This window comes from Eublepharis macularius, chromosome 8 (genome assembly GCF_028583425.1).
Source record: "Eublepharis macularius isolate TG4126 chromosome 8, MPM_Emac_v1.0, whole genome shotgun sequence".
Classification (NCBI taxonomy): Eukaryota; Metazoa; Chordata; class Lepidosauria; order Squamata; family Eublepharidae; genus Eublepharis; species Eublepharis macularius.
The window spans coordinates 37498355-37786712 of NC_072797.1; positions in this window are offsets into that span (position 1 = coordinate 37498355).

Consider the following 288358-nt stretch of genomic DNA (forward strand, 5'->3'; position numbering starts at 1 on the left):
GCCCCCAGGGGACCTAGCATACACTATTTTGCACCAAGTATATAACAAACCACACCAAAGCAATCAGCTAGTGAAACAAGCTTGAAAAGTACTTTATAGGCTCCCCTCCAGAACTCCACTGCCAATGGCTTCTCCAGAATTTTTTTTAAAAAATGGTAGTCATAGGACTGCCCAATCAGCAAAGACAGAGGCAGGGAGAAGGAGGGGTATGGTGAACATGCTGGGTTCCATCATTGCAACATAACAAAACACACATAGAATTTTTTTTTAAAGTGACGTTAGCTCCAGCCCCAACAAAAGGCAACTTAAAACAAATATATCTCAACTCACTTGGAATAAAAAAGTAGACTCTAAATCGCCTCGAGGTCATGCAGTGCAGATTTCCAGGACCCCAAGCTGATTCAGCAAATATCGGAATGAATACTCAGAAGCTCCGGCTTAAAGTGTGCCATGCAGAATGGGCCAACATGTGAACATATTGCATCCAGATGGCAATTGCATATGGACTTATTTTTAGATATTTGGAAGCCTTTTATAGAAGCCTATGTATAGATTTGCTATTAATGTTTTTGTGACGAGCATTAAAATGAGAGCCAGCATGGTGTAGTGGTTAGAGGGTTGGACTAGGATCTGAAAGGCACAGGTTTGAATCCCCACTCTGCCATGGAAGCTTGCTGGGTGACCTTGAGTCAATCGCACACCCTCAACCTAACCTACCTCACAGGGGTCGAATCCACATTACTCATTCTAAGTCGCATGTTCCCCACATTCCCCACGCAATCCCGAGTGCCGGTCACATTACCTCATTAAACAGACGCATTTCATTCGCATTTCTCCCGAATATGTGGTCACAGGTTTTCAACGGGAGTTTCACGGTGGCCGTGAACGGGCCAATGCGCAATTTATGCGTTTTTTTTAAAAACCACCCCCCTTCCTGTCTCTCTGGCCGTTCCGAGAGTTCCTATTGGCTGATTCAACTTGCAAGTGCTCCGTAGTCTGCAAAAGACTGTTTTTGACTTCATAGCATTGGATTTATTGATTATGCTGTTTCTGAATCAAATCTGGTAGTTTGAAAAATCATTTTGGGGTGAATCCATCCTCAGAACGGACTCGCGAAACTTCCTTTTTAACTGTTTTTTATTTTTTTTATTTTATATTACTGTAATATCAAAATTATGAAATATTGAAATAATGACACTCCAAGGAAGTGAAACTTCAGTAAAATTCAGGTACTGAACTGTCCTGCATAGGAAATGCCCACGAAAGCTTCCCACATGCTTCCAAATTTCCAAAAACCCCCCCCCAAAAACGGGAGAGAACCATCAGTGCTGTCCGTGGGGGAAAGAGAGGCATCATTATCTTCAATGATGTTTCTTTATAAGGCAAGATCGAAATAACGGAAAAGTGCGCTCAAAATTTTTTTAAAAATGGGCGGGAAAAAAAGGAGGGCCCTGGCGGAGATCACCAGGGTGATTATGCCGGTCGCCTTCGGGGCCAGGGAGGATTTTTTTCCCACAAGGGGCCAGATTGGCTGAGGCTACTTGGGGTTTTTCGCCTCCCTCTGGTCATCGAAGTCGGGGCCTCCCAGGGGTAAGGGGTGGCTCCACCTTTGTGGTTACAGCAGCTGGAGCATTGGCGGGGAGGTGGGCCCCTGGCCTGCCTCCGGTGGCAGTTTTTAAGGCATTGGGCTGGATCCCAACAGGGTGAGCGGGCCTGCGAGCTGCTCACCCCGATGGATCTGGAGGCAAGGGTCGCCAGGCAGAACCGGCGACGGAACAGCAGGTGCCGAGGTGCCAGCAGGAGGCTGGCGGGTGATGCATCGGTTCGGCAATGAGGCCTACGATGCCAACAGGGATTCAGCCCAGATGCCAGGCCAATGCTCCATATAGCTGTAATCAATAAAGTTGTGGCCATTTTCTAACCCACGCAAGTGTCTGGTGTGCTTATTGAGCAGTAACGTAGTCTGACATAGCCCCTAGGTGACAAGGGGAAGCCCATTTTAAATGGATGGGACTGCCAGTCCCCTGCATGAAACAGGGGATCCCCCACTCCCAGCTGCTGCCAGCTGCCACCCTCCTCCACTGCTCACCTGGCCGCATGTACTCTGCCAGGGAAGCCCATTGCTGAAAGGGCCACATGAGCTCCCCTATCATGGGAAAATGACATCATTTCTGGTCTGATGCAGAAGCGCTGGGACACACCAGGGGAAATTCTCTAAAAATCTGCCCCAAACACTAAGTTCAGTGGCAATGTTTAGAAAACCGGCCCCCAGCACCACCAGTCACTTCTGCATCAAGCTGGAAATGTCATTTTACAGCAATGTGGGAGTACATCTGTGACTCAGAAGCATGTGCAAGTTAAGTAGGAGCTGCTCCTCATGTTGCCACGGCCCCTTCTTTGGCCCCCAGGGAACCTAGCATACACTATGTACTATGAATGATTGACACTGTACACAAAATGTTGCTAGAAGCACACTAAAAACAGGGTAGGTCTTTAAAGTTACCCAAGAAAACTCCATATAGTTGCCAAATAAAGAATGGAAACCAAAGAAAATGGCTATTCCCGTAATAAGTCAGCAAAAGAAGGTGAGTAACCTCACGGGAACATACAAATAATGAAAACCACGTTCACAATCTATTACAAAGTGTATTTAAAGTGCTAGTGCTCAATATATTCCATACCATTCAATATTTCATAAATAGATAAATATGCGGAACAAGGAAATCAAAACTGGTTGAACTCGGCAACCAACCGGGTGCAATTAAAGTCCTCTGTTGTTGTCAAAGTTAAGTCTCTCTTAAGTCTCTCTTTTTCTTTGTGTTCCTCCATCCTCCTCCACAAGGAGGTTGTGAAGCTGATGCCAAATAGTTGCCAAATAAGGAATGGAGGCAGAATCTGCACCCTCCCAACTATTCTACCCAGTACAACTAAATAGGATTGCAGACTGCCTAAGGTGGCACTGAAATCTCCTGGAAATCTCTTTGTTATAAGAACTCAAAATGTTTTATAACTACTAGTTAATGAAGCCTCTGAACACTCTTATTTCAAGCTCTAGGCAATCACTATAAAATACTAAGTCTGTATCTGATTGCTGCCAGTTGGCCAAGGTCCATGAAAAAGTATAGATGTGAATCTGGAAAATTGGGCAAAGAATTTGTAGCGGCTTCCAACAAGAAAAAAAGAGGAGTGGTGTTGTATATAAAAGAGGAGCTGCAGCCAAAATTTGTTATGAGAGATGTGGAAGCTAGATTTGTAGCAGTGGAATGTAATTGGAACTTAAAGAGAGTGTTGGTAGTCGGACTTTATGCACCTAACGGTGCAAAGGAAAGCTTCTTTGAGGACTTAAGGAAGCACCTAGACGATCTTGTATATGACCAGATAATTCTTGCTGGAGATTTCAACGGAGTGACAGATTTGGAATTAGACAAAAAGACTATAAAAGCACAAAAGAAAAGAGGACTATTGCCAAAACTTTTTTTTGAGTTGATTCAACAAGAGACTCTCGAAGACGTATGGAGGAGAGAATATCCTAAAACCAAACAGTTTACTTTTTATTCTGCAAGGCATTTTACATTATCAAGAATTGATATGATCTGGGCCTCAAAGGACTTAGCGCTATGGACTAAGGAGGTAGAAATAATGCCGATGGTAGGCTCAGATCACAACCCAATTATGTGGAAATTTGGAAAAAGGAGAAAAAGGAAAGCCTGGAGAATAAATGAGGACCTGTTACAGGAAAGTGAGAATATGGAAACATTGAGAAGAGAGACTAAGTTTTTTATACAATACAACGTGAATAAAGAAGTACCAACCAGTAAAGTTTGGGACGCGTACAAGGCGGTTGTAAGGGGCATACTAATGGACTTAAATGGTAGAGCAAGGAAAAAGAAAGAGGAGAAAAGACAAGAGATTGAGGAGAAAATAAAGGCCAAAGAAGTACAGTTAAAAAAGAGACCAGGGAAAAAGAAAATACATCAGGAAATCAAAATTCTTCAAGAACAGTTAACGGCAATGAGTAACAAAGAATTGGAGTGGAACCTTAAAAGACTGAATCAAAAAGCTTTTGAGGGTGCTAATAAACCTGGGAAATATTTGGCATGGCAATTAAAGAAGAAAAGGGAAAAGAAAATAATAAATAAAATTTGTGAAGAAAACAAAACGTATTTGGAGCAGACTACCATTAGTAGAGCCTTTTATAAATTTTACGCTAAGCTGTATAATAAAAAAGAAGTAAACAAAGAATCAATAGCATCATATTTGGAGAAAACCAAACTTCCAGAGATCTCGGAAGCTTGGAGAAATAAGCTGAACAGTGAAGTAACTAATGAGGAAATAAATATGGCAATACAATCCGCAAATCTAGGAAAGGCGCCAGGGCCAGATGGACTTACGGCTAAATTTTATAAGACAATGGCCAATGAACTGGCACCATTCCTAAAAGAGGTGATGAACGGAGTTTTTAGGGATCAAAGAATTCCAGACACTTGGAGCGAAGCGAATATATCATTGATCCCAAAAGAGGGCCAAGATCTGACTAGCGTGAAAAATTATAGGCCTATATCACTACTCAATAATGACTATAAAATTTTTGCGAAGATATTGGCGGAGAGATTGAAGGGGTGGCTCTCGGAAGTCATAGAGGAGGAACAAGCAGGCTTTTTGCCAGACAGACAAATAAGAGACAACTTAAGGACAGTGATCAATGCTATTGAATACTACGACAAGCGTTGTGACAAAGAGGTTGGTTTCTTCTTTGTAGACGCTGAAAAAGCGTTTGACAATTTAAACTGGGACTTTATGTTTGCCACTATGGAAAAGCTACAACTGGGAGAAAGATTTGTCAGAGCAATCAAGGAAATCTATAGAGACCAGACTGCAGCAATTGTAGTGAATGATGAATTGACCAAAAAATTGATGATTAGTAAAGGAACAAGACAAGGTTGCCCGTTATCTCCATTGTTGTTCATTTTAGTATTGGAGATTCTGATGATACAAATTCGACAAGATGAGGAAATACGAGGAATAAAAATAAAGGACTATTCATATAAGGTCAGAGCATTCGCAGACGATATAATGTTAATTGTAGAAGACCCACTGGAGAACATGCCAAAAGTGATAGACAAGATCAAGGAGTTTGGAGATTTGGCAGGTTTCTTCATTAACAAAAAGAAGTCAAAGATATTATGCAAAAACATGACTAAGCAGAAACAACAATTGTTAATGGAAACAACGGATTGTGAAGTAACTAGTAAGGTGAAATACTTGGGAGTTGAGCTGACTGCAAAAAATATAGATTTGTTCAAGAATAATTATGAAAAATTATGGACTCAGATAGAGAGAGACTTGATCAAATGGAATAGATTGAACCTGTCATGGTTGGGCAGGATTGCAGCAGTTAAGATGAATGTGTTACCAAGAGTAATGTTTTTGTTACAGACAATACCAATCATCAGAGACTCTAAACAATTTGAAAAATGGCAGAGGAAAATATCAGATTTTGTTTGGGCAGGCAAGAAGCCTCGAGTGAAAGTAAAAGTTTTACAAGATGCAAAGGAGAGAGGCGGAATGCAACTGCCCAATCTGAGACTTTACCATGATGCAATCTGCCTAGTTTGGCTAAAAGAGTGGATGACATTAAAGAATAAGAAACTATTAGCCCTAGAGGGATATAAAAAAATTTTTGGATGGCACGCATACCTATGGCATGACAAAGTAAAGGTCAACTCGATGTTCCTGCACCATTTTGTAAGGAGAAGTCTATTTACAGTCTGGAAGAAGTATAGAACTTACCTACAAGAAGGAACCCCCTTGTGGGTGGTTCCATATGAGGTGATAGATCCGAGAGCTGTGGATAATGAACAACAATGTTTAACGTACAAAGAAATAACTAAGATTGAAGTATCTAAACTTAGAATAAAGACGCAAGAGGAACTATCACCTAACTATGATTGGTTTCAGTATAGACAGATTAGAGATTTATACAACTCAGACTTTGCAAAAGGGGGCATACGAACAGAGAACTCGGAACTAGAGCAGACCCTTCTTAAAGAAGACAAGAAAAGAATATCCAAGGTATACCAAGTATTGCTGAAATGGTATACTGAGGATGAGATAGTTAAAACACAGATGGTGAAATGGGCTATAAATTTCAATAAAGAAATAACAATGGAGGCATGGGAATACTTGTGGAAAACTACAATGAAGACAACGACATGTATCAATATTAAAGAGAACATTTTCAAAATGATTTATCGTTGGTACATGACACCAAAGAAGATTGCGCTAGGGAATTTGAATACTTCTAATAAATGCTGGAAATGTAAGAAACATGAGGGCTCCCTCTATCATATGTGGTGGTCGTGTGAGGTAGCTAGGCAGTTCTGGGGGGAAATAATAAGAGAAATGAGTGAAATTTTACAGTTTCAAATAAATAAGAACCCAGAACTCCTGCTGCTAAACTTGGGAATGGAGGGAATTCCAGCCCATCATAGGACGTTGATTTTTTATATGACTGCAGCAGCTAGACTTTTGTATGCGCAGAAATGGAAAGTACAAGAAGTACCAACTATTGAAGATTGGATCTACAAATTGCTGTATATGGCTGAAATGGATAAGATGACAAGAAAACTGAGAGATCTGGACTCAGGGCAGTTCAACACAGACTGGGAGAAGCTGAAACAATACCTGGAGAAGAAATGGGAGGTGGGAGGAAAACTGTGGCAGTTTGAGAACTACTGAAATATAATAAAAGTATAAAAGAGAGGGGTGACTTTACCGGGGGAGGAAGAGAAATGTGAATTTATAAGCAGTTAGATTAATTGACTGAGATATATATAGATATGTATAGGTCAACTGATAGAGAATAATTAATGATAAGGTTTAAACATGTGGATTGACTAACTAACAATATTTTCTTTCTTTGACAAGATTTATATGCACCAAACTGAATGTATAGAAGAGTTAAATTGATTGAGTATCTGAGGAGTTATATAGAATTACCATAAAAAGTTGAAATGAGTAATATATAGAGAACAAATCAAATTGTTTGATTTAAATGTGGGAAATTTTTATGGTTTATGATATATAGGTTTATATAGAACTACTCAAAACTGGAAAATGGGATAAATTGTTTGTCTAAAGACGTATAGTTTGGGTGTATAATAAGTAAAGGAGTTAAAGATGTACTGCTTAATATATTGGAGAATGTATATCTGTTTTAGACAGAGGAACTTAATAGAAGTAAGGGAAAAGGGACAGAGGGTGGGAAAGCTGTTGGAAGTCAACAAAAGGGGGGGAAAGGGAGGGGGTTAGAAAAGAAAAATTAGGGGAAAATTGACTGTAATGTAAAAATAAAAATGTTCTAACCCAATAAAAATTTTTCAAAAAAAAAAAAAAAAAAGTATAGATGTGAAAGAATGTGGGATAATTAGTGTTTTTTTTCTGCAAAGTTAGAATGATGCTCAAAAGCATACGGTCCGGTGCTGCTCAGATGAAACAAATAAACTTGATTTACATTCAGTGAGAGTTTAGCATTATCATAGGGGGACAGTTGGCAAGCTGCTGCTTCTAGGGAGTCTGGTTGGTTTCCTCTCATGAACGTATTCTGGAAGAGGTTTGGCTACAAAATCTGTGTTCATTTATCACTTGGAAAGCATGTAGATTTACATTGAAAAACTAGCACATTTTAGAAGTTTGCAACATGTTTCAGTTTCCCTACATAGAGGCAAGGGCTAAGTCCACGCCGGTTTTCTTCTCCAATTCAGGAACACCAATCATGGATCTTTTTTCTTTCTTTGTTTCTGCTTTTGTTTCTCTCTGCTATTTAAAGATTAAAAAAAAAATCTTTCACAGCCTGGTAGTGTTGTGTTAGAAAAATCTTCTTCATGTGACTGCTAAAGAAGGCATGCCTCCCCACCTTTTCTACTCCACTTTCACATTATGTGCCTTGGTGGTCCTTGCTGACACCAACAAAATTAAGATTTTTAAAAAATGGAGGGGAGGGCAATGTCCTAGTGCTGTTATATTTAGGACAATACAAGTGAAAAGTATTTTTTCTCTAGTCTCTAGATCAGCATTTGCAAAGTTCTTGAAGTGCTCTCGTCCCTTCCCCCAGGCATTAGGAAGCCAATTAGTCTTTTCAGACATCCAGTACCTTTCAGCAATTAGCGTTACGAAAGGATTCAAGTCTTGCATTATTCTGACGCAGTGTTCTGCAAACATGCAGGGTTTTTAAAAAGTGTGAATTGGGCAACAATCTCACCAGCAACAGGACCACTGTGGAAAACACCCGTCGTGTGGAGTCCACCCTGGTCAAGAAGAAGTATATTTTCTGGGGTGAGGTTTATGTGAATTTATTGCCACAGAATCAATAAGCAGGCAACATGCAAGCACTGGGTGAGGAAGGAGTTCCGTCTGAAGTTGCATCTCTAAACCACAAAGTGCTTTTCCTATAAAGAAATTTCTACTTTGCTACCTGAAAAGTGTAATGATTACTACCACCCCAAATATATTGAGTGTAATCCCCCCCTCACCTGTAGTATAGTGCACGTTTCTTGATCCAAATGGTCTCAGGCTGTTTCACCATTTAAACTCAAATCTCTTTCCAATCTGAATTTTGCAGTCAAGTTTATTTTCATTTTTATATGCCATCTAGGGTTGCCAGGCCCTCTTGCCCTGGTGGGACAGGGAACCTGGGGCTTACCTTTTTGCTGCTCCCATCATGCTTTTCCATGCCTGTGTCCCCTGCACAGGCATGGGGTGCTTGCATGATTCACAGCAGGCTGATTTGGGCCCAAACGGGCCTGATTTGGCCCATTTGGGGCCCAAATTGGCCCAGTGTGAAGTGCAGGAGTGTTCTTGGGGTATCACAATGATGTCACTCCCAAGAAGTGACATCGTCGCCGCCCTGCCCTGGGAGCATGCTCAGGAGGCCTGTTCTCACACTTTCCCCCTCCACCGGCCAGGTAAATGGCGGTGGGAGTTGGAGGGTGGAAGCAGGGCATCCCACACCCCTGCTGGGAGAGTGGGATCCCTAATGCCACCCCTCCTCAGTATTTGCTTGCTGCTAAAAATAGATGAAGGTTCCAGCAAGCCTTAACTACAGGGAACATATGGGGGCAACATATCCTCAGAAAAATGTCATACCCCCTTCCTGAGTTTCGACTTTTAATGCTTTTTAAGTGTATAAAATTTCTTTGGAGGTATAAGGGAAGCTGCAGGAAGCTTTATCCAGTTTGCCTGGAAAGGAATGTGGAGGGGAAGCCGTAAGTCATCAGCAGTTGAGTCACTTAACCTCTTCCTGACCCAATCTGTTCACATATGTTCCATTTGTCTCCTTGGACTCTTTGTTACGTTCTTATTTTTAATTTCCTCTTTAATGTCTGCAGTAACATGTGAGGACATTGGGTAGAAAACTGAGAGTTATAATCAGTTTGAACTGCCTCCTATGCAACAAAAAATGTGCGTCGGGAATTGTTGGGGATGGGCAGGGCAGGAGCAGAAGAATGAGTACCCAGTATCCCAGTCTCTGTTTTCAGCCATTAATTGCAAGACACCTGTTTGAAAGAAATCTGTGCCTCTGAGCATGCACATAATGCTTTTTACTCACCCTTAAGTAAAACCTGGGGTTAGAGTTTGTAATACGCTTAGGGTTACTAGCTCTGGGTTGGGAAACTCCTGGAGAGTTTGAGGGTAGACCTTGGGGAGGGTGGCGTTTGTGGAGGCAAGGGACTTATATAACGCTGTAGAGTCCACCTTCCACAACAACCACTTTCTCCAGGGGAACTGGTCTTTATGACCCAAAGATCAGTTGTAATTTCAGGAGATCACCAGCTACCACCTGGCAACTCTAATTAGATGCTGTCACTCAGGACTACACTGAGCATCTTCTCAAGTAAACTGAGTATAACTTCATTCAGAATAAACTTTATGAAACCAAGAAAGAAGCACATGACCTCACAGACTCCTTCATCGCATTTTCCCCAGATTCAGCTTATCCAGAGCCATAAATAAAACCCTTCACATTATATCTTGGAAGTACAATACAACATGGAATAGTTTCAGGTGAGTTGCTGTGTTGGTCTGCAATAGAAGAGCAAGATTTGAGTCCAGTAGCGACTTAAAAGACCAAGCTTTTGAGAGTCAAAGCTCCCTTCTTCAGGATAAACTGGAAGTATGTAGGTTTTTTATCCAGCCAGATAAACTGTTTACTGGCCACAGAACATCGCGCTGAGCTCCCGGAATGACAGCGTCTTCCTGGCGCGATTTTGCATGAGAATGGTAGTTCTCGTGCCGTTCCAGAATCTCGGCACGATGTTCCGTGTCTGGTAAGCAGTGTGAAAACGGCCCAGGTGGGAGGGGCATTTAAAGTGTAATCTATAATAATACTGTAATTATCTTGATAGAGCAAGGATGTGAAAAGCAAAAAATCAGGATCTGTAGTTAAGAGAAACATCCAATGTCCTTATTAAGTTCTGAAGAGTTACTTGCAAATAAACTCAAGTTCAGCAACCTTATATTGTAATTTTCTTTTGAAGTTTCTCTGCTTGAGAATGGCTACTTGTAGGTCATCGATGCAGTGGCCTGGCAGATTAAATTGTTCTCCAACAGGTTTTTGAATGTTGTGATTTTTGATATCAGATTTATGTCCATTAATTCTTTTGCGAAGGAACTGACCTATTTGCGCAGTATAGAGAGTGGAAGGGTATAGCTGACGCTTGATGGCATAAGGTTGGAAGATGAACAAGTGAGTGAACCTGAAATGGTACAGCTGGTGTTGCGAGGTACAGTGACTATGCTGTTAGAGTGAATATAGGGCTAGAGCTGGCATCTTGGTTTATTGCAGGCCCTAGTCCCAGAGTTCATGTCCATGTTGGGAAGTAGATTGTTGTGAGCGAGGAGTCATGTATGGTTGGGGAGCTGTCTATGGGCAAGAAAAAGTGTGCTTCCCAATGCCTGTGAGCGAAAAGTATCATTGTCCAGTATAAGTTACAGGTCATTAAGGTTGAGTTGAACTGGCTTGAGCTGGGAACAGTTTTGTGACTACCAGTAGCATTCTATTGTTTTGTTTGGGTTTATCTTGTAGCGGACCATCCTTTGGTATCATTCTGGCTTTGCTGATCTGTTTTCTTACTACATTTGCTGGGTATTGTAATTCCAGAAAGCTCCGTGATAGATTCCACGGGAGAGAATCTCTGTCAGAGGAACTGGAGCACATGAAGCTGTAGCATAGAGTTTGGCTGTGGACAATGGATTGTATGGTCTGTTTGGGATGATGACTAGAAGTGTGTGCATATGTTTGGTGATCAGTGGGCTTTTGGTATGGGAAAGAAGGTGTCATGGTGTAGCCTGATCTCATCTGATCTTGGAAGCTAGGCAGGGTTGGTACTTGGGTGGGGGACCACCAAGGAAGCCTCTGCACAGGAAGGCAATGGCAAACCACCTCTGCTTCTCACTTGCCTTGAAAGCCCCTTGCTGGGGTTGCCATAAGTCACTTGCAACTTGAAGGCACATACATACAAATAGGCTTTTGGTATAAGATGGTTTTTATGTTTCCATCATGTATTTGTACAGTGATGTCTTGAAATATACTTGTTATGTGGATAGATTCATAATTGATGGTGGGGTGGAGGTTGCTGAAAGTCTGGTGAAATTTCTCCAGTTCTTCTTTCCCATGTGTTCAGATGATAAAATATCATCAATGGATCTCAAGTAAAAGATGGTTGTTAATCATTGTGCACTGAAGAAACGCTATTCCAAGTTAGCCATGGCAACACAATATGCCAACATTTTCATGTCTAACTTGGAGTAGCTATTTACAGCATTATTATGTCTTACACCATTAATTTAAATATTCCTCCCACCTTCTGCTGGATAAATACTTTACATAGTTCCACTTCTAAAGGTATCTGAAGAGGGGAACGTTGACTTTTGAAAGTTCATTCCCTGGAAATCAACTTGGTCTTTAAGGTGCTACTGGACTTGAATCTTGCTACAACATGGAATAGACTCCTGCATATTGTCAGAGACATAGCCAGAAATATAGAGGAGCCGTTGCTGGTCTGGCTAAAAGATCATGGAGGATGTTTCTGCAGGTCAGAATCAGGGCTGGCCTGGTTCAGAAGAAGAGAGACTCGAGGGTTGTCGACCTCCAGGTGGACCATGGAGATCTCTTGGAATTACAAACTAGACATCAGTTTCCATGGAGAAAATGTCTGCTTTGGAGAGTGGACTCTACCCTGCTGATATCCCTCCCCTCCCTAAACCCTGCCTTCTCCAGGATCCACCCCAAATCTCCAGGAATTTCTCAACCTACAGTTGTCAACCTTAAGAGACTTGGCCCCAAAGAAGCCTGGAGACTTGGAAATGGGTATGCAACAAAGGAGTAAGAGACTAATATGACCTCTAATAGATTAAAAATAATATAATTAATATCAGTTGGGTCCCAGGTATGAAAAACAGCTGAGAATGGTAAGAATGTCCAAATAATACAGAAGCGAAGATATTGTTCAAGATGGGGGTGTATTGGTTGGGGTCCAACAGATAGTCATATATGTATGAGAAAACTGTAATCCCTATTTTTGATCATTTTTGTTATAATTAAAAGTAGTAAGAATGTGTTTGTATATAATTTTTTTAATTGATACATCAGTATATATATGGTGTTTGAGGTTAATTAACTAGGAATGTGAACTAAATCATGTGGGACAGTTAGCTATTTTTGGAAGATTTTGAAACCTATAAATAAGAGATTACTATATTAAGCCTTTAATTAATTACCATCTCCTTATATTCCAGAAACACTGGCTCTTTTGCTTAGAGATAAGGATCCTAAATTTACTTTAGCAATTGCAAAATATGTCTCAGTCCTTTTAGCCCTTACATCCAAAAATAAGGAATAAGTATTTCCGCTACTCAAGATTTATGAATCAATGAGCTTCTAAGGGAATTAAAGGAAAAGAAAACAAACCCTCTAAATATTCAGGGTTGCCAGGTCCTCCACAATGGCAGAGGATCCTCTGTCCCCAGGTTTTGCCCCCTGGTGACTCATCTGCCAATAGGAGAAATGGAGGGGAAATGCGGGGAGGCAGGCCGGAATGCTCCTTACCTTGTGAAATCTTGTACTTTCGGATGTTAAAATACTTGTGATTAGAGGTGGGCACAAACCGAAATATGAACCAAAATTCAGCACGATCACGAACCGAGAAAACTCATGGTTCGCGAACCGGTGGTTTGTCAGAGCCCATTTCTGATGAACCGCCATGAACTTTAGGCTGATTTGTTTGGTTCGTTTTTCAGTTTTTCACTGCGGACAGCCTGGTGCTGATCAATCAATTTCCTAGGCAATGTGGGGGGATGGGCTTTCTGCAGCCCTGGAAGCGACCTTCTGCTGCTCCAAAAGTGACATTTTCATGAACCAAACGAACCAGTTCATGAACTGGCACAAATTTGTGAAAGTTCGTGGTTTGTGAAACGTAACAAACCACAAACCGCATGGTTCAGTATTTTCCCGGTTCGTGCCCACCTCTACTTGCGATGCATGTAATCACTCTCCTTTAAATATCTATGTACTATCAATGGATAGTATATTATATTCTTTTAAGTCAGTTTAACGTTAAATAAGCAAACAATTAAGTTTGAATAAAAAAAGATAAAATGGAAGCAAAGATTGTCTAGTAAAATTTTTACTTGTATACCTGAAATGAACCAAGGAGTCATTGAAGTGTGCCTCTCTCTAGGAGATTAAAGATCTGATACAGGAAATCTAAATGTCTTGGGCTTAAGTGCACTCTTATATCTGAATCATGCCATATTAGAGTCATCTGGAACAATATTAAATTGCTGAAGAGGAATTAATGCTCAGATAAGTTTAAACCTGAACCTTTCACTATAAAAAAGAGGTACTTCACTGCAGAAGAACAAAAGCTGAGGGGACAGGAAGTCTGAAGTCCCACCAGTTCTCAATGGAGAAAAATAAAGTCTTTGGAATAATCTAAATAAAGGATATTCCCTACTCTGAATGCTGAGACTGTAAATATTCTCTATGTATGCTCAGTAATATTCCTTCACTACTCAGTAATTCCACACATAAACTTACCTGGTAGTAGGGGGTAATTTCTAGGTTGAAAGGAGGATTTTGCAAGCAGGTTTAATTAAGGAATATCTAATTTTAATATTTAAAGCATGGATTAATTATCAACTGTCTTGACTGCTTGGCCAACACAGCTGAATCCTACTCTAGTCTCACTTACAACACCTGTTGAGAAAAGAATAAAGATACACTAACTAAAGCAACAGAGGACACCTAGTATGATCGTAAGAAAATCACTTTTCCCTGGATAGCTGTTGGTATGCCATATTATGGCAATATGGGTTCTTCTAAGATTTCTATGCGTGCATGCTTGCTTGCGGTAACTATTGCCCATGTAAAATGAAGATAAAAGGCAATAATTGGCACAAACAGGTTAACAACATTTTATATTTAGCACAGAGTTCATTTCCATGTTAGTCTGCTAAATAGCCTCTTTCTTCAAAGCTACAGGAGTATGACTACATACAGAAACCACTTGGTACATACTTAATGATGTGTGGAATTACTATTATTAATAATGCTTTGTGATACTATCAGCTACCATCACACCACTGGAACTCCACCCATGACACCAGCAGCTCTACCCAATGAGTATCTGAGATTTGGTTGATGGGAAGCTGACAACCTTATTCTGCCCAGCATATTCATGCCCCCTCACTAAAAATATTCTGGCTATGGACCCAAGATTCAGGATATTTCAATCTATTATATAGCTTTATATAGCTTTAAAATTGTGCCAAAGATTAAAGTCGCCTTTTTCACCGAGAGTCTGGACTTGTTTTTAAAATAATAGTGCTGTAGTTGGCTTCACAGAAGACAGTATTTTAGTCACGCAGTAGTTTAACCTTTCTACCACAAGATTTTTTAAGAACAGGCACACTATTTATAGTGACTTATTACAAGCCCTTATCCTCCAGGCACAATCTAACATGCAATTTTTTTGTACTCTTTGTGGGAATGGAACATCATGATAAAATTCCAGAACATTAGTCCAACTTTTAATCATCCTCTTTATAACATTTATTGGGCATAGACTAGTCTTCAAGTACAGCATTGATTCTGCGTTCCCTCCTCCCCTATATTTCTTAAACAAAGAGAGCTGGGCATGCAAAACAGTATTCTTAAACATTTAAGTACATTAATCTTTTTATTTTCTACTGCCGTTGGTACCTTTTTACTAAATACAAGTTCCTTTTGAAGTTGATCCATGCAGTGTTTAGACTTTGTGGGAACCACGTATTGGATTCTGATGGCAGAATTTGGCCTTGCAATAAAGACTATCTTTTGATCTTTTTGTACCTCTTCTCTCTATGCCCCACCCCCACCCCACATGCCGCATTTGATGTGGTTTATTTTAATGGGTGGGAAAGGATTATTTTCTCTGAGCTGCACTTTCTGGAGCACAGAAGAGCAAGTAAGTAAGAATAACACATTGATGGGGAAGTAAGAATAACACATTGACGGGGAATTATTTATCCTGTTTCATCTATGTAGGGTCTCTTTGATAGCACATAGAGAATTGTGAGAAATGAGAACTTCTGGAAAATGCTTTATGTGTGATAGCAGAGTGCTTATATTTCCAATTAAGCTCTTTCTTAGGGATCTGCATTTACTACAGGATTGCTTTAGGCCCAGAGTAGACATTAGTCCAAATTTACATCTCCTCCCACTATTTATCAGCTAAGATCTTCTCTGAAATCTTTCATAAATTAATCTATTTTTAGTTGTGGGTTTTATCCCTTTATTAGTAGGCTTTAAAGACATAAAAGCAGATGATCACTGCCCTTTTCAGATATGGGTTAGGATAAAAATCTTCTAATAAACATGGCATTTAGGCTCTCTTAGGCAAAATTTACTCTTATCTGGAATGTAGATTGATTTGTTCTAAATTTGCATTGTGAAACAACTAGTGTATTCCATCCCACGGTCTAGGCTATGTAAGACTCTTGAAATGGTCAAATATCAGTTATATTATTTTCAGGTACATTAACTGATCCCCAGATGCAGAAATTATTTTCACAAGTTTTAATGAAAACTTCTCTTCAACAGTCTCAACACTAGAGGTGGGCACAAACCACACACACAAAAAAAGAACCATGAGGTTTGCGGTTCGTGGATTTTCATGAACCAGGAACCACGAACTGACATGGAACTGGGCCCAGTTATGAACCAGTTCGCGGTTCGTAGTGTTTACATGCCCCTTTCTGGCCGCTCAGCAGCTGCAGTGAAAGGGGCATTTGACAGTTTAAAGGGCCCTTTCCTGCCTTGCAAGCGGCAGAGCCCTTTAAACTATCAGCTGGCAGGTGGACATTTGAGGGGTGGCAAGGCCACTTTTGGCCTCTTCCGCCACCCTGCAGGCCCACGCACTGGTGGAAGAGGCCAAACACGGCCTTCCCGCCCCTCGTGGGAGGAGGAGGAGGATGCCGCAGGCCCGCAGGCCAAGGTAAATGTGGGGCTGGGCCTGGGGGCAGGTGGGGGGCTGGGGTTTGTGGGCCATTTAAAGGGCCCTGCCACTTGCAAGTGGCAGGAAAAGTTTAAATGGCCATTTCCTCGGGGAAATGGCCATTTTAATACGACCCAAACGAACCAGTAGACCAGTTCATGGAAGTTTATGGAAACCAGCTTCCATGAACCACTGGTTTGAGGGGTTTTTTGGGTCGTATTCAGGTTCATGCCTATCTTTACTCAACACACATAATTCTGCTCATAATTCTGAAGATGCCAGCCACAGCTGCTGGTGAAATGTCAGGAACTACAATGCCAAGACCACAGCTATACAGCCCGGAAAACCCACAACAACCATTGTTCTCCGGCCGTGAAAGCCTTTGACAATATACCAAATATAGCTCATCACCTAAGCATTGTGGCTTGCTCAGGAGGGTTTGACAACTGCAGGCAGCAAAATCAGGAGGATCTGGAGACTCTCATAACATATATGGCTGAAGGGCTGCATTGTACAGAGCTATGATGCCAGCCTAAATTCAGCCATCTTTGTATGGAACATGCAATTTTTCTGTGTTATTCTCTGTTCCTATAGCCTCTTCTGACCCTCACAGAAAGACTATTCTCAAGGGTTGTAGGGCCCATGCAAAGGAAGAGCTGCCTCAGTCTGGGGACTGAACTGGAATAAAGGAAAAAAGGAATAAAACCACTCAGTTACTCCAGAGTGCTACTGAAGGGAGAGTCAATTTAATTCATTCTCACTCAAGTCCTCTAACCTACATGGCTATTCCACATGGTTCCCATGATCCCAGGAATTATTTTTTCAGGGGCTGGAAACGGCTGCAGGATTAGAGAAAAATGCTGGGAAAATGCATTGTGTGCAAATGGTTGAACACGAGCCATGCTTTTAATGTGAAATCCTGTGAAACACCATAACTTTTTACAGAGATGCTACATGAGTTCATTTTGAATGTGACAAAAGGATATAAAAATATTAAATTCATATATCATTTTCTGCCCATCAGAAAATTCAGATAAAACATTTTTTATGTTTAGAAAGGACGAATTTACTTTTTAATTGCCTCTTGATCTGTTTTTAATTGCTACAAATATCTGCACAACTGGATCACTGAGAAATGATGACAGTCCTTTGTGTGTTTGTGTTATGTACCGTCAAGTCGCTTTTGCTTTCAACTTATGGTGACCCTATGAATGAAAGACCTCCAAAACACCCTACCATTAACAGCCTTGCTCCGAACTTGCAAACTGGAGGCATAGCTTCCTTAATTGAGTCCAGCCATCTCATTTTGGATCTTTGTCATGTCCTACTGCCTTCCACTTTTCCTAGCATTAGTGACTTTTCCAGAGAGCTTTGTCTTCTCAAAAAGTGACCAAAGTATGATAGCCGCAGTTTTGTCATTTTAACTTCTAAAGAGAATTCAGGATCTAGAATCCACTCATTTGTCTTTTTGGCTATCCATGGAATCCATTAAACTCTCCTTCAGCACCACATTTCAAATGAACCAATTTTCTTCCTGTCAGCTTTCTTCAACTTTCACATCCATACGCAGTAATGAGGGATAACATAGTTTGGATTATTTTGATCCTGGTCCTCAGAGAGACATCCTTATTCTTAAGGATCTTTTCTAGTTCCCCCATGGCTGCTCTTCCAAGTCTCAATCTCCTTCTGATTTCCTGGTTGCAGTCTTCCTTTTGGTTGATGATTGAGCCAAGAAATAGAAAAATCTTTTAAGAATTTCAATTTTTTAATTGTCAGTCTTAAAATCATGTAATTCCTTAGAAGTCATTACTTTTGTCATCTTGATATTCAGCCGTAATCCTGCTTTGGTAATTTCTCTTTTAACTTTCATTAGTAGTAATTTCAAATCTTCACTACTTTCTGCCAGTAATGTCATCTGCATATCTCAGACTGTAAATGTTTCTTCCACCAATTTTCACTCCACCTTCTTCTAAATCTAATTCATCTTTCCTTACAGTATGCTCTGTATATAGGTTGAACAGATAGGGAGATAATATACATCTTTGTCTGACACCCTTTAAAAGGCTTGCGGAAAGAATGTAGGGGGAAAAGGGATACAAAAGCCAAGAAGTGGAAGATATGCTTGTGATGTGTCTGCACCGAATATTAATTCATTCATTTGTTCATTCGTTCATTTAAATTATTTATAGTCTGCTTTTCTCACTGAGACTCAAGGTAAGATTGCACAGTGTAATTCAATACAATCAACATCTGTAATTCAATACAATAAAGAATACAATAGGGCATAGATTAGGAGTGTGCATCTAGAAAATTTTTGTTGTGGTATCAGATCCAGGGCTGTTGAGGAAAATGTTTAACATGATTGGGTAGCTTTCCAGTGGGGTATTGCTGGGTCAGGTTAAATATTTGTTAACTTTTTTCTCATTCTCATGATTTTCATGGCCATTCTTTTCAATGGGGAAGGGGAGGACAAATTGGAAGCTCTGGGGCAGCTGTTTTTTCACTTAATGGCACCAAAATCACCAAGAACACAGTCTTCTCCTCAATCTAAAGAATCCCTAAATTTCAAGTAGGTTAAACAAAGGGGATGGGGATTTTACAGAGCCTCCCAAATAGGCCCCTCTCTGCGCAGCCAGATTAAGTTCTCTCAGCTAATTCATAAAAAAGCTGTCAGGCATCAGCCAGCCGAAAACTTTCAGCTAGCAACCAGCATTTTTTTTTAAAAAAAGCTCTGTCTGCATTCATTCATTTCCCTACTCTTACAGTGGCAAACATTTTTTTTTAACCTTTGCACTGAAAACACTGCATTTTCCTTCCTTCTTTGTTGCGGTTTGTTCATTTCCTTTCAGAAAGTGGGGAATGCTTCTTTTGCAGATCCCTCCCAGCCATCACTGCACTTTCATTATTCCCTATGGGGGAATTTGGGGAGGGGTGGAGCCATAGTTTTTCAACCAAATGTTACCAAAATTGCAACAAAGTGCCTCAAGTTTCAAGCAAATTCTCTGGGCCCCTGAGCAAGACACCCCCGCCCCCCACAGCCATCATTGTGCTTTCATTATAGATTGCAGAAATTTGAAAACAAACAGAAATCTCATATGGAGTTGAAATAATGTTGAGCAAAACATAAGCAATTTGACACGACATAATTAGCAACAGTTAACAGACAATGCCCAGTAGTTATATAGTCCCTATCCCCTTATCAAAACATCTCTTTGAACCATCCCAGCACAGCTGTATTACCCATGTAAGAAAGACCTACTGAATAATTCAGTTTGCATGATTTGTGGAAAGCCAGGGGAGTGGGTGCTTTCCTGATCTCTTCAGACAGGCCATTCCATAAGGTTTCTACAGAGAAAGCGAGGGTATGAGCAGCTGTTGATTTTGCCCATTTTTAGGCTGGCACTGCAGAAGGCCCTGTTCAGAAGAACAAAACTGCTGTGGTTAAGGGCTCAGTAGTAGATCATGTTTTGTATGCAGAAGGTCCCAGGTTCAATCCCTGGCAGGTGTTGAGACAAACGTTCTCTACCTGAAACCCTGAATTGCTGCCAGTCAGAGTCAGTGAGTTAGCTGGACCAGTTATAAGGTTTATTTATATAAATCATCATGAGACTCAGTTAATCTATGTGCATTGGGCGGGGGGAGGCTGGATATCTGGAATTATTTATATAAGCACTTTAGATGCTTTGTATAAGTTTTTTTGGAGGGGGGCATTATTCTTAAGAAAGGAAACCACTAAAAAGAAAAAGCATTCTACTTAGGAAAATGAGTCAGATTTCCCCTGATTTACATTCTTAGTTATGTAATGGATTTGTTTGATGGCTTTTACATGTGTGGAGATATTTTAATCCATATTTCTCAAAGCTGATCAATGCTGCTTAGTAATAATAAGGAATAGCAGAAATAAGTTGAAGGACACTTCAGTACAACTCTCTGTGGAAAATTACTATTAGGTCATGGAGCAAAAATTGTCCTCATGCATAGATTGCAGCCCATCTAAATTCATTGTTTTATTAATCATCTCCTCTTTGTTAGAATTCCACAGACTCTCAAACTCAATAAAATTAAATCCCCATAGCAACTACATCATTTGACTACAAGGAAAAACTAATATTTGGTAAGCAACACTGCCAAATTTATGATTTTTCTCAAAGGTTCCATTTCTGGAGCTATGGATATAAAGCGAGAATCTCTGGCATCATTTAAAACACCACCAAGTTTCTAGCTCTCATGATTTTGGAGAAAAGTTGACAGGTTCAGGTAACAATAGCAAATACAACGCACTACTTTTCAATATTTTAAACCATACTGCTCCGCAACAATATTTCAAAGCAAACACTGCTACTCTTGGGATTCATGATTTTCTTGGTGGATGATTGGACTTACAGTCCTGGGAAAGTATGAATTTTTAAACTGTCTTAACGTAAGAAAAACAATAATATTTTATTTGAATGAGCAATAGATGGTTCCCAGACAGAAGTTTTTGGCACCTTATTTTTACAAAATCTCTTGATGGTTTCTCCATAGATAGCTGAACTTCTCTGCCAGTAATTGAAGCATCAGTTGTTCCTTTCAATTCTTCAGTCACCATAGATTATGGAAACAAAGCAGAGACATCACTGGTTAGTCCTGGGAAAGAAGTCTTAAGATTGTTATGCAGCGACAGGCAATGGCAAACCACCTCTGGTCCTCTCTTGCCTTGAAAATCCTATGGGGTTGCAATAAGTCAGTTGTGACTTGATGGCACTCCAAACACACACAACATTATGTACCTGGGCAAAAAACAAGAGAAGAAGTAATGAATCCATAAATTTCTTTGGAGTCCTGCAGTTTCTTGGTGGCAGGACTAAATGGGCATACAACAGACACTTGACCACAGAAATCCTATAAATTGGCTTTAAGGGCAAGCCAGATGAGTTGCTGGAAGATTAGTGATCAGATCGTCCCAATATTTTCACAAAATAAATCGCAGCTGTGGAGTCCTGGTTCAGATTGGGTCCATGGGCACAGAGAGAATTTACCTTTCCTTCCCTGTAGTTTCACTGGTTGAAATTAACTCTCCTGCACAATTGCTAGCACAAAAGATGGTGGTGGTAAAAAAAAAAGTTAAACTTGCTTTTCCCTTACCCCTGATCCAAATCATGTCTCCTCTAAAGATATAATTTATCTTTAAAAATTCTGGGAATATCTGATCACAAATCTCCCAGCATCACATTTTATTTGACCTTGAATCATGGATAGGAATTGGGAATAAGGTATATATATTTATTTAACAAAATTTATATCTGGCCTTTCTGCCTTTGTAAGGGCCATTAAGGCAGCTAACAAATTAAAGCATACATAATAAAACCATATTTCAAGCCATTAAAATAACAGCCGTAGAAACACATCATTAAAATAAAACCCGGGATAAACACATACAAAGTCATAAAAACAACAATTAAAACATTTAAAACAATTAAAATATTGGGCATGTAGGGCAGTTAAAATATTAAGCATATAGTGAGAGTCAGTAGCCTGTTCTGGGAAAGGCGAGGCTTACCTTTTGTTTCTTTAGCTGTACCTCTCTAGTACACTCTGAGATTTCCTCTGAATTCTTCCCATTGTGTCAACATCCTTTTTGGAACTGGGTGCCCCTGACACAGCATAATAGTCTTACCTGCCTTAACTACAATGATTTTTTTCAGCAAAACATGTGTGATCAGCAATACGATCATCAATCAAGTAGGATAATGGCATTTAAACCCTAGTGCTATTTATAATTAAATGGCAAAGGAGCATATTGGGAAAATATATTACTAGGATGTAAAATGCACTGCAATAAAAAAGAAATTAAGAAAATAAAAGAAGATGGAGTTCCCTGCCAAAATTCTCAGGCTAATTAAAAGAAAGTAATAGGTGGCTCTGGACTACAATAGATTTGACATGACATCAAGAGCAGTATTATTTAGGCAGTTGATTTTCTATGCATGCTGATGAAGCTGGTCTAATTTATCAGGTGGCAGCTATTCCCTTTCCTTTTCTTTCTGAATTTGCCAGCTGGAACACAGCAGTTCACTTGTTCAGCAGCTGTAGAGAACAGAAGTTCTCTGAGTACGGTGGGCTGTGGCCATACGGACTGTTTCTTTGGGAATTTAATAACTAACATTTCCGCCTTGCCTTTGAAAACCTGAGTGTCTTCCAGCAATAGTTGCATCTTAAGATCTTTTGTGGCCCTTAAGTATTTTGGATTTATGAATGATTATTATATTTACAATGGATTCAGTCCAATACATAGCTAAGCATACTGAACCATGGTGCCTCTAAACAGATGTTTTCATCCATTTATCTGTTTAACTGTCTGGATAATTTTAAGAATCAGAAGGTATTCTGCCGACCTCTATGATTCCTCTATCAATTATTTGTAATTTATTCTACTTTCATTTCCACTTTGTCCTCTAAAAAGCCCCTTCCTTTTGCTCCCACCTTTCTGATGGCTTAGCAAGGAAATGGACCTTGAATCTTCCTGCTCATTTTCCACAATTCAATCTCTTTCACAAGCATGGTGGTGCTGCTGGGCCTGGACTGAATTAGTTCTCCCACCTGGGCAGGAGGGAGGGGAGCAGGATTGAACTGGAAGGCCAAAATAAGCCTGGAAAGGGCACCTTCCCCCGCCTTTTACTGACAGAAACCAAGGTTTGAAGGCTGACAATATTGTTGTGGCTGCCTAGCAACCCCCCACATGGCCACTCTCAGAGGACATTCATTTCTTAAAGGTACAGGGATTGCTTTTATGTATTTTTTAAAAAGATTTAAGATTTTTCTGCAAACCTGGGGCTTTTCTCAGGTTTGTAGAAAGATCTGTCTTGTCTGTTCATGACTCCAGCCTGTGGATTTAAGTATCTGCAGATGGGGCCATGTTGGGAATTAGATTAACTACCAGTATTTTTTAAAACCCTGTGAAAGCCCTATGATGGCCATAGATGGGGAAAATACAGGGGAAATGGTGGCTGATGGAGGAAATGGCACCCAAAACTCCTGAATGGATGCACTGTTGCCAGTGCAAATGCCTCTGCATTTGTAACAGTGAGGACAGGGCAATGGAGAATAGGGGTATGTACTGGGAAAAATTCCATTTCTGTTTTGGGTTCGGTGGGGTTCTGGAATAATTCCATCCATTACTGCTTGTTCTGGGTGGGCTAGTGCCAGCTCAGAACCTGTTTTTTTTTTATTTCCATGAGTTTTGGCTCATTGCACATGGATTGGCCACACATGCACAAATGTGTGCTGTTCTTTTCAAGGGAGGTGGGGAAACAAGGCTCTGGGGCAGCTTTTCACACTTAACGAAAAAGAGCCTCAACCATTAGTTCTCCTCCTAGTCTAAACCATTGATCCACTGAGTTTTCCCTCAAGCACAATAACACATGCACATAACAACAGACCTGTAGAAGGCTAGTGTCAGCAGGGGTAGTGGGGTGCTCCCAAGTAGGACAGTACTCTAACTAGTGCAGTGCAGAGACATTAAAAACAATCCTGCTTCATGTTCACTTTTTCTATAGTGACAGTAACTTATTACCTTTGCATCCTGTTGTTTACCTGTTGCTGCTATGTTTCCTTGTGCAGTAGTTTTGTGCCCACAATGAGGGGTGAATCAAGATCGTTCCCGTTGATACTCAGTGTTTAGCTGCAACATGGGGCGTTCTCTCTGCCAATCTTCTCCATCACTCAAGTGAAGGCTGAATTCCTCCCGCTCCCCACACCAACAGACCTATGTTCCCCCCATAGATTTTTCTTTTGCTGTGGGGGCAGGCAGGATTGTTTTGGAAAGGGCGGAGTAGATACATGTTTGCCATTTGAGTCAGAAAAAGAGAGAGCCCTGAAATGCTATGGAATCAATCCTAAACAGGTCTACCCAGATGTAAGTCCCATGTTATTCTATAGTGTTTACTCCTAGGAAAATGTCTTCTGAATTTCAGCCTATGATTGAAGATTCCCTTCCAAATGTTTCCAAAGCTGATAGGAGGGAAGGGAAAGGGTGTGTGTGTCTCCTCTTGTAAGGGCATGATTGGCTGGGAGGGAGAGAATGCCATTTCCCAAGTAGTGATGGGGGTGGTGGGGAGGAGTGGTATCACTCATGTACATTGGTCTTATTCCCATGTCCCACCAAAACAATTAACTACATAAAGTTTCTCTCCCTGTGAAATCTGATTGGTGAATGCTGTTCAGGAAAAACAAGATGTTGCCATGTGAGGTGAGCCCAGTGCCTGCTTGCTGCTGAAAGGTATGAAATGAAACACAAACTTTTTGGTGGGAGTCACTCATTACAATTTAGTTTTCCAAATTTGATTTAGCATTCTGGAAAATGCTTTAACAAGCCAAACCAGCAATTTCTGTGTGCATTTTTGGCTTGTTTTTCTGTTCTGCACACCCCTGATGGAGAATCTTCACTGTGGGCATGCAGCCTTTATGATGAGGCTACCTGCCTATTAAGAATGGAAGAAAGGAAGACGGAGCGAGAGAAAAAAAAGGTTTGTGATGTTATGTATAGTACCAGGTGAATATTTAGAGTTTAGTGGTGTTTTGCTATCCTGAAATCTCCTTGTTTATATATATTTTATGTCTTTCTTCCTTCAAAAAGAAAGCAAATCTAATCTCCCTTCTTCCAAAGGTTCAGTCATTGTTCTTATTAAGCAGTGTGTCCTCATTTTATTTTCATCATGTTTCAAAGCCTTGGCAGAGTTAGCAAGATATAAACAGATGAAAATGGGTGGGGAAAGAGACTCAGTGTTGACAGGAGATTATGTTTATTTCAGGTGGGAAAGCCGTTGGGTACTTGAATGATGGTAACAGGAACAGTTTCATTGATTAAGATGATGGCCCTAAAGATCTTGTGTGTGTGTGTGTGTGTGGACTGAGCTGTCAAAGACTACTACAGTCTCCCAGACAAGATTTCTTCTGGACTTTATCACATTAAGAAGAACAATAAATAATAGCATTCTGATTTTGGCTCAGAAGCAAACTGGAATCCATTGCAACTGGCAGTGCAATTCTAAGCAGAGTTGCACATTTTGGAGCTGGTTGCGTGCAATATGTACAAGTCCCTGCCTTTCCAAGACCCTTCTTGTCATTACATGTGGCATTGAGAGAATGGTCTGGATTAGACATGGGCACAAACTGGGAAAATTCCAAACCATGTGGTTCATGGTTTGTCATGTTTCATGAACCATGAAGTTTCGCGAACTCGCCCTGGTTCATGAACCAGTTCATTCGCTTCATGAAAATGTCACTTCTGGGTCAGCAGAAGATCTGCAGAGAGCCCATCCCCCCAGTTGCCTAGGAAACTGATTGATTGGTGCCAGGCTGTCTTCAGTAACAAACTGAAATATGAACCAAACAAACCAGGCTAAAATTCATCACATTTTGTGAGAAATGAGCTCCCACAAACTGCTGGTTTGCAAGCCACGAACCGGCCCAGTTCATGACGAACTTTGGTTCATATTTCAGTTTGTGCCCACCTCTAGTCTGGATATATTGATGATTAGCTTGCTTGGCCCTACCCAGGTCCTATAGGGACTTCCAGCTACTCTGCTTCCAACTACAACTTTCTTGGAGGAAGGATGGATTGGTTTCTAGATGAATGAAATTGTTCATTCTATTGCCCCAAAGGAAGTGCTGCCTGAGTGAAGTCTTTTGGTAACTTAGGCAATAATTTATATAATCCTACCACATTTGTATAATTGCAGCTGCTCATTTGATTCTAAAAGGAAATCAAGAGTAATAGCCCTGTTTATAGCACTGCATTTTCCCCCATGATAAAATCACTTCCCTGGTTAGGAGGACAATTTTGTAGCATCATAGACTAAAAGATTTTGAAAGAAGCCAATGGAAAATAGGTTGGATAGTAACTAAATGTTACTAAAAGGTTTTTTAAGTGATTTCACATAATGAAAATGAATGGCTTTAGTACATTAAAATAAAAATGTCATGAACTTAATTATGTCTCCAAACTACTTAAAAAAAACATTTCACATTTGAAATAGTGAAAAACTTAGACTTTTGGAGGCTTGTTGTTAATTTACATATTCACTGTGGCTTGACTTTTAAGACTTTCCCCTTAATACTAATGATTAATTCTGTGAAATCCAGGCAAGTTAAAAATAAGCCTTAAATGAACAAAATTTTACACTGATGTGTTACTAGCTCATACAATAGACCTTAATGAAGGCAGATACTAAGTGGATTGATTAGCACAAATGGGACCTAAACGTTTTCATCTTTTTTCCCCCAGGCTTTGGGAAGTCGGGGATAGAATAAGAGAGTATAATTATATAATAGGAGAAAATGTCAACAAGGTACATGCATGCAAAGCGCTAAATTTAGATTCAATTGCCCTTTTAAAGAAGAATGTATATGAGAAGGGATTGAGCAAGAAGAGGATCTAGGTAAGCAGAAGTCATAGATGAACAGGCTGCTCCTTTGAAGACAGGCTAATGGCTAGTGCAAAGGTACAAATGATAATAAAAAGATCAGAAAATTAAATGAGTAACTGCACAAATAAGACATCTACATGTTTATTTACTTCATGGGGAAGGAGAGAGGACATGAGCACACTGCCCCCTCCCTTTGTGCAATTACTGAGTTGATTCTAGGGATCCTGTTCCCCTCGTGGGGGCGGAGGATCCCCTGCTTTTACCCTCCACCCCCCACCCACTTATCCGGCTGGCTGGGGAGAAGAGCATGGGAACAAGCCTCCTGGGCGTGCTCCCGGGGGCGGTGTGATGATGTCACTCCTGGGAGTGATGTCATTGTGCTGCCCTGAGAACATGTACATGATTTGCAGCGGACCAATTTGGGCCCCAAACGGGCTAAATTGGGCCTGTTTGAGGCCCAAATTGGCTACTGAGAAGTGTGTGTGTTTATGCACCTGAGCGATGAAGTCACCTGGAAGTGCCATCACCGGACGTGATGTCATTGTGTGGGGGCAGGAGATGCGCCCAGAGTCAAGCATGCTAGGGCGAGAAGAAAGCTAAGCACCAGGTCCCCAGCCTCCCCCTGGGGAAGAGTCTGTGAGCAGAATTATTTGGAAATCAGTGTTGCTGATCAAGGAGAGGGGTTGTTACATGTGTCCACAACATACAGATGACTCAGTGACTGTGCAGAGGTCGGGGCAGCGTGCTTGTTTCTAATCTCCCTCTTTATCTGGGGAGTGAACACATGGACAGGTTGTCTGCACAGGGCTATTGAATCAGATCACTGGTCTGTCTGAGTTGCTGTTGTCTACTCAGACTCATCACCTCCTACCTGATCCTTTGAACTGGGGATGCCAAGGATCGAACCTGGGACATTCTCCTTGCAAAGGAGATGCTCTACCATGGAGTCACAGGCCTGTCCTGAAGCTTTTTGTGTCATTGGACCAGTTCTGAGGAATGGTTTGATTGAGAGGTCTGGAAAGTATCATCAGTATTTTTAGCCACTCTATTTCACAGGGCTTTTATTTAGCTGAGGTGATTTGTTCTGCGAGTTCTGCTTATGTGTGTGATCAAGTCGGAAAAAGTAATTCAAACCATTTTTTAAGACTGTTTTATATTTTGTGATTTTATTGACTTCTTCCAGTTGGCATTTTTTAATTTGCCTTGACACAAATATTTTAATAAATGATAAATTAATACAATTCTATAAAAATATATATTTTACCTCTCTGTGCACTTGAAGTGGCTGACAAACTATCACTTGAAACAAGTCCTAAAGTCACACAAATTAAAAGCACTATTAAATTAAAATTATACAGCCATAGTTTCTTTAGTAGCGTGTGTGAAAAGTGGAGGGGATTTTGCCCAGTTGGGCACCCTGGCTTCTTGGCATCACCTGCAAGATAAAAAAGACAAGCACTTTACTACTTCATAGTATTGTCTACTGTGGATACGTACCTTTTGGCCGGTCTTCTTCCATTGTTCTTCTCGCTGCACGTACAAATAAGAACAAAGAGCACATTGAGTCTCCATGTTAAAACATTAAGTGACTGAACTTTTGGCACTTTGCAGCATTGAGAACCCTGTCTGGAGGCCACATAGGACCTGTTCTTTGGATACTGTATATTATATTTATAGAAATAGTCTGTGTATATATATATATATATATATATATATATATATATATATATATATATATATATAGTAGTACTTTTCACACACGCTACTAAAGAAACTATGGCTGTATAATTTTAATTTAATAGTGCTTTTAATTTGTGTGACTTTAGGATGTGTTTCAAGTGATAGTTTGTCAGCTATTTCAAGCACACAGAGAGGTAAAATGTATATTTTTATAGAATTGTATTAATTTATTATTTATTAAAATATATATAGTACAGTAGTGGATTTAAAGTAGTCTTTAACTACTTTGAATCCAGTTATAATATTTATGGGTATGTAACATTTTTTGGTTTGTGAGGGGGGGAGGGGTTGAGTTGGTTTGGTAGTATAATAGCATAGTACCCGAGCTTCACAAAGGTGTTTGAATAAAGTGAAGCGTGTTGATGCCAAAAACTGATGAAGTGAATTTCTAAATGTAACATTTATTGAAGAGATTTTTAAAAGGAAAAGATTGTAGTGCAATAAATAAAGTGGAAAATACCTACAACCTTTTTTTTTCTACTGAAGGATCTCATTAGTGATTTCCCCCCACTTTGGAGCCCCCCAGAAGCTTCTGGGCTGGGAAGCCAGGAGGGTTGAGCATGTTGAGGAACTCCACAGGGTAGTGTACCACATCATCCATTTGCACCACCGAGTCCACAGATCTGTACTCCATTTCTGCTCCTTTGAGGGAGTTGTGTTTCATTAATGATGGCAGCCTTGTGGTTCTTGGGGGCCAGAATGGCACACTTTCATAGCCAGTCCATGGACTTCTCCATGATAGTGGTGATATCATCACTACTGTGCCTAGGCCTGCAGGGATGGTTACCTTTCCCTTGGACTCAGGACTTGTTGGTACTTGGCCACTGCTGCTCAGTGCACCGCAGGAGTATGATGTGCATATTTCTTGCTGCATCTCTAAGTTGCTTCCTCCTTTTATCATCAGTATATCTTGCACGACGTCTGCCAGAAAGCTTCTTGGCGGCAATAAGAGGTAATGGCTGTGAGAGGTGTAAGGCAGAGTTGAACTGAGGGAGGGGTGGTATGGTGGGCACTTCAGCAGGTTCATGTGAGAGGTTCTCATTGAAATGGCCCCTAGATAGGTCGTGCACCATCTCCCCATGAACATTTAAAAACTCAGCTGCCATACTGACTTTTATCTAAAATCCCTATTCAGGAGTCTTGTTCTGTCTTTCTTCAACTGTCTGTAGTTTCCTTTACCTGATTTTTACCTCAGAATACAGAGTTCCACAGCTGACCCATCAGCCTGCCAGCCACACAGGAAAGCCAGGCCTCACCGGGAGATTGGCAACCCTAGAGGGGCAGGCTGGGAAGTGTATTTTTACCTCAGGACATGTTCAATGACTGGGAATTATTGAATGTGTCCTGAGGTACTGGATGTGTCCTGCATACTGTTTAGAATGTGGGATGATGATCAATCAAGGTCGCATATGGAAATGACCTCAGGGAACAGTGGCAGTGGGCGGGGGTGGGGGTGGAGCACCCTGCCAGCCTCACAGGGAAGCTGCATCCCTATGGGAAAACACATTTTACCACTTTTTACCCCCTTAGGGGGTGAATTTCTTAAAATCCCTTCTTAGTGAGCCCCTACACCACAAAAGGAAAGCCCTCCCCAAATTTCATGCTTCTAGGTCCAGGGGTTTGGGCTGGGAGTTGATGAGTCAGTTGGGACACTTGTCTTTATATATATATATATAACTTCTCTTGGGTTTTTCATCCTTTTCCTCCAATAATTGTGAATTTCCACCCTTCCATTTCGGTTTAATTTGGAGGCGTCTCTAGTTTTAGGTTTAGAGACGTCAGTTCCTAGCATTTTTCACTGCTTCTTCATACTGAGCAGGCATATTCATTGAGCTGTAGTAGGGAGGCCTGCTTTAGTGTCAAGTTGCATATTATTTCACCCTTGAGTTCCTGTGGGTATATGCCTTCAATTTGCTTTTATGTCTTAAATTATATGCCTTAAATTTGCTTTTAATGATTCAGATTTGATATTATATACAGTTGCTGGCTTTTCACTTATGTCTCAGTTTTCTCACTACCATCTTTCCAAAGGAAAATGATTTTTTTTAAAAAAAAATCTTTATTTTTGACCCCATGTTCCAGCCAATCCTGTTTTGGACTAGGTTCTAATGTTCTCCTCTCTGTATAAATCACCTGGCTTTCCTATGAATAATCCCTCTTGTACAGCTTGCTTTTCATTTAGTACCTGGAATCTCTCTAGGCCATGCCCAGCTGGGTTGTCTCAGCTGCACTCCATAAGAAGATTGCCTTTGACTAAGCTGAAGAACAGGCTATGAATGTACCACATACTTGTCTGGATCTTTCTTTCTTTTTAAAAAAGAAGAGGATTAACATGTCTAATTAAGAAACGCTACCTGTTACTTAGGCTTGGCCTGCATTTGTGCAGTAATTCCATCATATGCTTTAAAGCCTCTTTCAATATTTTCATCTAGCCTGCAATTTTTAAATGCTCATTGATGGGACCACTTCCGGCAGGAGTCCATGCACACAATGGATTTCAAGATGATAGCAAAGCAGTTCAGGGTGCTTTTAGTGTTAGAATTGCAAGCTGTGTTCACAAGCAGATTTTGTTTAAGACCCTCCCGGCATTAGATTTTATCCAAAAAGCCTACTGCTCTGCAAGCAATAGACTTATTTATTTGAAATCCCACCGAATTATGTTCTTAACCGGAGACAGCTGGAAACCTGCTGCTTTTGTTCCATTCATTATTTTTGAGATCTGATTTTGTACATCACCATTATTGCTAATGGAACTGCACCCAACGACAGGAGAAGGGAATTTAGCTTTGTTACTTTGCTGTTAAACATGGAGGCAATTAGTGCATTGGAAAAGACAGCCATGTCCTATATTTTACAAGCAATTGCTTGCATTTTGGACAATTTAACAAAAAGCAGGCATATAAGCAAAATTAATATATTTTTCTCTCCCCATATATCCCTAACCACTAGCACAGATTGTGACCTGTGTGTTGTTCCATCTTTATAGATATTCCTCCTGGCATCGACAAAGCCCTATGTTTTTCTTGTGGTTGCTCCCACTTTATGGAATAGGCTCCCTGAGGAGGTGAGGGGGGAAATGTTAGGAGGAACTGTAGGTTGTTTAATCACCAGAGCTTTTAATGGTATGAAGGTTGCAGGCATTTGTTGCATTTTATTTATGTTATTACATTTTATTGGACTGTGGCTGTTTCCACATGCTCTTAAAGGGACAGCCTACTTACTGAATGCTGGTGGCTTTCCGTCCCCCCCCCCCCGCATTTTCTGGGAATGCGGAGAGTGTTCCCAGAAAAACGTGCCAAAAAAAAAATGGAAGCCAAACGGCCCGCAGCCCTTTTGCAAATGAAGCCATCTGGATTCCTGGGGAAAAGCTGTCAGCATTCAGTGAGTGGGCCGTCCCTTTATGAGCGTGTGGAAACGGCCTTTATTAGGTTGAGGGGAATGTGGGGTTAAATTTTTCCTTGATGTTTTAAATCATTTGTTTTAAACTACCTTAAGCCATGAGGAAAAGCAGGGTATAAATGCTTTCATAAATAAATAAATAAGGAGCCCCATGGTGCAGAGTGGTAAGCTGCAGTACTGCAGCCCAAACTCTACTTACGACCTGAGTTCGATCCTGGCGGAAGCTGGGTTCAGATAGCCGGCTCAAGGTTGACTCAGCCTTCCATCCTTCTGAGGTCGGTAAAATGAGTACCCAGTTTCCTGGGGGTAAAGTGTAGATGACTGGGGAAGGCAATGGCAAACCACCCTCTAACAAAAAGTCTACCAAGAAAACGCTGTGATGTGACGTCCTCCCATGGGTCAGTAATGACTCGGTGCTTGCACAGGGGACTACCTTTACCTTTTTACCGTTACTATCCAATGCCATTTAGGGTTACCCAACCTCCAGGTGGGGCATGGAGTTCTCCTGGAAATTACAACCGATCTCTAGACTATACAGACTAGTTCCCCTGGAGTAAATGGCAACTTCTGAGAGTGGACAGTATGGCATCACAACCCCACTAAACCCCTTCCCCAAACTCTGCCCTGCTCAAACACCACTCCAAAATATACATGAATTTCCCAAGTCACAGATGGCAACTGGACATTTGAGATCCATTGATTTTAGCAGGAGATGTCAAAGCACATGCTTAATTCATGTCCTTGGAATTAGAGAGACTTTGCTTTGGCTGGATTCTGCTTATTATTTTCATTTACAATGGCTTGTTGCTTAGGAAATGGATAGGAGATAGAAGGGGGTATATGTGCAAAAATACTTCAGCAGATTTTTAAAAAGGTTAATGGAAATAATGGTACAGTGGTATGCAGCAGCACAGGAAATGCAATGAGTTTGGATAAGTGTCTCTTCACTAAACTGTAATACTTACGTTACATTTTATTCTCAGGTAAAATATATAGATGCATTTATGAAGGGTGGTTTTTTTTCTTTTAAAAAGAATAACATGATGACAGCACCAGGGGCAGGAAAAAGTCTATTTTCCCAAGCAGTCTTTTATTTTGTTTGTTTGTGAAAAGCTGCAAGATGTACCTTCACCATCTAGGTTTCAAGGTTGTTAAAAGGTTTTCTCTCAACTAACAAAAAAAAAGTCTCTCTGACTTGCTGTCTACTGTCCAAATTCTGGATAGCTTTATGATCTGTTGCTCGCCAGGTCTCAGTTGTAACTCTCAACTGCTGTGATAGGGTCTGGAACATGACCTCTTCTTAGCGTATTATTAGAAATAGAGATTTGACTTGGCAGCAATGTTTGCACAGATGTGTTACCTTGGAAAGTGGATTGATTTCTGTATTTGTTCTCAGCAAGATAGCCATTTCAGTATAGTGTGCATTCACCATCAATGTTTCTCTTAATAGAAAAGATATTTTAATATAAATAATTTGTTCCTTCTTGTAAGTGAAGATTTAAAAAATGGTTTGCTACTGCTGTTGTGCAAGCATATTTTTGCTTTTACACACTATGGTTATGATTATATTGGCACGGTGAAGCAACTCTTTGCAGGGGTGCCATTTAGAATGTGGACTACCATCCACCTGGGTTTCAGATCACATGAGATTAGCCCTCAGGAGACGTTGTGGCCAAGTATTCTCTGCTGTGTTAAAACCTATATCTGAGCTGTACCACTTCACATCACCGAATATCTTTCGGGGGCGGGGGGGAATACCTCCACACAGAAAATTAGAAACACATTAAGTTTCTATGTGCACTGACTTTTTGTATTCATTAGATGATGATACATTTCAGGTGTTCTTACTTACTAGGGACAGCCCCTGTTTGTTGGTATCTGTCCTGGTTAAGTCAGTATGCTTGTTTATTTATTTAAAACATTCATATGCCACCTTTCTACTCACAATAGGGTCCTGAAGGCAGCGAACATCAAAACACTAACAAACAATTTAAACAGTTAAAAAAATTAAATTTAAAAATACATTTAAAACAGTATGTAGAGCTTTGAAGATACATGCTTTTGGGTGGAGTAATGAAACTACATGCTTTGCATATTGGGAGGAGTGTGTGTAAGAGTGACTGAGAGAAAAAAAAAGAATTGGAAGTGGGTGGAGCAAGGCGCCTAGTCAGTTTGGTCTCTATGAGGGCTGGGGAACTGGAAGGCCTCAGCAGAAGAAGCTTTTTCTACTGTGGGCTCACCCTTTTTGAACATCAGATCTTCTAGAGGAGGTTGGCCCTCTGAACATCTACCTTTGAACTGGAGTTCATTTCTTCTCACGGATGGTGAGGAGAGAGGCCCTGGGAACATTATTTCCCATTGGAGGCCTGCTTCTGAGGGACTGTGGCTGGACCAGCTAGGCCTTTGGTTCTTGGAGGAGAAAGGAGTTACACTGTGTGCAAAATTGTAATTTTTCTGTTGTAACAAATAGTTGCTTAAGCCAATGTGTGTGAGTAAGGGGAGGGGGGCTTTAAGAAAGCTTTGAACTTGCCCTTATTCCCAATGCCTGGGTCACAAGTATGTAAACAATTCAATAAACAAAAACACACACAACACAAAGTAGAATGCCAAGAGTTATTGGGATATGCCAGATAAAACAAAAACTTAGCCCTTTGGCAGAGGACAGCAATAGAGGAGGACACATGAATATCCCTGGGGAAGGAGTTCCAAAATGTTGGTGCCACGACTAGAGATGGGCACGATCCGAATTACGATAAAAAAAACCCCATGATAATGGCGAGCGCGCGATCGGGACCCAGCAGATCGTGCTTGGGCACGGCCAATGATCCAGTGGTCGGGAGGGGGTCTTGGATCGGGGCTGGATTGGGGCGATCGTGCTCGGATCGGGAAGCCAGACACTCAGGCGCAAGCAATCTATTCCCCTGGCAACGGAGCCAGGGGAATGCCTGAGCTGTGTTTGCCCTCCTTCTGTCACCCTGGAAACCCCAATGGAAGTCCAGCTTGCCTTGATCAGCAGGGCTTCCTTCCAACCACGGAGCAGTAAAGCAGTCACAAGCTGGGAGAAGACACCCAAGGGAGGGAGGGGGAAGGGGGTGTTATGTAGCCATGGGCACTCCAATCTCATCCCTGCAAACCCTGATAGGCAGCTCTGACGGCCAAACATCGACAGCCAAACACAAACACAGATGCCGCCGGCATCAGCCACCGTTCCTGTATCACTGGGAACAGCGGGGCGCCCCTCCGCTTTTGCCTCCACGATGCACGGATCGGAAACGGGAGATGATCGGTGTGGATCGTTAATTCGGGATCGTCGCTGGTGCTGATCCACGATCAGCTTGATCGTTTTTTTTTTTTTTTTGGATCGTGCCCACCTCTAGCCACAACTGAGGAGGCCCTTTCTTGGGTTGTCCCCCTCTAGCCTCATATGGCAGGGGCATCTGAAGCAGGGCCTCCAAAGATGACCCGAGAGAATGGTAGGTTTATATGAGAGAGGGTGGTCCTTTTAAAACAAAATGCTAATGTGAGAGACAAATGCCCACCTCCCATAATGTAGTGGGTGGAGGGCTTTACAAATTTATATATACTCAAACTTGTAGACAATTGTTCTACGTGCAATGCTGCTCTTTGCTTTATGTAGGCTGAGGCTTGGCATTTGTTACAATCTTTTCTTCTTCATTCGAAAGAGTGCACCATTTCCTATCACTTGTTTTGAAGCAAACCACCCCCCCATAAGAAGCTTTTCAAACATCTGTATAGGACATCTTATGAATGTCATCACAAGGTCACTTTCCAGTGTTTTTTTTAAGAGTGCACAGTACAGATTATTGTGAAGATGTGCCAAACAAACATTTTACAAGATATACAGGGGTCATTTCCTAGAAAAAGAACTGCAGGAACTCATTAGCATAACTCATTAGCATAACTCATTAGCATATGCCACACCCCCTGGCATCACCGGAAGTGTGTCAGAAGGCAACATCCACCCCCCCCCAGGCCCCTTTCCGCTCCCCCCCGACAATGAAAGTAAAAGAGCAGAGCGGAATGAATGCAAGCAGCTTGCCTTGCTTTGCAGCCCAGCACCACTTGGCATTTACTAATTTTCTCCCCGCCCCCGCCCCCGTCACAAATGAAAGTAAGGAGCAGAGTAGAATGAATGCAAGCAGCTTGCCTTGCTTTGCAGCCCAGCACCACTTGGCATTTACTAATTTTCTCCCCCCCCCCGCCCCCGTCACAAATGAAAGTAAGGAGCAGAACAGAATGAAAGCAAACAGCTTGCCTTGCTTTGGAGCCCAGCATGGCTCGGCTTGCACTCGGAGGAAAAGGAATCACGTGGGCAGGGCCAAAACCCACGTGACCTCTTTTGAGACCTTCTGGAATGTCGTTCCTGTGCATTCCGGGTCCAAATGAGCCCTGAAGATATATAAAATGTACAGAGTTATAGAGCTCAGAGATGTGGACGTGGTTGAAGCAAGTGGTTATAAAAGCGAAACAGAGAAAAGGCCCTTGCAATAAAACACTACCAGTGATGGGGCTAGGGTTGCCAGCTCTGGGTTGTGAAATTCCAGGAGATTTTGGGGGTGGAGCCTGGGGAAGACCGGGTTTGAGGAGGAGAGGACCCTCAGCAGAGTATAATGCCATAGAGTCCACCCTCCAACTGATTGCTGTTGCCTGGAGATCAATTGTAATTCTGGGAGATCTCTGGCTACCACCTACAGGTTGGCAACCCTTGGTGGGGCCAGGACTCAGAGGCTGAGCATCTGCTGGGCGTGCAAAAGGTCAAGGTACAGTCCTTCATGCTTCCTATTGAAAGAATTAGGTGGTAGGTATTGTGAAAGACCTGTGCCTGATTCTTTCAAAAACTGCTTGGGACAAAGCAGTTCGATTGGGACAAAGACAATGACCTTTTCCAGATTAAATATTTGATGTCAATGAATGCGTAGAGCTGGGGAAGGAAGATCATGTCTGCTGGTCTTTCTGTGACTTCCTTGATTCAGCCCAAATAGGGATGCATAAATATGCCTTTTTCATTTTGTTTTCTTTTCTTTTCACTGGAGGTGTGATTGGTTTGCTACTTTTTACCATCTTCACAGTACTTTTACCGGATTATATATAAGCCTTTTATATTCAATTGCTGTATAAAATAATGTTAAGAATATTGTATGTTTTATGGAAAAGAATAGCAGAAACATACAGAAAATTGTGTGAAAATAGAGCCGGGTTCAATTAATATAAGGGAAAAGTGAAAATGAAACAGGGTTGTTGAAGCAGTAGGGTGCAAATTTGATTTTATTAACTTTATTTATACTTCATATTTTTGCCCAATGGGGGCCCAAGGTGACTCACATAATTCTATTATCTTCTATTTTATCCCCACAATAACCCTTGTTGCGGTTTAGGCTGAGAGTGTGCGACTGGCCCAAGGTTACCAGCAAACATCTATGGAAGAGTGAGGATTTGAATATGGTTCTCCTAGATCCTAGTCTGACAATCCGATCACTGCATCATGTTGACTCTCAGAGCCAAGCTAGAAGTGACGAATTAGACTTCAGTGGCAAGTGAACAGACTCACATGTATTTGTCTGGAGCAACCCCCTTCTGCCCCGGACTTGGAGCCCGCCCCTGGGGGGAGGCCAGCTACCCCGCTGAGAGTCTATTCCCCCCAGCCCTGGGGGAGCCTACAGAACTCACCCTCGGCAGCTGGAAGGCGACGGGAAGCTCGCGGGGAGTCCCCCAAGCAGCTGACTGGTGCAGCGACGCTTGTGGGTTGGCTGGCGGTGGTGGTGAGGGCAGGGGCTGCAAGGAGGCCGTCAGAGGAGATGGCGAAACAGACAGCGCCGAGATGGCCAGCCCTGCCACAGCAAGGCCCCGGTCGGCCGCCCTCGGCTGGCTGAGGAACGGTCCAGGAGCCAGCCCTGCCGGCCCTGCCGGCCCTGCCTGCTGGGCTCGCCAGAGCAAGGTGGCGGGGCGCAGAACCAGAGCAGAGGGCGAGGTCAGAGACAGATGGGTGGCAACGGGGGATTGGGCCACAGAGGGGGAAGGGGTGGGAACTCCCGTGTAGAGACGGGGCACCCACCCTATCCCAGGGGGAAGGGCAGGCAAGCACAGGTGAAAGGGGTGAACGGGAAGACGGGAACAAAGGGCCATTGGTAGCCCGATTGGGGAAGGGACAGAAGGGTGCTATAAAGGAGGAACGCCCCCAGAGGCTGGGGATGAGAGACTGGTGAAAGGAGGCAGACGAGAGAGAGCTCCTCACCAGTGGCCAGGAGGAGGACTAGGGTGAAGGAAAAACCCCTCTCCGGCTGACTCTGAAGCCCTGGAAGTAGACCTGCCAATGCGGATGGTGGGGCCAACCCAGTGGGCGGGGCCACGGCTCACAGTATTCCTCCCTGTTCACTTGCACTCCACTTGCGCTCCATGCAATTGCGTGAGTCTGTTCACTTGCCATTCAAGTGTAATTTGTCACTTGTAGCTTGGCATTCAGTGGCAATTGAGATGCATCCCTAGTCTGACCCACTGTGCAACTGCATGCAAATAGCATCTCTGTAATTGGAGACCCTGTCCTTTGCAGGGTGCGTACTGGCTTGGTTCTAATAGAGCACAACTTTTTTGCCTCACTCTTCCTACTGCAGCCCAGAATGCCACACAAAATGCTGCTCTTGGGGAATCTAAGCCACTAACTTGTGCACATGAAGGTTCCGTTCATATCTTATTTATTTATGAAAATATTTATACCCCGCCTTTGTGGCTCGAGGAGGCTGCAACTGAATATATGGAAGCTAGAAAAGCAGGCTCAGTTCTGATCACAACAGCTCTCTGCATGTCCACCAAATATGAGAAAAGAAATAACATTTCTAATTTTTAAATGAGGTGTTGGAGGAGGGTGATTGGGCAAGCAAAAATTACATGTAATGAAGAATTAGTTGCTGTATGATTGATTATCTTACAGAGCACAGCCAATTCTTTTTTTTTAGAGGCTGCTCATTAGTTGCTAACATTGCCAGATAAATTCACATTGATCTATCTAGTGCAAGTATTGTACATTCTGGTTCTCTTTTTCCAGTGTCTCATGGCCTAGGTAAACATTAACTACAAAGTATATCAAAATCGAGAGAGTTACTTTAAGAGAAAAACTACTTGGGGGAGTGATTTGAGGGAGAAATGGGAAAGAGGATGCGTAACCTTTTCCCTGCCTGTCTCTTTTCTGCTTGAAATTCTCTACCAAGATGCTTGGTAGAGAAATCTCTGCATTGTTTCCAGGTACATATTTGCAAGGGTAAATATTCATTTGGAGTGCTCCTATTGTTTGTCCTCTCCAAATCAACCCCTCTTGAAATGACTAAATACAAAAATGACCATATTGGTTGGTTAGAGGTCTATCCTAGCTGAGAACATATAACTGGAGATACCAGAGAATAAACCAAGGATTCATGCAGGCAAATCATGGGCTTTGCGGGGCCAGCTTGAGGAGTGAGGGCGAGGGTGGGGGTCACAAAGACATAGAGACATGGTTGGAGTTTAAAAAGGCTACAACTTTATTGCTCACAGCTTGCAGGAGCCTTGGCTGCACCAGCCAGCTGATGACCCCCTTCCCCCGTCAGATCCCCAGCTGTGGGTGGTGGTGGTGGTGGTACCATGGGATGACAGTAAGTGGGATTCCACCTGAGCCTCTGTGTGGTTCCCTTGTCACCTGGCAGTCCCCCAGCTGGGTCTGTCCCTGTCCTGCATTGCCCCCAAGATCCCTTAAGGGGATATCTAGCTAGGGTTGCCATATTTCTCCACAAATGGATCAATGCTCAGTTCCAAAACTGCCACAAAACGGCTCCCTTCAAAGCTCCTAAAGCTGCAACCAACTCCACAGATTGTCCTGTAACCAAAATGTCCTGTCCCCAGATAAACAGGTACGCCCCACTGGGATGGTACAAAGCCTACAGCTGAAAGAAAATGTCCCGGCGATAAATAACATGGACCCCTGCTGCTTCCACAAAGCACACAACAGCTTTTGCCACCTGCTTTCTGGCCAAGTCCACTTTCCCAGGTGAAATGGCACCCTGCCATGAACATCTCTCCATTAAGTCCAACCATTGCAACATAACCCCTGGAAAATGCCACCACAACCCCCCTAAGTCCTCCAAAATTGCCTGCAATAATCCAGGCCCAGCTGCAAATCCAAATGGTTCTCTCCCAGCTGGATCACCAAGGTGTCCAGAGGCCCAAAGTCCACATGACAAAACACCATGGGGATGAGGGACCTCCAGTGCATTTCCCTCATGCCGATCCATTTTACAATGATGGTTCGCTGTGTCCACAGATGCATACCGACTTCAGCTGCCTTGTGGGAACTACAAATGAGATGGGTTAAGAGAGAGACCAGGGTGTATATAGGCCTTATATATGCCCGACTTTCTCCTGCCCACTGCCGGAATCCATGAAGGAGGGAGACCCAGGTCTGTAGCCACCATGACTTGTCTAATCCTGGAAGAGTGGGCAAGCCACCAGGGACAACCTGAGTATGCTGATGAACTGAAATTGGGTGATGGGGGAACCATTGGCATGGACAAACAGGGAGCCCTGGCTTCCAATGCATAAACAGACCCCTTTCTATCCTGTTGGGAGGGGAGCGGTCCACCTATCCTTGGCCTCTAGATGTAACAACAAAAACATGTTCTTGTAAAACCCATCATTTTAAAAAATGTTTTATATGGAATGTTTTAAATGTTCTTAATGCTGTTATCTGCCCTGAGCCTGCTTGCGGGGAGGGCGGAATTTAAATACGATTAAAATAAAAAAAATAAAAAAATAAACCAAGGATCTTATTACAGATCTTGCAGGCCAGGTGAACCCCTGGGGGTCCTTGTCATCCCCATACATGGAGGGTGCCAGAGGAGTATGCCCTATGCTCCACTGCTGCCTGTAGGATTGCTCCCTGCTGCTGTCCCTCACTGCTGCAGGGAAGGAGGGAGAGGTGCTCTGTTGCCATCGCATTCCACCGCTCATCACTCTGCTGGTCTATTAAAATTGCTGCTATAGCACTAGCCGTAGAAAACTGCACATGGGGCCCAGGCAGCATGGGCCTTTAAGCCTGCCCAGTGGACCTGGCAGAAGACTGCACTACTCATGTCCATCAGCCAAGTGCATGCCCTGAGCCTGGCCAGCCTGCCTCTGATTGGCTGACTGGGCAATTCAAACCTATTGGCCCCTGCACGGTTATGTGGGGCCCAAGGGAGTCACCCCAGCCTGAACGTTGCAGCAGGAGCCTCCACTGTGCACCCACACCCCATGGCCTGCAAACTGGGCCCCCAATGGTTGAGTGGACACAGCTTACCATTGAGCGATTAACATCCTTGATCACTGATTTTATATGAAAATACCAGTATATTTTTCTAACTAATAAAATTCATCCCTTTTTTATGTCAAAGATATTTTAATGAAAATCAGCGTATGTTCTACTACAAAAATGTCTTTTGAAAACAATATTTTGCATAGATTTATCCTGTATTCCCAAACTGGATTGTTGATTGTTTGCTGTGCAAATAAGGTATCTGTTTCCAATCATCATTATAATTAGAGACGGGCCCGATCTGAATCACAATTTCAAAACCTCCCCGATTTTGGCGTTTTCGCCATCAGGACTCAGCTAATCGGTTCTGTCCATGGCAACTGATCCAGCAGTCAGGAGTTTGCTTGTTCGGGACTTGATCGGATGGGTCAGTTTCTGTTTGGAATTGCAGACACTCTGGCACTAGTCATTTATTCCTGGGGCAACGGAGTCAGGGAAATGAGCTGTGTTTGCCCTCCTTCTGTTGCCCTCGAAACACGAATGGAAGCCCAGCTTTCCTTGATTAGCAGGCTTCCTTCCAAACATGGAGCAGCAACCCAGGGGAGGGAGGGGGAAGGGGGTGGGCACAAAGGAAAGGCAAAAGGCAGTGCGGGAGGCTGGGAGGCCGCCCGCGCTGTTTGCCTTTCCCCAGGACAAGGGGCGTGTGGGCAAGCCAGCCACCCCTTGTCCTGGGGAAAGGCAAAAGGCAGCACGGGAGGCTGGGAGGCCGCCTGCACCGTTCGCCTTTCCCCTGGACAAGGGGCATGTGGGTAAGCCAGCTGCCCCTTGTCCTGGGGAAAGGCAAAAGGCAGTGCGGGAGGCTGGGAGGCCACCTGCGCCGTTCGTCTTTCCCCAGGACAACGGGTGCATGAGCAAGCCAGCCGCCCCTTGTCCTGGGGAAAGGCAAAAGGCAACGCGGGAGGCTGGGAGGCCGCCTGCGCCGTTCGCCTTTTCCCTGGACAAGGGGCATGTGGGTAAGCCAGCTGCCCCTTGTCCTGGGGAAAGGCAAAAGGCAGCGCGGGAGGCTGGGAGGCCACCTGCGCCGTTCGTCTTTCCCCAGGACAATGGGTGCATGAGCAAGCCAGCCGCCCCTTGTCCTGGGGAAAGGCAAAAGGCAGCGCGGGAGGATGGGAGGCCGGGAGGCCAGGAGGCCGCCTGCACCGTTCGCCTTTCCCCAGGACAAGGGGAGCGCGAACAAGCCGGCCGGCCCTTGTCTTGCGGGGCAGGTGAACAGCGCGGGCAGCCTCCGAGCCACTCGCACTGCTGCCAACTCTGCAGCGCACCCGGACAGTCTGCTTGCTGAGTGGGCAGGGGCGACTCAGGAGTGCGTGCACGTGCAACAGCCTGACTACAGTTGCCCTGGGCGCTGGCCTCCCCGATTCCTGATTTCGGACCGGAAACGAGACTTGATCGGTTAGAATCGGGAACCTGCGTTCGGCGGCAGCCCAGATCCACGATCGGCTTAATCGGGATTTATTTTTGGATCGTGCCCATGTCTAATTATAATCTTCCTGTTAAGATTGTGAATGCAACTCTGTTCTCTAAACTTTGCATCTAGCATTTGCCACTGTACAAAATTAAGAAAGAAAGAAAGAAAGAAAGAAAGAAAGAAAGAAAGAAAGAAAGAAAGAAAGAAAGAAAGAAACTAAGTTATACGTGATGTACTTATCCAGGCAGTATGCAGAGAGCATTTTCCCACTGCAGCCTAAAATATTCTAAGCCTCTTGTTCTGTCCCTTGGCAGCTTTTGATAACTGGATCTTTCTGCTTTATCTTCTATCCAGTCTTGACTGTTGCCGACAGCCAATTATTTTGTGGTCTGCTTCATATAAGTTACTGATTTCAACTCTACTGTTTGTGTACATACACAAAGAATACATATATGCATTAAATCTTTTAACCCCCATAGCAGATCGTCCTGCTGTAACCCCAGAAGATTGCAGGGTAAATTCCCTAGAGATTTTTTTTTAATGAGTACTTTGTTTTCAGCAAGAACTTGTGAGCCAAGGCTGGACATGAAAGAGGGTAGATATTCTAGATTTGTTCCTGCTTTTAAGTCTGACACTGATATTAATTGATGAAATGTGTGTGAATGGTCCACATGTTCTCTAACAACTGCATCTTATTATAGAAATATATAATCTTATTATAGATTATTATAGACATAGGGACACTTTTTTAAAAAAAGGATGCCTAGAACTTGTTTTGTCTAGGGAGCCTTATTTGAATTTGTACTTGCTTTTCAGTTTCAAGTATTCTCAATCTTGTCACTTCTTAGGCTGTCTCATATCCTCTGCATCATATTTTGGGATTTGTCATGAAATATCAGAGACAATAGTTTTTAATTTGAAGTGGATAGCCATGTTGTTTCTCAGTAGAAGTACAAGATTTGAATCCAGGAACACCTTAAAAACCAACAAGCTTTCCATGGTATAAGCTTTCAAGAGTCAAAGTTCCCTTTGTTAGATAATAGTTTTTAATGACATCATGAGATGACTGCAGCTGTTTAGATGATCAAGTGATACCTCCATGTGTGCTTGGGTAATTGTTATCTGGAAAACAATCATATGATCCAGTTAGAGTAGGGAAAATGTGCATTATTTTGGAAAAGCGGATATTGACTCCACTGTGAACATCTGTACCCCATCCATTTTTAATATGGTACTTCAAAACTGTGCAATTAAATAGATGCACCAATTTCTTTTTAGCAATGTCAATAAGGCAATATACACATACACGGGTTTTTTTCTGGGAAAAGAGGTGGCGGAACTCTCGAGGAAAATGAGGAAGAAACACACGGGATTCTTTGAAATCATATTATTTTCAAGCACTATTGCTAAGTATTTTCAAGAGGTGCTGGAACTCCGTTCCCCCGCATTCCCCCTGAAAAAAAGCCCTGCACATACATATAAGTGTAGCAATTCCAAGGGGCTAAACAGTCAGAAAGGCCCTGTGTCAAATGTCTCCTTTGCTAGATACCTTTAAGCATAGCAGGTACTCAACTTCTCCTTTCCCCTGTCTGAAATATGGGAATAACATAGATCTTTCCTATAGCACAGTTGAGAAGTTTGGCTGCATGTAAGGGGAGTGGTATTGTGTTTGTTGGCCTCACCTCCAATCTCCACAGGTTCAGTGGAAGGTCTGAATAGAGTTCCATCATGCATGCATGATCAAGGATACTCTTTTTTGCAGTGTTTGCACTCATATGGAAGAACATGCATGTGTAGAATGCACATAGGACTCCATTCGGACTTTCTGCTGAACACATAAAAATTAGTAGTAATACCAGTGTAGGCACAATCCTTCTTTTTGCTATGCACATTTGGCGTAGATGTGATCAAATGTCCAAGCAGACCTTTTATATGAAATGCTATGAACTCTCCAAAGAGCTATGTAAATGCAAAGTAATATTCAACAGACCAGAACCATCTGGTAAAATACATAGACAGAGACAAAAAATCTGGAAAAAAGCATCTTATGTTTTTTCTGGATTGATTTTCAATTAGAAAAAAACATAATTTGTCTAAGGACAAGCCAGTTTGCAAACAGTCCCAGGGGGCAGAGGAATGATGGAAATTTTGGACTTCAAAGAGAGAACTAGTTTTTCCAAGACTAACTCATTGCAGTCCCTTCCAGCTCTTTTTCCTGCCTGTCACTGATTTATAGTTTTTTAGGGCACATCTTCATGAATGGCCAGTATACTTTGCACTCATCAGAGTTCTTTCATAGCACCATATTCATTCTGATTTGCAAGCTACTCAGAGCATCATGCTCTACATCATTTTAGAGTTTGCCACAACTCAACTTGAACAGAAACTAAGTATTGTGATAAACCCTGAAAGTGGACCGGGGTGCTGTCATATATACCTTTCTTCTAGCACTTTGTTATTCCTTTCACCTCTGATTTCCAATGAAGTGGAACCTAGGTACTTGGTACAAGGATATGTTTGTGTTATTCTTCAAAATATGGATGCTTACATGAAGAACTGAACAAGGAATAGTGGAGAGGAATTCAAGGGTTTGGAAGAACACTGGAAAAAGTAACACCTTTAAGTTAAACAACATCCATTTATACTGGACACTCTGGAAACCCTTTTTACTTATACAAACACAGTTGAGCAGCTTTCAGACTGATGTTCTGGAAACTTCTTCCTTTGAGATTTTTATAAACTTTTCTGCCCGCTTCTCCTTTGCAGTCTTGCTCGTGGTTTTCTGTAGTTGCAAAGGTACTACTATGAAAACGACTGAATATTGTGACCTCTAACTAAGGCTCCAGCAATTAATATTACTCTGCTGGGATGGAAGAAGCTCCAGCTTTGGGTCCTTTGGATACTCCTTGGCTGTTTCTGCTCTCTCTCTTTTTGTTCTGGCTGGGTACAGAGTCTGGCCCTTCACTTCTCAGCATGTAATCAAGAGGCAAATGGGGACCATATTCAGGAGGTATCTGTCATGCAGGAAGCCTAAGCACTCCAACATGGCTTCATTGCATCTGTTTATGTTCTGCTTTGTAACCTACCAATGGATCAGAGAGCCCATTTTTCCTTGAATACAAAATAAATATGCCCTCTTTTAATGGGTTCCTCTTTTCCAAGGATCAGATCTTGCATTCTGTAATTTGACAGGAAGCAAGTTTCAATCAAAACAGTGCAGGAATACTTGTAAAGAGACAGTGGAACTTGCAAAAGTACAGCCTGACATTTATTGCTAGATTTAGCTGAGTGTATGCCAAAAATAATACCTCGTGCTCAGATTTTTATCAGTGAGCTGTACTCTGCATTGTCCGTTAAGCAGCTTGCTTTATTCTGTTCTTTTCCAGCAGTTTAGCATTTTTCTGGGTGATTGTTTTAACTGCAGAGTTTACCAGGACGGGCATCCAGATATCATTTCTTTTTGTTGCACGGAAATTGCAATGTCCTAATGCTCAAAGTTGCTGGGAAAGTGTGATTTCTTGATTGATAGCGCACACCTGTAGTGACTGCAGTGTGAAATGTGATTATTATGTCCATCAGCACATAATTACACATTGGGTAGTGAGTGACCATGGTGTCCCTGGTGAGTCAGCTTCCAGCCCACCTCTAGTGATGTTTTGTGAACTCTGAAAGGCTCAGGGCCATCCGTGTCCTGCCTCTGAATGAGAGGTGCCTTTCTCAAAACTCCTGGTCTGTACTGGGCTTACAGTGATCCTCTCTTCAGATCAGAAAGCCCATATATACTCCATCACATACTAGGATCTTGGGGAGTTGGGGTACCTTAGGGCAAAGCCCCAAGTCTGTTAAAAAGTAGACAGCCCCATCCAGGAAACCTAGAGAATCTGGGTTTAGTGTACCCCAACTGGACCTGCCCACTTTGAGACCAATCCTGGAACATCAAGAACAGAAATGAGCACTGGCTTAAGATGAACACTGAACAGAAGAGGCAGAGCTTTCCTGGCAGAATAAAGCAGCCCATCTGAGACCCCTCCTTGGAGTAAAGAAGTTTTGCTTTAAGGGCTGGCAGGATGAGGAGATGGATAGTGCACTAGGAAGAGTGGGGCAACTAGGAAGATGACAAAAACGACGACTGATTGTGAAATCAGGATCCTATTCCAAAATATTTCTAATGAACTGTCTGAGTCTGCATCCAGGCACTTAGAGACAGAAATGTATATCTTTGGGGCTTTGAGAAGCAATGGCCCCCAGACTTAGTTGGGTGGCTTGTTTGTTGCCCACAGGGTGTTGGAGGAGCACGAGACCTTGTGGCCGCCATGTTCAAGCTTCCCAGGAACCCCTGGGCAGTCCTGCAGTCCAATCAATTTTGAAATACCCAGCCAATCAGGGCCGGCTGGGGGCTTGCTTGCAGAGGTGGGGCCTGGCTCCAGACCTGAGGAGCCCAGTCTTCCCTCAGGTTCAGCGGGCTGGGTACTTAAGGGAAGCTGGCCCCTGCCCTTCCTCACTTGTTCCTTGCTGGTGAAATCCCACCCAGCCCTCCCTTGGGTCATGGGTTTTTTTTTCATGATGTTGTGGTGTTACTGTTTCTTGTATGTTCCCATTTTGTCACAGCCTGCGGGTGGTTTTGCATTGGAATCTGATCCCTTTGGGGGGAGACAGGGCCTGTGTGCTCAGTCTCCTCATTAAGGGGATTCCCATAAGAAATCTTGGGAGGGAGTCATGGTGGTGTATGACCAGCTCAGGAGCTGCTGGGATATTCTCACTCCCAGGTGGCAGGGGATTCACACAGGGGTGTATACCCGCATGATACCTTGTTTATTGCCGCTCCATGGTTTCCCCTCCCTTGGCTGGATCCAGGGTGGCTGGAGGTCATCGGCTGGCAGGCGGGTCATCCAATGTTTGGTATCCAACCCCTATGCATCACCATATCAGCTGTGTTTAATAAAGTTGTGGCCTCTTTTACTCCAGTTACTTGTGTTGGGTGTTTTGTCGCTGTGTCCTCTTCCCCTTTGCTGCTACTCAGTGCTGGGCAGCATTTACAGAAACATACCAGAGTGTCAAGACGAGTAGCATTTTCTATTCCCAGCAATCTTTGCAGCCTTCTTGTCCCTAAAAAAAAAAGTTCAATGCTTTCCCATACCGGTTCCTGCTCTCTAGTTTTGCATCACCTGTAAGATACCAGGAGACTCAAACACAGGGAACAGTATCTTACTGTCTATATCACTACAGCCACAAGCTAAACCACCAACATGGAGGAATACACAGTGCCATTCTACAAGTGACTGCTCCAGGAATTGCAGCCTGAGACAACCTGCTGAGGCATGTGATTGGAAAAGCCAATCAGAACAGGACTCAGACTATATAAGCGCTGCTCCTGACATGGATCCTCAGTCTTGTGTAAGAGGTGGTGGTGGTGTCCAGATCTTGGCAGCGATGGTGTCAAGAAGCAGGCAGGCCAGAGCTAGATCCATCCACAAACCCAGCCCTCCTAACTTGCCTGCTTCTTGAACTTCTTGCTGTCACGGACCTGACCCTTCCTATGTCTACAACCACTACCTCTTGCCCTTGGGAATTACTGGCTAATGTGTTGGACGTGACCTGGCTACTACCTCTGGCACTGCTTCCTGCTCAGTGAGTTTGGTTTAGTTGTACCCAGTTCTAGCTGAGCTTGATGTTGCTTACATAGCAGTTCAGCACTCCCCCAGAACCCCTCAGGCAGCTACCCCTTGCCTGGTGTGCTGGCCCTCCTGGACTGTTGCCTTTCTTTTCAATACCTTGACTCTTAAACACCAGTGCTGACTCAGCCTGTACAACCAAGAATTGAACAAAAGCATATGTTTTATTGTTAAAATGTGTAGTGGATGAGTTTTCTCTCATTGTGACGCATAAGTAGTAGTACTCATGAAGCCCTTTATAAGAAAAAGAGTTGAACATCTGTAAGAAAAGCTACCTGCTCCTTCCCTGGCAAATATCCATTATGTCCCATGGCAGTACCCTAACACTTTTTGTACACTACCTACTATTTAAAACCCAGGGTTTTTTCTTATTTTCCTTCTGTGCACATCAGAGAAGACTTAATCAAACAACAAAAATAAAATTCACGAAGCAACAGGAAACTCAATGTGATCTGAGCTTCCTAACAAAAAGTCTTTAAAATATAAAAAAGGAATGCGGTTTTAGATGGAAAATATAGGTATTAAATCTACTTAACTGAGTTTTTTTAAAAAAGGGTTTCTGGTTGTTTCATACATTCAATTTTGCACCTATTACTTGACTTTTTTTCTTTAATACCGCTCAGTCAAAACAGGGAGGGGGGCATTTTGCTTTGTCTAACACAAATTCTTCCTCATGACAATAATACAAAGAGCCAGTTCTTCCATTCCGAATGAGAGCAGAAAACATTGTTCTTCACTCTCCTTTGCCTTCACGGTATTTTCACCTAGCCGGATCTGTTTTGCTATAGCGTGCCATGATGGCATCATATGGACTATATGCCCCCTAATTGGTACCTAGTAAGAGCTACTACTTCTGCTGCTGCTGCTTCTTCCACTAAAGTAGTCCCAAGAGAGGTAGCAAACAGTTGAGAAAAATAAGATTTTGGAGGGCGAATATTATAGGTTCACTGAAATTCTGTTTTTCATTCGGCAAATATTTACCACAGCTCGGCCCAAGTGTTCTTGTAAAGATTAGAAGCTATCCTCTCTCTGCGGTACTCTCTTCAATGACTGGCTGTGCTACAATTCTAAAAGATCCCCTTTTGTCTCAAAACATCTTATTTCCTGAGTATTAACATTTCTTTACTGCCATTCACAAATTGAACACACAAATGTAATCCTATAGTATATATTTTAAAAATCCTTCTGTCCTTCACACTGTACTTTCAAAATGCTTTTGAATTCCACTGTTTATGGAGCTCATAAGACATTTTACGTTTTTTCATTAATCCCATGATAGGATTTCCAGCCATTTCCTTGATCTTGTCTCACACAGCCCGATGTTGACCTCAACATTTATCCTGCACTGTTAACGATAATCAGAGGTGAAGAATTGGCTTTGATTTCTCCTTGCGTCTTCTCAAATTGGTCACAGTGTTCTGTAGAATATGCATATACCATTTTTACCAGCTAACAGCTCACCTTGTCAAGCCATTGATGAAAGCATCACCCATTTAAAGCCTTTACAGAGCTGGCTGTAAAAACTGAGGCAAATGAACTTCAAACATTGCTTGGACAAACTAGAATCCATGGATAGATTTATAGAAGGAAGACAAGACAGGTGGAGATGCATCTCTTCAGCTTTAGTCATCTATGAGAACTTAATTAGCTTCATCTCACATTTTGTATGCCCAAGAGCAAAAGCCTTAAAATTGCTTCTGGAGTGGATGTGTTGCTATGTGAGGACAGTGTGCATGTGTTTGTTTGGGGAGGTGCCCATTTCTGATTCCACTGATCTAAAAACAAAAATGAATACTATGCTTTAAAGATCAATAAATATATATTAGTTGATTCATTTCTTACTTTAATTCAGTACTTACGGGGGCTATTTATTTATTTATTTTCCTCATTTATACCTTTCCTCCCCAACCAATGTGGGGAGGGGGGAGCTTACATTATCCACCTTTCCTCCATTTTATTTCCACAACAACTGCATGAGGTAGGTTATGCTGAGAGTATGTGACTGGCCCAAGGTCACCCAGCAAGATTCTGTGGGGAAAAGGGGAATCAAACCTGGACTGCCCAGATCTTAGTCTAACATTCTAACCACTACAATACAGAAACATCTATTGGTATATGATCCTTGTTTGATAGTGGCCATTTCCAATAGGCTGGGAGGTCTTTCACCACTTTCAAGATTCTACGGGAAAGAAAATGTAATGAATATTATATACTTCCTCTGCTTCAAAGTTTTGTGGTCTATAATAATTATTAGACTTAGTCCTTATCATGAGCCTTACAGTGCCAAGAAAAGAAGATGAATCGAAACATAATATACCTAAAGTGTACAGGTGTATTTTAGGGTCAACTGACCTCTCAGCAAAACAACCCATATTCCTAAAGTTGATCGCATGGAGGCTAGGCCCAGTCTCCAGAGAAGACAGATCGAAACAATAGGAAAGCTTTTGAGGTTTATAGAATGACTTCAGGTAGGTCCAAGGAAACAAAATATACAACTATGGGACTTTTCTTATTGATGCTCAGTGCTAATAAATTGGAGGAAGTCTCTGCACTTAACTGAACCAAATAATGGGATACAACCCATTTTTATGTGTATATTCCTAACCAAGCTAATACATTAGGGATGTATCAGTGCTATTTCTTGTCCTAATTTGCAAGTTCTTGGCTTCTGATTCTGAAGTGCTGATAGGTGGGGTTTTAGTTGTGTTTTTTGAGACTCAGTGGAAATTTTGACATTCTGAGACAACTCCATGAGTGGTTTTGCAAGGGCATGGACCTCCTAGGTAAACAAACAAAAACAAACAAACAACTAGCAACAATGAAGCTTACTTAATCAAATCAACTCTCAATTGGGTTGTCCACAGAAATTCAAAACCCAAACTAACTCCTCCATCCTATTCTTGGAACAAAGGCAAGGCTTGGACCCTCTCTCTGTTCCTCAAATGCATAAGGAAACTGTTTCAATGTGTTCTTTTAAAATATACTTATTCTATATTTGTTATTTATTGTTTCAGGGAGACCTATGGGACCAAGGTAGGTGTAAAGCTATAAATATTTTTTTCCAGAGTTAGTAAAGTATTTTTTCCCTTTTCATTAGTAAAACATATATAGAAGTTTCTTCTCTCCAAAGTAGACAGCAAAGTAGAAATATTAAGTTTGGCAGACCATGAGGGCTTAGAAACATCACAGCTTTACAGCCCTGCCATAGGGGCTATTAATTAAATGCTAAAACAGGCAGCTTCATCCCAAGGAAAGCGTGAAAAACGGCCTTTCTTCCCTTGACCTATATAGATTGCAGGGAAGTTTAAATCACATTTGAAAGCTTTAAAGGGCCCAGATTGCCAGTGTAGCCGTGCAGTCAGCATAAATTTGCTGCAGGAGGGTGAATTCCTGAATATATTTCCTGTAATATTTGATTGAATGTAAACAATGGCACAGAAAGCTCACATCTGTCTGTTGCATGGCCGTTTCTCCTAGTCAAATTCTCTATGTAACCATCTTCAAATTTTCTTCATTCCAGAACTGGCCCTACCATTAGGAGATCCTGGAAAGCTGTCTGGGAGAGCATTTTATAGGAGATAGTGCTGTTGCTGAAGATGCAGATATAAAAATCCTTGGATTTCTGTTGTTTAGAAACAGCAGCAACAGAAAGAGTGAGGGCACTTGAGGACGGTAAACAGTTAAGAGAGGGCTGGGTGGATGAGCAGGCAATGGTCAAAGGGTCCACTTCCAGGTGAGAATACGTTCCAAATAGATTTTGTCTATAGGTGGCATCTAAGAGCAGAACCACAAGTGACAAAAGGCACAGATTGGACACTTGTCACCTTCCCTCAAGTTTTGATGGGAAATGTAGGCATCCTGGTCTCGCAGCTTCGCTCTCCGACTGCTGTCCAATGGACTTTTCAACTGTCACTTGTCCAACATTCCGCCAAGCTGCCTACATTTCCCATCAAAACTTGAGGGAAGCTGACAAGTGTCCAATCTGTGCCTTTTGTCACTTGTGGTTCTGCTCTAAGAAAATAAGTAACAGTGCAATCATAATTCGTAAGCAGAGTTATTCCAGTCCAAACCCATTGATTTCAGTGGGCGCAGACTGAAGTAAGTCTGTTTAGGATTGCACTGTAAAAATATTTTTTAAAGAACAGTCTGAAATACTGATAGGCATTCAAGTTTCTATTTCATTGCAAGCAGATCTGAAATTTTGCTGCTTTTAGTAAAATGAAAATATTATATTTTATATTATATAAATGTTATATTTTCATATAATTATGTATTATGATTTTGCAACATTGCTGGTTGCTGTCAGTTGGGTTTTTGGCCTTATACACCATTGAGGTGCTTTCTCCCTCCACCCAAATTTCTAAGAATTTCCCAACCCAGAGTTGGAAAACTGTGCTTTATTCTTCGGAGGGCACAGGAATTCAGTCTGTTCTGCAGCACTTTCTAATAAGAATGCATCTTCAACAGCCATAGTGGCTACTGGCTCTATGTCAAAAGCTATGCTGTGATAGTTTGGAGGGGGGCACCGTTCACCCAAACTTTCTCAAGTTACAAATTGGTGAATACTCTTCTAGGGGAGTTTAAAAGCTAAAAAAAATACCTGCTAAATTTGAAAAAAAAGTTCTATCTTGTCCTATATTGTTTCTCAGACTGGCGTATGTCTACAGGAAACCCCCAAACAGTGAACAAAAGCAACAACCTGCCCCTGCTTATTCTCAAGCAAGCAGTTTTCCTCTGAACTTGGAGGGTTCATGTCATTTTCATGACTAAGAATCTCACTTTGACACCGTTAGCAACAAATGATGAGTGAGCTCCCAAACTCTGCACATGGCACTTATGCAGATCTTCTAGCCTGGCTAAGCTGAGAGATGGCTGGGCCGAGGTGGGGGGCAGGGGGGAGCAGCTCTTCTACCATCTGTTATTTTCTTTTCCATCTGCAGAGTGCTCTTTTCTTTAAAAAATGTATCTTCTATTCCTTTCATCTCAAGGCAGAATCAAATAGTTGGCTGTTTCAGCACTTGAAAAGACCAGGGTAGTGACAGTGAACAAGATTGCTTGGTGCCACAGCATTGCAGGCATTTTTAAATGGCCCAAACTTACCTCTGAAATGGTGGTGGCTTCCACAAGCCACACTCATGGATACCATAAGGTGTAGTTTGGCCCATATACTTATATCACTAAACACACAGCTGTCCTGAACTGGATAGCCCAGGCTAGCCTGATCTTGTCAAATCTTAGAAGCTTAGTGCGTAATTGGATGGGAGATTTCCAAAGAAGAGTAGAGTTGCTAGGCAGAGGCAGGCAATGGCAAGCCACCTCTGTTAGACTCTTGCCTTGAAAACCCCAGCAGAGATCACCATAAGATGACTATGGCTTGATGGCCCTTTCCATCAACACAAATGCACTGCTAAACTTCAGAAAACCTTGGGACTTTCTCCCCAGGGAGATTTGTCTGTTTCCCTCTATCATTGTCTTCTGCCGATGGGTAAAGTCTTTTTTGTTTTGTTTGGTGTTCCCTTACTAACTCTTTTTAGCACTCCTCCCTGTTTGTGTGCCCATGTGTTTATATGTTTTAGTGTTTGTTTATTGTTTAAAATAATTTGTATATATATTTGCATTTTAAGTGCTGTTAATGTTTGAAATGTTTGCTATCTTGGGTGGAAAGGTGTCATAGAAAGAAAAGGAAGGAAGGAAGGAAAAATTATTTTTCACAGGCTGTATTGCAAATGCAATTGAACAGTGCCATTTGAACTGACAGATTGAAAGGAATGCTAGGGAAGTGTCTATGTATATGTGAAGCTGTGTGTTGTATCCCTTGGCAAGTCATCCCAAAATCTGCACTGTTTTAAGAGTTTGTCAATACAGGCTCCCCATCCTGGCATTCGCTTGGGCGCCCATGCAGCTCCCACACCCTCAAGAGCTGCTTTATTTATTTCAATGGACCAGGCATCTCCATAGATGTGGAGTTATGCTTTCTGTGGAAAACAGAGCTCTGGAACAGGACAGAAGAACATAAGAAGCACCCTGATAGTTCATGTCAGCTTTTAGTCCAGTATCCTGTATCATTGGCTGTCGTCACACGGGCCCTTATTTCGTCAGTTTTGCACTAGAAATCGTTTCTTCTGTTATCGTTATTAGAATGGATTCTCCCATCTTTTGACGACTGCTTGCGCTTCCAGTCACATTAAAAGGGAAAAGCGCAATTCAACGGTCAGTCAAAGTGCCTCCGGAAACGGGGCCCTAAAAATCCCACCCCCTTAAAAAAATTTTTTTTTTGCATATTTGCATTATATCACTCTTCTATTATAATGTTGTGCTGGACCAACCCAAAAGCCAACCGTGATAGGTAGCAGAGGTTTCCCACCCATGGCAGAATAGCGCTACAGCGCTATAAGGCTGACGTTTTTTTAAAAAAAATTACTTTGAGGCTTAATTGCGGGTCGCACTGGGGCTTGTGGGAGTGTAGGGCAGGAGAATCAGTGTTAGGTGAGACAGATGATCAGGGAGAGTGAGCGTTTTGGTGTTGCAAAGCGTTTGTAGTTGCTCCAGGGCATTCACATGGAAGTGGATAAAGACGACATAAAGAGTCACAAAGCGTGAATTGGGAGAATGGCGAAATTGCAAGAGAGCCGGAATAAGGTGAGAATTCAGTGGGAGATGGCGCTAGTTTGCCGCTAAATTTATGGCCGTGTGACGACGGCCATTCACAGAGTGGCTAACCAGGTGCCCTGGAGGGTCAACAAATAGTGACAGATGCCATAGTCTTCTGCTGGCATTGCTTTCTAGGACTGGTACTACCTCTGAATGGGGAGGTTTCCTTTAGTGACCATGGTTAGTAGCCATGATGATGGAACTACCCACAAAAAGGGTGGACCAAAAAATACAACAATTTATATTTTCACTCTCCTCAGGAAACTAAAGGTCAGTTTATACCACTGACAAAATCAAGTGACAAAGCTATACGTGTAATTTTGTATCAGAGTGATATACAATAGGGGTATTACTTGTGAGAATCCTATCTAATAACAACCATTCCCTATATACAAAGAATTAGCCTGTCAGGGAAAATTAGCAGCTCATAGTTCTTTGTGCAGGAAGGTTTAATATGGAGGCAGTATTAATCCCCATAGGATTCAAGCCTAGATTAGACAATTTAAAAATATTTGTTTCTTGCAGGAGTAGTCTACCAGGGAATTCCAATTTAATAATGAGTTGTGTTCAGAGACCTTGCCAAGGTTAAGTTCAATTTTAATGTACAGTAAATGATAGGTTTCTTTCCTGTTTACAAAAAGTCTGTAATGTTTTCAGTAGGTCTATTTCCCAGTCATTACTTATGAATTTAATGGCAGAAGGCAGCACTAGATGAATGGATTTTAAATGAAAAACACACAGCATGATTCATCCCTTCTGTTGCACTCAAGAGGGGATTCCCAGAAGACGCCAGCATGCCCTGTGGGGACAACGCACATAGAATTTGTGAACATTTCTAAAAATGGCTTTTTAAAAGTTTTCTAAACAAAGTTGGAAGAGTTTGGTTTTGTTTGAAGGGTTTAAAATTTTGAAGAGGAGACTGAAATTTTACAAGTAAATTTTTCTTTCGTTCACTTAAGTATAATTTTTTTAAAATAACCAACTAATTTGGGGTATTATGTAAGAAAATGTGTCATGTATGAAGTATTTAGGTGAGCATCAGAATTCGAGCCCTAGGGCTACAAAAACATTGTAAGCTAGTCAAAATATTTACTGTGGTTTACAAGTAGAGATGGGCATGAACAGCAATACGAACACAAAAAAGCCACAAACAGCCCAATCTGCTGTTTGTGAGCAAGCTGTTCGTGAGGCCCCATTACCGGCGAACATGTGTTCATTCCAAACCCTCTTTGTGGCATTTGTCAGCCATTCATAAAGCCAGAGAGTCTGGCTCCTTTCAATCAATTCCTCTGGCAACATAGGCACAGACTGTCTGAACTCCTTTTGGCTTTCCTTCTGTCTTGTAACCCCTCAAAGTAGCTTCCAGCAGACAGTCCAGTTTTTTCCTCTGGGAAAAGAAAGTGACAGGAAAGGGAGGGCAGGGACAGCGCCAGGGTGTCTGGTGCCCATGGGCGCCCCCGGACTGCATGATGATGTCACTGCATGATGATGTCACCACGCAGCAAAGCCGGCCCCATTGGCTGGCGGGTGGCTGGGACAGTGCGCGGAGGCTGCCCACGCTCCGCATGCCAACTTGGATGCCTGCCGTGCCTGGCCTGCCACTGCTATGCCCGGCTAGGGGTGTGTGGTGGCAGCGGTGGCATGGGGCTGGCCGGCTGCAGTGGCTGCGGGCCAGGCACGCCAGCTCTGTGGTGTGCACCTCCACCCCTGGCACCCCCTCCGGTGCCACCTCTGGTGCCTTAGTGCCCGTGGCGCCCACCTCACTGCCTCAATTGTGGCACCAGCCCTGAGGGAGGTACCCATGGATCATGGCTTTTCCAGGGTCCAATCTCTCTGAAACTTGGGAGTTCTTCAGAGGACAGTGAGGACTATTTCCCCTGCAAATTTGGTGGGTATTGGACATTGGGAAGGTCAGTTTGTAACCCCTCAAATTAGCTTCTATCAGACAGTCCAGTTTTTGCCACTGTGAAGGGAACATGACATGAAAGGGGGAGACCCATGGATCATGCCTTTCCCAGGGTGCAATCTCTCTGAAACTTGAGGGGTCTTCAGAAGACAGTGAGGACTATGTCCCCTGCAAATTTGGGGGGTATTGGACATTGAGAAGGTCAGTTTGTAACCCCTCAAATTTGCTTCCAGCAGACTGTCCAGTTTTTGCCACTGTAAACAGAAAATGACATGAAAGGGGGAGACACATGGACTCTCCTTTCCACTGCTCAAGTTCATCGAAGTCCCAAGGGGGCCGTTCTGGCTCTTGCGAACCTCCAACTATGAATATGTTCGTGAACATGTCCTGTCTGTTGATGTTCGTGAATCCCTGTTCGTGGATAGCAACGAACAACAAACATTGTGTTTGGTTTTTTTCCTGTTCGTGCCCGTCTCTATTTACAAGTCGATTAATTTGAGAGGGTCTGTGATTTATAGATAAGTGACTAATGTATTGTATATTTTAGAATTAATTTAGTTTCCATGTGAAGCCGTTTTCATTAACTGGTTTACGATTTTGATCCCCCCCCCTCCATTTGGGTAATGAGGTCATCTTCTATTTCCTACATTAAAAAATGCTCCCATTGTTTATTGCCCCTTTCCATTTCCATTTTCAGACTAATCTTTTCACAACATATTCACATGTCCCAATTACAAAGGAGATATATGCAAGAAAAACCTAGAAATGCCAAGAGGCTATTTACCATATAGGACTAGCTGAGGGTATGTTGCTGTTGTAAGCAAGAGAAATCAGTTCATCTGCCATCTTGTTGTATGCAGTTGGGTAGATGTGTGGAGTTGTGTATACTTTCCCAGGGCTGGAAATGGCTGCAGAACCAGAAGTTTCCATAACAAGCAGCACAACCTGCGGATGGCTCACAGGATCCAGACAAATTGCGCAAGTAACTGTATGCAAAACCAAATTCCTCCAGCCTCCCTGGGCAAGATTTTGGAGAAGCAGAATAGAAATAGTCTAAATAAATAAACTTAATCAAACCAATGGCCCGTTTTGCCTGATTACTGTCCATCCTGAACTGCAATGGGTCTTCAGATGCTTGGTTTTAGTGGTGCCTGGTCTCCTGGATTGTCAGGAGAGCTCCTGCTGGCAGCCTTCTTTCCCTACCATCTCTCAGTGGACCAATGAGGGGGAAATTGGGAGGGGGGTGATTGCAAGCAATGTGATGACATCACTTCTAGTGTGTCCTGGAAGTGACTTCACCATGTAGGGGTGATGCTGTAGCATTTTCCCAAAACTCTGTAGCTAAACTAAGGTAGTTTCAGATGGGTAGCCATATTGGTCTGCAGTAGAGGAGCAAGATTTGAGTCTAGTTGCATCACAGGGCCAAGCTACAAGTGACGAATGACACTTGAATGGAAAGTGGATTGAGTGGAGGGCAAGTCAACAGGGAGAAATACACTTGCCATTCAAGTGTCATTTGTCACTTGTAGCTTCACCCTTAGAGACCAACTAGATTTCTTAGGTATGAGGTTTAAAGAGTCAAAGGTCTCTGATGAAGGGAGTTTTGACTCTCAAAAGCTCATACACTAGAAATCTAGTTGGTCCCTAAGGTGCAATTGGACTTGAATCCTGGAGTTAAACTATATTGGCTTGCAAACTTGAGGTTACTTCTGGGTAACTGGGACCAACCTAGGAAATGATAATATGGAAAGTTTTGGCCTACCTGGTGCTGTATTATCATTAGAGTCCTGGTCAAGGATGTTCAAAATATCATCCTTTTTTGGATAATGTTCTCACAATAGACTTTTTGGTTGAGCTAATTAGAATAACAGAAGAAGAACATTTTCAACAGATGTCTGCCTTCAGTTTTAACTTAATAATGTGCAAGGAAGAAATGTGTAATTGTTTCTATTTTCCCTGTTTAGTCTCACAGAATTAAAAATCTCTATTCTTTCTTCAGGAATAGTGTGTATTAAAATCATAAGGATGTATACCTAAAATGAAAGGTTTGACAGCAGCCGTCTGCTTCAAGATATCTGGGGAAGAGCTATGAGGAGGGTGGTGAAGAAATCCCAGGATGGCTTTTTGCAGAATTTTAAAGGATGTTGTTTGAAAGCAAATTTTGCGTGGAAGGTTCTTTTGTCAACTTTTTCATGCTAAACCAGAATCCATCTCAAACAAATTTCTAACAATATAAAAAGAAGACCATGTAACCTGGCAAGCCCTTAGTCTTTGTGTTAGAATGAGAGGAAATCAGGGTTCAGGAAAGACTGTTATGAAAGGCTTGTTGGGCAGTATAAACAGAAGTCCTAGATGGTGAATTGAATGTGTGGCCTAGGCAGGTGAAATTTCTCCATCAACTTCCAGACAGACTGGTGATTAAAGATGGGCACGAACAGCAATATGAACAAAAAAAAGCCACAAACAGCCCAATCTGCTGTTCACTAACAAGCTGTTTGTGAGGCCCCATTGTAAACAAACAGGTGGTCATTGCAAGCCTCATTCATTGCTGTTCATCAAGGCAGACAGTCCGGCACCTGCAATCAATTCCCTTGGCAACTTAGGCAGGGATTGTCTGAACTCTGTCTGAACTCTTGCTGTTGCCCTGGAAACCCCAATCTAAGCCCAATTTAGCTTGATAGGCAGGTCTTCCTTTCAAGTGTGGAGCTCCAAATTTGTTACAAGGGAGCAAAGAGCAGGGGGGAGGGGGCTCCCAGCTCTGGCTTTGCAGACAGTGGAGAGACAGCTGCTGTTGGCATTTTGATAGAAAGGGTGCATTGGAGCTTGAACTTTCTTTGTGTGTGGTGGGATAGGGATCTCCCCCTTCAAGTTCCAGGGCTGCTGCCAGGCTCTGGGGCCAAGCTATTATTTATTATTGGTACCTTTCCTGGTGCCTGCTCAGGTCAGGTTTCTGGGAGTGGTGCAGTAGGGATCTTGACTTGGATGGTGGCTGGAGGAGAGCCTGCTGGCCCCCACGAACAGCCAACCACGAACATGTTCATGAACAGGGCCATGTTCATGGTTGTTTGTGAGTCCCTGTTCATGGATGGCAACGAACAACAAACATCATGTTCATTGTTTTTTTTCTGTTCGTGCCCATCTCTAATGCAGAGGCAGGCAATGGCAAACCACCTCTGTTAGTCTTTTGCCTTGAAACCCCCAGCAGGAATTGCCATTAGTCAGCTATGACTGGAGGGCACTTTCCACCACCACCACCCTGGAAGGTCTCAGATGGAGTCTTTTATATCACCTAGTACCTGTTTCTTTTTTTAACAGGAGATATCGAGGTACCTTTCCTGGTGCCTGCTCAGGTCAGGTTTCTGGGGGTGGTGCAGTAGGGATCTTGACTTGGATGATGGCTGGAGGAGAGCCTGCTGGTCCTCACGAACAAAAAAGGGGGGGGAGAATTTACTTCCTCAACAACACTGCTTCACAACGAGAAAAAGGAAGTATTCCAATTTGCTTCAATATAACAATATACAAGGGACCTTGTATGGAAGCTGATGTTAGAACTTGAAACTGACTTGTATATGATTACTGACACGAATTCGCCTGACTAATTGATATTGGTGGCCTGACGAAGGACCCACTCTGAAACGAGCGGAAAGGAATAAGACCGGTGTAGCTCGTTGCCACCTTTCCTCTTGCAACCTTGGATGCCACCAACCAGCTAAACCTGGATTTGACTGGCACCGTTTCTTTCTGGCGTCGTGAGCAAAGTCTGGGAGATTTACGTTGGATATCGAATTGGGACTTCTTTCTCTCTCCCTACGTGTATATTGGACTCATTGTACATATACTGAGTAGCTATTAGTGCTGTATAAATAATATATGTTATATTGAAGCAAATTGGCATACTTCCTTTTTCTCGTTGTGAAGCAGGTCCTCACGAACAGCCAACCACGAACATGTTCGTGAACAGGGCCATGTTCGTGGTTGTTCGTGAGTCCCTGTTCGTGGATGGCAACAAACAATGAACATCACGTTCGGGTTTTTTTTTCTGTTCGTGCCCATCTCTACTGATGATTACAATATCTTCTCCGCATTTAATATAGCATTTTGCTATGCTGATATTTTAGACTTGAAGTACAATCTTAAAAAGTATTCATTTGGTATGTCCATGTGTCCAGAGGATATCTAGTGTAAGAGCTGATTGCAAGGAACAGAGTTTCTGAACCTTAATCAGCGCATTAGTGCTGTATTTCTCAGAACAGATCTGATACGGTACATTATTTCACTACTTCTGTTGCTTTAATATGTTCATTCTCTTGTCATGGATCACCTGGGATGAGTTTGCAATTCATTCACATATAGGACTATAATAGCTATTTCCCGTACATATGGAAAATAAATTACAACTTGAAGTTTAGTATCACACTCTGTAACATGACCTGACACAGATGTCCATTGCATAAGTAAGTTAAGACCCGGAGGGATATTTATCTGTTCTGAGCTCTTGGCCATTTGTACACCTTCATTTCCTTGCTATACTTTAGTAATGAAGTTATATTTCAGTCTCTTTCCAAGGTTATCTGCATTAGAGTGTTTTTTTTTTTACTGTAGGCTTCTTTCTGTTCTCTCTATAGAATTGGAGATACTTTAATAAGCTAGATAACTCTGGTGACCAATGTTCAACAGCAAGATAAACATGTGAAAAAAAAGCTGAATGTTTCTCACATCAAGAACTAAAGATATATTTAATTTTAAGTCCTTTTGGTATAAGTGAATCTTACTTCACACATTTGTGTCGACTGGCCTGGCTGTTGGAAAACATAATTGCATGGTTTCAATGTGTTCATATAAAGGGGTTCCCCCCACCTGCCATGGAATTCTGTTGGCCTGTAATTTGGATATTAAAAAATGCAGCAAATTATGCACGGGCCTCTCAGAAGAATTAAGTGCTGCATGCAGCACTCTCCATATGGTGAAGTGGCCACTCCATTGACAATGTTTGTGATGTTGTAGTCCTCAAAAGGAAGGTTTGCTTTTTAATTCCATAGAATATATTCATGAAAAATGTTCTTCTATTTAGCTCAGTCCTAGATCCATCCTTATTCCACTACTGAGGAGAGTTGACCAAGCTTTCCTAGTCATAATGTCTATAGCTGTTTATAGGCAGCATGTTAAAGATCTCTATATCATTTACTTAACTCAATGTCTGCTCAGCATCTCTCAATTTCCTTGGCTATCACATTAGTGCTGCCAGTCTCTTTATATATTGGGGCTCAGCTGCACCTTTGCACTGAACCTCAGACCCTGACTTCTTGCTAAACATTTTTGTATACCCCAGGTTTGGTACTTGGTAAATCACACATGCACTTTCCTGACCTCCCATTTAGCTGTGAAAATTCAAATGCAAAATATCTTATTTCCAAACTGGTGCTGACCTTTAAAATGAAAATGGATTTTTTTTTCTTTTGTGAAAGTCCATTTAGCCAGACCTGTATAATATATAGGCAGAAAAGGTCACAAGGCTCTTCTTTACGTTTCAGACTAGGAAAAAGTCCAGAAGAAAGCTGTTGTGTGGGAATATCTTCCTTTCCCCCATCATTCTATCATTAAAACAAGTCTCCTTGTAAATTAGGGATTGGACATCTGTTTCACTATAAATTAAACTGACCCTTTGCTTAAATCTCAGTACAAAACCAAACCAAGAGACGGTATCTATTCCCATTTCCTATTCTTTTCCACTCGTTGTTTTGTAGGACCATAAAAGGGAGTGCCAGGGATATTTAAAGGAAACCCAGAATCCAATAAGCAGAATGTAGAAAAGTACCCAATTTGTTTTGCTCTGAACTTTCCAGGCTGATGTCTACAGATTTTTTAAAAAGTATCCAGCAGAGAGAATTTACTAAGTGTCCAAACTAAATTTATGTCTGATCTTGATGTCAAGAAACCAAAAGAAAAAGTTGACTTTAGAATTTTATATGTTACTTTGTTCTGAGCAATAAGCTTCATTAGAGGTGGTTCACTATGTGCTTGCAACCCACCATTCTAAGGGCTACCACCATTCCTACGGAAGTCATGTATACCCTTTGGACAGGTGGAGAGGAAATTAGACTCTTCACATTACGATTCAGTCCTGAGGACCTTTTCCTGGGAAGGGACCTTTTGAAAAACAGGAGACTTACTTCTGAGCAGATCTGCTTAGATCTCCCTATGTCTCAAATTACATGCAGCTATACTTCAGAGTTACATATCTCCTGTTATGGAAATGCTCTTAAAATGCACTGGGGCAAATCCAACTTTTCTGCAAACAGATCAAATGCTCTTAAAATGCTCTTAAATGCTCTTAAAATGCACTGGGGCAAATCCAACTTTTCTGCAAACAGATCAAATATTTTCTTCCTAGTGCACCCCCCCCCCCGGCTGCCCCAACCACACTTGGTCAAAGGACGACTAACAACTCTGTGGGTTGTGGCACAGGAAGCTGCAACCAGAAGGTTGGATCAGCAGAAATTCTCATACACACCCATCTGGCATGAATTTTGACTCTGTTTGTGGAGCTTGCTCTGGAGCATGCAAAGGTTTATGGTTACAAATCACCATGCTGCATTTGATATCATTGTGTGTTTGTGGATTTGGATTGGGACTACAGAACTGTGGGTGGGAGTTTTTAACCTCCCCTTGTATGCAACAACTAGGAAGGGGAATTGGTACAAGCCACTCCCAACATGAGCAGAGCCATTTCTAAACTGAGCAAAAACATGACTAAGAGGAGAGAATTTCTGCTGATTTCCTTTTCTGACTATAGCTGCCTGCTCCACATTCCACACAGATCATGAGGGTCTCCTGGGAACTGCCTTTTGAGGGAGTTCAGGGGGCCATACTGGGAAAGATCCCTACCATGACTTCACTCTATTCACACAAGGGTTGGATTCAAACTACCGGGTCTGTGCAATTTAATATTAATACATCCAAGATCCACCTTTGAACTGTGCGATGAATCTTGAAGCTCCCTGAATAGGTTGTTGATGGAAGCGCATTTCTCAGATGGGAATAACTTGACTTTATTATTTCTGCTTGTTACTGTCAAGTACAGAGGCAAGCAGTTGTCAGGCATCAAGGAAAAGTCCACAATCAGGCTAAAGATCTGGTAGCCAAGAGTCAGAGCCCGGCAATAAGTCCACAGGGCGTGGCAGAAATATAGCTGCAGTCAAGTTAGGAATTCACAAGTTATGAAGACAAAACAGGCAGGAGCCAGAAACTGGGATCAGCAGAACTAGAATGATCTTCATTGATTCTGACAGCTGACGCCAGTAGCTCTCACTAGATCATTCTAGGAAAGTAATGTACCTTCTTCTGTGCATCATAAAGGAGGGCACTGTGGTACAGAGCAGTTTGGTCCAGCAGCTCTCTTTGAACTGGCAATTCAAATAGTACGTGTGTGATTGGACTGGACTGGTTCCAGCTATACCTCTCCTCAATGAGAGCTGGCGGAATGCTGGGCAAGTGACGGAGTTCATTGGAAGGAAGTTGGGCAGGGGCAGGGCAGAGCAGAGTCACCTGGGCTCAGGAGCACATGGTCTGCAGCTGCTAGAGGAGGTAAGGGCTTTTTGCCTTTCTTGGCTGTGGTGGGTTAAGCTGAGAAGCTAAGGGTGGTCCTCTCTAGCTTTGGGGCTTTTTGTGTGTAGTTTTGTGTTGATTTGAGTGTAGTTTTGAGGCTGAGTGTGTTTGGGCTTGATTGTGTTTGAGGGTGAGTGTGTTTGTAAGGCTGCTGGGGGTTGCTGGAGTACAAGCCACACCCCCCCTTTGTGCTCACCTCCTGTGCTTAGCAGGAAGTGACCTTTTGCATTGAAAAGGCAACTGCTGGGCAGGGGCAGGGCAGAGCAGAGTCACCTGGGCTCAGGAGCACATGGTCTGCCTCCACCCCCCAAGAGGCTGGTGCACCTCCCCCAAAGAGCTGCTGCTGGGGCGGGTCACACTGAGGGGTGGAGTAGCTCAGTGGCTTGGGAAGTGAAGGGTTGGCCTCACCTCACCTACCCCACACCTGCAGCCTGCCTTCAGGAAGTGTGACAAGAGCTCCAGGGCTGGGCTGGAAGGGTGGCCATGCAGGGATGCAGCACCTTCCCAGGCACGAGGCTTTGGTGTGTGCACCACCGAGGCTCTTCCAAGCACCCTTCTCCCTCTGGGCTTGGGGGAGCAAAGCCTCTGTCCGGCTGCCCTTGAGCTCAAATGCAGCTGGGCAGGGAGGCCGCAGCTCTGTGGTTCTGGAAGGCTCAGGAGGGTAGAGAGCAGCAGTTCAGAGGAAGCCCAAAGTGTGATGGCTCAGCTCAGCAAAGGCAGCCCGGCTGGTCTCTGGCCTGTGAAAGCTGCTCGTGGCTGTCAGTGGGTCAATGTTTGAGGCCATGCATCAAGGATACAAGCTGGCACTTCCCCTTGCTCACCACTGCCAGTGCACTCATTATGCTTCCTGTCAAAACTTGCGGGAAACAGATATGTGTCCTCCATGTGTCAGGTGGGGAGGACACGGCTCTGAGTTCCCTTTCTCCAACAGCCCTGGGCAGTATCTGGGCGAGGGGAAGTGAATATAGGGAACTGGCTACCTGTCTTGTGGAACCTCTGGAAAGAGAAGAAAAGGGGCCCTGTATGGATTTGGGTCAGAGCTCTTTGCCTGATAAATATCTGAAGAAGTGAGGTGTGATTCACAAAAGCTATGACAAATGTGTTAGTCTCATAGGTGCTACTGGAGTCTTGCTCTTTTCTACTGATAAATAGATAAATAGAGGTTAGACAGGTAGCGTGTTGTGAGTGACTGCCCTTAACTGCCTGTGAAGCTCCCAAACTTGAGAAAGGAGATGTATAGTGGGTGGCTGTGTCTGAGAGGGTCACAACATGGAAGGTTCTGAATCTTGTGCCCTTGAATTTGAGACCTTATAGCACCAGCCCATGATTAACAGCGCTGATGCTCTGGCCGTTAATAATGGTGGACCGTTCTCTTCTGAATTTTTCAGTCCTCCTCACAGCAGTTTCTTTTTTAAAAAAACAAAAACAAACAAATTCATTAGGAAAATCAACATGAGAGCTAGTATGGTTTTGTGATTAGAGTGTCAGGTTAGACCTGCAAGACTGGTGCTTGACTCTTAAATGTTTAAATTCTTTAGGTGACTTTAGACTTCTGTCTGTCTCAGCCTAACCACTTTCTAGGGATGTTGTTGGGATAAAATGAAGGGAGGGCAGAACAACATGGCCTTGAGATCTTTAGAAGAAGGGCAAGATAATGCAAAACTATGTATTTCCTACATAGCAGTCTCTGGGAAGGCTGAGGGAATTTTATCAAGAAAATAGTGTGGAGGGGGAGGGTTAAAAATCCTTCTCCAGCTCCTTAGTTTCAACCTAAACTCCTATAATGTTATTAAAGGAAATTTAAAGCAACAGAAGATCCAGTAATAGATCCCCAATTTCTCATTTAATGGAGCCCTTAGAAGCACTTAAATTTCTTTGAATCGAACCCAGTACATTATTCTTCTTTCCTCCTATCTGTTGCTATAGTAGCACAGTGATGTTTCAAAATAGATGAGACTTGGTAAAAATATTCTTGGAGACCACAATCATTCGATGTTGACAGGGCACATTTAAAAATGTTAAATTGGTTTGAAAGTGGATTTACCCAAAAGAAACCAGAGGAATTGCAGGGATTTTTGAAAAAAATTACCAGTTCTACAGTCACATAGAGCATAAAAAGACCCATCGAGCATCTTGTTCACCACAGTTGCCATCCTGCAAAGAAAGACACAGAGGACTCTCTGGTGTTGGCCCCTAGCAACTAGAATGCTATCATACTGAACGTAAGAAGAGCACTGCTGGATCAGACCAGTCCAGCATCTTGTATCACACAGTAGACCACTAGTTGTCCAGGATGTCCACTAAACAGGGCACAAAGGTCAACTCCCCCCCCCCCGGATATTGCCTCTCAGCACTCCCAGTTCACTTCCTCAGGATACGGAGGCTCTAATTATTGGCTATAATTATTGATGACCATCTTCCTTGCATCTGTCTCACCTCTTGCCTATGAATGTGGATTATTAATATATGAAGCTGTCTTATACCAAGTTAGAGCCTTGGTCCATCTCAGCTAGCCCTGTATATTCTGGCCAGCAGCGGTTCTCCAAGGTCTCAGGCCCAGAAAGGACTTTCTTTCCTCCACCTGCTACCTAATTCCTTTCAGTTGTGGATGTCAAGGATAGAACCTGGACTTGAGCACATGCTAAGCTACCACAGATTTGGCCATCGTGGCTAAATCATTTACTTTCCTCCATGCAAGCATCTAATTCTCTTTTGAAGCCTTTGTCCTGTGGCATAGTACCAATGAAACAGCCATGGCAGTTACATCCAGCTTCAAGCCTGTCTGTCTTTCTAACACAATCATAGCCCTGACTGTGCTTGCTGCTGCATCTCTGCCATTTCTTCTCAGTTAATAAGGGCACAACTCCCATTTAGAAGCAGGACTTCTTGGGCCTATTAACACCAGTCCTTTGCCCTCAGTTCAAACCAAAAAGGCCAAGAAAGTGTCTGTCATTCAGTGCAAATGTCTTCACAATCCAGCCAGGCTCCAGAGTGCTCCTACTCCTTCTCTGAACAAGCCCACCCTCCATGACTGTTCTAACAGTGCAAGGCTATGCAGAAGATCTGTGGGCTTACGTAGACTGGAATAATTCTGCATAGGCTGGTAAGGTAAGCCTCCTACTATGAGGTAAAGGGGAGCATAATTGTATCTGGCAGTTAAACAAGCAGAAACATTATTTAAGGTGCTTGAGTGTAAAGAGGACTGATAGGACAAAAATAGTTCAAGGCTTCTTCTTAACCTGGCAGGCACAATTTCTGCAGTAAAAATGTTAAGAGCGTCTTCCTTTATGATTATATGCCTAGCAGATTAAATTGATTTACTGCTGCAGCTGGCTTCTGCCGCTACCAGTCACTGCCTTCCCGGCATCCCTTTACCTAAGTGAACCACGAAGGACACTGTGTCCTATTCCAGCTAATATACTGTTAGAAGCGAAAGGTGAGACTCTGTCTCATATAACACACTGGGCAACTGCTAAGGAAGCAGGAATGTGAGTCCTCTAAGCAGAAACACTTCCTTAATTATTATTGGGGTATTTTTCCTAAAAAAAAATAGGGAGCTTGAGGTTTTGTCTTTCTTTATTATGGTTATTACCTTGTTTACAAGTTATCCGAAGGACAGTTGGGAATAATGTTTATTCAAGTAACGTTTTAATGAGATTTGACACATACCATCTGTGAAGAGGTTGTCGTAGCACATTTCAGATTTATAACAGTGAAAAACAGTATCTAACAGAGCTATAATCCACTTCAGAAGAAAAAGGGTGGGTTTTAGCAATACTAGTTCCACATTTTTAATTTAGAGAAATCACTATAAATGTAGCCACACTTGCTTTTGGCAAAATAGAATTAAGGGGGGCGGGGTTGCTCTAATAATGTGCTAATTGTGCTAAAGGCAGTAAAGAATGCTTGCTGTTTGATAACAGTACATACACTACATTAATTCATACATTATACATCATGAGAGGTAGTAGTTTAAGCAAATGAACCAATTGAACCAAAATGCAGGGATAGGGGTTCTAACAAACAAAGATTTGCTGGCTTGGGAATAAGGATGTATGGTTTGTTCACTACAGTTTGCACTAACTGTGGTTTGTTGTGATGACTGAACCATGTTGTCTTCAGCTGAATCACCCTTTCCAGCCTCTTGACCACACAGTTGGCAGCATAAGGAGGATGTCCTATCTGCAAGGATGGAAAAAAGAAGCAAGAAAGACTATCAGTGCAATTCTATGGAGAGTTACTCCAGTCTAAGGCCATTGACTTCAATGGGCTTAGACTGGTGTAACTCTGCATAGGATTGCACTGTATATTTACCAAAAGGAAGGCAACCCTGAATGTAGATGTCTCCCCTATGAGCCATTTTCAAGCATCCTCAGTTGGTGAAGACTGCCTGGGTCTACTCAGTCAGGGTGCCATCAGGTAGGCTTGTCAGGATTGGGCTGTTTTTGAAATAATAAAATCCAAACCTTAAAATGGGGTCAGTGTCCCTGTGCGAGACATAGGGATACCATGATGTCTGTTTGGGCTCTGAGATTTATTACCTACAGACTAACTTGAGTTTATTGCAGAAGCCCACGGTTTAAGCAAACCATGACGTGTTGCATGCTGACTCTAGTTCTATAGAATAATATGACAGGAAAAAATAGTTTATGTGTTCCTGATGAGTATTTCTAGCAGAACTCTTCTAATTATACAAATACCCCTGGTAATTTGCAGGAATCTGTTTTTTCTTTATTGTTGATTAAATGGCAATACCTTTTTTAGTTGTTCAAAGCATTTCTCAGTACAGCCCTATAAAAGAGGCCAAAATTATAATTATTTGCATGTGGCAATGAGGTTTGAGCCCAGTGGCTTGCCTAAAGGTGCCTACTGATTTCTGAGACTTGGACTGGGAAGTTTCCAGCTCACTTTTCAAGCCACTATGTTGCACCATCTTGTAGAGTATGCTGGAAGAGTGTGCTAGCCTCATTCCTTCAAATGTAGTTTCTAGTACACATGAAAAGCACTAACCTTCGATTTTATAAAAAGAATTAAAACATTTTACAGCTTTTGTTATCATGGCATGGGCAATCCTTGTCTGTTGTCATTTTGGTTTTTCACTGATATGCTCCTCCCCTAAATGTTTCATTTTTGTGTGTCATATGACACTCACTGGCAGTGCATAAGATTTCAGGGCAGGAGTTCCTTCCCATATGTGCAAATTATGTGTTCTATTCAGGTTATAATTGGGGACTTGGCTTCATTTTGGAACACTCTGTGCTCTGCAACTTGTTTTTTAAGGTTCATTTTTTCCATTTTATAGTGATCATAACTTAGTTAGGGCTTTGTTCATAGCCCAAGAAAAACAAGAATTGTATGAAAAACTTCAGGTCTTGATGGCTTAATTATCTAACTGAAATTTCACTACTTTTGTAATGCTTCAAAGTCAAACAAATGATTTGAAATTACTTAAAATTGTTAAGGTGTTGATCCTGAGGGACTGATGACACACCAGAAATATAAAACAAATGGTCTGGAAATGAAATCGGCAAGATTGGAATGCTCGGTTATGCAAAGAATGTTATTCTGTCTGATTTGCTGTAGAGCAAGAAACAAATACATAATGCAAGTTAATTTGGTGTAAATTCAACACATGGTCCATTTTTAATATATGTATTTAAAATGCTTACATTCTGATACTATGCATTACTCTCCGTTATCCCTCATTTGTGTTTTGGTAAGGTTCGTTCTCACTTATCTTTAGCAAGGCTACAGTACATTTGCAGTAAGCAGGTACATGGCACTACTTAGTTCCAATCACTGTAAAATAAATTTTAAAATATAATGAAGCTAAGCACTTGGATTCATTTAGGATCAAACTAGATGTACTACTTATGCATTAACTTTTAGTCTTAGTAGAATTGCACTCAGAATTGTCAATGCAAGTTTACTTTATAATAAAATAATGTGTGCAATGGAGAAAGTTCAAAGTTTATTTACTTTCTTTATATCTCACTTTTCTCCCCTGTGGGGATCCAAGGTAGCTTACAGAATTCTCCTCTCCTTTATTTTATTTCCACAACAACCCTGTGAGGTAGGTTAGACTGAGAGTGTGTGACTGACCCAAGGTTTCCCAACAAGTTTCCACAGCAGAGTGGGGATTTGAACCTGGTTCTCCCAGATCCTACTTCAGTACTCAAACCGCTACACCACACTGGTTCTCAACACTTGACCTTCCTCTTGACTCCCATAATACTAGGGGGCACCCAATTAAGCTGATAGGCCAGTAAACTCTGAACAGGCCTATGGAAGCACTTCTTCATGCATGGCCTAATTAATTTGTGGAACCTATCTTGTGTTTTAGGTTATGTACTGGTTTATGCTGTTTAGATTACCACCATATCCCAGAATGAAAACACAAGATTCTGACCTGTAATAAATTAGGGCTTAATTTAACAGCTGACGTGGACTCCCCCACCCCTTTAGGGTTTGCATGGGTTTGCATTTGGGCAAACCCATTTCCTGCCTCAGACTTCAGCATCATATCTTGTTTTTCTTTGCCTCTGCACATCAAATATGAGAGGACTAGAGCCTCATCAATGGGACCCAATGCCAGTCACCGTTATTATTCAAACCATGCTGCTCAGCACAAATAGAATATTCTCACCAACTGGATGCTGGAAACTTAATCTGATCCATTTTGGGAGGGGGGGGGCTGGATCATGCTCTTATATTCACCACACTGGAGCTGAGTTCACTTCCCTGCCCATCACATCCTGCAGTACCTTCTCAAATAAGTATTAACCGGAGAAGTACATACTGATCTAAGCTGATGTATTTTTTACTTTATTTTGCCTTTTTTCATTTAATTTTTTTAATTCTTATTTTTACCTTTTGTATCCAACAGTTCATGAGCTCCTTGAGGACAGATGTGTTTTTTTAAAAAAATTACTGTAAACCACTCTGAGCCCATAGAGTGGTATCATCAATATATCCAATATACAACATGGTCCCATCTGTGGATGCTTAAACCTGCAGATCAGGGTCATGTACAGACAACAGACATTTTCTTGAAAATTTAGGAGATCCCCCCTCAGTATGCAGAAAAATCAGAAACCTGGGGAGTGGGAAATGGAGGGAGGAGTTTGAAATCACCTAAAATAGAGCAGCATTTTTCTGTACATGAGCATGTAGTACACCTCTGTTGGTGCCACCTCCACTACCTCCTTCCCCCTCCCTTTCTGAAGTGGGGAGCCATTCACCACGAGGTCAAAAGCTAATCATTGGCTGTATGGGGAACAGAAGAGGCAGCATCGCCAATTCTCTCTCCTCCTCCCCAGCGGGTCTGTGTCACGATTGAAATGCCAACAGAGGCAGCAACAAGAGCATCCTCCTTGAGGAGCATGGTAGGTAGAATGGTGAGGGGTGAGCAGGAAGGCAGAGTGCTGAAGAGGGGTAGATGGGAGGACAGAGTGCTGAGGAGTGGGGTGGGCACTGGGTTGGCAGAATAGCAAGAAGAGAGGTGAATGGGCAGAATAACAGAATAGTGAGGAATAAGATAAGAGACAATCAAAGTAGTTGGAGAGGGATGGGTGAGCAGAGATGGGGCAGGAAAGAAGGCAGAGTGGGAGCGCAAAGGGAAGGTGGGGACCAGTGTTGGGGGTAGAGGGGGAGGAGGAATATGGTGTAGACATAAAAAGATAGGAGGAAGACATGACAGTGAAAAGAAAGGGTGGAGAAAGATGGCCAGAGTATGTATGTGTTTCAGAAGCCAGAGGATAAAGCAGGGACCAGTGAGGGAATTTTCCTGTGAGTTTCTCATGGGACCCCACTTGTATAAATCTAGTATATAATAAATGATTCTGTTGCTGTATCACTTACACTATATTAGTAATTTTGTTCATACTAATAAGGATATTTGTACTTTAGTCTCTAGTAGAAACATTATTAAAAAGAAAATTGCAAACTTTATTGTGGTTTAAGGTTTGAAGTCATAAAAAGTTCAGTCACAGAGGGAATGTTAGATGACTAATACTCAACTTTTTCACTTTGAAAGCTCTGTGGAGTTTTATAAGTATTCTTTCCAGAAAGACACAAAAGTCCTCTTTCATCGAGCCTTTGGCTGTTGTTTAGCTTCTGGCTAACCTGTGAAAACTTTAAAAAGAACTCTGTGATCTTTAATACCACTATGAAAATGAAATTAAGCCTTCCTCTTTTAAATCCCGGTGGTTCTTATGCAGAGCTCGGGTGACATTCTGAGGTGGGAGAGCTGCGAATGAAGGACCTCCAGAATGCTGTTGGCATCCCTTTCAGTTTCCCTTCCAGCCAAAAATGCTGAAGAAAGAAACCAGATCAAGGACAATTGACATTCTTTCCTCAAAATCCAAGCATGGCTCAAGAGAGAACTAATCTGCCTTCTATCCTTTTGAAATGTGGCCGTATGAATATTCTCTGTGACTTGACAAGTGATATCCTGTGTCCAAGCCAACACACCCATTAAGCTTCTGTCCATGTAGTAAGGCTTTTTGCCCTCTAGCATGTTCTTCTCTGACCCGATTTAAATGCGACCCTGGCAAATCAAAGAACTTGCCATATGACTTTGCACGGGCTCAGGATCTCATTGCAACTCTGTGGCAGGGAGGGGCTGTGACTCAGTGGTAGAACACTTGCTTTGCATCCAGAAGATCCCAGCATCTCCACTGAAGAGGATCAGGTAGTAAGAGATGTGGAAGACCTCTGCCTGGGAGTCTGGGACTCTGGGGAGCCACCGCCAGTCAAAATAGACAATGCTGACCTTGATAGACAAAGTGTCTGACTCAGTAAGTATGTTAGCTTCATGCGTTCAATAGGTATGTTTGTATGCCAGAATTCTCTAGCAGATATTGTGATGAGGCAGTAAACGGCTTGCAGCACAGTACAGGATGTGACCCAATGCAAAGTCTTGCCAGTATCCTACTCAACTTGGGCCTGAGTTGTGTACAGCACATAAAAAGCTGTGAGTGCCACATAAACATGTAGTAAGGCTGCACCGACTAGCAGTATTAGGAAGCAACTGTCCGATTTTGCTAAACAGGAAAAGAGGCCTGGGTACTTTCTGAAGCGCTCTGTAGAGGAAATGAAATGGGAGGAGCCTTGCAGCCCCCAAAGATGTGTAAATCTTGATGAGGAATGATTTAAGCACCAAAGCAGATGACGCCCCCATCCCCCGCAACCACAAACTGTTTGTACCAACTAAATAGGAGTGAGAACAAGGTGGCTTTAAGAATTAAACTGAAGTGTGGTTTGCAAGTCATAATGTGGGCAGGGGCACCCAAAAAGACAAATGACAAACTATGCATTAGCGTGGGGGGGGGGGGGGAGAGGAATAGGAGTAATTTGATACTTCCCCCTTTACTATATTGAAACTGCACAATGATAGTTTTGTGTTTTAAAGTAAGATGGGGGCCTATTAGCAAATGGGTTCTATGCCTTGCACCTTCCATTACTAGGATCAGACATTGCATGACTCTGTGCCTGGCATCTCAGAGAGATGCTGCCAGTCACAACAGAGAGAACTCATCTACATGGAACACTGGTTAGAGTTGATATAAAGCAACTGCATATGTTCAAGGTAATGTATTCCAACTCATTTCAGACTACCTTCACCAACTGGTTGTGAACAGTCTTTATGGGTAAGTATAGTGTGGCCCTTTCCACGCATCCTTAAAGGGACAGCCCACTCACCAAACACTGGCGGCTTATCTCCGACTCCAGACATCTCCATTTTCAAAATAGTTGCAGGCTATTTGGCTTCTGTTTATTCAGCACCTCTTCTGGGAATGCACTTTTCAGTGGTCCCAAAAAGGCGCCAAAAAAAAGGAAGCCAAACAGCCTGCAACCATTTTGAAAATGGAGACCACTGGCATTAAGGGGCAAAGCAGCCAGCGTTTGGTGAGAGGGCTGTCCCTTTAAGGACATGTGGAAAGGGCCTGTATTATACTAGTCTTAATAACATAGATTTAAAAGTTGACAAGGCCAACTAACAGGGAGTTCTTAAAGACCCCATAGCCGCTGTGGAGGTGGTGGGAAGGCTGTGAGGGGGGAAGGGCTCCCCCATGCTGTGCCTCCCCACTGGTTCCACAGCCCTTCAGAGGTGTGCTGCTGGTGGCCTGGAGGCCTGGCACAGACCTCCTAAAGCCCTACAGTGGCTGTGGGAAGCCCCACCCCCCCAGGGTGCCTTCTCACTGCCTCTGCGATGGAAGTGGAGCCATGCTGCATCTCCCTGCTGGTTCTGCAGCCCCTCATAGGCCTGTTGACGGTAGCATGGTGGCAAAGCCTTGCAGAGGCCATGGGGAGCCCTGTTCCCAGTGCGGCCTCCCTGGTGGCTCTGCGGCCCCTCAGAGGCCTGCCACACTGACAACTCAGCTTTTATTCTGGTGCAGGTGCACCTGCAGGCCCCTCAGTGCACCTGTGCCAATAAAAGGTGAGTTGTTGCCAATATCACCTTTTATGTAGTAAGATATAGTTGTAACTTGTATGCAAATTCAAGATGACCCCATATTTTTCTTGGTGGCACTCCTTTTAGGTAAATAGCGCCTACAGTGTTGGGTAAATAAGGTTCCTGTGTTCTTTCCCTTTTCCATACTACCAGTTCCCTGGAAGCGTTAAAGCAGCAGATGAGTCTCCTGGTCTGAAGCTAGACAAAATTGAATTCCTTTTGGGATGTGACTCTTATGGAATTTAGAGCAAATTTAAAAATATCTTTCTTTTTTAGGAATTTCAGTACAGTTAGCAAAACTTCAGCAAGGTGGTGGAGAAGACTATGAAATGTTTTTAGAAAAAACTACCCAGAGCTGATCTGCAACTATATATGTGAAAACATCAGCAATGTAAATGCAGAACAAAGTCTGAGCAACAGCCGTAGTTGCATTAGCCTTGAATCCATTGTCCTTCCAATGCTGAAGATTCCACCAGGAAGCTGACATCCCGCTTGGCAGGTCCCTCAAGCTTCTTGTTCACTTTTCTACTTACAATTTATTGCATATAAGCTGATTACAAAGTCATTACAGAGGGATAAAATATTCTCCTAGCTTCAATCTGATTTATCAAGATAACCCAATTGTTATTTCATTTGCTACCTTGCAAATGAAATTTCAGCAGCAGCAATTGCGGCTGTTGCCACAGGTGTTTTCTAGGCGTCTCCAGAACATTGTAATTAGAATATTGTCCAGCTTGAGTTCCCAGGAAAAGTGCTTAAGAAGTCAGGGAGCCACAGCCAGTGCAATCCTAAACAAAGTTACGTGCCTTTAAGCCTGTTGAAAACAATGGGCTTAGAAAGGAGTGGCTGTGTTTAGGATTGCGCTGTAAATAATTTGTCAAGTTTATATGGAATAAATCGTAAGTAGAAAAATGGACGAGAAGTTGGAGGGACCTGCCTAGTGGGATGTCAGCTTCCTGGTGGAATCTTAGACTCAAAACAGACATGACGAAATACCTAGGTTCAGCTCGTGTTCTCTTACCTCAAGGTTTGTCGGGAAGTGTAGGCATCCTTGCAGCTTAAAGTTTAGCATTTACAGAGCAGCAGGGAGGGAAGTGCAGGTGTCCTTGCAGCTTAAAGTTTAGCATTTACACTGCAGGCGTCCTTGCAGCTTAAAGTTTAGCATTTACAGAGCAGCAGGGAGGGAAGTGCAGGTGTCCTTGCAGCTTAAAGTTTAGCATTTACACTGCAGGCGTCCTTGCAGCTTAAAGTTTAGCATTTACAGAGCAGCAGGGAGGGAAGTGCAGGCATGGGGCACCTTTCCTCCCGCTCTCAAGGTGCATCGCAGCATTTTCCCTTCCCCTCACCTGGCCTGGCCCTGCAGAGCGACGCCTGGCTGCACCGGGAGACTTTAAGCTGCAAGGACGCCCACACTTCCCTCCCTGCTGCTCTGTAAATGCTAAACTTTAAGCTGCAAGGACACCTGCACTTCCCTCCCTGCTGCTCTGTAAATGCTAAACTTTAAGCTGCAAGGATGCCTACACTTCCTGACAAACCTTGAGGTAAGAGAACACGAGTTGAATCTAGGTATTTCGTCACGTTTGTTTCGGCTCTTAAAGATTGGAAAGCACAAATGGAGCAGTAGCCAGAATGAAACCATTTCATAATATATCACTGATTCACCTGTGAGTTGTTCCAGTGCTCCTCTTACTGATCCAAATTTTCCCATGTGGCTAGCCTTTGGACGTGAGGTGTCTCTCTTCCATGGTCACAGTTTAGACAAAGAATAAAAACCAATGTCCTGCCTCATAAGTGATTGTATAGGGTAAGCAGGGCTCTCTAGGTCAACTGGTTGTCCACTGTGTGAACTGGGATGCTAGACAGGATGGACTACTGGTCTGATTCATCAGGGCTCTTATGTTCTTATGAGTGACTCATGGAATTATTTGCCACAAATAATTCCACATGGAGAAAATGTATAACTTTAAGAATGAATACCCCACTGTGGGGGAGCCTCACCCACACCCCATGCTTAATGGCCCAGCCCTGGAGAATGCAACATCAGGAGAGGCCACGGGAATGGCTCACATCCAGGCTGACTCAGCTGCCACAGCCACGGGAAACTTATCCTCAAGCTGATTCCCTCTGATAGCTGGGGAGGCGAAGGAGCAGCAAGCCAGGACTATACCACTGCTGAAGCCAAAGGAAAGTGGGCAGCAGGCAGTGCCCAGGGAATGTGGTCTCTCTGACATCAGAAGAAATGCACCTAGGGGAGGCAAGGCCACAGGGAGGTGTGCTGGAATAATTACAGTCAGCCCTCAAGGCCTTCCGGGGAAGGGGCCAGTCCCCCAAGGGGCAGGGCTGACTCTCAATTCGTTGCCATGTCAGCTCTGCCTTTCTGGCAGAGTTGGCCACCAAGAGAGGGTAGTGGGAGGGGCCTGGGGAGACCCCACCCCTGGTGGAAACTTTAAAAAGCTAGGCTGAGTGAGACCAGTGAGGAATAGTGTGGTAACTTCCATGTTTCAGGTGAGAAAGCAAGCGCAGAGGGAAACAAAGGTGCCGCAGGAACCCCTCCCCCATTTCTGAGGCCTAATCCTCATCCCAAGGCTGGAGAAGGTGCCCTATGAGGCGGCTATTGCCCCAAACACCAACCTCAATGTGAGCAAGTATACCTTTGTATACTTCAAAACTGATTAAAACATAGGCAAACAGGTGACTTAGTCAGATAAAATAAATATCTTTAAAGAAATACTTGTATGGATGTAAAGAATAATGATCTTCACAGAGGAGGAATACATTAGAAAAAACTTTCCCTTCTCTCCATTAAGGTGGATACATTTTTAGCTATCTAGTGCAATCCTGTAACTTCTAAGCAAAACCCAGTCTAGCAGACTGCAATCTTATGCAGAGATACAAGCTTCTAAGTCCATTGAACTTTGTGGGCTTGAAAAGGTATAACTGCTGAGGATGGCATTGGGGGAGAGAGAGGAGGCAAACCTGTTTCTTTCCCTTTTTGTCTAGTTTGAGGGCTCAGGAAAATACAACATTTATGTGATTTAATACAAGTAAGTGATTGAATGGTCTGAATAGATAAAATACTAGCAGAATGATTTATAATTGTATTTAGCCTAACGGTACTGTATAGGTCAACGTACATGCATGTCCTTGTACAAGAAACCATACTTTCCTTCTCTCTGTACATAACTGAGTTTGTGCTGTTTAAACCATTGACTTGCAATCCACTGATGTCTTCTGGTTGATCTTCTACCAGTACCATGGTGGAACCATTCATATTACCTATGAACGGTAGCTTTTTCATGGTGAGGCATATTTGTAAGACAAAAACTCTCCCAAGGTATGTTGTCATCTGTGCCTGAATGTTACTCCCACACTGTTTTGAGTTGTTAGTTTTGACCAAAGTTTTCAGTTTGAGCTTATCACCAACTCCTCTCCAAGCTGAGCCATCCTGACTCTATCAGTCCCTTCACAGTGACTTGGTTGCCTCCCTGTCACCACCCACCTCATCTGTAATCAAATCTATTTTGTCAGTTGGTTCTGCTTTTAAAATAAATTGCATCACAGGTTCCTGCTTTTGGTATCGGTAGTTCAGGGGCCTGTTCATATGGTTGCCACTCCCTATTATTATTAGGAAAGGGAAGAGTGCTTCTGCTCCTGCTCACATCACACAACACCGTAATAAAGAGATTTATTGCCTCAGTGTCTTGTCTGAGCAAATCAGTCAGAGACTCCATAAGGCTTGTCCTCAGTGTTGCCAGTCTGCTTAACCATTCTGCTTGTGAGCGTTCCAAGAGGTGTTCTCCCCTCCCCCTCTCTGTGGCTTAGCTTGAAAGGGCTTTCTAAAGCTGTCATCATGTTCAAGAGAATGGCTACCAGCACTGTCTGCTGGATATCAGATCTTTCCCGTACCCATCAAGAGCCCAGACCCACAAAGAGCATGTACTGATTGAAGCGAACCACCAATTTCAGAATATTTAACTTTTGCTGGTCCATCACAGCAGCTTGTGTAAAGGGTACAGCATATGGAAGTGATACTGGTTGGGAAGCTGGAGATATTGAAGGACATTGAGCTCCCCACTTTCGATGGCGTTCAGCCAACCCTTATAGAGAGGCTAGGGGTTATACTGGATCCAGTGCTACTGCTAGAAATGCAAGTTAATGCAGCTGCAAAAATGCCTTCAACAAACACAGCCTGAAAGATGGCTCCCTACCTTGACATGGCTGATCTGGCCACCTGGACCCATGGCATGGACTAGACTTGTTGCCAAGTAGGCCCCCTCTCATGCTTTAAGGCCTGCCATGAACTGTGTTAAAGTTTCCTGCGTTGCTGTTTTACTGCTGCACCAAAGACTGCCTTGCACGTGTGTGTCCTGATACACGTGTCAGTTTCCTGCCTGCGTGTCAACTGCCTTACTGCTGCTATGGACTGTGTAGTTTACTGACTCCATGTTTGGTTAACTGCACAAAGGACTCTTTTTCTGGGCAGCCCTGCCCTGACCTGTATCTGGATTTCCCAGTGTGTGTTTGGGCTGTGTTACAAGTGTGCCCCGTGCCTGCATTGCCATCTGCCACGGACTGTGCATGTTCCCTGCTTTGGACTGTGTTTTATGTGCTGTTCCCCCTGCCTCCATGGAAGCCTGCCTCATATGGGCCCACGCCGCTGCTAGCAGCCGGGCGCCTGCCGGGGAAAACTCCAGCGAGCCTGGCTAGGCGCTCCCTGGTCAGTTCCCGCCTGGAGCCTCCCGCGAGCCGGTCGCCGAGCTTGCCCTCGCTACCGGGCAGCCTGCTATCCAGCCCCAGCTATGCCCAGCCGGCATCCATGTTCTTAGGCAGCCAGAAGACCCAGGGAAGAAGCCGGCTTTGAGAAGCCATTTCGGCGAAGCGGGCACACCACGTCCGCAGCGAGAGTACCTCGCCCCGCTCTGCATATCTTAGGAGCCGCCCTGGAGAAGAAACTAAGTGCCGACCATCCCAAGCACTTAGAGAATGCATCTCAAAGAAACCTCCGCATTCCAGAGCTGATGACATCAGGACAAGCCCTGTCCGCTGGAACATCCTTTCAGCCCACTTGGATTTCCCCCTCCCTCTTTCGTCCCCTCTTCCTGAGGTGTCACTTATCACAATCTGATTACCAAAGTGGCCCATCCAAGCCATTCAGTAGCCCATTAGAACCTTTGTTTTAATCTGTGAGAACCACCAAGTACAGCACCAGCCCCAGGGTACATTTTGGGGTATTTAAGCTGGTCTCCCAGACCACTCGGTGCTCAGGCCATCCTATCCAGAACCCCTTGCTGTCCGTCTGTGGTCCCAGTGCTGGCATTGGGCCACCTCGCTGTTGTGTCTCTGCTTCGCTTCAGGATAAGTGAGTATTCCCTCTGCCATCGTTGGGAACCTGCTAATGCGAAAGTCTCTATATTTCCTACTCTGTATTTCCTAGTCCTTGTATGTTTTCTTGTATGTATGTGCAAGCTCAGGCTTACGCCACACTAAATACACGTGTTATTATTGGTAGTCTGCCTCTTTTTCACTAGAGTGTCTGGAATCGGGACCTCCGTAGACATAGGTTAAGATCCGCGCTAATTTTAAGTTACAGACTGCTATAGCTAATTCCCCATTATAATAAAGAGCAGTTCTGGTAACAGACTAGACTACCGCAATGCACTCTACACAGATTTCCCCTTGAAGTCAACTTGGAGGCTCCAGTTGGTGAAGAACGCAACAGCTGGATTATTTGGATCTGGGCAAAGCATGCATATTATTCTCATTCTGCAGTCTTTCCCTTGGCTAGCTTTCAATTACTAGGGACAAGTTAAGGTTTTGGCTACCACACACAAAGACCATCATGGCCTTCATCCCTCATATCTATGGGACAGCCTGTCTCCTATGCTTTGCCATGGCAGTTTCGCTCATCTGAACGGGGCCTTCTGCAGCTTCCACCCTGCAAATGGGCAAAATCAACAGCTACCTGTACACACACGGTCCCTGTAGTGGCCCCCATTTTATGGAATGCCCTGCATGAAGAGGTCAGGAAAGCTTCCGCTCTCCTAGCTTTCCAAAAACTGTGCAAAACTAAATTATCCAGGAGGGCTTTCATACATAGGTAATAGGGATGTGCTGTAAGGAAATGGTTCAGAGACATGCACTGATGCAGCATTTTAATGTCCTATCAATCTGTTTTATGTTGTGTTTCAGCATTTCCCCCCCAGCACTGTATCAGATTTCCGTTTGTTTGGTTTCAGCATTGTTTTTCAGCTCTGTATCTGATTACTTGTTTTTCAAATTTCTGCTATCCTTACCCTTTTCTATTGTTTACTAAATGTTCTAGCCATTGATTGTCTTGTCTATGTAATCTGCCTTGAGTCTTAGTGAGAAGGGTGGACTATAAATGACACAAACAAACCAATAAGAAAGACACGGGCATTTTCAGTATGTTGCCATGGTGAAGGTAGAAAACTGGGCATAGGAATCAGAAATTATAGATGAACTGTAAAGTACGTAGGTACTATGCACTGGCTCCTGACCAGAAAACACAACTATTGCTTTAAGAGTTCCATGGAAATGGTGATATGACTAATTCTTGCCTTACCCTCAAAAACTAAAGGAAGGTGTCTCCAGTACAATTTCTTCCTCAACTAAAACCACATGGGATTTTCCATGGGTTTCTGAAGAGAGAGGGGAATAAATAAGGCTTCCCCCAATCTTCATGTAATAGCATGTTGATGGAACATGGATAACCTTAAATTCAAGTCCACATATTGACTGCACGCTAACGGAAAGAGTCAACATGGACATGGAGTATTTTTGCTTTCCTTGTTCCTCTTCAAGTTGCAACACTATGTTAATCAATCAAGTTGACTAAATTTAAAACTGTAGGTTTTTATTGATGTGTTTCTTTGTATTTATTCAGAATGATGCTGGAAAATCACTTCTTCTATATAACAAGACACATATTGATTCTATTTCATCAAGTATGTACTTGTTTTTTTTAAAAAGCCTTGGCGATGAAAAGCCCTTTTCCCTTTCAGAGAAAACTATGCTCCAGCCTCGGCAACATCGATCTATCTTCACTCTTGCTATGAACAGTTCACAATGCAATTAAGGTAAGTTTTATCAATAAATAAAAGTAGTACAGCAGCTGCAATCCTTCTTCCATTACAATATATAAAGGTATGAATCCCCTCTTTCCAAAGGCTGGTTTTGATAATACTGCTGCCCTATACGTGGTAGACTCCTCACATAGTATAGTATTATGAAGATGGTGGCTTTATTTTATATGAGTGTTAGAAGATGAAACGGCTCTGAAATAGCATGAGGGATCAAAATGCCCACAAAAATGGTCGATTCTACCCAATGCTTTCTTGGTCAGGGCACAAAAGTATTTAAACCTTCCAGCACAATGTTGGTTGCAAGAGACAGGACACAGTACATCAGCATACTATTTTTGCACCAAGCAAAGCACACACTGAAAGTATCGATGAGGAGCCAACATCTATCCATACGAACAAAAGATCACCCAGAGATCACGTGCAATTGCTGCATGTGAGAACTGTTGCTAAGCCATTCAAATGGATGATTACCAGTGCAAGCCTTTCTCTCTTTTTTGGTCTTTTGGCCTTTAACATCTAAACAAGATACTTACAGGACCAATTGCTGTATGAACTTATCCTGTACTCTAAGATCTACCTGAGGCCCTTCCCTGAGTGGCTCTTTCAGTGAAAATTCATTAGGTGACCATGTGGATAAAACCTTCTCAACAGCAGCACAAAGACTGCAGGACTCCCTCAGCAGGGAAATCTGCCTCAGTTGTGTTTTGCTTGATAACATTTCATCATTAGGTAAAAACAGTGGTCTTTAGGAGAATGCTTGAGCTTCTCACTTAATTAGCCTTGCTGCTATTTGATCCAACAGCTTGCTTTGCTTCCTGCTGCTATTGACGTTTATTGCTTTTTGGTTTGCTTGCTGTGTTTTAAAGCGTATATGGTTTGTGGATATTTGCTGCGGTATGGAGAAAACTACACCAGCGACATAAACCATTCCACAAATTTAACTTATAATTTAAGGACCCTGAACATGGCAGCTCTGCTGTTGTAAAGTGACCTTCAACAGCTATGATTGTTTTGCTCTGGATACAATTAAAATCTCTGCATTCTTGCTCTCTATAAATATTGCTTCCCACTAAGGAGCTTGCAATTAACTTCATAGGTATCACTTGTACATTTTAAATACGACTATGACCTGTACATTTTAGACTCTTATTAATGTTAATTAATGTAATTAATTCACTCGACCATTACAGATACATTACAGGCATCCTTGAACAGCTGATATTGAGAGCCTCTCTTAATCAGTCCCTCTAACTTGATGGTCATGTGACTATCGGTAAGGCAGTGGAAGAAGTCAAAGGGAAGGTTTTGGTATACCCAAGAAATTCTCCAAATGTTATATTGGTTTGGAAGGAGGGTGTGGAAATGTACAAATGTTCATTTGTTTTGGGATTCCCTTACATTCAAGGAATCCAAATTCTTTCCATCAGATCCCCCCCCCCAAATCCCAACACAACTGTTTCACCAAACTTCAGTCAATTGTTCTATGTCTGTAATTTTAACTGTTAGCTCTTTTTCAATGGATGTCTCCTGATGTGTAAATTGTATCAACTTCTTCTGTCGTTAAGGGAATAGCAATTTACAGCCGCTAAGGAGACATTGGTGGATATTCTGAGTCATCAATATAACAAAGGCTAGCAGAGATACAGATTCAAAAAACCCTCAGCTTTGAGAAAAAGGCCCCAATGTTGCCCGTCAACATTCATCTTTAAAGTGGACATATTTCAGCATGTGGGTTTAAAAAAAACTAAAAGAATGATTAATATTCCAGTTGAATCAATACACCAAAATTCTTCTGCAGGTGCCTTCCCCCAATTGTCCTTCTGAAATCATAGAACCATGCAGTCTCCTGAACTAACTCTATGTAGCATCACTTACAGAAAAAGAAAACCACCCTCGGTGTATGTACATATGAAATTAGGGTCTGCTATGAGATGTGCATGGCCCAACTCCAGTGCCTTCTCCCTGCAAACTATCCCTTCATGGGAGGAAAAGTTAAAAATACTGCCCTCTTGCCTTGTGTGCCATAGGTTCACGGGTAGCGGAGTATATTTCTGCTCTCCTGAGCCCAAAGCTCAGCAGTCAGCTCAGCACTAACAGTGCTAGACTGCTAAGGTTTAGGGCTCAATGGGCATGAAGGCACTCTCAGATGTTGGACATCAAAAGCCTCCTGTTATGATGAGGGGATTAACATTGTTTAACAACCTTCACTGCTTCCTTGCAGAACCCCAACCTGCATCTCAGCAAAGCTAAACTGACCATTAAAAAACATTCATAGGACTACTTGGGGGATGCCATCCATTTGAACTGAGTGTAACTCATTCTGTTTGAAACAAATTTGAAAAGCTGTGCTGCAGACCTCACTGTGCTTGCATAACTGAGATTTATTTCTAGGGGCTGCATTTAAATAATAAGCCAAAAATATCCATCTCAGAAATCTTGTGGGACCTTTATTTCAAGTTCACCATTATTACCACTCCCGGGGGGGGGGGGGGAATGCCATAAATTGCATAGAGGGCCTGGCTCCTGTGAGTTCTGGTGGTTTTAAAGAAAAATGGACTACAATTCAGTTAACAATTTAAAAGAAAACAAAACAGCCCATAAGGAGTAGTCAGGGGCAAGCGGAATGTTTTTCTTCTTACAAAGGCCAGTTTACAAAACCCACAGCCAAAGACTCATTTCCCAAACATTTTAAGTGCTTTGCACCTCCCCTTCCTTTCAAAGCCGTGCAACTGATTTGGATGGAATGAACGGGAATGTGATGTTCTAAATGCTTCCACTCCCTTTGTGATCTCTGGGCAACTCTGCACTCTTATTTGAAAGCGTTGCACAGGCTACATGAATACAATAGTTTTTGATTATAGGAGCACAGAGTGTTTCCCTCCTTCTGCCTCATTCAGCATCCAATGACGATGCACAAGGAATAGTCCTGGAGGAAAACCACAACCACCACAGGCCATGCGTGAAGCCCCTCCCTGCCGTGCATACTAATGTACTGTGTGTGCTGTCACTAGCTAGCCAGAACCTGTTCCAGGGCAGCCAGAATGATCTTGAGAGAAGAGCATTCTCTTCTGCTTGTTAATTCAGATCAGCTGTAGCCTTTGGAAACAGCTTGGAAATGAGTTCAACACTGATGGCCCCCCTAAGGGCTTTGGGAATTGGACCCCGGGTCAGTTTGACCCTGGCTGCAGACTGCCTTGGGAAAATGTGTTTAGGCTCTAGGGGGTACTGTGCAATCTTTCCTTGAGGTTGCCAATGAATGGCTTGGAAGCATGATTGCATTTAGACAATCCTTCACATAAGGCATGCCAGTGCACAGGATATCAAATGTGTTATGCTGTTCCATTATTTCATCTTTATTTGTGTTCCTGAAGCAGCTCCTTTAAACAGCGAGAAGATCGGAGGTTTAGGAGGAGAAGCAAGATGCTTTACAAAGGAAACTATGAGCAGGCTGACAAATAAAATGCTCCCACATTTTGTTGGGTTATATATCATCCAAGCTGTTTTTTTCAACTGCAGCTTGTCTGTTTACCTTTAGGTTGTAGTAATTACCTTTAGGAAAGTATTTTGGTAGCAAAGTGCACCTTCTGTGTTCCATGTACATTGCTCCTTCTTCCAGCCTCAAAGGAACAGGAACCATTTAGGGTTTGCAGAAAGAAATGGAATCCAACTTAGTGCAGAAACAACAGTGATAGTGTTGGGGGCGGGGAGAGGCTGACAGCAATGGGGAGGAAGAGTAGCAGCTATGCTGGAAACTAGACCAAAGCGGACATAGCCACACCCTAAAACATTATTTGCAGTCCTGTTTATCTGTATAGCCAATTATCCACCGTTGTGGAGTTTTGCCCCTTGGCTCTTAGTCCATGTCTGTGGTGCTGACTGAGCCAATCTAGTGCACCTGGACCCTCCCAGGATGTGGTATAGTGTGATTTAGTTTAATGTATTTTTTATTTTTTGTAAGCAGCTTTGATCTCCTTAAATATTTACATTTACATTTACAACTATTCCAGTCACACTAATACCATACAAAATATTTTTAAAAGTTAAGATCTATTGCATTAGGCTGTATATCCCTTACAAAAACATCATCTGCTATAATTTGAGTGTGTATGCAAAGTACACAGCCATGTCATATTTGATAACAGATTATCAGTTTGCAAAAAGCCATATTGTTATCTCTTTCTAAGCTCAAAAATTGATTATTGCTACAGTAAAGTTTCAATTTTTCATGAATACCATCATCCAAAATGCAGGAGCTGGTGTATTTGGCAGATATTTCAGACTTTTTACAATGCTCAGAATAATTACATTTTGTACTTGTAATTTGGCTTTGCTCCTAAAGTAAGATGGCCATCAGAGATAAAATGATCCATGCCTAGGAATTAACCTTTGTTCATACCTTAGTTGTTAGAAGTTATTTCCACTCACTCAAAGGTTATCTATAATATCACTTCAAGTCACTAACTCAGTTGCTTCTACACTACTTTGGACAATGCTATCTGAGAATGATATAGCAGAAAAGAGCAAGAGTCCACTGAAGAAGTGAGCTTGACTCATGAAAGCTCATATCCTACCGCAAATGTTGTTAGTCTTACAGGTGCTACTGGACTCTTGCTCTTTTCTACTGCTACAGACAGACTAACATGGCTACCCATCTTAATTTATGAGAATGATATAATCCATCTATGGCTAAAGAAGGATCAAGTGTAACAGCAAGTTACATTATTGACATGTTGTTGACAATTATAGCTCCAATTCCATGGTAGCCCCCCAAGAACCAAATCAATTTTGCCTTATTTTGGGCAGGTTCTGGTAATTTTGCATTCTAAAATATGAATTATCATACTTTATCAGGCTTTGTGTTTGAATGTGGACAAAATCAAACAGCTCGTAACTACTGAATTACTTTAGCTATTGTGATAAGAATTTCCCAAAGTTTTTTGATGCAATTTATTTTAATTGCTACTCTGGTTCCTGTAAACCAGGTTCCTGTAAACTATTTCTCTCTGATTTCTCATTTGAAACCTCGGTTAAGTTGCTAAATGACTGGGCTGGTATGATTTATGACTTAAAGCACATTAAGAAAGCTAGTATGCTGGGAAGTGGGCATGTACTTCAGACCTAGAGCAAGAAAGCAATTGGTCGCTCATAATTTCCGTATGTGTGAGTTAAAACAAAAACAAAAACAAATCAAGCCTGCTTGTTCATGGCTTCAAACACGCTAAAGCAAAGGGCAACTGGGGCAACCAGCAGATCTGTTCCTTTCCCCCCATCTTTTGGTTGCTTCTGTTTGCAAGTGCTGAGGCATTTTTACATTTTCCTTTAGGATTAGGTTGTATGTTTTTACTTTATTTGCAGTGGATTTTAATGTCAGCCTGTTTTTTTCTTGATAAGTAGGAAATACATGGATGAATACAAACGGTTCTTCACAAACTTTAAAACAATATCCAATTACAAAAAGGATGAAGAGTAATTCCATAATAATTCAGGTCTAGGTCCAAATTGCTTTAGCTTTGGAAGCGCCATTTCATTTCTCAGTACCACGCACCGTGCTCTGGATAATTTATGTTAGCATTTCATAATAACTTTTCATTTGCAGGAAGTTATAACTTGGCTTGCTCTAGGCTTGAACTTGGCATAGCAAATCTCAGTTTGGAAGCAAGTCATTATTTGTGCAGATTTGCAAGGCAATCAACTTGGCTCGAATTGAGTGGTTACTTAAGAATATATTTTGTTGGTGTGTGTTGATGAGAAGCAAGATTTAAATATGCACTTATATAAAGGCTTCATCTCAAGTCCTCCATGTGAAATGGCACACATGGGAAAGGAGGGAAAGACCTTTGGGGCTGAAACAGAGAAGCAGTTTTGCCATGCACAGCAACCCAACAAAGCAGTTGGTTGCCTCTGTCCAAAGTGCATTTTGTGCTCCATTAATGTGAGCATTGGCAGGCCACAGCCTGGAGATCAGCAAGATTTTAAAGCCTTTTCCATCAGCTGCTGTGGCATTCACAGTAGTCCTGTAGAGAAGCTCTTACAGAGAAGTAAGGGCCAGTGTATGGAACTATGCCTGCACTCTAAAATGTGACTCAGCTACATGGACAGTGGGTTTAAGTGCATGGCAAAATGGAGATGATGGGTTGGATCCAGCCAGCTTTATGGCCCAGTTTCACCCACTTCTCTTTGCTACAGTTCCTATCCCACTTAGCTTTTGTTCAGTCAGGTCTAGATTCCTAGAATAGCCTTTTTTGGGTGGTCAAAGGGGATCCCTTATCCCAGGATCCAACCCATTGTTTCCTTCCTCCAGTTCCAGATTTAAAAAAAAAATTGCTATCATTTCACCATATAAAGGTATAAGTTACACTGATTTTCACATACACACGTGAATGCTGCTGACTATCTCAGACAAGCAGGCAGCCTCGCTTTCCTAGCCCTGCCACTTAAAATCCTTTAATGAGAGATGCCAGGAATTAAACTTGGGGACCTTATATATGCAAAGCATGCTTTCTACCACTGACCTCTGGCTTGTTGTCATCATGCAGCTTCCAAGCGACTCTCAGACATTCTTGTGGATCTGCACTACAATGCTTTGAAATATTTTTTAAAATGCAGGATTAGATTTACAATAAACATTATATTTGTGCACACAATCTGAAAGTAAGAATTTATTTATTTACTTTATTTATGGTCCACTTTTTTCTCTGAGACTCAAGGTGGATCACATGGTGTAGAACAATGCAATGAAATAGGATAGGATTACAAAAATAGAAACAGTGCAAAATGGTATCAGATGATATGCCAAGCAATGCAGAAAATGGAATTACAAAAGTAGAAAAATGCAGCAAGAGCAGGATAATACATATAACAAGTAGATAATATATACTATATACAGTGGCAAAGACTACAGGTCTTTATAATTATGCATTTGCAGAATAAATTATTAGTAGGAGATTGGAAATTGAGGATTTGGGCTTGTAGAATGTGCATTGGTCATATTCTGAATGGTGAAAAATAACTCTAATTCTTATTGATTGAGATATATGAAATACAGCGAGATTGTGGTTTAAGCAGAGGGAGGAGCTTCCATGGTCTGTGTAGTTATCTTACTTATCCTCCCATTTCATGCTATTATGAGAATGATACAAACATTCAGATTAGATTAAGTAGGACATTATACTTCTGGGGCAGTATTTTTGGGATCAGGTATACTTTTATGCTGTAAGAGTTCAAAGGATAGCACTGAGCAGTTGACACTTGAAACCTGGCCCTGTGATCTCAGTATTCTTTGGTCACTGAGAAGGCTTGTGCCAGTGTTCAGAAATGTGCATCTTTCTGCATGCACTAATAGGTTTGTGTTTCATCTTGGTTTGTAATCAGATTTTTATTTTTTGCATGGGAATAAATAGCTACAGCCTCAGACTATATATAACATGCTTGTTGCAGTACAGTACCCCTCCATACATACTCTAAAAGCCAAGCATACCCACAGTTTCATCTCTACTTAAAAATAGTCATTAACATCTCTCTTTTTCAGTTAGCAAATTCTGATGACCCAAACTCTCCAAAGACCCCTGGCATTTTGCTGTGCAAATATTTCTTCCCTAGTAAAACCGCTTTCAGTTCAGTGTCCAGCTACCTGCCAGAAAGCTTGACATACACCAGGTTATGTGCAAGACGAGGCTGTTCCTTGTGTTTGCTTTAGCAAGAGCACAGCTGTATTACATCAAAGGCTGTTCTTGTAAGACGTTGCTCTCTAAAAATAACTCGGGAGGGAAGGTTGAGAGTGGTTGTGCTATGCGTGCTTCGTCCAGTAATACAAAAGGTAGTGGGGTTTCACACTCGTTTTGCAAAGTCCAAGGAAGCCTTTGAAGCGAACAGTTGCTCCTGCGGGAAGGATATCTGGACATTTATTGTGTTCTTGAGTCTGGGTTGGTTTTACTATATAGGCAAATTATGCAGCTGTCCTGGATGGCACAATTGAAATGGTAACCCCACAAAATGAATGGATGTAGACCAAGAAGTTAACCATCTATTGTAGCCAGCTCTAGTCCGACTGAATAGTGGCTAGAGCTTTGAACTAACATCTGGGAGACCCTGGGGGAAATCCCTGCTCTGCTACAGAAGCTCGCTAGGCAACCTTGGGCCAGTCATTTTCAGGCAAAACTACTTCACAGGGATGTTGTTATATAATACGTATATACAAACATAAATGAATTAGTCTAAGGTGTCATAGAAGTATTATGGTTGGATTCAAGCCCTGCTTTGTACAATCAGTAAGGCATTTCTGCTTTTATCGAGGGAGGTGTCATTTTCATGAATTACCTCACACTGCGAATTCCCCCTTTCCCCCCAAGCTCCTCTGTGGGGATGGGGTGACAGCAGAATTCCATTCTGTAGGTGAAGCTCCACTCATGGTTTTCTGTCCCAAACTTTTTTTTTGAAAAGGAGGGGGAAAGTCATCCTAAGCAAAACAGGGAATGAGGGTTCTAGTCTTTTCTGAAGTTTGGACATCATGCAGGGACTGCAGTGCCATGGTAGCATTCCTGAAAATCTACTTAAACATTGGATGAATCCAGAGTTTCCAATGAATTTCCCTCAAAGCAAAAACTGGAAGGTTCCTCCTTGAGTGAGACATCCAAGGAATGTCAAGGGTTTCTGTAAGATGAGTGACATTTCTTAAGGGCTTCCACATATCCCTAAATGAAATATTCCATCCAGCTCTGAGCATTGTATTCCCTTCTATGTACAGAGGCAATCATTCCAGCAGGGTAAGACCATGGGAACTGCACATCGCTGTATCTTCTGAAATGATCAAGCACACAAGAGATTTGCTGAATGCCAACTTCCCTCGGGGCCTTTCCATCTGGTCTCTCTGATGCTGGTGATGAGAATTCAGATTTACATAACTGTTCGAGATGAGAACAGATGAATCTTAAGACAGCTGGGAGACTTACAGAGCAAACGCTATGGGCTGGCACAAATGTGATGTATATTTTCAATCCTCTGGTGAATTTCATTTGTCATTGCCTATTCATTTATTTCTGATTCATCCCTTTTTAGTTTAACTTGATTTATCTTCATTGTGAAGGGAAAAATGGCTTCATATCCTAATCAATGAAGAGCCATTGCTAACATCAAAACAAATCGATCATGCCAATATATTTTAAATATTCTTTTTTAGTCTGACTAACAATGTTATCTGAACAAAATGAATGTTGGTACATTTATGTATCAGATGACAAACCGGCACAGTCAGGAAAACATGGAATCATGAGCGATGAAACACTATTCAAGCCAATATATTGCAACAGAAAAAATTTATTTTTATTGAAGCTGATTTACGTTCACTTGCATTTTGTAGTAGCAGGGAAAAAAATTAGAAACATAACCTATGTAACAATATTCCCTGTTACAAGTGGCTAGCTAATCCAGCTGCACATGAGTAGAAGAGAGCATCAATGTTTCTTTGGCATGCTTGCATAAGAGAGCTCTGAAGAAGTGCCTTGCTTCTTGCAACACCATGAGAACAGAGAGACCAAAAGCAAAGAAAAGCGTAGGAGGAGTCAGAGAGAAGCTTCTATCTCAGACACAGAAAGCCATTACACATACAGAGTCTGGTTCTAGTGCAAAGGGGAAAATAGCATGCTCCCCAGTGTCCAGGCATGCTGAGTCACCTCTGTTCCAAAAGGATCCTTGGTATCTCCTGTTAAAAAAAGAAACAGGTAGTAGGTGATATAAAAGACTGCATCTGAGACCTTCCACGGTGGTGGTGATGGAAAGTGCCCTCCAGTCATAGCTGACTAATGGCAATTCCTGCTGGGGTTTTCAAGGCAAAAGACTAAGAGAGGTGGTTTGCCATTGCCTACCTCTGCATTAGAGATGGGCACGAACAGAAAAAAAACAATGAACATGATGTTTGTTGTTCGTTGCCATCCACGAACAGGGACTCACGAACAACCATGAACATGGCTCTGTTCATGAACATGTTCGTGGTTGGCTGTTCGTGGGGGCCAGCAGGCTCTCCTCCAGCCACCATCCAAGTCAAGATCCCTACTGCACCACTCCCAGAAACCTGACCTGAGCAGGCACCAGGAAAGGTACCAATAATAAATAATAGCTTGGCCCCAGAGCCTGGCAGCAGCCCTGGAACTTGAAGGGGGAGATCCCTATCCCACCACACACAAAGAAAGTTCAAGCTCCAATGCACTCTTTCTATCAAAATGCCAACAGCAGCTGTCTCTCCACTGTCTGCAAAGCCAGAGCTGGGAGCCCCCTCCCCCCTGCTCTTTGCTCCCTTGTAACAAATTTGGAGCTCCACACTTGAAAGGAAGACCTGCCTATCAAGCTAAATTGGGCTTAGATTGGGGTTTCCAGGGCAACAGCAAGAGCTCAGACAGAGTTCAAACAATCCCTGCCTAAGTTGCCAAGGGAATTGATTGCAGGTGCCAGACTGTCTGGCTTGACGAACAACGTGGAACGAGGCTTGCAATGCCCACCTATTCGTTTAGAATGGGTTTCATGAACAGCTTGTTCGCGAACAGCAGATTGGGCTGTTTGCGGCTTTTTTTTGTTTGTATTGCTGTTCGTGCCCGTCTCTACTCTGCATAGCGACTACGGTCTTCACTGGAGGTCTTCCATCCAATTACTAACCAAGGTCAATCCTGCTTAGCAGCCAGGAACTGACAAGATCTGGCTTGCCTGTGCTGTCCAGGTCAGGCCAAGACCCTGCATTGCCACTACTAATCAGAACAGACAACACTGACCAATGGTCTGATTCAGTTTAAGGCAGCTTTATGTACCATTTTAAAATGCTGTTTCGCAACACAGTTATATAATAAAATCAACCCACAGGTAAAATGAATATGTTTCTGCCATTGACCTGCAGGTAGTGCACACACAAATGGGTGTATTTACAGCACACTTGGGTCACAGTCCCTTGGCACAAAGAGCAGCCAGTTCGGTTCAAGGATCTCCAGGAGGATATGAGCATCCTTGAACCAAAGCAGCTAGTTTTATCTCTCATGAGAAAACGTGATCTTCCACGTTTTTTGCATGATGTTCCGGGTCGTTGCGAGGGAAGGTAAGCAGTGTGAAAAAGGCCCAGGACTGTAGAAATTCCACTTTAGCTACTGTTGAGTATGCTAATTTGGTATCTTTGGAAGATCCCATGCAATAGTTGCATAGGCAAGGAGGTTATACAAAAAAATTTCAGTTACAAAAATTGGAATACCAGAGACGGCAATTTTGGGATCAAGATGGCTAATAGGATGCACCATTCATTCCATTTAACATATTTCTTGCTACCCTACAAACCAAGGCAATTTGACTGGGGAGTGGAAGTAGGAAACCCTTTTATTCTGTGACCTGTTGCTACTGGAATGTAAAATACTGATTTTGATTTCCATAGTTACATGCCAGTGTAACTAGGAATAAAGGTCAGCCAGCGGAGACTGGCAAAATATGCCCGCACTGGCAGTAAAACCAGATTCAGCTGTGTTTATTCCACTGTTTTTACACAATATTCTATCAGAATATGAGGCAGTTTTTTTCCAGTTACATTTAATTTGTTTTCCTCAGTTTCTTTTAATGTGTGTGTGTCCTTTTCACTCTTTGAGGAAGAAAGATCAGTCAGGTCTCATAAAGTTGCTTTACGAGAGGTTGTTGTGGGTTTTCCGGGCTGTATTGCCGTGGTCTTGGCATTGTAGTTCCTGACGTTTCGCCAGCAGCTGTGGCTGGCATCTTCAGAGGTGTAGCACCAAAAGACAGAGATCTCTCAGTGTGACACAACAACCATCGTTCTCCAGCCTTGAAAGCCTTCGACAATACATTGCTTTACGAGACATTTGAAGCTCTGCAAAGGTAGTGCTTGTACACCATCTTTACTCTTCTGGAATTCCTCGGACTTTGGTTAACTGTGCTCAGGCCTACCAAAGTTTAGAGTAACTGCTGACAGCATTGTTCAGGAAAGCACTGAGCAGAGGTAATCAATTTGTTGTTACTGCAGCATGTATCAGTGCAAGTTCACTGGTAATGTACATAGATCCAGAGGAGTTAGCTGTGTTAGTTTGTAGTGGCAAAATAGTAAAGAGTCCAGTAGCACCTTTAAGACTAACCAACTTTACTATAGCATAAGCTTTTGAGAACCACAGCTCTCTTTGTCAGATTACATCATTCTGAACCATACTGTTACGGTATATCTCTATTACCTGTGTAAAAAAGCCCTTCCGAATAACTTAATTTTGCTTGTGGAATGCCAGGAGAGTGGGAGCCTTCCTGACCTCATGGAGCAGGCCATTTCAGAGTATGGGGGCCACATCAAAGGATGCACATTTACAGGCAGTAGTTGATAGTCTGATTTGTACCATTTTATATCCTGTAACCCACCCTGAGTCTCACTGAGAAAGTTAGTTTATAGTCTTGTCTGTCAGTCAGTTGGTTGGATGGACGGACGGACTGACTGTCTAACTATATTCCAGTGCATCTGATGAATTTAAACCCAACTGATTTACACACAACTGGGGGGGGGGGTTTACAAAAAAAGGGCAGTTCAAATCAAGATCTAATCTGAAGAGTAATCAGAGCACTCATACTGAGTGTAAGACTTTTAAGAAATGTAAGTGTAAGAAATGGGTATAAGAAATGTAAAACCTAATGAACTGAGATAAGCAGATACAATATGTTGCATTGTATTCTGCTGATGAAGGGTTACATCAATGCTTAGTTCTTGTGGCCCCTTTGTACATGCCCAGGGTAATGCCAATCACTGCCTTGGGGTCAGGTAGCAATTTTTCCCAGGCGAATTCAGCTAGGGATCCTGACAGTGTTTTGACAATTTCTGGGTGTGGAGCAGGGATCACTGCGGTGTGGAGGGGGGGGGGGTAGTTGTGAATTTCCTGCATTGTACAGGGGGGTTGGACTAGATAACCATGGAGATCCCTTCCAATCTTATGATTCTATGATGTTACAGAAGTATAGTTAAAATAATTAACATCTGTTAGAGGTAGAATATACAAAAATTTAGCACTCAGCTCTGGGGTACATAGTTTTTGCAATTATATTAGTGCTATAAATCACTTGCCATAACTGAATCAAAGGGCCATGGATGGTCAAAGAACAAAGACTGAGCCCAGTGCAAGCTGAGCAAACATCTGTCTCTACAGGCTTCCAATTAAGAAGGCTGTTGATGCAATGTTGACATCATGTGATGGTGTAGTGTAATGTCTAATACTTTCCTCTGACAAGCCACGTCCAAATCTTCCACAAACGGTGCAGTTCAGAGGTAGCAGGGAACAAACCTCTTATTTCTAGGCTTCAGCTCCTACCCTCCAACTCCATGTGTGCTCCATCATCTGGGTTCATTCAAGGCCCGAGTTATTTTCAAGCAATGCAGTATAACTCATAGCATACCCAGAGAAACACAGGATGCGCTTAGTTGGGGTCTGAAGTCATTTCCCCTGCTCTGATTCCAGAGGAGCAGCCAGAGTGGAAAATTATCTCTGATCAAAGAACTAAAGATAATTACTGTATATAAATATGTTGGTGGCAGTTCTATAAATACCCAAGTATTTCAAAGCATGACTGGTGGTGGTGGGGAAGCAAAATAAAGAGATAAAGATAAACCAATAATAAAACCAGCATGTTGGTTTGCTTGGGAAGAGTTTCCCCTTCTCACTGCCTAGCATTCTCCTCTATTTTCTATCAAATGTAAAAAGGCATAATGCTCCCCCAGGCAAAAAGTATTGCCAGCTGGAAATGGGTTGGAACATTTCACTAACAGGTTTTCAATAGGCCTCTTTCAATTGAATCTATTGATTTGCTGATAAATATCAATGCTAATGGAATCCCACAGTTGGGCTAATTTGGCAGCCTAATTAATTAACATGGGAACCTGCTAATCAGTTAACATTTCTAACATGTTTCTCCTTGTTCCATTGTGGCAGGGTCCAGGTGGTGCTTGTAAGAGCTGGATCGCTTTCCCTATCTAACTCAACACTGCTATATACAATTATGAATTCAATCTCATCAGTGAGTCAGAAATTGTGGTTTTCAGTTTCCACATCCACACCCATTCTCTAGTTCACAGAAAAGGCTAGAAAACTTAAAGCCTTTAAAAAATGCTATACCCACCCAGATTAATTGGTGATGTTAATCTGAGCCAACGTTTGTCCATGACGTTAGCTAGGCTTGGCTAGAATATGTGAAAGAGCAGTGTGGAACAGGAATGGCCCACTTCTTAAGCTTGGAGATGTTTTTGGAGCATGGGCTGGTTCACATTCAAGTCATAAAGGAACTGAAGCCATAAACACTCGACAAGGGCTGTGGAGTGAAGGCTGGCCTCCAATCCTAAGTAACACTTGTGGCATAGGTCAGTATGATAATTGTTCCAAGGTAAGAGTAAGACTGCATTGGGAGCAAGGCAGGATCTTAACAAAATGGGAAAGGGGAAGGCAGAAGAACAGAAGTAGGATGCAAGGGGTTAGGCTAAATTAAGTGGCTGAAGAGACTACATCAAGGATGTATCTGCAGGATCTGACCATCCTTGCAACCAGTACTTACTCCATACTAGGGTTCTTAAAACAGATGTCCAATATGAAAATCCTTTCCCCAACCCCTGATGTATTCGGCTTCTCTATAGAAATGCACTTTGCAACTTCTCACTTTGATCTATTTTTATTTCACAATATCTAGAGTTAAGATCTGGGCTTTAAGAAAGAATACTTGCCCCACAGTAATAACAGACTGGAAAATTTTATCTCACGGGCAGGTGACTTCTGCCTATCCTACTATCTGTTTGGTCTGCCCATGTAGATCTTTATTTCCTGCCATGACTATGAGTTCCAATACCGTTTGCATCTTGATACTACCCAAAATAATAAATTTGATTGAGATGAATAGGAAGCCATGTGAATGTGGCAATTATGGATACTTTTTATTGTTTTCTAGTCAGTCAGAGACTAATTTATCTGTGCATTTGCAACCAGGGCTAAAGTTAGGATTTGCCAACCATGGCAGAAGTATTGGGAGAAGTGAGGATAATTTCTTCAGTGTCCCACCAACATGTAACACCACTTCCAGAACAAAACTAGAAGTGACATTATTACATAGGGGGCAACCCACTAGAGTGCAACCAAACCTCTATGGTTAACTTATAGCGTTTTGAGTGAAATCTAGACCATCATCCCAAAGTAATGATGTCATTTCCAGTGTTGCACTGCAAGTGATGTTGAAGCCCCCCCCCATTTATCCCCCACTGGCCTGTCAAGTGGTGGTGTGGAAAAGGGGGCCTGGCGTGGGGGTGCTACCCCTACCCACTAAAATTCAAAATTTGTCAAAATAGTTCAAAAAGAAGATTGCTATATTCTGCCATGCTTATTGCAGTGTTTTTGTTTTACATCCTAGGGTTCTCCATCAACAAACAAGAAATATTGAACTCTTCCAGAGAGACATCCCGCCTTCTCCTCAGCCTCTCATGTTTATGTCCCTATGGCTGTTTCCCCATGCTGTTAAAGAGACGGCCCACTCATTGAATTCTGGCATTTTTTCCCCATTCATTCCATATGTCTCTGATTTCAAAATGGAAGCAGGCAGTTGGGCTTCTGTTTTTTCAGCATCTTTTAACCAGAACAGGAAAGTGTGGGAAATTCCATTCTCAGAAAAGACGCCAAAAAAAATGGAAGCCAAGCTGCCTTCTTCCACTTTGAAATCGGAGACGTATGGAGTGAGTGAAAAAAAAAGCGCCAAAGTTCAGTGAGTGGGCCATCTCTTTAACAGCGTGTGGAAATGGCCTATGTGTTCACATAACACTTTGAAGACTCTATATGAGTAAAGGGCTAATGGTGGCTTCTTGGCTGACAAGAATGTAATTTGGGAAGCTAAATACAGAGCATTACCAGATGTTTACCTCCAAAATATTATTACAGTCCATCACTTGAAGACTTAGTAGTAACATGCCAGAGAGAGTTATGTACTGTTATCACAAGCTTTCATAAAGTGAATGCGGGAAATAAAAGCATACCATGGCAACATTAAACTGTATGCCGTGCTGATTAGTGACTAAGAGATCTGTACTTTCCATGTGTCCCATGTAAGAGTCTCCAATGGAAAATTAACATTGGATGGCAATGTCACTTGGTATTGGATAAGGGCCTGTCCACTTGATGCCACCCCCCTCAGAGTCCGCAGGCAAATGATTCATTCTTAATAAATAAACAGTCATGTGTTTTATCATAGCTCTCAGGCAAACACACAAAGGCAAGGTAGACTTCAGTTCAAAATTTTGGAGAAAACAGCCGTTCATACAACGTATTTTCAGTTTAAGGAGTTCACATGCTGGATTTACTTTGCTGTCTGCAAGCCCTCCCAGTGGTTCAGAGATAACCAGGTAACTTCCAGCATTTGAATCCTCTAACCATAGCAAAAAAAAATTTAAAAAATGATGACACATGAAAACAGAATAAGGCATTAAAGGAGAGAGAGAGAGAGAGAGAGAGGTTGTGAAAGTTAACGAATGCCAAAAAAACAACAAATGTCTAAATTTGAGGCCCCTTTGAGCTTGAGGCCCTGGCAAATGGTTCTTCTAGCCTTCCCTTTGACTGGCCCTGGCTATCTGAAGAAAAGTTTTTTCCTAACTGAGCAGGCAAATTTTGACTTGAAGCCTGAAATACACAAAAATCCGGCTTGCTCTAGTTTCTCTCTTTGACCTCGGTCTGGTTGGGAGATGTCTGGCGCTTCCCCAGCTTTTCTCACTCTCCAGCCTGGATACAATTAGCACCTGGATGAAAAGCAGCTGATTGAAGTGAACTAAAAGAAGCTGGTGTTGATGCTGGCAGGAGACAGGATGAGCTTCAAAGAACATACTGTTTCCATCCTATGAGAGACACTATCGAAGGCCTCCTCTTTCAATTGATTAAATTGGAGTGCAGCCTTGAGGGCCTTCTGGACTCCTCCTCACTGCACTCCCTAAATGACAGCCAGGCCGCCCCCCTTACCCCTTTCTTGCCTGTGATCTCTGGGACAGCTGCACGCCTCATGAGATCTACATCCTCTGGGTCAGAATCCTCAGTTGTGTCTAATCAACGTTGTGTTCTCCTTAAGAGATTTCCAGGTTCTTCCCAGATGTTTATCAGAAGTGATCTCAGGATAAATGTGCCTATCGGAACACTTTCCTTTCCTTTTGAAAAACAAAATTATTAGGCATGGTATGGTTGTGCCCATGCACCTCTGCGTTTCTTAATTTGTGTGTTGTGCGCTTATCTCTGACTGTCACTTGGTGGGTTTCCAGGCCATTAATGCTTTCTCCTGTTTAGACTGTGGCTGTCCTCTCCTTTAAAAAAACCCTGCATGACGTGATATACATACAGAAATATGGTTGCCAGCCTCCAGGTAGTGCCTGGAGATCTCCTGGAATTACAAGCGACCTCTGCTTTGGAGGATGAACTCTGTGGAATTTTACTCCATTGAGCTCCCTCCCCTGCCCAAACCCTGCCCACCCCAAACTCCACTCCCAGCATCTTCAGAAATTTCCCAACCCAGAGTTGGCAAACCTAATACAGATGATTATCTATGTATCTTTGTATATATACCAATAGTTTTTTGTTGGAGTGCAGACAGGGAGGGAAGCATATCTGTTTCTGTGGGCTTAAAAATAGACTGGAATATTCTATATGGGAAAAAAAATCTCAAACAAAACCACAATACTAAAGTGTCTTTTGGTAAGGTATTCCACCACAAATAGGTAGAAATATGGAAACTCAACACTCTTTAGAAGAAAATTTGAAAATGGAGGACTGGCAAAGCAATGGCTGGGATAAAGGATGTTGCGATATACTTTTCTGTGGATAGTCCTTCCTCTTTAATGAGGTGTTAACTTCCCTGCTAAAAACACTTGGAGTGGAAAGCTAATAGGAATAGGAATAGGACACAGAATGAGATGGGGCCTGCTCATGTTCTTTCTTATACATTCAGGTATGAGTAATTGTACAGGTTCTGCAAATGTATCCAAAATTCAGAATTCCTTCCTCACCTCACCTCTTTTTCGGGTGGTCTAGACTTATCATATGAGAAAACACTAGCAATAGCTTTACCTTTCCTTTCTGCAGAGTAGGAGTAACTCAGGGGCTCAACCTGTGCATCACAGCTCAAGGATACTAGTATTTAATCCCTCCTTGATTGTGGCATGTGCTTCCCTAGAATGCCACAGGCCTAGGCAGCAGGAGGCATAATACACACAGGTGGGGCCAGGAGGACAGTAGACAAAGGAAATAAAACTTGATGCTGTTCCAAGTAGAAGTTCTCTTCTCCAAGTAGTTCAGCCAACCTTGTTTCAAATGCTAATCTGATCCTCTACCTACCTTCCCTTTCTTCTATCAATTGGGCAAGAGGATTAAGGGAGTTTGGGTCTCTGGACTGTCTTCTTGCATGTTGGGAAGTGGAGTGAGAGGTGTAGGAAAAGATTTCTGGTGTGACTTTTTCCAGCAGTTGACTGATTGTGCTGGGCCTGGAGGTGCATCTGCCGCTGAGTCTGCAGCTTCTCCTGTTGATTCTGCAGTAGAGATGGGCATGGACCAGGAAAAAACTACAGGCTGTCAGGCCGTGGTCCACCGTGTTTCATGAACTTTTCATGTACCCACACTGGTTTGCTGACCATTTTGTTGGTCCGTGGTCCGCCACTTTCGGGGGCCTGTCAACTGAAGCTAGCCCTGCGGGGGAGCACTTGTTTCCGCGCCGCTTGCAAGTGAAGGGCACAGAAATTGGCACTTTAAACCCCGCATCTTGCTTCACCTGGCTGGCAGAGAAGTCCCTGCGGGTCAGCTGGAGAAAGCCAAGGGGGTTTAAATGTTAAAGCGCCCCTTTCCATGTGGCTTGCAAGCTGTGCGGAACGGGGCACTTTGCAACCATGTGCGACTTGCTTCAGCTGGCGAGCTGAGGAGTCCCCGCTGATCAGTTGGAGCAAGCTGAGGGGGTTTAAAAGTTAAAGTGCCCCTTTCCCCATGAGTTGCAAGCCATGGGAAAAGGGGCACTGTGCAACCCCCTTGGCTTGCTCCAGCTGATCTGCATGGGAGTCCCTGTGGGTCAGCTGGAGCGAGCCAAGGGGGTTTAAATGTTAAAACACCTCTTTCTGCATGGCTTGCAAGCCATGTGGAACAGGGCGCTTTGCAACTGGGTGCAACTTGCTTCAGCTGTCTTGCTGGGGAGGAAGCCCCCCCACCCATCAGGTGAAGCTAGCCCCATGGGGGAGCACCTGTTTCCATGCTGCTTATAAGTGAGGGGCAGGAAAATGGGCACTTTAAACCTCGTGCCTTGCTTCAGCTGGCAGGCGGGGAAGTCCTGGGAAAGGCATGGGCCAACAGACAGACAGACTGGCCTAAAAGTCATTGATCCATGAAAAACACATGTCCCATGACCCTCCAGTTTGCGAATGCCAAAATGGGCTGTTCTGTGTCAGATTTTGGTCTGTTTTCCAGTCCATGCCCACCTCTATTCTGCAGTTAACTCTGTTATCTGCTTCCCTCAGATCTTCAGATACTGCTGAGGGTTGCAGCCACTAGGTGGGGCCTGGAGATCTGGAATTACAGCTGATCTCCAGATCACAGAGATTACTTCACTGGAGAAAATGGCTGGTTTGGAGGGTGGACTCTATGGCATTATACCCCGTTGAGGTCCCTTCCTTTCCCAAACCTTGCCTTCCCCAGGCCTTGTTGCTAAAAACCAGGAATTTCTCAACAATGAGCTATCAATCCTTCTTGTGCTGCTTTTTGTGTTGAGTGGATTGGGGTTCCTGACACTTCTCTCCTGAGGGCCAAACTACAAGTCACAACAGCTATAAGTCCATACCATGGCCACCAACATTATTTTAGTTGTAGTTCTTTAAAAATTGTTACATGCCCCTGATCAGAATTGCACATTAGGCACTGTGGCCATAGCAGCTTTTGTTTCTCCAGAACCTTTTCAGGTGCCAAAACAGCCCCTACCCCGTAAAGCTGCAGAGGAGCTCCTTGGGTTGCTGCACTGCACACATGTTCTGGATTGTGGCCCTGTGCCAATTTTTGAAGAACTGCAACTACTTTTAAAATGGCATCAGTGGCGATAGTGTGGACCCGTGGCTTCCGTCACTTGTAGTTTGGCTCATACTCATTGTGCTGCCAAAAGTCCTGGGAAAATACAAGTGCTTCCTGTTCATGTCCCAGTTCCTATCTCCTGATCCCTTTGGCTAGTTGCATGCCCATACTGCAAAGATGTTACAGGTGAGATCATTTGGCCATATGGCCCAGTGTGCTAGGCTGGCAAGGAGATACTGCTGCTAGCCAACAGTAGAGCCAGAGGATAAAATAAGTTGCCCTGCTCTATAAATATTATTGTACATTTATGGCTATTGTTTCCTGCTTCGGGGGGGGGGGGCTGTAACTCAGTGGCAGATCATTTCCTTGGCATGCAGAAGGTCAATCTCCAAGGTCAGTCTCCAGCATCTCCACTTAAAAGGACACTGTAGTGGGTGTCAATGAAAGCCACTGCCAGTCTGAGTGGACAATACTGTCCTTGATGGGCTAATGGTCTGATTCACAATAAGGAAGCTTCATGTGTCATGTGAATTTGCATTTTCAGTGAAATATTGCAGAGAAGGGATGGTGGTCCAGATGTCTTTTGCTTCACTGTTATGGTTGGAAATCAAGATGCAGTAGAGTTAGGCTGCATGTGTTTAACGAATGCCTGATTAAATAGGACCTCTAGATTGTAGCTGATTGGTTTGCCATTTGGTAAAACATATCGTTATGGATTGTTTGTTTTTAGCTAAGCTAATAAGAAGTTGCTACAGAGTGGAGAATACCTGTCATTTAGCAAGTCCCATATGAACCTTGTGAACGTGGATAAAATGTATGCATTTAGTGATTGCAGGCTGCTTCCAGTATACAGTGTGCGTCTCTCTCTCTCTCTCTCTCTCTCTCTCTCTCTCTGCAATAAGCTTCTCGTAAAAGAGTATCTTGAACAAACATAATTGACTCAGAGGGCAAAAAACAGATGAAAAGCCTTTTTTCTTTCTTTTACTTTTTGGCAAGAGTTGGAAGCACATTGGAAAAATATTCTTAGAATTTATTTGCTCACAGTATGAAGAAAACTAATTAGTTGCATGAAAATGGAAGCAAATGCAGTTTTTGAAGCTCAGTCTGCTGAGGAAAGCAATGAGGGGAAACAAGATAGATAAGTGTGCAGACCTGGGCACTAAAAGAATTATTTGCAATTGATCAATTGTGTTCCCCCACCTCGTGACTTGCAGTGATAATTTGAAGTTGTTAAACTACTAACACTAGCAAATTAGCCATGCATTAGTTTGGCTCCAAGGAATGTGTAGAGCATTCATTTAGGTATCAGTTTGGTGGAGTGGTTAAGAATGGCGGGACTCTAATCTGAAGAACTGGGTTTGATTCCCCATTTCTTCACTTGAAGCCAGCTGGGTGACCTTGGGTCAGTCACAGCTCTTCCAGAGCTCTCTCGTCTCCACCCACCTCACAGGGTAATTGTTGTGGGGATGATAATAACATACTTTGTAAATCACTCTGAGTGGACGTTAAGTTGTCCTGAAGGGCGGTAAATAAATCAAATGTTGTTGTTGTTATTACATTGGTCACATGCTACTGTTTCCCAAATCTGATTGGATGATTTATAGATATAAAGCGGGAAAGCTCCCCCTGCCAGGTAGTATTATCCAATACTAAGAATTTTGATGTTTTCCACCTAAAGGATATTATGAATGATAGTTTCAGGTAGTCAACCATGCTGGAATGAGTGTGTATGAGCTGACTAATTTTCAAAGATGGAGGGTCACGAGAAACAGTAATAATCACAGAATTCGAGACCATCTAATGAAATAAAGCTCTTAAACAGCTTCTATACAACTACTTCTCATGTAATTCAGTAGTGACAATAGCCAATCAATAAATACAATAGTAAGTCGTTTTCATTTCATTGCATTTCATTTACAAATGCACACAGTCTTCCTCTCCAGCCCTATAAAATGCTAGTGCAAAATAAAGCTGTTGTTATCACCCACGATCATTCTATTCCATACAGCGATTCCAAAAATATATTCTGCATGTAATTGTCCAGTGATTATGGGTCCATATATAGGTCCAATAGCAGCAGGTTGATACAACCATCTGAAGAGATGACCGGTTGAAGGTCCCATTTCCAGATCCCTTTTTCAAGGCTGCCTTTGTTTGGAGCAGCGCCCGACGTTGTGTTAATGGTGATTTTAATGAAAGCCCTTGCATATTGGAAATTACGTTGGAATAGCTTCAATCTTTGATAACCTTCCTGCTGCCAGGTAAGTGGGTGGGGGTTGGAGGGGTCTCCCCAGGGTTGGGTGGGGGGGTGGAGGGGTTGCTCCAGGGAGGGTGGGTGGTGGTGGTGGGGAGTTTCCCCCCCCTCGCTTCAGTATGCTCCGAATCTTCACAGAGCATACCGAAGCGATCTCCCAAACCCGAATCCGAAGCAGCTTGCTGCTTCGGATATGAGGGTATTCCAAATTGGTATACCAAATTGGTATATCCAAATCGGTATACCGAATCTCCCCGCCCGTGCACAGCCCTACATAGGACCAAACCAAAAAAAAATACAAAGTGAAGTCATGATCACAGGGAATTCCAGGATAATGTTATTCTTTCACTTTTGTGGAGTGGGCTACCAATGCTAAACCTCTGTAGTATAGATGGGCAGGATATAAATATGTGGGTAGTCTTATCATAGGAGACCACCACCCAATCCTTACATAAAAATCTTTGTGTGTGTATCACTACAGCATAGTGAGTCCAGGCTGGCCTCGATTCTTATTGTTTTGACAATTGATGTAGCAGGAAGACTCAGAGTAGACATGTGGATTGAATTTGGCCTTGACATGTGCCAGACAGCTGGCACAGATACACAGATTTTCAAGTCTTCTTTGTTCAGTGCTAAACTGTTGATTTATTTTTAATTAAAAATAAAGACAAATGCATTATTATGTAAAATATTTTAATCCTGCCGTTTTGGGTAGTGGTAGAGAATCAATCTTATTTTATTAGGTAACAAACTAAAAGATAGTGCCACGTTCTATTTTGTATTTTGTCTCAACGTACCCCTCCCCTCTTCTGTTGAATATATAGAAGCTTTGTAGATGTCTTAAATTCTGGAAGGGTTTTAAATGCACCCTCGCCTGGACAAAGTTTCGCAGCTTGTTACTATAACCACTGTTTATACACATCTTCCGTGTAGCCTTAAACTGAACATTGCTGAGGTTAAACTGTTTAGATTTGGATAAATGACAAACAGAATGCCGGCTTTCCAAACATTGCAAGACAGTGGACCTCTGAGGCATTTTAACAGGAACCAACAGGAAGTGGCTACATTGGAAGTAGACATTAATTTATAAACAGATCAAGTAAGACAGACCTTTTCCCCCACCCTCAGCCCGAGGGAACTTGCATCGTCTTTCCATAGACGCACATGTTTTAATTGCTTTATGACAATTTTGCTTTGGCCTTATTGTAATAACTTTATTTATAATAGCTTGTCTCCAGTTATTTAAGTTCCTGCCACTTAGAGATGTTCAGGCAAAATGATAGTTTAACTTTGGCTTAAAACCCACCTAATCCCACTTTCTCCTTAGCCTGTTATTTGGGTGGGCTTCAAGATATAAGTGGTCTGCCCCCTGACGGCTATTAAAAATGCACCCTTTCTTTGGCTACCACTAGGGCTTCCCAACTTCCAGGTAGGCCTGGATTTTTCCAGGCTACCAAATGATCTCCAGATGACAGAGATGAGTTCTTCTGTAGAGAATAGCATCTTCAGAAGGTGGACTCAATGGAATCATATCCTCACTTCAGCTCCCCCTGAACTGACTGAACAACAAGCCCTGTTGGGGAGAAACTCCAGGCACTGCATCTGCTGCTGATTTTGTGACTGCAAAGCTTCCATTTGCTGCTGTGAGCATAACCCCCATCTGTGCTAGGAGTATCATATGTGTCATCTTGGTTCAGTCCGACCAGCGTACAGTTCCTCTCCAAAGACACACTATTCCACTTCTCACACCAATCTAATATGGCCCTTACTTCTCCACGTGTCAAGAAATTCCAGGGATAGTCTGTGCTTAACTGGGCTGGATCCCTTTGGAAGCAAGAACCCTGAAGATTTATGGTGTTATTGCAATATTTACTTTATTTACAAATATACATGTAGAGCAGAGGTGAAAGGCATACTTATGCCCCACATCAGCCCCCCTGATTCAGCAGCACCCACTCAGACATCTCAGCCAACTCGCAGCAGTTGGAGTGCGGCAGTGTTTTACCCACTCCTATAGAGTAGGTACGAGTCTGGACCCAGAAGAGTTGAATAACTACCATCCAGTCTCAAATGTACCATTCTTGAGCAAGGTGGTAGCTAGGCAATGTCAAGGATTCCTGAATCCTGAATGAAGCAGATGTTTTGGATCCATTCCAATCTGATCTCAGGCCTGGTTTTGGGCCCAAAACAGTCTGGCAACCTGCGCCAAGAGATGGTGAGGGAGAGTGAGATTCTCCTGGACCTTTTGGCAGCATTTGATGCCATCATTTATGGTATCCTTCTGGACTACCTTTTGGGGATGGTTTTCAGCGTGTGGAGCTGTAGGACTGCTGCTCTGCCCCTTGGCCTTTGGCCTACTGGGCCCCACAAGGTTCTTTCTTGTTGCTCATACTTATCAACATCTACATGAAGCCTCTGGGAGAGGTCATTCAGAGATTTCACTGGAATGTGGATGACACTCAGTTCTAGCTCATGCTTCCAACAGATCCCTGGGAAGCTTCGGAAATCATGAACAGGTGCCCAGAGGCAGTTTTGGGATGATGATGGCTAACAAGCTGAAACTTAATTTCAACAAAATGGAGGTGATACTTGTGGGTGGAAGGTTTGACCTAGAAGTTGGGATATCTTCAGTTCCTGATGAGGTTGCACTCCCTCTACAGGAGCAAGTTTGTAGGTTGGGAGTGCTGCTGGACCTGGGCCTCCTGTTGAATAAACAGACGGCAGTAGTTTCAGGGGCACCTTTCATCAGCTTTGATTGGTGAGCCAGCTGTAGCCCCTCCTGTGTGAGAAAGATCTTGCCATTGTGGTGCATGCCCTGGTAATGAATGTCTAGATCAGATTACTGCAATGTTCTCAATGTAGGCTGCCCTTGAAGACTAACTGGAAGCTACAATTGGTACAGAATGCTGCAGCCAGAATGTTGACAGGTGTGGGCCAAAGATACTATAGCACTCCAGTCTTTATCTACAGTGGCTCCCAATTTGCTTCGAGGCCCTTTTCAGGGTGCTCAAATTGACCTTTAAAACCCTACATGCCTTGGGGTCAGCATACCTTTAAGGGGCATCTTCCTCCATATGAGTGTACTGATCCGCTCTGGTCATCTTTAGAGGCCCTGCTTTGAGTGCGCCCACCATCTGATATACAGGTGGCAATCAGAGAAAGGCCTTTTTCATGATGCCAAAACCTTGGAACTCCTTAACCAAGGCGATTCTATTGTCTTCTGCCAGTGAGTGAGGGCTTTTTTGTTTGATTTGGTTTGGCGTTCCTTCACTAACTCTTATTAGCCCATCTTCTTTAATGTTATATGTGTTTGTGTGCTTAATTGTTTTTATTGAATAGTTTATTTTTATACACTTTATTTTAAATCCTGTTTTAATTAGGGTTGCTAGGTCCAGGTTGGGAAATTCCTGGAGATTTTGGGGTGGAGCCTGAAGAGGGCAGGGTTTGGGGAGGGGAGAAGCCTCAGTGGGGTATAATGCCATAGAGATCAGAGCAGCCATTGTCTCCAGGGGAACTGGTTTCTGTTGCCTGGAGATCAAATGTAATTCGAGGAGATCTCCAGCTACGACCTGGAGGCTGGCATCCCTAGTTTTAATATTGAAATGTTTTGATATTTTGATGTTAGCCACCTTGAGGAACCTATTTGGGTGGAAAGATGGTGCAGAAATTTTTAAATAAAATTTAAAAATTATCTTTACATGCTGCTCTTATAATAGCATAAAGCACAACTTTGTGAAGTGGAAAATGAAATCCAAAGGATCCTTCCTACAAAATGATTTTAACATTATTTTGCAGACAGTAATACCTGCAACACCTTACTGAACTCCCCCTCCCCCCAAAAGTCTCCTCAACTGATGACTTATTGAACACTTGAAACTTTTCTAGATAGACAGCTGGAACAACATGAACAGATAGAAATTATGGCCCAGAGACTTCCCAATGACCCACTATGAATTCAAAGAGAGCATCAAGGCCAAAATAATAGAGAAAATAGCTAGTCATTTTTCATATCAGCTTGATATGTCATAGGACTGCATCTTATAAATGCTTTAATGTCTTTATGAGTTGTTGAGGTGAAGAATGGCATCAATTCATACAAACCAGGATAGTACAAGAAGCTCACACCTGCTTTCCCTTAAAACATTCCACCCTCCTGTCCACACATTCTGTGCTCATAATTGTGGGTACTTATATAAAGTAAGAAGACTTAATTTAGTGACCAAATAACCTGGGACAAGTCTAAGCTATGTGTTGCTATAGCTGGAAGAATCATTTGTGAAAGAATACCATGACTGGAACTGAATCCAGCTTTTGGAAAGAGCTGGGGCTGCTCTTTGTTGTCCACAAAAAAAGCACAGCGTCAATGGATGAAGAAGACAGAGGAAAGCAGAAAAGCACAGTGCTGGCTTTTATTTTTGGATTTCAAAACAGCCTTGACAACTTGTCAGAATAATTAAATGACTCATCTCATGCCTAATTAAAGACATGCAAATTAAATTTGGATCACTAGTAAATATCAGAAAAATCAAAGCAGAATAATATTTCTTCCTTTTGTCTTCCGGGACCTCAGCTAAATAAAAGCTTATGGAGTCCTAGGCCTTAAGTGGAATTTTCCAGAAAGACTGCTGAGAACAATGATATCACTGCAAAATGCTGCCATAAGAAACCCTGAGTGGAGGATTCAGAGCTGCAGTAAGCCCATAAGCCAGAACCAAAGAGCCAATCAGAGAATTTCTGGACTTCTTTTGTGGAGTCATAGTTCTTGATCCGTGTTTAAAAATAAGAAGAGCTGCAAAATCAGTTTGTGATGCGGGGGGACTGTTCAAAGGAAGACGGCCCGAGATCCAGATAGCTGAGTGCAGCTCTTGGTCTGACCCAAAGTAGCTTTTTGGTTCCAGGCCATGTAGATTTGTTTGACTAACTTCATCTAGTCTCTTCTGCAGACTCTGGAGCCAACATGGTAAATACTTTGAATCTGTCCCTGGCCAAGTCTTTGCAGAGGCCACTAGAAACAGATGTTTCTTATCTCTCTTGGCTGAGAGGATTGCTATTACTGTGATGCTGTCTTCATAGATCTTGGAAAACTGCTAAGATCCTGCATTAACCATTTCTTTGGGAATATTCATTTGTAGATCAGCAACTGGTAAAGTGGTAAAAGACAGAAAACAGATGGCAAGCCTAAATAGTCTATTCTCTGAGTTAGAGGGAGGTGAACAGTGGGGGTAGGAATTGCTGCTAGATTCAAAAATGGAGCCTTAAATATGACATTTGAATGAGGGTGAGCCAAGACTTGCTGATAGGGGCAGTGAATCAGGAGAGTTAAATCTCAGAACAGTACCACACTGGTGATATTTATGAAGGATCTGAATTATTTATTTATTTAAAGTAATAACTACTTTGCTCTCCAATAGGGACCCAGAGGAGTTTACAGCATCTCCCTCCCTATTTTCTCCTCACAACAACCCTGTAAGGTAGGTTAGGCTGAGAGACAACGGTTGCTCAGAGAGCTTCCATGGCAGAGCAAGGGCTGAAACCTTGGTCTCCCAGATCTTAGTCTCATGTTCCAATCATTACACCATGCAGGATAGTTATGCAATTCATATCCTGACAGTGTATGGAAGATATTGCTTTAAAGGATACCATTTCTAAATTTAAGAGACTGCAATGGACATAGGAGGGAGTTGCCTATGTATGTTAATCCAGGGCTGCCTTTCCAGCCAAGCCACCCAAGTAGGCTTGTCAGCTCCAGTCTGGCAACTCCCAGGAGCAATGAAGGGCAGAGACTTTACAAAATCTGTGTTGCTCGATGTCGTTATGTCACTTCTAGTTTTGGACCTGGAAGTAACATTGTGGTGTTGTTGATACTCTAGGAATTTCCCAGATCTCTATGATTGCCTTGATTTTGCTGACACCTGCACCCCCATTCTACTTTAGAACATGAACCTTGAGAGTGGGAGGTTGTCCTCATAGTGGTCTACCTGGCAACCCTACATCCTGGCGTCTTCTTGGGCACAGCAATGAGGCTTTGAAGAGACTTGTTCTGGTCACTGGCAATATGGGTGGCAACAGGCATTGTGTTGTGAACATGCCCTGCTGCCAGTTGGATCCAAACCAACTGCACATGCGGGTGGAAATTGGGTATCCCTTGTCCGGTCTGAAAAAACAACTCTTGCCACCCCTGCATTGAACCTGAGAGATACAGGCTTTTAAAATAAAAGGTTAGCACTTGAACTGATTCTTTGAGTGAGTGAAAGGTCCAGTGCATAGGCTACTGAATGTCGCACAGTTTGCTCAAGTTGAATTTTCTGAACTGCGATGTCTTCCCATCACGGTTGTGATGTCTTTTCAGTGATGAAAATGCAGGAGCAGCGTTGCTGAAGAAGATGAGGAGGCCGCTGTTTGCCATATATATACCAGCGTTAGGGAGAAGGAGCGCAGATCCATTAAAGAGCTACATTTAAGAAGCACGAAACAAAAATGAATAACTCTTCTGCCTAGTGAAATATGACTCTGTGTCATGGGGAGGGTAACTTGACTTGTGCAGGTGGCTTTTTTATTTTTAAAGCATTACTATTGCTGGGAAAGGAACACAAAAGGAATCTTTTAACATATCCACTTAATATATACACATCTGTCTGTCTGTCTGTCTGTCTGTCTGTCTGTCATTACCTACCTTTTTAATGACACTCAAAGCAGATTACAAAGTTATAAAACAGCATAATAAATACCAGCATAATAATACAATAAACAATGCAATAAAATGGAAACAGAGAACAATGAGACAAAGACAGTATAATACAACCAATGAACAATGTAGAATGGAGGGAGGAAGCTGCCTAAAAGTTGTAGAAGACAATGAAAACTACAACATTATTCTCTTTATAAAGCCTAATTCTCCTGCAAGATTCTCTTTTATTACATCTCTGTTCCTTTTATAAAAACAGCCTCCTGAGCATGTAAAATAATTCAGTAAATATGTGTTCTTTTGTAAATTATATCTGACGGGGGGGAAAAACCCAGATTTTTTTTCAGAGCAAATAAAAAAATGACAGTCTGTCAGATCCATCAGATCAGATCACATATTTAGCTTGCAAAGATCTTCAGCGTTTCTGATTATGAAACCGCAGCAACGAAGAAACAAAAATATCAGGAGCTTGTTGTACAGAGAAATTGAATTCCTACCCAGAGGATTTGTAATGTTTGTAAAGGGGAGCCTTAGAAGTTATTTTTTCTTTTTTTTCCACATTGTTTTATACAGTTATAAATAATATTAAACTTAAAAAGTTCAAGTTAAACTTGTGCAGAACCTGTATGTTTAAAATAACTGCACGGCACAAATAAAACAACTTGTTCTGGAGCAATACAGGAATGTCAAAAATTATTTCCTGGCAAAAATCCATGGAGAAGACTGAGTAAAGATTATTAGTGTAGGAGTCAGACCATGATAATCTTTTTACTGGCTATTCAGCACTTTCTGCCAGGCCATAGAGGTGACAGATGGATGCTGGTTACTTAAAATGGAATTTGTAACTAATCTAGAGCAGTCAGTGATGAGAACAGAGCAGGCATCTTTCTTTTCCCCTCTTCCTAAACAATACAAAAAAAATCTAACTTTGCCTGGTCTGCAGTTTGTCCATCAGCACTAAATTATTGTTGTTACATTAGTTCTTGGTACCTTACTCTAAATTCTTCCACAATTATTTATCAAGCGAGTATTGTTTGGTTTACTAAGTGGGAAAAGTGTTGTTAAACTTGGGTTGTTGGAAGTGCATGAGTTCATTCCTTGGCCATACACAGTCCTTGGGTGGCAATCTTGTTCCCAACATAATTGCCCCACCAAAGTGTCTTTCTTAACCAGTGTTTTACTGCCTTGTCAGTTATACTATGATTCTGTGCCTCACAGTAACTGTTGTTTGGCTTTTGCTCCAGGTCCATCCAGACCGATCTCAATGGAAGTAGGTGCACAGTTTGGGGAAAACTGGGCCCTGGATTTTCTTGGTGAGGCATAGGAGGGCCTTGGTTTAATGCAAACAGGTGTGGAGTCACATGGAACTTGCTGGGGCAGTGGCATCCAGGACAGGGAGCCAGATTGGTTGAGGTGAAGTTACACTGGAGTCCTACAGGGAGTTATCTTGGTCTCTGCTTTCTGCTACAGCCATGGGCGTGAGAGCATCTAGATCTATATTTTTGCAGTTTGGTCTGTGTGCATAAAGCACATCATGTGACTTAACCTCTATTGTTGATCTGGCATTAGTAGCCCATCTGTGCTAGGGGCAAAAGCAACCTTTCTTGGCTCATGAAGGGGCCAAACAGCAATTAAGTAGTTCAGTAATTTTTGCTGACAATTGTCTTCCTCTCTGAGCTGTCTGCACTGTACTGGAAGATAGTAACACATGGACGGAGTAGTGAGAAGGTGTAGGGTTGTGCCTTTGGAAAGTAGCTAATCAAAACCCAAACTCAATTAATTGCCTATATTCTTCAAGATTCTTAATATATTGATTCCAAGCACTGAAACTATGTCAGTAATATCCCAAAATCTTTGGCCATGCCCCTTATTCTGGTTCCTTGTTACCTGCTTTTCATGGATAGAGCAGAAGAAGCAGAGAGTGACTCAACAGATAGCCTAAATGACAGAAGTGTCTTCCAGTCAAAGGAGTAAACATATTTTCCACTCAAGACAATTGCTGTGGGAGGTTCTGTGTATACAGAATCCCTGCTTTCCACCAATCATTGTACTGTTTCTGGGGTCTTGGGGAAATCTCTATTTTTTATAAGCAAAAGTAGGTCCAGTTTGCTTGCTATTCTGTCCTCTTCTCTCACACTTTCTTACTTACAATGGGGAGTTTTATTTGTAGTATCTGAAGGAATGTTGACTGGAGGGTAGAGGAATAGAGGCAGATGGACCATTCCTTCTCTCACAATAGGCAACACACCCTACATGACAGAGAGCTAGACATGTGTATCCTTTGGAAGGTAACAGGTTGCCAGTGGGAAAATCAGGCTACTCACCAGTCACACACTTGCGTGATGTTTACAAAGGTCCAAACTAGAAGTTACAGCAGCTATGGGTTTGTCCTGTGGATACCAGCATTTGGGGAAAGAATTTGACCATTTTAAAAAATCTGTAAGGTCCGGAGGTACTGGGCAATCTTGTTTCCCCCTCACCTTTTCAAGTGCTAAAACAGCCCCCACCACTGTTTTGGTACTTGAAAAGGCACTTGTTTCTCCCCCACACAGCATGAGCCCAATACCTTGTGACTTTTTTAAAAAAAATGATCATTATTCCCTAAAATGGCACCAGCAACCTTGGGTAGAACCAGTGGCTGCCATAATGTTGACTTTGGCCCAAAGCCACGTCTACTTCATCCGCTGCCTCATAATTCCCTTCTGTATAGAGGTAGGTTTCTTCTCTCTCAGCTGCTGTTCAGTAAGAAACGAAACAATGTAATACCTTTTATCGAGGCCAACCCAAATAACATAAAACATTGTGCAAACTTTTGAGTTCTCTAGAACCCATCATCAGGCATATGTTACAATTTAAAAAAAAATGAAAGAGGAAAAAAAGCAAATAATTCCATGTCTAGATCTTAAGACACTGTCATGCCTGCCTTTGATGTTGGGTGCTGACAGGAAAAGACTTTCATTGATGCAGGACTTAGATTACAGCAGTTGCATTCTGGGAAGAAGAAACAAATAATGGATTGTCATCTGTTGGAAAAAACATACTCCAGCAAGGTCCATTTGTGTCACCCATGTGATCAGAGGCAGCTTAAGATACAGCAGAAGATCTCAAAGGCAGCAGTCTTACAGATAAGGTGCAACATTTCCCCAGTCCTGATATCCCATCGCAAATATTTCACCTTCATACTGACCCTGGCTCTGAATACAGACATAGAGCAGCCAGGAATAAAATGAAGGGTTATTTTAGTGTGAGGTGATTTTAATTGTATGTTTCATGTATATATATATAATGATATGTTTCATGTATTTTAGCATGTTTTTATATTTTTAAATGGCAACCTGATTGAACCAAAAGGATAGGGGGGGGTCTTCAAATAAATATTTGAAGTATGATTCTGTAGGAAACTATGATTCTTTGCAGGCCCATCAACCTAAGGACAAGGGGCAGCATTGTATTCAATGAGTGTGACTAGAATGTTTCCCTAGAGGATGTTCTTCTCTTTTTAGTTTCTTTTTGTTTTTTATATGGCAGGTATATCTTCAAGGCAGGTATGACCTTGCAACACATTTTTCATTTTCCTCTACAAATATGTGAGGGGTGGAGGGGAGAAAGTCAAGCTGGTATTTGAACTTGAAATGTAGAACTGTGCAGTGAATGTGTGCATCAGATTTTGTGTATCCAGTGGCTCAGTTGTTGGCCATCTATGGATGACCATAAAAGAGGACAAGAGCTCCTGCAAAAGAGGAAAATGAATTTACACAAAATTTGCACATGCCGATCCATATGTTTATAGATGCAAATTTGTACATGATTAGTTTTAAAAAAATGCAACACACCATATTGGCAACTTCATCTTTTTATCCAAGTACTAATTGTTATTTCAAGACTGCTGCTTGCCTTTCTTATGGCTCATCATTTTTGTTCACCCCAGACAGCCTAGTTAGATTTAGCATTCCTTCTTCAAAATATAAGCAGCTCTTGGTACCCTATGGCGGCATAGGAATTTGGCAGCCTCTTTAGCAATCTATACTTCCATAACAATATGTATCCAAATGGGAATCCAAGGCTAACCTTCCACCCTCCTGCAAATCTTGGTGACAGCAACTGAAAATGGGTGAGCATGTAGGCTGCTCTGTTGCATGATATGGGAAACTCATATTGGAAGATCATCATCCAAGGAGAATGCCTGTCAGAAACATCCCATTTTTACAGCCATGCTTAGGAAAAGAACTATTCCTTTCCTCCAGATCAGTTTGATAAATGCTCCAGGAAATGTTCACAAGAAAAACTATTGACGGCTTTAATGTTTTGGAAATCTTGTTTTTATTTTTAGTTGATTTTTTTTGCCAAAAATCAAACCATGCTTTTGGGGTGAGGGGGTGAGGTGCACTTAAAAGTCTGACCTTGAGCGCATGATGAAATGAAATATGCATAGATCCATACCTGGATACCACACAGGCAATTTTCCTTAGATGTTTTGCCACAAGGAGCATAATATACAGGTGCTGTTGCTGATGAGTTCTACCTTCACTTACTAGTTTCCATTTCATTTGCCGGCACATAAAGCGCCTTGCCTATTGTAAATCTGGAGCTGCCCACATAAAAATGTATCCATATGTTATAGCCAGACAGAGAACAATATACTACAGCAGTTGACCCCATGACCTGCAATATTCCTAAATAATACTGGAGTTTAGAGTTGGGCTTAGGGATTTAGTAAATGGCAGTCCCTCTGACCTTAATTACTCTAATGCCTTCTCTAATCCTATCAGGGCTCTATGAACAAAATGCATTTCTAGTATCTAGAGAAAGGATTACTATGCCACAGCTAAGCTGCAGTTGAGGCACATCATGTTAAAAATTCAAAAGAACGTAATACAAGTCACCTGTTGCCCAGAAACCTGCTTGTGTCAGAGAGCATGGTGAGCCGCATTAATCAGCCACGAAAGGGGTGTCAATGCAGCGCATGATTGGCTGGCCCTATGTGTTTTTTTCATTGTGCTCAGCAGCACAGCTTTTGCAAAAGGGAAGCGGTGTGGGAAGCGTGTCACCTGACACTTTTGACCTGTTCCCACACAAATAGTCAGGGCTAACTTCACAAGAAAGCAGAGAGCACATGTCTAAAGTCAGGGACGGGGGGGGGGGGGCAAAGAACTGAGATCCTGAGGATTGCTAGCAAGTTTCCCCCATTCATCAGTAACTCCAGCCCCTGCAATTATGTGTCTGAAAAAAATCTGTATCTTGACTCAGAAAGTCATTGCACATTAACAGAGAGGAAGGTAGAGATTCATATCATCATATCTTTATTCACAGTGATCCTTAATATTTGCTGTAAGTTTCAACAAAAGATCAAAAGACAACAGGGTAATTAACCCATGGAAAGATGCTCAGCCTAATCCTGCAGGCTCATCTGGACGTAGGAGTTCTCCTGTGCACCCAGTGCTCCCTGCCATGAAACTGCTTCCATGTCCTTTACAGGATGTAGCCCATCTATGGGAACATTCTTTCACATGTGCAGATTGGATCCTTACAGTAAAATAAATGGAGACCCAGTGTCAGCAGGACACTGTCCACAGAACAATATGTGCTCATAAAAGATCACAGTGAAAAACTGTAGTTTACTGTTGCTTTGCCAGGAGTAACTATTTTCAGTTGGAGTCCAGTAGCACCTTTAAGACTAACCAATTTTATTGTAGCATAAGCTTTCGAGAATCAAGTTCTCTTAGTCTCTGCATCTATTTTCAGTTGGACAACCTGCATCCTCCACCGTCTGGGACTTCTCCTAGTAGGAAGAAGTAGGGTTCTGGATGAAATGAAGGGTGGATTGCTCCTTGTTCTTTTAGGCGTTAGAACAACAGAGTTGAATATTTCCTATAGGCGCAAGAGTCCAGGCATTATGATGCCTCAGTTTAGGCTCGATAACTGAAAGCATTAGAGGGGAAAACCAAAGGCAGTTGCAGCAGGAGTAGACAAAAAAAAAAAAGAGGGCAATGTATTCAGCTTCTTTAGAGTTCAGACAGACCACAATAGATGCAGGCTGTAGGGTTGTTATTGGGTGGGGAATTTCTTTTTCTGAAGTTCACTCTTTTAGATATAGCCATTGATTCCTCTTGTTCTCTTTTTCCTCTTTTAAGTGCAGGATTTCTCTTTCATTTCTCTTCAAAGAGAAATCAAGGGACCATCTTGTAACTTCAGCCCTTGCAGTTGTTTTATGTTATACACCCAGGGTGGTGCTCTTGCAGGAAGATAGGAAGGCTTGGGAAGACATGGCCTGCCTCTGAGCATCTGCAGAGTGAAATTGTGAAGTTTTGCAGAACCTCTCTTCCTGCCTCACCTCTCTTCAAATTTCTCTTTGATCAAAAAGAATTGATTAGACTCCATATTTTTAAAAAGATGAAAAGAAAAGGACTGTTGGATTTCAGGGAAATTGAGTAAAGAGAATTAAGAGAATTTCTCTTAACAGCCTTAATTGGCTCCCAGCTAGATCAATAATGTTGCAGCCAGAGGTAAATAAAACCTGGGAATATTCTGTAGTTAGAAAGTAAAAGAAATTAGCATATTTTTTGGTTTGAGTCAGACCTTGCAAATGGTGTCTTTGAGCAGGATTTGAGTCCAGTGGCACCTTAGAGACCAACAAGATGTTCAGGGTGTGAGCTTTCAAGGATCAGAGCTCCCTTCTTAAAACACTCGATGTCTTTCAAGACATTGACTCCCAAGTGAAATTTGAGCAGGGGACTCAAGTCTATATAGTCTCACTACCCCCCTTCCATTTTGGTGTTTGAAATGTATTGCTTGTTCTGTCATTTTCCGGATGTCTGTTTCTTAAAACATCCCTCCACCCTTTAAAAATCAAAGTATCCTGCTTTGTTTAGCTATCATTTTATAATGCAAATTTCTTGGTAGAAGAGAAATATACCTCCCAGTTGCCAAAAATAAAATAAAATAAACACCCACCAGTATGTCTCACATTCTGCTCATCAGTCATAAGCAAAGCTGATATTTCATTGTTCAGTTATGCTATTTTTATGAGCAGCTTGAACTTGTCTGGCACATTACTTCACACATATTCATGCATGTTCTCACACATATCTTGATGGGAGTCTTAGTTTCCAACCTCACAGATCTGTCCTTGCTGTGTATTCTTCTGCAGTCAATTGTTTAAATAGTGAGCAAACTAGTTGGTCAGTAATTCAGAAATAAATACTGTGCTTTTAAATAAGTATTGCCGTTTTGTGGTTCATCTTAGTCCGTGTTATCAACATTATTTTGTGCATGCATGTTTTCACACAGTCTCCTAGGGGCTGTAGTTCCTCCCTCTTGGCATCATTTATAGTGAAATCCTAAGCAGGAATCAATGGGCTTGGACTAGAGTAACTCTGCTTAGGATTTCAGTGTAAATTTCCTAAGCCCAACCACTCCTGACCCTGGGGGAGAAATGATTTTGCCTACTGTAAAGATGCAAATGCAGCTGCAAGGCAGAAGGAAACAGAACTCCACCCCCACAGCTACTGCACATCCCCACAGCTGTTCAGCAACTGCTTGAACTGGATGGCAGCGAAATGAAGAAATCCAGGACAAAAATGTTATGTTTACCTGCCTCACGTGATTGCCATGAAGTTCGCAGCACCTCTCAACAAAGGCATACTTAGCATACTATGTTCAGGAACTGTCCAAAAGCCCATGGGCTGTTGGACTTCTCATTATAGGTAATGGCTGTCCATAAATTAAATTAAGACATATGCTTCTTGTATAAATAGAATTAGTGGAAGTAAAGCATACAAAGCAAACAGGGATTAAACTTTTTATAATTAAAATTCAAAATACAAAACTAATCAAAAGGACCAGAACTTTAGCGTGAATCTTCAAAGCTCCTGAAATGTATTTAATAGCCGTTTCCACGACCCTTTGGTCATTACTCACAAGAATATTGAAAGGAGGATAATCTGCAGGACATAGAAGGAAGGGACTAAGATGGAGGCTCTTGACTTGGAGTAAAGAGTGCAAGAAAAAAGGCGATAGATTCTAGTATTTGGGCTCCATATAAGCACGTGCCTCTAAACAAAAGACAGGTTCTATTGGCTCAAACCCAAGCAGCATCACCACATCATTGGATATTGTGCTGGTGTTGAGCACAATATTAGGGGTGTGCGTAACAGGAAGGGAAAAAAGCAGAAATTGCACACAGAACTTGGTGGTTCGTATTGTTAAAGCAGCTTCTGGAACACTTAACCAAATCTGGGGAAGGAGGCTGTAATGACTCCCTCTTATCTAAAAGTCTGTGTTTCCTTTGAGTGCTTACTGCGCAAAGGCAGCAGAGGCAGGCCAGGCAAACTCTGGGGCTATCTGGCAGCATCTTGTTTTCCTTAACGGCAAGTCTGTCTGTGCTCATCATGCAAGCAATTGGCTCCAAAGAAGAGAGGCTGAGCTCCTGGTGTTAACTCCATTGGCAGGAAAGGGATGTGCATGGTGCGCATGAGCACATTTTTTTCAGCACTTCCTAGAAAATGAGGTTATGACATTTGCATTGAGTGGCTTCTGGAATCAAACTTTTGCTTTATATCAGGAAGGGGAGCAGCAGATGGCATGGTGCCATCAGCACCAGTGTCACCATCCCTTTCTGTGCACTTGTATGCACAATGCAAGGAAAGGCCAGCCTGGCAACATCCTCGTGCATATGCACATGAGGGTTTGAGGAGGGAGGGCCTCTTTCATCTTTTGAGGTTCTGGCTGCCTCAAAGGCTCATGTTATGCAGATTAGGGTGAAAATTGGAAAGATAAAGCAATTATTGAAGGAGAGGCAGGAGGTCCCAGGCATATGGAGCGGTTCATGCCCATTCAGTGGCCTTCTTCTGCTGCTATACTTCACTTAGGTGCCATGGTTCCCTAGGGCCACTCACTGCGGAGCACCAGAAGGAATTTCATCTGGCTCAGAAAACGTTCTGGCATTCCTTTGGGGCCTCTCTGATTAAATCTGTTAACCCAGTGTTAAATGATGGGGAGGTAGGAGGTGTGTGTATGCATTGCACGCTTGCACATGCACACACTGTGAAGTCTTTCCAAATCAGTATTCCCTGTGCAAGGGCTGGACTGGTCTTTCTGCTTATCCTCCTGTGATCTCTCCTTTTTCAAATTTGGGTTAATGGTTTTAGTTGAAGAGAGAGACTGGCAGCCACCAAGCTGTCCAGTCTCTCACTTTTACTGGTAAAAAAGAGGGAAAAAGAGGGCCATCCTCCCTCTATTTCCCTTCCCATGAAGGAAAAACCAGTGTCTAGCCTTCCTTTTCTCTGCACTTTTAAACAGTGCAAGGACAGGCCAGCAGCTGGCAGGTTTAAACAGGGAGTCTTGAGCTGCTGCAAAGCAGATTAGGGTGAGGAGGATTCACCCCTTATCATGGAAATGAAACTACAAGGCACATGGAAATGTGGTATAATAGCAGGACTCAAAGGTAATAATTTATTGGCTTTGCTATCATAAAGAAGCAATTTTTTTTTTATTTCACTGCACTGTGTTGGTTGGCAATGGAGCACTTTCCTGCCTGTGCGCTATGCTGGCATACTGTGCCAGCGCTGCTTTGCCAGTAAGTTTCCCACCATTGAGTGTGTCTGCTAACACTCTCCTTCTTTGGGGTCCATTGTTGTGTGAATGTTCATGTTCTTGAGGAGAAACTCATTGGACTGAAGGGTTTTGGATGATGCTGTTTTTGGTTAACCCTGAATAGAGCCTTGTTTCCTCCCCCACCCCAAAGAACAGTGTGTGTGAGCGCACGGTGCAACAAAACACTCGCCTTCCCCAAGCATTCCTTGGGGTCCATAAACATGGAATCCCACTCTCAAACTTGGTGGGTTGGTGGCTTAGAGGGAGGACTGTGTTCTCTGTGATTCTGGTGCTGCTGCATGCAAAATCAGCTGCCCTAGAATCCCTCTTGAAAAGAAGAGCATGCATTTGCACATGCCCAGCCAACCTGTGCTCAACAGGCCAAAACTCATGAAAATGAAAAAAAAACAAAAACAAAGGGATCAGTTCCAAGCCAGCACCAGCCAGCCAAAAACAAATCAGTAATGGAACAGAATGATTCTGGAACCCCCTGGAACCAAAACTTCCTTGGTGCACACTGCTAATAGTGATCATTCAAAACTGGATTATTCCATGTGGACCAGTCAATTTAGTTGTGAATGAGTGCTATAGTTCAATGAACGTGAAATATCCAACCCTAATTTTCCCTTGTAATTTGATCTCCAATAGTATTTTAAAATCTATTACTATGCTATAGATTGCTTCATACCACAAGCAGTTTCACAAATGAAATTAAACTCAAGAAAAGTGTCTTATATATGTTGCTTTAGTAGAAATGCTCAGTGACATATGTCCAGCTCAAACTAGTTAGCACTGTAACATGCCCTTCCAACATCTCCCTTGAAAAATGAAATATTCTGTTTTGCCTGGTCTAGCTTTTATTTCCCTGAAAAACTCATACCCCACAGTCTCCAGAATCTGCTTGTGGCAATTAACAGCTAAAAGAATAAAAAATTATTTTAAATATATGCTACACTTAAAACAACTCTGTAAATTAAAATAACATCAATAAAACTTAGCGGCAGCATTTTAAAAAAGCAACCAGTAAAAACGTCAGCATAAAATTAGGGTAAGAATAGGACAAGTGGTAAATTTGAGCCTGGGTGGCCAAAAAACATCTTGGCCTGGCTCCTAAAAGCCAGAAAGGTAGGCACCAGGCAAGCTTCAAGGGGAAAGGCCTCACACAGCTCGGGTACAATTACTGAGAAGTCTCCTCTACTTACTCTATGCCTCACTTCTGTGGGTGGAGGCATAAGAACCTGAACTTGTAAGGTGGACACTACATGAGGAAGTGGTTCTCCAGGGACACTGATCCTCAGTTATTTATGACCTTATGGTCTTAATTTGAATTGTGTCTTGAAATGGATAGACAGCCCAGTGCAGATCACAGATTTTTTCAGCACAGGGGTCATGTGATCCTTGTATCCTGTCCCCAACAGCAAACCGGCTGCTGCATTTTGGTCTAATTAAGAAGAAGAAGAAAAAGAAGAAGAATCTGTGGTCTGTTATTTTATTTTGGTTTTAAAAGTTAGGCTGTAAATGGCTCAAGGTCACCAAGTGAGCTTCTATGGCAGAGTGGTGACTCAAACCTATTCTGAAACGCTAACCATTGCAGTACACTGGCTTTTGTGGGTGGCTGCTGTTGAACAGTAGCAAGCAGCCAGACCTGGGTGAATCATGTAAGTCATGTAGCAAGTTGTCTGTGCTTGCTGCGGGGCCTAGCCCCATAAGTCCTCCCTCAAATGCCAAAATAGCCTTGAAATGAACCTGTCCCCTCCTGCTGCCTTTTACAGACAGAAACCAAGGCTTGAACACTGGCAATACATAGTGGCTGCCAGCAATAGCCACTGAGACCATTAGTTTCTTAAAGCTACAGGCACTGTTTCCATCATTTGGGGAGGGGGGGCTAACCCCCCTCCTTTTTAAATTCCAGGTTTTTCTGCAAACTTGGGCTTTTCTCAGGCTTGCAAAAGGATCTATTGTGTCTTTCTATGACCCCAATCCCTGAATTTAAGTATCCATAGTACAGCTGGGCATGAACTGGGAAAATAGTGGTTTGTGGTGGTTCGTGGTTCATGAAAATCAATGAACCACGAGCCACCATAAATTTGCCCAGTTCGCAAACTAGTTCATTTGGTTTGTGGTTCATCATTTCTGGGGCTGGCAAGGCTGCTGCCACAGGACTTTTGTAGCTGTTTGCATTTGCAAACAGCAAGAAAAGTTTCAAACTTTCCGCCTCACTGCTTTTTTCACCCGATGGGAGAGGGAAGGGAAAAAAGCAGAGTGGGAAGTTTGAAAGCAACACATTTCTTGCTGCTTGAAAGTGGCAAGAAAAGTTTTGCTTTCAAATGCTGCCGCTTTTATAATTCTTTAAAGAACTATAGGCCAATATCTTTATTAAATTATTAAATAATGACTATAAAATTTTTGCCAGGATATTAGCAGAAAGACTCAAGAAACTACTAATGAAGTGGATCGGAGAACAGCAAGCTGGATTTTTACCAAACAGACAAATCAGAGATAATCTGAGAGTGGTGTTAGATGCCGTGGAATATTATGACAAGCACCCCAATAAGGAGATAGGCTTTGCAGATGCAGAAAAAGCCTTTGACAACTTAAATTGGGACTTTATGTTTGTAACAATGGAAAAGATGGACTTGGGGAAAGACTTCATAGAGGCAGTGAAGGCTATTTACAAGAACCAAAGAGCAACACTATGTTTAAATAACGATGTAAGCAAGATTTGACGTAAGAAAAGGTACGAGACAAGGATGCCCACTTTCGCTCCTATTATTTCTGATGTTGTTGGAAGTCCTATTGAGGCAAATAAGAGAGGATGAAGACATTAAAGGAATAAAGATCAAAGGATTCTCATATAAGTTTAGAGCTTTTGCGGATGATGTGATGTTTTTAGTAGAAGAACCAACTCAGAGATTACCAATATTATTGGACAAAATTAAGGAGTTTGGAGATCTGGCAGGATTTTTTATAAATAAAGCTAAATCCAAATTGCTTTGTAAAAATATGAGAAAGGAGAAACAACAGGACTTGATGAGAATAACAAATTGCGAAGTGGTTCAGAAAACGAAATACCTAGGAATTGAGTTAACAGTTAAGAACATAGATTTGTTTAAGAATAATTATGGAAAATTATGGGCTCAGATAGAAAAAGATATGATTAAATGGAATAAGCTAAATCTGTCTCTGTTAGGTCGCATTTCAGTAGTTAAAATGAATGTATTACCTAGAGTGATGTTTTTGTTACAAACGATTCCAATTGTAAAAGATAAAAAGCAGTTTGATAAATGGCAGAGAAAAATTGCAGAATTTGTGTGGGCAGGGAAGAAACCAAGAATAAAAATGAAGGTGCTATGTGATACCAAAGAAAGGGGGGGGCTTGCAGTTACCAAATTTGAGAATATATCATGAGGCAATATGCCTAACTTGGCTGAGAGAATGGGTAAAATTGTCTAATCATAAACTATTGGCTCTAGAGGGACATAACAAGTTGTTTGGATGGCATGCATATTTGTGGTATGATAAATACAAAATAGACTCTATGTTTCTTCACCATTATGTTAGAAAAAATCTCTTTGTGGTATGGCAAAAATATAAGATGTTTTTAGGTGAAGAAAGACCATTGCAGATAGTACCAGCTGGAGTTGTGAACCCAAGTCTGGAATATAAAGGAGAAGAATGGATAACCTACAAAGAGCTATTGAACTGGGATAAAAATGAACCTAGGATTAAAGATAATATAGAGCAGAACCACAAGTGACAAAAGGCACAGATTGGACACTTGTCAGCTTCCCTCAAGTTTTGATGGGAAATATAGGCATCCTGGTCTTGCAGCTTCGCTCTCTGACTGCTGTCCAATGGACTTTTCAACTGTCACTTGTCCAACATTCCGCCAAGCTGCCTACATTTCCCATCAAAACTTGAGGGAAGCTGACAAGTGTCCAATCTGTGCCTTTTGTCACTTGTGGTTCTGCTCATAGTTACCATTTCAATATGGATGGTTACAATTTAGGCAAATTAAAGATCTATTTGAAACTGCTAAAAGAAAGGTTTTAGACAGGAGCATGGGGACCTAGAAGAACTTTTGTTAGATGATGGCCTAAAAATTATCTCTAAGATATATAAACTTTTGTTGAAATGGTACACAGAGGATGAAACAGTCCAAGTTCAAATGGTCAAATGGGCAGTGAATTTTAACAGAGAAATTACAATGGACACTTGGGAACATCTTTGGAGAAACACAATGAAAATATCGACAGCTACTAGTCTAAAAGAGAACGGCTACAAAATGATGTATAGATGGTATTTAACACCAAAAAAACTAGCAAATGCCAATAATCAAATGTCAAACAAATGCTGGAAATGTAAAAAACATGAAGGTTCAATGTATCATATGTGGTGGACTTGCGAAAAAGCTAAGCTATTTTGGTCTAAGATTTTTGCTGAAATGTCATCAATTTTGAAAAGTAATATAGCAAGAAGCCCAGAACTGTTATTATTGGGATTAAATATGGAAAATGTTAATGTTAGGGATAGAGTCCTGGTTTATTACATGATGGTGGCTGCAAGACTACTGTATGCTCAACACTGGAGACAGGAGGAGCTACCAGAAATTCAAGACTGGATCCAGAAATTGTAGCACATGGCGGAAATGGACAAATTAACAAGGAAATTGAGAGAATGAGATCCAAGGGAATTTGTGGAAGATTGGGATAAACTTAAAAAATATTTAGAAAAGAAATGGGACGTGAAAGATCTGTTGAGGTCTTTGTGATAACTATTGAGAGATTTAGAAATATAAGGTAAAACTTTGCCATAAACAACAGGGGAAAAGCAACTTAGACTAGAGATAGTTATTAGGGGAAAAGGGGTCAGAGTGCTGTTGGGAGTCAATAAGGGAAAAGGGGAGGGGGTGGGATAACATATATTAAGAAAAGGGGTATGTTAGTTGTAAAATGTTTGTGAAATGTATGTGAACCCATCCAATAAATTTTTTTTAAAAAAAATGCTGCTGCTTTTCGGCTGATGGGAGGGGGATCCTCCATCAGCTGAAAAAGCAGCTGATGTTTGAAAACAGCTCCCATCAGCTGAAAAAGCTGCTTTTGAAAGCTGGCAGCTTTTTTCAGCTGAAGGGAGGGGAGGACGGATGTTGCTGGCGTTTTAAATCAGCAATGCTTTTCTTACATGCAAGAAAAGGGTTGCTGCTTTCAAAAGCCAGGAGCTTTTTCAGCTGAGGGGAGGGGAACAATGGGGGGGATCCCTCATCCCCTTCCTGTCAGCTGAAAAAAAAGCGGAGTGTGTTTGAAAGCAGCAACACTTTCCTTGCCGTGCAATACAGTGTTACTGCTTTCAAACTCCAGCAGCCTTTTTCAGCTGACAGGAGGGGGAATCCCCCATCAGCTGAAAAATGCTGCTTTCAAACACCCACAACTTTTTTCAGCTGAAGGGAGGGGGAGGAGGGGGTCCTTCCCTTCCCTTTGCTCAGCGGCGGGCATTTGAAAGCAGCATCACTTTTCTTGCTGCACAGGAAAGATGTTGCTGCTTTCAAACCCTGTCAGCTTTTTTCAGCTGACAGGAGGGGGATTCCCCTCCCGTCAGTTGAAAAAAGCTGCTTTCAAATGCCAGCAGCATTTTTCAGCTGGTGGGGGATCCCCCTCCCATCAGCTGAGAAGTGGCAGGCATTTGAAAGCAACACTTTTCTTATTGTTTGCAAATGGCAAGAAAAGTGCTGCTTTGAACTTTGGTAAACCCAAAGTGGGAAACCCGAGGGGGTGCACATCTCTAGTGACAAACCGACAAACAAACCAAACAAACTGGCCTAAAGTTCATCGTGGTTTGTCAGAAATGGGCTCTGATGAACTGCTGGTTCACGAACCACAAACCAGCTTTCATTCGTGCCCATCTCTAATCCTTAGATAAGGATAAATTGAGAATTAGATATATTGATACGGATGTGCAAAATTCATTGTGGCTGCCATGGCTTGTTTGCTGACTTTTTCATTGACCATTGACTAATACAAAAAAATCAGATTAAGCATTCCTGAAACGAGTAATTGTATGTTAGGAAAAAAACTTACGTAAGAATTTCCTTCAGGGATCGCACCAAGGCTCAGATTTTCATCCAGAATTCAATTTCAACAGACGCCAGTTTCTGGGAATACTGCAAGCGGGGCTTGAAAACAATAACTATCCCCTCTTGCTTATCTCCTGTCCCCAGCACATTGCTTATCAAAATGCTCATGTTTATTCCTTTTGACGTCTCACACACCAGTGCTTCAATATACTCAGATGTTGTGTAGTTCCCGGTTGAGAAATTCCTGGAGATTTGAGGATTGAGCCTGGGGAGGGGAGGGTTTGATGAGGGGACAAACCTCAGCAGGGTGTAATGCCATACAGTCCAAAGCAGCCATTTTCCCTAGGGGAATGGATCTCTGTAGTCTAGAGCTCAGTCATAATTCCAGGAGCTCTTCAGGCTCCTCCTGGAGGTTATTAACCCTATTGGAGAACCAAACTTGCTTTTAGGCTTTTTGGAGCTTAAAACAGCAAACACTGGAATTACTGTTTTGAAGAAAGAGATGAGAAAGCAGATGGATAGTAGCAATATTTTCGAAGGCTAAGAATGTAGTGTCTGTTTAGATGAAACTTCATTCCAAGAGAACATTCAGAGGCAGCAAATATCTCCCTTGAAGCCAATTAACCAACACACTGCAAGCACTGTTCAGGAAGTCTCCTTTTTTGGCCTAATTCTTATTTATGTTTTGCATTAGTCTTGCTGTATGAAAAGCTTCTACAAAGGTTGGAAATTATACTTGCTGTATAATGAAATCTCTTCTGTGCAGGGTTGTAAAGCCACCTGGAGCCATTAATCATGAATGTGGCCTAGCAGAAGCTTATGAGGGGAAAGGAGAGCAGAGTGAGCGGAAGTTGTATGGCGTGAGTATAAAGTAGGACACATCAAGTTTGAGCTGAGAAGGGTTAAAGTACAATACTGTTTGGGTGCAAAGGTGGAGTGTTAAGAAGGGCTAATAAATTTATTTTCCAAGAACAAACATTGAATAATATTTCACTAGGAACAGTAGAATGGTCAGCAATGAGAAAAATTTTCAGGGAAAGTGGTACAGTTTCTCCATGGTCTGAAACTCTGAATGCCTTCTGCAATGCGGTGGGAGTGCCTTTAATATCCCATCACCTAATAAAATAAAGGAAAGTTGTAGGAGAGGTTCTCCAAGTTTAACATAGGCTTAGCAGGTCTCCCACTATGGCAGGGGGTCTCCAGATGCTTGTCTCTGTTTACTGCTACTCCATGTGGTGGGAGAGAAATAAAAATACTGCAGGTTTCTACACTGATATGTTACTTCCAGGTACAATCTGGAAGTGACAATAGGTAGCTCTAGGAACTGCCAGAGACATTATGGCAAATTCTTTCCATGTCCCCACCTCTGAACCTTAGATATGAAGGGCTCATTTTATGTGATTGTCATAGGGAATGTACTCAGTAGATGACTCCACACACTTGGTATTTGAAGTGGCATTGTGTCAAATATCATTGCCCCTCAGTCTGTCAACTCAGAAGCTAGGCCATTTTTTGTTCCTACATGCAAGCTCAGTCTAGGCAGGCCTGTTAATAATTTTGAAATCACCTGCTGAGAAGCAGATACAGTTAGAGGAGAGCTATCTTTAATTTAAAAAAAAAATCCTGTGGAAGGTTGGAGTAGCATATGTAGTTCTCCACCTCTCCTTTTATCCTAACAACAACATTCTATTTATATACCACCCTTCAGGACAACTTAATGCCGCACTCAGAGTGTTTTACAAAGTGTGTTATTAATTTCCTCACGACAATCACCCTGTGAGGTGGGTGGGGCTGAGAGATCTCTGAGAGAGCTGTGACTGAGCGAAGGTCACCCAGCTGGCTTCAAGCAGAGGAGTGGGGAATCAAAGCCGGCTCTCCAGATTAGAGTCCTGCTGCTCTTAAGTCTTAACCACTACAAAGCCGGCTCTCCAGATTAGAGTCCTGCCACTCTTAACCACTACACCATACTGGCTTATGAGGTCTGGCTGTATGAAAAGCTTTGACAGAGGTTGGAGATTATACTTACCATCTTGGCCAAGTGAACTGTTTACTGAGGGGGTGGGTGGGTGGGGAGAGCATAGGCCAAATTAAAGATGATGGTGTCCATGTCTGTGGATGCCACCACCTTTTTAAAGCAATTTAAAAATGCCCCAAGGGCCCAATCCTGTTTGAGCCCATAGCTCAGCAATCTGAGGTGCTCTTGCTTCCCCCAGAATTTTCAAGTGCCAAACATTGTGAGGGGGCAGCCATTTTGGCACTTGAAAAGGTGCAATGGAGAACAAGAGAGCCTCAGCCCACCGTACTGTGGGCCCTCAAATGTTTAAATCACTTCAAATGATGGTGGCATCCACAGATCAGACCCACAGACACCATCATCTCTAATTTGACCTTTGCTCTTGGTCCCTCCTTGCACAGTCCTCACAGGGTGTTGCACTGGATCTAGCCCACACTGACAAGATCTCATTACAGATCTTGCAAAATATCATCTAGCTAGGGCCTTAAGATCAAAAGGGGGGGGGGAACCCTGACCAAATATTTGGGGCAGAACCCCTCATCATTCTTGCCCTATAACTTGACATTGCTGACAAATAAAGAAATGGGAACATTCCAATTCTTGATCCTTTGTTTTTCTATACAGCTCTTAGTTAATTGTGTCATGTGAATTCACTGCCTGCATTGCACATTACATTGTATGCTTGATGGGAGGCCCGCTGCCTGTATGGCATTCCTTATTCAGTGTGCGAACAGTAATAATGTTTGGATTTTTGACCAGAGGCAAAGCAGCTCCTCTGTAATTAACAGTTGATTTGAATTCTGCTTGCAAGCCAAAAAATGGAATAAATTTGCAATAAATGCATCTGCCAAAATTCCATCTTCCCTTCAGTTCTGCCTGTTTCTTTCTGTTTCTCTGATTGCCCTAGTTAGTACAAATGGGTATTAGAGAGAATTTCTCCTGCCAAGCACGCCTGCTTTCTGCTGATACCTATCCCCTACCTCCCCACCTGGCTAAAGTTGTGGCATCACACAACCCCCTGCCCCTTCAAAGCCAGGGCATACAAGCTGGATATCTCTGAATGGGCTGCTTGTCTAGGTAAAGAACAGTAAAATTTAAGGGTAGTTTTGTGAGCAGTTTTATTCTCCCCCACTCTGAACTCTTTCTGTCCTGGCTTCGAAGGACCACTTACTGTTCACTGTACTAATCAACCATAATTTGCTCCACATTCTTTGAGTGAGCATGGTTTAACCTAAATTATATAGCATTTGACCCTTCTGAATAAAGCTAGAATGCCTTACGTGTTTGGTGCAAGAGTTCAGTTTGTAATGCAAATGTCAATGATAGAGAGTCCTGCTTTTAAAATGGAACATTTCAAGATCCTTTGAAGGCAAACTAGCTTTGATGGGAACAGCAGTTCTAACTTTTACTTTTATGTGAGCCTTTTAGAGGGGAATAAAAAGCACATACAACGTGTCTTTCCTGAGCATATTAGAATCTACTGTATTTTCTTTTCTTAGCATTTTCTTTCCACTTTCCTAACTTCCAGATATTTTAACCTGGAAGGCTATTTGATTGCTGTGTTCTACCAATAATCTTGCTATATGCCAAAGAAAGCTATCTTAAATGTTTTTTAAAAATTAGTCGATAACAAGCAGGGGATACTTGCAGGGGCATTTCATTTTCTCCTTCCCCGCTACTTTCTTTTCCCATTCCCTGACAGTTGCTGTTCCCTGCTTCATTCTTTCCTTCCCCTTCACCAGCCAACCTACTGTTATCTATCCTTGTCTTCAGTTTTTCTTCTGGCAATCTCTCCCTGGGAAAGCTTGTTTGGTTCCAGACAGCCACTGCACAACACCAGCCACTGGCCCAGTTATTCATGCAAAGAAAAAAACACACAACAAAACAATGGTAGCAAATCTATGCATAAACTTCTATAAAATGTCTCCAAATACCTAAAAATAAGGTCATATGTAATTGTGATCTATATGTGATGTGTTCAATTGTTGATAAGGCTATAAGGTCCTCAATCCAGTAAATTATGGAAAGTGGGCTTTTGTTTTTCCAGTGCTGTGGCATAGGTTTTTTAGTGACTGTAAGGGCACAGAGGGTCCATTTCCATTGACTATCAGTTAGGTTCCATGAGATCAGCAAATAGCTGAAAAGTACATAAACATCCTCAGAAATAGATGAGTATTCTAATACAAAATTAATATGAGTAATGACTTCCCCCCAAAGGAGCAAATAACTTGACATGTTCAAGGCGTATGCTTAAAATGTATCTTGTAAGTTATAATGCCAACAACTGGACACTGTGCTTAATCCTTTACTAAAAAGGCACTGTGGGGTCCAATATACCTTAAACAGAATTTTTTGCTGAGTAACTTCCATAGGAGCAACAGGCATAAGGTTTAAGGCCATGTCCCATTTCTTTGGCACAACTGGGTTATCTCTGAAATGTTAACCAATATACTACACTGGCTTTCATGGAGTGGCTGCTGATGAACAGCAGGAAACAGTTGGACCTAAGTGAGTTATATAAGTTGTGTGTATTTATTTATTTGATTTGATTTATACCCTGCCCTCCCTGCAAACAGGCTTAGGGCAGTTTACAACATAGAATATACATTAAAACATGATAAAAATATAAAACCAATTTACTAACCCAATCCAGGTGCCTCTAACAATACAAGGCTACTATAAAACTACCATAAAAGTCATGGGTACAGCTAGGGTTGTCAGATCCCCTTACCATCCCGGCATGGGGCTGGGGACCTGGTGCTTACCTTTCTTGTGGCTCCAGCATGCTTCATTCATGTGTGCAGAGCTTCTTTTTTAAAGCTGCAGGAATTCTTTTTAAGGAATCTCTCTATGGCTAGTTCATGCTTTGGACAGTGGAAGAAGGTATGGGACAGCAAGTCAACTTCAGCCAAAGGGTGATCACAGAAGCGTTGGTCCAAGAGTGTCTTGAGGAAATGGCCCTTCATCTGGGCTGTCAGCAATGTGTTGCAACGTGCAATCATATATTAATGCCTCAGTTTTGGAACTACCAGCATCCTAAGGTAATGAGGCAGGTCAAACTGGGTAGAATATTTTATTCCCACACAGAGCAGGGAGCATATTCGTGCAGTGTCCATTTGAAGAGAATCCCAGTTCTGCTTAAGCAGCTTCTATATAAGTAGCTCTCGTCTTTTCCCTATTAAAGCTCTTGAGTTCTGGACCAGTTGTACCTTCTGGGTCAAGCCAAAAGGCAGCCCAGCGTAGAGTGAGTTATAGTAGTCCAGCCTGGAAGTGACTGCTACATGAATTACTGAAGCCAGGTCCTGGGAAGAGAGATAGGGCGCCAATTGCTTGACTTGCCAAAGATGATAAAATGTAAATCTGGCAACAGCCCCAACCTGGGCCTCCATAGAAAGTGTGACATCCAGGAACATGCCCAAGCTCTTTACCATTGACAATGGCCTCAACTGTACTCTGTCAAGGGTTGGGAGCTGGATTCCTAAATCCGTCATCTCACGACCCAGATACAGAACCCAGGTACAGAACTGGTAGCAAGTTCCCCATGGTTGCTGACAAGGCTGGCCCTGAAGAGTCCTTTTTCAAAGACCAAAATAGACTTGGAAAGGGCCACTAACCCTTCCCCTGCCTTTTACAGACAGAAATCAAGATTTGAAGGCTGACAATACTGTTGTGGTTCCCTAGTAACAGCCACTGAGGGCATTCATTTCTTAAAGCTGCCGGTGGTGGGGGATCCCCCGCTCCCATTCCCACTTGCCTGATTCAACCAGATTTGGGCCAGATTTACTCCAAATTGGGCTGTTGCGGGGCACAGGAGCACTCCTGCACTCCACAGCAGCTAGATTCAGGCTGATTTGTCACGACTCAGCCCTAATTGGGCTGAATCTGGCCACTGCATAGTGCGAGAACGCTGCTGTGCTCTGCAGTGGCCCGATTCGGGCTGATTCAGGACCAATTCAAGCAGAATGAAGCCCTGCGGTGACAGCTCGAGGGGAGTCCCCTCATCCCTCCGACAGCGGGCAAAACGAAGCCCCATGGCAGCAGCTCCGCCCACTGTCAGAGGGACGAGGGGAGTCCTCTTGTCCCTCTGACAGCGGGAAGAACGAAGCCCCATGGTGCCAGCTCTGCCTGCTGTCAGAGGTATTGTACACAAACTTGTACCTTGAATGTCCCTCTAGCCAATCATGATAAAAGACACACACGGAGTCCTGTAGATGAAGCAATCTATAATTGTTTATTAAACAATGGGGGAACAATAGTTACACAAAGAGTAAAAAGTCTCCTCGTGCCCAATGCTCATCAGAGCTACAAAAGCAGTGCAAAGCAATTAATACTTTTCAGTTAATTATAATATTTGTTATTCTATTGGGGCCACCATTGGCTTAAGGGAAGCCATCTGCAGATGTCCAGGGGTCTCCTCATTGGAAGAAGCAACTTAGGTCAATAGCACAATTACAGTATTACCCAATACTCATTTCTTATCTCACATGTCCTTGGCTTATCTCTAGAAGGGTACATCTTACTTCCTTTCTCACACATCTCTTCCATAGACTTCATTCATGTCTATTCCTTTGGTCAATGTAACATTTGACAATCTTAGTCAAGGTGCCCCTCTGTTGCTTCTGGCAACCTTGTGGGCTTGATTCAGAGATTATTGCTCTGGGACCCGTGGGAGGGGAGTAATCTCCCTTTCTCTGGAATGTCCTATTAACCTTGGACAGGGCTGAATCCACACTTACCCGGCACAGCACTAAGCAGGCGGAGTGAGAGCATCTTTCTGGCGCATTTTATGATGTCATCGCGCCACGAGAGCGGCATCATGGTGTGATGATGTCATAAATTGCCCCAGAAAGACGCTCTCACTCCGCCTGCTTAGTGCTGTGCCGGTAAGTGTGGATTTGACCCAGTTCCATTGCTCTAACTAACTTACAGCTAAAGTCTTCTTTCTTTCAGCAACATAGTTTCTATTTCCTTCTACAGGCATCTATTGCTACATTTTGCATAAACAGTTCTACAAAGAGGTTTCTGTATTAACTCATACAGCAGGTGTGTGACAGGTGCATCTCTACCATATAGCAAGCCTTATACTGATAAATCTCAGTTCTCACAGTGATTAACATGTTTAACATACATTCTTCTTTGGTCTTTTGTTTCAAGTTTCATTTTCTTTCAAGTTGTGTTACAAATACTACATAAGCTCCCGAGAACAGTAAAAGTGCATAATACTAAAAGGCACAGAAAAGGTATATAAAATCTCTTTCATTAAATCCATATCTCACAGAGGGACAAGGGGAGTCCCCTCGTCCCTCTGACAGTGGGCAGAATGAAGCCCCACGGTGGCGGCTCAAGGGGAGTCCCCTCATCCCTCTAACAGCGGGCAGAATGAAGCCCCATGGCGGAGGCTCTGCCCGCTGTCACAGGGATGAGGGGACGGGAATCCTCTCGTCCCTCTGACAGTGGGCAGAACGAAGCCCCTCAGCACTGGCTCTGGCCGCTGTCAGAGGGACGAGGGGAGGAGAGTCCCCTTGTCCCTCTGACAGCAGGCAGAATGAAGCCTCATGGTGCCGGCTCTGCCCGCTGTCAGAGGGACAAGGGGAGTCCCCATGTCCCTCTGAGAAGGGCCATGAACACCGAACACCAAACATGTTCATTAAGGGGACATGTTCACTTCTGTTAGTTGTTTGTTGTTCGTGGATGGCAACGAACAACGAACAGGGTGTTCGGATTCCCCCCCCCCCTCGTGCCCATGTCTAGTCCTAATATACAAATTTAGGCGCACAATCTTTTTGTATTTTGTCTAGTAACCCACTGTGATACTAAAAATAAAGTTGGTTGATATCCATGGTTACAATAAATTGTATAACCCAGTAGGATTTACATATGCAGATTTAATTGGTGCCTGCAGCCACATAACAGTATTTATATTTATTCCTGCAGACTTTTCTCCGGTTTTGAGCATTCTTCTCCTGACTCTTTTTTATGAGACTTGGCTTCTGTAGTTGTGATGAAGTATGGCATAGCTGGGACGAGGAAAGTATTTGAATTGCTAGGCCATCTCCAAACATTGGGGTGGGAGTGCAGGCAGTGGGCAAGATGACCTCCCGCCTCTTCTTTTGCATGTACAGCGCATCCTGGGGAAGGGGCCAGAGTGCAACTTCTTCATACTCATTCAAGCTCTATAAATACCAGCACACTAACAAGAAAGAACGGTACTCTGCTGCTTCCCTGGGCATACGTCCCCCAGGAAATGGGAGCTCATGCTAGAGACCCTTTCACAAACAGAGCTAACAGCTGTTCCTTGGGGAAGTTTAAGGAGAAGAAAGCTGAGTGGAGCCTTCACTTCTGCCCACGCGCTCCAGTCATGCGGAGAAAAAGGCTTGTGTAAGTCTGAGAGGCAAAATATCCCATTGCATATCTGATTTAAAGACTTCACATCATTGCCCCTAAACGCAAGGACTTTGCCATGTGGAAAGATCTTTTAGTAAATCCAGAAACCAATTCACTGCAATGTCAATTAATTAAGCTCCAGAGCAAGAAAAGATTCTCAGTGAGAAGTTGGGTGCCTTCTGTGAACATCAGGCTCATGATGACCTTTGTCAGAAAGCAGTGAGGTTTTCAATCTGTCCAGTTTTGAAAATGATATACATTGGAGACATAGCTGAGGAAGAGATCTGACTGCAGCGGGGCTGCCCTACAAAGAGTAAAGCAACAGCATCACACCTTTAACTGAGGAACCTTTTAAATCTTTTGGCATTGTCAAAGATTGACTCTTAATTTTCAGCATTCTGCCTATCTTAAAATTTTCTAAGCTCCCTCAAGAGTAGAAACAATCAAAAACAAATGGAAGAGAGGGCCCACCTTTTCAAACTTTTGACAATATGTGATAAGCTGGCAACATTCTTTTATATCTGTAAAACTGAAAGTAATGAACAGGAGTATGGAAGCCAACTACAGTGTTTGCAATAGGAATTGTGGAACAGGAACATTGTGTGAAAATTAAAACTCCATAGATATTATTTGCACAAGAGAGAAGAAAATTTGAAAATGGAATTCTCAAGTGGCTCTAGCAGGGATGAGTAAACCCTTCTGTGCCTGTGTCTACTGTCACGCTTCCATTTTTGTTGGGATGCGTGGGCTGAGTGCCAAAGAAAGACCTCTGTACGAAGGAGATGGAAGTGATTCCTGTTCCTAGGAACCCATCAGGAACTCTGTCCTCTTGGAGAAGGACAAGGAGTCAGAGCCAGAGAGCACTTCTGAGGAGAGGGTTTCATTATTCCTGAAGCATTCCGATATTATCAACTTAGAGATCTTCTTCTCAGGATTGTTTCTGTTCTGAGTCTGGCTTTGTTTGCAGAGGCAACTGTTTGAGGTTTGCTTAGGCAATGGCAAGCAGAACTCTGACCGGAATCCTTCGATGGAAAAAAAAGAAACAGCCAAATATTAAACAACAAATACCATTCTTCTGGGCAAAGGAGGCATGGTCAGTTTTAGACAGCCAACATCCCTTTTTAGAGCACCTGGAGCCAGCAAGAAGACACGGTAGGGAGAGAAATACAGTAGGGTAAAAACAAAACTCCTCTGTCCCTCATTCCATACTCTCTTAGAAAAAAGTGTTCAATGCATTCTGAAAAGAGAGAAAACTGTGCGTTATAAATGAACTGTTAGAATATTTTTTCTTTTAAAAAAGGGATGATTTAAACAACATTATAGGTCTATATGGTAAATTAATTACTGGTCTTGAAAAGAAAATCTATTCAGCTGAATATTTAATTGTCTGACAGCCAGTCAAACCTTTCAGTAGCGTTTCTGTTTATTTACGTGTGTCATATCTGACTGAGAACAGCAAAGTCAGTCTCCCTTTGCACATTCTGAAACAGTGGCTTTGCATTAGTAGAGTTAAGTGATAAAGAAACTTGATTTCAGACTAACTCAGAGGGATATGATGAAATGCCTGTTCTATTCAGCACGCAAGTGCTCGTCTCAACTTGCTTTTGTGCACTCCGGGCAAGAGAAGATAGTAGTAAGTTTGCTGTCCAAGTACAAAATGATTGCTGGCAGTACATTTTGAACATGTCAAGTTGAGGGAATAGATTTTTCCTTTCTTCTTCTTTTTTTTTTTAAAAAATAAGACCCATAGCTGGTTTTCTTTTTATAAATGGTAGCTGCTGGAAAGTTATCCAAACATTTTGGCTGTGGGGTACACACACAGACACACACACACAGAGCTGGCAAGATTCCTTTGTTGATCTAAGGAGTGAAATATACAGTCAATGCCTAGCTGTTTGGTTCATAGCTGGTTTGGAAAGTTATTAGATATTTGATATTTCCCTCCAGCTTTAATGAGAACAGTTCTAGCAATCAAAAATGGGCTTGTTGACGACATAACAGTTCCCCCCCTCCCAGACCCATGAGTGACATTTGGGTCCTGGGAAACAAGTAATCCTATCCCGTCTCCCCCCAGATTCTAAGCAGCCAAAGTACCCATATCTGATCAAACGGTGTTCCCCTTCTACAGAAGTAAAGGGAGCTTGAATCACCTCCAGCTTTATGGATTGCAGCTTTCCAGACATACACTTTGCTGACACTGTTTCTGTGCCCCTGGTGTGCCCTCATCTCTTACAGAATTACTTAAAAAAAGAAGAAGATTGGAAACAGACATTGTCATGTAAGTGGCCCCTGAGAGAGGAAAGCCCCATATCCCTTGGCCTGTCAAACACTCTGCTGTTAACATTTGTTTTAAGAATCAGAGGAAAACTATATGAAGTTTGCTTATATTGACTTCTGTATTTGGAGTCCTGCCTGAAACTAAGCAGGGCTTGGCATTTCCCCCCCAGGGAACTTAGGATGGCATAAACAGAGTTTCCAGGTGGGTCTGGTTAGTGCCTGGATGAGAGACTGTGCAATATGTGCCAACCAAAAGGAAAGGCAAGATGTTAACAATAATTCTAGTGCAGTGCAACTTCACTTGCTGGCCAATACTTCCGTACCTCATTCCCAGTCTTTATCTTAGAAGGTTGACACCTGCAGGGTGGGTGACTGGAAATATGTACCAAGTTCTGTCTGCAGTTCAGAATGATTCCTTGCTCCTTGCACATACTTATGGAGACCCCAGAAAGTACTTTAGAAAGATGGTTGCATATGAGCGACAGCCCACAGAGGCAAACCTGTGGTTTTTTAAGATGCTTTTTGGGCTTTTTTTCAAAATGTTCAATGGTGAGATGCGTCTTTGGAAAGCTTAGGTGCTACGTCCTCAATTAGCAAGCTCTCAGGACTCGACATCAGTGGTGCCAAAACTCTGGAACCAGGGAGACTCGCCTGTCCCCTTATGTTGCTGTCTTAGGCCAGGTGTTGATAGTTTTGCTTGTCATTCCCTCAGCTATCCCTTCTACCTCTCCAGTGTTTTAAGCCTTGTTCGTATCTTTTGTCTTTATTTTAAGTTCTGGTTTTAACTTGTTTTAATGATGTATTTATGTGTTGGTTTTAATAGCTTTTAAGATGAGATTTTAATTTGTATGTTCAAATTTGTTATTGTTAGCCACCTTGGTGGCTCTGTAAAGACAGAAAGATAGGTTAAAATCTTAATAAAATGATGATGATGATGATGATGATGATGATGATGATGATGATGATGATGATGATGATGATGATGATGATGATGATGATAAGTTGTATATTCATTTGGGAAATTTTTCACACAGTATTATTGTTTCTCCACAGGGAAGCAAAGATTTTCTATCCACCCTTTAAAATTCCTACAAAAGGTCACTGAAAAGAGGGAGGCACATTTCACAGGCAGTGAGTATTTACATGAAAATGCCTCCCAATTCACGGCAGACCACATAAATGTATTTATTTTGATAGGCGATTCCTCTTGCCTCTCTCGCCTTTTGAAAGTGGCTAGTCCGAGTCTGCCAGCTTTGATGGGGGCTGTAGTACTGTAGTGTTGTTCGCTGTCGTCTTCCTCCATCCTCCAAAATACCATCGCTTACAACTTGTAATGAATAGTGTCTATTGATTCAGATTCTGCATCTACCCAATCCACTTACAATGTTGGGGGCAGCTAATTATTTTCATGTATGTTGGTTTTGCAGCGAATAAGACGGACTGCACAGACAGATCCTGTTCTGGCAGATCTACGTGTTCTCCTTGGCCAGACTTCCATGGGAGTGCCCATATTCATATCTTTTTTGTTGAAAGCCAGCAACGTGCAGGGCTGCTCAGCACCCTGCAGGGGAAACTGTGTACCAAATTGACAGGAGCTGTGGTCCCTGCAAGAAACACTAATTGTAAATTAATTCTTGTGGATTTTTTCCAAAGAGTACAATAATTCATTTACAGCAAATATTTCAGGCTCTGCATACATCTGAAAGACATGCCAGTCACTCCTTCGGAAGCAGACTTTGTATAGGCCTGAACCCATTGTTCTCCAGAGTCTGGATAAGATTATGACTCATACAGTTCTTCTGCACAGGAAATTAAGTCAATGTAAATATCATCTGCTGCTGTGCATCCTTTCCCCCTATCAATCATATTTCTATTCTGCAGTGTATGGGAGGTGGGACTTTGGGCCACATCATCCATTCTTCAGTTTGTGCAGGCACGTTGCACCATGCATGGAGAATGTTGTGTTTGAGTTGCCTATTTGCGATGGTGGTGGAAGTGCCGTCAGGTCATAGCTGACTTATGGCAACCCCTGCTGGGGTTTTCCAGGCAAGAGACTAACACAGGTCTTTTGCCATTGCCTGCCTCTGCAGTTCTTATCTTCTTTGGAGGTCTCCCACCCAATTACTAACCAAGGCTGACCCTGCTTAGCTTCTGAGATCTCACAAATTCAGATTTGCCTGTGCAATCCAGGTCAGGGCATCTATTTGTACACCTGTACATGTGATCCCTCTACTGCAACCCTTCCCTAGCTCATGGTCATGAACACATGAATCTGCCTTATACTGAGGGTCACTCTAAACATTATTTCCTTCATGAGTTCACCATGGAGCCAACCTGGACTCACACAGATACGCAGTAGCTCTGGAGAATGGCCTGCATTAAAAAAAGGAGATCTCAAATGGGCTCAAGAAGCTGCCACTGGGGGAGGAAAAGCTTTTCTCCAAAGCCTTTCTCCAAAGCATTTTCCCCCATGCAAAAACAGTGCGGGGGGGGGGAGTTTTCCTATTTCTGCTGCTGCACTTGTGCACAATACCTCCCTCCCTGCACTGTTCTTACCATGTGTCTGCACGAGCCTGGGTTGGCTCTGTGATGAACTTGTGAAGGAAGTAATGTTTAGGAAGTAACCCTGAGCAAGACCAATAGTCTATCACTATTGTCCACTCTGATTGTCAGTGGCTCTCCAGGGTCTCACAAGTCACAACACCTATTACCCAGTCCCTTAAACTGGAAATTCCAGGGGTTGAACTGGGACCTTCTATATGTATAACAGATGCTCTCCCAGTAAGCCATGCCCCTCACCTCATACAGGGAGGGTGTATGTCTTGGATGTACTTTCTACATGCCTTTATTTACATTTAGGAGGAGTGGGAGGAGAGACTCAGCTTACTCCATATCCCACTTTGTGCAGAGTTTATACTTCAGGCTTGCTGTTTCCATTAGCCCTGTGCATGACAGCTCATTTAACATAGATCATTAAGCAGTGGTAGCCGTGAAGGGAAGAAGAAGAAGCTACACTTGTTGATTTATAGTTTCATGGAAGTTTGGGTTTTGGAGAAGAGGGAATAGGGATGTTGGGCAAGTGGCCAGACTTTCTGTCATAACACTACACATGTGTGTTTTGTGGATAAGATGCAAGATTGTGTTATCACATTGCACAGACCTGAATGTTTGTGGATGGTGATTACAGCAGCCATGTTGAACAAGCTGTAAAAATACCTCTTGAGTTTCTTAAATAGTTATGCAGGCTCACTCTAGTCTTGCATTCCACTCTTTTATCTTTAGCTGGGAAGATTCAGCTCCCCACTTTTAGAATCTTCAGACTATTGATTAGTGATTGGCTAAGGTGCCCTGATGTCACAGAAGGTACAGGGTGTGGAGCATTACCGAAGCTAAGTGGTAGATGTGGGCCTAATCATAATTGGGATGGGAGACTGCTAGGAACCATGGAATAGGATATCAATGCAATAAAATTTCTCTCATCTCAAAGAAGGACAAGACAGGCTACAGGGCTAGAAAAGAATGTCACAGGAAAGGAGGATTGAAAGAGGGAGAAGACTAAAGGGAGGAGCTCGAGAAGGGAAGGAACTTCAGAGCAGAGGGAAAGGATGAAATTCACATACTAGTAGAACTGGGAAATAAACCACATTTTTGGCTGCAGGTCTCTAGTTAACAGGAATGCTCCTAAATGTGAAGTGCAGCTTCATGCTTTTTTAATTCTCAAGCTAAATCAAGACAAATAAATGATGCACTTTCCCCACTTTTGGTACAAATAGTTTAGAATGATAGGAAGCACCTGGATGCAGTGATAGAAAGACTCAATAAAATGATTCAACTATACACATAGATAAGATTAATAAAAAGGCACACTATTTACTGAACACCTGTTCATGGCAACAATATTAGTTGTATTTTTTTAAAGATCAACTGAGAAAAGAAATATCCTTATGGATAATATTTGGTTTGGATGAAGCCCAGGGGCACAACACATATCACAATTCATCCGGAGACAGAATATTCAAACGTTTAGTACGACGGCCATATGCTTTCAATTACGAAACTGTATGTAGATTCTGAATTATGCTGAAAAAAAATCAGTGTGGTAACTATAACATGATGGTATGGATGAAAGCCTGGTTTGGCAGGAGATGCTCACTCAGCACCGATGGACCTCTGTAAGTTGCGGTTAATCTAAACACTTTGATTCTAGAGGCTCGAAACATGCAGTTGTTTGCATTGGAAGGGAATCTGAGCCTTTCCCTTTAGATGTACAAACCACTCTATGAGGATTTCGTTTCCAAGATCTATTTGCAGTTGACCATTACTGTACTTGGATATTGAACTTACTGTATATTAATTTGCCATAGAAATGTATGCTTCTTTGGTTATGTAGCTTACTGTGTTTATTTCTTTGGCAACAGATTCTCATTTCTAAGTTCAACCTAGTGAAGTGATTGAGCATATGAAAGCAATTCAGATTTTTTTTTTGGTAGTTAAAGCAAAAGATCTTTTTGGAAGAAAAGCTGGGAGGAGCCATAACTCTGCAGCAAAGCCCATGATCTGCATGTGGAAGGTCCCAGATTCAGTCGCAGCCACCTCCAGCTTAAAAGTATGTCGGATAAAGTATGGGGGAAGAATTTTTCTGCTTGAGACCCCGGAGAACTTGCCATCAGTCAATCATGAGCAAGGTAGATCAGTTGTATAAGGCAAATTCACATCGTTTTATTTGCGAGCCTGGCATATCTGAGCTGTCTATTATGTGCCAAGGAAAGCTGAATTTTGCACCCAAAAATGTACATGTAGAGGGGATTTTCAGCAAGGTGCTTATTTTGCACATTTTATGCTGCTTCTGATAACCCTGCAAGTGAATAACTTTGACTTGTTTTCATGCCTATGATTTGCAATTCCATTGTTAAAAATATCTGGCAGAACTGAAATCAATGATCTTTAACACACCCGAATCTCATCAGATGAAGCTTAGCCTGGGTGTGTCTGTGAATTTCTCTCTGCCTCTGCCATACTCTCTTTTTACTGGTGGCTATTACTGGCAAGGGGCCTGAGCATAGGTTTTGCTAGAGTCTCAGCTACCTAATCTCATATAAGTACGTGGGCAGGGAAGAGATGCCTACCATCTATGAGGTTTTTGCACACAAGGTTCACCTCTGAGCTACAAGGGTGCTCATCCATCAACATTGTTGGATCGAAGTTAAGAAGAGAAAAATACTGTTTTTAAATTGAGACGACATTCTAGGCATTGTAGGCATCTACTGCAGATGTGAGAAATGCCATTCGTGATTTAAGTCTAATGTGTGACAACATTTTGTGATTCTTCAGTTCTAAGGCAAAAGTTACTCAGCACATGCTCAGATGATTTCTAGTGTTTAATCAATAGTTTGGACTTGAGCCTTGGCCTGCAGAGCTGGTACCCAGGATGAGCCATGGTCCAAAATGAATAATAATGATATAGCAGCGTCAGCTCTTGTTTCTGCCTTAGCATGAGGGTGGTTTGTAGATGTGCAACTTCTCCTTGTAAATCTTAGGTAACCTGAACTTTTAGAGTTATTGCACCCATATAATTCCCCTGTTCTTCACCCAACTGGGTTAAAAACAGCATTATTTTTGACCGATATATTACATTGATGTCCTGAGACTATGCCTCTTGGTATTGCAGAATTTTTTTCTTTTCTTCCTCTCCTTTTTCCAGTTATTCTTGCTTCGGTTCTATTTCTCTTTCCCCACTCTTATCCCTGTGCCCTCCCTTTGCCTCTTTTCCTTTAGCCAGATTAAAAAGACAGTTAACGCTGTGCTATTAATAAAAAATCTCCTGACCTCGCTGCCAATTGGCTGAATGGCTGAGGATATGGAAAGTACATACCCAATTAGATTCTGGTTGAGATTCCCATCTGGCTAAAGTATCAAAGGTCAGCTGAAATTGAAAAAGCACACATGGTCATTCATGCTGTTTCATACACGGCACAGAGTGTACTCCTCTGTAAAGCCTCATCTTTAGATACTGTTTTAAAAGCTTCTCTTAAATATGAGGAATTGAAGATTAATTCTGCGTGAAAATTAGAAAATCCATCAGGATTCAAAAGAAAAAAAAGGTCACCTTCAATTTGCAAGCCAGGTTCCGAACCATACATACATACATACATACATACATACATACATACATACATACATACATACATACATACAGTCAAGCTTCTTTGAATTCCATTATCACTTTCATGACATGGGTTTTTGCAAAAAATATTTATTTACAATATTTATATCCCATCTTTCTGCTTAATCAGGGCCATCAAGGCAGCTCTATAGATTAGAATGAAGACCAACAACTGAAGCCACTTTGAAATATTGGAGAATTGGTACGATCAGACATGTGTCTTTTGTCATCAGCAAAGGAAGATGAAGGAATTCAAGGAAATGAAGAGCATGAATTGTGGTAGTAAAAGAAGTGTCCAGAAGTCTCATGTGATGCTTAGCTTTCTTTCTTAGCATCACAACCATCTCAAGGAAGAATCCATATTCTTTAATAATGAAGTACTGTTTTAATGTTGGCTCTCTGCTGTGTTCCAGACTCCGCCCATCTCTCTCCCCTACTTTGCCTCCCAGCCCATTTTGGAGAAAGAATTCTCTAATTCACTGGGTTAAAGGGATCATCTGCTGGCTTTGTAGAATGTACTGCCAGCACTTAGGAAACATTTATTTTTCTTTATTGGAATGGATACAAGGGCAGTTGGTTAAGAAATATTTCCTTTCCTTTGGTCTCTGGCAAAAAAACTGCAGAAGTGGCTACAAGCTGGGGCAGGAGAGGCACGGATATGTGAGAGTACACAAATAACATTCCAATATTTTAGTCTAAAATAAATATGTGAACTATTAAATCTTCCTGGGATTGGATTCACTTACTGCTTGTCTGCAGTGGCAAGCATAGTGTTTATGCACAAATAGCACTCGTATATGGAGTGCCTTTCCATGCTTAAGTGTACTGTACCTCCCAGGCTACAGTTTTGGAAGGAATAACACTGTAAAAAGCATATCTGGCTGCAGCAAGCCCTATATATGTGCAGGTCACATTCCAGGGCTGACCTCATTCAACATCATTGCAAGGTCATCTTGCTCCCTTCCTTTTCACTTCATTTTTGTTCCTCCCCTTGTGTTGGCATGTGACCATACTTTTTTTGAATATCCACAAGCATAGATCATGAGCAGCAATTGATGCTTTGTTGCCTTGGCCAGTCCTAACTGTGTTTACTCAGACATAAGTCTCACTTATTTCATGCTAGCTTCTAAGAAAGTAGACTGCGGCACCTTTTCAGATTTGGGTAGCAGGCATGGGAGATGGTGGGGGAAAGATTCAGAGTGAGACTCAGTCATGGCTTGTTTGAATTTTTTCAAGATTAAAATGCTAAAATACAGGTACCTTAGGCATGTTTTGTGCTTAGTTGTTCTACCTCTCAATTACTGCAGGGTCGGTTGATGGTGTCCTGCTTTGGATATAGAGTTGCCCACTTTGGCTTGGGATATTCATGGAGGTTTGGGGGCATTTGGGGGGGCATGGGCAAAGTTTGGAGTGAGAAAGGAATTCATTGGGGATGTGATGCCATAGAGTCTACCCTGAAGCTGCAATTTCCTTAGGGGGAAACTGATCTATGTAGTTTAGAGATCCATTGTAACTTCAGGAGAACTTCCAGCCTCACTATAAGGTTGGTAACTTGCTTTGTGTTCGGTCAGAAGTTGTGTGTGTCAGGATAGGAGCAGAGTCTTGCTGCACCAGACTGGAACCTTGTCAGTGCAATCCTGCACTGCTGCTTAAGATTCTTCTGTTTGGAACCTGATGTCCAATTGCCTTCTGCTCTCTTAACTTCTGTGGTCTTCGCTCCAGAGGGCCCTTGGGCCGTGTACATTTTGAACTTTTCCTTTTATAATGTATGCTGAATATGTACGTCTAGCCATTGTGGATTTTTAGTGATCTTATACTTTTCTGTTTTTATTTTGTTTTACTTTCTCAAGTAATCCACCTTGGGTACTTATGAGCAGAAATGTGGCATATAAATATTCAAAAATATATACATTGAGAGATCCTCTGGAGAGAGAGAAGTAGGGTTGCTAATCTCCAGGTGGAGCCTGGAGATCTCCTGGAATTACCACTGGTCTCTAGGCTGCTTTGAAGGGTGGATTGTATGGCATTATACCTCACTGAGATCCCTCCCCTCCTCAAACCCCACCCTCCCCATGCTCCATCCTCAGATCTCCAGGAATTTCCCAACCTGGGGTTGGCAACCCTAGGGAGCATAAACATTTTCCAAATAAATAAGCATAGAGTTTTGTATCTTTGGCATGTATCCTTTGATGCATAAGCTTACTGTACAGATTATAATGCTTTGTGAACTGATCACAAATATAGGAGTTCCTAATGAATACTCCCATGGAGTCTAAAGCATTGAACGATTCCTGTGGCCTCTACTGGCTAGGGTTGTTAGAGGCCTAGATTAAATACCTTGTCTGAAGCTCAACAGGTTGTCCTTGGGTACACTGGAATCTCTCAGCCTAATATGCCTCACAAGGTTGTGATGTAAGGTTTCCAGTTCACCCACCACAAATAGCCATGTGTCAAAATTAACTGATATGACCAACTATTGATTTATGAAATTCTGATTTGTCCCAGGGAAGATACTGGAGCATATAATAAAGGCATCAGTCTGCAAGCATCAGATGGACAACATGGTGATATGGGGAAGTCAGCATGAATTTGTCCCCGGTAGGTCCTGCCAGACCAACCTCATCTTCTATGACTGAGGGACAGGCTTACTGGATTGTAGGAATGCTGTTGATGTAATTTATCTGGATTTCAGTAAAACTTTTGAAAACGTTCCTCATGATGTTCTGATGGGTGGACTGGACTCCAGGATGGTTAGATGGATAGGGAAGTGGCTGGATAACCGCACCCAAAGAGTAGTTGTCAATGGCATCACGTCTGATTGGAGGGAGGTGACCAGTGGAGTGCCACAGAGCTCAGTTCTGGGCCCAGTGCTTTTCAATGTTTTTATAGATGATCTGGATGAAGATGTGAAGGGATTCCTCATTAAACTTGCAGATGACACCAAACTAGGAGGAGTCTTAAATACCCTTGAAGATAGAGAGAGAATTTGACGAGATCTGAACACACTGGAAAAGTGGGTGGATTTGAATAAGATGTAATTTAACATGGATATGTGCTGGGTTCAGCACCTGGGTAACATGTAAAGCATGCATACTGAAAGAGGGATGCACTTTTGGATAGCAGTGTGTGTGGACAAGATCTTGGGATACACGTGGAAGGGAAGCTAAATATTAGCAATCAGTGTAATGCAGCAGCAAAAAAGGCAAATGAAATCTTTTGGTGTATCAACAAAGGCGTAACATCCAAATCACAGGATATCATTGTTCCACTATATACTACGTTGGTCAGGCCCCGCCTGGAGTATTGTGTGCAGTTTTTGAGGCCTCACTTAAAAACGATGTGAACAAATTGAAATGGGTGATCAGGGGCCTGGAGACCAAGCCCTATGAGGAAAGACTGAGGGATCTGGGGATGTTCAGTTTGGAGAAGAGGAGGTTGAGGGAGACATGATTGTTCTCTTTTAAGTATTTCAAGGATTGTCACTTAGGGGAGGGGAGGGAGCTGTTCCTGTTGGCAACAGAGGACAGGACTCACAATAATGTGTTTAAACTACAGGAGGGAAAGTACTAGCTGGACATTAGGAAAAACTTCATCATGTTAAGAGTAATTCAACAATGGAATCAGCTGCCCAGGGACGTGGTGGGTTCCCCCTTATTGCCAGTCTTCAAAGAGTGGCTTGACAAATACTTGTTGGGAATGCTTTAGGCTGTTCCTGCATTAGGCAGAGGATTAGACTAATGGTCTATAAGGTCCCTTCCAACTCTATGATTCTATGATATATTAATGTTCTTTTCAGTTCATTTGGGGTTACTTGATATCTGAATGCAGATCCCTAGCAACCAGACATCACTCAGTGTATATAAACCCACTCAATCATACATAGAAGGGAGGATATACAGCGCATCGGAAAAAGTCGCATAGTTTTTCACATGAGAATCACAAGGCCAGGCTCCACTGTCATCTCATTTGCAGAATATAAAACCATTGTTTGTACATATCCAGCGGAACTTGTAGGTCATCATTTACCAAACTTTTGTAATATGGTCAGAACTGACCAAGCAATTTGCATGATCAATGCAATATTTCCTCTAAATTCTTTTAGGGTCACAGAGCATAGGTGCTATTTGTGGAACCCCATGCCTTCTCCCAGTTTATTTCAACTAATTTCTTCAACACTGTAAGAAGGATTGAGCTCAGACTTACCCACAGAGCCAGTGTACACACCTGGATATGAATCAGTCAAAAGCCAGGAACTGCAGATGGGTAGGTTGGATTATAACAGGATTATAGGTCAGACTGTTCTATGTGGGTTTTGTTGTGTGTGATATAGAAGTGGAATTCTTTCTTAAAACTCTAAGTTAAACACCTAGATTAAAAGGAATGTTTTAGTGTAACACCTGAAAAAGCAAGGTGAACTACTGCTGGGTGAGGTCACCAGCACAGAAGATGCTTTCTCCCTTGTGGCCACTGACCTTAATTCTGCAGGTGGGGACCCATAAAGCATGGAGACATTCATGTCTAGAAAATCTAAATTGGTGTCAGAGCCACATGAGACGAGGAAGGTTCCAGACCATTTATGGAGTTAAGACAATGACCAGCACCATGAACGGGGCTTGGAAAAAACACCACAGCCCAATGGATTTTTATCTAGGGATTCTGTGAATGCTGAAGCAAATATATTTGATAAGGGAAAATACCATGTTCAACAGCTGTGATCATCAGGAGGTTGCCAACCTCCAGGTGGAGCCTGGAGATCTCCTGGAATTACAACTGATCTCCAGGCTGCTTTGGAGGGTGTCCTCTCCCCTTCTCAAACCCTGCTTTCTCCAGGCTCCACCCACAAATCTCCAGGAATTTCCCAACTTGAAGCTGGAAATCCTACAGTCTTGTGATTCCTGAAGGGCTGGGAGAGATGGGCAATATGGTGTACCCCTGCCCTCTGAAACTAGGGCTCCCAGTCTTCGCGATATGGAGGGAGGCCTCCGGTCAGCAGCCTCTGTTGCCAGCCACTGCTCCAAGAGGCAGTGGGATAATTGTTTTTTTTTTTTTAAATAAGCATCGTCTGCACCACAATGCCATTTTTTGGGGGAAAACCCAGAAGAGTTCCCAGTTAGCTCTAGAGTTTCCAGTGATTCCTAGAGCTGCCCAGGAATTTCCCAGAAGAGACATCATGTTGCAGATGATGTGCTCCCCCTTAAATCCCTTCAAAGCTCCCGCTGGTTGACAAGCATGTGGCTCAGTACACTGAGACCCAAAAACGGAAAAATAAGCCTACAGTACTGCTAACAATGAACCAGAAAAGGTCGAGGGACAAATCAAGTCTATTTCAAAAACACATGAAATAAAGATAAAAAACCTGTACTTCAATAGATACAAAAACATTCCTAAGTAATAAAGCTTTTGTATGAAAAGTAATAAAGGACAAAACATGTTTCCACTGAATAGTCTTCTTCAGTGGTCTCCAATGCATGACTGTTCATATGTGCAAAATCAGTTCTAAGAAAAAAGATATTAAAACACAAAAGCAATATCTCATCGAACTATTGAACTAGGCCCTTCTAAGCATTCTTTACAGGCCTTTTTGGAAACTATAGTATACTATTTCCACTGAACATAGGTAAGAAAATTAATTTACAAACTCCTTAATATGCTCAAACTACTTGATCCCAGTGGGTGAAATATTATTGGCAAAAGGCTAATTACAATATCCATTTAAAACTGTACATTGGCATTAGTAGTAATTAAAAACAACTCCAAAAGCACTTGGTTTTAATGTATGTATCTAAAGTGCCAAAAATCCAAAGTGCCAAAAAAACCCGGCCTGCATCTAAAATGGATATTCCCAATGTAACCAGGCATACTCCCTGATGCCCAGAATGTTGAAACCTTTGCCAGCTTTCCAGTCTTGGATTTCTCTGACCAGTAACTTTTCTTCATGAAAATAGCACAGGTAATTTTAAACGTATAATGAGTCCCCACCCCTCTCATTTCTCACCAAAGCTTGGGCTGCATTAAAGATTCAAGGGAAGGTGGAGGGGAGAGAATGTGGTTGTTTCAGTTGAATGGAATGGATACGCTGATCGCAGATGACAAAAGGCCACAGTGTGTGTTTGTATATATGACAACAAAGGGGCACTTGTGGCAAAGAAGAACATGTGAGCAGATGCCCCAGTTTGAGCATGGCAGACTCACCAGTTAAACTACTTTTTCTGTACTTTAATCAGGAACATTTATTTATCCTTGTCTCTTTTATTCCTCAAAGCTAAAGAGACAAAGAGAAACACTGTGTTGGCTCCACCACTGGCTTCTTCTACTGCACTAATCAGCAATGATGGGAAAACAGACGATGTTGTTAGGAAGGAACAAAATATAAGATTTCCACATCCAAGAATTGGTTTGAAAACTCCTATTGATTTCAGCAGTAATTGCAGGTGCCCTGGTCCTCTCAAAAAAACATCTCCTCCTAAGGTTATTATTACTGCCTTTTCCTGTATGAAAACAGTTCAAGCTACATGAAACCAATCAGGTTAGTTTAATGAGCAGTCCTTTTATCCACCCATATGCATTTAAGGAAACCATGGGATTCCTCTCACTCCTTTCAGAGCCTGCCAAGCTCTGTATTAATAGGTATTATGGGCCAAGTGTGAAGCTTGTTAATAAAGGGCTCTTTCTTGCATTCTGTCCATAATATTACCTCTTTATTAAATCCTTACACATATATCCCGAGAGCAGTTGGTGTATTATTTATGCTATTAAAAGTAAGGCCACTAGTTCCTTTGCAAACATTAAGGTTCTTTGCAGCCCCCACAGAGTATTTATTCAAATGTTTATATCCTTCTTATTGGTCACAACGATGCCCAAAGCAACTTAGGAAAGGTCTATTTAAAATGCATCACAAATCATAAAGTAGCAACAACCAGCAGGCAAAAACATTTAAAAAGTTAGCAAAGTACTCTTGTTTGCTTCAGTACCATTGACTTAGGTGGGTTTTAACTTGCTGAATTTCCTGTGGTCTTAGCATTCATTAGCCCCTTTCGAATGTTTTATATGGGTCACATGAATGTGCATCTATGAGAGGGGGCAGGGGTGGAGCAAAATTCCAGTGGTAACTTCCAACCGATCTGCATGCATTCATTGGAATGCGTGTCTTGAACCTACATGCATATCTATGCCATTGGGACATGTTGGGGAGGGCAGAAGAGCAGTAGAAATCTCTGCCTGTGCACATGCATAGAGTATATGTGGGTAGGGCTCTCAACATGACTGAAATTAGGTGTCCCAATCGCATAGATACATTTTCAATCCTTGTAAACTCCACTGCTTGGGATTCTGTAGCTTGACATTAACTATCTTGTAAGTTTATTGTTGAAGCAGAGACCCAATGTAGAATCAGAGACTCTCAATGTCAAACCAGAGAATCTCAAAGGAGAATCCCTTTATGGACACAAGCTAAGTCAAGCCGTGGAACTGAAAAGGCACCTGGCAGTGGTGGTGGTGGCTTGAAGGGGCTCTTTTGGAGTTTGGGTGGAAGGAGGCATAGAATGGGATGGTAATCCACTGCTGCCTCCTCTCCCACCCTGTTAGCTTTGCACGACTTTCCTGCTGTGTTGTGGAGCTCCATTTGTGCTGCTGCCCTCTCACTCACTGCCTGAGGCTGCCTGCAGCATCTGTCTGTGGTGGCTGCCTGTGGCTCCCTGCTGCAGCTGAATAATCCAGCCCTAGATGGCGGGGCAGCCATCTACCCGGTGTGACTGGATTCCCCATAGGGTGCTTCACATCCACAGTGCGACCCACTCCAACTCGGAGTTTTTCTTAGGGACCCTCAATGCTTTGCCAGTTGTGGCTAGATACTCCAGTGAACTAGGGGAATGCACCTGGAATGTACTGCATGAAAAATCATTTACAGGTGTTGTTCACTGGTGGAACTCATTGAGGGTTTATGGTCTATTGTGAAGCAATTAGTCATATTGTTAAGAATGTTTGATTATACTGTCATTTTTGTATGAACATACTTTATTATTGTACATAGTATACACGACTAAATTGATTTGTACTTTGTTATACATTTCATTGTGGCTCCTTATTGTTGGTTTGTCGAATAATCCAGCCCAGCAGAATCCAGGTGCCTGGACTGGATCCAGGGTTCATTGATGTGAATTGGGAAAGCAGATTTAGCCATTTTGGTATAAATCCATTTCCCCCCCTGTGCTTCCCAGACTTGTATCACACACTCACAATATCAGGATTGCTTCAGTCATAGCTTTAGTGTGTGTGTGTGCGGGGGGAGTAATCTTGTACAAAAGAAATGCCAAATCTAAATTAGGAGGATACGTCATCATATTTGTAATGTGATTGAGTACTTGCGTTAATCTTTTCGTCTAGGCTTTTCCTTCACAGACTAATATAGTCAGGCTGCTTTGTATGCTACATTTGGTACTCAGGAACTGATTTTGGAGTGGGGATGTGCACCTGGATGTTGCTGACCCAATAAAATGACCAATACTTTCAGTATCAGATAGGATGGGCAATATCTGATTTTGCAAAAGCTCCTCCCCTCCTTCCATGATTCCTGATTTTGATATTTCCACACCCAATAATATTGGAATTGGGAATCATGACAGAGAGGTCAATAGGAGTACCTAGAGACGAGTGCGCTCCAGCTGGTCTACAAAGCACTGACTCTTTAAATTTATTTTCTGTGGATGGAAGAGGTGGCCTTTGGAGTTTGGTGACTAGGTTTACCTATAGAAAATAATGTCCATTTAAAATCTAAAGAGCAGGGGCACTGCCGATCAGCTTGGGCAAGCTGAAAAAGAATGGCTTCCAGAGTCCAGGTCTACCACCCTTTATTTTCAGTTTGCTCTAGCTCTTCCTCAGTGTATTGGGAAGGAGAGAAAGGACGTGCTCCTTGACTGCCAGCTTGTCTGCAGTGCACCAGTCCTTTAAATTTTAAAGGGCCAATATTTTCTACAGGTAGACCTGGCCTCCAGGCACCAGCTAATACACCATGGACAAGCCAGAAGCAGGGGGTACTTCTTCCTGTTACTGCTGCCTCTGGGAATGAGGGAGGCACTTCTAAATTTTTCATTTTTATTTTCTGTGGTGAATTCAGAAATGGCAAGGTTATCGTTTATTTGATTTTTTATTTAAAACAGATATTTTTACCATCACAGTTTTCGGGAACAATACTGTAATAAGAGAATTATGCCCTTCTTGACTTTCCAGTATGTAATTACAGTGATAATTGTTTATTTGTACACCCATATTTTGGAATACAAAATACACATGTATAGTGCTGCTTATGAAAGAGGGATGTAAAAACGATCAATTTTACACAAGCAGGAGATAAGATGCAGGGAATTCTCCCCCAACCCCATCCAAACAGCATACACGTGTGACTTCATTTGGAAGATGCCTTATATTTCAGAGCTTATCTCTTTGGAAAGGCTGGTTTTCAGCTCCCCTTAAGTTCTCAAAAGACACCTGATAACATCTGCTCCCAATAACTGTTCATGTGTACCTTGCAGGCATACATCATGACTCATTTTTTTTTCTTGTTTAGGTGTTAGCTTCAGTTATGTTTTCCTCTAGATACTGCTCTTTTTTAGATCTTTATCTTTGGAAATACATTATTTGATTTTGCTATCATTTTTAAATGGAAAAAAATTAAGGATTCCTTGACCAGTGTTTAGTATAGATAAAAGATTCCCATTAGTAATGTAATTAGACCTATGAGGTCCTGTGTTTTGGTACTGCACAGTCAAGCTTAGAATCCTCCCCCCAAACAATTCAAGCATTTTTTCTGTTGTGAATGGGTGAACAAAGGAGAATAATTAACCCACACACAGACACATATTACATAGACTAATGAAGCTAATTTATTTACTTACAGTGCAATCTTAAGCAGGTCTACTTAGACTCTTACTGAAGTCTATTCAATGAGGCTTACTCAAAGAAAAGTGTTCTTGGGACTGTACTGTTTGTTTACTGAGATCTAACTACTCAATGTAGTTTGTGAGTCTTCCAGAAGCATCTTCCACTGGCCAATGAAAGGAGAACTCTGTAGATATGTGTGATTCATACCTCTGAAGACATTGAACAAAAGGACAAAAGGAAATACCTCTTTAAACAATGAATGATTAAAATCTGGAATTTACTGCCAGAGGATGCCACAGGCATAGACAGCTTTAAAAGGGGATTAGAGAGATTCCTAGAGGATAGGTCTATCAGTGACTACTAGCCATAGTGATTAAAGTGAACCTCCACTTTTAGTAAACCTCTGAATACCAGTGCCAGGAGGCAACATCAGGGGAAGCCTTTATGCCCTGTTGTTGGCTACTGTGTGAGACAAGATGCTGAACTAGATGGACCGCTGGTAAGATTCAGCAAAGTTCTTCTAATGTTCTTACCAAATTCACTGGCCTTATGTTTAAATGTTGGGTGGCCGAAATCTCTACCGCTCTCCTATGTAATTTTCTCATCTAGCAACTTTCTTTGAGAGAAGGAGTTCAGCTTCTTACCTTTATAGGTTGGTTTGTAAATATCAAGTTTCTAGAACTAGTTTCCACTTGTTATCAAGACCTTGACCATTATCAGTTAATTGGAACTAGTCTTCAATTCCGGATACAATGTAATTTTTTTTCAAGCCACTTGTCATAACACCTGGCAAAACCTGTCCCATCAGGAGCAAAATGGATTTCTTTCATGAGATGGTTCCTTTTCCTTTGATGTGGCTGAGCTGTGGCGTAAAGTCAGGAAAGGAAACCCATTATGGAGTAACAACATTTTTTTTCACGAAAGTTTTGGGACAACTGAGTGTGAGAGCTCCTTGGTCCACACAAGCTGCTTTCAGAAGCCCATTATGAATTTTGTTGTCTCTTTTCTTTCCCTGAAACAACCACCTCTCAGGGCCACATGACAAACTATTTTTGAAACTTTCCTCCATTTCAGAAACAGTTTGCTTAGAGACATGAGGGGACGCTGGTCAATAATGACATCTAAAGCACCCTTGAGGTCATGGACTTAGTTTCACAGCTCTTTAGATCCCACCATAACATTCTTTGCAAAGTGCTACAGTAACAAGAAATAATAAGAATGATACTAGAGAAAGCCAATTTGGTTGACTGGTTAAAGAGTTGAACTTGCATTAAGGTAATCTGAGTTCCTTTATTTGACAATGTGAATGTGGGCTCAGTTCAGGCAGTTATGGTTTAGTCATAATAATCCAGTCAGCACAGGATTATGGGAGTGTGGTTTTCAGTCCCAACACCATCCTGTAACCAGTACAGATTTAAAAATCCTGAGGTGATTTATATTTTAGAGTTTCTATTATTTCTTCTTCTCTTGAGTCCCCAAAAGACACTAGATAACCTCTTTCACAACAAATATGTAAATAACTGGTATCACTGCTGCATCATCAGAGGACAAACCAAATTCCACACGAGTACACTGGTATTTAAGCAGCAGTATAATTATCTTGGGGCTTACTGTCGTCAAGGAACTGGTATTTCAGGATTATGCCAGCACTGAGGGAACGCGGCAATTTTGCTGTTGCATTAGAACCAAAACAGTGATGTTCAAAGTATTTTTCCATGGATCCCCATGCGGAGAATTTGACTCCAAGTAAAGCTGTAGCTCTGTGCTATCTTCCTTGTTCGCTGTTTTGTGTGTGTGTGTGTGGTGCCATAGGCATTTAAAATGAACACCACTGGCAGCCTGTACTTACAAAGTGGAAAAGAGGCTGAGGTCATGGCTGCATTTGGTACATTCATCTCTTTAGTACAATGTAATGGTGTGGAATTTTGTCACATTTTCTAGCTTTTGAAAATTCATTAATACTTTCATAGCAACGAAATAAAACTTTCCCTGGAGTGTATCACTCCAGGATGTGGGGCAAAGGGAGGGCATTTTAGTGAAACTTCTTGCACAGAATAAACTAGCATATAGGGGCAAACTTTCCTTTACCCAAAAATGCTAGTGTTCTATGTGCAGGGACCTTTTTCCACCAAAGGAGGAATATTTAAACATATAGCTGGGAAAAGTTTTACCTCTTGATAGCACTGAACCTATAAACCTATAAACAACCTTGGATATGTGGCTATGTCTGGCAACTGGTGCATCATGTATTTTGATAGCAAGTTTTGCAGGGTGAGTAAGAGGCAGGTTTTGCCCTTGTGTCAAATACCAATTAATTTCCATAAAGAAAATTCCCGGGCTTAAGAAACCAAAGCCATCACCTTACTGAGACGTGTGTGAAGGTACCCCACAGTTACTCAGCAGTGTGGAAAATTCCTTTGCATCTACTCCAAATTGCCCTTTCCTTTATTACTTCAAAAGTTATGGCATTGCCATCAAAAACTGGTTCTGGGGAATGAAGAAACCATGAATTAGTTTACCAGTTCTACAAAAGCTAAGAAATAATGGTAGATTTGCAATAACAAATATTGCTTTATATTCCTATGCTTCCCAGTTAACTGCTATCTCTTGTTTAAGCCAGAGTAGGGGAAAAGTCTGCTCAAAATGGTGTCGTTTTATATAAAATTTTCTCCTTGGATGTCAGATGAAAAAGAAATGAAGATTATTCTCCCTTCCCACCCCTGCTCCCCGCGTCTCCCAAGCATCTTCATTTCTTCAGTGTGGAACAAATCTAAGGAGGGGGCCATGAGTAAACAGTTGTTTATGTATTATGGCTTAGGATAAAGGATGTGTTATATGACTGTTGGGAAACACATTATAGGCAGGTTAAAGGGTCTTTTCTGCTGTGGTAGAATAGGGTTTTATTTTCACCATATCCCAAACATTCCTACTACTGCCTTTTTCATTTTTTGTAGATTGGATTGCTTGAAGACTTATGAGGTAGGCTTGGATGAGGAGTTCTAAGTTTTTGCCTACATAAATATATGTTAAAACCATATTAAGGAAATATCTCAAAGGCACTTTACCTCATGAAAGTTAAGGCATATTTTGGATGTTCAGGAAGGAAAATGCTAAAGAGCAAACGTAGCACTTCCATTATTGTGAATAAAATGCCATAATGCAGGTGATAAATCAATATATCCAGGGCTTTTTTTTCAGGGGGAACGCGGGGGAACGGAGTTCCGGAACCTCTTGAAAATGGTCAAATGACTGGTGGCCCCGCCTCCTGATCTCCAGACAGTGGTGCAGAGGGCAATCTAAACTCCCCTCTGTCTGGAGATCAGGGGGTGGGGCCACCAGCCATGTGACAATTTTCTCTGAGGGCAACCCACTGAGTTCCACCACTTCTTTTCCCAGAAAAAAAGCCCTAAATATATCTAATACTCAACCTTGCCCATCTGTGAATACTTAAATTCAGAGACTGGAGCCATGAACAGATAAGGCAGATTATTCTAGAATATTTTGGGGTTATCCCTCCCCGCCCCTGCCCGCGAATCACAGAAGTAGTGCCTAGCTTTAAAAAATGAATGCCCTCAGTGGCCATTGCTAGGCAACCACACATTACTGCCAGCCATCCTTTCAGCTGTGGTTTCTGACAATAAAACACAAGGGAGGGAGTAGGACCCTTTCCAGGGCTGTTTGGGAGGATATTGGGAGGATATTGGGGCAGATGGAGTGAAAAATGCCTCGCAGGTCTCACCTCTTGAAAGAAGGAGGGACAGAGAAAGAGGCAGTCTGCCTGCCACTGCCTCAACCTCAGTTGGCTGGGTGCCACCTCCCTCACCTTGGGAGGGCCTTGAGTGGGCTGGGTGCCACTTGAGTCATGTGGGGCTTGGGTGGGCCAGTCATCGCCTTTCCTTCTCCTCACACCATGCTTAGGTAGCACCTCCCCATTCTGTGCAGAACTCAGGTGGACCAGATACAATCCTTTTGCCCCTGGGCTGGTCCAGGTCGGGGGGAGGCCATCAGCCCACTGGGAGGCATCATGGTGCCCAAAATGGCCAATCTGGAGGAGGAATTGTGGCCAGGACTGGCAGCAACCACCAGATGAATTGCTACCACTTGACTTGTGTGACTCTTCTCAGACTTAGCTGCTTCCTACTGTTAATCAGTACCAGTGTTCCCGCTAACGTGAGCACGTGAGCAATTGCTCACGGATTCTGACTCCTCCGCTCACAGATTCTCAGCTGTAGCTCACAGGTATTAACTCTCAGGTGGCCCCGCCCTGCCACTCAGTTGGCGCCAGCAGGTGGGCCCAATAGGGATGGAGCAGGGATGGAGCCTTGTCCTGCTTCTCTCCTTCCTTCCTGGCTGTGGCTGGCTTCGCCCTCAGGTCGGAGCCAGAGAGCGATTCCAGTTGCCACCAGCTCTCTAGCTGGGGAACAAAGCAGAGCTGAGCGATGGGGCCCAGCCTGACCCTGCTGGGATCCCCTCAGCCCCAGAGAGCAGAGGAGGTGGCACCTCAGCTGCTGCCATGGGGAAGGTGTTGTTTAACTTGGCCTTGGTGCAATAGGAGGCCAGAAAGAAGAAGGATGAGGAGGGGAAGGAGGGAGGAGAGCTGGGCCAGGTGCTCATTATGCCCGCTGATGGCCATATGAGGAGGAGAAGACCATTGTGGTGCTGAAAGAGGCTGGTTGGACGTTTCAAAGGCTCTTCCAAAGTGGCTTTTACAGCCTGCAATGCAGACTCGGCCAAGAACTGGATCTGGCTGCCCTTTCTCTGCAAGCCAAGTGTCTCCATCTAAAATGAAATCAATGGACGTAGACCAGAGTAACTCTGCATAGGACCACGCTGTTGGGGGTTTATTTTAGTGCAGCCGCTTTGGGGCTGGCTCCGGCTTGGCTCTCTTGTTTTCTTTTTTTAAGCCGCCTTCTTCTCTGCAGGCTCACAGGCTCACAGCCCTTCTTTGCCCTCCACCCCAAATCTGGATCTGAAGCTAAAGTGAGCCTCCAAGGACAGCTGTGCCTGATTTGCCTTCTCTCCTGCAGCAGAAGCCGAGGGAAGGCCTCCTTGTTCACAGTCTGTAGGTGCAGAATTAAACAGGAAGCCTCGAAGATTTTGCAAGGTTTGAGTCCAGTGGCACCTTAGAGACCAACAAGATTTTCAGGATATGAGCTTTTCAGAGTCAAAGCTCTCTTCTTTGGATACAAAGAAAAAGAGAACTTTCATTCTCAAAAGCTTATACCATGAAAATCTTGTTGGTCTCTAAGGTGCTACTGGACTCCGATCTTGCTGTTCTGTTGCAGACCAAGACAGCTACCAAACGGAAACTTTTTTGGTGCCACAAAGTCTCCTCTTTCACTTTGTCCAAAACCAGTGGTTACTAAGGCACCGGGTTTGCCATTCCTCAGCTTCTGTCTAAAATGAAAGGGGTAGATGAGTCACATTTTCTTTGTGACATGGAGAAGAATAGAGAGATACTGCATTTATGTATTTTGTAATTGTCTAAAGCACAATTGTTCCAAATGTTGTATGGTGTCAGATTTTCAGGTGCTTGTATATGGTAATGGCTAACTGCCTGAGCTGAGAAATCCAAGTCAGAATCGCACATGAACCATAAGAAAGCCAGTCAGCATGAATGTAAAACAAAAGTCAATTGGCACCTTAAAGACTAATTTTTATTTCAGTATGAGCTTTTGTGAGTCACTGCTCACTTCTTCAGATGTGGAAATCAAACTTAGAATCCTTCTTATGGCGCAGATTGGGCAGGGTGGGTATTAAGATCAAGGATGAATTCTGTCATGAGTCTTTCAAGTGCAGATTCATATGGAAAAAGAAAACGTGAGAATGATTCTCAGGTTGATTTCCGTACATATCTGAAGAAGTCGCCACTGACTCACAAAAGCTCATCTTGAAATAATTGTGCTTGTCTTTAAGGTGCCACTGGGTGTCTGCTTTATTTTACAGCAACAGACTAACACAGCTGCCCTTTTGTAATCAGCATGAACATATCCATTTTTATACAGAAGTATATTCTGATTTTTGTGGCCCTTTCACCTAATGGGACTAGATGGTCTTGGACAACTGGTTTTGATTGTTAATTTGTTTTGATTGTAATCAAAATGTATTACATGGTTTTTGTTTTTGGATTCTACAGAGGCTAGAAATCAATGAGTTTAGACTGGAGTAACTTTGTACAGGATTATATTGTAAGTCTCTCCACCTACCTGCTGCAATCTTGTTGGAATACAGAAGCTAACGTGCCCAGGATGGGATGCAGACCTTAGCATGTGTTCTCAGATATATTTATATTTGTATATCAAATAGATGGGAAGGAGAAGTATTAATAACTTTACCTGAAGAGTAATGTAGTTTGATATTTAAAATCCATGTTTGAATGACTGCTTGAATTGTTGCTTCTAAGCAAGAAACAATACAAATTAAAGTAGCTTGTAGTTTGTTTCTATGTTTTGTATGTTTGTCGACTGAATTTTTTTTTAAAGGAGGCAAGCTCAAAACTTTAATGAAAGTCGTTGTTTCAGTTCACAAAGTAGATTTTTAGCTCACAGCACTGCACAGCTTAGAGGGAACATTGAATATAGTTAAGATGGGGGCAGGTAAAGGTTGTTGGCTGGTACATGGGAAGGAGAGAAGGAAGCAGGGGGAAATGAGTATATGGTGGCTGTGGAGCAGGGAGAGAGGGAATTGTGTTGCAGGGGGGATACAGGGGAAAGTAAGGTCCTTGCAGGTTTTCCATTGCACAGGTTCCCTGGCAGCTGACATCTCAGGTAGAGGTTGCCAGGGGGAAAGAAGACAGAAGAGCAGCTAAAGGCAGATTGGCTCGTGGGTGGGAAGGAAAAAAGGAAGCAAGAAAAGGGAGCAGCTGTGGGGCTTTATGGGATGGAAAAGAGGAAATAGTGCGGGGGCACAGTGAGATGTTTCCCTGCAAATTCTTGCAGTACCCTTTGTGGACCACCTTAAGGACTGCCTTCTACCATCTGAACCTATTTATCTATTCCAGTCATCTTCAGGTGCCCCTGCCATCTGAAGCTAGACAGGTAGTAAACCAAGAAAGGGCCTTCTCAGTCATGGCACCAAAACTGAAACTCCTTCCCCAGGGAGATTTGTCTGTCCTCATCTATTGCTGTCTTCCACCAGCGGATGAAGATTTTTTCATTTTGTTTGGCAGACTCCCAATAATGGTTATTGGTCCTCCTCTCTGTTCTTTGTGTTGTGTGTTTGTATGTTTTTATTTAATTATTTAATATTATTTTAAATGTTGTTTTATACAACATTAAATTGCTTTAAAATGTTGTTTTAATTTTCAAATTTTTTTAGAAATGTATGCCACCTTGTAGACCCTATTTGGGTAGAAAGGTGGCATACAAATGCTTTAAATAATTTTTTAAAAAAAACAATGGATTCAATTGCTACTGAGTTGTGTGGTAAAGATTGGGAATAAAAATTGGAATTTTTTTAGTTATTTTAAAAAAATCCCTCTTGTATTAAAGAATTAGAATAGTCAAATTTTATCCAGAGCCACTATTTACTAGTTGTTTAAATTAACAAAATTCTGGAGATGGTATATTCAACATCTTCCATAAGCTTTATAGTGGGTAGAAGGAAACAATTATGACTTTTGGAAAGAATGAAAATATTTTGTTTCATGTTACTGTCAGTACAACAGAATAAACGGAACAGTTACGATGTTCTTATATCAAGTCAAAAATTTGTTGATATGTTCTGTTTGGGCATGAAGTCTGAATAGGAAATTTGCACAGATTTTTATCACAAACTGGATTGTTCAAATGAGACAGCATGATAATATTCTGAATTCAGACTTTAAATGCGCACACATGCATATACCAACTAGTTGGCATATACCAACTAGTTGGAGGCCTAGTTTGAATGGAGGGAATCAACATAGTGTGCCCCCCTTCCACCATGGCATATGCGAAGGACGTGCCAGACTAATAGAAGGCATAGGAAGCCTGTGTATATCTATCACATCCCCATCCAGCTTCACCCCCCCTCCACAGGTTACATTCACTGAAAGAGTCAAGATGGAGAGGTAATCACAGGTCTCCTATTCCTTGAACTCCAACTACAAGTGCTCTGGCCACAACAGAACTTAACGAAGCCCGTTGTTTATATTACATGCTCAGTGTTATCTTAATCTTCAGTTTTTATAATTCTGGAGGGGAAGAAGGTTTATTAATTGTCACCATAGGTCACCTGACAGCTTGTTGTCTTTATACCATTAAATTTAGGATTTCAGAGCATTATCCCTGAACACAACCCACACCCCAAGATGCGCAAGCAAGATGGAGTTCGGCTCTGAAGCTCATTTTCATTTGGGGCCTTCCTGGCTTACAGGTCATACTCCTGGTAAATATTCATTATTCATTATTATTTCTTTTTTATATATATATAGATTCCTCACAGCCATAATGAAACAATCATTATGCAAAGAAAAAAATGCCAAGAGTAAAGTGACTTTTACTAAGAAATAATGATTCTGGCATTTAACACCTTAAAAATGAATAAACAAATAAAGAACTTTCAAACAAGTTATCCCTGTGGTATTTTGAAGGATGGCTCATAATTTTGGAATATGTGGGACAGTCAGCTGCTTCAAACATTTATCTTTTTCACTCCCACCCACCCATTTATATAATATAACGGTAAATTAGAGTGCTGTATATATATATATATATATATATATATATATATATATATATATATATAAAACACCACCTGAGTTGTTCAAAAGAATAAGTGGTTCGATTAGTGGTTTCCCTATGCTCCACCATGCTACCTTCTCTCATTTGAACGTAGCCTTCCACAGGTGGCCACAACTTTATTGATTACAGCTGGATGGAGCATTGACTTGGCATCTGGGCATGGATCCCCATTGGCATCGGGGGCCTGGCTGCCGACCGATGCATCTTCTGCCAGCCTCCCCCTGGTATACCTTGGCACAGGTTGTTCCATTGCCAGCCCTGCCCGGTGACCCTTGCTTGCAGATCCGTTGAGGTGAGCAGTCCCGAAGGCTCACTCACCCTGTTGGGATCCGGCCCAATGCCACAAAACCACCAAACCCATAAAGTTGTGACAGTGCCCCCCATCAGTCCAGGATCAGCGGAGGGTGGGAGAGTGACTTGCTGCTCCTGCGGATGCTGAGGTAAAATGTCTCTGACCACAAGGCTGGCCCAGCGCAGGAATGGACGCTCCACCTCGCCCAGGTTAGTCCCGCCTCCACTGCGTCTTGCACCCGGTGCCAACCCAGCCTGCCGGTGAGTTGTCAAGCTTCCTTTTGTTGAAAATATGCTCCTATTGGGTAGTTCCACATTGCTTAATATGTCATATCAATCTGCTTAACCTTTGTTTCAGCATCCTCGCCCTAGCTTTGTATTGAATTTCTGCTTGTTTTCAAATTTCTGCTATCCTTACCTTATTGTATTAAATAAACTAAACTTTATGCCTACAGGACAAGAGCATAGTGATATCCACAGTCAAAGCACAGAGGAAGATGATACTGGCTGGCCACTGAATCCCCAGTCTCTGACTCAGCAAAATTGGGACGGATTCTTCATGTATTTAAACAAAAACCTAACGAGGCTTCTCTCATGGAAAGGCCAGCACAGCAAAGACTGTGGTGACACACTGCTGGGGTTTAGGCCTGAATTAGACAAAATGTTAGTCCGCTAGTAATTTTTCAGGTTCAGGCTGAGGCAATAGATGTAGCATATACCCAGGGCTCATTTTGAGGGGGAAAGCGCAGGATCGCAGTTCTGGTAGTTCTCCAAAGAGGTCACATGCCAGGTGGCCCTGCCCACCTGATTTTTGCTAATTTGAGGCCCTTTTTGGCCTGGATTGGGCCCCAAATGGCCAGGATTGGGCCTAAAACAGCCAGGACTGGTCCCAAAACGGCCAGGGTCGGGCCTCTGACAGGTGGTGGATCACTCTCCCGCTCAGCAGCAGCCCAATTCTGACCATTTTGGCCCCTTTGCCATTTTGGGCCCAATTTTGGCCCTGAATGGCCAGGATTGGGTCCAAAACAGCCAGGATAGGTGAGGTCAGGGGGTGTGGCATATGCAAATCAGTTATGCCAATGACACACTTCCAGTGATGGCAAGGGGCATGGCATATGCTAATGAGTTATGCTAATGAGTTCCTCCAGCTCTTTTTCTATGAAATGACCCCTGCATATCCCCATTGCTGCTTGCCAGACCTTCATCACTGCTGACCAGGAACAGAGAAGCCCCCAATGCACTGAAAGTGTTGCAGGGGTTCCTTTTTCTCCTGGGCAGCGGAGATGCAGGAAGAGGCAATGAGCATAGCCTGAGCTGCAAGTCAAGCACTGAGGTGCTGGCAGTGCTGCTGGAGCTGTTTTCTGCCAGCTTGTGGTGGCAGGGAGTAACAAGTGTAGCCTAGACCTGTTGTTGGTTTCAAGCCAAGCCCAAAGGCACTGGTGGCATTGCTGGGATTTTACTTGTTCCCAGCAAGAGACTGGGAACATGAACACTGTGCGCCCATTAGTGCGCCTTGATTAGGGCTGCCAGGCCTCCTGGACTGACAGAAAACCCTCCAAATCTACTGTGTATAAAACAGTATAACATTTTGCTATATTTCAATAGAAATTTATATTCTGACTGACTGTCTAATAAAGCAACACATACAATTTACAAAACCTGATAATAAATATATATCTGTGTCAGCATTTAGCTCTAATCCATCCACCATGTAATTTCGATACAGAATATGCAAGATAAACAAAAAAGGTCTTAGAATTTAAAGAAACACTGTTCAGCAAAAAAACCAGTCTTTTAAAGACAGTAAAACAAGACGTGCTATCAGACAAGGTTTACAGTTTGTATATAACAAAATAACTCCACAAGGTCAAAGCTCCATGTGTACAGTTCTTGTTGGCTGTGAATGAAACGCCGAGAAAAAAGCTTGCAGCTTGTATGTGCTAATAAGTCTTGACTAACGAGATTCCCGGGTAGATTCAGTCCCATTTCATATCCTTCATCAGAGCATACATATATAAGCAAATAGCTTATTGTGGAGCTAATATAAATACCTAAGAAAAAAAAGGATTGTAATGAGCTAGCTACACCAACACATCTCTTATCTAATGATAAAAGAGTTCAAAACTTACCCTGTTTCATTAAGCATTCGATATTCTAATAAACTTCTCTTGAAATATAGCAAAGTGTTATACTAATTGTTGTATACACAGTAGAGTGGTGTGTGTGTGTCATTGGATGCTGTGTTGCCTTGTAGTGTAACACAGGTCTCCCAAATTAGCCCGAGGAAACCTCTTGTTTGCAGCTCTCTTTCCCTGCTGCAGCTCAGTGGGCCAGTGGGGAGAAAATGGGAGCAGGGATCACCAGTGCTCGTGATGTGGTGATATCATTTCTGCTTCAACCATAGAGTTTTGGGTGGATGCGAAAGCATAGCCCCTATGCAATGATACTCCCTCCCCCCTGTAAGACTCTAAGTGGTTGTCAATGCTGGGCTGGCAACTCTATCCCAGACCTCCACTACTGTCAGCTGGATCCAAACTGCTGGGCTGAACAACTAGTATCACTACAGCTCACTGTATTTCCATAAAGGGAATGGGTGACATATCTAAGGGGGTATTATTGCTAACCTCCAGCTGAGGCCTGGAGATCTTCCGGAATTACAACTGATCTCTGAACAACAGAGATCAGTCCCCTTGGATAAAATGGCTACTTTGGAAGGTGCACTCTATTCATTATACCGTGCTGAGGTCTTTCCCCTCCCTAGGCTCCATCTCTAAATCTCCAGGAATGTCCCAACTTAGATTTGGGGACCCTAGATGGGTGTAAAAATACCTTGAACTAGCAATACCTTGCGGAAGAGGGGGATAACTGGCTGCTGTCATGTTTCAAAGATTCTAAGGGGATCTTCTCTTTTGTAATCTGACCAAGGATTGCTGCTTTGCCCCAGCTGTGGGCTTGGTCAGGTCACTAGGCTCTGTAGAGATGCTGATGATCCTAATATCTTAAAATTATCTTTAATTGTTCAGAGTTTAGGTCAGAGATGGAAGTATAAATCAGGGGAAAGATTTAAGATCATTCCTACTATACCAATTTTAATCATAACAGTTGCTCCTTTCTCATAATTTATATAGGTTATTATATAGTTTTAACTGTAAATACTGAGCATATCTTCTAAATACCTCTATAACTGGTCAGATATGAGTCATTTTATGAGGAAAAAACCCTGTATTTACAATGTGGCAAGTGTCATTATTGTCACTGCATGAATGGGACTGGAAGAGTACTAGAAAGCTATCCTGGAACAGCAGTCAGAGTTGCCAGGTATCCAGTTTTTCCCCAGACAGCCTGGTTTTTTTATTGCTTTGTCCAGGAGAAACATGGTGAAAATACCAGACATATAAATGTCCAGTATTTTTCTGCATAGAGGAGGAGCAGCTAACCATTGGCCTGCAGGAACTGGCAGCAGCACCAGTAGGCTTTCCTGTATTGCCTCTGCCTCCTCCACCCTGCTTCCAGCCTGCGTGCCCGGCCTCCTGAGCACGGGGGAAGTGGCCAGCCCACCCACTTGCTTGCTTGCCTGGCCGTCTGCTCGCTGGGAAAAACACAAACCGGAGAGCAATGAAAATCGTAATATATAGAATTATTTAATTAAAGTGCAAAAAGTGCAAAATTGTGCAAGATTCTACACAGGATTCACTCAGTTATGCAAGGTAATTCACAGGACCAAAGAATTCTGTCACAGATAACAATCACCAAATTCATATAAATACACTAGTCTGTCGACTAAATTGCGCTTGAAATTACCGTGGGGAGTGAGGAGAGATGGCATTTGTGGACCCATGAATACTAGCCCTGGAAGAAGAAGAACTGAAACGGGAATTGAGAACAACAGCTGATGCCCGTCGGCTAGCTTTGTCTTATTAATTCCATTTCTGGACACATGGACTGCCTTTCCCCTGATTGTGCACTCTCCATTTTTGATTGTGTATTTATATGAATTTGGTGATTGTTATCTGTGACAGAATTCTTTGGTCCTGTGAATTACCTTGCATAACTGAGTGAATCCTGTGTAGAATCTTGCACAATTTTGCACTTTTTGCACTTTAATTAAATAATTCTATATATTACGATTTTCATTGCTCTCCGGTTTGTGTTTTTCTCGTGTTGCTCTGGGAGCTTCCCTTTTGTTGTTGCCGTCTGCTCGCTGGGGCAACGACCAGCTGGCATGTCCAGTTGCTAGCACCAGCAATGATGTCACTTGTGGAAGTGACATCATCGTGCTGGAGTTGGGAGTAGGATGAGTACTGGGGCCCCCATCCGGTTTCTTTTGGGAGGCCACCTGGCAACCCTAATAGTGGTCTGCTCTGCCAGAATTTGGAAAAGAATGTGTGCTCATAACATTACAAGTTGTTATATTTGTTACATGAAGGTCTGAATGCAGATTTGTAAAAGTCCAGTTGTAAATAGGCATGCTGAGAACTTCAACATGAACAACATCTGCACCAGGGAAGGCAGAAGTAGGCATCAGGGTATGTTCCTTGGACTGGTTTAAATCATTCCTTAAAGAACAGACTCAGTAGCATGAATACACTCTGATCTAGATGCTTGCTGCAATACAAACGAGATAGAAGAAATACTTAATACACCATCTAGCTTATATTTAGACAGCTTTGAACCAATTACAATGACAGACCTTAACAGGATCCTGGCATCGATGAAAGCCACTACTTGTGTGCTTGATCCTTGCCCATCTTGGCTGTTAAAATCAAGTAAAGATCAGATAAGTGAACCATTGAGATTTATTGTAAATCAATCGCTATCTCAGGGCACCTTTCCCTGGCCACTCAAACAGGCAGTTATTTCATCCACTAATTAAAAAACCATCCCTAGACAAAACTGATGTGGCCAATTATCACCCAATCTCTAATCTGCCCTTTCTGGGCAAAGTAATTGAGAGGGCAGTAGCTGACCAACTCCAGTCCTTTCTAGCGCTCTGGACCCTTTCCAGTCAGGTTTCAGACCAGGGCATGGGACAGAGACAGAACTAGTAGCATTAGTGGATGTTCTCCAACTGAATATAGACAAAGGCTATGCCGCCTTATTGCTCCTCCAGGATCTGTCTGCAGCCTTTGACACAGTAGACCATGCCATCCTGTTGAGGTGTCTATAAAAAGAAGTGGGCATGAAAGGATGTGCCCTGGACTGGTTTAAATAATTTCTCATGGAATCCACTCAAAGGGTTGCCGTTGGAGATCAGCTGTCTCCAGAATGGGAACTACCTTGTGGGGTTCCACAGGGTGCAATCCTATCTCCCATGTTATTCAACCTCTACGTAAAACCTTTAGGAGAACTCATTCACAGCTATGGACTTGAGTGTCATCAATATGCGGACGGCACCCAACTCTATATCTCGCTATCCAGATGATGCCATAGTGGTCCTAAGATGCTGCTTGAGATCTGCAGACAAATGGCTGAATGCAAGCAAATTGAAACTGAATCCAAACAAGGCAGAAGTGATGCTGATTGGGGAGGAGGAGATCTTGAAGAACCTTGTGCTTCCCACTTTCAGTGGGGTTCAGTTGACTCTTGCAGACTCAGTTATACTAGATCCAGCATTGCTGTTAGAGAAGCATGTAAATGTAGCTGCAAAAAAAAAGCCTTCTCCCAACTCACACTAGCCTGGAAGATGTTTTCCTCCCTGACATGGCCAATCCCACCAGTTGGATTCACACCATGGCAATGTCAAGACTAGACTATTGTAATGCACTCTAGGTCTCCTCTAAAATTCAATTCAGAGACTCCAGCTAGTTCAAAACACTGCCGCTCAATTATTATCAGGAGCTAGGCAGATCATGCATGTTACTCCCATTCAGCAGCCACTCCATTGGCTACCCATCAGTTACTGGGCTCAGTTCAAGTTTTTGGCCATCACATACAATGCCCTTCATGACCTTGATCCCTCGTATCTGTGGGATCACCTCTCTCCTTTTGCTCTACCATGGCAGATTTGCTCATCTGAACGGAGCCTTTTGTAGAATGGGCAAAACCTTCAAATGGGCAAAACCTGCAAATGGGCAAAACCAACAGCTGCCTGTACACATACACCATGCTAACCTATCTTTCTCCCCTGACATGCTAGCAAAAATGCAAGGTATTATCCATATTTTGGATCAGCTATATGGGGTAGACATGGGCACGAATGGAAAAAAAACCCTGAATACCCTGTTTGTCATTCAGTGCCATCCACGAACAACGAAAATGGATGGACATGAACTGTTCCCGGGCATGTTCGTTGTCCATGGGGGCCAGAACCCCACCCCACTTAGCCCCTCTCCCCTCAAACTCACTTACCCTTTAAAGATCCCTTTAAACTATCAGTTGGCAGGCGGCGGGGGGGGGATTCCCTGCCGCCTGCCAGCTGATAGTTTAAAAGGCCCTTTCCTGCCACATGCAAGGGGCAGGGCCCTTTAAACACCCCACAAACTGACCTTCCCAATCTCCAATACTCACCAAATTTGGAGGGGACATAGTCCTCACTGTCCTCTGAAGACCCCCCAAGTTTCAGAGAGATTGCACCCCAGGAAAGGCATGATCCATGGGTCTCCCCGTTGGCTGTCATTTTTTCTTCACAGTGGCAAAAATGGGACTCTCTGCTGGAAGTACTTCGAAGGGTAAAAGCCAGAAGGAAAGCCAGAAGGAGTTCAGACAGAGTTCAGTCCCTCTCTGCCTCCGGTTGCCAAGGGGACTGATTGAAGCAGGTGCCAGACTGTCTGGCTTGCTGAACAGCTGCCGAAGGCAACGAATGAGGCTTGCAATGACCACCTGTTCGTTTAGGATGGGGCCTCATGAACAGCAGATTAGGCTGTTTGTGGGTTTTTTCTGTTCGTAATGCTGTTCATGCCCATGTCTAATATGGGGGAGGAATTCAATATGTGATTTCCCTCCTTTCTATCTGAAGTGGTACAATCCACTTGATAAGAGTTTACAATAGGGGTCCCCAGCCTTCTTGAACTACCAACCACCTTTGGTATTCTGTCATTGGATGGTGGATACACCCACAAAATGGCTTCTACAAGAGGCAGAGCCAACCACAAAATGGTTTCCACAAGGCAGAGCCAACAACAAAATATCAGGGAGCGATATCATGCATAACTTTAATAGTAACTCTTAAACAATTCAAGCAGAAGCTCTGTTTAGCAGTATGCCTTTTAAATTGAACATATTGTTTACAAATATTTTCTTGCATTCATTCAGCATAGAGTGAAGATCCTTGTATTGTGGTGGCAGCTATTGCTGAAGCAGCTTCTTAATAATCTGCACTGCCCATCAAACCTTCAGTGGCCAAACAGAAGCCCTGCTAGGCAAAAGCCCCACCTGGCCCCATCAACTTTCTAAAAACATTTGATGGGTGCCGGGAAACATGCCTGCAGGTGCCATGGCACCCATGGACACCACATTGGGGAACCCTGGTTTATTGCACAGCTTGTCTCATAGAAGACGGCCCCTCTGATGTTTCTCACTCTACAAAGAAAATTTCTCATTCTACAAAATGTGTGTGGGGGCAAGGGTAATGCCCTATATCTGTACTAATGAAAAACAGCATTTCAGTGCCGTTGGAAGTCAGAAAAATGTGGAGCCTAAAAAATATTTCTGGTGCCAGGGCAAAACAATGCATGCGATTTTTTCCATTTACAAGTAATTGTGATCGAGAAGCACATTTTAAAGAGAGAGAAAATCCATAAAATGCCTCTGGAAAAAATCCCAACGGAGAAATACTTTCCTCTCTAGAAAATGAGATGAAAGGCAATCTGGTGTTGGGGCTCAGGAGGGTGTACATTGTATTCAAAGCAGTAATTTTTCATTTACGTTGCCTTGGAGTCAAGCTAGGAGGATCACAGAGCATTCTGGATGGCGTGACTTTTTTAATAAGTAAAAACTCTGCTAATCAGCCATGAAATATCCCATTTAGTTAGAAATACAAAAACATTTATGAGCTGAGAAAGCTTTTCAGATTGTTTTATGTCATAAGAATTCCACTGGGATGTTGAATTCCACAACCAAGTTGACTCAGGAAATCAAAAGGATGGAAAGTTTATTGTACAGGTCTGACAATTCATTAAAAAAATCTCCAGACTTTTGGGAATTAGAGAAACTGAATTACAGAATGGCCAAGCTAAATCCAGGCAATATAGTTCTACAAGCAAGGACAATCCTATGTGTATGTGTTTAATAAGTATTACCTCAAATATAGCACATATCTGACTTTCTGGTATGTACATTTTTTGAAATTTAACAAGCAGGCCAGAAGAGCCCTGATGGATTGCAGCTATAAAATGCCCATCCCCCAAGCAAGCAATAAACAGACCCTGGGGAACAGTCACAAAACAAAAAAAATTATAGTTCAAGAAGAAGTACCTGTGCTTGAATTGAACTGGGCAGCCATTCAGTGCAGCTCTGCTATTGCAATAAACACAAAATCCAAATTCCAATCAAGTCATAATAGAATTTGTATTGATTTATGTAACTGCTAGGCATTTGCAAGGGAACCATATTCTCCTTCTCCGTTTCTCTACTTCGATCCCCCTTTCTCTTAACACACCTGGACGATGATTTTCATTGGACACTTAAGATGCTGCAGTAGTTGTTTAGTAATTTATTCATCAAACATAAGAATAACCTTGCTAAATCACACCAGTGGCTCATATATGCCATCATCCTGTTTCATACTGAGGGTCACTGGAAGCACTGCCTACAAGGGCACAGAGGCCTTAGCCTCCCACATGTTGTTTGCCCCCAGTAACTGGCACTCCGAACTATACTGACTCTGGAGATGGAGGTTCTATTGTATCTTCCTTCCTTCCATCGAAGCAATGTACATAATCCTCCTCCCCCGCCCCCGCTCCCCTGCAGCTGTCTGGAGAGGCATTGTGCAAATGCTCTAAATAACATTGGCACTCACAAGACCTAGCCTCAGAAACTACTATATCCTTTTGGCCACATCGCCGTTCGACCACACCTTGGCTCCTATGGTGGTTTCTGTAGAAAAGCAGAAGAGGCACTTTTCCTCTCTTACTTTCCCATTACAAAGCAATAGAAAATTGAGGAGAGGCCATGGCTCAGGGGTACAGCATCTACTCTGTATGCAGAACATCCTCGCTTCACTCCCCTGCACTTCCAGCTAAAAGGATCAGGTATGGATGACGTTGAAAGACCTCCACCTGAGAACCTGGAGAGCACTACCTGCCAGAGTAGACAATGCCAGTGTTGCCAGATCCTTCCCGGCAACTGACAGGAGCAGAAGGATGGTGGGGGGAGGGGGCTTATAGGCTCTTATTGCCGATATTGTGAATATCCCAGTGGTGTGCTGATGTCACTTCTGGAAGTGATGTCATCACGTTGCCGGTTCACCAGTACCGCTCAGGTATTGGGGCAAAAGCTCTATGTTTTTTCCCCGTATACCAGGGCTTCACATGGTGACAGGATAACATCACTTCCAGTCATACAGGAAGTAACAGTCACATCACTGGCAATGTCACAAAGTTGCCCAGAAAGGCTCATCGTGAATGACTCTAAGTCCCTCCATTCCCTCTTTTTATCCCCCTGCTGGCCAGCTGAGCAGTGGCGGGGAACACAGGCTCACAACCCTATACAATACTAACCTTGATGGATAAACAGTCCGACTCCATATAAGGCAGCTTTATTTCTGTGTTCATAATGTTCTTGCCCTGTGGCACATTCTGCCATAGTCAGGCTTCCTTTTTAGCTTCATTGTGAGTCAAGTCAGATTTAACCTTCATGTCAGCAGGCAGATGGGACTTGTTATGCAACAGCATTAATTAATGCATTGAGAAGGGCAGTCACAACAATCGATGTCACTTCAGTCTGCAGAGTGCAATGAAAGTTCCTTTTCTATATCACTGAATTAAAGAAAAGCAGCCTTCTGGTTCTCCTTTTCCTGCCCACAGAAACATCAGGCATTCGTACACTGTGGGAAGAGGAATCAGTTTGGCAGGCAAACATGGTGCACAAAAAAAAAGGGGGGGGAGCCATATTTAGTAAAATCCCCACTAGTCTAAAAACAAAAGAGCAAAGAAATGTTTAACGTGAACTAAAATGTAAAGAGAATTGGAAAAAGGAAAACCAATTGCTATTGGGAAGAAATATGAGTACTGGAACTTCTCAAAAGTATCTACAGTAAATAGTAGAATCATAGAATGTAGAATCATAGAATCATAGGGTTGGAACAGACCTCTAGGGTCATCTAGTCCAAGTCACTGCACAATGCAGGAAATTCACTGTTACCTTCCCCCCTACACACACCCAGTTACCCTTACTGCATGCCCAGAAGATGGCAAAACACGGTCAGGACGGATCCCTAGCCAAACTAGCCCAGAGGAAATTGCTACCTGACCCCAAGGTTGTGATTGGCCCTACTCTGGACATATAAGAAGGGGCTGTGAGAACTAAGCACTGATGTAACCCTTCCTGCTGTCCCTCTCATGATGATCTGCCTAGGTTCACATAAGCATTGCTGTCAGATGGCCATATAGTAACAGAAGAGTAGTTTGTCCAGGACCACCATCTGAGATTCAGATAAGGATTCTCATGAAATTCCCTACCTCCAAAATTCCTCACTCAGTTTTTTCTCTTCACTTGCCAGTCTGACAAATCAAAGACACAGTTATGCTTTTCTTTGCCCTACCTCCCTAAATTTTACTCTCTAAAAGAAAATCCATTATTTAAACATACACTTATGATTCTAGCTCACGCAGAAGCCATTGATGGGGGAGCTTGGAAATTAGTCTCAGAGGCTGCTTTTTTGTTTGTGCTTATGCATCCCACACTGAACACCCCCCCTCACAGATGTAACATCTGTGTATATAAGGAAAATACGTATTCAGATAGGGTTGTCAGGTCCCCTGGAGCCCAAACTGGGGGAGGGGGGTGTCAAGGAGGGTGTGGGGGCACTTGGGGGAGGGGGTAACTTACCTCACATGTGCATAAAGCACATGTGCGCTCTGGAGCTCTTCCTTGTTGTGCTAGGAATGATGTCATTTCCAGCATGACCAGGAAGAGCTCTGGAGCACAGTCCTGCACTCTGTGCTCCCCCCCTGCTGGCCAGGAGAGGTGGTGGGGATGGAGGCAGGGAGTGGAGGACCCCCTGCTTTCACTGTGGGACTGGTAACTAGAGGTGGGCACGATAAAAAAAAATACCGATCAAGCTGATCGTAGATCCGCGCCGGCGACGACCCCAAATCACCGATCCACACCGATCACCGTTTCCGATCTGTGGATCGGATTGGGGAGGCCAAAACGGAGGGGTGCCCCGCTGTTCCCAGCTATGTGGGAAGGTGGGTGGTGGCGGCGACCGCTGGGCCTGGTGGGCACAGGGAGGGGACGTTCACACACACACACACACACACTTAGAGCAGAGGGAGGGGAAAGTTTTTAACCCGGAGATGAGCCGCCTCCCCTCACGGAGGGGACGTTCACACACATGCACGCACGCGCACGCGCGCGCACACACACATACACTTAGAGCAGGGGGGGAGTTTTTAACCCAGCCACGAGCCGCCTCCCCTCAGGGAGGGAACGTTCACACACACACACACACACACACTTAGAGCAGGGGGGGGAGTTTTTAACCCATCCCTGCCTCTCCAAATAGAGAGAGAGAGACACCCCATCAACATGTTTTAGCCAGCTTTTTAAAAAAAGCAGGGACAGAATCCTCCATTCCTCCCTACCCAATTTTAAAAGCAAGCAGCCAGTCTTCCAAAAGCATATTTTAAACACACACACAGAGCCATGAATGAGGTTTCCCCACAAAATACAGTGTTTTAAAAGCAGGTTAAAAACAGAGAGTGACAGACAGAAAAACAGCCATTCCTCCTACAAAGCCCCGTTTTTTTAAAAAGCAAAAAACGTTTGGAGTGCCCATGGCTACAGTACACCCCTCTTCCCCCTCCCTCCCCTGGCTGTCTTCTCCCAACTGGTGGTGAGTGTGTTGCTGCTCCGTGGTTGGAAGGAAGGCCTGCTGATCAAGGAAAGCTGGGCTTCCATTCGGGTTTCCAGGGCGACAGAAGGAGGGCAAACACAGCTCAGGCATTCCCCTGGCTCCGTTGCCCTGGGAATAGATTACTGGTGCCTGATTGTCTGCATCCCCGAACAGATCCCGATGGCCTGAATCAAGCCCCGAGGAAGCCCCCCCCCAAATGCTGGATTGGTTGCCGTGGACGGCACCGATCTGCTGGGTCCCAATCGCGCGAACGCCATTATCATGGGTATTTTTCTATCGTAATGCTGATCGTGCCCATCTCTACTGGTGGAGGGGAGCTGGACAGAAGTATGGAAGCACAGAAGAACCCAGCACCTACAAGTAGAACAATGGAGCAGAGCTAGTGGAGGAGCAAGATTAGGAAAGGTCCAAAGGCCTGCTCTTGGATGCCACCAAGGCTGCAGAAAGCAATGTGCTTTTAAGAATATATATTGTGACTTAAAAAACAAACTCCAATGGTTTTCATATTTCCCTCAGAGGGGATCTTTTCCATGTTGTCATCTGCCAGAGAAATTCTTGGTATGGCAGGCAAAATGTTCGGGGGCATGTTCCAAAGGTGCACTGTCTATTCACTTGGAGCCTTTCTGAGGTTCCAATGCAATCCTAAGAACTCTCTCCTGGGAGTAAAGCCCACTGAATAGACCTGAACAGGATCCTAAGGAGACAAGCTTAGGACTGGTCTCTTCATTATTATCCCACACGAACCCAATAGCACATCTTGAATAAGCAGTCCCTTGCAGCTCTACATATTGTGGAGAAATGTTGGTGGGCAATAGTCTGAGGAACCTCCGATGTAGCCAAGGAACAGTAAAGTTGTGCAGAGTGCAGGATGAAACTCCTGATCCCAACACTTCAACAATGCTACCAGTTGGGGGGGGGGGGCTCTCCCTCTTTGGAACCCTTCAAACAAAGGCTGAGCAACCATGTATAGTGTTAATTTTGGGTCTCCTGCATTGAGCAGGGGGTTGATGGCCTATAAGGGCCCTTCCAACTCTAGGATTCTATGATCTAGAGGAATGTTTCTTTCACCCAGGAAAAGTCAGCAAAGGGCAGGAGGTCCCTCTCCAAAGTGGCCTCCCTAATGATGGATCCCCACTGGGGAGGAAGTAAATAAATAGTAAATAGAGCATCATAGATGTAAATACTCCTGGCTTATAATTACATATGGCCAGAAACATAAGGGTTGGGGGTGGCAGAATAAACTTTCCTCCCATTCTGACTATGGCCATTTCCACACATGTTGAATAATGCACTTTCAATGCACTTTCGCAATCCTTTTGAAGTGGATTTTTTGTTCCACACATGGAAAATCAGTTTCAAATGTTCACTAGTCTCTTTACAGCTCAGGATAACCATCCTTTCAGAGCGAGGAATACTGGGAGCAGAGACAAGGGGTAGTGCATGTGACGTAGCTGACACCACTATGTCACTTTGAGTAAAACCTGGAAGTGACAAAGAATAAGTATAGAAATCATCAGAAATTCTGTGGTGAAACCATACCGTTTCCAATGATTTCTAGAATTAGCCTTTGTCACATCCAGGTTTTACCCAGAAATAATGTAGCGACGTCAGTGACCTCACTGGTTTTTATTTTATTTTTCTCCTGCCGCCTCTTGGACGGGTGCTGGGCAACAGGGCTTGCCAGAGGGAAGCCTCTCACCATAGCAGGAGGCCTGGCAAGCTTAATACTTGTACTGTGAGAGCAAGCATCTGCCAAGGTGGGGAAGGTGGCTCTCAAATGTTTCATTGTAATTCTAAGAAATGCATGCCCTACTTAACCTGAAAGCTTTTTCTTAGCACTCAACTACGAAGGTGCATGACATTCACTCTCATTTCCAAAATACCTAGTTTTGAAGTGAGGGCATGCATAATTCATTGATCTTGGATACAAATAGCTGTGCAACTGCATGCGTACCATTAACAGGTACCTGTTTGACAGGCACTGCACTTGTTCTCTCTCTATGGGTCAAATGAGATGAGACAGAGATCACAGATTCCCCATTGTCTTTTAATGAGCAATTTCAGACATGCAGCAGGATTTTGGTCAGGACTCACTCTACACCCCCCACACTCCTGATGTTATGAATCGACACCCCTATGCAATTATTAGATCTTTAATGACAGGCACCTGTCTTTCTCCCATGTTTTATCTTTAATGGGCTAATAAAAGTGGGAAAGAGTTTATGTTAGCAAAACTGGGAGTAGTGGAGCAGTTAAAAATTTCCTTCCCCATGAGACTGCAAGCTGAATCTTAGCCCTTCATGGTTATAATTGATCAACAGAAATTTCTGGGAAAATCTAACCATGGATTACTGAGCGTATTTCCAAGTTTCTAGGTTGTGCCTCCTTGGTACCTTATTGGATGGTAGAATATTATTGGTTGTGTGTGTGTGTGTGTTTGCTTTGGAATTAGATCTCATAATGTTGAAGAGTTTAATGAGGTGCTTTGGGATACAGTTCCCACATATTCCCATCTTTTTCCCTTGAAAGGTGACCAAGAGGCTTGGAGTGTATGCATATGGGGGGAAATGATGCCTATAACTTGACAGTGATTAACAGTGGAGAAGCTGCTAAGACGCTGATGTTCCTATGAAACTCTTTGCTTTCAATTGTATTTTACTTAAACTATTGGTTGAATGAGCACCTGTTTCTGACTGGCTATACCAATGAGAATGGACAGCAGAAATGGAAGAGTCCAAGGAAGGTATCCAGCAAGTTTGGCCCAGGTGATCCCAGTGGAATGGATGCTTAGTTGGTGCATCTGCATTGGGATGGACTGTGACGGGCAAAGGAAAACTCATCAGGATTCTGCATCTATAGGTGGCAATTGCAGGATCCAGTATGGGCACTTTTAAAATATATTTTCTCCAGATTGTCCTATTATCTATGGGCAAGACTGTCTTATTAGTAATTCCTCAAATATCCTATGCGCCTACTGCAGCGATGTCAAGTGTGTCAGTTATACAACAATGCTTGCATTTGGCAACTTCTTCCCTGCTTGCTTATTCTTTTGGTCATATGTAGTGCTGATATGAAGTGCATAAGGCACAGGTGTTTCTGCGAGACAGAAGTATAAATCCCATTCCAAATCCAGGTCATGGGTAAAACTTACAAATCCACAGACGGATTTGCTCAGCACTAGATTTAATTCGGTGTGCTGTCAAATGCTCTCAAGAGCTCAGACATGAGACTGGGCTTGATTGCAGACTGTCACCCTGGAGCATGTCAGTTGCTCTTCCAATACCATATAGCCTTTCTGCAGTAATGCCTAAGCGACAAATGACTGACCCAGCCCTGGCAATGCTTCTTATTGTCCTACTTTGAAGTAGAGGAGATTGACGTGTTTTGTGTACAAAGGCAATGACCTAGAAGTGGAAACAAGGGAGTAAAATGATAGGCGTCATATGTACTATAACAATGCCACAGAATGGCAGATAAGAAACTTACAGCAGTAATTGTTCTGTTTTTTTGGTTATACACTTTTATGTTGTTAGTAACTAAGTATAAATATATCTATGGATGTACACTTTACACATCTGATGAAGTGAACTCTGACTGAAAAACCAAAACTTCTTGCATGAGAAAGCCTCCAGCGTTCTGTGAGTGGGGCACTATTTTTAAGATGTGGAGAAATGGCCAAAGGCTTGTGAGGGGCACCTCAATTTCCCTGTATTAATTAATTAATTAATTAATTTTATTTTATCGTATTTATATTTCCCCACACTATTTCCCCTTTCCCTTCCCCTGGTAGCTCCCATATCCCATTTCCCAGCTTGCTTCTCTCCTTCACTAACACCCACCAACCTACCTTTTACTGGACCCTCATCTTCAGCTATATTTAGGGTTGCCAACTTCCAGGTGGAGCCTAGAGATCTTCCAGAATTATAACCGACCTCCAGACTACAGGGATCAGTTCCCCTGGCGAAAATGCTTGCTTTGGAGGATGGACATTATACCCCACTGAGGTCCCTCCCATCTCCAAATCCTGCCTTCCCATGCTCTACCCCTCAAATCACCAAGAATTTCCAAACTCTAGATTGGAAACCCTAGCTATAGTTATTATTTATTTACTACATTTATATCCCACCTTTCTCCACAGTGTGGACCTTAAGCAACTTACACAATTCTCTTCCATTTTATCTTCACAACAACCCTGTGAGGTAGGTTAGGCGGAGAGCATGTGACTGGCCCAAGGTCACCAAGCAAGCTTCCAAGGCAGAGTGGGGATTCAAGCCTGGGTCTCCTAGACCCCGGTTTGAAACTCTAGCCAATACACCACTGGATTTTGTGGGATGGCTTCTGTTGAACAGCATTAAGCAGTCAATCCTGGTTGAGTCGTGCAAGGTGTGTGGTATTATGTCACCTGGTGATTGGAGGCAAGCATGGCCTCGATCAGTCCTCCCTCAAAAGCCAAAACAGCCTTGGAAGGGACCCCCTGACCGCTTCTCCTACATTTTACTGACAGAAAACATGTCTTCATCTGGCAATACTATTGTAGTTGCCTAGCAAAGGCCACGAGGGCATTTGTGTCTTAAATCTACAGCTGCTGCTTCTGTTATTTTTGCAGGATTTTAACCTGTCAATTGATTTTTTAGATTTCAGATTTTTCTGCAATCTGGAGCATTTTTCAGGTTTGTAGAAAGATCTGTCTTGTCTGTTCATGGTTCCAGTCACTAGATTTAAGTATCCAAAGATCTGGTCATGTTGACAATTAGATATTTTGATGGTGATGATGATGATATTAATTCATAGTGCACTTCAGGCAGTAATGGAACACAAGTTTAAAGTTGTATGATATATACCTTCTTTCAATCCTGTCAGTGTTATATCTGCAATTGTATGCTTTACATCAGGTCAAAAGTCTAAATTTGAGGCCCTCCATAAATGTGAGGCCTGGGCCAAATGGCTCTCCTGCTCTCTCCTCCCTGACTTCTGGGCCCTGGTTTCTAGGTGAAAAGTTCAGTCTTAGCAAGTAAGCTGCAGCAGATCACTCGTTCCCTTCTTCGGTTCCTGCTCTGTTTTATATATTTATTGCGCTATCCTTCTCAGACTTTAAGGGCTCCAGGAGTCCTTAAAGTTAAATATTTATATTAGGCTAAACCTGGGTTGGAGAAGGAAGGAAATCTCAGGGTTGCCAGAAAAAAAATAAAGTTAAATGTTACCAAGGCATATTGGCTCAGCTTTTTAATTAAATGAGTGGTAAACAAAATAAATTAAACACCTTAAATCCAATCAGTACAAATATTGAACAGTTATAGATTTTGAGAAGATTTAATTTTTCTCCCATTGAAAAACAATAGGTATTTAATGTGAAGTTTTTTGTGTGTAAGATTACTGAATGGTTTTGACAAAGAAAGATAAAAATAAAAGTCACTGTGAAAAATGAATAATGGAATCAGATTTGAATTTTCAAAACTCAATGCTTATAAATCAACATGTGTTCTTTGTAAAATATTTGTCAGTCAAATCTTAGACCTCATTGCCTCCAAAAGGAACTAATTATAGATATTTCCAGGAGCCCAGTTCTCAAATGATTCATGCCAGCAGGCACTTCTTCAGACATTTAATCAGATTTTGAGACAGCAGTTCACATAACAAGTGCCCCTGCCCTAAATTAGCAATAATTGTGTTGCTGTGGCTATACAATTGTAAGATAATTGAATATCGAGAACAATAATGTTTGAAGAAAAGTTCTGGATTTGGGTAGTGTTGGCTTATACTAGGTCAGTGTCAGCCACTCCTTAAGTGGAAGCTTGTTAATCAAAAGAGATCACCATTTTGTGCCAAACCAACTGAACTCCCTGATACCTACAAATCATGGATATTTGCATAACTTATTCTACTTCTGCGAGTGATGAGGAGGGGAATGAGCTCCTCAGGGCACTCAAGTCCCACATCCTGCACATTCTGATCCCATGAAATCCTAGTTATCCACATCTAAAAGCAAAATTGCTATCTGAGCTATTCCTTTGGTGGAGGGGATAAAATTGTGCAAACAGCGAATGACTCTTCAAGTCATCTTTGGATTCTGCCACTGTGGCTTAAGGTGGCTAGCCTTTTTCTGAAATGTTCCAGTTTTCACTCACAAGGAAAGTTCCCACCCCTTATGTAAACATTTCTTATTACAATCAATTGTGTGTTCTCATAGGAACTGCATATCAGTCTGCTTGCTGCACCTCCTTTTATCTCATAGAATCATAGGGCTGGAAGGAACCTCTAGGGTCATCTAGTCCAACCCCCTACACAATGCAGGAAATTCACAAATACTTCCCCCTCCCCCCCCACACACACACCCAGTGACCCTTACTTCATGCCCCGAAGATGGCAAAACACTGTCAGGATCCCTAGCCAAACTGGCCTGGGAAAAATTGCTACCTGACCCCAAGGTGGTGATTGGCCTTACCCTGGGCATGTAAGAAGGGGCCACGAGAACTAGACACTGATGTAACCCTTCCTGCCCTCCCTCTCATGATCTACCTGGGTTCACAGAATCAGCATTGCTGTCAGATGGCCATCTAGCCTCTGCTTAAAAATCTCCAAAGAAGGAGAGCCCACCACCTCCTGAGGAAGCCTGTTCCACTGAGGGACTGCTCTAACTGTCAGGAAGTTCTTCCTAATGTTTAACTGAAAACTCTTTTGATTTCATTTCAACCTGTTGGTTCTGGTCCGACCTTCTGGGGCAGCGGAAAACAATTCCATGCCATCCTCTATATGTCAGCCCTTCAAGTACTTGAAGATGGTTATCATATCACCTCTCAGTCATTTCCTCTCCAAGCTAAACAGACTGAGCTCTTTCAACCTTTCCTCATAGGACTTGGTCTCCAGATCTCTCTTTATTGATCCATCCTTTTGTGTGTGTTCCTGAGCACCTTTGGGTGGGGGGGAATGAATTTGTACTGTAATTCAAATCTATGGAAAAAGCACATTTGATTATTTATCTTTTCAGCCTTGCAAAATAGGAGCTAGCCTGTGTTATTAGTGACATCTTGTGTTAGTGACATCTTGTTTTAAATTGATGTTGTAACATTTTCAAGCTGTTATTCCAAAAGGCTTATGGGGCAGTTTGAACCTGGGTAAAGGGAGAATTCCCTGCATATATTTGTTGTATTAATGTTGTTAAACTGTTTTTTTTATTTTTTCCGTCTTGGATCCTCCTGTGATGCTCAGAAGACAGGCAGGGATATAAATATTGTAAATAAATAACTGTTGAGATTTGTGGGTCAGTCATTTGTCGCTTAGGCATTACTGCAGAAAGGCTATATGGTATTGGAAGAGCAACTGACATGCTCCAGATTTGTGCAATCCTAAGTAAGGACACCCTTCCAAGCCCACTGTAGTCAAAACCCATTGCACTCTTCTTAGGATTGCTGCTAGTGGCATTTACTGTATCATCCCATTGTGCAAAGTCTGAAGCTTTCATCCAACTTAATCGTTCTTCTTTTGGATGGAAAAGCCGCTTAAAAGTTGGAGGAAGGCTCTTGAGGCTGGAGGAACCAGCCTAAGAAAGGATAGCTCCCAATGGCTTGATGGTACTCTGCTTTGTCTCATCTACTTCATGATGATTGTTCTTCATAGGATATTCAAATAGATTGATGCCAGAAAAAGCTGGAAGGGGAATCACTGAAGAGTGGCACAGGTAAGCAGTACTGGGCAACAGCTGTGTCCTTTTTGGTAAGTGGGAACAGTCAGAGCGAGGTCTCTTCGTCAGATATGTTTTTAAGGTGCTACTTGATCCGAATCTTGCCCTTCTACTACAGACAAACATGTCTACCCACCTGAAACTGTTTCATAGCAGAATAACTTGGCGCGTTTCTTGATTTGCAGTAGGTTTGGGACAGCCTTTTCACATAGTTCATGTTACATGTGTCAGTAGTCTTCAATTTTTTCAAACTGACTTTTCCATAATTTGGTGTCAGTACCAAGAAGGCTTTATCATATGAAGAAGACTAGCTGAAAAATTGATAGAAGAAGAACACAGAACAGGGCTTTTCCAGATAAGTGTACAGGTAGATTTGTAGTGCAGGAGGTGTTCTTTGTGGTGCCCTTCTCTCAAATCATTTAGAATATCAATGTTAAAAAAAGGCCCAGCACCTTGAATTGGACCCAGAAACCAAATAGAAGCCAGTTAAACCTAATCAAAATAGATGAAATATGATCAGAAAAACATTTACCTGTATGCTAGTCCTACGCTGATTATTCAAAAAGGCTTTTTTACTCAGATAGGAGGGTGGTATTCTAGGGAGGGGATCTTGGATGTTTCGCCAATGAGTTGGGAACCATGGGCTCAACTATTATGTTGCTTTACATATTATCTGTTGCTTTGAATATGTACTCGTATATACTGCTTGTGCTTCAAGTTGTCTAATGTCAGTCCTAGAATGGATTATGTTCTATTTCAGCAATCCTTCAACCCTGTATTGGATCCTTGCTAATGCTACGTCTCTGTAAACTTGTATTCATCTACCATATGGCATTGTTTATGGAAATGTCCTTGACACTATATGGAAATGCCTACTCTTGTCCTTGCTACTGATTGTACTGGTGTCACACTATGTAATCTGCCTTGAGTCTCAGTGAGAAAGGCGGACTATAAATGACATAAATTAAATTAATAAATTAGAGATTGTGGGATGAATACCAGGGAAGACAAATACAACTGAATGATAAGTATTTCTTGGATTAGCCCACCAGTGGGAGTTATTTTTCATTGGAGGAAACTTCCCCAAATGGTGCAGTATCTAAAGGCTTTAATGACCTCCTCAAATTGCAGGATTCTATATTTCCCAAAGTGCCAACTGGTTTGTTCTTTACCTGCCATACCTGGAAGCTTGTATTTATGGACAAATGTGCATGACTGCCTGTGTTGGGTCAGTGCTGCTGAAGACAAAATAGATATCTTTTAGGGAAATATGTTTCATGCTTTTCCCCAGCATATCATTGCCCATATCATTGTTTGGTGCAATTTGGTACTCAGCTGGATGCAAGTACTTGAAAGTTATATGGTCCTGGAAAAATGGAAGTTAGCAAGCAATGATATGTAGGGGGAAGGGAACATGCACAGTTGTAAAACAAACAGCCAGTGAGGTGAAGTACTAGGTAGAACGTGGGAGGCTCAGGTTTGAATCCCCTTCTCTCAGCCTCAGAGGGCTGTCGTTTTTAATTCGTTAGCTGCCTAGGCATCCTGTATGAGAGCAGAAAGGTGGGGGTATACATTTTGTGAAAACAATAAAATAAAATGAATGGAGGGAGCATTTAAGCCATTTTGGATCTCCACTGGGGGGATTATTTATTTATTTATTATTTACTTCAATGAGGGGATATAAATATCTAAGTACATAAATATTAGTCTACAAACACACTGGATAGAATATTGATCCTTAGGAATCTCTACTAATAATATCTCATGAAACAACTCAGACACTTATGCTCATATTCCATATTAAAAGAGATATACATTTACAATTGCAAATGCAGCTATTCCCCTGCTCACAGCAACAGCCTTCCCGGCTGAAAACATAGGAATATCTGCCAGATCTTTCCTTTGTTTCCACCAATCTTTGCTTAAAGGAAAAGTCTGAGGAAAATTTAGATAATTGTGCTTGGGCAAAACAGCTGACAAATGTTTGCTGAACAAAAGACCAACAAAATGTCTGAGATGGGTTTCTGCATAGCCCCTGTGTCTATGATTACCTTGCTAACATGTTGTGTTGAATACATTAATATATATGAATGTAAGAATGGTTAACGGGGCTGTTTATCAGTGCAATTAAGAAACTTGTATGGACTGGATTGGCTCTGCCTGGGCATTAGAAGGATTTTTGAGACAGATGTAACAGTTCTTGTGAATCTGCCCTTATTAAAGTCAAGTCACAGAAGTTTGTGCTTGGAAAATGGAATCTTCATGCCCTGAGTTCTTAGACAGCATGGCTCAAATAATTAAAAAATCCTTCTAGAAACTGGTTTTAGCTGGCCAGAGTTCTTGCAATAACTGGCTGTGGAGATTTTTTTTTTTTTTTGCTTTAAAGTTCTAAAGTCAATGAAGTTTTGGAAGCAAATGCAGTGATTCTTATCCAAAAATGATTTAACTTCCCCAGTTAGTGATGTGTTCAAATGGCACACACTACTAAACCACATATGCACGCAATGTATGAATCCCCACATTCTTGACTTCCCATTCCAGGTCTTTAAAAACTCTTTTTCCCCCATGGCTAAAAGAAACTAATCAAGCTTACTAGTTGGATGTGTGCATACGAGAGTGCCAAAGACGGATGGAAACAGGGGGGGGGGGAGAAGTAAACTCAGCAGTTGGTTTGAATTACCAGCTTCTTTGTTTAGATGCTCCGTGCCATCACAAAACCTTTCCAACCACGTGGGCTGCTGACCAGAGATGTCGCTCTTTTCTAGAGAGCCGTTTTTCATGGGTAGCTTGAGCGTATAAAGCTAAATGGGGATTTAGCAAACGCACCATTCCACCAACGTAGAGCCTTTTTTACGCTTGCTGGGAGAGAATTCAAGCACATGAACATCAATGGGATTTTAAAGTGTTATCTTTGGCTGTATCTGTAAACTGCAATTGTTCATGTTTACCAGAGGCAATTTTCTGATACCAACCGAGGGATGCCAACTCTGAGTTGGGAGATTCCTGGAGATTTGGAGGTGGAGCCTGGGGAGGGGAAGGTTTGGGGAAGAGAGGGACCTTAGTGGAGTATAATGACCTAGACACCACCTTCCAAAGCAAGCATTTTCTCCCGGGGAATTGATCTCTGTAATCTGGGGATCCGTTTTTACTTGTTTCATTAATACCTCACCTTTCTCCCATTTTGGACTCAAGGTGGCTAACATAAATCTCCTCTTCTCCATTTTATCCTCACAACAACCCTGTGGGTTACGTCGGGCTGGAAGTGTGAGACTGGCCCAAGGTCACCCAGTGAGTTTCCTTGGCAGAGTGAGCATTCACGCCTGCTTCTCCCAGATCCTAGTCTGACACTCTAACCAGTACACCTTGCTGAGTATAATTCTGAGAGATCTCGAGGCACCACCTGGAGGTTGACAACTCTTTGAAAGTCATAATATTTGATTTATATACTACCCTTCAGGACAAATTAACACCCACTCAGAGCGGTTTACAAAGTGTTTTATCCTCACAACAAGCACCCTGTGAGGTGGGTACAGCAGAGAATGCTCCAGAGAGCTGTGACTGACCTAAGGTCACCCAGCTGGCTTCAAGCAGAAGAGTGGGGAATCAAACCCAGCTCTCCTGATTAGAGTCCTGCTGCTCTTAACCACTACACCAAACTGCAGATATGATAGAAATGAGAAGACCATCCCAGCTAATGTAGGATGTTTTTTGTTAGGCCTCAGCCCAACCAATGGACCTTGAGTGCAACCCTAAGCAGGCACACACCCTTCTCAGCTCATCGACTTCAATGGGCTTAGAAAGTTGTAACTTTGCTTAGGAATGCGCTGCAAACCTCTGTCTTTGGGGTGAGAGCATCTGGTTTCGAATGCCTGGGCTCATGTGTACATGAATGCTGAGGCACCATTATGATGTTCATTGTTGTTATAGGATCCGCATGTTTTTCTAATGTACTCCTCTTTTCTTTTCAATCAGCATAGGACTAGCATACAGGTAAATGCATATAGATGCAGAGGAGTTAGCCGTGTTAGTCTGTGGTAGCAAAATTAAAAAGAGTCCAGTAGCACCTTTAAGACTAACCAATTTTATTGTAGCATAAGCTTTCGAGAATCAAGTTCTCTTCGTCAGATGCCTGACTCTGTATCAGGCATCTGACGAAGAGAACTTGATTCTCGAAAGCTTATGCTACAATAAAATTGGTTAGTCTTAAAGGTAAATGCATATGATACAGCAAGCAGGAAAATAGATCAAGATGGGAAGCTGTGTTAGTCTATTCTGTTGCAGTAGAAAAGCACACGAGTCCAGTAGCACCTATAAGACTAACAAAATCGGAGGTACGGGGGATGAGCTTTCATGAGTCACAGCCCAGCTGTTAGTCTTATAGGTGCTACTGGACTCTTGACCTTTTCTACAGCAAGCAGGAAAGCATCTTCTGTGATGTGGTCAGAATCATGCAGTCACCCTTGGTGTGTTTTAAGTAAACCGTGGAAGTGCTGGAGGATAGTGGATCAGGACCTTTTAAGTAACCCAGTTCCTTCCTTTAACCTTTTCTGAATTCTTCAATAATTCATGTTCCCATAAGCACCTTCCCAGGGGCCATCGATGTTGACTGACATATCTTTCCTTTTCCTTTTGAGTTATTCATCATTTTTCCATGTGGGCCCAGGAGAGAAAGGCTGCATATTCCTGCCCCTTTTCAGTCTCTGCTGTAAATCTGCTGCCCATCAAGCCACTCAGCAAAACCTTAAAGAAGCTCAGACAGTGCAGTTCTCCCAATCAGATTAATGCCTGATGATCTCAGAGCACTAATGCAAAATTAAACCAGCAAGTCATCAGGCATTCCTATGTACACTTCTAAATGGGTTCCCACTCTGGAGAACATGTCAGCATGATTAGTCCTCTCTGTGGGATGCAATTTGCTAAAAACCAATCCTCAGTGAGTGAACGTTAAAGCCCATCATGTCTGCAGTTGTTTAAATAAAATGCAGGCTGAAAATGAGGCACAAGGGTTCCTCTAAATGCTTTAATCATGCCAAGCAGAACGTATGAATGAAAAAGCATGGACATTATGCATTCACTTTTTCTTTTCTTTTCTTTTCTCAGACTTCATACCCAATAGCATTTGCAAGTGAATTCTTGCATGTAATAGCTGCTGATTTCACATTACTTATATTGTTGCCAGTGGATGCTGATCACTAGCTAAATCTTTTTAGTGTGAGAACATTGTTGGTGGAGCATGTGTGGTTGCTTCTGATGTAGTAAGCTCTAGGCAACCTCTGCAATCCTAAACATTCTAAGTCAATGGGTTTAGAAAGGTGTAACTTTGCTTAAGATGGCACTGCCTGTTATCTCTGGAAAGGGGATTAGGACAAGGTGAGGATGTCAGCTTCGTGAAGGCAAGGCCTTTAATGGGGAGTGGGTAACATGATCTTTGCATTATCTTAATTCCAGCCAGTACAATATAAACTTGTGTGCAATGTAAAGAGACACATGAATGCAAACAGTACAATAAAATAAAGGAACATGCAATTTTTTGGCAACTTCATGTTTCTTCCTATGGGGAACAGTTTTGTTGTTCCTGAAAAGTAATGAATGAATGAGCTGTTGTACAGAAACATAGGGAGAACTTACATAATATCTTCGAGTAGTGGGTGATCTATTAAACTGATCCACACCTAGAGCCAGATGAATCCAAGTGGCTTTCTGAAGTCTCTGGGGGTTTTTCCTGATGATATGGTTGGTGCTCCTGTCAATGCACAAGCAGACCTCTGGAACAGGGAAATGACAGGACAGTTGACACAATCACTCAGAGGCACCCTCTCTGAAGTGTTAGAACCCAGGTTGCACCTTGGTTTACTAAGAGACGAATTACACGAGGAAGCTCACGTGAAGGGAGTCACAATGTTGGCTGGGAAGCAGAGTTTTAAAAGACAGATCAGAAGGCTCTGTCAATTTCCCCTCTCTACAGAGCCAGCAAAGATCTCTCCTCCTAGGGTATGTTTATTTCCACTTAGCCTCCCAGAGAGCTCTGTCAGTTTCACCTCTCCTTCTGAGAGGTGAAGAGGAAATAAACCCTGGGAGAACCCTGGGATATTTTTAAGTTTATTCAGTCTGAGGATGAAGAGAGGATCCTTGAAGGTTCAAGTTCCACCACCTGCTTGTATAACCTTTGCCCTTCCTGACTTGGAAGGGGCTAGCTGATTAGGTCCAAGAGGTGATTTATGCTTCCTTGAGAGAAGGGGCGGTCACCTCAGCTTTGAAACAAGCTTTGATGTATTCAGTTCTAAAGAGGCCTACCCTGATCCCAGAAGATCTCAACAACTATTGACCAGTCTCAAATGTCTTGTTCTTGATTGAATGGGTGGTGGTTGGGCAGCTTCAAGCTTTTCTGGCTGAGGCAAATTGTTTAGATCCTTTCCGATTTGGTTTTAGGCCCAGTTATGGGACTGGAACAGCCTTGATCACCGTGTTGGATGACCTGTGCCAGGAGATGGGATCACAGTATCTTTCTGGACCACTTTTCTGGGCTTGGATTGGGCAGTTAGGTTTCAGAAGGTGGTGCTGGGATAATTAGGATAAACTGAGATATGATGAATGACCTGTAGAGGGTGGTTTAAGGTATTTTGTAGCCCTAGGGTATGCCCTTTGCCTTCTCCCAGGCTAACCCCTACCCCCACCCCACTTTTCTCGGAGCTGGCTGGCTTGGGGTAGTGCGCATCCAGGTGGTGGTGATGCTTGCTCCTTCTATGCTGCTGATGATCATGAATGAGCCAAGCCCTTGCAGTGCAGGTGAGTCCTCCTCATCGTCCTGCCCAAAGCAATTGTTTGGCCCTAGGCCAGTACACTTCACGGCAGAGTAAGGGCTTCAGGCTCCAAGTCCAGCACTCAGGCCAATACATGTCATTGGCAGGAACAGATAAAGAGAACTGTATATCTTGCCTTCACAATTACCTTTTGCTCCTCTCTGTTGGCAACTGACTGGAGGTTGAGGGAAGAGATTTAGCCTGCAATCCAAAGAACGTTTTCCTGGGAGTAAGCCCCACTGAATAGCATGGACTCACTTCTGAGAATACCTGCTTAGGATTTCTTCCTTTCTTTGTAATCCTATGCAGAGCTACTCTAGTCTAAACCCGTTGATTTAGACTTCGATTGGGGTAACTTGGCACAGGATTGCACTGTTAGTAACCTTTATAGACATCATGGTAGTTCCTCCTCCCCTTTTATGCAATGCCCCCCTTGCAATATCCATCGCTTTAGATCAAACCCTTCAACCCTTGTGGCTCAAGCCCCATCTTCTGAATTTTTTAAAATGATAAAGGAAATATGTAGACAAATCATACGGTGAAAGACTAGGGTTGTGTCCAATGTAAGATAAATCAGCCACCTGAATTCCTGGTCCGCTTCCCCTTGTCTTCAAGCTAATTCATCATCAACATTCACCAGCATCTGCCTTATCACTCCTGGATCCTAACCACATTTTTCTGTAGGGTGTGTATTTTGCATTTCATGGTCTGGCATGAATGTTTCATTACTGGAGCGGGTCACAATTATAGTTGAATTTTTGTTTAAATTGGATATGTGAGAATGTACAGACAGCTCGGATAAAATTCTTCCACACTCCCTTGTCTCCATGCATCTCACACGGAGCCAGCTGTTCTCTTAAGGCAAACAAAAATTCTTGAAAACACAGCTGCTCTGATTTGCCAGGGCTGGATTAACCATCACAGTAGGGCCCAGGCCACATTGAAGCCTCTGTTATAAATATGAATGTTTGAACTAGCTTAGCGTGCCCATCCTGTAGCATGTTGTGCTCTGATGCTACTAAACTTGGTGATATCAAATGAGAGACATTTACAGACCAAATACCATTGTCCCATTAACTTTCACTGTTCTCCTTGTAACACTCTAATGTCTGATCAGAAAACTATTCATCTCAAACCTTGTATCAAACTCTGCTTATGATGGGGATTTTGATGAGCGGTGTTCATGGTTAGCACTGCTAAACACATATTGGCAAAGTATGGTTAAGGCCAGGGGTAAAAAAGAGGACATGAGGAAATATGAAGCTGCCTTATACTGAATCAGATCATTGGTCCAACAAGGTCAGTACTGTCTACTCAGATGGGCAATAGTCCTCCAAGATCTCAGTTGGAGGTCTCAGTGGCAGACTCATGAAAACCATCATGGCTAGTTCGGCCCTTAACCACAGCCACACATTAAAAAAACTCTGTGCAAAGAATCACCTTTGAGTGATGATGGGGGAAGATTTGAGGGGAAAGGAGTGCTTGGTATATGCTTGCAGAAAGGGAAATGCAGCTAATTTAATCAATGGAGCATCAGGGAAGCTGCCATTTGGATAACAATGGTTGGCTCATGGTTAGGTGACAATCACATCTGAAAAGTTTGGAGCCTCAGACTTAATTTGGAGGAGTGTTTTTATTTTCAACGAGATTCTTTAAGATGAGAGAATTCTAAGAACGCTTTGAAGCTGTTTGCCACAGCTTCTTTTCCCCCTTCATTTAAATGACATGCATCTCATGTGTTTGTGTTATAATGACATGTCTTCACAGCAGGCAATTACTGTCTTATTTAAGAGAAGCTCGCTGCTGGAGATAAGCTATAATCAAAACAGCAGTGTCTGGTGATGTAGAGAAGAAACGTTTGCCCAAACCTTTACACGTAATTTTGCCCTCTTTTCCATACCCCTAAACTGGTGTGATTTTTTAAACCACCGATCAATTTCAGCTCAGCCACTGAAGCCTATGAAGTTGCATGGATGTTTTGGGCAGGGAAGAGAAGAACCAGGCTAGAAAGGAAAAGTCCCCCCATTGCACACACACAAAAGTGAATAATTTCTGAAGGACTCATCTGGTTGTTATGCAGAGGCCAGGCTGCGAGTTCCGGCAGTCCCCTCCAGACACTTCCTTGCTCTGGTGGGGGAATCTCAACCTAGTTTGCTACCCTGACCAGTCTCAACCTTCTAAGCTTTAGCACCACTGATTTTACCACTTGCAGAGCAGCAGTCGGCCCTTGCCAAAACCAACAGCTGCTTGGCTTTTTGTTAGTTATGCCTTTTATTGCTTTGAAACTCACGAAAGAAAGAAGGGTGCTGGAAATGAAAGAAAGGGCTTTAAGATAATGATGACATTTTTACATAGCCTTGTGGCAGCACAAGGTCATACTGCCCTGGAATGGATCATAGCTTGCCGAAGATGATTTTGGAAGACTGGAAAATCCAAACAGTGCCCTGGCATGCTGACAGTGTATTTCCATAATCTGTGCTTAATTGTGTGCAGATTGTAGCAGTTGATTGTAGTAGTCGTTGACATTCAAAGGTCTGCCCAGATGTCCTGGGGGGAAACTCAGAGTTTTGCTACTGAAACCTGTTGTACTGTTGTGAAATTGTATGTCTCGTGAAATAGGCCCACAACATGCATGCACTGTGAATAAGCATTTGAGCCACACATGTAAAAAAAATTGGAAATGGGCAGAGAAATATCCTGAGATAACAATGCTTCAATGTTTTAAAAAAGCAAGTTTCTAGGCCATATGAACATGCACCCAGCAGTTTTAAGTAGAATTCCAGAAATAAAAATGGCTGTGCAGAATTTTCAGTGGGCGGCATCCTTTGTAGCTTTCTTCCTTTCAACATGACAAATAGAATTATTTATGCTAATAAGAATATTTCTATTAACTTCTGTTCTATGCATTATATTATATATATGTTAGTCCTTTCTTAGTCCTTATGCTTAGACATTTTTTTTTATTTTTGAAAAGATTTGAAAAGATTTGTTCCCCAGCACACTAGCACACACACATTCTAGAATTTTTAAATGCGGGTTAGGCTAATTTTAGCAGCAGAAAATATACACATTTGTGGGTTTATTAACCTAGGTATTTCTTTTTCCAGCTTAGATTTCAAGGTATGTATAGCAACTCATTCATGACAAGTTTGGGCTGAATATTACCAACCAACCATTAGGAACCAACATATTAGGAAAATGAAGTGCTAACTGTAGTTTTTGCTCAAGATAGGGCTATGGCAAACTCGGTCTTTTAGCCCCGTTGCTTCATATAATCATGTTGGAAATCCCAGAGCCCTTCCTTTGATGTCTCCTTATTTTTGCACAGTTGACAATATTTAAGATTTTTCAGGAACAGAAATCTAAGAAGCAGCTAAAGCGCCATTAAATCTAGGCCAAATCCCTTCACAAAACCCAGATTAGAGTCCCAGGTGGGCTGATGACAATAGGCAAAACAGGGATGTTCTCTGAAGCTGTTGATACTGAAGTGTTAAGAGCACCTGAGCTATACTGAAGGATTGTTTACTGTGTAGTTTTGGACAAGTTTAAGTGAATGAGCAAATCAGACTTACAAAAGAAACTTGTAAACCGGGCTAGGGTCTCCCATAGGGGAACCGAGAGAATGGAGATCAGTTTTGCAGTGTGTTGTGCATGTTATGTGCTGTCAAGTTGCTTCCAACTAATGGCAGCCCTATGAATTAATGACTTCCAAAGGGTCTTATCATTAACTGCCTTACTTGGGTCTTGCAAAATGAAGGCTGAGGCTTCCTGTATTGAGTTAATGCATCTCATTTGGGGTCTTCCTCTTTTTCTACTGCCTTCAAATTTTCCTAACATTATTGTCTTTTCCAGTAAGCCTTGTCTTCTCATGATGTCAAAGCTATAGCCATTCCTTTCATTATTTGGAGGGCATTTAATCCCGCCCCCATTTTTTTTTAAAGATTTCAAATTTTTCTGCAAACCTGGGGCTTTTCTCAGGATTGTAGAAAAATCTGTGTCTGTCCAGGGTTGCCAGATCCCCCAGGGTCCAAATTTGGAGACAGGGGATTGTAAGCGGGAGCACACGAGAGAAGCAAACTATCCCCATACGGGGGTCTTCCCTTCATTGTTGCGCTGGGAATGAAGTCATTCCTGGCGGGACAAGGAAAGCTCTAGCGTGTGCAGCAGCACACTCCAGAGCTCCCAGGCCCATTCCCTGCACCTTTTCCTCCCCGCTGACCAGGTAAGAGGTGGCAGGAGAGCAGAGGCTGGGAGTGGGGGAATCTCCTGCCCCCACTGGGGGACTGGAAACCCTAGTCTGTGGCCCTAGTCACCAGTGAGTCTTTTCTTCTCATGATGCAAAGTCCCAAACCAGGGGCAAGATCAGAGTAGAACTAGCTTCTCATCCTACAGGAATATTTCTCATTGATCAACTGCTCAGGAGTGCCTTTGGTAACCAAGAGAAAGCTGAGCTGAGCTATCAGTAGTGGTGGGGATGCTTAGCTCTGGCTAGCTAGCAGTGATTTACTTCCACTGGCCAGCTCAGCACAAAATGGCCTCTGTAGCTAGGGTTGCCAACTTCTTGTAGCACCTGGCATTGTCCCAGAATTACAACGGGCCTCCAGACTACTGAGATCAGTTGCCCTGCATAAAATGGCAGCTTTGGAGGGTGGACTCTGGCATCACATTCCTGCTCCTCCCCAAACTCTACCCTTTCCAGCTCTGCCCCCCAAACTCCAGGAATTTCCCACCCAGAGTTGGCAACCCCACATGCTGCCAGTGCTGCTGCGTCTGCTTGGTTCAAGATTGTCAAGGCTTGCCCTAGTCCATTCTATACACGAGAAGTTCCTTTTCCTTTGATGAGTCAGACTTCTTCTCAGGTGCAGGATAAGCTAGGACACCTTGGCCATTTCCAGATGGCTTACCTGCACCCGGTACATCGTGCCACGTTGCGGGGAAAACGCGACAAACATGCTGTTGGGCCCCTTTGACATCCCAATCTGCTCTTGGACAAGATGGTTCAGGTTGGTGCTCAGGGCCTCACCACTGGCATATGGGGGCACTTTTGTTCAGAAAACTGGTGTTAAGGAAGCAGAAAGCAGCAGAAAAAGTGGCATTTCCAAAATTCACAGAAGGCAAAGGGATTTAAGAAAGAAGGCTGCCTAGACGATAGTGTACACTCAGAGCAGTGTCTTCACTGCACTGAAAAAGTCCGTATTTTATGCCAGGAAAAAAAAATCTTGTGTCTGTACTATGAATGAATTATGTAACTAGAGCAAACATGCCTACATCTGCTTATTTTGTCTACTTCTGCAAATTAAGGAAAGAAAGCAGAAATGACATGAGCCACGATCTATGGAAAGCCTACTCAGTTGTTCTCTGCCTTCTTGCATCTTGCTAGGCACTGCTGACATACTTTAAAGCATATGGTCTAAAAACTTATATTCCAAATAATAACTGAGATTCTCAAGTGGTAGATTTGAATAGTATAATAATACACACCTAGAATACAAAATGCATATAGCATGTGGATAGTGTGTACATGGGAAGGGACTGGCATGGGATACCTTTAGTAGGCAGTGAACATCTTATTCTAAATGTATGTTTAATCTATATTTTGTGCCTTAGATAGCATCCAGCATGAGTTTGTTGGCTACCCCTTTCCTAAAATACAGTTCTATTAACATTAAGAACCTCTGAAGCTGTTGGGTCATCCGGCCACTAGCAGGATTGGGAGAGTGCACATTTATGAAATAAAAACCAGTTAAAGAGACATGCTGTCCGAAACATCTGAAGTCACTCCCAATCCTTATTACACTTTAAGCATGTCAGAAAAAAGTGATGTCTTCTCATTTTCTTCTGATAAAATGTGCTTGAGCAACAGAAGCGGGGCACTGAAAACTGGCTGGTCATTTTGAAAAACAGTTCTAGACAACATCCAATTTCCACAAACACTAACAGAATAAAATAAGATCATGAACTTCTGCCAAAACATTGTGAATCATAGACAATCAAATCCAGAATTTGGTTTGCCATCAAAAAAGAAATTTAGATAATGAGCCAAAGGTAGGGAGCCAGATGGGGTGAGCAGAGCAAGGAGAGCAAGGCTCCTTCTCTTTCAGTTCATTGGCAAAAGTGTTCAAGGACAGTTTTATCCTTGCAACAATGGGGTCTGTGTAGCATTGCTGTGTCTGTGAGCTGCATACCACAATCCTGGTATACAAGCAACAGTCACGTAATTTAAACCTACCTAGGAGCTAGCAAATTAAGTTGCACACCCAAGTCTATACAAGATGTAATTTAAACCAGGCCACTTATTCAGTTCAGGCTCATAAAAATCAAGAGAGAAAAAGAGCGATGATCAGAAGTAAAACTCCAGCTCGCGTTTGTTCATGTTTGCACATGCATTCTGGCTTTGTTGGGAAAATCATATGCTCAGGTTTTTCTTGGCCAAATAATGTAAATAGCTTCGACCCACTGTCTATTAGGTAAACATAATAAATCACATGCACATTTGCAGGCAGAGCAACCGAATTGCTCTGATAAGAAAACCAACGTCTGCACTTATTTCCTTTTAGTTCATTCCTTTTTGCATAGCTAGTAATGCTGTTGGAAAGCACAGTGGTTTATCTCAGGGCCAAGCTACAAGTGACGAATGACACTTGCCTGGCAAGTGAACAGACTCATGTGTATTCCTCCCTGTTCACTTGCCATTCACTTGCGCTCCACTTGATCAAGTGGAGCACAAGTGGAGCACAAGTGAACAGGGAGGAATACATGTGAGTCTGTTCACTTGCCAGGCAAGTGTCATTCGTCACTTGTAGCTTGGCCCTCAGTCTTGATTGGCCTTGCGTTCTCCCTGCCAAGTTCTCCAAGTATGGAAGTATGTCTCTTACATTGCATTCTGAACTGGGAGTAGAATTGCCAACCTCCATGTGACGCTTGGGGATCTCCTGGAATCACAACGGATCTCCAGACAAAAGAGATAATTTCCCCTGGAGAAAATGGCTGCTTTGAAGGGTGGACTATGTGGCATTATACCCTGCTGAGGTCCCTCTGCACCCCAAACCCTGCCCTCCACAGATTTCATCCCCCAAATTTCCAGGAATTTTCCAAGCAGAGGTTGGCAACCCTAGCTGAGATCAATAAAAATAATGGAAAGTGTGACTATGTGTTATCTGAAGAAGTAAATGTTGAAATATGCAGGACCGTGATAGTCTTGAGCACTGCTGGAAAAAGTTGGGAATGGGCTGTAATGACTGGATTCTGCACCGTAAAAAAGCTGGTTTGTACCATTCCTTGCTGTAGCTGTTATGGTACACATGAGTGGAGCCAATCATGTTGCTGCTTAGAGCAGGTATTGGTTAATTTTTTGTATCCTTTTGGGGGTGGCTGTGTAAGTGTGGACAAAGCCACCAGATCTCATGCGGTGAGCTGCAGAACACGAATGGCTTGCCATCTGGAGACAGTTCCCCTGTCACTGCACTTTCTGCATTGGAAAAGATTAGTGGAATGTTGTCCTGAATTGACGAAAATAAAATCACGATAAAGATTTAGATTCTTGTAAGTGGTTGAGAGTTAAGAAGGCAAAGGATTATAAAATAATGAGTTATGGAGAAAGTAGAAAGAGAAATGTTTCTCCCACTCAAAAAGCTAGTGCAAAAACAAAGACTCACAAGGGAGAAATGAAACCAAAATGGGGTCATTTAAATCAAACCAAACAGCTTTAGAAATTTGGTCTCATTCTTATGATATATGCTCTGTGGTGATGATGGTGAAGTGATCTTCTGTTCTACCGCTGTGCCCATCTTCTGCCTACTCTATCTCTATATGGGATTTCAAAGCCCTTGGTGTAGAGTACTCTGTGAATAAATTTGCTCATAACTGTTACAATTTGGATATCACTGAGGGAGAATTCTTCAGAGGAGGTATTTAGATCCTTCTCATCCTGCTTTATTAGACAGGTTTCAGTTGTTAACATCTAAGAAAGTAGATAGAAAGTTTGGAACTATTCACCCTGCAACCTGTCCTGTTGCTGCTAAAAAGCTATAATATGACTTATTTAGAATTGAGGGGTTTAAAGAAATGTATCTCACAGAAAGGAGCGATGAGGCACTTTAAAACTGCTACCTGAAAAGACCTTGCCTTGATAGTCTCATGTTGGGCCCTCATAGACTAGTTCCTGGATTTCACATCTTGAGCCAGTAGTAGTTTGACATCTCCAGGCACTGCTGGTTAATACAGATTAACTACATCAATTTCAGCATGGATTCTAAGTCAACTTCAGGACAGAGTCTACCTTATTCTTCATAATGGTTGTTCCTGGTTTGTACTGGGAGAAGGGTGAGAATTTGACCCCCTGATCTTCCGGGTCTTGGAGGCTTTTTGTTAATATTGACCATAATATACTTTTAGATCTCCTCTGTGGTCTCACAGAGGCTGTTGTCACAATAGCTTGGGGGAGGGGTGCATTGCAGTTGTGTTATTTATTTATTTAAAATATTTAGTGCTTAGTTATCATGCCCCCTTCTTACATGGCCAGGGTAAGGTAAGGCTGATTGCCACCTTGAGGTCGGCCTTACTGCCACCTATGAGTCTGTGATTTATCTCCTTAGACTCAAGGTGACTAACAAAGCAAAAGTTACAAGGGCACAAAAGTATCATAATAGTCCATTAGCAAGAGAAAAAATGGCACATAAATTTCAAAATGCAACCAAATCTGCCAAAACAGTTTACCCTCCATCCAACGGCCTTTGAAATAAAACTGCTTTCAGGTTTCCAGGCTGTCTGAAGAATGTAGCTGGTGCGTAGGAGCAAACCAGGACGCTTGGGTGGTTCCGTTCCAACTTTGAAAGGAGGCTTCAAAAAGTGAAGCTGCAACCCTGCAAAATCCCATGGGAATTATCCCATGGAATGCTTCAGGATTCAATCTTGTCGCACATATTTTTTTAATTTATACGAAATTATTGGATGTGGTCATCTGAGCAGATGGACAATGTAACCTCAGTATAACGAGCATCAACCCTACTTATCCAGTCCACCTGTATCTTGTATTAGAGATTTCCTTCAATGATTGCTTGAGCTCTGTAGTAAATTGGATCAGGAGGGGAAATTAAAGCTAAATTCAGATGAGATGGAGATGCTAATGGTGGTTAGTTCTGCTGAGTATAGAATAAGTGCCAGCTCTTAATGGGGTCTTTAAGTGTTCTTGGACTACAAGATGCTCTTCTGCTAAAGTTCTTCCTCAGTTTTTGAGTTCCACTTTATTTTGGCTTTGTTTCCAAGGTAGAACCTCCACTTTTTTTACTTCTGTGTATTATACGTATCACTGTGTATGAATTCTTCAATTTGGTAGCATTTCCCCATTCTTTACACACTGATAAAACACTGCTAAACTGTTTATCAATAAAGCACTCCCAAAAATCTTGATATGACTGCATGGAATATTACATCAATTTTTATTATGTTTTACACATCAGTAATGCTGAACAGCAACAATCAAAGTAATATGATCACCTTTGGGCAGTATTTTATCAAGCTGTACATGCATATCATTAACACAGAACCAGGGGGGAAATGCAAAGGATCAGAAAGAAATTGAATTAATTTTAGCAATTAATGAGGTCTAGAATGAGGTCTAGGGCAACTTCATCAGATGCCAGATGCTGAGAGCCATCAAGCCTTTGTGAACTCCACTGGTTTCCAGTTTTATATGTTATTGACTCAAAAAAGAGTGGATAATGCACTCATTTTAATAGGGGGAAATGGTACAAGGAAATATATTTAAGGAAAGAGAAACTGATGTGAAACTAAAGCCTGCCGGGGTTGTTTTTCATAAGGAAGAAGCAAAGTAGAGAAGGAACTACATCTATCTACCCTAAAACTGTGTATGTCCTACGTACAGGATGACTTAGGTGGTGTATCTTCTCATGTATGCACTTTTATCAACGGTGTGCTATCTCCAGTTGGAGCTGAAGGATCTTGCACCAGAAATAGGTGACACTAGGGTGACGGTACCCTGTCTACAAAAATGCTCATCTGAGATATTCCACTGGTGCCTATTGGAACACAGGAAAAGTGCATCTAGTCTGCCTGGCCAATGCTAAGTTGAAAAAAGTTGCTTTTCTGGTTCACTTGTGTTAGAAGTTTTCAACTGAACATGCTTTACATTGTGTGATTTTTAATTTTCTGTTATAAACTGCTCTGATCACCTCTAAGTGGAAAAGAAGGTCTATACTTCTAAACAGAAATAAGTAGACATGAAAAAGGAGAGAATATGTGGGAGAATATGCTTGGGAAGAGCATGCTGTTAAACCGCTGACCCTTTGAGTCCCTTGGTAAATACTTTTGAAGATAGTGCTACAAGCAGAGAGCACCTGAGACTTCAGTGTGGGTAGGTGAAAGTTTGGTAGGTGAAGAAACAGTGTTTGGAACACGTTGTTCTTTTTGGAGGAGGAGAGATTCATTTACTTACCACACCCAATTGTGTATCTCTAGATCTCGCTGCCTTGAGTGCAATGCCTATAAGAGAGAGCACCTAACCAAGCAAGTTGGCCTTAATGTGGTAACTCATAAGGAACGGAACCTCGGGGCATAACAGAGTTCATCTCATGACTGAGACATGCAATTCCAATATGAACCTGAAGCCAGGAAAGATACCATAGCAAGAGCCCAACATTCAGCTTTTTTAACATTGTGTCACTTGGAGGCGAGACAGCTCCGGTGTTTTATGCCTTTGCTGCCCCTCCATACTTTCTTCTGATTCCCTTTCCCTAGTCCTCTAGCAATCATGACCTGATACTTACCAGCAAGCAAGGTCGGGTGTAGAGAAAAGGTCACATGAAGGGCCACTTAACTTCTGACCTCCCTTTTGCAGCGTAGAAATAGCTCAGTTTAAAAACTGTTTTTTTAAAAAAAACATATCACAGATGTGATGGAAGGAGGCGGGGATCAGAAAGGCAGATTGAGAACATCCATGTGCAGAATATTTTCAATCCAATTTTGAATGTTTAAAAACCAAAAATACTTTCTCAGACCTTAGCAAGGCCTGCTCACAATTTGCAAACAAATTACAGTCTGAACAGAGAGGAGATCAAGCATCCCTGTGTCAGGAAAAGCTCTGCTGTGTACAGATTACTAAAATCATCACTTGCGACACAGGAAGTGTCGTGCTTCAAACTAATGCAATCTGCAGACAGAAGAGCTTTTCTATCATAATCATAAACACCTTCCTTCCCTCTACCTCACTGCTGCTTTTTTGTTTTGCTTAACATCCAGCCTATGACAAGTGCTGGGTAATTCAGATGGTTCTTAATAAAAGTATTACACTACTGGTATTTTTGGATTTGTTCCAACACACCAACACATCTATGTTAGTTCTAATCCACCTTTCTCACTGAGACTCAAGGCGGGTTACACTGTGTCAGTACAGTTAATTTCAAAGACATTCAATAAACACGTAACAGGGTATATAAATACAAATTTGCAAATATTTAAATGAGCAGAAATCCAATACAGAGTTGAAGAAATGCTGAAACAGAGCACAAGCAATTCTTAGACTGACACATTAAACAACACATAAACTACCCAATCGGATCATACTTATGGCAACATACAGTACAGAGTGGTAAAGTCTATAGTTCCTATCCCTTTAATGATGCATCTCTTTGAGACCCCCTTCCTTACAGTACAGCCCTTCTATCTGAGTAAAAAAACTCTCTTGCATAATTCACTTTTGCATAGTTTGCAGAAAGCCAGAAAAGTGTGAGCTTTTCTGACCTCTTCAGGTAGGACATTACATAAGGTGAGGGCCACAGCAGATAATGCAATAATAAATGGGCAGCTGTTGATTTTTTTAATGTGCAAAGTGGCTTCTCCTGAGATATCTTGGGTTGAGTCTTGGTATGAGTGATCTGCAAAAGTTACTTGAATGTTATTAATACCAAAATAGCTATATACTTTGGTTCAGAAACAATCTTGAAGATAGAATATCTCTGTTATTGCTGTGCAGGAAAACAAAACAACAGGAAACTCATGTATGCAGAGAAGCAATTGGGAAATTAATGTGTGTTGTGGGACTGATTCTGTTACATAAATGCAACTAATCCCCTTATAAAGCTATTTAAGCCAAAAGGCCAACATCATCTTCTGGCAGTGAATTACTCTGACTGTACTTGTGCCAGCTTGCCTCTTCAAACCCCAAGATCAGATATGATCAGAAACTTCCCTGTGTGCCTGGAGTTCTTAGGTAAGTGGCTCAGTGGTGGAGTGTCTGCTTTGCATGCAGGAATACCCAGGTTCATCTCTAGCATATCCCATTCAGGGTCTCTGGGCAGAAGGCTGTCATCCAGTCCACACATTTGAGGAGTACAATATCAAAAATAATTGAAATGTAGGCTAGTTGCAGTAAATTGTGTACAAGCCATTACTGAGAAAGTGAAAAACAAACCAATGAGGGGGGGGGAAACCCTGGCTGGTAAAGAGTTTCACAGATAAGAAGCTACAGGAGAGACAGAAGTAGAGGTAGATGGGCTCTAATAAAGAACCAGAAGAATGCAAAGACCAAAGAAGAGAATACAGAGCAATAAGAAATGAAAGATCAGTTGGACTTGGCAAATTAATACATTTGAAAGTAAACAACTGAACCTGAAACTGAATGTGAGAAGGAAATAATACACCAGTAATCAAATTACCAAACCCTTGTCCAAAAGTTTAGGCCTTGTGATGATCTAATTTTGCCTTACATCGTTTACAAAAGTTCAATCATTCTGTGATTGCTAGCAGACAGGAAGCCTGAGAATGGGTGCAGGTTGTCCTAATAAGCCCATAAGAGAAAACAAATAGAACCTGGTCTGAGGAGAGAAGTTCCTACACACCTGTGCATTGGGAGAGAGGGTTCTGCAGGTACGTGCGATCCAAGCCCTGAAAGCCTTTCAAGGCAAGCGCTGGCACCTCTGATTGTGGAAGCGAACTGGCAGACAATGATGCAATCTTAAAAATAAGGCAGGAATAAGCAACCTACCTTGGACAAATAAGAGAGTGACTCAAAGTATGTTTGGGTTTTTTTTTTTGCAGTATTTGACAGCTGAAAACAAGCAGGTTTAAACAACAGTGAAGTATGAAAGAAGAAAGGAAGAGATGGATAAAAGAATAATATCAAGATCTAGCTTGAGAAGAACAAGAGACAAATTGAGGGAAGAGGAGAAACAGAGATCAGAGAAAAATTCTGTCTGTGAAAGATTTAGCTTCTAAGAACAATACTCACAAAGAAACAGCAAAATGACAAGGTGAAAGATTAACAAAACAAGACAATGGCAGAACTGAGACAGTGAAGAATAACTTTAAAGATAAGCAGTTCTGTAACTGTACCTGGAAACATACTGACAAACAATGTAAAGATCTTGGAAAGGGGGGATGAGAACCAAGTGGCTGACTCCCATCAACAAGTGAGCTACACATTTTGTGCTAGCTGAAGTTTCAGAATTACCTTCAGTGGCAGCCCCACACAGCACAAGATACAGTAACCAAGCCTGGAGAATGCTGTAGCACGGCTTGAGGGAGTCATATTGGTATAGTTCAGAAGAGAAGCCAACAAAGAATTAAAAGTGTACAAAGAATCAAAGAGCGCTTTTTGAAGGCAGGAACGAGGTCAGACAGAGCCTTGGACCAAGTAGTCTTGGTTTCACCTTGGATGCTCTGGCAGGTGTACTGCTGTACTCAGGTACACTGTTACATAATGTAGGGGTTGCACAGTTCTCCTGCTTTACTATTATGTCTTCACCCTCACCCACACCTTGTCATTCCTCATGCCTTAATTTCCGTTTTGATGAAAGTCTAACAAATTTTCCCTCTGGGCACAGACTTGACAATATGTTTGTCTGAGGTGTTATATTTGGGGGTATTGTCTGTTTGGAAAGTTGTGGTTTCTTACATCAGGTTTTCAGTCCTGAATTGTTGAGTGATTAATGCGTTACATAGGAAGATATTGCACACTCTGCTTTTATTGGTCCACACAGCTAAGCCTACCAGATGGCTTGGTAAAAAGATAAGCAGCAGGAGAAAATCTGCCCTTAATAATATCCTGCGGCACTGCCCTTAAAAATGAAGCATGCAACATGGAATGGAGGTGGGGGCAGGGCACTGCAGGTTCAGCCAGGAGAGGGAAGAATCCAAGTTAGATTTAGAAAGGATGGGCTTATATCAAAGACTGTTTCAAATATCACCGGTAGACCTTTGACATCTTGCCTCTTTAACGAACTAAGGAACAATGACTGCACTAACCAATTTATGTTTGTGAAACTGTCATCTAATGGTCACATATACAAATTCACGGCAGTGGCTGGAACATCAAATGGAGATGGACATATGTGCAACCCCAAGGGTGCTTTTGAGGTTGCTTCATTGCCTTGGTGGAGGTACCACATGTAGTAACTGGCAGGGAGTAGGAGGAGTGAAAAGGAGAAGTGGTAGCAGATCTTTAGTCTCCAATGAGTCATAAGACAGGATCAGGCCTAAGATCCACCGAATCCAGTTTTCCACCCATCCAGTTTCCCACACACTGTCCAAGCAGATGCCCCTAGAAGGCCCACAATGGCAAGACACGGCAGCTGGAGTCTTCCCCTATTATTGACTCCCCAGCACAGAAGTTTACTGCCTCTGAGCATGGAGACCTGTGATGACTACCGCTGTGGCAGTCCTTGTCGTCCTCTAATCCCCTTTAAAGTTAATGGCCATCACAACACGTTCTGGAAGAGAATTCCTCAATTTTAACCATTCATTGTTTAAAGAAGAATGCAACAAATAATTAATTCATGGAATTCACTGCCCCATTTGCCAGTACACCTCTTCATTTGTCCCGACAAGGAATTTGTCCTGACTATGGGCTCACGTACTCTGAGCCTCTGCCTTGCTTTCCAGGGTAGCTTTACCCAATGGGGGCTTGTTTCCTCTCAGTTTGCCTGGCTGAACCTGCCTATGCCACTTCTGAACGCTCATTGAAATTCTATGTAGAGTTATTGTGCTCTGTTCAGACTTAGGCCAGCAGTATTTTTCTGTTAATAACCATGTTCTCAAGTTTTTTTCACTATTCATCTCTACCCATGATACCGTCATTTGACTCTGCCCTTTTTTTGCCCTACCTGTGTTTGGACTATCTATCCGGCTTTCTGGCTTCAGATCCTAACTCCTGTCTACCACACCTTTATATGTAATCTTTCTGGCTTCTTTTACCCCTACCATTCTTTGGGGATGCTCCAATTGGCTGACACTGTATGATACTGATTGTTTTACACAGCATCCAGTGTAAAATGTTCCAGTGCTGAACTGGTAGAATAAGCTGCCCCTTTATACTACTTCTGAGAACAGAATCCCGGTCTAAGGCTGGTGTATCTGCAGCTGTCAGTGGTGTTGTGCCAGTTCTCCCAGTGCCTGAGATGCGCAGCTCAAAGGGCTTCCTGTGTGAAGTAGGGACAAATAAGGAAAAGGAAACCGTTCCAGTTCCTTGCATCAGATCGAAATAGTACACAAAACCAAACACTGAATCAGATAATGACGCAATGGAACCTGCAATCCCAAACAGGGAATATTATTATTTATTATCAGACTATTGACAAGATAGTAAAAATAAAATTTATTGATTCCAAATCTCATGTTGGAGTAAACTTGTACAAAATATGTGAGATATATAAAGACATTTTATTGATATGCTTAATGTAATCTCCCACGTCACTTCAGTTACAAATTTTGTTACTATGAATGTTTGTTAGTTCATTGTTAAATTGCTTAAGAGTTGTGTTTGTAATTAAAAATATTGAATAAAAATTATAAATTTTGAAAAAAACCCATTAATTATAGTATCAAGAAAAGGGAAAAACAGAAGACAACTGTATATTTATTATAGATCTTTTATAAAATATTCTGACATGCTGTGATATTGCGGGCTGAAGGTATCATGCACTAGTTTGGGTGGTCTCCTCCCCAAATGTAATCTTATCAGTTCCTGTTGTGAAAGGATTATGGATTTGGGATAATGTGAGGAACAGGAAAACCCCAAGCTTCAGATGAGCATGCAGAACTTCTTGCCCATTGGCTCCCACTTCTTCTAACTGAGGTGAAATCAGTGGGCAAACATTGCAGAAGATAAATACCTTGGATACCACAGCTTAAAAACGGTCAGACTCTGCTTCCCATAGGAATTCTTTTTGATGAATAACAGAGCTAGATGAACAAGATTTATTTAATGTAAAAGAAGGGGATTGAGACAAGGGGATACATACAAACACAATATAAGGGAAAAAACAGGGGACGGTCCATGGCTTAGTGGCAGAGTACCTGCCTGGCATGGAGAAGGTCCTAGGTGTCAGGCTGTGGATGACAGGATACAGCAGACAGATCTATGGACCATTGCATCAAGACATAGGTTCCTAGTTAAATGGATTTTTACTCAGAAATCAAATCATTTCCATATACAGGTCCATAGTTTACTTAGAAACAAGGATGCTTCTAAGCAGTACAACTTCCTTGAAAGGAATGGAGGCTTGAGGAACATACAGGTCTAAATACTCAAATATTCCCCTCCTCCCTAACCCGCATATTTGAGCGGGAAGAAGTCTGGGAATCTCTGCTGGAGTTTAAACTAGAGCTAGACAAGACAGAGGCATAACAGAAACAAAATCAAAAAGAGTCCAGTAGCACCTTTAAGACTAACCAATTTTATTGTAGCATAAGCTTTCGAGAATCAAGTTCTCTTCGTCAGATGCATGATACAAACTAACACGGCTAACTCCTCTGGATAACAGAAACAGTAACATTTCAGGCACTCCAAGGTCATTTCGGTGAGCTTCAAAGAAATACACAGATTACGCAGCTGAGTTCTCAGGCAGGGAGGAAGAGAAACGAAAGTGATGCACACAGCATTTACAATACAAAATCAAACCATAGTACTGACAATTAGCATCCCCTAGAACAATGACATGGATGGAGGGGTACAGACATACATGACACTAGGTTCGATCTCTGGTATCTCCCATTAAAAGGAATGTGTAGTAGGTGTTGTGAAAGACCGCCACCTGAGATCCAGGAGAGCTGCTGCCAGTTGAGCAAACAATGCTGATCTTGCCAGACTGAGGGTCTGACTCAGTAGAAGGCAGCTTTGTGTGTTCAGTTTACTTGGTGTGTTCAATCTTCCTGTGCTCATGTAATACAGAAGGGTAAAACTCAGCCTTTTTTCATAAAGGGACAGCAGGGCGGCAATTAAGTTCCAGTGTTCGTGGATCCTGCAACTGCTCCAGAGTCCTTGGATTCCAGACACTGCTAGCAGCCCCCAGCCTGTCACTGACAAGTGACTGCAGGGTGTAGGTGAGCCAGTAGGCTAATGCAGTCGCTTTCACTGTCACTTCCCATAGCTCCTCTCTGGCTTGCTCTTTTCTCATTCATAGTCTCTTTGTATGAATGAGAGCCCCCCTGGGATCAAAACCATTTCCATGTGTCTGTCTTTCAGGAGGGCTAAACTTATGTTTCTATAGTAAACTCTTTGGAAATTATCTGCGAAGTACTACATAGAGCCAAACCACAAACCTTTTATAGAGATCTGATTCCTTATAAAAATGATCCCTTCTAGGGATTATTCCACTTGGTTATGGAGTCTGTACCATAACACAAGCCAGTTGGGTCCACTGCAGCTGATGCAGCTCCTCTAGTGAAATCGACAATCAATTTTGTTAACTTTGATCATTTACAGTTTTTTGTTCTTTTTGTTACTGTTTTGCAACAAAGTTTTAAAATTTCATTTCAGCAAATACTAATAAAAAATTATTTCCGCAGAGGGAAATGCAAGAGAAGCAAAGAAATGTGTTAAACATGTAACTACATATTTTAAGAGCATCAAAAGTGCCTTGCTGGATCAGCCCAGTGATCCATCTAGTCTGCATTCTGTTTCACACAATGGCTAACCAGTCATCCAATAAACAGGGCACAGATACCCACGTCTTCCCCTGATGTTGCCTCCTGATATTCAGAGATTTCCTTCCTCTGGATGCAGAAGTTCCTTTTAGTCACCATGGTTAGCAGCCATTGATGGACCCATCCTCCAAGAATCTGTCTAATCCCCTTTCAAAGCCACGGCTAGCTGAATTTCACAATTTAACTTTGGAAAACGTTGTCCTCTTATCTTCCAAGATGAATATGCCATGCACTTCTGGGCCTCCTACAAGGTAAGAGGGCATTATCCTCACTGCCTGTTTGCCACCCCTAAGCATGTCAAGATGAAACCTAGAATATTCTGGTTGTCATCTCACATAGCCTGTGATGGAGACCTGGGAATATGTGAAACAGAGGTTTAGCACATCTGGAGGATATTAGAAGCTAGGAGTGGAGTGGCCAGAAATTACACCAAGATGAGTGACTTGTGCAGTGCTAGAATCCAGTGCTATAGAGGCTGTTTGGTCCTGGCCTGGATAAACCACCACCTTCTTCTGCACCGCCACCAGCCAGCTAAGCTGAGTGGCCCTTGTTAAACGATCAAAACAGTTGGAACTTGGTTCTGCTTTCTCCTTGTTGCCAGTGGTCCTCCTGCACTGTGGCTAGTCTTACAATGGCCAGCCTGCCCCTGTTGGATGCCTTGAGATACACACAAAAAGGTCTATCTGCACTTTGGACCTCTCTAATCCACTCTGGAATTTGGGCATACTGGAATGAATCCTTTCAGCACTCCTTCAGAACTAGTCTTCTTAAGCCTGTTAAAAACCAGGAAGAGCCCTATCCAGCCTCTTGCATGAACGATCTGTGAGATCCTTTTTTGGATTGTTATGTTGGTAGAGAAACACACACACACAAAGAATAGTTGTTGCATTCGAGCCAGGGTAAGGAAGCAGGAGGATATTGCACTAAATCCCAACCACGATTTCAAGTAGTCATTAGCCAGAAAACGGAATGCTTTATAAAAAGAACTCAAGATCGTACAGGAAAAAATTGATAAATCTCCAAAAGAGAAGGTTAAAAAGGTATTAAAACATGCAGAGACGAAGAGGACAAGCAAAGTTCCGGAGGCAAGCACAGGCAAAGCAAAGCAAACGCCTGTTGGAGAAAACCTGCATCTGCTCTGCCAGTACATCCAGCCCCCCATGCAAGGGCAACTGAGGGCACCGTTCAAGAAAACAACCATGGCCTTTATGAAGAAAAAGCTCTATAAAATTACCAAAGATCCAGAAAGACAGGTAGTAGTTAAGGGCATTCACTGGCATTAATACCAGGCTCAAGTACTGGGCTGCAGTCTTATCAATGTTGCACTGTACTGTGCATACTAAAAGTGCACAAGGTGAAGATCAGGGATGGTTAGTATAAAAGAGGATTCGTTCTGGCCGTTTGAATATTGGAGACACTGGCCATCAGCCGTATATCCCCAGAATCAGGTTGGGGCTGTGGATGTCCATAAACTCCAGGCTTGGGTGGTGTCTACCTCAGTCTGGGATCCCTGAGGCCTGGGACCAGAAGCACATCAGCAGAAGGAATGTCTGCACAAGGGCAGAATATCAGATTCCTTGTATTTATGTTTAGCATAGCCATTGCCTGACCTGCCAGTTGCAGGAGTTGCTGTCACAAATCTTCATTCCAGACGGAGGTTCTGTTCTCTTCCTGATCGACTTGAGCTTCCCCAATTCTAGGTCAGACTTAGTTCCCACAGACATGAGCTCCCACCATTCCTAAGTCTCAGCCTGTCCATTTAACGCCAGAAATTCCTGAAACGTTCTAGAGCCATCAACAGCTTTCAGAGCATCAAACTAGGGAGAACAGTAACTCTCATTTAGCCTAAACTATCTTACAGGATTGAAGTGAAGGCAAAAGGAGAGGGTGGTGGTGGTGGAGAGAAGCATGTACACTACCCTGATAAAAACAAATAGATAGGTATGTTCTAAACACTGTTACGGGAGTCTAATTGTGGGAGCTGAGTCTGTTTACAAAATTATTTGCTTTGTTTCTCCAAGGACCCTACATTTTTGTTCTGTCCTAATGTGGTAAGAAGATGGAGGCACAGAAAGGAAGAGAAACCATAAGAGATAATGCAGCTGTTTCAAAATTGAAGCATACTGACCAGTTGCTTTAAATCATTCCATAGTGCATTTCTTTCTATATGCTGACTTAGTCAATTTAGCAGCTCCTCACATGGGGTCTGACGAAGAGAATCTGACGAAGAGAACTGTGATTCTCGAAAGCTTATGCTACAATAAAGTTGGTTAGTCTTAAAGGTGCTACTGGACTCTTTTGATTTCACATGGGGTCTGACAGCTTTTTCCACTGGAGATACAATTACATTGCTGGCAAGGCCCCTTCCTCATTAGCTAAGGCTCCTGTCAATTGCCAAGGGGACCTGGCAACCCTAGGTATTGTATATATTTTTGTTTCTCTATTTCATTTGAAAGTTTGCATTTATTTTGTAAGCCACTTTTGATCCTCTGGGTGCAGGAGAAAAGCATGGCAAAATACGTAAATAAATAATATGAAGACTGAGAGGCGCTACTATGTGCATCCAAGATCATTCCTTTGGTTATATTTCAGCTTCCAGCTGTGAGATTCCTACTTCAAATCCAAAAGTCCCTGAAATCTGGGGTGACTGTTCCATGTCCAGATCATTACAGGAGTTGAAAGGAAGTTTACCTAAATAAAGATCAAGCACATCACATACATAATTAGCGAACAATTATCCTAAGGAGGGGAAACATACACACTCACTTCTAACTACACATTTTCTTAGAAGGAAATGTAGAAATGTTTAGATGGCCTGGGAGCATGATAAATGCTTGAGATATTAAATTGCACAAGCCTCAGACTCTGACCCGCCTTGTTATCAGCAGCATTATCTGACTTTAACATGTCACCAGTTTAATCAAAATAATGAGTTCATCAGGAAAGAATATGCAATGTTAACATGATGAAAACGCCATGAACAAAAGTTCAGACGTTTTTAATTGCATGCAAAGTATTTTTGTTACTTTTTAAAACAGTTCTGATTATGTCAAACCTGCTCCTGTACTTTCCCTGAAGGAGTCTCACCTGAAGGAGTTTGCTGATGATTTCTGATGCACTTAAATAAGGAAGGTAAACTGGCAATTGGTTTATAGACACTGGTTAAGGGCATTGGTGGAAGAAGCAGTTCTTAAAGGAGATGCCAAAGCTCACGGGCCATTCAGTGCTTCCCCCTTTAGAATGGGCCTGTGTATTCAGTTTCCCAGCCCAAACCACTTCTAGTCATAAATCAGTCTAATCAAGTGTTCCAAGCTTTACAAAGGATTCAAGCATGTGCCAGCTGCAGTTAAAATGCAAGCTATTAGGTGAAAGCTTTACAATTCAGAAAAAGATGGCAAATGTAGCTATTACCAGGGTGGGAAGGGGCAAACAGAGAGCCAGGAACAATGAAATATAATAAAATTCAGACAAAAAGATTACTTAGCCAAGAAGTTGGGCACTCCACCTTCAATCATGGTGTCTATCTGACAGAGTATCCCTCTAAGCTGGCTATTAGCAATTAACAACTATCAGTAAGAGGACGAGAAATTTTACCAACAAAGTTAAAGATCAACACAGATTCGTATTAACTTGTCCAAAGATATTTATAGCTAGCAGATGTACAGGTGTTTTGGTTTCGACCTACGGTGGCTATACCCCCACTCAGAGGGGATTCAGGGAATTGTACAGAGGACAGCCAGGAATTTCAGGCCAGCTAGCTTAACATGTTCTAGGTTAATTAGGAGAAACTGCTATTAAAGATAGAAATATTAAGAACATGGAGGATCAAAGCCTGCTGAAGGAAACTTGGCATGGCTTCTGCAACGGGAAGTCCTGCCTCACCAACCTTTTGGAGTTCTTTGAGCTGGTGAACAAGTCTGGGGATAAGACAATATATACTTGGATTTCCAAAAAGGCTTTGGCAAAGTGCCTCACCAAAGACTCCTCCTGATTCAGCTTAGCAAAACTTTTGATGGATTAAAAATTGGTTAAATGATAGGAAGCAAAGAGAAGGAATATGTGATCAGTCTTCACAATGGAGAAAAGTGAATAATGGGAGTCCCACAAGGATCAGTGTTAGGACCAGTGCTATTGAATTCGTTTAAAGATTATTTGGAATTGGGAGTGAGCAGTGTAACAGCCAAGTTTGCAGGTGATACTCAATGAGTCAGGATAATGAAGGCCAAGGCAGATTGTTAAGAACTCCAGGAAGATCTCTCTAAATTGAATAAGTGGATACTGTAGGAATTGAAATTCAGCGTTGGTAAGTGCACACTGGAACAACAACAAAAAATCCTAACTTTAAATGCTGTTGGGGGTCTCGACTGTGTGAGACTGGAGGGGTCACTCTAAACATTACTTCCTTCAGGAATCTGGCACGGACCCAACCCAGAATTGTGCAGACACACAGCAATTCTGGGGAATGGCTTGTATTGAAAAAAGGAGAGTCCAAATTGGCTCGGAAAGCTGCTGCCAGGGGAGGGAAAGCTCCTGCCTTTCCCTTGAGCATTTTTCCCTTGCAAAAACTGTGTGTGAGAGAGGAGTTTTCTCATTTCTGCAGCTGCCCATGTAGACAATGACTTCAGGTTGGCTCTGAGCCGAACTCCTGAAGGAAGTAATGTTTAGAGTGATTCTGAGATTAAAAGAGATCACACAGTTGTAGTGGCTAGCCAATGAAAATGTTGACTTGGTATGTGGCAATGGTGAAAAGGCAAAGTGCATTCTGGAGATTACTAGGAAAGGGACTGAGAATAAAATGAACTATGTTGTGGCCTCATTTGTAATACTGTGTAAAGTTCTGGTCACCATATCTCAAAAAGGATACTGCAGAGCTGGAAACAGTACAGAAGAGAGCAACAAGATGATTAAAGGGTTGGAGCACATTTACTTCCAAGGAAAGGCTGGAAAGTCATGACTCGTTAGCTTTTCAGTTTAGAAAAACGATGGCTGGGGGGGGGCATGACATTTATTAAATTATGCAAGGTGTAAAGAAAGTGGATAGAGAGAGCTTTTTCTTCCTCTCCCATAATGCTGTCTTGGTAATACTTAATGATAAGCCATATGTACAGGACAGACAAAAAGAAATACTTCTTTATTCAATGAGAAATTAAATTGTAGAATTAACTGCTAGTAGATGTATTGATGGCCATGTGCATGGATGGCTTTAAAAGGGGCTTAGACAGATTCATGGAGGAGAGGTCCATCAATGGCTACTAGCCACGAAGAGTAAAGGGAACATCCACATTCATGTGCTGTATACCTCTGAATAGCAGTGCTACGACACAGCAGGGGCGGGGGAAAGCCTTGACCTCTCTGCTTTGTTTGTTTGTGTTCCAGGGCATCTAGTTGGATGGGTGCTGGACTGGATGGGCCACTGGTCTTATCTAGCAGGGCTCTTCTTATGTTCTTTCTCTTGTCTGGGTGACTGTCTGGTCATTGCCTTGGTCAGTCCTTGTAATTCGAAACTACAAATTATGCAAAATATTTATATGAAATTGTTCTGAGTACCTGGAATATTAAACCGGATTGATATTTGAGCTGCATTTGCGACTATCAACCACCTGTGTACAGAAAACAGGAAAAGGCTTTGATTATGGCCATCTCTTTACTTGTATATCCTAGGCTTGACCCATCCTTGGGACTAGCATCTGATGCTCCATGCATACGGTTAGTAGAGTATCACGTTCAATTAGGCCTGTTGCAAATTATGCAGCAAATATTTCGGACAATTAAACCTGCTGTCTTCTACACTGAACATCAGATGTGAGCAGGGGCTGTACAGTTTGGCACTGAACAACTCAAATAGCTGCCAAACAGGTTTGGCTTTAAAAAAAAAAACACCTGTGCACTGTTGAAAACACTAACAGTCCAGATTGGTAGCCATTGACGTCACTAAGGACTACTTAGATAAACACAGAATGGTGGGGATTATTTTAAAACACAACATTTATTTATGACTGATTGATAAGGTTTGTGACTTTGTGACTGATTTAACTGTCTAAACAATTGCCTGCAGAGCAAAGCAATGATTCAGCAAGGCTGAAGGAAGGGGAGAGGCTGCAACGGAATGCTCATGTGCAGAAAGCTGCTTGTGTTGTGCTGCACTGTTAGGAAAGACTATAGTGAAGCAACATGCCAACAACCACATGCAAGTGGCATGAACATATAAGCAGTCCATCAAAAAACTGGCTCCCTCTTTGCCACTGGTGAACAGGATGGGAGCCAAACCAGCAGGTATTCGAGCAATCCTACTTTCAATACATTAAAAAACAGTTATGCCATCCAAGGTGTGCCGAAAACTGAAACCAAATCTTCCTTTGGGTGACACCTGCTTCATTTTCTCAAAGTGAACTAAAAATTCTTACTCTGCAAACTGTTTACTATATCTGGCTTTCATTTTAGGAAACAATTTTCTCTATAGTAGAGCTGAAATTTAACTGCAAGCATTGCTGTCCTCAAAATGAATGACATTTGCATTAGGCAACACCAAGCCTTGCTGCTACTTGTTGAATATAAGGACTATTGCCCCTTCCTTGGCCTCAGCAGTGTTGGAGGTGGTCTCCTTGGAAATCTATGCTTGAATGTGCAAGATACACAGTGATGTAGGGAACCTATGCATACTCAGATTCATGTGCAGAGGTACCTATGATATGGAATGTTTTGAATGTTGGTTAGCTGCCTTTTAGCTGCCAAGGTGGTAACCAAAGATGGCAGCATAAATAAAATAAAATACGGCTGATCACAATTAAGTGTAGCCAAAGCTGTGCAGCAAACAGGGCTTTTTATCCTGGCATTCAAAAGACAGCAAAGGCAAACTTGTTTAGGAAGAGAATTCCACAACTGGGGTTCAGCCTAAGAAAGGACCTTTTCCTTGGTTGCCAGCAAACAAATTGCCTTTGAAAGAAGGGGCTGTGGGTGTCCAATGAAGATTTAATGAACTGACAGGTTCCTATGGGAACAGGAATGGCCAGCCCGAACTGGGTGAATGTAGCCAAACTCTGCAACAGCTTCCCATTCAGAACCAAAACCCACCATTAATATCTGGGGTTTGTTTGAATTAATGGAAAGTTGTCATTATAACCAAGGTTAATATTTTATTTAATTTATGTTACTTATAGACCACTTTTCTCACTGAGACTCAAGAGGGATTACACAGTGTAAGTCACTACAATCAACAGGATGGGACATCTAATAAACAATGCAATAGGATTTGGATTGCAGAAATCTGAAACAGAGATGAAAGAAAGCACAAACATTAATATGACATGTTAAACGATGCAGAACTTACATCCTTGTAATTATCATCATACTCTTTTTCCTACTAGCAAGGATGTACAATTATTCCATTTTCTATCCCTTTTATTTTTCAGATGAAATTATAGTGTTTTCGTTCCACCTATTTTTGTTAGCAAGCAACCCCATTACATTTGCTTATTTAATGGCATTTTAACCACTTATATAGTACATGCCTTTGATGCAAAAACAAGCATCAGTTTTATCACCAATTTTCATTATTTTGGAGTGAAGATTACCACATTTTCATCCTAAGCACTAAGGAACCATTCAAAATTTCAACTTTCACACTGAAAAGCAATTAAATTGGGCTCCGTCCTACTACTTAGTGTGCTTACTCCTTCTCCCTCACATTCTGTCTGGACACACCTTCACATATCACTATAGGTATTACTGAAGGGAGACTGAGATGGTCTTGAGTCCTCCTGGAAAAATTATTTCCCCCACCCAACTGGGGAGCACAATTGTCCAGTTAATATATACACATAAGAAAGATACTGCCCCCCTCTAAAAGTACTTTGCCCTTTGTTTGCCCCTTGACATATTTTTTCTAGGGCTGCCATTGTACACCACAGTAATTTTCTCAGCTACCATTCTGTTCTGAAGCACTTATCTGACCTTCCCCCCCCCCCTAATTGGAAGGGTGTAGGCAGTAAAACATACAGAGAGCCAATCGTGTGGTATTATCCACAGAATACGGATGTTTATTTTGTTCTCCATCTGCCAAAAATGTGATTTCTTTTACTGCCTGGCATAATGTTCTTGGCAGTCTCCTCTCCCTGAAACCAGAGATAAGCTTCATCTGTGGGAGCATGGGAGGAACTAAATCAATTGGCCCTCCATTCCATCGCTGGAAAAGCCCTTACTACTCAAGTCTGCACAAGAGCGGGAAACGGGTCATAAAACGAAATAAACCAAGAAAGAGAGACGGAAGAAAGATCAAAGAAGTTTGAAAACAAAGTACCAAATGGGAACATTGAGTCCACTAAGTGCTGGGGAGTTCTTAACATTGACCTTTCTTTCTTTCTTTCTTTCTTTCTTTCTTTCTTTCTTTCTTTCTTTCTTTCTTTCTTTCTTTCTTTCTTTCTTTCTTTCTTTCTTTCAATAGACAGAATCTATTAAAAGACCTGGTGGAATGATGCAGGTTCTCTTTGAGGAAGTATAAAAAGAAGTTTAGAATGGAGATGGATTTTCATTCTGTGCCTCCCCATAATAATCCTACACTCTGCATATATAGAACTCTTCAGCCTCCTCCATCTTTCTCTCCAGACTGTGTGTGTTGGCAGGGGGAGGGGGGGTAATGGAGGATATACTAGCCACACAGCCAGGGCTCCATAATATGGCCACTTCACACAGCAGTCTGTGAGCCAGCCCCTGCACCTACAGAATCCCCGGGATGGCTGTAGCATTTCATGAGTACAGATGGTCGCTGCAGCCAGCAAGGGATTTCTGTGCTGGGCTGGAGATAGGCACGCATCACCATGACAAGGCTGTCAAAACCACTGGGCTTTGGGTCTCTGGCTAGCCAGAGCAACTGTCAGAGTTCTTTGCTGCTGATGCAGCCAGCCAGAGTTCTTGGCAGGGATGGGGTCCATGGTACAAATAAACAGCATCATAATGGGAGGGAGGGCATGTAAAGAAGACAGTGTTCATGGTTCACACTTATATCACCTTCTGCAACTTTTTTGAATGGGAAGAAATGTGTGGGTTGCTGGACATATACAGCAAATGCTGCCTTACACAGCGGCTCATCTCGTATTGTCTCCTCTGGCTCTCCAAGGTCTTGGACAGAGAAAGATCTTTCCCAGCATCTGATGTTTGATCCCCTTTAACCAGAGACGCCTGCTAGGGCAGGTGGGTGGGAAGCAGACAAGAGGCCCACAAGCAGGATGGCAGCCCTTCCCACCTTACAGAATATGCAAAGCCTTCAACTCCACCCAAAAGTGCAGGATTATTTTCTTGTGTATGGGAGGAGGAGAGTGGGGAATGGGACATGCTTGTGGAAACCTCTGCCCCTCCTTCTCCCTGTGCATTCTCACAGCAGGTACAAGCAAAGCATTTGCCCATCCCTGCAATTTGACAAATGCCAGATAACTGGAATGGCTCTAACAAGGAGGAGGGATAGAGAGAAGATGGCTGCCTGCTTGAAACAACTAGGGTGATAGTTTTTTTCTCTCTGCTGCTGCAGGTGTTTATGCCTTGCTATGACCAAGGGCGGAAGCCCTTGAGCACAAGCTGAAGCGTAAGAGTTTAAGGGCTCTTAGGCTCGTGGGTGTTAGCCCCAGGATCACTGCCCTTGGCCAGAGTGATTAACTAGTCACTGTGTTGTACTTAAACATGCTGAAAAGTATATTTTTTGTAAGCCACATTGGGTCCCCAGTGGGGAGAAAAGCAGGATAAAAACATACCCAATATTCAATAAACAAAGGAGTGCTCATGTCTCTAGAGAGAATTAGCCCTTTCCAAGCCAGTGGGCTTACTGTGCGATTGGAGGAATGTTGAGCACAGAGGTGCCAATCAGGGCAGTGCAGTGTAGCTCACTGGGTGCAGTGTAGCTACACTGCCTCTTAGGAACATGTGGGCTGAGTATTGTGTATTGGCCAGCTTTTGCTTCCTGAGAGTCAAACCCTGGACAGCTTCCCCTTTGCTCCTGTCTCTGCTTCTCTGTGATGCACCTATGTTAACAAAAGTTATAGTTCATATTTTATACATAAGAATCTGTGCACTGTGAAGATAAAAATACTGGGGACAGTTTTGGACTACCTGGATTTGTGACTCAAGTCAGATGTTACTCTAAACATTCTGAACCTTGTCTCGAATTTCATTAGTTCTAAAAACTGACTGTGCTGTTGCAGTTCTGCTAACCTCAGTCATATTCATTTCCAAGCAGCAAAAGTATTTTTTTCCCATTTGGGTTGTGCTGGTACTTTTATGGAAGAGATATACTATGCAAAGAGCAAACAAGCAGAGTGTACCCTTGGCTGCCTCTGCAAGTTGCCCATCAAGCTTCCCAGCACTGTGGCTAGAAAAGGGCTTTCAGGTAGTTCTTGTTTGTACTGCCGGCTGGCATTTCTTTCTCCCCCCTCCCACATCCATAGCTTCTGTAGGTAGTGTTTTTCCACTAACACTTCCTATTCAAAGTCTTAACTTTCTAGAGGACTGTGTTCAAAACCCCTTGCAGATGATTATGTTTGACCTGTGCAAAAAGAATAAAGGCATTCTTGCTGTTTCAGACAAAAGGTGTCCAGACTTTGATCCTGTCATATATCCTTGTGCCGCAATCCATTCAAAAACTGGTATGCTCTTGCTTCAGAGAAAACTCCCTTTGTGTGTTTGCACTGTTGCACATAATCTTAATTTCTCTGCCTATAACCAGAGTGGGTAGTTGTCTCTTCTGACCTTTGCTTTTACAGTGTAATTTACACTGTAGCCATGGAGGGGAGGGGGAAAGGGGCAAATCAGGCCTGCTGGTCACTTAAGCTGGGGGGGGCACCACAATGAAGAGGGCACTGCAAGGACTTAGCTCACTGCCAGCCATCAGCAATGTGGCAGTCAAATGGGCACTGCCACCTCCCAGAACTGCACTGCTGCAGGTTGAGTCCAAACCAAGTTCCAGCAGTGATTGTGGAAGGGAGCTTGGTTCAAATCTAGCTGGTGGCAACACAGAGGGATGCAACAGTTGTACCTGGTTTGGGGTAGCAAGAAATCCTGAACCAACCCTGGGAAGAACTATTTGCAAAGAGGAGTAGGAAAATTGAACACAGATATTCAGAATGAGTCTGCATTGCTTCAAGTTTCCATGTGTTTCTCCGATCTGGAGGAGAAGGAGGCCTCACTCTTCCTTCTTCTCTTTAGCTCTCCCTTCCCTTTACCTCCCACCACGTTATTAATCTTGCTTATTTGTCAGGCAGAAGTCCAAAGCATCCGTTCTCTGCTCTCAACGTCCATGAATTTAAAGAGACAGGAACTTTGGTATAGCATGAAGGTCAAAAGATATATATGAAGAAACTTATATAGAACATGACTCATAATTTACAACATTGCTTTTGATTTATATGGCATAAAAACACACTCAGATATCATTTTGAGCTCTATCTGAGTCTTGCAATGTTTTATTGTCTTCTTGCAGACTTATTTCATGAAATCTTCTTTTACAAAAAGATCTTTTAATGTGCAGGGCAGGTCCAGTACTTGTAGAGGAAATGAAAAAAGAAGAATATGTGAATTCCCTGGACTTGAATGTGCAGAAGAAAACAATTTCTTATTTTTCATAAGCTAGGGATGCCACACTGTCACTTGGCTTTGGCAGGAACTTTGGAGATGGGGCAAGGGGTAGAAATTACATCCCACAATGTCAGATCATGTGCAGGCAAAAAACTTGATGTGACCTCAGTCCTCTGGGAATCTTACCATAGAATTTGGGGGGATTTCCAGAGCATTGCCAATGCACTGATGCCTCATTCAAGTTTCTGCCTGAATGTTACATCATGCACAACAGGACGTCATTTCTGCCCTGGATATTTCTCCTGCTGGTGCAGGGAACAAGAGTGGGTGTGGGCCCAACCAGTGGGTGCTTTCCCAGCACCAGTGGGTAAGTGGCTTCCCTAGCAGAAGCAGACCTGTTCATGGCAGAGCAAGTACAGGTTTATAGAGAAGCTTAGAAAAGACTGCCTTGGAATGAATGACCTGGGCTACAATGGGGTATGCCAGCACAGTAATGGACCAATGGGTTAGTGGAAGGCTCTACTTACCTTCATCCAACCTGAAACAAAGTGGTTTAATTTCATTTGTACATAGTTGTCCCTTATTTCTCTTGCCTCTCCTTCCCCTTCTCTGATTGGCTTGTTTCCTCTACTCTTTTCATTATGACTGTAAATGTGCCTGCTTTCTCTTTTATTGCTTGAGGAATAAGAGTAATGTACACTGGTGGTATATTGTTATGATTATTTTATTATTATTATTTTTATTATTCTGTTGCTGCTGGGATGTCACATCTAATTGAGACAAAGTTTTATATAACATTGGATGGGGAATAAGTGGAAGAGGGTCTATGTTAACTCTCTTGTCAGTCCCTGGCAGGGAGATCTCTCAAGCCCATCTGTAGTGAACACACGCAGGTTCCATAGGAAGTAGCTTCATTAGAATCCATACAGTTCAGGTCTGCACTCCATCACAGAGTTTGACAGAAGAGGCAATTCAAATCAGGCAATCTCTGTTATACTTCATTTTCCCATGCTTCATCTCATCTCAGTCAATAAGTAAAATGAAATGGACCTTTTGAACCTTTAGTCTTACAAGATATTCACTTTCATACCTATAAAATGTGTAGAAAGACTCTGGGATTCTATGTGCCAATTTGCTGCTATCCTACCAGGAGTGATTCTGCACACGTTGGATAATGCACTTCCAATCCTCTTTATAGATCATTTGAAATGGATTTTTTTGTGTGCGGAACAAAAAATCCACCTTAAACTATTGATAGTGTGCATTGAAAGTGCATTATCCAACGTGTGCGGAATCAGCCTATGTTTGTAGTGCAACTCTGCACAAAATTACTCCAGTCTAATCCCATTGGCATCAAGACAGTAAGAGAGTAAGAACATGGTTCACTCTTTGTGCAAGAGTTAAAAAACCCAGGCACATTTCAATTCACATGAGGGTATTACGGTTCCTGTAGTACAAAAGCAGGAGCAATTATAACTACTGATTTACAGTGCGGTATCATTCACAGCGCAGGTTTCTATGTTTGTCGGGGAGGGGGGGCGGCATTAGTAATTCAAGTGATGTTTGAAAGGCTGTTATTTTAAAGAGCAACTGAATGGAATAAAATGTTGAGATAAGTGGGCATTAAACCTGCCCTCCAAATTATCCTCCTCCCCCTGAGTTTAAAATATTGGCTCTTCCCGCAGCAATGCAATTTTTTATGCACAACAGTTTAGAAAGTTACATTTTGTCTTAAAAGAAAGTTGTCCCTGGTCTCCTACAACAGGGACATTCTATAGCAGACAGTACACAGGTCATCAACCGGCAAAAAGCCAAAAAATTAAAACTCGAGTAGACACAATTGAGAAATTCTGATTGTTATACACATAGAAAAACCAGTACAGATAACCGCACTCTCTAGCTACGAGCTTTTCTTTCTTTTTTTATAGGAATTATGGGAAGATACTTTGGAAGAAATTTGATCTACAAGTTTCAGATAGTTCCAAAGGCGCAAAAGTTAATTGATTATCAATTGTGTTCGAATTCCCTTGCAGCTGATTATGTTTGCCCTGTGCCTTTCTCAAATAGATGTTGTGGCTGTGGTCTAGGTGCTATTGAATCCATATCCCATGTTTTATTTGAATGTTCCTGATATAACAAGGCGAGACAGAAATGGATCAAACAGACAGAGTCTACACTAGATATTTTAGTTCCTAAATTGCTAACCGATTCAAGAGTGGAAAATTTACTCATTTTACCCAAATTTTTAGATCAGGCCACGAGAATTCAGGTAAGAAATCAGCCTTTTTGTAGTTTAAGTACTAACCTTCTCTGGCCTGGATTCTTCCTTTCTTAATTATATTTTCAGTTATGTTTGAAGAACACTACTTAAGACTTATAGGTCAGAAGAGCAGAGAAAGAAAGAAAGATTATCAATTGTTCAGTGCTGTTAATTAAAGCTCCAGTACATTTGGTTTGATTTCATTTATATTCATTAAAATATTTACACTCTACCTTTCCCATAGATCTAGTTTACAAATAAAACTTGAAAAAGAACACAATAAAACCCTATACGAGCTCCCTCCCTCTGTGTACCTGTGTTTTCTAGACGCACACCGTTATGGGCTTTGTGGTCTTAAGGTTGCATACAGCATTATTCAGGTTTGGCACCAAGTGCTCATTTTTACAAGAATAAAATCCTGTTGGTAGAAATGGATCAAAATATCATAATACAAACAGCTTGCTCTGAAAAGAATTATGATCAAAAGGTAAGCAATGCAAATTTCAAAACACTATGAATTTGTAAGAAACGCTTTAAGAAGTTGTAAGAATATATTTATTTATGATGATCTACTCACGTGTGAATTTATTGAAAGTATAGCAGATTTCAGACTTTGAAATAATACAAGAATTCAGGTTATGAGAATAGATAATGTTTATTCAATGTTGCTCATTAGTGAATTCATTAAAAGCACAGAAGACTTTAGAAGCGCTCCCAAATTTTTCAGGATTTGGGAAAACAGATCTGCAACATTTGACCTAAATTCCATTAAACTGCATAACTCTTTAGTAAACTAAGGACAATGTTATCCACATGCCACAATGTTTCTGCTCAGAGGCTGGGGTAAAAGCAGTAGGCTAAGTGCAATAATGCCAGTTTTCAGAGCCAGCATGGTGTAGCGGTAAGAGCATTAGACTAGAATCTGGGAAGCCCAGGTTCAAACCCCCACTCTTCCATGCAAGTTTGCTTGGTAATCTTGGGCCAGCCATTCTCTCTTAGCCTAATCTATCCTACAAGATTGCTTTGCCTTGCAGCTCCCATCCCACTCAGGCAACCATCCATCCAGTAAGTCCACCCCACTCACAAGCATCCTGAGATGGGAAGGGCTCACTCCATCCTCCTATGCCTTGCCCCAGAGCAGCTTGCAGAGGCACAGGAGCCTTTCTAGATACCTTGACATTATTTTCCATGCAACTGACCCACAATTCTGTCCCTATGTTTGTTGCTGAGTGGATGTGGTTTGCGCTCCAACCCACCCCCAACCCCTCACAGCACACTGTTTTCTGACCCCTTCTATGATTTCCCCATGGTGCCTCCCAGGATTAGACATGGGCATGAACCACAAAAAACCCGAACCCTGCGGTTTCCACGCAGGGGTTTCCACGATCCAGGAACCACGAACTTCCATGAACTGGGGAAAATTCATGAACCAGTTCGTGGTTCGTGTTTGTGGTGTTTAAATATCCCTTTCTAGCTGCTTAGCACCACTACTGTAATGCACTTTACATAACTCTCCTCTCTAAGTTGACTCAGAGACTCCTGTTGGTACAGAACGCTGCAGCTCGGCCATTATTGGGAGTTAGGAGGACCATGACTATTACTCCCATTCTGCAGTCCATTGGCTACCTATCAGTTACTGAGCTCAATTCAAGGTATTGGTTATCACACACAAAGCTCTTCATAGCCTTGATCCATCATATGTACAGGACTGCCTCTCTCCCTATATTCTACCACAGCAGCTTCGCTCATCTGAACAGGGCCCTCTGCAAGTGCCACCTTGCACTTTGGCAATATCAACAGTGGCCCATACATGTGCATTCTTTGTGATGCCCCCCACCTTATGGAATGGCCTATCTGAAGGGGTTCAGAAAACTTCCACTCTCCTAGCTTTTCGTAAACTATGCAAAACTGAATTATTCAAGAGGGCTTTTTCCTCAGATGGGAGGGCTGAATCGTAAGGAAGTGAACTCAAGGGGCTGCACTGGTAAGGGAATAAGGACTGCAGACTTGCTGCTGTGTACTGTCTGTTGCTGTAGGTATGATCCTATTGCGAAGTTTCTGTGTTGTTTAATATGTCAGGCTTAGAATTGCTTGTGCTCTGTTTCAGCATTTCTTTGGCTCTGTACTGGATTTTTGCTGGTTTTAAATCTTTGCAAATGTGCATTTATATACACATTTTTTATTAAATTGAATGCGTTGACTCACACTGTGTAATCCATCTTGAATCTCAGTGAGAAAGACAGACTTTAAATAATGTAAATAAAATAAAATGGCACACGGCCTTTTCTTTCACATGCTATAGCAGTTGAGGTATGCTTTGAGTGTGGATAACAAACTGCAAAACATTTTTCAACCAAAAAAAGCAAACAATTTCTAGATTTCTAAACAATACAGGATGTGATATTGTAGAAAATGAATACCCCCAACTACTGATGAAGTAGAACCTTAAACAATGTTTAATAGGGGATAGGGAAGTACTGGTCCTTGGTAAAGGTAAAGGTAGTCCCCTGTGCAAGCACCAAGTCATTACTGACCCATGAGGGGAACATCGCATCACATACCATTGCCTTCCCCAGTCATCTACACTTTACCCCCAGGAAACTGGGTACTGATTTTACTGACCTAGGAAGGATGGAAGGCTGAGTCACTCTTGAGCCGGCTACCTGAACCTGGCTTCCGCCAGGATCGGTCATGAGCAGAGTTTGGGCCGCAGTACTACAGCTTTCCACTCTGTGCCATGGGGCTCTTCCACTCTGTGCCACAGAACTTTAAACAATGTTTAATAGGGGATGGGGAAGTACTGGTCCTCGGTAAGTTCTTATTTTCAATGATGGAGCTCTCCAGAGATGTATGGAGCAAATTGCCAGGGTATTCTTAAACTTCTCTTTAACCACTTACAGAATCTATCTTGCCTGGGCCAAGGGCCAAGTCTTGTCTTGATTGTCCACTTTTTGAAACTGATGGAACCACCAGGTCTCTCTTTGTAAAACCTTCAAAGCTTTTTGCTGTATCATCTTAAAGCAATTGTGGACCATTTTTTTTTCTTCTAATCTCTTTGTACGTAAGCCAAGAATGAGACTAAACAGTGTAATTTTTTCTGGTGCTTTGCCATAGTGAGCTAAAAGCCAAAACCAAGCATTGCCAGTAGGTACACGCAACCAGCTAACTTGTGCTGTGTGTTTGTATGCATGTACTAGTTTTTCAAGCAGCCACCACAAGCCCAGGTGGTTGTGTGAATAAGCTGTTTTCAAGGCTGCCTTTATCCAGACCATTCAACATCCCCCCCCCCGCCCCCGCAAAAGCTTGGGGATTGCTAAGATTGCAGGTCCTGAAAAATCAGTATCCATTGTGAGCACAGGGTTATAGGATGTATCAATTACTCTATACTTTATTGTTTTTTAAATGTAGACTTGGTCAAGAAAGACATTTGAAGAAAAAGTCTTCCTAAACCGGCTCCATTTTTTTTGCCTTTTGGAGCCAAGATGAAAACTTAGTAAAGATTCAGCTATTTACTTGGAAAAGGACAGCTCTAGTCCCTACAGTTTTTTTTAATGAATTTGCATGTTTTGATGATCATAGAATTGATGTGGTCCTTTTCCTGCAACCAGGTCAATGAAAACAGTGTTTTGCATCTCTCAGCCTAAGAATGGAATCTATATAATACTTTTCTGGAAAAAAGCCCCATTGAATAGACCTGAGTAGGATTCTGAGTAGACCTGTTTAGGATAACACTGCAAATGTCTGAGCAAGATCCTTGCATCTACGGACCTCCAACTGGAATGTGCCACGGAGATGGCATTTAGGTGGCTGAAGAAAGCAACTGAGCCGGGGGGGGGGCGGGGGGAAGCAGAGAAAGTTTATCCAGAACATTTGTGCAATGTAAACTATCCTTCGGCAGTTCATAAAACCATTGTAGTGCTTCTTATTAAGATCTTCGAGATTAGCTTGCAAAGAAGAAGGTTTTCCAGCCTAAAATGTGGGAGGCTTTGGCTCTTTCCCTGGAGCGTCAGTGAGAGCCAAACCAAGATAGTATTTCAGATAAGATGGCCTTCTGTCCCAATACAAAAAAGTGTTGTATTTTTATTTGTGCCTTATAATCTGAGTTTAACCAAAGAACATTGTTGTGATTCACCAGCCTTGTATAGAAGTAGGATATCTGACGGACATAGCATTCCCATCTTGATATGTTCCAGTCATTTCAGTAAAGAGAACAGATCTACACATATATTACTACAAACGTGTAGATTTCCTTCCTCCATTAATGAACAAGGCAGCCTTTCTACAAGAATTCTCTGTTCATGTTGTAGCACATAGGGAGATTTGAATTAAATCACACATTTGAGGAAGGAATTGTCCCATAGATCAGACTAGTTAGTGCGATTTCTCTCTTTTTCTCATTTTTCTTTTCTTGCTTACCTATTCTTTGTGCTGTAAATTATATGCTGTTGACAGATATTCTGCCAGTCAGTGATTTCTCCTGGGAAAGAATAGTACAGACTTCCTTCCTCATTTTAAGGGGGGAAAAATCCTAAAATATATTTTCTCAGGCAGCTGGTCAAGAAAACAGGTGCTGAAGAAACTCCAGAGTTCTCCCACATACCCCTCCCCACCCTATGAATGTCAATACCCATGTCTTGTAACTGTTCCCTTTCTGAACTGATCTCTCCCACATGCTATGTGGAATTTAACACACTTTTCCTTTGCTGATTATAAAACCTCTTCCAGTTAATGTTGACTTAATTTCTGACAACGGCTCTCTGTCAGACCTGGAAGTTCATGGTTCTTTGAGAACAGTCTGGCATGCTTGTTTAAGGCTGATTTTGAATTAGCAGCTTTATGCCTTTCTCCCCACTCCCCACATTATCAGCATCCCATTAAAACAGGCAGTGCTCTCTCAGTCTTTACTCCCCAGCTTTCCTGGACTTATTCCAGCCTGTCTCGCATGTCCAGTTTTCTCAGTAGCCCCTTCCACATTCCTTCTGTTCATTTAGTACCAGCCTACTCTCTCTGTCCTTTCGTAGTACAGTCTTCTCACTGTCAGGATGACGGTCATGTCCTACTGCTGCTTCTGCCATCTGGAACAACCTTTCTGCCTCCCCTTCTCTCTCTCTCATGGCTTTGTTGACACTAACTTTTTTTGGATTGAGTTTATAAACATTACTGCCTGTTCTTTGCCGTTGAAAGCTACATTTTTATCTCCTCCAAGTATTATTCATTGTGATAATATAAGCATGATTAAACTCTGTGGACAAATTGGTAAGCCATTTTAAAACATTACATTCTGTGACCTTCTGCTTTCCCCTCAAGGAGCATTGTACTTCGGCAGTCAAACATCATATTTTCCCCAATTAAATGTCATCTCAGAAGTGTCACAACAGCTCACATCCTCATTCTCTGACCTTACTATATTCAGTTTATAAAAATCATGAGGGGAGCATATCTATATCTATATCTATATCTATATCTATATCTATATCTATATCTATATCTATATCTATATCTATATCTATAGATATAGATATAGATATAGATATAGATATAGATATAGATATACTGGGCTTTTTTTCAGTTGGAACGCAGTGGAACGGAGTTCCGGAACCTCTTGAAAATGGTCAAAGGGCTGGTGGTCCTGCCCCCTGATCTCCAGACAAAGGGGAGTTTAGATTGTCCTCCGCGGCACCGAGCAGATCAAAACACCTGCCTACAAGCACATAATGGCCAGTGACACGAACACCCTGGGTGTGTTGCCTGCTTTCTCCAATGGTAGGTTGGCTGATACGAAGGGCAGAGACTTTTTTGTAGTAGGATTACAAACTCCCTCCCCAAAGCAGTTCAGCAGGTCTGTTCGTTCTTGGTTATTAGGAAATCAGTGAACACCATCTTGTGCTGTTGAAACAAGGCATTCTTTATCGCTTTCTTAAAGACCAACAGCAAGCAGGCCTACAAACCATGTTTTAGGGTTGCCAGTTATGGGATGGGAAACTCCTGGAGATTTGGGGGTGGAGCCTGGGGAGGGCAATGCTTGTGGATGGGAGGGAACTCAGTAGGGTATAATGACATAGAGTCCAACCCCCAAACTGCCACCTTCTGCAGGGGAACTGATCTCGGTAGTCTGGAGATCAGCTGTAAGGAGATCTCCAGGCCTTATTCCTTTGGTCACAATGGGCAACAGCCTTTGATAGACCTCCCCTCCTTGGATCTGCCTAACTCCCCCTTTGAAGCTGTCAGTGCTCATGATTACGATGTCCACTCACTGGCAGTGAATTCCAGAGTATTTATTAATGCTTGTAAGATTAAAATTGCTTATAACATCACATGTAAATTGTCCTAAAAGCAATTTGATCTATATTTTGAGAGTATAAACCCACATAATAACAACTCCATTCCATCACCATTCAAAGGCCCCCAAAGGCCTGGCAACCTGCCACTTAGGGTTGCTAGGTCCCCTCACCCTCTGAGTGGGAGGCGGGAGACTTGGCACTCATCTTTTTAGATGTGTTAGCACATGTGCTCCCAGATTGCACGATGTCAGTTTCAGGAAGTGATGTCATCACACAGGGCCTTGTGCTGCCTCTGGGAGCACTCCCATGCTCTGCAGTGGGCCAATTTTGGCTCATTTGTGGCCTAAATTGGCCCGCTGTGAAGCACAGGAGCTCTCCGGGGCCCTCCTGCCAGCACTCTCACACTCTTCAATGGGTCAAATCAGGCCCTGGAGGCAGGAGTGCTGCCAGGGCAGCACAACAGGCCTTGGAATGCTCCCACACTTTGCAGTGGGCTGATTTCGGCCCCAAACAGGCTCTATTTGGCTTGCTGCAGAGTGCAGGAGAACTGCCAGGAGAGCACTGGAGAGCTCCTGTGCTTCACAGCGGGCCAATTTAGGCCCCAAACAGGCCCCATTCAGCCTGTTTGGGGCCCAAATTGCCCCACTGCAGAGCACAGGTGCATGCTGGGCCACCCAGGAGCATGCCCTGGGACATGCGTTCCCCCACCTTTTCCCCTGCTGGCCTGGGAGGGGTGGGGGGTGGAGGGTGAGAGCAGGGGATCCCCTGCCTCCAGTGGGGGACAGGCAACCCTACTGCCACTAGGAGGGCAGCATTGGATCATTGGTGGTGATACAGGAAAGCTGTATTATTCCTGAGCCCAGTAAAGTCTAGAACAGGAAAACAGAGTGTAGTTTTCCCTTTACAAGCAGAAGAACCAAACTCTTCTGCAACACCTTCCAATGTGTATGTGATTGTTTTGGATACAGAGGTAATTTCCACTGATGTAAGAACTTTCTTGCCTCTCTGTCTCGCTGCAGTCCAAACTACTCCCCAACACACTGATCTTGAATGACAGGGGACCCCAGAGAACAGCAAGAAGGAGAATTGTCAGTCTGCATTAGAATACCAGATCAATGAAATTTACCACTGGATTCAACTGTATGCAATTACAGAATTCAGACATTGAGTGCCTCTGAAGAGCTCTTCAAGCTGCCCTACCCCTTACACAAAAATGCCCACAAACACCCCCATAGCTTCTTGAGGGATCAATGCCTTGGCATCCCAGCACATGGATGTTAGTTTGGTAGCCTTTTCATCCTTTTATCCCCTGATTACTAAAACCTCAGTTCAAAACCCACAAACACATTATTAGGGATTAAGGGAGACATTTTACTATTCAAAATGAATCCTTTTCTAATAATTATGACTTTGTGCGTCTGTTCACAACTTTTTGGCCTAATCTCTATGGCAAATCTTGAATTATTTCCAGAGGCAAAATTACAGATTGAAGATGTTAATTTTTGATTTGTTTTGGATTTCCTACACTTATTTTGTTTCTTAAGTGCTGACAGATTTGCAGGGTTATTGGATGAGGACAAGCTAGAACAAGCTAGTCCCTGAAAATCATGAGGACTGATTCATACCTCAAATAATATTTTATACTTTCATGCTTTTTTTTAGTGTAAAAGGCTTATTGTTCTGCCAATCTACCCCTGTAATTTTGTAAAATTCTAACATTTGATGGAGCCAAGATAAAAGAAAGTAGCAAGAGTGACAGAGACCTTAAGAATGATGTTTTGAAATGCAGAATAACTTCTGCATGTTTTAGGCTTTGCCTGAGAAACAGATAGTGAAATGTCCAGTATATTGTGTGTAGGAATAGCTTTGTATTCATTCTGTGTGCACTGGAAGTAAGCTCCATCAAACACGTTGGGACTCTAAATAAACATGCATAGGATTGAGCTCCATATCTTTCTCAACCTTTATAATGCCGTACTTCTACTTTTCATTCCAATTCATTATACAATTGATATCCTGGTTTTCAAGATATGACCAGCAGCAACAGTGCACAGAATGATGATGATATTATCAGTGGGGCATCCTGTATAGATCTGGCCCACTGACAATTCTAGAAAAAAATAGCTTGGGGAGTGAAGAAGCGTTGATGTCAGTCTATGGAAAACAGGATACGTTGAAGCTGACTCCCCCCTTGCAGCAAGAAATCCAAGCTCTCTTGAGTCAAGATTTTTTTATTGAGAAATCATAACTAAAGCGTATATATGACCATAGGTTACACAGAAGCAATTAAAAGCGTCTGGCTGTACACAGAACTCTTGTTGAGAATGACGTATGGAATGCTTGCTACAAAATTCCAGTCCCTCCCTGTGAGCCCCCCACCCCCAGTGCCCAACCAGCTGGGCATAGTCAGTGGGAGAATAGGAAGGAACCATCTCAAGGTCTCTGTGGTGAGCCAACCGAGATAAGCGTGCTGTCTTCCCAGGAGCTGGACAGCTTATGTGAAAAACTACACACACGCACAGAGGATGATTGCAAATGAAGGGAAGATGGAGGGACTGTGGGCAACAGACCTGACAGTTGAAGATAAAGAGTTATAATAGGAACAAAATTTGTGTTGTACACATTAATAGTGAAATCCTAAGTAGTGTTACTAATTTCAATGGGCTTAGACTGGAGCAACTTTGCTTAGGATTTCAGTATACATTATACATTGTATACATTGAGGTACATATGACTTCAATATATGCGAAGGATTTATTTAGGGTTGCCAACCTCTAGGTGGGGCCTAGAGAGCTCCTGGAATTAGAACTGATCATTAGCCTACAGAGATTAATTCCCCTGGAAAAAATGACTGCCTTGGGGGAGCATTATACTCCGCTGAGATCTCCTCTTCAAACTGCTCCTTTCTGTTGTATCTTGAACATCATGACACACCAGCTTTATATACAATAAACAGGTTTTTATTCGGCTCTCACTCTTGCTCAGCCTGCATTTTTATCAGCCTTTTAGAGTCTCTCTACACAAGACCTCTTACATGGGGACACTCAAGTGTAGGGAAACACAATGTTATCCAGGAAACTTAGCTTAAAAAGGCAGAGCTGGCAGAGATCTCTCCTCAGAAGGTTTGCTAATTTCATTTTTGCCTCCCTGAAGGCTCTGTCAATTTTACCTCCCCTTTGGGAAAACTGCCCCAGTTCCATAAGGTGAAGCATTACATGTTAAAACTAAGTCTTTATCCGATTGATAATGAACCAGTACATCTTAAGTTTGCAGGTGTTTTGATTTCACATACTCCTGTTCTTGAGATGCTCCGCAGTGCCATATGACCTTTTTCTAAAGCAAAGTGTAAAGAGGCCAGAAAAATGTTGACAAGTTAGGCAAAAACATACTATAATAAATAAGCAGTCTTAAATAAGCATTTAGGAGCCCTGTGGCACAGAGTGGTAAACTGCAGTACTGCAGTCCAAGCTCTGTTCACATCCTGAGTTCAATCCTGGCAGAAGCTGGGTTCAGGTAGCCAGCTCAAGGTTGACTCAGCCTTCCATCCTTCTGAGGTCCGTAAAATGAGTACCCAGTTTCCTGGGGGGTAAAGTGTAGATGACTGGGGAAGGCAATGGCAAACCACTCCGTAAAAAGTTTGCCAAGAAAACATCATGATGCGACGTTCCCCATGGGTCAGTAATGACTCAGTGCTTGCACAGGGGACTATATTTACCTTTACTTAAATAAGCATTTAGCTTAGAAACATTCTTTGATCTGGGAGCATTCCGAATTGCTTGGATTTTGTCTATCACAGGGTGTAGCCCTTGAACATCCACTTTATATCCTAAATAGATCACTTCCAGCTTCAAAAAGGAATACTTGCTTCTCTTAAGGCACAATCCTGCCCCCTTCAGTCTGTTTAAAACTTCCACCAAATTTTGTAAATGTTCACGTGTTGTAGTCCCTGTGTCATCCAAGTAAACAACGACATGAGGAATCCCTTGAAGTAATCTTTCCATGGTCCTTTGAAAGATCGCTGGGGTAGAAGATACTCCAAAAGGTAAGCAATGATACCTGAAGAGAACTTTGTACATATTGATTGTAACATATTCCTTCAAGTCTTCATCTAGAACAAGTTGTTGATAGGAATGACTCAAAACTAATTTTGTAAAAAAACATTAACCTGTTAATGCTGTAAAAAGATCTTTTATTTTGGTGATAGAGCATTGTTCCAGTTGTGCTACCCTATTAACAGTCAATTTGTAATCTCCACATATATGTGCTGAGCCATCCAGTTTTAATATGGGTACAATTGGAGCTGCCCATTCTGAAAACTTTACAGGCTCAATAATACCTACTTTTAATATTTTTTCCAATTCCATTTCTACATTTTGTTTCATTGCAAAAGGAATCAATCTAGGTTTAACAGGTGTGCTGTTTGGTTTTATATATATTCTTCCCACCATATCTTTTATAGCACCTAATTTTTCCTGAAGATAAAACATCTTCCATGAAAAATCCTTTCTCCAGGTTGAAAACTCAAAGCTGTCCATTAAAGCTTAAACCAAAGTCAACTACCCATCCCTTTCTTAGTAAACTGGGGCCACTTCCTGGAACCACTACCAGTGGTAACTGTTTACCTTTGTAAAACATGTTAACCACAACATCACCTGGCAACGTAAGTATTTCTTCAGTATACGTTCTCAGTTTAACCGTACTAGGCTGCAATAAGGTGCCTCCCCTGCTTGGCATAATGCCTCAAATGAGGTTTGACTCATAAGAGTCATATTGTAACCTTTGTCCATTTCAAAGGATACCTTCTTGTTGTTTACATCTAATGAAGTGCAAATAGGGTCCACTTTAGGAATTTTTGTTCCAGCCAGATTGTAAATGGTATAGATTATATGCTCAGCCACACTCACAAGATTGTCATTGTCTACTGCATACATCCTATGAGTTAAGGATTGATGTTTCACATTACTTTGTGTCATAGATTTGCAAACTCTTCTAATATGGCCAATGGTAAGACCATTGTAACATTTTGCATTTTTAAATCCACAGGCTGTGGAGGCATGGAATCTAGCACAATAATAACCACTGTCCTGGCCTTTCTTTCTCTTTTCTGGTTCTTTGACAACTTTCAACCCCTATACTAGGATTTTCTCCTCCTGGTATAGGGGTGGTACCTGGAAGTCCTGTGCATTTTTAGTCACAGATTCACAGATTCCATAGCAAGAGCCAACATCAAAGCCAAATCAAAGGTCAGTGTGGATTCAGACAGTAGTTGCCTCTGGATTTTCTCATCATTTACTCCACAGACAAACCAATCCCTTAACTTCTGTGTCAATGTGGCACCATAATTGCAGTTCTCAGAGAGCTTACTCAGTTCAGCCACAAACTCCCCCATGGATTCTCCAGACTTTCTAGATCATGAATTAAATTTAAAATGCTCCATATCTCTCTAGGAGCAGGATTAAAGTGATTCTTCAACAAATTTACTAACTTTTAAAAAGTTTTACCACTGGGTTTTTCAGGCAGTGACAAATTTCTCATTAAATGGTAAGTTGAAAGGCCCACACTGCTGAGCAGAATCACTTTCTTATTATCCTCATCTGGTACATCATTTGCAGTGAAAAAATGTGTGATAATTTCACAGTATTTCTCCCATGTTTGTTGCTGTGGATCAGATTGTGACACAGTCCCCAGAGGGGCAGCCATTTTCTCCTATCTTGAGGAATTAATTTCAACATCAACCAAAAAACAGAAACACCCCCTTCTGAGGCCGGTCGTTCGCCAAGATGGGGCTTCAGTTTATCCTCATCACCATATGTTGCATCTTGAACACCAGGACACACCAGCTTTAAGTACAATAAACAGGTTTTTATTCAGCTCTCACTCTGATTCAACCTGCATTTTTAGTCAGCCTCTCAGTCAAGCCTCAGCAGCCACCAATTTGCTACAGGAGCTCTGAAGGGCCAACACTGAAGAACATGCAAAGTAGGAAGTTACACCCTAGAGGCTACTTGTACACATTACCATACTCTCCCAACTCCACCAAAATCTCCAGGAATTTTCTGACTCGGAAATGGCAAAAATGTGGTGTGATTTATCATTGGGGGAATGAAATGTATTAGGTAAGGGCTGTGTGTCAGAAAAATTATCATTTTAATTCTGTACCATAATTTAAGAAAGGGAAGTTGTATCAGTTTTAAGAATTTTCCAAAATGTTGTCATATCATGAAGACTCATCGTCAGGTTCCAGTTCTGTTTGTATTAAGATTGAATTGGATGTCTGCCCATTGTTTCCATGTATGGAAAATAGCAAATTTTCCCGAGCAGCCTTCCCCCCCCCACCAAATGCTATCAAAATATCAGGGAACCTAGTCCATCCTCTCTTCTAAAGACTGCCCAAGTTTCAAGTGAATTGGACAATGGGGTCTGATTTTACAGCTCCTTCAATAAGGTGTCCCCACTCCCCAGCCATCCTCTCTGCTTATTGGAAAAAGGAGCAAAAATGGTCACCAGTGTTCTGGATTTTTTTTTTGCCATGTTTAGTAACTGCAAGTAAAAGTAGTCCTTCTAGAGTGTTTGTCTAGTGAAGGACCCAGCCCCCCAGCCCCGACTGCATTGCGGAGGAAAGGAAGCCTACATATCCAATCCTAAGCAACGAAAAACGTGACTTTACCCAAAATTGCTAATTAATTTGCAAAAAGGAAGAAAGCAGGTAATCCACTAATTAAAAGCAACCAGAAACACCAACAAACCAAGAAAAAACCTGCAACAAAAAACAAGAAACTCTCACAAATACAAAAAAGGAAAGTCAGAAGATAAAAAAACACAAATATTAAATGACACAGAACCATTCTCTGTGGCTGTCCAAGAAGCATGTTTTTCTTCTTTTTTAAAAAAGGTGAAATCAAACATTATCTCTTCCCCATAGGGTGGGGGGGGGGAAACCTAATTTCAGTTCTCCTCCAGTGCACAAGATGTTTCAAAAAGGATCCAGGGCATCATTTTTGCATCTGCAGGGATGCCAGGGAGTGCATCTATTTGGCCATTCCAGATAGGAAGCAAAGGAAAGACTAGTAAAAATAATTGCTAGAGACTCCATACTAGCCAGACAGTCAAAATCTGGAACAAGCAAAAGCTGCACAAAACCAGAGCTGAGAGCAAATACCAGCTGTGTGCGGTATTCAAAAGTTCACTGGGTGACCTTGGGCCAGTCTTCCTCTTGCTCTCCCTCTCTCTCAGAGCCTAACCTTTCTCACAGGGCTGCAGTGTGGATAAAATGGGGAAAGGAAGATCTTGACACTACCATGAACTTTTAGGATAAAGGGAGGGATAAAAATATACTATAATATACTATAAAAATGAACAACATAGCAAATGATGGAATGAATGTTTGACATAGTGTCCCAAAGGAAATGAAAAATGATAATGTAGGTGTTTCTCATGAAAGAGACCAAGAATGACATTTCTCAACAAAGATCTTTCTTCCCCCTTCCTTGCTCCTTATTATTGCTTATAGGGGTTAGCAGTACCTGGTTCAGTACATGAATTTGACCTGCTTTTAATTTCATGATGCAGAATAAATTTATTTTCATTTACATTGCTTTTTTTTAAAGTCTCACCAAAAACAAGCAGTAAAAACAATTAGACAATGAAACAGCTGATAATAGCAGACCAGATAATTGCTACCAAAGCAAAAGTTAGAAGCTCATACAAATAAATCTTTTCACCTGGTACCTGAATTATTAGGGTAAATATTTTGTAAGTAGATGTCACTACCAAAAAAAAAGCTAATTCTATACTGCCCACCTGATTTCTGATGTGATTGAACCTCCAGGAATTTTTCCTCCATACATGCTGATTCTGAGCAGGACAGTCCTAGAACCAAGAGAACCAACTTTTACTGACCCCACATTGTTGTCTCAACCTCAAATGGTTTCCCAGACTTGATGCCCAGTTGAAGGAGCCACTTTAAGACATTGGTTGTTGTGGGTTTTCCGGGCTGTATTGCCGTGGTCTTGGCATTGTAGTTCCTGATGTTTCGCCAGCAGCTGTGGCTGGCATCTTCAGAGGTGTAGCACCAGTTGTAGCAGAGGTGTAGCACCAAAAGACAGAGATCACTCAGTACCAGAGATCTCTCAGTGTCTGTCAGTGACACTGAGAGATCTCTGTCTTTTGGTGCTACACTTCTGAAGATGCCAGTCACAGCTGCTGGCGAAATACCAGGAACTACAATGCCAAGACCACGGCGATACAGCCCGGAAAATCCACAACAACCATCGTTCTCTGGCCGTGAAAGCCTTCAACGCTTTAAGGCAACTTGCATATTCCCTCACTTCTGCAAACAGCAGCTCTAGTGAGCCCCTTGAAGCTGGGGAAACAGTTGGGAGGAAGGAGGGGTTAATTGTCCAAATTGGAGCTTACTGCAACAGTTCTTTGTGAAGGGAAAATGTATCAAGTCATGGATCTGTCAGCTTCTTCTCCTGCCCAGAGAAACCAACATTGATGCATTCAATTGGATGTGGAGAGTAACCAGTACAAAGATGGGTTGAGCAGCCATTTATTTGCATTTCAAAAAGCAGATGCAATAAACACAAATTTGCTTTTCCTTGACTGCACAATGATGTTTCCAAGTTGTTTAGTAATCATTTGCTGTCAAGCCTGACTTTGGCACCAGGACTGAGTTTTATTTTCTCTGTGTATTCCTTAGTGCTGTGCAGCTGAACCACCACATGCTACTGTGGAGGGGAGAGTGCAACGGTGACCTAACCCTCAGAGCTTGTCAGGCCTCATTTATTAACAAGCCAAGTGATAAAACCTGAGTAAACAGGAAATGATCTCATTTTAAGGGGCACGGTTACTCCACGAGCTTATTATAAATCCTGTTACCATCTGAAGCAAGGTATCCATGCACAATATTAGATCAAACTAACATTATCCAGAGCTCAACTATGGCACAAAGCAAGAACTATATGTGAGTAGGTGAGCATAGCCACAGTATACATGTTATGTAAAAACACACAACATGCATACACGAAGGCCGTTTCCACACAGCCAAAGCCTCCAGATCGCTCGGAACTCATGGAATGAAATGTCTTCCTAGTGTGATTTCCTGGCATGATCCCATTTAATGGCGCGATTTCTGACATCATCACGCCGTTAAAGGGGATCGGGCCGGGAAATCATGCTAAGAAGACATTTCATTCCGTGAGTTTTGCACAATCTTACGGGCGCATGTGAAAATGGCCAAAGTGTGTTATGAAAGAATCAGAAAACATTCTGGTAACAATATACTCAGTTCACAGATGGAGAATGCTGAATTTCTAGTCTGAAGAACAATGTATGACAGGGACCTCAAAACCCTTAAGGAAATCATCCAAGCCACCTGTCAAGTGGAAATAACTCAATATTCATGCAGAGCAGACTCTCATGGAAGTGAACCAAGTTCGCCACAGACTGCAGGTCTTCACAATATGCATAATCGCAAGGAATTTAAAAAGGAAGCCTCTAGGAAAATATTTACCCATTGCATAAATTCACATGCCTCCCATATATTAAGAGAAATCATCAGGCGGGCAGGCCAGGAGGATGAAACAGGTCAGCTGGCAATTCTGTTGCCACTGTCACAGCCTACCACTTAGATAATCCCAGGAGCAAACCCACACTTCATGCCAGTTCCATCCATTTAGAGAGGAAACACCATTCTCAAATTGTTTCTGTTCCTAATGTTAAGGAATGAGTTTTAGATTATTTTCTTTTCTGTAACTAATAGACACCATTTATGAGGGCTTTGCTTCCAAAATACAGAGGCAAAAGGGGGACTTCTTTCTCCAATATTTATTTCATTGTAATTATTAATGTTAAAGTTCTCTTTTATGATAATGTATTTTATACTGCTTTTGGAAATATGCTGAAAGCTGAAATGTACAAACATTTCCTAAAAGCTCTGATTTAATATAAAAGAAAATATGTAGGTTGAATGGTTGACTAGAAATAAGTATCTTTATTTACAACTAGACATGGGCACGAACCAAAAAATTTAATGAACTGGCAGTTCGTGGTTCAGTGCCAATGACGATCCCGAGATCGTGAACCGCAATGAACATTTTCTGTTGCCGAACCGGTTCACGGTTCATTGGGTGCAGAACGTCCCCTGTGGCACTTAGAGAGCCCATATTCCCGGGGAGTCTTTTGCAGGCTCTCCTACAGCCATCACCCAAGTTTGGACAAGATTGCAAAAAGGATCTTGGAGTTATACCCTCTCCAATCCAAGGCCTCCAGGAAACTCCTACAAAAATCCAAGCTGAATTATACTCTCAGTCTCTCTCCCCAAAGGCTAGCAAGTGGCAAGCAAGAGCTCTGTCCCACTCCACTGCTCACTGAAAGTGAAACCCAGCCTGGGAGCCCATGGCTATTTATCAGCACAGGTCCCATTGAGCAACGCAGGAGGTCTGTGTTTGGCTGTCAGAGCTGCCTATCAGGGTTTGCAGGGATGAGATTGGAGTGCCCATGGCTACAGAACACCCCCTTCCCCCTCCCTCCCCTGGGTGTCTTCTCCCAACTTGTAACTGCTTCGCAGCTCCGTGGTTGGAAGGAAGACCTGCCAATCAAGGTAAGCTGGGCTTCCATTCGGGTTTCCAGGGCAACAGAAGAAGCGCAGACAGAGTTCAGGCATTCCCCCGGCTCCATTGCCAGGGGAATTGATTGCTGGCGCCTGACTGTCTGGCTTCCCGAACTGCGGCTGAATGCACTGAACCAGGCCTCTCCCGAATGCTGGTTTGTTCGCTGTGGACAATCACAAACCGCCGGATCAGGATTGCGCGATCACCATTTTCATGGGGTTTTGAGGTTCATAATGCGGTTCGTGCCCATCTCTACTTACAACACTGTCATTATTCCCGCAGAAGATACACAATTTTGATTTCTCTCCTGATTAGTGAACAAGAGGCCTTATAAGCAATGAATAGCTGTTGTTCAGAAACTCTGCACTCATCTTATCTCCCTTTTATCTGGCTCAGTGTGGATTGTTTAGAGTACTTTTAAATTTGAGTAAATATTACATCAGCCTTGGAATTAGGAGCCAAAGCACATTAACTTGGGACAAGAGAACTCAAAGAAGTGAAATATATTGAATACACTGAACTTTTCTGGCTGCTTCAAATAGATAAATATCTGGAGCAAATTAATCTGGATTGGGAAATTATTACTGGAATTCTGATTTATTGAATGCTTCTATGTTTGGGGCGTTCAGGGACCTAACATGTACAATGTCACTTTATCACTTGCTTCCATCGGTTATTCATCATTCTGGCCCAGCTGGATTGAAATATCTAGCCAATCCAGTGAAGAAGTGAAGCCATACCAATCAGAGGGAGTTTTACTTATTTCCCTTGAAACTGGACAAGAAACAATAGCAACGCCCACAGCAAGCCTCCAAAGAAATGAGGCACCAGATGAAAATTACAGCAGTGCATGCCAAGGAAGCATTTCTTCAGGCTGTACGAAAGCTAAATTCTATTTTAGAAAGTGACTTTATAACGATATGGTTGATTTGTGACAAACTATGTCAACATCTTTCTTCAATTAGGCAACAGCATTGCTCATATGAAAACTCATGCATACTCACACACTGCAATAACCGCACCATAGTGGCCCTAGATCAGGTATCCCCAGTGTTCTATAATGAAGACCAAGCCAAGAAAATGTTAATTCAATGCTGTGAGGAACTGCCAATCCTCATCTTCCATTGGGACAACAGAATCTTGACTTTATTTTGAGCAGACCACATCTCACTAACCATCCCACTAGAACTACTTAGCATCCTACGTACCTTTGGAACTAAAAGACAGTCTGACACATCTGTTTGTCTTCGGTGAAACCCAAAGGTTCTGTATTAGACACTTGATCCTGCATAATACTGATGTTGTACATAAATTCATAGTTAATTATTGGCAAGACAAAATGATATTAAAAAACACTAGGTTATGGTGCATGCATGCTCTCTCCGGCATTTCAATTACTTCAGGTTTGTAACTTCAAATCATTTCTAGAATAGACTGTAAGATCACATCACTCCTTAAAGAGCAAACAGGAGACTAAGGCTCCTCCCTTCTTGTGTGTGTATATAGCTAGCATATTATTGATCCTAAATCTGGGCGAGAGCAATGGCAATGCTAGTTAATATGTTGCAAAGAGATCTACTAACTCTCACATATAACCTAGGCCGTTTCCACATGTACCGGCATAGTGCTAACCTCTCACAACAAGGGCGTCTTCCTGGTGTGATTTCTGACATCATCATGCCATGATCCTGTTTTCGTGGCGCAATAACGTCAGAAATCGTGCCAGGAAGATGCCCTCGTTGTGAGAGGTTAGCGTTGTGCCAGTACGTGTGGAAATGGCCCTATTCTCCTATTTTCTTCAGTTATATTACATCTACAACCAGGCCTCCTCAGATGTTCCAAGAGGCCTGAAGCAGTTCCCCTAGTTTACAGCTCCTGGCCATAATAAAAATATTAAAAAGACAACAGATTTAAAAAGGCACCAAAGAGTTGCAAAACTGATCAAATATAAAAAAATTAACAAGTGTCTAAATTTAAGATGCCTTGTAACCTTGAAGTTCAGGCCAAATTGTCCTCCTGCCCACCTAGGATTGCCAGGCCCCCTTACCCTTCTGGTGGGAGGGGGACCCAATGCTTACCTCCTGGTGCTGTAGGATGCACCTTGTGTGTACATGGCCCCATGCCAATGTGATGACGTTACTTCTGGATAGTGATGTCATCGTGCAAGGCTGCAGAGTGTTTGCGCACTTTGCTGTGGGCCTGGTTTGGCCAAATCGGTGGCTGCAAAGCTTGGGAGTGTTCTCGGGGCACCACGATGAGGTCATTGACGTTGTTGCACCAGGCTCTGGGAGTGCATCTGGAGGCCCATTGCCCACCTTTCCCTTCGCTGGCCAAGTAAGCGGTGGCGGGGCACAAAACGTGGACACAGGGGATCTCCTGCCCCCACCAGGGGAATAGGATCCCTATGTCCACTCCATTGGCCAGGGATACAATTTTCACCTTACCGTCATCCCCATCCCCATCCCCATTATGTATAAACAAAAGTCCATCATCAAACAGCACAAAAATTAAAACAAACCATCAAAACAGCAGCAGAAAATCAACCAACTTATCTCTGAGTGTTCCAGCTCCTACTCATCACTAGCCAAAGGCCTCAGTATAAAGGTCTGCCTTACAAACATTCCTAAATCAGAGTCCCTGAGAAAGCTGTTCTACAGAACAAAGCAGCAACTTAACAGACTTGCTCAAGTAACCCTCAAACCGCTGGGAGGATGTGGGGGGCATGGACAAGTTAAATCATAGAGTTTTGAATGAATCCTAGAGCATCACCCTAATGTCATTATGTCACTTAACGTTTTTCTTCAGAAATGATGTTGTATGTGGTTCCCCCATTTCCCTGCATTTTTTTTTACCACCAGACTTTGAAACTCAGGTGGGTATCAGGGATAATTAATTGCAAGGGATAATTAATTGCAGGGATAATTAATTGCAAGCCCCCTTATCCACATTGCAGAAAATCTGACAGGGGGAACCCAGAGATGATCCCTCAAGGACTATGTTAGCTTTCTGAGATATGTGGGTCCCAGGGCAAGAAAAGAATTAAAGAGCATTACTAGAACCTTGAAATGATATTCATTGGCAAACAGTGTAACTTTTGTGTCAGCTTCCCTCAGTGTTATTCCTTTCACCTCCTTGGACAAACACAGCCTTACCTAAGCCAATTTTTTTTCCATTTAATAGCTGTAAGTTCAGAAAGCAACTGAATGCTTAATCAGCAAAATGAGACTGCTGGGAAGAAAGTTCTAAAGGCACTATAGGCAAAATCATTAATATGTACAGCACTAGATTTTGTTTTAAACTGTTTACTAGTTTTTTTCTCTTCTGTTAATAGCCACACAACTGGACAGTGGGCACTTGTGGAGCTTCATTCTCATCTGGGATGGGAAACTGACATAGCAAAAGAGGCTAAAACAGGCAATCCCAAATTCAAATCTTTTGGGTCATGAACTCAGGGTGCAAACACACAATCACAACAAAACATGTTGACCAAGGCTACCATATGCATCACCTATCCGCATGTGCATATTTAAAATTTTGTCACATCTTTGGTGTATCCACCCATACAGTTCCTTCAACAGAACATTTTCATTTGCAGAAGGCAATCCCTCCGCTCACTGCAGGTCCCTACTTTGCCCCCCCCCATGCTTTTCCTGAGGGTCCACTGACTCCAGGAACAAAACTTCAGGGGTGACCACCCCTGTGCTGTGGCGGGAGGGGGAAGTGGAAAAGCCTTGCTCCATGAAGTACGTGGATGGTTCTTATACACCATTAGAGACAATAAATAGGTTCATGAGGGCAATCTCGTTAACATGCTTGGAAGTGTTAAAAAAACCCCAAGAGATAAGCTGAACTGAAAATCAAATGAGTGAAGCCATGTCTCCCTCAATACCGTGAATACTGCAATAGAGATAATACCAAATCCGTCTCTGCAGCCTCTGTGGATTCTCTGTTGGGTTACTAACTTTGTCTATAGACAAACCACTTCTGTTGCTGTGGAATGAAAAGCTATCCCTCCATGCCATGCTGCAGTATGTTAGCACTGCTTCCTGGGTCTTTATTTACAAATGTAGATGAGACGTACAAATGAGAGAACATAAATAAGCCATATGGTGTAGAATTTAAATTATGCTTGAACATTCCCTCTCTACATACATTCCTTACTCAAATGGACTTTGTTACTTTTTTTTTTTAAATGGCACCTCCCATAAAATGAAAAAAAAAATCCTTTTACTTTAAGTCAAAACTACGTGTATGTACATAAACTACTCAGTCCTTCATTTTGCAACATATGAACAAAGTTAACTAAAGAGACTCATGTATTTTTTTATGTATAAAAATAATTCAGGAAACAAATTCTTAAATGAAAATTAAAATGAAATAAAAAAGTGCCACACAAATGCTGCTATTTAAATCTTTCAGGTTAAACCTTACAGGCAAAATCTTTCAGATTCAGGTTGGTATTAAGTCTGAAACCCGCCCACCCACCCACCCACCCACACACGGAAGATAAAGATTACTTTACCCACGGATTCGTTTTCGTTTTCTCAGCCATGTCGGACACTCCTCTCGGCAGGTCCGAGAGGAAGCGCCCGAGCACCCTGACCGGGCGGCTGATCTGCGAAGATTAGCCCCCAAGACTCCCAGTGAGGGAGGCAGGGTCCGGGAAGCTGCGGGAAGAACCCCCCGAAAATTAATGCGGGGGGTAAATTGCCCATTTGTCCCTATGGAGGCCGGCAGATGTGTGCGGCGCCTCGAGTGCTGCCGGGCTATGGAAAACGGCAAAGAACAGAACTAGGCGGAAGCCTGCAAGTAAGCGAATCCCTTCTGTTATTACAAGCATACGCGAAGGAGTGGTGGGATCTGAAGCTAAGAAGGCTCGTTCTTCCCCTTCGCTGATTTTCAGAATTTGGGCTGGCGGTCCCCCCCCCTAAAATGGCAGTGAAAAAACAAAGTCCCGCTCTGGGTAAGTCAATCTCGGCTACCCTGCAGAAGGGAGAGTCGCTTGAGGAACTGGTGCGCAGGGCGGTTGTTGAAGCCATAAAACCCTTTGTTGACAAGCTGAACGAAACAGATCAAAGGGTGGGCTTAATTGAAAGCGAAGTGAAAACCATTAAGGAAGCAGCGGGGGGGGGCAGAGAAGGCTGCCCAGGAAAGTGCGTCACTCGTGAAGGCTACGAAAAAAGAGTTAAAGCTGGTGGAGAACCAGCTGATCGGGCTACAAGTGGAACGAACGCAGACAATTTTGCGCCTCCAGAACGTGAAAGAGGAGGAAAATGAGGATTTATGGGGTCTGGTCTCGGAACTACTGGCGACACCCGCGAGGACAACTAAAGAAGAGGTTAAAAGCGCCATTTTGGAAGTCCGCCGGGCTTCTTCAAAATATGCAACGAAGCGTCAGCTGCCTCGCGAGATCACCATCGATTTTTCATCTAAAAGGATCCGAGACACTATCCTATACAATTCATACAATGCGGATTTGGACTTTTTGGGTAACAAAGTTAAGATATTGAAGGACGTCCCATTTTTAGTTCGGAAAAGACGTTTTAAGTATAAAAAGCTCGCAGCTCTTCTGAGGGAACGTGGAATAAAGTACAAATGGTTATTTCCGGAAGGAATCTGGTTTAGTTACAAAGATCAAACCTATAAGATATTATCAGAAAATCAACTAAGGGATTTTGAGGATAAAAATCCGGAATTTCAGTGCACCAAGCAAGAAGAAAGGGAGAAGTCTGAGGAGGGGGGGGAGGAAACGAGCACTGCGGCTGCAGTTGCTCAGAGAGAACTGCGTCCGGGACCCAGGAGGGGGAGGAAAATTTAATTTGAATTCGATTGTAAATTGTATTCTGTATGATCAACCACTCCATCATTACTTTATTAAGCTATTTCTTTATTATGGCAGTATGAAGGGAAAGCATTGAAGTGTAGTGTTTAGTGTTTGTAGGTTACCTTCCCTTTTTTTCCCCACCCCCCCTTCCCCTTTTCTTTTTTCTCCCTTCTTTTCCTTCCCTCGTGTTATTGTAATCTTTTGTAGTTACTGTTATTGTAGTTTGTATGTTAGGTATTGAAAAATAAAAAAACTTTCAAAAAAAAAAGATTACTTTACCCACAAAATTCTAAAAAGAATAATTTTCCCATTCAATGTCTTCAGCCACTAGGCACCCATCCAGCCATGTGGAAGATGTGGGGAATCCTTACCACTTGGTATAAAGATTTTATTCACACAACAGAATGCAAAACAGAAAAAATATTACAGACAACCAAGTAATGATGCGGTTGAAACCCCTCACAGCTGATCAACTTGGTTATGTGTACTGCATTACTGATTTACCATACGAGGTTATTGCAATGATTAGAGAAAGATAAGTGTTTGAAAGTGCTCTGAACACTCAGAGGCACTATATCAAAGCCAACAATACTTATCACAGAAACAAATGTGCATCTTATTCATATTTCACACAAAGGTACTAAGAAAGCTAGTGGTACCAAAGAAGTCAGTTTGATCCTTACAACGTTTTTTTTAAGCTTCTTGAGAAAAGTGGTATTTCTGGTAAGGTCTTGTATTAAGCAAACATCTACTGCTGCGCAATATTTCCTGTCACACAGAGCTTGTTATCAGGCGTAACTGAAAGGTAGATAAATCACGATTGTTTATAGAAAGCTGTACTCAGCTGGGAGAACTGAGCAGTTATGAAGTCTTCTGCTTTTCCTGCAGCAGTGTTGTGGAGCCTCAAAGTTTGGAATAAGGCAATAATGGGAAAGTTAATATTCCAAATCCCTATCCTTGGGAGACTGGTACATCCCAATGGTTTTCAAGCCAAGTGGAGCTCATTTATGGATGCTTTTTGAAAAAGAATTTAGTCGTTTGCAGTCACCAACTAATTATTCTTTCTTTTAGCTTACTTATCTGGCCCCTCCTTAGTTGTTTCTATTAGACATGGGCACGAACAGAAAAAAAACCGAACATGGTGTTCGTTGTCATCCACGAACAACAAACATTGATGAACATGATCCTGTTCATGAACTTGTTCGTTGTTCATTGTTCATGGGGGCCAGCAGGCTCTCCTCCAGCCATCAAGATTCCTACCGCACCACTCCCAGAAACCCTACCTGAGCAGGCAGCAGGCAAGTACCAATAATAAATAGCTTGGACCCAGAGCCTGACAGCAGCCCTGGAACCTGAAGGGGTAGATCCCTATCCCACCACACACACAGAAAATTCAAGCTCCAATGCACTCTCCCTGTCTCTCTAACAGCAGCTGTCTCTTCCTGAAAGCCGGAGCTGTGAGCGCCCCCTCCCCCCTGGGCTTTTCCTCTTGTAACGAGTTTGGAGCTCCAGTCCTCGTTTGGAAGGAAGACCTGCCTATCAAGCTAAATTGGGCTTAGATTGGGGTTTCCAGGGCAACAGCAGGAGTTCAGACAGAGTTCAGACAATCCCTGCCTAAATTGCCAAGGGAATTGATTGCAGGTGCCAGACTGTCTGGCTTGACGAACAGCAATGAACAGCAACAAACAAGGCTTGCAAAGACCACCTGTTTGTTTAGAATGGGGCCTCATGAACAGCTTGTTCACGGACAACAGATTGGGCTGTTTGTGGGGTTTTTTAGTTCGTATTGCTATCGTGCCCATCTCTAGTTTCAATTATGCATTTAATTGCTTAGTAAAAAGACATATTCAATGGTAGTGGGTATCTTGCTATATCCTTTCTTTTCATTTTTACCACAAATATATAATTGTACTATTATGTTGTCCTACAAGCATGTTTTCAATAATAGTTACTTCCTATACACACATATTGTTTTACAGTGGACCCAACTGTATTTGTTTGCCTCAGATATTGTGGCCTATTCATAGAGCTTCTACTATTTCAATTAAAAAAAAGAAAACTTCACAGAAGGTAGTATTTTCTCTGTTTAGGGACCAAATGTCATAGTTCTGCCCACAGTAGACAGCAGGAAATATAATTGCGACTCTCTGCAATGGCCTTTTCATTTGCACTGGAGATTACAATTAATAAACAGTTTAATTTCCTGATGACAAATTATATCAGAGATTAAAAGCATGTGTAGATTTTACTAAAAGTCATACGGGCAGAGATTATACTATTTCCAGGCCCTGCTCACAATGGAAAAGTGATTGTTGTGATTACATGACAAAGACGCAGTACAGAGAGACGCCACATCTGTGAGTCATTCGCAGAAGTTGAGCCAACAGGCTGGAATAAGGGGATTAAGAGGGCAAGAGCGAGAGATGCCTTGGGAGGACACGCGTGTGTGTGCCTGTTAGGTGTCAAGAGAGATAATTAAGGATTACATTGCATTAAGGAGATCAGACCACATTCGCATACCAGATGCCATGCTAAATTGGGCACCAAGCCTGCAGAAAGATTTATTTTCTACTCCTCAGCCAGCTAGTCCCCATACCTTTCTCTGTTTTACTAAGGAAACTGAAGAGCCCAGAAAAAGTATTTAGCAACTGTTTCATTTATTGTACTCAGGCAGAAGTAGGGGAGAGAAGTGTTGTTGGCAGGAGGTGCTTGCATCTAGTGCAGAGGTTTTATGCTATGGGCACTAGATAAGACTGTACCAGAGTCGGGATTCAACTTCAAGCAGGTCTTGAATTGAAGACCTCAGCGGTAGCAGGCAGGAATTCAGGTTGTGCACCACCACCTTGTTATGGCGAATGAGAGAACTGCAGGGAGATCCACCACCCCAGCCAATGAAGCCTCCTTGTATTATGCATTCAGAGTGGAGCCGTTGACAACGCTGAATGCTTCCTAGCAGAGTATTATCGCTTTTTTAAAGTGCTAGTACTCGTTATATATGCACCAATTTCTACCAATTCCCCACTCCCTCTGCAGATCCCCACTAGGCTGTTTGTGAGAGTCCGTTTTCTCTTTCTCTGGCAGAGTGGGGTGCATTGGCACACAAGGATCAGCACTTGGGAAAGCCCCCCCCCCCCCCCCAATGTGCTGGTACTCAGTACCAGTGAGCTCTGCTTTCTAGTCAGGGTTATTGACTCATCTGAAAAACTAAAAGTGCATCCTGTACCAGTCTGCTAGGCTGGCATTGGAATCAGTGGGTTTAGAGTAGACTGGAATATTTGTGCCCAGGAGCACATCGTAAGAGACATAACTTTGCTGACTACATGCTGTATTTCCTCTACCATCATCTGCATGGGAACTGGGTCTGGCAGCCCACCTACGCTAATCCTGCCAGTCCACAGGCTGCCATTTGATCTGGCAGTGATCAGCCAGGGGATTGTCTTAGTCTCTGTGTGGGTTTTTCTGTGCCAATGCATGTTACACTAGAAAAATGCTCTGTTTGGATGTGCCACTTGGTTTGGCTTGTCTGAGTTAGACACTGGTATAGAATGCTGGTTTCTTGTGCTTGAACTCTGAGGTTTAGTGAGTCACCTTGCATTGCCAATGGTTAAGTCAATTGTGTCATTTAAATGAAGAGCTTCTACTGTGTATCCCTGTGGTGATGAGCCATATGAGATGGTACGTACAGACAGAGCTGGAGGTGAGCAGACTACTTCAATGTGGCAGGAGTTAAATTCAGAAATATAGAAGTCATCTATGCCCGTTACAGATAAGATTATCTCTCCTTCAATCCTTCATGATTTGATATTTTACCTGACCTTCATTTTACTCCTCTTGACCTCTGATTCATGAGAATTTTGTAACATTAATTCCAGAATTTGAACATGTGGCAAGGTACAGTTCCTTCATTTGCTTCATTTCCCCCTCCCCATTTTACTAATGTGGATAGATAAAATACTGCCCCTAAGCAATTATGAGGATGACTGCATCAAAGTTACTTTATGGAAGTGTTTTCCTGATGTACAAATGCAATCTTGTGCATAAAGAAATCAACAAACAAAAAAACATATCAGTATAGCTCTTTGGACAATCACACCATGTTTGTATTCTCTCTCTCTCTCTCTCTCCCTGCAGATTTGCAATATCTGTAACATACGAACATAAGAACAGCCCTGCTGGATCAGATCAGCTAGGGTAGGTTGGATGGTGGTCTGATTCTGATTCTGCATGAGTCTGTTTTGTGTGATGGCAGAGTTCTGCATAGGGATACCATTTGTCTGCTGGGCACAGGAGCTTTCCTGCCCCCAGCTCCCATTGGCTGTCACTGTTCTGGTGGCTGATGGGAGGGGAAAAATTGCTGTTAGCATGATGCCATTACATCACTTCGAGGGAAAACCTGGAAGCAATGTCACTCCACTCTAGGAATTCCCCCAAAATCTATGGTAAACCACATACCAGAGTTTCTGGCAATTCCTAGAGAGAAGTGACATCATGTCCAGGTTTTCCCTGGACGTGTGTACCATCTGAGGTAGGTACTACCCCATTCACAAATTACAGAGAACATACAATATGTACATGCAACCTATGCACAGTGTACACATAACAACAACGTGTTTCTATACCACTCTCCTGGACAGATTAGTGCCACACTCAAAACAGTGAACAAAGTCAGTGTTATTATTATCCCCACAATACAGCTGGGGAGCTGGGGCTGAAGGGAGTGGCTTACCCAAGGCCGGCTGCTGAGCTGATGGCAGTACCAACAGAACCAACAGAGTGCTGACTCAGAGCTTGACCATTTAGCCACTATGTTACATTAGCTCTTCTGATTTTTCTTCATACATGTATCAAGTAATTCTCATGTTACATTCAACACACACAGAGCTGAATGTGTGATTGAAACCCCATATTTCATTTGTAAAGTGAGCATGCACTCGCTCTTTCTTACAAACAGACATTCACATGTACAGGCAGGTTGTATGTGTGTTCACTATCATCAACAGCAGTATTGTTTAAGGAGGAGAGAGAAGAACATAAAATCTGACCAAGCATTCATCAAGTCCATAACCTTGTTTCCAAAGAATGAAGGCAGGCTCAGACAGGAAATGGTACAGCAAATTATGAACAAGATGGAAAACTCTTGGTGGGGGGCTCTCTCTCCTACACACTCTCTCTAAAAGCCTTCATACAAAATTGCTAGCTGGCCTATATCTTTGAAACGCCAGTGGCCAGAAATAAAATTTCAATCAACATTGGAAAGCTATGCTTGAGCTTCTCAATGAGTCTGTGGCCATTTTGATCTTTTGATGTGCATGGGCATTCTAATCAGCAACATTTTCTCCTGTGCTGTCTAAAAGCAACACATGGAGCAGTGGCTTGCCTGGGAGAGAGACGGCAGTTCTATTGAGGCAGAGAATCTACTGGCATAGGTGGAGATTCAGATGACCAGTGAGTTTTTCCCTTTAAAAAGAAAAGAAGGTTCCAGATGGGGTCAGCCCCCACCTACCAACTGTTCAAAGGCCATCCCCTTGCAATGGGCTTAGACTGGAGTAACTCTGCCTAGGATTTCACTGTAAAACTTTAATCTCTTCAATACCCTCTATATTAACTGATTTGGATTGGGGCTATGGGCAGGATATTCAAAAGGGGAGGGGGAGACTGTGCATAGCCTGATCTGAATGAGGCTTATCTACAAGCTATTAGAAGGGATGAAAGGGTCAGAATAACTGCAAACATGGACGTGAGCTCTTATATTAACCAAGTAAGAATTCAGGGCTGTGAGCGTTAGCTGCATTTGGGTTCTTATTCCAAGGTAAATGAATGCAAACTTTGATGCAATCCCTGTTTCTAGCATAGGACAGCCAGATGCTTCTGGAAAATCTACAGGCAAAACAGGGATGCAACCGTTCCCAGCAATGGATGTTCAGAAGCATGCTGCTTCCTAATATGGAAGATTCATTTAGCTAGCATGATGACTAGCAGCTACTGCTGGACAGGAGCTCGGTAGCCTCTGACAGACGAGGAAAATGTGTGGAGACAAAAGAGCCTGGGGGCAAGGGCTGTTAGAGAGGGGAAAACATTATACAGGTGTGTTTGCCAATGGCCTTTGAGCCATGATGGGGACCTGAAATGCTCAGTGCTAAATGAGAATTTAGATATAGTGGGTGTCTCAAAAACATGGGGGAATGGGGAAAATCAACAGGATACAGTCACCCCTGGGCATAAGTTCTATAGGCAGGGCAGGGAGGGATGTGTTGGCTGGCATGCTATCCCCTACCTGCTGCCTCCTTGACCCCATTCACCTGGTCAGTGGAGGGAGACACAAGGGGAAGGAAAGAAGCTCATATGTATGTTCCTGTTCTCTCTGTCATGCCAGCAAAGGAGGAGCTGTGTGGTACACTGAAGCCCAGTTCAATAAAAATCACTTCCAAACAGGAGATTTTTACTGATTCGGGTTTCAGTATGACTTGCGGCTTTCGTTGCGCCAGGAAATGACATCTGTTTTCCAGTGAAATGGGGGAGCCATGGGTCCCGCTGAAGCCTAGTTCACTAAAAATAGCCTGTTTGGAAGCATTTTTTACTAAAGTGGGCTTCAGTGCACCATGTGGCTCCTCTTTTGCTCTATAAAATAATGTCATTTTCTGGCACAATGGAGGCGCATCGGACCACGTGAAGGAGTTAAGTACCCCACTGCTCCCCTGTCCCCAGATCCCTGCATCCCCACTTTGGCCCCTGGGCTTTGGGCAACCCTAGGCAGCAGTGAAAAAGGCAAACACTATATTGGGGATTATTAGATAATGGATTGAAAATGAAACAGCCAGTATTACAATACCCCTGTATAGATCTATGGTACAGCCCCATTTGGAATACTGCATGCAGTTCTGGTCACCACATCTCAAAAAAGACATTTCAGAGTTGGAAAAAAGTACCGAAGAGGGCAACCAATTAGGGTGGTGGAAGTCCTCCTATGAATCAGGAACTTTTCAGTTCAGGAAACAGACAACTAAAGGGGGATGTGAAACACATGAAAGTTTTAACAATATGGAAAAGGAAATAACATTTTTTAAATTTTAAATTTCAATCAATCTTGGACAACAAAATAACCAGGGCTCATTTGGAGAGGGATCACACTGGAACACCGTTCTGGCAGTTCCCCCAACAGTCAGGTGGCCCTGCCCACCTGACTTTTGGCCATTCTGGGCCTGTTTCGGCCTCTATTGGAGCTGAAATGGCCCGGATCAGGTTGGAACCTGGTGGGGGAAGCGTCCCCCACCCGGCACTGACCCGGTCCCAGCCATTTTGGCCCTGATCCGGTCCAAAACGGGCCCCAAACGGCCATTTTTGGCCATTTTTTAGCCATTTTGGGGCATTTTTGCTGGGATCCAGGGAGAAACACATAGATTGGGTTGTTGCTGGGCTGGATAACCCTCCCCCACTCGGCACCGATCCTGTCCCAGCTGTTTTGGCCCCAATCCGAGCCGAAATGGGCCCAAAATAGCAATGTTGGGCCCATTTCTGCAGGGATCAGGGCTGGAACAGCTGGGATCGGGTCAGTGCCAGGAGAAGGAACCCTCTTCTGCCTGGCACTAACCAGGTCCAGGTGGTTTCGGCCCTGATCCAGACCCAAATGGGCCCCAAATGGGCATTTTTGGCCTTTTGGGGCCCGTTTCGGCAGGGGTCAGGGCCAAAACAACCAGGATTGGGTCGGTGTCTGGCAAGGGACCCCTACCCTGCCCAGGCACCAACCCAATATGGGCCATTTGGGGCCCAATCCAGGCCAAAACATGCCCAAAATGGCAATTTTGGTCCTGTTTTGGCCTGGATTGGTCCAAAACGGCCCTGATTGGGCCACTGCCAGGAGGGGGAACACTCCCCAGTCTGGCAGCAGCCGAATCCTGGCCATTTTGGTCCGATCAAAGAGTGTGGCATATGCTAATTATTTATGCTAATGAGTTCCTGCAGCTCTTTTTCTACGAAATGACCTCTGAAAATAACTTACTAAGTGATAGACTATGGAAGACTGAGGCTTTATCACAAAAAAAATCAGAGTAAAAAACTGCAGTTTTCCAGAATGTATATTTTTGGGAACAAGACAAAGCAGATCTACTCCAATTTTATTTAATTGAGCTTACTCCCAGGAATGTACTTTTAGGACTGCAGATCTCTTGGAATTATAACTGATCTTCAGACTACAGAGATCAGTTCCCCTTGGAGGGGGGACTTTATGGTATTATGCTCCACTGAGGTCTCTCCTCTTATCAAACTCTACCTCCAAATCAGGAATCTCCCAAACCACAGTTGTCAACCTAGCTGCTCTGCAGGTCTGGTCAGTGAGGGCAGGAGACCCATTTGGCATGGGCCTCAAGCTCAAAGAGGGCCTGAAGATTCACAGCTTGTTTTTATGCACGTTACATATCATTATTTTTAATCTTTCTTACAGCCAAGGGGACCTCAAAAGCTGGAAGCAGCCCAAGCCTCTTTGGACCTCTGTGAAGGCCTATTTCTCTGTGTTCTTTGGAAGGGTGGGATCCAAATGTCAAATACAGTAAATCATCTTCTTGAATGTCTCTGTCTAGGGAAAGTGGGTGAACAGCCTTTTCTTAACTATTTCTCTATGATGTGGAGTTCATTCTGCTTTGATTATGATCTTTTCCTTTTTTGTGTTCAAAATGTCAAGCTCTGAAATATTTAGTTGGGTAAGACTTCCACTTCTAAATGCATCAATTTAAAAAGGTTTTCTTTTTGGAGCATGAAAAGTAGAACAGCTTTCAAAACTTTGTCATTGATATCTATTTTACGGAGCCTGGAGAATGAGCAGCCAATTTATGAAACTTTTGAGGGGAGGGGCACAACAGGGAAACATGCAGAATCTGGGACAGGTTGCGTTCAAGCTTAGGAAGACTAACCTGGCCTTGCCAGGATTTTTTTAAAGCTAAGAATGCAGCTTGGGGCCTTGGCTTGTGGGGGAAAGCAAGTGTAAGGCATCTATCAGTTAGCCTCCCCTCTGGCTGTTACTAGTTGTGGTATATTTGTTCCCATCCCTGGATCTCCTTGTTAATAAATGGGTGCTGTTTTGATTGCACTTGTTGCTGTTGTATGAACCTGAGTACCCTAACACTGACCTACAAATAAAAAGGAACATTACATCATGCCAGAAGTGACCTTGCTTCTTCTGTAGGTCTCCAACACTGTATAAGAAGATTCCAGATTATACTCTTGTCAATAATGGAACATTCCAAGCCTCCATCAGATTTATCCTTGTGAGGAATTTAGGGGAAAACTGGAGATGATGGAAGAAAAATTGAAGCTGTACCTAACAGTCCCAAGGACTGAGGAAGAGCCCGAGGAGGGTACTTTTCTTTCTTTCTTTCCAGGGTTATCAATAACACAAATTTCAGTTGTTAATCATCATCATCATCATCATCATCTAGTTCTAGCCTGCCCTTCCCGCAAGCGGGCTTAGGGTGGGTTACAACAATGTAGTAATATAAAAATAAACCATATACATCCATTAAAACCAGAATCAGCAATAAATACATTTAAAATCCCAAGATGGCAGCTCCCGTCACTCTTCCCAGCCATAATTTAAGCAAAGGGGGGAAGGGAGTACGAACAGATGTTGTCACTGTGACTCGCCTATGGGGGAGCAGATGTTATGTAGCCCCCCTGATAGGAGACTGGTTGGGAGGCGCTTCTAGAACACCTAAGATTGGCCTCATCCATATGCCTGGCAGAACATCTCTGTCTTACAGGCTCGCCCAAAAGACATAAGGTCCTGGCAGGCCCGAGTATTCTCCAACAAAGAGTTCCACCAGGTAAGGGCCAAGTCTGAAAAGGCCCTAGCCCTGGTCGAGGCCAGCCAAGCCTTCCTGGGGCCAGGGATCCCAATAGATGTTTGCCTGCCCATCAGAATGCTCTCTGGGGTACATACGGGGAGAGGTAGCCCCTCAGGTATGTTGGTCCCAGTCCGTTTAGGGCTTTAAAGGTTAGAACCAAAACCTTGAACCTTACCTGAAACTCTACAGGGAGCCAGTGCAGATGCTTGGAGTAATATGTGCCCTGTATGGTACACCTATCAGGACATGCGCAGCCACATTCTGGACCCATTGTAATTACCGGATCAGACCCAAGGGAAGCCCTGCATAGAGCAAGTTACAGTAATCTAATCTGGAGCTGACCGTTGCATGGATCACTGTAATTAGGTAATGGGCTGACAGATAGGGCACAAGCTGCCTGGCCTGCCGAAGATGAAAAAACAATGACTGGGCAACTGCTGTGATCTGGCCCTCCATTGATAAGGAAGAGTCCAGCATTGCTGCCAGGCTCCTAACTGATGGGATGGGCACAAGTGGTGCCCTGTCAAAGTTTGGGAGCCAGATTTCCAAATCAGGCAGCCCACAGTCCAAGTACAGGACCTCCATCTTTGCTGGATTCAGCTGCATCCGGCTCTGCTTCACTCATCCAGACACAGTATCTAAAGCTCTCACCAGGTCATCTGGGGCAGAGTCAGGCCATCCATCCATCAGCAGACACAACTGGGTGTCATTCGCATATTGGTGACAGACTAGTCCAAAACTCCATACCAACTGGGCGAGGGGGCGCATGTAGAGATTGAACAACAAGGGGAAGAGTATTGCCCCTTGTGGGATGCCGCACACCAGTGATAAGTGTGCAGACAGTCTCTCCCCAAGTGCCACCCTCTGTCCTCGAGTGTGGAGAAAAGGGACAAGCCACTGCAAGGCAGTCCCTTGAATCCCCACATCGGCAAGGCGGTGTGTCAATAATTCATAGTCGACCATGTCAAATGGTGCTGAAAGATCTAACAAAACCAGCAGCGCCAACCCACCCCATGCCTACAAAGTTCATCCGTGAGGGTGAACAGTACTGTCTCCGTCTCGTGGCCCGGGCAGAAGCTAGACTGTAATTGGTCCAGGATGGAAGAATCCTCCAGGAAAGGCTGCAGGCTGCTTCACCACTGCCCGCTCAATCACCTTGCCCAGAAACGGGAGGTTCAAGACTGGCCAGTAACTGGATGGGTCGGTAGGGTCCAAAGTTTTTTCAGGAGAGGCTTCACCATGGCTTCCTTAAGCACCCCGGGAAAGACCCCGGCGCTCAATGATAGATTAATAATAACCTGCAGTGGAACCCTCAGCCCATGTGCATTGGCCTTCACCAGCCATGAAGGGCAGGGGTCTGGGGAGCACGTGATGGGCCTCGCCAGTCATAGGATCCTGTCAACCTCCTCCTGGGAGACCAAACTGAAGTGATCCAGAAATGGACCAGAAGATGGCCAAGGGGTCTCCAGTTCCCTTACTGTATCAGCAGTGGCCAGTAGGTCACAACGGAGGGACAAGATTTGATCTGCAAAATAGCTCCCAAAAGCCTCACAGCTAATAGCCGAATTTCTAATTTGGTGGTCCTCCTGAGAAAGGGAGACCAGCGACCAAACTACTTAAAACAGATTTGGTGGGTGTGAGCTTGCAGACGCTATGGAGGCAGTGTAGAAATCCTTCTTCGCCGCCTTCACAGCCATCTCATAGGCTTTCATAAATGCTCTATAAGATTATCTGTATAAGATGATCCCTTCTACCTTTGCTTAGTTAGCAAAAGTATGCAAAGATAGAAGGGTTAAGACTAGGGATACCAGGCCTCTTGCTACAGCAGGAAATCTGCTGTCAGCACCCCCTGCTTCCTGCCACTGTTCTATTGGCTGGTGGGAGGAAAAAAAATTCTGTCGCTACTCAGAGCAGTTGGTGGGAAATGAGAGGCAGGGACAGGGATCCCCTGCTCTTGTCAGGGGACTTGCAACCCTATCTGACAGGGAATGGATTGGATGGCTTCATTAGCGTGCTGCTGCATTAATATCCTGCCCTGTTATGCACATACTTAAAGTAATTAGAATTGATTGCGGCTGTAAAGAGGATGTGGTCAGCTGGTCTAATTTGGTAAGTCTTTTTTTATAGGCTTAAAATATTGAAGAAAAGACCACAGGCTTTAAATAAAGGCATCTGCCTGTTGAGAGAGTGTTTCTATTAAGTAGATGCAAGCATGAATTTCCCTTTTCACCTTCCTCTCCTTTCTTTGCTGCCTGAGCCAATATTCTTCCTATGGACCTGTTAAACAGACAATGTGTTCACTTCCTCCCACTCTGACCCGCTAAAAACTGAAACCTCTCACTAGAACTGGGTGAGACTAGGGCCCCGGGAGATCACGCAAACTCATGGCATGAAGCGTTTTCCTAGCATGATCTCCCGGCACGATCCCTTTTAATGGCCTGATGGCGTCAGAAAAAGCGCCATTAAACGGGATCGTGCCGGGAAATCGCACTAGGACGACGCTTTTATGCTGTGAGTTTCACGGACTCTTCCAGGCACATGGCTGTGTAAAAATGGCCTAGTTCTTATGAGTTTCTCTGAAAGAGACAGCTCCTCAAAACATCACAGCTCCCAGAGAGGCACCACCAGGAGGCGGATGGTCTCTCCTCCAAACATTGCCACATATAAGAAGTTCTACCATGCCATCCAGACAAAATAGTCTTATTTGGGATTTTAAAATTCAGTCATTTACAGTACCTACTTAAAATTTCTTTAATTTCACCTCTGAGATTGTGGAGCAACTTTCTACTTACTGTTCTACATATGCTTTCGAGAGAGCCATTGTTAACTCTTAGCATGACCATTTACAGTTGATATGTCTACAATAATATTAGCAATCTTTGAATTCATGGAGATGCATGCAAAGATTTACTGAAAATTGCCTCTAATAATTTGTAATCTGTTTCTACAGTCACTGTTTCCCCAAAAATGCAGTCTTTTGCAGCCAAATACAATGCCAATATTTCTTTTTCTATTTGAGTGTAGTTCTCTTACAGTTCTCTTCTAAGCCTATTGACTTCAATGGATTTAAAAGAGTGTGACTTGTATTAGGATTGCACTGCCAATTTTCTGAACATCTATGCATTTAGTGAGCCTTTCTGCAACAATGCAGGTTCTATTCCAGTAGCAATATCAAAATCAGTTTTACAAACAAAATAGTACTGTAGCCATAAAAAGAGAAGTTAAAACAAATTGAGTAGTAAAATCACTTTCCTTTAGATGCCTTTCTTCTTGGTACAATTTAATAATCAAAACTTGATTCCCCCCCTCCATAACTTGCCTTATCATATCCACATATTAAATTCTTATCTTGATTCTTCATCTGTCGCAGATGACAAAACTATATGATTACAGCCTTTCATTCTACACAACTGCTCCACTTGCAATGCAGTACAACTCAGATAATTCATTCTGACTCTTTCCTATTTTCTTAGTTCACCTGAAGCTTCTTAGCTGATTCCTACTTAGCTACTCTGGTTTGCTTTCTGGTGAGTCCTGGTGCCTTTGGTGCCATTAGCTTGCTAGAAGGTAAGCTAATGGGAAGAGGGAATCATTCAACACTCCTCAACCTGGCACCCTATACACTTTTTCTATGACTGGGTCAGTTCATAGGTATAGCATGGCTGGACAGTTCTTGCCGTACCAAGTTTAGACCATACACCACCAATCACGGCCAGTTCCACCTGTCATACTGTGCCTTTTTTTTTTTGCAGCTGGGAACATGGCCAGCCCCACCCAGCAGGCAGAGATTGATAGATTTCCCAAAACAAACTAGAAGCCAAGTTGTATGTTACTCTGGAGTTTTTATCTCTATGCTTGTTCCCACACTCTGCATACAAACCTCACCCCAAATCTCAAAGCCATATCTCATTAGAAGTAGCCAAGTCAGCAGGTTTGGAGTACTTCCTTCTAAGGAACGACACAACGCAATATTTGTTGTGTTTTTAAACAATGCTGCAGTAGAAAGATTTCTGGTGCCCCACCAACCTGAGCAGTTATTTTGCATCCATCTGTCATTTCCATATTTAAACCCATTGGTCTGCCATTACCACATCTAGTTTGGCACTTAATCAACTCACTGGAGATGAAAAGTCAGTTTGCACCATGTTTAGACACACTGTTTTATCAATTAGTAAAATGTCTGGGATTATATCAGGCCTACTGAGTATAAACAAAGGGCATATCTGTTCCCATAGGGCTTCAGTGGCCACAGTCCTGTAAGCAGATCCAAGCCCAGTGACTTGTTATGTGCAAGACAGCTTTAGATATGCAGGTTGCTCATCTGAAGTGGGTTTGTGCTACTTAAAGTGGAAGAGTAGAAATCCTGGAAAAGAATAATCAGGAAAAGGGCTAATTTTAGAGCAAGAGTCCCCTGCATAGCCCAAGGATGCCATGGTATCCACTGACACCTATCCTGGTGTCTGCCAAGTGTATTACTGTGTGGGGCCAGATGTGACTTTTGCCCAGGAGAGCTTTCAATAGTCCACAGGAGATCTGATTGGTTGTGCAGATTAAAATAATATAGTTTTGGCAGCAGCAGCTGCCACCAGTGATTTTGTTCCCTCTCTTATTCTTTTTAGATTTAAATTACCCCTTTCTCCCCTGCATTTGGGCTTCCTCTGTGTGTGTGCATAGCTCCACCTCACATGGCAGCCATTTTGTTATTGGTTCTACCTCCATCAGTAGCCATTTTGTGGATGAGCCCACCACCGTATGTCAGAGTTCCAAAGGTGCCCATAGACTCGATAGCTCTAAAATATGGAGACCCATATTTTAGAGCTATTAGTAACATGGTGTCTGAAAGTAAAGGGTTTTGGAACGGAACTTGGTTGTCAACTGGCCTGCATTGCCATTGTTCTGATAACAGGAGCTTAATGTAAAGTAATCAGCGGGTTGGGGGGAAGGAATTAGCAGCATCAAAATAATTATTTTCACTTTCTAGACTCTGAATATCACATGATACGAGCACAGCTGATGGTCCAGTTGAAATGCTGGCAACTCAGGCACATAAAAGATCTTTGCAAACAGTGTAATAAGGGTATATGCCTCTGAGAATATATGCATTCAGAAGAAAACTTAAGGGTGGTTCTGGAGAATAAACATTCGATTTTGACAACAATCTAGCTACAGATTATTTGGCATGTGAATATAGTACAACACTAACTTCCAGCCAATTGTTTATGAGCTTTTCAGTACCATCTAACAATGCTAACAATCTAATAGTCCAATTTTGCTTGATCCATAGAAGCAAACATTATGTTCATGAGGCCAGTGTGGTGTATAGTTTGTAGTAGATCAAACTAGGACTGGGGGGAGCTCCACTCAGCAGCTCATTTGGTGACCTTGGGCTAGTCATTCTTCTTAGCCTAACCAACCCCAATGGGTTGTTGTGTGGATAAAACGGAAGCCAAGAGAAGCCCTGAGCTCCCCAATAAAAATGTAATCGTTTGTTTTGAATATCCTGAAGAGCAAGTATTTCTAGCTTTCTGCTGCAAGTCCTTCCCATCCATTGCAACCTGTGATCAATCAAATCTCTACAATCTCCTGGAAAAGTAATGCTGATGTAAATAAGGAGCTATAGGTGGATCTAACCAGGTCTCATGATTAGAGATGGGCACAAACAGCAATACAAACTTTAAAAAGCCACAAACAGCCCAATCTGCTGTTCGCGAACAAGCTGTTTGTGAGGCCCCATTCTAAATGAACAGGTGGTCGTTGCAAGCCTCGTTCGTTGCTGTTCGTCAAGCCAGACAGTCTGGCACCTGCAATCAATTCCCTTGGCAAGTTAGGCAGGGATTGCCTGAACTCTGTCTGAACTCCTGCTTTTGCCCTGGAAACCCCAATCTAAGCCTGATTTAGCTTGATAGGCAGGTTTTCCTTTCAAGTGTGGAGCTCCAAATTTGTTACAAGAGACCAAAGACCATGGAGGAGGAGGGGGCTCTCAGCTCTGGCTAGTCTTTGCAGACAGTGGAGAGGGAGAGAGACAGCTGCTGTTGGCATTTTGATAGAGACACAGGGAGAGTGCATTGGAGCTTGAATTTTCTTTGTGTGTGGTGGGATGGGGATCTACCCCTTCAAGTTCCAGGGCTGCTGCCAGGCTCTGGGGCCAAGCTATTATTTACTATTGGTACCTTTCCTGCTGCCTGCTCAGGTCAGGTTTCTGGGAGTGGTGCAGTAGGGATTTTGACAACTTGGATGATGGCTGGAGGAGAGCCTGCTGGCCCCCACGAACGTCCAACCATGAGCATGTTCGTGAACAGGTCATGCTTGTAAGTGTTCATGAGTCCCTGTTCGTGGGTGGCAACGAACAATGAACATCATGTTCATTTTTTTTCTGTTCGTGCCCATCTCTACTCATGATCCCCAACCTAGCTTTCTTTGGTGTTTAAAGGGAATTCCTTCTCCCTTTTTTACCAGTGGAAAGGCTAGTTGGCTCCATCCAACCCCCAGGATATTATCCCCTACTTTTCAATCTTTATAAATACAATTTAATTGCCTCTTGTGCTCCGTGTGTTAACTTGGCAGGCCATTGAGCTGAATTTTCCTTCTGGACTGGAAAGCATTTCAAACAATGGTGAGACATTAAGGGGTGGGAGCAAAAAGGCAAGCTTGGACCAAGGTTCTGCTCTTGAGGACAAAGCATGGCACTTGTCCAAACCTGGGGGATTCAAAGCCAATCCTTTCCCCCACTAGTGTGATAGAAAACTGAGTGATAGAAAACTTTGCAAAAGGCTTTGACACTTTATGCTAGACAAAGCTTCCTTTATTCTCCCAGAATGCAACAGCTGCCGCTGCCAAGCATGGAATAATTACTTAATCATTTTTCAAGTTACTTTCAATAGATAATAGGTGCCTTGCACCCATTTAGAATGACTAATGTGCTGCCAGAAATAGCTGTCCAACCAGCTCTGCATTGCTAAATGTTTTGCATAGGTAGATTAGTCCTGCAGCGCTTGAATAACATCTTTGAAACATCAATGTAATGCAATTGCAAACTCCTGGCACAATAAGCAAACATTGGACCCAGAAAGGCATGGTAGATCCTAGGAAACCACCTTTTCGAGGAACTGACCCTTGTTGAATAGGTCAAATATGAAGGAGTCATTTTTTCCACACTATGCCTTGCTAACCTATGGGCTCAGGTGGGCTGCACTTTCTATTATCCCATGTTCCAAAGTTACAGAAGCCCTTCTTCCCTTCTCCCTCCTTGGGAACAGGAAATTCACAGGAATTTTTGCATACCATAATTAGTAAATAGAGACAACTGTTTACCTGATTGACAGCCATAGCATGCCATCTTCTTGCATTTCCTACTGGTAATGGGATATTGTAATACTTCTCTCAAATTGCAGATTACTTCCATAGCTTCCATAGCACACTGTGGTAAATGATCACCTACAATGAGCCAGTATCAGACCATGAGGGCTTTAGAAGGGGGTAAATGTAAACAAGAGGCAAATGAGTTTTTCCCACCCATTTGGGCTGAGGCTGGGCAACAACCATGGCTCCTTTTAAAACAATCTGCATTTACATGTCTTGAAATGAAGCTGTTGGTTTGATCAAGGGCCCATTTCGTAACATTCAGACAGAAGGTGAGAAGAAGGACAAAGACATAACAGGGCAAAGTGCCTGCATCAAAGTCAGATGAAAGTAAAGATTGCAACATGAACCAGGTATCTCACAAACCCAATTACTTTTCTAAGGCTGCCAGCTTGACCGTCTTTTTTACAGCGGTTGGTCCTGTAGCTCCAATTATCGATAGTTAATGAGAACAATTCCAAACCTGTCTACATGAAATGCAGAGGAGATATACTGAAAGATACTCCACGTAGTGCTGTAGAGGGATTGGCCAAATAACGAATTTGGCTCTGGTGATGCAAATTCAAGGAAGGAGATTCTATGGCCTATTAAGAACTGACATTATATTGGAAATTACAATCTAGTCAATTCCATCATCCACTATGGAAGTTACCAGTTTCTTTCACGATTCTTTGGAAGCCCCTATCAACTTTGACTTTGGCAATCTGGTTGAGAGTTTTATTTATTTAATTTGTATTTATGTTATTTATAGTCCGCTTTTCTCACTGGAACTCAAGGCAGATTACACAGTATAAACTGGGCAAAATTACTACTCAAGAAGATCAGACGAGAAATCCAATTGTTTCTAACAAATATCCTGCTCCATTCTGGGGCTAACTTTATGTGCCCTTTCACTGCATATTTATAAGCTCAGTTTATGCTACACACAAGACTTCTTATCGGTTAATAAGAGGAAACACTGGAGTTTGTTAGAATGTCAGTTCAGCACAAAAATGCAGCTGACCTTGTGGAGGGATCCTAAAAGGGTGAAGCATGTGGAAGGGAAGAGAACATGCTGCATCCCATTAAGAGTGAAGGACTAAAATGAGTCCTTTGGAAGAGGAGGGGGATAAAGAAAGGAACGAGCAAGGGTCCAGGAACGAGCAAGGGTGAATTGGATGGGGAAATATTCTGCAAACATTAAAAGGCAAGAGACTAGGAGCAGAGGATCCAGGATTGAGTTGGATTTGGGAGGATGCACTTGTCTTTCATGTTCAAGAGTTGCTTGATTTCCGAAGGAAATCATTTTGCATAGTAGATTATTATGCTGAAGAATATGAAGTGGAGGTTATATAATGTTATATGCTAATATATTTCCAAATAATAAGATATTCTGGATATTGGAGCCCAAGGGCCCATTAATGGATTTCCTGGTGCCCATTTGCCTCTAGATCTATCACACCTGTCAATCCCTCCCCTCCCACCACCTTCTTCCACCAGTCTTCAGTTGCCACTGACTCCCACACACACCACATACACATACCTGGGGAATAGAACAGTTAACTCATCTTGCATTCTCAGTCCCTCAAGCCTTTTAAAAAGAGTAGGGCAAGCCATGCATACCTTCTACAGCTTCTAAACTCTTGTGAAAGTGACTTCTCGCCCAAGAGTTCAGCCATAATTCTGGTTGCCTGCGCAATTGTACTAATCAAGAGGGTTGCCAAGGTGATCAAAATGCTGGCCAAACTCTCAGAAGAGGCAGAAGCCTCATAGAATTTTTGGAAGTCCTACAGGGGATGTGCAGTATGCTGTGCTGAAGCCCTTGAAGAAGCCCAGGTAGGTTAGCTGCTTTGGCTGGGGTGGTGGTGACAGAATTACAGGTGGCAGAGAAGGGTTGTGAGGGATGCAGCATCAGGCTGCAAAATCCTTTCAGTTGGTGGAAATATTATTGTTATGCACCCAGAGATCTGATCTTGATTAATTCTGGACCTGATCTGAAGGAAAGAGAGGCAAACATCTGCAATTTCTGGCATCCCAAATGTTTGAACTACTTCTACAAAGCTAAGCGTATGGTGTTCAACTGCCTTATGCTCTACATCATTAATTACATTTACAATCCAGTTCCTTTGAAACTGTATGTACATAATTAATACCTAGTCCTGAATAAGTGATAGATTTATGGTTTGCTGTATCTACATTGCAAATGGATTTTGCATTATTTTTTGCTTTTTCCCCCAACTCATCTTGAACAAACAGATCATACAAAGTAATTATTTTGCAACATTGCCCTGTCTATTCTTTCCATTCTGCTGTATACCATCCTCTGTGACTAGTATGCAAGAGGGGTTGAGCATATTGTGTGTATTACCTGCTTTGGGCAGTTGGGGATTTGATGGTGCTTCCTGACTGAAAAGTATTTAAGAATTCTGAGACAGGCTTTTAAGGCCAAGGAATAGCTTTTGCCTGGTTTTACTCTTCAGACTTTTGGTTTCGGGGTAAGGGCAAGGATACGCCTTGCTTTGGTTCTAATAACATTTTCACCCTCTTAAAGACAGTATTTAAACAATCGTTGGAGTATGCAGCAGTGATGTCGAAAGCCTGTATATTCACACAGTCTGCTGTGATGCGTATCATTATAGCTAACTTCTTTTAAGAAAAAAAATCACCAAATTATAAATTTGGCAACTGTGAACAATTAGCTGTGTATTACAAAGGTATTTAAGATGAGGAACTACAATCAATCATCAGGCATTTGAGAGATTCTTGCTGTCAGCTTTAAGTACAAAATCATGCTTTCTTTCAGCTTTGGTGCTCCAACAAGCAACTTTGAAATGACCCTTTGGCTGTTTCAAAAACAGAGTTCCAGTCCTCGTGATTGCAGATGAATGCTTTAGCAGCTGTGGAAAAAGAATAAAGAACTGGAAACCAGACAAAGAGATCAGACATTCAGACTGGATCTCATGGTTTGTAAGGCTGGTTCACACATGCGTGCACTTGTCTCAGCATCTGATGACTCACAGGTCAATTTGTGAACTGTGCAAAGTGATGGAAACAGATATGGAAATTCTGTCTGCGGTGTTTGGTTTGTGATGGTTATCACTTGGTGCAGCAATCAAGTCACAAACATTAATTGTGAACATGTAGCCAGGTTTCTAAAAGGGAGAATTATATTTGTGTTAGGGAGTGGTCATTTCAGAATAAGACTATTGTATATCCAAGCCTGCTAGTATATCGCCCACTATGTTTATGAAATTGTTCCAACGTTAACCACATGTGGCTAAAAAATGCAAATAGCTGAGAGTGTCCAGAAGATTACTTGGTCTGCAATCCAGACTTGTGCAAGAAGACACGCTCATTCTGGAGGTGTATCCAGTCTTCTGCTTTTTCAAAAGAATTCAGAAACTGTTGTTTAAATTGCTGCGCATTAAAAAAAAACATTTTTCTGTTTTGGTAGAAGGGAAACCCTAGAAATATACTATGCACCAGTTTTATACCCATGCAGGCATGATATATTTTGAAACTGGAGGCCTTCTAAGATAGGTTGGAATTTTGGAGGGCAGTTTTTGAAGAGAAAACTGCATCAGCTCCAGCTGGGTGCATGACTCATCCACTCATGAATAATGGCGTGGCGCCCATGATGGAACAAAGAGAGATGGTTGTTCGAGGGCCCCTGGAAGCCTGAGAAATAGGGAGGGGGGGAGTAGGGAACTGCTGCCCAGGGTTGCCGTAGTCAAATTCCCCAAATTTACATATGTTGCAAATTGTTTGCTAATTATGCTGATCAAGCACATTAATTGTGCTATCTGCCAGTTGCTTTGCATCTCCTCCTGTAAACTACCACAACAGATCAGAGAAAACACATCTTTACCTGACTCTTTGCTCATGCCAGGATTTGCTCATAGTATCTTCTGAGGCCACATCAAAGCTGGAAGAGAGAAAAGAGGGAGCCAGGGTCCTCCGTGCTCCATGGTTTCAGATTTCATTGCTCCTACAATAAGTCTCTTCGTGCATTCATTTAATGTGCATGGAGAAGTTCCTGTGTAAGAGGTTCTTGTTTGTTTTTCTTCTAGGTCTTGAACATGTAAATATTAAACACACACACACACATCATAGCTTGGGCATTTAGCCTTAATACAAACAAAAAGTCCTCATAGTCAGCTGAAGGAAGATTTGGGTTGCTTTTCCTATTTCCTATTGATTTCAGTGGCATTTCATTGGTTTCCATGGACCTTATCAGCAAAGACAAAGATCTGGGTACAATAGCACCTTGGTGCTATTGAACCCGATCTTGCTCTTCGGCTGCATGGCTACCCGCCTGAAACTATTATTATCAAAGTATGACTAGGAAAGCAGCCTTAAAGTCTGATCATAATTTACTCAGTAGTAAATTGCATCTTTAAACAGGACTAACTTCCAAACAAGTGTAGATAGTATTGCAGCCTGAAACATATCTCCCCAGAACATGCTGTAATATTCAGGGGTGACTGGGAGGCCCAAATGGCCCAGGAAAAGGCTCCACCTTCTCTCCTGCTGCACCCCTGCCACATCTGCCAGATGGAGAGAGAATGGGCTGGGGCTCACAGGGCAGTGATGTAGCTCACTTGAACTGGACACCCCCAGGCCAGCTGGGTCTGAGTGGGGAGCTCAACAGCCCCACAGGATAGGACGTTTTCTTCAGCAATAATGGCTAAATCTGCCCCTATTGAGTCTAAAAGTATCTCTGCAAAAACAATTAAAGAAACTGACCACAAAACTCAAAATGAATTTATCATTTCATAATTGTAGCCATGTAACTGAATCACAAGAAGTCACAGACTTCTTGCCAACAGTCGGCTATATTCTGCCTCACCTCCATTGGCTAAAGGTTCAACCCCCTGGCCACCATTCCCAAGCACTGAACACAGCCACTTGAGACTAGAGGTGGGCATGAATCGTGATACGAAGCAAAAAACCACACAAACTGGGCTGATTTGTGGTTCATGAAAACATGGTTCGTGGGGCTGCGTTTCCCACAAACTCCACGACTTTTCCCCTGGTTCATGAGAGTTGTGAGTGGTTTGTGAAGCCAGACAGGTTGGCGCCGCCACCCACATGGGGCATGTGAAAGTGACAGCCCCATTCTCCTGCCTCTCACGAGTGGCAGAAGAAGGGGGCTATCACTTTCACACACCCTGTGCCAGGTTCAGCTGATTGGCTGAAATCAGTGTGTGTGTGTGTGTGTGTGTGTGTGTGTGTGTGTGAAACTGACAGCCCTGTTCTCTTGCCACTGCCACCGGCAAGGCTGCTGTGGGCGAAGGGAATGGTGGCGGCGGGTCTGCAGGCTTATTGCAAGCGGTGGCCAGAGCACTTTTTAAACTCCCCCTGGATCACAGAGGGGGGGAGATCCCCTCCCCTCCCCACAATCCAGGCGGAGCACAGAAGGATGCTCTGGCCCCCACTTGCAAGTGGCAGCCAGAGCACTCTTTAAATTCCCCCTGGACTGCAGGGAGGGGGGAAATCCCCGCCCCCTCCATACTATCCAGGCAGAGCGCGGAAGAGGGCTCTGGCCGCCACTTGCAATGCCCAGGGAATGCCCCTTCCCGCACCACTTAGCAGTGGTGCGGGAAGGGGTATTCAAAACCCCACCAGTGTGGATCAGTTTCTTGGCAGTAAAGCCCCGCCAAGCAGCTGATCTGTGCCAGCAGGATTTGAACTACCCCCCACTGCTTATTTCACCCAATAGTGAAATTGGGTGAAATTTCACCCTTATTTCACCCTCCTATTGTTTGAAATAAGCAGCAGGGGGGGATAGTTTATCAGTGTGCTCCAAATCTTTATGGAGCACACCTAAGCGGGTCAAGTAAGGGATTTCCAAAGCTTGCACACCCCTAGTGACAGCACCATTCTCCTGCCGCCTGCGAGCAGCAGGAGAAGGGAGCTGTCACTTTCATACACCCTGCGCTGGGTTCAGCCAATCGGGTGAAGCTGGCATGGGGTGTGTGAAAGTAACAGCCCCGTTCTCCTGCTGCCACAAGCTGGCGCCAGGCGTTTTAAATGCCACGAACCATGAACCGATTTGTGAACTAGGAAAAGTTTGTGGAAGTTTGTGGTTCGTGGAATGTGACGAATCACGAATCACATGGTTCTTTTTTTTCAGATCATGTGGTTATTTTTTTTTCGGTTCGTGCCCATGTCTACAGCCCTCTTGAAGTCTTAAGCCCTTCAGGTTGTTTGAGATTTCTCAGTCTCCGGATTCGTTCTGGGAGAACTTGTACACATGTGGGCAGTAACTCTAGACACTATGCTTGAATATGTGTTGTTTATTAAATCCAGAAGTGTGTTTGCAGGGCAGGAACCACTCTATAAGGCACAAAGCAAAAGGCTATTAAATGACAACAGCTTACCTAAGTTTAGCTAAAACAGCTGACTAGACATAAAAGCTTACTGGCTTGCATTCTCTAAAGTAGCTTCAAGGTTGGTCATACTCACACAGAAAGTCCAAAACTATACCAGGCAGCTCTGGTCATTGTAGGGCTTGGCATGGAGCAAAGTCTCTCATGTGCTGATAGAATAATGGTTGCAATAGAATGATCAAGATGAGAGGCAAAGGATGAGATTCAGAGCCTGAACTGCTGTGAGAAGCCATCATTTCTAGGACTGTCAGCCAATCAGGGCACACTTTGATATCAGTGTTGCTAGGCATGAGAAAGCAGGGAGGGCATCCGGAGCTGAGACTCCCTCCCTACAGATGGGCATAAGAAATCTCTGTAAGATTCCCATAAGAAATCTCCATTTGAGCATCATCTTACAATGAGCCCCTTATATTTACTCTCTCATGGGAACTGTGTGATCTCTTCTATTATCTAACTTACAATCTACTATTTAATCAGGCCTGGTTGTTAGGCCCTTCCTGTAGTGCCTTTAAAATGAAATATGTGTGATATCTTTCTGGCTGTAAACCGAGCTCCTTCCTTTTTTCTTTTCTTTTCTTTTCTTTTCTTTTCTTTTCTTTTCTTCCCTCTTTAAGTAAGAAGGGAAGAGAAAAAACAGTTATTTTAGGAGTGAATATAACCAGTGATCTTTCAGATTGGCAGAGGTCTCTTAAGATGTTAGTATAAACTGCTTTTTGAGAGAAGCGTGGTTGAAGAGTAGCTCTAGCTATGGCTATGCCTTCCGCATGCCTAAGGACCTGGGTTCAATCCCTGCTATATCCGCTTAAAAAGGTCTTTGAGGAGCAGGTGTTGTTCCTTTGCTAAAGAAACTGGAGATTCAGTACCAATCAGAATAGAAAATTCTCAGTAGAGGGACCAATGGTCTGATTCAGTATAAGGCAGGGCCATATGATTAAAATATATTACCGGAATACTATTTAAAATCACACATCTAAAATGCATGCTCTTCTTGTTCTTGCCTGTCCTCTAGAAAATAAATCACTGGTGTACTTTAACAAGGACTTCACATAAATGTATATATATTATTGGCACATCTGAACTAAGCAAGGTCATTTAAAATGAGCAGAAGTACTCAGTGGTAGTTTTATAAGGTGATACATGTTTACAAAGAAAATGGAAACAATGGCCTCCTTTCATCCTCCCCTTATTAACCTCAAGAAATGGGCTCTATTTACAGCAGAGTCTCTTCATCCCATTATTTAATCTTCCGATAAGGATAGCTAAGGAATCTCCTATAATAGGTCAGTTTGACCTACAAAAGAGGAATGATGGGACGTTACTGATAGTCTAATGAGACCACACACTGGCAGTAGGCCACCATGTTCTTTCTGTTTTCCCAAAGGGATGATCTGTAATTGTGCCACTCAACTCAAGCAAGTGAAGGGTACTTTGGCTCCCTTCCCAGAGTCTTCCAATTTCTACCCTGATGAAATTAGAGGACTCTGAAGATAGAGATTAAAAGTTGGCCTTCAGTCCACAGCTAGTACACAGGCCTCAGAAAGTGGTGCAGGCTTATAGAGCAACAGGTCAATCCCTTCAGTAAAGCAAATCTCATTTATAGATAGAAAACTTATGGACATTTTAAAGCTATGGGAGAACAAAACTCGGGCATGCTTTCTGGGTTTTTTTCCTGGGGAAAAAATCCCTGATATGTCAGAAGGGTGAAATATATACACAGTACCTACTTTCCTATCAACTCTCAATTTATTTGACTGTTTGGGCAACATAAAATGCATTATTTATAAATTAGTTAGCACATAAAATTGTACTATTTTGACGTATTTATGGAATTTAAAAGGATAAATTAGCTTTCTACAATCAAAACTGCAAGTATATCCAACACTCGAGAAAAAGCTATGAACTGCTGCATCCTATGCTATCCTAGCATTTTTTGCAGTCTCAGAGGTAGGAAAAAACAAAAGTTGAAAATAGAAATCACACTTTGTGTATTATTTGCGCAGGAGCAGTTTCACTCATCACAATAGGACTACCAGCATATTTGGATATCGTTAAACTGTATAACATTCAGAACACTGAACATTGCATGTATTGTCAATAATCATCTGTGGTACAAATTTTTCACAGTTAAACAATAAACATATCCTTGAAAATATATTGTGTATGTCTACAGGATCATTGTTTTACATAAAAAATGGCATGGTACATATTTTAACCAAGTAAAACATTATCTTTAAAAAATATTTCATTCATTCCCCTCGCTCCCAAATATTTCATAGGAAAGTTTTTGTTCAGTGCTCTTCAGAATTGTCCATTTTTCCCTCCTGGATTTTTTTAAGGTGTGTGTGGTGAGGGAGAGACCCTCCAGATTTTCTGGGTTTTTCCTCAGACCATTACATTTCTAGTCCCCTAACCTGTCATCTTCTAAGTGCGAACACTTATGAGCTCATTAGTGAAAACTATATCACAAGGCAGTTTCAAGAGCTTGTTTTAGTGCCCTAGGCAGAGTAGAGCAAGGGTGCTCATGTGCAAACATCATGTACTCCTCCTGAATCTGGTCTGTCAAGACTAGACATGGGCACGATCCAAAAAAAAAATTCCGATTAAGCTGTTCGTGGATCTGGGCTGCCGCCAAACGCAGGTCACCGATTCTAACAGATCAAGTCTCGTTTCCAGTCCAGAATTGGGAATCGGGGATGCCAGTGCCCAGGGCAACTGTAGTCAGGCTCTTGTGCGCGCACGTGTGCGCGTGCTCCTGAGTCACCCCCACCCACGCAGCAAGCCGGCTGTCCCGGTGCGCTGCGGAGCTGGCGGCAGCGTGAGTGGCTCAGAGGCTGCCCGCGCTGTTCACCTGCCCTGCAAGACAAGGGGCGGCTGGCGTGCCGGTGCGACCCTTGTCCTGGGGAAAGGCAAAAGGCGCGGGTGGCCTCCCAGCCTCCTGCACTGCCTTTTGCCTTTCTTTTGTGCCCATGGCTTCAGAACACCCCCTTCCCCCTCCCTCCCCTGGGTTGCTGCTCCGTGGTTGAAAGGAAGCCTGCTAATCAAGGAAAGCTGGGCTTCCATTCGTGTTTCGAGGGCGACAGAAGGAGGGCAAACACAGCTCATTCCCCTGACTCTGTTGCCCCGGGAATAAATTACTGGTGCCAGAGTGTCTGCAATTCCGAACAGAAACTGACCCATCCGATCAAGTCCAAAATAAGCAAACTCCTGACTGCTGGATCGGTTGCCGTGGACAGAACCTGAGTCACGATGGCACAAATGCCAAAATCGGGGGGGGGGGTTTGAAATCATAATTCAGATCGGGCCCATCTCTAGTCAAGACCACTCATGCTAGAAGCAATGTGAGAAACAGGATTTATACACTGCTTTGGGCATGATGGACCTTCTTTGAATTGTGTCACCCCAAATGTCTGTATGGAGGAACTGATCACGTGTTATCCAAACTTGGAGGATTTCCACAGTTCCCTTCCCATTCCTTTGGTGCAGAAAATTCCATGGCTCATGCAAATACTTCTGCGCCTGAGGACTACCATATGTGTGAAAGCAGGTAGAAAAGGAAACACTAATATTCAAACACTGTGAGATAAAAGTCCACTGGGTAGATTAGTTTAGATAGACCCATCAACATGCCAAACCTGACAGGTAACTCGTGAGCTACCAGTAGCCACAGAGTAGTTTATGCATCCCTAGAAGACTCAGGAAGAGACTGTAAAAAGATCTGTTATTTTCCTTGTTGAAAGCTTTTATTTAATAGGATTTTTCTGTGTGCTTCTTAGCTGATAGTTTCATTTCTGGTACTCTTCATTTCGAGTCTCTTTCTAGGCCAGAACAAATTTTTAAAACGTGCCAGGGGGAGGGGAGGGGATAACTTGGGATATTTTTCATTACTAGAAGTAGCTCTCATTAAAGAAAAGGTAGGCTATCCCTGTGCTAATATTTTTCCAGAAAAGTGTTCCCCCACAGATACCATAGTCAAGTTTATAAAAGTCGTCATTCTGAATCTCTCTTAAAACTTTCCACCTTTCCTTTGGTTCAGGCTGTCTACCAATCTATCTTAACCAAAAGTAGAAAATCAAGCTGAACCAGGCAAGATAGATATTGCCCTCAGCTTTGTCCTCTGATGCTCCTTTGTCCAGTTTTCTGCACTCTATACTATCTTTTGGGCTTTAGAAAAAAATATGCAGGCAGGACACTGTGATACTTAAAATCTTCCATGACCACCTGCCATACGTCACAAATTGTCATTCGTGTTTTCACTTGACAAGATCTGTTACAAGTAGGTAACATGTGACACCCCAATGCATCAACACTATGCTTGTTTACCTGGAGAGCAAGTCATATTTAACTCAATGGGATTTACTCCTGAGTAGACCCACTTAGGATTGCTCTCCAACACATTTAAAAAACAAACAAACAGCAATTGTTTTCTGGCAATCTGTGATGCAGAAATCAGTATCCCTTTGCCTAAATATAGTACGTGCTTAAGAAAATCGTGGTTTTTTTTAAAAAAAATTAAGTTACTAGACCTCACCATCCCAAAACAAAATCACCATATGCCATGACAAAAATTTCTGACATGGTCTTCAGTGCTACCCCAGACCTGAATGGAATCTTTATTTTAACTGGCAGGATGTTTTATGCCTTTTCAGTAGGACCATTCTGGCCTCTTCTTAGGGAGATTTGGAAACAAGGGTATTTTCACATCTCACACCATACAAAAATACCTTCTGGATCTCCAGTACAGACATTGGATAAATTGCTCTGGTGAGCTATAGGAATAATTCCCATATTACTTTGGTATCAGCTTGCAGCCTGGGACACTGTGACGCATATTTCAGCTATAAATACGAAAGCACCTCTGAACTGCAATCGCTACCACTTCCCTCAGATCTATGCCTTGAAAATCCCACTGGACTCCCTGAGACTCCTAGACTATTCCAGAGCAAGTATGTGCTGCTTCATACGTGTAGCTGCTAGGACCCTTTCTTGTTTCTCTTTGTTTCTAGCTGTTGTCGTTGGGAAAATTTTTGGTCTTATCTTTCTTGCTGGAATTGATTCTTTTCTTGATTCTTTTCTTGATTCTTTCTTGATTTGTTTCTTTTCTTGAAGTCAGTGGGCTTCAAAATGTGTGTAACTCTACTTAGGATTGGACTGTGGGTCATCTAAGGCAGCCTACATTCTGACCTAACATCATATGACTAATTTTATAGATTTTTGAGGCAATGTATATGGTATTTATTGATATACAATATATGTCATTTACACTATTGGCATGTATAATGCATACTGTTGATTAATTAATGCACAAACTGCTTTGAAAGATGCATACATTTGATGTGAAAATTCAATGCAAACAAACAGAAAATGATGGGAAAATGTAAAAAAAAATGAAGAAAGTTCAATGGGTACAAAGGAGATGCAAAATTGAAATGGTGCTTTTAGGACCATTTGAAATTATCTCAGGTAGCCACCCCTATAAACTGAACTACTGTTTTAAACGGACAAAAGATTAATCCATCCAAACTATTGGAGAAGCTGATCACTCAAATGGCATATGATGAAAAGTTCTATCTGTATTGTTGAGTTGCAAACAGCCATGTGGGTGGGTGGCTGAATGTATGAAGCAGAGCTAGTGTTGTGTAGTGGTTAGAGCCTGGACTATGAACAAATTCAAATCTCTTCTCAGCCATGAAGCTTACTAGGTGGCCTTGGGGCATCTTAGGCTAACCTTCCTCAACACATAAGGACAAAATGTGGGAGCTGAACTGGGTGTACCTCTTTGAATAATAAAATGGGTTAATAGATGTTACTGTGTCCTTCATTTAGCCTCCAGTACCATGTTGCTGAACCAAGTTCCCTTTCAAAGGTACTACACACGGGTTTAGTTGCTCTACTCAAAGAAGGTCATCATCTTTTTCCTAAACTTGCATTCAAATATGAAAACTTTAACAGGTAAAAGTAGTGCTTGGAACAGTCATGCTTAGGGTAGTGTGTTAGATTATTAATGGAGGCAATTATATGTTTCTATTTATATGCATGGAAATATATAGTAACTTAAGATATTTAATTGGAATGGGCTTTGTGGTTATCATCAACTTTCACATTATATAAAGATTACTTAGAGGGCAACCACAGTAGCAACTGACAGTCAAGTCAAAGGAAATTAGGTCCATTTTGTAGATGAAAAAATTGCCTATTTTCCCCCAGCAAATCACAGGTAACAGTTATAGTTTCATGCGGGTAGCTGTGTTGGTCTGCAGTAAAAAGTAAGATTCAAGTCCAGCAGCACCTTAAAGACCAACAAGATTTTCCAGGGCATACACTTTTGAGAGTCAAGCTCTCTCCATCAGCTACGAGTAGGAATGAAGATCCCTGAGTTTCTTTATTCATACAACATATGGATAAATATTAAGACTGATCCAAAGATTTAACCTCAAAACTTTTTTTCAGCGAACAACACTGACTGGAGAGGTTCTCTGAAAGAACAGTCACCTTTGTGCTGATTTGTACCTTTCTTCACACCTGTTCGCAGGCTCACATCCCCACTTTGGAACCATTTGTCTTTCTTCCCTACTCTTCCACAATGACAAGATCACATTCTACTGGGAATCACATCAAGAACATGATGGTATCAGTGAAGGCAAAGAGATCCATATGCTTTGCCTATGAATCTGAGGGGGGATAGTAGAGGCTGTCCCTCTGTCTCTTGCACTCTCACATAAACTACGCTGTGGTGTCATGGAAAATGTGACATTTGTCTCATTCCAATTTGATAGGACTAGCCAACCAGGGAGCACATCACTGTATATCATCATGTAAAGTAATTTTGATCCAGGAAGGAAAGCCCAGAAGTATGCAGAACTAGAAACATAATAAACATTTTAGTGGGGGAGGGAGGGAAGCAAAAAGAAGGTATCCAGTTACAAGGATTGAAATTGGGTTTGCAAAGTGTATGTTCTAGGATTAGCTCTGGTGTATATATCATACTAATAAACAGAGCATAGGTTCTACAAGACTAGATCTGTATTCCTGGATGCTACTGGAAATATATATGTATTTAAAGCAACTCCTAAGTATATATTAACCCAGATAATGTTAATGATAGCTTGTGTCAGTGGAAAGAGGTCTATAAATATCTTGCAGACCTTATGCCAGTTTAACCTTGTGCCATCAAACTGTGTGACAGGAACACAAGGTGTGAAATGAATACAGGTTAGGTCAACACTGATACATTTTAAAATAGCAGATTTTTTTTTAAAAAAGTGAATTGTAGTACCTAGTTTAAAATGAAAGCCAATGTTCATGCTCTGATAATCACTTAAAATTCAGTGATGATGACCTTTTAACAAACAGATTGAGATCAGTCTGCTTTTGTATATAAAAAGAACTTGCAGGGGGTAATCTTCTAAACAAAATAAATGTCATGCCATGTGCTATGTTTATTGGTAGATGCTTCCCATGGACCCAGAACCTAGCAAGCCATGAGAGCTCAACTTTCTCTCCTTCCACCTCCCATAACAGTCTGAAATGCCCCCTGAAATCTTGTCCCTGGGGGATACCCAGTACTATCTGGCACCAGAGTCCTTAGCAACCCCAGCAACATCCACCAGCCACACAACAGTAGCCAAAGGCACACCTGTGAATGACCTACACAGTCGTGCCAATCGGCAGCTGCTGATATGGCCACTGCCCTCCAAAACCAGTCCTCCCCAGAAGACAGAGAGGAAAGACTCTGCAACAGCAGAACCCAACAGAAAAAGGTGTCCCAATAGGCCCCCTCCCCATTCCAGAGAGGACGCCCACCCCTTTCCTGGCAAGGGCAACAATGGCAGAAAAAGGGCCAAGCCCCACACATGCTACTCCCGGAAGAGTAAAAACAGAATGGCAAAAAAGGACAGGCCAGGCTTAAACCCACAGCTCCTGACACCCCAGACCAGTCCCCTAACCTCAGCAGTAGGAGGGAATGCTCCAAAGAAACATGGCAGCAGGCAATAGGCATCCCCTACTGCAGCCCTAATGTCACCATTATGAGAGAGTCTGATTAATCAACTTGCCAACTTCCTCTGTCCAGTATGGCACCTGTGGTGCCCCCAGGCACCATAGGGAGAGCCTGAGTCATCCCTAGCGCAGTTTGCTTGTGAGTGAGGCAGACTCCCAGGTCAAACAGCGACCTGAAACATAAGTGCTCTGTGATTTTCCTGCCATCAGAGTGCAATCCCATACACTCTAAGTCACAGCAGGGAGCTCTGAGACAGTGCCATGCTGCATGCCCTGGCCTGGGTATAGGGAGGCCTGGGGAGGGTGGTGATTGGGTGCCGGTGGGAGAGGTGGGTGTCACTGGGGAGGGATTGGTTGTGGCTGCAGTCAGCATCCTGTGCTCTGCCAGGGCTTTGGGGTGAGGCTGCACCAATGGAGAGGGCAGGTGGATTGTTGATTTGCATGGGTGCCTATGGGCTATGCCATCTTTTTGACAGGGGGTATTCCTAGGATACACCAGCTTAGGGAGCTGATTAACTCCAGTCACACCCCTGGATCTGCTCCTTCCTACATTGACACAGAGACATATGCTGGTGTCCTGCCAGTGAGAGGCCATCACAGCAGGGCTGCACCAGTGGCCAGGACCAGTGTGGTGGCCTTGGGGTGCTGTGCTGTCATAACTCAGGCTTATGCTGGCGTAAGTGGAAGATATACCAGTGTAGCAGCTAGTCAGTTCCCTCAGCACTCCCCCCACCTCACCTTAGGATTGTACTGTTAAACCATGATTTAAATTGCCTTGATTTAAAATCCTTCCACCCTAACTAGTGATTGAAGTACTATGTTTGAAGATTATGACAGTTTTCCTGAGACATTGTTCATAAATGCCTCTTTAATTTTTGGCCACTGCCAGAAGCTCATTAGAAAAGATGACTCAACAATTGTATGCCTTCCCTGTTTCAGGCATCAATAAATGTATTCCATGTTATTATCTATTTAGGAAGTGCCTAAAGTAAGTGTTAAATCCCTTGCAGCCTAAAGCACAATAGATCATATTTGCAGCACATTAATCAAGTCCTGAAGTTATCCAGCAGTCAAATGTCACATATTCATGCCTGTCAAGGAAATCTGAGATACTCTTTCTGCTTCCTTAATCACTTGGAAACATTTACTAAGTATGAGGCCACCGTCCTAAATACACTTCAAGTGATAAAGGCAAATCAACCTTTTCTGATGTGCTTGCTGTAAAAAAAGTTGGAAAATTTTAAAAATTTGCATTGCTGAAATTATATGTTCATGAATCTATGCTAAAAAAATATTGCGTTCACTGGAATGCAAAAGTTCCATTCTTCATCCCACAACAGAAGACAGGTATGAAGAAGAAAACTCTTCCCCTAGCCAAGTTTCTATGCATTGTCTGATTTGTTACCCAGGGCTTTTTTTCAGCAGGAATGCAGTGGAACAGAGTTCCGGAACCTCTTGAAGAAGGTATAACGAAGAAACCTCTTCCCCTAGCCAAGTTTCTATGCATTGTCTGATTTGTTACCCAGGGCTTTTTTTCAGCAGGAACGCAGTGGAACAGAGTTCCGGAACTTCTTGAAAATGGTCACATGGCTGGTGGCCCCGTCCCCTGATCTACAGACAGAGGGGAGTTTAGATTGCCTTCAGCGGCACGGAGGGCAATCTAAACTCCCCTCTGTCTGGAGATCAGGGGGCGGGGCCACCAGCCATGTGACCATTTTCTCCGAGGGGAACCCACTGAGTTCCACCACCTCTTTTCTCAAAAAAAGCCCTGTCGTTACCCATCTATGAATTATGGTTGTAATTCTCATGGGTATGTGCTTAAGAAAGCTATCCTACTCCCAAAGTCTGAATGTCTTATGGTGGTACTTCTCGATGAGTGATACAAGAACTACCAGTAGGAGACAGAAGTCATCTAGGTGGGATGCAGGATTTTCATAACAATTACTAAGAATTCACTCTCCCTCAGTCCCATGTACACCTGCAAATGTGACATGCCATCTCCTGCCAACCCAACCTGCCACAGATTATCCATCTGTGACCTTTCAGCTTGCTAGAAGTAACCTTGGACACTTGGTGTTTCTTCTAATCCTCTGTTTCTCCTGCCCACCAGCCAGTGTCTTTGGTGTGTCACTTCCTGCTTATATCTTTAAAATGATAGCTATAATGATAACTATAATAAGACTGCCAGAAAACGTGTGGAAAGTGGGATTTCTGGTTCTCTCAGGATGAGACCCAGTTTCTCTGAGAGAAAGACTGGTGGGTCATAAGATATGATGAGAATCACTGCCCTAGGGTACCCACTAAGCCTTATGGTGGCATAATGCTGAGATACTGCAGTGTAACTTGAAAATACGTGTCTAGAAATATGATGGTGCAAAGGCACACTTGGTGCTATGCCATGCCAGTGTGACCCCAGCATCAGTACAGAATTGGGTAGCATCAGAAAGATGTTGGTGAAAGAGCAGTGCTCAATCAGTATCCTAAGTTGGCAACAGCCCACTCCCTGCTGGTGATACCTGTGCAATGAGCAACAATTCTGGTGTAACTAGAAAAATTTCCATAGAATTAATTGAGAATGAAAATACAACTCACGCACACACATGTATACCTCTTACCAGGCCTCCAAGCCCTGGAACAACTTAGGATGCAAACCAAGCCTACAGCCAAGCATAGCCCTAGTCCTATGCTCTTAGCATCTCTCTGATTTCATGAATGATACAAACACACACGGGGGGCTTTGGTGATGGAAATCAAACCGGGCAGTTTGCTGAAGCCAAAGAAGAGAAGAAATGTTACTGTACCATATTTCTAACATTGGTCTGCTCAGAACTCTTACAGGTGTTCCATCTCAGGACAAAAACACAGGAGAGGAGCCTGCACTCCTCCCACTGGGATGCAAGGAACTTCACCCCACAAGTACGCAAAGGAAGGAAAACCCTGCCTCAAGCTGTAACTGCTGTAAATGATGCTCTAACCTCCCCTCATGTATTGCCTCAAAAATTCTCCCTTCCAAGCAGTACGTTCGCAGTGTGGGTGGGTAGGTGGGGATGCATACATACTGTCAGCACAATATCATGTCAGTGTATCGCCCCTGCAAGAAGGCTACACAGGGACCACAAGTTCGCAACCACATCTCTGGGTGACTACCAGCCACTCCATTCTAACCTTTGTTACTGCTGGCCATGGTGCCTATTGCCCTGAGGATCAGAATCCTGTGGAACAGTCCCAGCAGAATATGCAGACGCCGTGCCAAATCAACTCCCTAAAAAGTATCCTCTCCCAAGAGATACATCTCACCATGGGGAAGGGACAGGGGTGGGAACTGTATGGGCCTCTTGTGCTGGGGGCTGGAGCTCATTGGCTGAAATTGTCTTCAGAGAGCCTGTCCCCGCCCCCCCAATAGTGTCTCTTCATAAGCTGTTTGGCTCCTGAGTACTTTTAAGTAACTCATGTATAGCTCACCCTCTCACATGCACACAGAGAGCATGTGTGTGAATCTATACCTTACAAGATATTGCACTCTTGTTACACCATAGCAATCATGTGAAATTGCATTACCTTGCTCAACGTTGTTTGTTTGTTTGTTTATTATATTTGTAACCCACCCTTCCCACAAGCGGGCTCAGGGCGAGGTACAACATTAAAATACAACATAAAAACAATAAACACAGCATAAAAACAGCAATCAATAAAATGTTAGCTCAGTATCCTATGATATGTGGATGCAGCTGACACATGAATGGAAAGGAAGGTCAGTGAGAGTCAGTGAGGGAATGCCAAACAAAACAAGAGTCTTCACCTACTGGCAGAAGACACTGATAGGAGACAGATGAATTTTCCTGAGGAGGGAATTGCATAATTTTGGTGCCACAAGCCAGAAGGCCATTTGTGACTAGAATGATGTGTCTTGAAAAGTGGTTGCTAGTAACATGAGGCCTGGAAACTTGCATTTTGCCCCTGGGCTGCACACTTCAAATCTGAGTGTGATGTAGAATTCAGGAAACCAACGGCTGACAAATTGCATGAACCGTATTAGAGGTTGCCAGTTGCCCAGAGGAAAAAATATCCTGTCCCATTTATAGAAGCTTACTGGGATGTTATTTACCTGATGAAGATGCCATAAAAAGTTTCCATGCCATAAAAAGCTTCAGCTGCACATTTCCACAAATTAAACCTCTATTAAAGGACAGGACATTTTTTACAGACTTTTTGGCAACCCTAATTAGAGCTCATGTACATGTCTTATGCCTGTCAGAAATGTCTGCCCTTAAAGAGATCTGAATGAATGAAATCAGTTGTTGCTTTCTCTCCTGCATCCTTGCTCCTGCTTGCCCCTGCTTTCCTGCCTGCAACAGATAAAATATCTTAAAGGTGAGGGTTCCCACATAACAAAAAGTTTGAGCTCTAATTTGGGGAATCCACCCACTGACCACATAGCACATGGAAGTCTGAGGCATGTGAGCCCCACATCCTCAGTCAAGCAAAGCATAAACCTTGACTAAGACTTGCCTTGAAGAACTTCTCACAAGTGTGTCTAATAGGCAGCAATTCTGCCAGGCCATTGGTGGGAAAGACCCCCCAGCCTCTCCTGCTGCTGAATTTTGAATGAGGAAAACACATCTGTCAATGGATTTATTTGCAAACACCTTCCTTCATTGTCTGCCTCTTACCAAACAGCCATTACTTCATCTCCACGAATATCATTACAAGGTTGTGGTATATTGACTGGAGTTAAATATCGCCGCATCTCTAAACTGCAGCCAATTGACATGCCTTGCGATTGCTACTCAAAATTCTCAATAGGATTGAATAATAGAAAGGGAGGTAAATCAAAAGCTAACAGCTCTTAGCTCCAGCCAGTCTGTCTCCACTCAAGGCATCCATTCAGCAGGGAAACAAATCAAAATTTATAACCTAGACATTTATTGTGTGGAGCATTAAAAAGATGAGGAACCCTACACTCATGCCATGAGAGCCATTAAGAGGAGGTCAGGTCTATATTTGCACCATCCTATACAATTACTCAGTGGCCAGAAACAGCAGGGAGACCAGTTAGCTGTACAGTTAGCTATACACCCATCCGGTCCCAGACAATGATGAGCTCTTTGCTTTTTTGAAAATGAAGCAGCCACCCAACGTACGCTTCTCAGGTAGCAAGTCCCACTGGACTTTTCTGGGATTTCTTTTCTGAATAAACAGGTTTGGGGCTGGGCTACAAAACTCAGAGGAGATTACAGATTTCCCAATAAAGGAAATAAGATTTTATGGTCTAAATTAGAGTCTCCTGAGGATGTGATTCTTCATCATAACATTTTGTAACATACAGCTGTGTTTCCAAAGTAAAAAAAGGTCCATAGATTTCTGCAATTTGCAGTGTGTACTTTGTTAATACTGTTGGTGGCTGATTTAAAGGCAAGTCTGAGTACTGTTTGGTAAGAAGGCAGCACAAGCAGGGTAATAATGGGTGCATCCCGCAAGACAAAGGGTGTGTTCTGCATGCACGGAACCTTGGGTACTCTTGAAAATCAAAGCACATGTTCCTAGCCCAGTAGGGGGGAAATAGGATTGAGAAGGGGACAGAGAAATTTCCAAAACCAAAAAGAATGGACTCAAGTTAGGACAAAACTAAAACAGCCTTCTTAACATTTCTTTACGTTGCTTTTAATATCAGCCATGGGGAACCTGAACTGGTTTGGGAGCAGGGCTTTTTTTCAGCTGGAACGCAGTGGAATGGAGTTCCGGAACCTCTTGAAAATGGTCACATGGCCAGTGGCCCCGCTCCCTGATCTCCAGACAGAGGGGAGTTTAGATTGCCCTCCATGCCGCTGGATCAGGGGGCAGGGCCACCAGCTATGTGACCATTTTCGCCCAGGGCGATTAAAACTTTTAAAAATTCCCCCTTGTTCCAGCTGACCCAAAGTGATGTCATTGGCCCCGGGAGCATGTGTGCACTTTGTGCGTGCACATGTGGTACCGGGGCACCACCTCCCACCAAGAGTTGCACCCTGTGCTGGCAACCCACTGAGTTCCACCACCTCTTTTCCCTGAAAGAAAGCCCTGTTTGGGAGAGTGATGCTGAGAAATGTTGGGTTACCCTTTCTGCTATGCCATTTTTCAGAGCTGAATCCTCCCAACTATTAGTCTCTCCAACAGGGAAAACATACCACTACCAGTAAGTTTTTCCTCAAAGAAATTAAAGAAATTTAAGCAGATTTATTTTCTTTTAATTCTTTGTTTATAGTCAGCCTTTCTTGCTGAGACTCAAGGAGGATTACAGAATAAAAATAACATACTCATATAGCGTAAGAGATCCAATGAACAATGTTATTAGGACTGGGATTACAAAATTCGAAGGCAAGGAGAACGACAAACAGCCTAAGAAAAGGTATACTATAAACAGTGAAATAAGTAGAATCAGGAAGCAGAAGACAATGCAGTAAAAGCAGGATAATATCTAGAATAATAATCACAGAGAGTTACAGATCCTATTCCATAATAAAGCTACTCGCCTAGATTGTTTCATTCTGCTACACTTTTAATCCCTTCATAAAAACGCACTCCTGAGTATTACTGTTCTGCACATTCTGTGAATGGCCGAAGTGTGGGAGCCTTCCTGACAGGCAGGCCATTACACAGAGCTGATCATGAATCTCCAACATTTTGTTTCATTATCTCCCATGTTATTCAACCTCTATGTAAAGCCTTTAGGAGAACTCATTCACAGCTATGGAGTTGGATGCCATCAATATGCAGGTGACACCCAACTCTATATCTCACTATCCAGGTCCCCCAAAAGATTCAGTAGAAATCTTGGATCGCTGCCTGACAGCTGCGGTGAAATGGCTGAAAATGAACAAATTGAAATTAAATCCAGACAAGGTGGAAGTGATGCTTGTTGGGAAGGTAGAGATACTGAAGGACATTGTACTCCCCACTTTTGATGGAGTTCGTCTGACCCTTGCAGACTTGGTTAAGAGCTGAGGGATTATACTGGACCCAGCACTATGACTAGAAAAACAAGTTAAGGGAGCTGCAAAAAATGCTTTCTACAGCCTCTCCCTAGCCTGGAAAATGGCTTCTTACCTCGACATGGACAACATGGCCACCTGGATCCATGCTATGGTAACATCAAGACGTGATTATCGTAATGCACTATAATAGGTCTCTCATCTAAACTAACTAGGAGACTCCAACTGGAGCAAAATGCTGAGGCAGGACTCTTATCAGGAGCGAGCAAGAGCATGAACATCACTCCCATCCTTCAGTCACTCCATTGGCTACCCATTAGTAACTATGCTTAGTTCAAAGTATGGGTTATCACTTACAAAGCTCTTCACAGCCTTGGTCCGGCATACCTACAGGACAGCCTCTCTCCCTATGCTCCTCCACAGCAGCTTTGCTTTTCTGAACAGGGTTTCCTGCAGGTGCCACCCTGCACATGGGCAAAATCGACAGCAGCTCATATATGGGTTTTCTCTGTGGTGCCCAGGGGCGGCGCTAGGGTTTGCCGCGCTCGCGGCTGGCTGGCCAAGCGCCCCCCCCCGCACGCACGAGCACGTATGCACCTGCCTGCGTGATGACATCACGCGTGACATCATCACAGGAGCGCACGCGCCACCGCCGGCCCAATCGCTGCGGCGGGCGGCCTCTGAGCTCTCCCGCTCGGTTGCCTCCGCCGCAGCAGATGCCTGCCCGCGGTGGCTGCGCCTGGCCGGAGGCTTGTGCTGGCGGCGGCGCGGGGTGGGAGGAATAGGAGGCTTCTGCTTTGGGGGGCGCGCTCTCGCCCCCCACGCCTCTTCCAGCACTCCCTCCAGCACCCCGCGCCTGCGGCCACCGCCTACCTGGCCTCAATAGACACGCCGCCCCTGGTGGTGCCCCCCCTCTGTAGTGGCCCCCCTTCTTTCCTTCTTCCTCTCTCCCTTCCCTGCATGCATCAGGAGAAGTAGCATGGTATCTCCTCCAGGGACAAAATGAAGCAGATGGCCTGTTACCAATCTGAAGCCATCCTAGTTAGCTAGATTAGTTAGTCACTTTTCCTCTCCACTATATTTAAGTTAATGTACTTCTATAAATAAATAGACCATTGCTCATTCTTCAACTCAAAGGAGAAGCTTTCCATATGCAATTTGTAAGATAGTGTGGAAAATATTAATTTAGGCCACACTGCTGCACTGACGCTCAGGAGGAGCACTCGGTTAATAAGGAAAGGAAGGGCTGTCTGACTGGTCCAGCCATTCTTAACTAAACCCAACACTTACATGCCTTGAAAGCCCCTTGCTGAGGTTGCCCTAAATTGGTTGAGACTTGACAGCACATACATACCCAGTTTGTATTGCTTTTGCTTATTCTATCGGTTGTGAGCTGCTTTGTTTTTAAAGAAAAATAGCTTTAAAAATAAGCAAAATAATTAAATAAAAGATTTCGCAGAGTGGTTTCACTGCCCATATTCTTCCTTTTCTTTAAAAGGCTCAGGACAGTGGGGTTTGCTCCCCATTTTATTTTCACAGCAACCCTTTCAGGTAGGATTAGTTGAGAGAGTGACTAGGTCAAGGTGAACTTCATGCAGAGCAAAGGTTTGAATCCACGGCTCCTGAAGTGCAGTCTGACACAATTTAGATTTGCAAATGTATACAGCTTGCAGAGTGCAACTTTTCTTGGTACATAATCTGGGCTGGTGCTGAACAGAACTTTGATGCTTTTAGTGCACCATATATACTGCTGTGAGTGAGTGCATAATGGGATTCTATTTCCAGCCTGGACTGCAAATTGCTTGTGATAAACTCTGAGAGCTCTGTCTCAGACCACAGTGTCATTGGGGATCCCCCTGGAAATCTTCCAGATGTAATCTGAGCAATGCTGAACAGCCACAGTTGGAATCCATGAGGGAGCCCACATCTCAACAATCTGCCGTCTGGCCCATTTCCTTGAGATAGAAACACTTGCCTAAAATTAAAGAAATAAGACCAAGTGAATATAATCTGTATTTTTATACTTCCTGTATTACACTAAAAGGACCTAAATGTGAATTAATCTAAATGATTATTTCATGACAATGAAATACTGGATTCCTGACAGAATCTGAAGTAGTAGAAAAGGTTGGTTGGATTCATGCTACCACTTATGTGTGAAGAAATCCTGTTCACTATTTGTCGTGGCTTATCAACGTCCACTTCTCTAGTCACATGTGGTGAATCTCCTCCAAGTAAAACCAGGCACAGATTGGTAAGCTTTATGAAAATTAGCTCTCTCTCTTTAAAAAAAATTAATCACATATCATTGACATATGTATGCTGAACGCATGAAGCTGCCTTCTACTGAATCAGTCCATTGGTCTTTCAAGGCCAGTATTGTCTTCTCCGACTGCAGTGGGTCTCCAGGGTCTCTAGCAGAGGTCTTTCCCATCACTTATTGCCTGATCCTTTCAACTGGAGACACTGGGGATTGAACCTGGGAACTTCTCCCTGCAAAGCAGATGTTCTGCTACTGAACCATACCTCTCCCCCTCATGGTTCAGTCAGCACAGTATATTTGTTCTAATGAGAAAGTGCCTGATGATTGTTGAGAGTGAGACTATTTACAAAGGGTACAATCCATTTCTAAGTTCCCAAGCTTAACTTTCCCATTGAAATCAATGGGCTGACTGTTTATCTTTGCTCAGCCACGCTCCCACTCACAGTTGTAGGCATTATAAATTTCATTATGTAGAAGCAGGAATGGAACTGAAATACTTAAAAGGTAGACAAATACTTACAAGGAAGAGTTTGAGTTACTTTCTTTTTTTCAAAAAGTCTATTTGTTGGACCATCCTAAACATCCAAAGAAAAATATGTTGGAGCACTAGAAACTCAAGATGGTGTTTTTGCTGGATTATCTTGCACCGCTACTAGTTTCGAGTAAAATAATGGCTCTTTCTAAATACAAAGCATTGTTTTTCTCAACTTCTGTTGTCTAAAACTAACAATTTGGCAAGAAGCTGGCAGTCTCCTAATATATCCTGCACTAACATCTGCCTTGCACATGCTGATGTCTTTGGAATGTTTCTGCGCTGGAAATTTGTGCTACATATAGGCTAACATTCTTAGGATTTTAAAAAAAGAGGTCACTACATTCATCTTCCGACAACTATCATCGCAGCTGCATCTTTGTGACTATCAATCCATTTTTCTGTCATGTTGACTTGTGTCTTGGGGGGGGGGGGGTCAAAATAGGCAGTTGTTTCATAAACTCCTACAGGCAAGGAGAGAGACCATATAGGAGAGAATGGAAACCTCTTCTTCATGTAGCTGTTCTTCACCAGACATTAACCAGAATACAGCTATTCAAACTGGCTAATAAGTTAGTAAACACCCTCACAGAGATCAATGTTGAACAGGGTTGCCAAGTCTTTGTGTGCGTGCGTGTGTGTGTGTCATGCTATGTTGAGGGCTGATTTTTAAAGAATCGGCTCTGGTGCAATGGTGGAAGTGCAATGCTGGAAATGATGTCACCTACACAAGCTGTGGGCATGTGTGCACCCATTTCACTGCATGCTTGCTCTGCCGGGGGCTCATCTCCTGGCTAGAGATGGGCACGAACCAAAATACGAACCAAAATTAAGCACGAACCAGGCTGATTCGTGATTCGCAACCCACGGTTTGTCAGATCCCATTTCTGATGAACTGCCACGAACTTTTAGGCTGGTTCATTTGGTTCATTTTCTGGTTCGTCACTGTACCACAGTGCAGCCTGGTGCCAATCAATCAGTTTCCTAGGCAACAGGCGAAGGACTTCCTGCAGATCTTCTGCTGACCCAGATGTGAACTTCTGCTGGCCCGCAAGTGACCTTCTGCTGACCTGAAAGTGATGATTTTCTGACCTGGATGTGCCATTCTCATAAACCAAATAAACTGGTTCACAAACCAGGGGCTAGTTCGTGAAAGTTCGTGGTTCGTGAAATTTAACGAATTTGGGCAGGAATTGCCAGAAGTTCTCCTGTGAATAATAGGCTCCTGGTAAGCCTCATGTTGCTGTTCTGATTGGGCAGGTTCCAGAGCATCTCCTTGTGCACATGAAAGACACTCTTGAGTGCAAAAAGTCAGGAGTTTACCATTTTTGCCCTTTCTCTACTCTGACTATAGTTCTCCACATCACATTCTGCACCATTCTAGAGGGGTTTCTAATCCTTACAGGCAGTTTTGTCGTGTAAGAAAACTAGAAATGGGAAGCCCCATGTTTCTCTGGTCCCAAGCCAGTATAGCCCAGGTGAGCCTGATCTCATCAGATCTCAGAGGCTAAGCAGGGACAGCCTTGGTTAGTAATTGGATGGGAGACCTCCAGTAAAGACCAGGGTTGTAGAGGTAGGCAATGGCAAACTACCTCTGTTAGTCTCTTGCCATGAAAACCCCACCAGGGGTCACCATAATTCAGCTATGACTTGAGGGCACTCACCACCACAGGCAGTTTTGTAGTATAAACAAACCAGAATGGAGAAATGGGAAGCCCCATGTTTCTCTGATTCCAAGCCAGTATGTTGAGCTTAGAGGTCAGTTTAGACAATATCTTTTAGAGCAGGTCCCCAAGTTTACATATTGGTGGGGAGAAATACAATATATGAATAGGGAATTGCAGATCTAGTCAGCAGCTCCAGCAACAGTGACTGTTTGAATATTTACTGATTATATCATAAAGGAGTTATTGCCAACTCTGTCATAAATCTTCTAATATACTTGTTACGTTTCTGCATACAATGGGAAGGTGCTCCCTGTGTGAACAAAAAAGTTACTGTGTAAATTGTATAAAGCACCCAGGATAAAACGCTTAGGGCCAATTTGCATTACAAAATCTCTCTGCAGCATTACATGTCAGCACACAACTGAATGTCAAGCGGTGAGCTAGCAGCCATTTCTGCTGCTGCTCACACACTAGTGAATAGCCCAGATCACAACAAACCTTTCTCCACACCATCATTATCCACACAAACAACTATTTAACCCTAGTATACCTTACCTATATATGTCTATGATATATACGTGTCTGAGTTGGTAGACTATAAAGTACTCACATCGCATCTTAGGTTCACATCATAACCATTTTTCAGGCTTATATCTAAGAATTCTCCTTAGAAGCTAAAATGACAAGACTAAAGCTATCGTACTTTGGTCACATCATGAGAAGACAAGATTCTCTGGAAAAGTCAATAATGCTAGGAAAAGTGGAAGGCAGCAGGAAAAGAGGAAGACCTAAAACGAGGTGGCTTGACTCAATAAAAGAAGCCACGTCCTCCAGTTTGCAGGATGTAAGTAGGTCTGTTAGAGATAGAACGTTTTGGAGGTCTTTCATTCACAGGGTCGCCATAGGTCAGAAATGACTTGACGGCACATAACACACACATATCTAAGAAGTGTACATCCAAAAAGTCAAAGTGTTAATACAGCAAACTGGCACATGCAAACATATGTACGCTACAGGGACACCGGCCAAGGAACTATGATTGGCTGATGTTCCCTGTTAAGTATGCCTTCAACAGCAAGTCTTGAAGTAACAACTAACTGCAAATCACTTGGTATATTTTTAGGTACTAGATAAATAAATAATCATCAGGAGCAGCATCGACTGGAGGTTTCATTATCACAGATAGTTGCAGTCAGTTTGGACATACGCATGTTTAAATAATGCATTGCTTTGCTGGCATTTGACTGCAGCATTCTCATGATACCCTTGCATAAGAAAGGCAATCCAAGAGTTGACTGAGGAAAGAAGCCCCCAGATGTCCTGCTCCAGAGACAAAGGTTAATTGACAGAGCTTAGAGTCAGCTGGGACTTATTAGCCTCCCACAGTTCTAGCCCAGGGCAGTAATAAAGAGGATGAGACAGGTGTTGCAACTGGATTGGCAGTCAAGCCAATTCACAGAGGGGAAAGAGGCCGAGACAGCTTTTTTTTTAAATGGCTATACTTGCTCCCTGTTCTGGAATGTAAAAGAGCATTACATCGGAAGGTTGGACCACAATGCTAACCAATTTTGGCACAGGTTCCTGAATTCTTCAACATTATTTAGCAGTATGAAACAAATATTAAAGTCAAACTGTTATTTTTTTTTTTAAAAAAAATCCATGCTCCTGCTAGTGCTTTTTAAAGCAATCTATGGCTTAAATATGAGAGTCATTTTTGATAGGCTCTCTGCCTATTAGAGTAACCACATCCAATCTGATTTACAGAACAACCTGAAATGGAGGACCTTTGACTGATGGAAGAGGCAGCTTGA